Source organism: Podarcis filfolensis (assembly GCF_964270895.1).
Source record: "Podarcis filfolensis genome assembly, chromosome: 1".
Classification (NCBI taxonomy): Eukaryota; Metazoa; Chordata; class Lepidosauria; order Squamata; family Lacertidae; genus Podarcis; species Podarcis filfolensis.
This window is the reverse complement of record NC_139604.1, coordinates 85,516,926-85,805,283: the sequence shown is the minus strand read 5'-3', so window position 1 is coordinate 85,805,283 and position 288,358 is coordinate 85,516,926. Positions and strand designations below refer to the sequence as shown.

Genomic DNA, 288,358 nt, shown 5'->3' with positions numbered 1-288,358 from the left:
CAACAACTATGTGCCACCCCTCCCAAAAAGCTCAAGAACTTTGGGCAATCTCCCCCATTTGGAGTCCCCAAAAATAGGGGGCGTCTTATATACGGGGGCATGAAATACACGGAAAAATAGGTTAATTTGCATGCAGCTAGTCTTCCTCTCTTGTGGATAAAGCATGCGATATCCATTCTTATTAAATTCTGATGCTGAACTATTATTAGAGTAGTTTTGTGCATTGGTGAACACTTTCTCCATGATTAGACGAACTAGATATTAAAGGAAACACATGATTACTGCTAAAAACAGCAACCCCTGTCCTAATAGTTCAGTTTATTTTCCACTTTTCCAAGGTAGTCTGTGCCCAAAGCAGCACACAGTAACCATCAGCTTACTGCGTTAATTGTGTTTTATTTTGATAAAACACAATTTTGTTTTTAAAACATCAATTTATTGCATTGTAGTGAAGTTTTCCCCATCCCATCATGCTTCAGTGGCTTCTGTTTCTAGACAGTATTACTGTGCATTATTCCCACAACAGAAGCTTGAGAGATGATGTCTGAATTGTACACATGAAATAAGTAGCAACTGTGCAGTAGTTGCACTGAAAAGCCAAGTCCTTAAGCTTTGTATGGGAGCCACTATCTTCACTGTCTTCCTTTCAGATCACACAGCTTGAGGATTTCAAGTCCATATTCTTAGTAAAGAGATTCAGGCCATAAAAAGTTGAATAGTACCACATGCTTGTTAGTGATGGCGTAGCAGTTCAGCAAGAAAAGGGAATCAGACTTTTTATCATGTGCATGTAACCGCCACCTTTTCTCATGGGGCACTTTTCTCTGTTTGGGGGTACTGAGGATTACAAACATCTTCTAGAGGGTATTGATGGCTGCGCCTTTACATGTAATGTTTGTCCTTCACAGAAATAATATTGGTGTAGAGCAAAATATATACACATGTGTCTTATGTATACAGCTTATGCATTTTCTTATTACCACAAGCTCCTGTGTGTGCATTGGCTTACCCTTGTGAAGGTAAAATGTATGTAAAGTAGTCTTGTGCTATTGAGATGATTATTTCTCTTCTACTCCTATGTCTGATCCAGGATGCTGGAGGAAGCAAGAGCAGATGTCTAGTAGATACTAATCCTTCAGCTTTGTCAACCACTATGCCCTCAGTCATATTCTTACCATATGGCTGTATCTTATTGGGAGTTAAGTTTACTTATGGATTCCAATTCTGATCTCAAAGATCCCTATCCCCATGTTTTTATCGTTGCTCCGACTTCAAAATCATCCTCATGCCTCTGTAACATTCTTTTGACATGCCTACTGCCCTTTCTCCAAGTGGCTCTTGTAATAATTTCAGAACTGTTTAGAAGACAAGTAGAGGCACTGCAATAATTATGTGTGGCTTCATAACAAGGGACAGTTTCCCTTTTGTTTCTGAAAAGAATATTTTTAAGGATTGACTGTATTCCGGAAAACCAAGTTTGAAGATTAGGTCTTCTGACCCTCCTGATAACCACAGCTGCAGATATCACAGTATATTGGTCTCTTATCCAAGGAATGTTTGGGGGAAGGAGTAAACAAATACAGTGCCTGAACTTCAAAGAGCATTTCCTGATGGAAAACACGTTCAGAACAAAATAGAAACATATTACAGAACTGTGGCATATTTGCTTTTTTCAAATAGAATAGCCATGTGGCTATTTCGTAATGTATGTTGGATTAGTGATTATCGCTCGTCTGGATGATGGCTGGGTATTTTTGCTGTTGTAGCATATTGAGTGGAATGGATATGGTGACTTTCCTGTCCCTTTTTAGTTGCATGGTTTTGTTTTCCTGCTCAGCCCAATCTTATTCATGTTTCTTAGAAGAAAGTTCCACTGTGTTCAGTATGACTGTAAGATTATGTAAACTTCCTTGGAGTGTGAGGAAAGTATGGAAATGTCTGAAAAGTAGCATCACTCCTGTGTAGTGAAGCCATCAACTGCCTACTTTACTATCCTGCCAGCTGTAAATAAATGCATACTGGATTTGCCTCATGATCAGAATTTGTTTTCAAATCCTACTTGTGAATTCTGGCTCAAAACCCTCTTCTGTGTACAGAAACCTTCAGTATTAGTTTCTTCATCATAAGTATGAAGCCAAGCTAACTGAAACTGCAAAACTCGAAAAATTCTAGCTGTAGTAGAAGAATCTCTTGCAATATCCAGAACCATCAGTTTCATCTTCTCTTGGGTTCTAGAGGGCACTTTCATTTGAACAAAGGTAAATAGGTGGTATTCAAGAATCTACATGAAACCGTTGGGACAGATCATCAGGAGTTTTGGGGCTGGGTGTTCACCAATATGCGGATGATACCAAGCTGTACCTCTTGTTTAAATCAGAACCAGTGAAGGTGGTGAATGTCTTCTGTGAGTGTCTAGAGGCATTTGGAGGGTGGATGGCAGTCAATGGATTGAGGTTGAATCCTGACAAGACAGAAGTACTGTTTCTGAGGGATAGGTGGCGGGCAGGTGTGGGGGACTCCGTGGACCTGAACGGGGTTACTGTGTCCCTGAAGGAACAGGTGCGCAGCCTTGGGGTCATTTTGGACTTACAGCTGTCCATGGAAGTGCAGATCAATTCTGTGTCCAGGGTGACTGTCTACCAGCTCCATCTGGTATGCCAACTGAGACTCTACCTCCCTGTGCACTGTCTTGCCTGAGTGGTACATGATCTGGTTAACTCCTGCTTGCACCACTGAAATGCACTCTGCACAGGGCTACTTTGAAGGTGACTCGGAAACCACAACTAATCCAGAATGCAGCTGCTACACTGGTAACTGGGAGCCGCCGCTGGGACCATCTAACACAGGTTTTGAAAGATCTGCATTGGCTGCTAGTATGTTTCTGAGTGTTAGTGCAGACCTTTAAAGCCCTACATGGGCTCGGCCCTGTATACATGAAGGAGAGTCTCCACTCCCAGTGTTCACCCTGGGCACTGAGATCCAGCTTTGAGGTCCTTTTAGCAGTTCCTTCACTGCAAGAAGTGAAGTTACAGGGAACCAGGCAGAGGGCCTTCTCGGTGGTGGCACCTGCCCTGTGGAACACCCACCTGTCAGATGTCAAATAGCTAAATAACTACACAGCTTTCCAAAGACATCAGAAGACGGCCCTGCATCGGGAAGTTTTTAATGTTTGATATGTCACTGCTTTAATATTATGTGGGAAACCACCCAGAATGGCTGGGGGAATCCGATTGGATGGGTGGTGTGTAAGTAAATAATAATAATAATAATAATAATAATAATAATAATAATAATAATAATACCACCTTCTGTGCATTTTGCACAGGTAGTTGTACTCAGTGATGTCATGCAATGATATACCAGAGTTCCTCTCAGATAGTCTTCCTGTAGAAAGGAAATAATTTGCCTTTCTGAAGTGTACATAGACACTCTGAAAAGGTATGCTATGAGTTCAAAGGAAAGTTCAGAAACGTTGATAAAGGTTTTTTTTTATAAAAAAAATCTGCACTCCTCCTTTCTAATTGTGTCTGTTGAGCTGTCCATTGAGCAGATTTCTCCATGTTTTTATTCACAGCAACATCAAAAACTTGCATGTCAAAGGAGAGAGGTTCATCTTATCCTTTTCCCTAATGTGCACCCCTCTCATGTGCAGACATATGTGTCCATGGAAGAGCATTTGATCATGCAAGCACTTACCTGTAGTCTGAAGCCCAATCGGAAGCCTGCCGCCTCCATGAAAACTAGTCTTTCGTGTGTCCACAAAGGAGATTGCTCCCTTGTAGTATAATCCCAGCTTCTTTGCCCATAGCCCAAGATGGATGAGATAAAAAGAATTAATTTTATTCTGTCTCTTTATTTTAGAGGAATATAATAGGTTTAAGCTTTATTACAGAGAGTCAATTTAAAATTCATATTTTTTTAAACTCCTATTTTTGTCATTCTTGAAAATGCATTGCTTGTTTGCTAGATAATTAGCTTTTAACTTAGTGTGGTTTTTTATTTTTTTGAAGCTGCACTTGCATAGAAATCGAAATTCAATTAAAATGCTCAAAAGCAGCATTTTAAAATTTGTTGCTATTAAATAAAATTACATTAAATGTGTTGGATTGTACACAAATGAAAGGAGAAATGTTTCTGTTAAGCAGGAACTGACAGTAGTAATTAAGGGAAAAGCTTTTTCTGCACAAGGAAAAAATGTAGTCCAGGTACCTCGGAGATGGAAACATTTTAATATCATGGCATTTTGTTGTTTTTGAGGGAAAAAGCTTAGGTGACTGATTTTCACTCATCTGTCTGGACTCAGGGGGCCACTCTTAAGGTGGTGATAGCCTACTTCCTCTCCCTGCCTAAACCATTTTTGTTGTTCTTTTGCCCAGTTTGCCATAGCCTTATTTACAAACAGGGCTAGCTGTCTAAAAACCTCTATGCATTTCCAATTCCTGACTGACAGCAACCTTGCTGGACACTAGACTGAATATACGTACCTTCTGAACACTCAAGAATATTACAGCCACAAGCTTGACAAAATCTATACCATTTGACCCTGTTCCCTGTGACCCAGAACAAGCATATTACATGTGACTTCCAAGTTTTTCTGAATTAAAGCTTTCTCCTCTTTTAAAGTAGCTGCTACATTTCCGTTACTAAGCCGTGCTGGCTAGGCTACTGATGTTTGAAAACTGATCTCTGCTGCCTTGGAGTTTGAAAACTTGTTCTGCTAAAATAAAAAGCAGATCTTGTCAGACTCCTTATAAAGCTTATATCCAAGCTAAATTGATTAATTTCATTAAACAGATCCATAGTCAAAATGCCTCTTCAGACAAGTAGAGATACTAGAAGAAAACACCCAGCTGGGTGGTATTGCGCTTGTGAGAGAGGTTGTGGATGGACGAAAGGGAAATAGAAAAATGTATTTTAATAAATAATATATTTCTCCTGAAGAATATATCCAGTTCTGGAAAGTTTTGGGACTTATTTTATTAAACAATACAATAATTTCACAACTATTAGTTTTAATCTCTGTATTGTTTGTTTTCAGTGCTGTGTTTCTAGAAAAAGAGGTACCAGAACTCACCATGAACCCCTCCCTTGTTCTCTTATAATGGCAATGGCACCCACCTGAAAGGTGCCAGAACTGAGTTCCAGTGAGTTCCAGATGGAAAAAGCCCTGGTTTGTTTATTTTTAAAATGTTTCAACATGAGCATTTGAATGTTCTCTGAGTACAGAGATATGCAAAGTTTGCTTTCTAGTATGTGAGAGCTTCTTGCTTAGTGGCACTTGGGTCATCTTGATTGCTCTTCTTGAGTCTTGCTTCTATAGTAACTACATAGGTGAGGTTGCATACAGAACTGATGCAGAAGGCATTGATTTTTATTGGCATCTCTGGCAGTCACATGTATGCTGCTTTGATTTACATGATCGAAGAAAGAAAAATATATAAGTGGAATAACAAGCATGTGTGTATATATATAGTCAATGAATACCTCAGAATTTCACTCTTCAGATAATTTTAGCTCTGAACTACTTATCCTGAAATACATTTTTGTCACTTCATGTACTTAAACATAACTGTTACAGGTATTTGAGACGTGCAACAAATTATGGTAGAAAATATTCTGTTCTCCCCTGGTTTAAAAAGTATTAAATTTGAACTGCAGAACAAATATTGGGGGCCAAAGTTCGATTTAATAGTAATAAGTAACTCACACCATGCAGGAGAGAACACTTTCTAAAGGTATATCATAGAACTGTAGAGTTGGAAGGGACCACAAAGGTCATCTAGTTCAATCCCCTGCAATGCAGGAATCTTTTGCCCAACGTGAGGCTCGAACCCACAAACCTGAGATTAAGAGTCTCATGCTCTACTGACTGAGCTATATGATTTAGTTTGTTGTCTTTCTGTAAGGTGCATAAATTGTTTGCCATATGTGATACATATGTTTTCTGCATAAACTCCACGCAGTTACAGTATCTGTGTCCCCTCTAACTACATAAACCACGACAGGAAGGGGTTGTCAGGTGCCTGAGCCAGCACTGTGCCCCAAGAGTCTGACTGCATTCATTCAAATTCATACCCGACCCTTTAATCTAGTTATCAGGGCAGTTTGCATAAAATAAAGTACAAAAAAATTAAACATGCACACAGTAAAGCTGAAAGCAGATCTGTAAAGCAGCACAAGAAAAAAGTTTCAAGTCTGAAGCTACCTGGCAAATCTGTCTTTGGAGCTTTCCAGAGCTGGGGTGCTACCACTTCAAAACCCTTTCTCTATCAACCCACTAGACTGCAGATGGTGGAGGAACTCTGAGAAGTCCCAAACTTTAAACGACAAGACCAACATCTTGATTGGGGTCTAGAAACCTGCAATTGTGTGGTAGAAGATTTGCTGCAGGGAGAGATAAGCAAGTTTGAGACAGTGTGGAGCTCCACAGTCCAGCTGCTTTCCTGCTCTTGTGCACATGAGCTTCCTCAAGTCTCTCACATTTTTGTAGGGTGGAAAAAAATGAGAAGCATATAAGCTATACCCATATGACATAATGCTTATGTGATAAGATAGTCAAGAAACAAAGTGTTGGTGTCTGTTGAGAATACTATGCACCCATGTCTGTTGGTTTAAATTGTGGATTTTTTAAATTTTATATTAGGTGGTTCCAATTCACTGTTCTCTAGATCTTGGGTAGAAATTGCCACTGTAGGGAAGGCTATGTTGCCTTCCCTGAAGTCATTGGGTAATCTCAAAGATTGCAGTATTTTCTTCCTGTTGTATTTGTTTGTTTTTAAATGGTACTGGCTTTGTTCAGAATCTGAGTTATGGAGAAATAAAAGTCCAAACCAGCAAGTAGAGTCAATGAACAGTAAGCACACAAAATATCATTAAGAATAACTGTTTGTGGTCTTTATTTAGCATCTTACGTTCTCATGCAGATAGGTCCTTAACTTTGAATGTAGGAGCAATAGAAATTTAACTCCCTTTTTTTGATGTTGGCTATTTCAAACTATGAGTAGTACTTGTGGGGTGGAGGCTGTGGTCTTAAATACAGTACTATGCCTATACATGGTCCCTAGCAATGCCAGGACCCAAGCTCCATTTAGTTTTCCTACCTGGATGCTTTTCAAACAGGCAGAGCAGACAGGCACAGCAGCCAGGACAACCATGGAGCAGGCAAGCTGTTTTGTTGTCATCTGGTCCAAGCTCTACATTTGTTTCTACACTGCCATTTTGTCTGCCATTTGCTTGGCTGGAGAGATGTCCCAGGCATATTGTAACTGAATACACCCCCCAATTCTGACATCTGCTGGCTGGGAAGCCTTTTAGCCAGGCCAACATGGGTGGCATCTCTCCAAAGGGAGGAGTTGCCTTTTGGAAACTGCTTTAAGTGTGCCACAAGGCCAAGTGTCAGCCTAATGTTTGGAGGATAGGTAGGATCTTAAGGGTGTGGTTGTGGCAGGTTTTGTGCAGCCTAGGATAATTGGTAGACATTTGGCCTTTTAGGTGTTTTTTTCCTTCTTGGGATTCTGATTCTGATTTAATTTAGTTTTAATAAACATACAAGAATGAGGGAGATTGAATAGTTTCTACTTCACATCATTTTTGTCCATTTGGCAAAGGAATTTGAACTCCTTTCTGGTTTAGCACAGACTGTAATAGAGCTTTTCCTTGATATATTAAACTTACTTCTCTCTTTTTTCTGACTTGCCATAATTTCTTTAAAAATATTTGTTTGCCAGTCTGAATGCATTTTTTGTTAACTGTACTATCTGCTGATTCCTCCTTGTTTCTTTTTTGTAGGGGGGAAACAGAGCTGAAGAGAATACTTGTTTTCCAAAACTGGTAAGCTATTTTCTTTCTCCCCTCCCCCTTCTTTGGTTATGTTGAACTTCTAGTCAGAATAAACGTTTTGTTTAGTGAAATCCCTAAAATAAGCAATGAAGATTTATTGTGTAAAATGTTCATTTCTTATTCTAGTGTTTTAGATAAGGGACTTGAAGCACTTTCTGTCACATTCATGTCAAACTTGACCAAATAAATCAAAACATGATAGGTACAATGTTCATTATTACAGTCGATTTGCAACTTGTGTGCATTTAACCAGCATGTAGTTACACAAATTGAACACATGCTTCCAGGGCCCTGGGAAGTTCTCACGCAGGCTTTGTGAGGTTCCTGCAAAATATTGTGGGAGCTTCCCAGAGCCAGTGCAAGAGCCTTCAAAGCCTTGTGGAGTGTTTGTGTGTGTGGTAAGGCCCGCTTAGTGTGACGGCTCCAGAAAGGTTTTGTGGGGGTGGTTCCTGGGTTGTTCTGGCTATATGCAATTTTGGCTCCATGTACAATCCCCAGAACCTAACCCCACTCAAGTTTCAAGCCAACTGTATAGTTTTGTTTTGTTTTTAGTTAACTGATTTGTATGACCTGCTGAGCATTTTGATTTTGAAAGTCGTTCTAACTGCCTTATAAATTAGATGTAAGAAGAGCTGTTCCTGTTAATCTACTCATTCAATGCCATTTTATTTGCACAAAGTACACTGATATTGATATACATCTGCCTAATTGCTACTTGTGAATGTATATATTGCCTGTTCTCATTTGTGTAATTTAATAAATCACTGTGAAATTAAGTTGCTTGGTCAAACTTGCTTCTGAATTAACATGTAGTTCTTAGCTCTTGAGCTTTTTAACACAGATATGCTGCAAGGGGATCCACTGTGTTGGGCACGTGCCCTCCATTACAAAGCCTTGAGATAAAAGACAAGAATCTTGTACAATATATGACAAGTTGATGTCCCCACCCCCTTTCCTGATAAAAGTAACACATATTTTGCAGCTGCAGCGTAAAGAACAGAATATTTCCTTTACTCTGAAGCAAGTGTCTGAAGGTGGTGGGGATTTAGTAACCTCAACAGCTCAAGAAAGTGGAGAAGGTAGAGAATGGAGTTGCAGACTCTACAGGAGGCTCTGAAAGTGGAAATTCAGGTTCACCAGGTAAATTGCGTTCTCTGCCTTGTGTATCTTACTTGAAATAGTAAAAGGGCTTGTTCGACTTCAGAAGTTCAGACCAAATACTAATAGTTGCTTGATTCTTAAGTTCTGGTGTGCTTGTAAGTATCATGCTATAGTGCATATTTTATCTGTTTTAATTTATTGACTTCATAGCCCACCATATATTGTGAGCTCAAAGTGGTTTTCATCCGCTTTCCCCAGACACGACGCAAATACTTCTGTCCCCATGGTGCTTATAGTTGGAATAATTTGGATAATTAAAAGCTTAGGGTATAAGAGAGCTAGAAGAAATTAAAAATTACAATTCATAAAGATAAAAAAGTGATTAAAGGGCTTAGTTGTATTTGTTGTCCCAATATATTCTAGTCTCTCTAACTCATAGTTTTCTCTATTAGCTGAACTCACAATCCAAGTTTTCTCAAAGTTTGAGAAACAGAGCAAGCATACAACAAACGGGCCCTTTGGATTAGCAGCAACAGGTCTTACAATCTTTCTCCTCCCTTTCAGCTCATAAATTTCAACTATTGAATCTGAATTTATCATCTCCAATCCTTATACAACATTAAAAAGAAAAAGAAATATGGACTATATTGACTTCATTTCGTTTATGAATTGTTTTCCATGAACAACACCCTGAAGAACAGAAACTTCACTTACAAATGTCAACTTTACAAACATATATAAAATCCAAAATAAAGCCTTCACTTAAAAGGCTTATGGGGGGCGGGGGGAGTAAGATCTTCCATAGTCACCAAGAAGATAACAGAGATGGTGCTTGTCTGATATTACTGAGAGGGCATTCTAGTGGGTAGGTAGGTGTTGCTAAAATGATTTCACAGGAAGTTTTGTATAGAACTTTTGAAAATAGTAAATACAGCATGTTTGTAGATGAAAGAGTGTGTTTTTTATTTATTTATTAAAAAATTGAGTCTTATTCGTGTTTGGATTTTCAGAGCTCTAAGGACATAATCCTACTAAATTAACAAGCTTTTCCTCTGAAGAAACACCTTTAAGACAGTTCTTATAACTTTAGAAAAGAGCCATTAGAACCAACCTGGCCTACATTTATTATCAGGACCTGGGCAGTTGAGCTGTGAGGAACATTTTCAGCTGTGTCAATTGGGTTTTCGGTGAACCCCCAGCATAGGTTAGGTAAGATTGCTATAGTCTATAGGGGTTCTAGGTTCCCTCCAGGATCTAATTCTGGCTGAGTCCCAATTTTAAGTGTTTGTAGCAGGTGTGGAACAGTAAGGACAGATGAGAGAATTCTGTGAACTGACCGTCTTGCTGTCTACTATCTCCCTGCCTGAGCTGGTGTGAAATTAGAGACCAATTCAAGTGTTGAGGATCCTCTAAGCAATGCCAAGGCTTAGGGTGGTGGTTTATTATTTTCAAGGTGGTGGTGGTGTTGTGTTGTGGTGGTGGTTAGGATTTGCTTTCCCTGAGTTATCCCAAAGCAATTTGCAATATAATAAAAACATATATAAAACAATTACCGGTATATGTATAAAAACAGTTAAAGCAATTGCATATGTAACACATTAAAAACAACAACATCAATTATAAATATAAAAACAGTCTCAAAAAATAGCACATACATAAAAACAATTCAGATCCAGTACAGTTACCAACTGGGATAAATATCTCTATTTAAAAGTATTGTTGAAAGAGCCACTGAAAAGGCAATAAGAGAAGGTGTCTGCCTGATATACAATAGCTTTAACTGCCATCCTCACAATTGTGGTTTGTTGAAACATGGCAACAGCCTATACATGTTATAGGCTACATTCCAGATTTATTTTTTTAAAAGATGATATGCTTCTCATATGTGCTGCATAGCATGGCAGGACAGAACCTCAAGCAAAGATATACTCTGAATTTTCTGTCTTCCAGTGTGAACAGTTCATTCAGTGCTGATGACCGTGTTGAAAATATATTATAAGCCAGTGGATCAGTTATATTTTACACTGGGTATATTTCAAAGTGGTTTACTTCTAGATTTCAACATGGTTAACTCTAAACAATAGATGGCAGGCATGGTTTACTTATTGTACAGTGTACTTGTTTTAAGATCTCAAGTTTGACAATTTCCAACCTGTTTCTAATGTGAAAGCAATAAACCAGCCTCTATTTCTGTGTTACTTGCTAGTAGGTTCAATTTTTGTGGAACTTTTATGTAATTTAAGCAAGAGCTCAGTACAAAAATAACTTGAACAGAATCTAACATAGCACTAAATGAACATTCCACCAGTGCAAGAATTTTTCCTTGCACAGTGGGACATTCAACCCCTCTCCTCCTCCCTACGCTGTGGAGAACATTTATGCACATGGAAACTTGCAAATTGCTCAGAAAGTGCACAGTCCTACACCCCAGATGGAGCAGGTGAGGCCCACTAAGGTCAGTGGGAACTAGTCACAAGTAAATTTGTATAGATGTTTGTAATTGTGAAAGATCCATCAGACTTGGGATATTCATTGAGCATATTTTATAGCAAATAATCTTTGCTAGACAGATCCCGTCATTGATTGCATTGTTTGCATAGACATTGCTAACAACATTGTGGGTATCTGTGAATGTAAATTCAACTGCACAGTCAACTTTATCCTCTCAGACCTGAGTTCTTTTCAGACTAAATCAAAGCTCTTGTAGACAATTATGACACCATTTTCTAACATTAAGGTAGATGCTGTGGGTTTGTACATAAATAAATATTTCTCTCATGTAGTTGACCAGCTCACTGGTAACACTGACTCATATGCAGACTGAGAAAAATGGTTGTGTGGAATTATTTACAGAAGTGAGACATTTACGACAAAACAAAATATGGAGAACAGTTCTTCACAAGTTGTGCATGGCTTGCCCTTATGCAGGACATGTAAATATAAAGGCCAACAGCTCTTGCCTTCAGATTACCAAACCATGTCAAACTTGTCCAGGATAATCTCTTAAGAGTTTGAGTTTGCATTTGAAGTAGTAGAATTAGCACTGAAATAACAAGTTCTTTGGGAGATGTAGTTGATGGATCTTTCACATAGTTGCAATCATATACACGTTTATTTGGGACTAGGTGCATTTGAACTCTATGGGATTATCTGGTTTGTATGTGCTGTATGAGACTATCGTGTCAGTGATCTGCAAGCTTTCATATATGCAGATATAGCTGGAACTGAAATATTTTGATTCTATATATAGAGTCTTCAAAAAACAGACCATTTTCAGGGAGCAACAAATGTATGCGTCTGAAAACACTTATCCACCGATTATATGGTTTGTCAGGTCAGCTTGATTGTGTCAGTCATCATCTCCAACTGGAGATCAGCACTACAAAGCTGATAGCACTAACTATGTGATTGTCTTTTATGCATAGTTCCAGCTCAGTAACCAAGGCAATACATATAGCTCTGGATACTGGATATAGTTAAACAGCATGTGAAAGCCTCAGTCTTTCACATGTATACAACTCTTGCTGGGTTGAATCCATGACTTTGCTTGCACAAACGTAAGCACCACTCAGGTACAGGTTGTGGGTGTGGCACTCATTCCCTCACATCATGACATTGCACACAATTTGGAAAAGCCTGACTGTCCTGGGGCAGTTTTCCAGTGGGCACGAGAGGCTGTGGGATGGGGAGACAACTCCCTGCCCCGGTAAACGAATATTGGAAGCATTTCCACTCATGTGGAGGCAAGTATTGGGTCTAAGTCTTTACGTATAGGTTTATGTACTGCCCCCACCCCAGCTAAGGGGTGATAGTCACACATGTGATAGTTAAGTCTTTATTGACAAGAGAAGCGTTTACAGCAGCTTCCACAGTACTCCAGGTACACATGTGCTTTTAGCCTCTAGGCAGTTGCCCACATGTCTGGGCCCTGTGGAGCGTTGCAACAACAGTGGGACCATGTACTCCACTGCCCCGCTGGCTTATATACACTTCTCTGAAGGGTTGCACACACATAACCTGAGACATCTCCTGCATGGAAGTCGTTGTGTCTCTTCCCTCTTCAAGTTCCTCCTGTTTCTAGGAGACAATGGCATAGAGGATGGTGAGGCCTGATCAGCCTCTTCCTCCACCTCTGGCAGGTCCTGTGTCGCCGCCCCCCCCCCCCCGTTCATCCCTAACAGCCATGCTCCTTCTTCTCCCCCCCCCCCATGCTCTGGCTCCTGCCTCATGAGTGGCACTGAACCGCATAATTGCTGACACCCTCTCCTAGGTCAGTCTCCTCCCCCCTTGCTTTGGCCACACACTCATCAGAGCGCTGTCAGCCCTTGACAGAATAATAAACAGAGTTCACATGCTCATTGCCATTTTTGATCCCTTAGCATCTTTGTCACTTTCAAACAAGAAAGATGGATAGGAACGAAAAAAGAAAGAAAGAAAGCTGCAAATCTTCTAACAAGTGACTGTGGGGTGATGAAAAATGCATCTCAGGTTTATTTTCTCCATTCCTGCAATTCTGGCAATTCAGAGTTTGTGTCCCTCTAAATTCAAATTATTAACCTACAAAAGAAAGTATTCTTAAATACATCAAAAGCAAATTTTGACAGACTTCGCTCACCCCAGAATTAGAATAACTTCAGCATTAAATAGTTGTGGGAATGTAATGGTCAATACCTTTCTGCTTTAAAGCACAAGCCTCTCCTTTGAATTCAATGGTACCTATGTTCTTTGCATGAAAGTGTGTTCTGTCAGGCGAGACATGAGGAGACTATTATAGATAGTGCATTTCTGCTTCCAAAAACTACTCTCTCTGTGTGCTCATGTGTTGGGGAGAGGTAACCAAATAGGACATCAATTCCCCCCGCCCCCCAGCAGTATACCATTTTATTTAGAATGATGTTGTCGTGCTGCTCATATAGAGTGAAAGTATTGTTGGGAACTGTGGGAAAGATCACTAAATCCTCATATAGTGCAAAATTGTTTACTAGTGCCAATTTAATTAATTTTGATAGATCAAACACATATTCTATATGTATTAACCTAGCAGATTTATAGCGCTATGAGAAGTTAATTTATCTATTCAAGCCATTATCTCCTGTAATTTAGCTGGATTACACAGTTTAATTCTCAAGCAAGCCTTTTAAAATCACTGAATAAGCTTCGTATCAAGACCAAGGATCAAGTGGTCAGAAGGAATATTTCTAATGTGCTCTCCCAGATGTGACAAACATCCTATGCCACTTGGTTTTTATACTGACTCTTTAAAAATATCAAGAAGTACCCAGAGAAGCAGAATACCTGAGGAATTTATTAGGTTCTTTGGAGATTATTTTTTTTGTGTGTGAGGCGGGAAACTTAACCTGAAGTCCCAGTTCTTACAGAATCACTGTTTTCATTTATTTGTAAAACACCAAAAAACTAGGTGCTTTTGCTAACACCAGTAACAAGCCCCTGCTTTCTGACTTACAATTTAAGTATTGAAAAGTAGCGCAAGGGATGCAGCAAAGTTTGTTCTTTGACTTCTGTCCCTCAAACGAGACCATGTGAAGGCAATTCTGTAGTTTTTTATTACAGTATATAGATAGCTTTTTTTTACAACCGAACTGATTGTCTGTGTTGCTTTTTATATTAGTTTAAGATTGTAGTTTTAGTTTAGCTTACCCAGCTTTATCCCTAGTAGCAGCATATTTAAACATGTGAATAAGGGTGGCAGAAATAAGCAACACCTTTTATGAAAAATCCAGTTTTAGTCAAGGAGCACTGTATAGGTTTTGCTTGCAGAACTTTCAGTAAAGCACATGCAATACTAATACCACTGTCTTCTATTTTAGAAACTGGTTGCCCAAATGAAGCAGGATCCACAGGTAAATATGTTTTGTCCACACTCTTCATTCCTGAAGTCAGAATACAAACATTCCTCTTGTTGCATTTTTCACAAAGTGAAATTGAAAAGTTCATCAGATCATATATTAAGTATACAGTCTCAATATTATTTCTGACAGTGTTTTGTTCACAAAAAGATTATTAAAAACCATATCATGAGGAAGGTAGTGGTTTGTTTATTTAGTTCACCAAAATTGTAACATTGAAGGCGCATTCATTTTCTTTCACCTCATGTATACTATTGACACATTCTGGGGCAAAAGGTTTTAAGTGTGAAATAGCCTTTGGAGATGGGGTGGTGGTTTAATGTTAGCTGTATCTTTAAAAATAATTTCATTTTTATTTAGTGGAGCACATCACTGAAAGAAAATGTGGAGTATATTGTAGGGTACTCCTTGATGTCCTTGTTAATTAAGTCTTAAATGGCATTTCATATCTTCATGAAATACATGAAAATGCCACCCAAATGATGCTAAATATTGAAAAGAGCCATAAAACTGTAGTACCAGGCAGTTCAAATAGGCTTCACTGTTGTGCTGTTTAAGCAATCCCATTGGTTACAACCTAGAGGCGCTTTATTTATAGCATTCCTATGAGTTTTAAAGTCCTCCTACTATTCTTTATTAAGAATTGAAAGAGCTTTCTCACAGATACTTTTTTTCTCTCTCTTTCTAAACAGAATGCTGATCTGAAGAAGCAGCTTCATGAACTCCAAGCCAAAATCACAGCTTTGAGTGAGAAACAGGTAGGGAAACTGGTATATTTTTAATAGCATCTTCTAAAGATACGTCTTCTCCCAGCTACCAGGAGAACTGCTAATTTTTTTCCCATGTGTGAAAATAAGTGTGGGCATCCAACACTTTTTGGCTCTGGTTCGATGTATATAGCAAAACAAAAATAAATATTGGATGCACCAGTCATAGATAAAGTTTATCTAGTGCAATGTGGTGCTGGAAATTTGTGAGGCAGACTAATGTAGAAGTAGGAAGACATTGGACATTCGAAGTGTTGCGCATATGAAATCAACACGGTTGTTACAATGTGCCTGTCAAAATAAGATACTAGGTTTAGTTATTGAACTCCAGATGTATCTGATTCTTTTTTTAAAATCCCGCTTACTTCCGCATGGTGGGGGGTGGAAGTTGCAGTCCAACACAGCTGTGGCTGGATGCCCCCCTTTCTCTCAACTTTTCCTCCTCTGCTGGCTGTGTTGTATGCTGGGGCTCATCTGTGGCTGCGACCAGTTGCAGGTGTATTATGAGGCGTGTCTTGGGTGTGGATCAGAAGGAAAAAAGTTTTCCCTCTGGTCCACTCCCTGCCTATAAAAGCCAGCTGCGCCATGGTCCCAGCCTCAGTTCAGCTTGGGATTCCCTGCTCACTCTTTCCTTATTCTAGATGTTTGTGGGCTGCTCAATAGTATGGAAGCATGTCCCATGGGGTTGCTCTGCTGAGGAAGCCTTTGGTCACTGTATTCAGGGCCAGGCAGAATCATTTGCGTTCAGACTAATTGGGCCTGTCTGGGGGCTTCGCCTACCTCATAGCAACGGTCACAAATTATGGCAGATAAGGCATTGGGTTGGATTCTTAGCTTTAATTGAGCAAGGGTGGGCAGACCTCACCCTGCTCCACAGTACCAGGATAACCCTTTAACGGGATCCTAGGGCAGGGGGGTTAGCCCAATTTGATGTACATCATAGGGCAACCTTCAGCCTTGGTTAACCCTGCTAAGCATCTGCCAGGAGTCAGGCTAGTTGATGTTAGGATACAAAACCGATGCCGGCACCAAAAAGTTCTGACATCTGTAAAATTGTGGCCTCTTTAAATCCCAATACTGTAGTCCTGTGTTTTGTTGCAACTAATGTCATATCTGCCCCACCTTACCCATAGCTCCATTGTGCCTAGGCTTGCAGTTGAAAATCTGGTTGGTTATTGGTTGGATTCAAGGTGCTGACCATTGTTTGCCACTTTGGTTTTCATTCTGATGGAGTAGGTGATGGGGGAAGATGGGAGTGCATGACTCCTGAGGTTACCCCCAAGTGCCAAATTGTGGTTTTGCATTGTGCCTTTTAAATATTTAACAATGGTTCAGTTTAGAACAAAAGTTCTAAATGTGCATGTGCATTATAGGCTAAGAGGGAATTTCTAATGAAGTTCCATTTCTGACTTGAGCCAGTAGAAGACACAAATAAATGTCTTGTGACCTTTTGTAAATTGTATTTCCTCGTGCTTTCCCACCTAAGATATTTGTCATGGCCATTTTGAGAGTTATACCAAGTGTCATGTACAGATTTTTATTTTTTTGTGCTGAATATAACTACTGCTTTTGCATTGTGAATGGTGGTACTTTACTTTTTAACTGTGTTGGCATATGGCTGGGGCATAGGTTTAATTATTTCTGTGCAGAAAGCCTTTGTGAATCGAGCTGCTGTTTAGAAAAGGTAGTTAGGAGTACTTACTATTTATTTCCAAGCTGGTGCACTAGAATTATAGGTAACATTACTGTGGAGTTGCAGCTGTTTATACGCTGTGGGGAGGTTGTTCATAATGTAATACAATTATTTATATAGTATCCCATCTTTAATGATAATGATCCTTCCAAGGCAGCTAACTACTACTACTACTACTACTACTAATAATAATACAATAATAGCATTACCATTAGATGACAGTAAACCTTACCAGCTCATCAAGATCTGTCCCACAGGGCAGTTGGTGCCAAGTGACCCTGTGCAGGAGGAGGGGACTGCTCAGTTGGAACAGGCTGCAATGTTACCTTTGCTTCCCTCCCTCCCTGTCCTGTTCCTTCCCCATTTTCCCCTAATGAGGGTGAACTGAGTCTCCATGCACCAGTGGAATTGGGAGAACCTATGCACATCAAATCACTGTGTATTGGAATCAGCTTCACCTTCTCTCAGTATTCAAAGAGTTCTGAACCCCTCCAACACTGTTTTTACTTTCGGCCTCCCAGATGCTGGAAGAATCAAACATAATAGTGTAACAGATCTTCTACCTTTCCATTGATGCAAGATACAATGGTTGCATTCGGGAAAGAGGTATTTAAAACAAACTTTCCTCGCTACTAGAGTTGTTGAGCAGTGGAATAACATTTTATGGAAGGCAGTGAAATCTCCTTGTATGAATGTTCTTAAGAAATGTGTGAACAGTCATCTGTGGAAAACTGCTTTGACATAGAATCGCTTATAACAGGGCAGAGGGTAGCCCATAGTGCTCACTGGGTGAAGTTCAACTCTATTGTATTGCAGTAGTGGAGGGAAAATCCAATAGTGTTACTTTCCTACCTGCTCTCCCCCACTCCCCACACTGTAAACCACTGCCTGTTTATCTTACCAAAAACTTAATATCCTCGGTATGAAGTAAAATATTAAATTAAGGCACTCCCAAGTGTTTACCAATGCCCATGACTATACTAGATCTTTCTCCCTGGGGGTTCAGATATTGAAAGCTCAGAAGCAGAGGGGGGAAGACAACAAGATAATGTCTTTATTGAGAAGTGGAGCCTTTTTATAATGTACAGGAATAATAAGGTACAGGATAATGTAAACCCATTTGTGTTCCTTGGAACACTGTGATATTAATTTATTATGGTTGATTTTTGTATGGAAATCTGTACATAGATACTCCATAACGAAGTTTTTAACTAAAGTATGCTCTCTCACATTCAGTTCAACCTAGCGCATGTGGTGGTGCACTGATGGGGACAAAATCCACTGTAGTTCTACATTGTGGTTAAACTTCCTAGTTACAGGAGATGGAGCTCAAGCAGGCATCATGTTTCTTTTTAAAGAACTGATTTCAACAATTTCTGCTGCTTACTACTTGAAAAGTAACTGAATCAAGCTGGGTCATGGTCACTGTGGCCTGAATCCAATACTGTCAGCATTAACTTTGTTTTTATTTTAAAAGAGGTTGAAATGAGATGGAACATGGTTAAAAGCAGAATGGCAAACACTTTACCTCATGGAATCCTACACATCATAACGTTATGCTGATATGTCTGCCACTTCAGTCTCTGTCCTAATTTTCTTCAGTAAAGGTTGTTTTGTTTCTTAATTCTGTGTCATGAACTATGCTAGTCCCTAGGAAACAGCCAGCAAGAATTGGCTAACATTCTTTCTGAGACTTTAAAGAGGCAGCAGCTTTAACTTGTGTTTCTGAATAATTACCAGGTCCCTAAAATGCAACCGAGTGTTCCAGTGAATGAATGATCAGAATGTTAGCAACTAGTTGTGAATTGAAGGCAAATCTAGTCAGTTACTTAAAAGTTTTTAAGGTTAATATTGGTGATTCGTTCTCTGAAGTTGGCATAATAATGTGTGTGTCAGTAAATTCTTTAGCTGGTGCAGAGGGCCCCTGATTGTTTCAGGGCAAGTTTGATGCAATGCCAATAGATGAGTCATATTAACTTACCAATTCATATGTTGAGCCAGGGAGAGAAGGCTGTATATTGATGGAGAGGCTGTGGTATTAGGTGGAGCAAATTTTGTATAAAGCTTGGTTTTCTGGCCTGATTTGACAGTCTTTTTAAAGGTCATGTAAGAGGAAAATTAAAAACTTAATATTGCTGTGCAGAAATAGATTATAATGGGTAGTAGCTGCTAGTTCTTTCTTCTTACAAAAGTGTTTTCTGGATAAATCACAAGTGTTCTGTACATAGGGGAGAAGCATAATTTGGCTATTGTGATGAATTTTTATCTTTTCATTGAGTTGCAGTTTCTAGTATTTTTGTAAGAGCTGTTTTAAAAAGTGATTAGCTTGCAAATAACATGCAGATATTACCATGCAGCCAGCGTAGAAACACAAGCGGTTGGCATCTTAACAACATTTACCTTTTATCAAGCAAGACTCATGAAGAGGGACAGTCCTCACTCTGCCTGTCCAGTGCCCACTGTGTCTGCCCATGCTGGTTGTGGAAGACAAGACTTTTCTTCCACCACAACTAGCGTGGAAATCTTGTGGCTTGGCAGAGAAGGGATGGAGTGATCTGAACTCATCCACCAGCCTGCTCACTTGGCTGCATGGAATTCCGTGCATTTGCCTATGACTAGCAGGCTACTTTTTTAAATACAAGGCTGATAATAGTAAATGCTCAGCTTGCTAAATACGCTTACTTAAGCTTTGGAACTTCTCCTATACTGACAGCGTGTCACTTAGGAAATGTGCACTTCAGTGTCAGAAGCTGCAAACCAGCTTTAGATCATACTGCAGGATTATTTTTGAGGTACTGTTAAATATCAAAGCAGTCAAGTTTTCAATCCCGGGGGGAGGGAGGACCTGAAGGAAGATGAAAACTGTTATTAGGATCGTCATTCCTAACTTTCAAAACTTTATTGTATTTTGAGATGGCCTACTTTAAGTGTGAAACAAGATGGTGGGTTAGGAATTTTAATAACTTTACAACAATATAGTGCACAGTACGCTTTGAGATAGGAAGTCTTCCTCTTTAGTAGATAAAGTTATGTAACTAGAGCAGTTTTGTTTACCGTCCCTTTGAATTTCTAAATATCTGCTGCTGACACGAACAGCAAAAAATTCATGTTTATATAGAAAGTGTTTTCTGATGGGCGCTCTTTGTTTTTATATTATGTTTTTATACTATAGGGCCCCAATCTTATGCACTCTTACTTCGGAATAAGCTCTATGAAATTCAGGGGAACTTAACTCAGAATACACATTCACAGGATGAGACTGTAAATTGCAAGATTAATCCTTTTACAGGGGAGTGAAGTATGTGTTTATGTCATCCACTGAACCAAATTCTTGTGTGCGCCTCTCTTCCCCGTTTTCAGAATGCATTTCGAAACTTAAGTGCTCCTTGCTATAGTAAATGTGATTACCCTTCCGCTGCCTTCCTGAAAGAATAGATTTTTCAGGCAACAATACTTAAAGTACTAGCTAGAGGGAGGCATTACTCCCAGTTACAACTGTAGCAAGAATAAGGAAACACTGAAGTAAGCCATTCTCCCTCCCTCCCCCACTCTGTGATTTCTAACACAGAACAAAAACACAGTAGGAGTTTTTTTTGGGGGGGCAGGGATAGTGACAGTTCCATACTGCAAAACACCTCAACGCAATAAAGGAATTTACTCGCCTATCTTGTTTCTTGCTTTTCTGGCTGTATATGTGACTGTATATGGTACAAGCTGGACTGGACAAGCGATACGTTTATGTAGCAACAACTTTGAGATTTGATACCGGTGCATAATGGCCACCCTGGCAGGTTGGAAAGCTGATTGTAAGGGAGGTTGATTATAGGAAGTCTTTGATCCCACATCTAAATATATCTTGAGGAACAAACCAGAGCTTCCTATTCTAGTCTCCACCTACTGTTTTTGTGTTTAATATTAGAAAAATGTTCAGAATTGAAGTAGATCCATAGGATTCATTCCAGGATAATAAAACCTATTCTGAATGCCAGTATGCAGAATTTATTTTTGCTTTATTTGGGAGGAAGTAAAATATTGTGATAGAGGACTTTTACCTACAACGCCGCTTCCTTTGCAGGCAGTCACATACAGATAATTAATAAAAGTTAATTCTTTTAGAGAGCATATCAGTTGATTTACTTTCATTTGTGAGTCCCAGAAAACAACATTTCCCTGCCATAAGATGTATAAGAGCTCAAAAACTGCTGTCAAGTGTAAGCAGCACTTGCAATCCTCCCAGCATCATAAAGCAGGTGGCAAGGAACTTTTTTGGTTCTGGGGGTCAGGTCTTTATCTGGCTTCACCCTGCAGGCCATCTTTGGCAGGTGGGTAGGGCAGTTTACCTGTCAATCACATAATGTCACTATGATGCCACATAAAGCAGACATTGGCTCTGGCAGGGACTTGTTCCATTGAGCAGCAGTGAAGTAAAAGGGGTCTGCTTGCTGTATGTGAAGTGAAAGAAAGCAAACTCAGTTTTTTATCTGATGCTGATCCTTTTCATTTTTTTTAAAAGATATTTATTGGAGTTTTACAAAAAGAAGAAAATTACAAAATAAAAAGAAAGCAGGAAAAGAAAAAAATACAAAAAATACAAAAATACATAAAAAAGTGATAAAAAATACAGAAAAGTAGATAAAAAATAATTAAAAACAAATCAATTTTTTCATATCTTAAATTTCGTTTGCTTATTTCCCTGACCTCCTCACACCCCCTTTTTTTGTATTCCTGTTCGCATGGTTAATTCAGCAAATCCTTACCCTCTTTCTTTTATCTTAACTCTATATCTCAACATATTATAACTTTATATTTTCATCCGTTATCAATCCATTTTTACATATCCTTATTAACCTTGTTGCTAAGGCCGCTTGATTTCAATCCAACATCATTTTAACATTCATTAATTTTATAATGTTTCTGCAAATAGTCTTTAAATTTCTTCCAATCTTCTTCCACCGACTCTTCTCCCTGGTCTCGGATTCTGCCAGTCATTTCCGCCAGTTCCATATAGTCCATCACTTTCATCTGCCATTCTTCCAGGGTGGGTAAATCTTGTGTCTTCCAATACCTTGCGATGAGTATTCTTGCTGCTGTTGTAGCGTACATAAAGAAAGTTCTATCCTTCTTTGACACCAATTGGCCGACCATGCCCAGGAGAAAGGCCTCTGGTTTCTTCAGGAAGGTATATTTAAATAGCTTTTTCATTTCGTTATATATCATTTCCCAGAAAGCCTTTATCCTTGGGCACGTCCACCAAAGGTGAAAGAATGTACCTTCATTTTCTTTGCATTTCCAACATTTATTATCGGGCAAATGATAGATTTTTGCAAGCTTGACTGGTGTCATGTACTACCTGTATATCATTTTCATAATATTCTCTCTTAAGGCATTACATGCCGTAAATTTCATACCTGTGATCCACAACTGTTCCCAGTCAGCAAACATAATGTTATGTCCAACATCTTGTGCCCATTTAATCATAGCAGATTTAACCGTTTCATCCTGAGTATTCCATTTCAACAGCAAGTTATACATTCTTGAAAGTATCTTTGTTTTGGGATCTAACAGTTCTGTTTCCAATTTTGATTTTTCCACCTGGAAGCCAATTTTTTGTCCAAATTGTAAGCCTCCCTTATTTGATAATAGTGAAGCCAGTCTCGCACTTTATCTTTTAATTTCTCAAAACTCTGCAATTTCAATTTGTCTCCTTCTTGTTCCAAAATTTCCCAATATTTCGGCCATTTGGCCTCCATATTGAGCTTTTTCTGAGCCTTTGCTTCCATCGGTGACAACCACCTTGGGGTTTTATTTTCAAGTAAGTCCTTATATCTTATCCAGACATTAAACAATGCTTTCCTGACAATATGATTTTTAAATGCTTTGTGTGCTTTAACCTTGTCATACCACAAATATGCATGCCACCCAAAAACATTATTAAAACCTTCTAAATCCAAAATGTCTGTGTTCTCAAGAAGCAGCCATTCTTTCAACCAGCAGAATGCTGCTGATTCATAATAGAGTTTAAGGTCTGGCAGGGCAAATCCACCTCTTTCCTTTACATCAGTTAGTATTTTAATTTTTATTCTGGGCTTCTTGCCCTGCCAAACAAATCTAGAAATGTCTCTCTGCCACTTCTTGAAACAGTCCACTTTGTCCAAAATTTGCAATGATTGAAACAAAAATAACATTCTTGGCAATACATTCATCTTTATAACAGCAATTCGACCTAACAAGGAAAGCTTCAAATTTGACCATATTTCTAGATCCTTTTTCACTTCTGACCAACATTTCTCATAATTGTCTTTAAATAGGTTTAAGTTCTTATCGGTCATATTAACCCCCAGGTATTTTACTTTCTTAACCAATGTTAAACCTGTCTCCTTCTGAAACTTCTCTTTCTCAATCGGTGTTAAGTTTTTCTCAAGAACTTTAGTTTTTAACTTGTTCAACTTAAATCCTGCCACATGACCAAATTCTTGAATCAGTTCTAATACTCTTTTAGTACTAGATTCTGGCTCCTGTAACGTCAGTACTAAGTCATCTGCAAAAGCTTTCAATTTGTACTGTTTGGCTCTGACCTGTATACCTTTAATCAAACGGTCCCTTCTGATCATATTTAGCAAAACCTCCAGGACCGAAATAAAAAGCAATGGGGAAATTGGGCAGCCTTGTCGTGTCCCTTTCTCTATCTTAAATTCCTTTGTCACCACGTTATTAACTATTAGTTTAGCCTTTTGTTCTGAATAAATTGCACTTATACCATTTTCAAACCCTTGACCAACCCCCATCCCCTGAAGATTTTTCTTCATAAAACTCCAAGAAATATTATCAAAGGCTTTCTCCGCATCTACAAAGATTAAGACTGCTTTAGTATTAATGTTCACTTGCAACTTCTCCAAAATGTTAATTATATTCCTTGTATTGTCAGACAAGTTTCTACCTGGGAGAAAGCCAGCTTGGTCTTTATGTATCTCCTCCACTAATACTTTTTTTAGCCTTTTAGCCAAAATATCTGCAAAAATTTTATAATCCACATTAAGCAGGGATATGGGACGGTAGTTCTTAAGCTGTGTCTTTTCAGACTCATTTTTCGGTATAAGTGTAATATAGGCTTCCTTCCACGACTCTGGCGCTTTTTCCCCCTCCAAAATTTCATTGCAAACCTCCTTTAGTGGTTGAATTATCCAGTCTTTCAAAGATCTATAATATTTTGAGGTTAAACCATCCGGCCCTGGAGATTTGCCCAACTGCATATTCTGGATGACACCTTCCACCTCCTGTTCTGTTATTTTATAGTTCAACATTAACTTATTTTCTTGAGAGATTTTTTGTAGTCCATTTGTTTTCAAGAATTGGTCTATATCAAACTCTTTCTGTGGCCCTTGTGTATATAACTGTTTAAAGTACCTCTGGAAGCATTTTCTAATTTCCACTGGATTCTGCTGATCCTTTTCAGAGGCTGAAGAAATCAGTGCAGGACAAGCTTTCCAAGAAGATTCCGCCCATCAGCTGATGAAATCATTGGCATCATCAGATAGGCGGGGTGTGTGGTTTAGAGCAGATATCTACAGACCTTTCAGATCCTGGATCCACTTTTGACCTAAACATGCATTTGGGGACCCATTTCTTAACCTTTTACCATGTATTTACATGGCAATAGTGTTATTTATATTACCCACCTTGGGTCAGACTGCGACCCACTAGTGTGGAGCTTTCCAAACTTTTCATGTCGGTGACACACTTCTTAGACATGCATCATTTCGTGACACAGTAATTTAGTTTTACTAGCAAACTGGAGGTTAAACTAACCTCTTTCCAGTCCCTGGAGGAGCATGGGGAGCGTTCGTGCCACACACCTACATACTGCAGCCAACACACTAACGTGTCTTGACACACAGTTTAGAAAGCTCTGCACTAGTGGGTCCCAATGCACCAGCTTAGGGGAAGTGGTCTCACAGTCCAAATGGGATCCCCTGGTGGGGCCAAATTGGCCCCTGTGTTGGAAGTTCCCCACTTCTGCCGTGGTTTCGCTGTATGGGCAGATGCGCAAAATGACGTCACATGCATACGCAGAAGCGGCAAATCGTGACTTGCGCAGACTCGGGTTGCGTTCCTCTCAGGTTGCAAACGGATCCCGTTCACAAACAGAGGTACCACTGTATAAGCTAAGTACCAAATAAGCTAAGCACTTTAAACCTAGGTTGTGATTGCCACAATAGAATGTTTAGGCACCTTTTTTTGCAATGTGATTTGTTGTTGTTATCCATTTCATTTCTATGCCACTTTATATTTTAAAGAAAAAATATCAAAGCAGTTTGCAATACTTTAAAACGTCAAATAAAACAACCCAGAATAATAGAAATTTAAGCTTCAAGGAAAATATTTCATGTCTTTCTCTCTAACTGACGTTTTGCTTCGCTTATATTTTATTTACCTACTTAATTTATATAGCTGCTCCATAAGTACTTTTGGAAGCCAGTGTGATGTACTGGTTAGAGTGTTGGACTAGTGCCTGGGAGATCAGGGTTCAAATCTCCTCTTAACCTACTTCACAGGGTTGTTGTAGGGATTTACTGAGGACGGGGTGAACCACATACTCCTTAGAGAAGAAGGTGGGATATAAATCAACAAATGAGCTCTTCGGGTTAAGAAAGCTTAAGAAAGCTGGAGGAGTTAGCCAGATGGAGATGTCAGTTGCCAACCTGGCATCCAGAGATCTCCATGTGGTCACAATTGGACCTGTACCAGTCACAAAACACACCGGGCACCTGGGGTTTTTTGAATGCTGCCTCTGACTGAACTTCAGTTCTCCTGGAGTGTACTGATTCACTTAAGCCACTGTCTCTTCTGAGTTCGTACTTTTGTAAAGCTCAGGGCATCCCGCAACCCAAATGCAGTCTAGTGCTTTTTCAGAACACTTGCCCTAGACAAGAAATAAGTTAATTAGTTTTTAGTTGCCTCAAAAGGCCTGTTCTCTCTCCCCTCTCCCAGGAATTATGCTTTAAAGGAAACTTCTTGAGCCTAGTATTTAAGAGATATACTACATTGGTAAAAGGGGATTCAGTTTTTAAGAAATACGCATCAACTTTTTAGGAAGGAAGAAGGAAGAATTGACTAGTGTGAAAGCTTGAATACTAAGGGCCAAACTAGATGTGATGTAGTTACATGAATTGCAACATGCGCCTTTTTAATGATGTGAATAGGAGAAACCTGAGCAGCCATTGGAGGCTTTTCTTGAAAAGCAAACAGCATCTATGGAGATGCATGTTTATAGGAACAAGCAGGGGGAGAAAGAGTTAAAACTCCCCTTCCCACTCCCCATACAGTGATACCTCGGGTTAAGAACTTAATTCGTTCTGGAGGTCCGTTCTTAACTTGAAACTGTTCTTAACCTGAGGTACCACTTTAGCTAATGGGGCCTCCCGCTGCAACTGCCGTGCAATTTCTGTTCTCATCCTGAAGCAAAGTTCTTAACCCGAGGTACTATTTCTGGGTTAGCGGAGTCTGTAACCTGAAGTGTCTGTAACCTGAAGTGTCTGTAACCCGAGGTACCACTGTAGTCCCAGTGCTGCTATTTACACAACAAAAAATGCTGATGTCTTAAAAGAAACATACCGCTGCACCACTTCTGTATGTCCTTAGAGCTGACTCACATATAAGAGGCAATGAATATAGTCAGGGAAGGCAGGTCCACTGGGGCATAGCCTTCCCAGAGAAAATGTAAAGCTTTTTTTTTTTTTAAATCCTCCTCGAAATTTCAAAGCCACACACTCTTTCCTGTCCCAAACACATTTTTTGCTCCCTTTAATATACGGAGGCATTTCTGTCAATCAACTCTCTATCCAGCACAGGAGTCAGAATTGCTTCAGAAACAGCCCAGTGGGGTGGTGGCATTGGCCTAACAGAACCATAAATTGGTTCTAAGTATGCTCAGAGCTGTTTTCTTGAAGGCCCAAGAATTAGCAGGGAGTGCTTCTTACTCTGAGGGCCTTTCTTTTCATTTAATCCAGTATTTGTTTTGTGACCTTGCTAGAAGAACAAGCAAGCAACAGTGGGTCTTTTTCTGTTATAAATATCCACTTTTTTACTTAATTATCTTGCTTTTTAAAAAATTGGGGAATTGGAAGTAGAAATGGTGGGATGGCTTGTGTATGTGTTGCAACAAACTCTGTATTAAGCATTTTCCCAAATTCACTTATTAAAAGCTGCAGCAGCTGTTGCGGGTGGGACAGGGCAGGTAAGGTTGTTGGAAGCCACCCAGAGTGACTGGGGAGGCCCGACCAGATGGGTGGGGTATAAGTAATAAATTATTACTATTATGATTACTAAAGTAGATCTGGGCCATGTCCAGTTCCAGAGTATTTCCCAGAGTATTTCCAGAAAAAAGCGTGTGGGAACCCCTGGCAAGGAATGCATATTGAATGCAAAGGAACCCTGCCACTATTATTTCTGCCTTGCTCTTTTGTGAGTTTGTCAGTGAATTTCTAAAAGAAAACTTTTGGGCTCTGATACTGTCTGGATATGACCCCACATCCTTCCCTACACCTGGAAGATGCTCTCCTAAATCTCAGACGTAATAGAGGTTGAGTATAATAAGTCTGATGTGATGAACTCTGCACATGAGCAGGACTGAGCCATGCATGCAGATATGTTCTGATGTGCTCTGGCTCAAATGAAACCAAATTCAAAACCTTGTGTCATGTGGTATGGCTTAATTTCTAAACAAGAGGTATGGAGTCAGTCTTGCCTGAAAATCGTACGTGGGTCTTCTTACATGGAATCTCATTCCCTTTCCTTAGATGTGCAGAGAATAATGGATGTGTATGTTTGTTTTTAGAGAGGAGGAGGCAGTGGCACTCTGCACATGTGTAATTGCAAGTCAGAATGTTACCAGTTGCCACTGGGTAGAGTCCCCCTCTGTTCTGGAATTCTTACAAGTGGTGTTAGCCACTGATGTGAAAGACACTCGTGGCAAGGTTTCTCCCTTGAATTTTTACTGCTTGTATTGGCCACATTTGAGAAAAAAACAGCACCCTTGCTGTGCACATCTACCTGCCTTGTTCTTTTTCTGTTTGTGCTGTACCTATTACATACTCTAATTATTTTTAAAGATTTGTACACAACAAAAATGCATACGAACATCTCACCTCTTTAATAATAATTGTGAGCAGCATATATAGGTTTCCCAGGTGCTCTGTCATCTTTGTGCACTAAACAGACCTGCTTAGCTTCAGAAAGGTTGCTGCACTACGTGCCTTTAGACCACTGCCTTGGCCCTTGTAGGGAAGAACAGTAGCTGCCAGATGTAGCAACATTTTTTGCCATGGGTGATCATGTTCAGATAATTATGAGATACAGAAACACATTCACATGACTAGCACAGCAGGAACAAGCATTACTCTTTCAATATGCTTTCAGCTGTAGCTGTTGCTGTCTTTGCGCTTTAAATCAGCAAAAGACAACTTGTATGCTGTGTTTTCTGTTTGGTCTAATGGTGTTTGTCAGTTTTGTCAGTGGAGACTATGACTAGGGAGAAAATAATACAGATTTTGCCTGGGTTAAGTTTTGTCTGTCTGAAAATTAATTGTAAATATTTGCTTGTTACTTGTACCTGCAGTGATGCAATAAATGTTGGTACTAAAAGCTTCCCAAAATTTCCACGAATGTAAATAGAAACATTGCATTGGATCCAAAGGGTGCCTTTGCAAATGCCATGTGTGCAACGTAATTTTCCCTCTCCCTCTGAATGCATTGCCTGTCACAAGCACCTTCTGTGAGAGGGGAGAATTACCCAGATTTGGGTGGAAGTATATGGGCTGTTTGAACACTGGCAGGGTAGATTCATTGAGACTCCATTATAGTATTTCTTCTTGATTAAAAATGTTCTATGCAAGAAAATTCATAGTTTTAGATTTGCAGTGATCTCATTTTCTAATACCCATCTTTTCAGGTTTGCTTATCTGGGCAAGATGTTTTAGACCATCACTATTAATCATGATGGTATTTAGTGACTCTAATCAGGTATTGCAAAATTCATTAACAGGTCATTTTTCCTGCAGAAGAAAGGGGAAAAGCAAATGAAGAAACAGGCTACTCCCTCACTGGAAGCATTTGGGAATTTCTGGTCTCAAAAGCAGAATCATAATAAAGAAAATTCTGACCTTGAAGAAAAGGAAGAGCAGCAAATAACAAGCTATTGCAATGGAAAGGCTGAGAGAGACCATGGCAGTTATTGGAACTGAGTGGGCTACTTTCTTGCTTTTTTTCTTTGAAAGCACGAAGCCTGTAGAAAAGCCATGTGTTCCAATGCTTTCTGACATTCTGCCCCCTAAGAGAACTTTTCTGATGGAAAGCACTTCAAACAGTGTTGCTTGTATTTAACATTGTTGGAATTACATACTGTTGCCCTGGTTTCCATCAACCAAGGTAGGGCTGGTGGGGCCCATAACTACAGTTAGCTTTAGGAAGAGTCATAAGGTCTCTAAAGCTTTCACTTTACTGGTCAAAGATCAAGGTTAGAATAGTATTTAGTTAGAAGTCCTCCCTTCTGTAAGAAATATGGGTCAGGTAGACTGCATGAGGGAACATAAAGTTGACTGCTCATAGCTGATGACAGAATAACCAGGATCTGACTGAGGCACTTGATTGAAGTAACATAGGCTTGTGTAAATCTATCCAAATAACAGTATATTATAGCAATTAGGGGGTTTTGCTGTCGTCTTTTAGAGAGGGGAGGCTATTCTAATTTTCATATTTCTAAGTTCTCATGTGTGAGTCTCTGAAGTGTTCCATGCCAGTAAGTTGACTGCATGTTGCTTGACAACGTAGATATTGTTGAATATTCCATGATTCCAAGAATGCCAGTGTGTCTCAATGGCAACTTACTTTTTACATTTCATTATGGTATTATTTATAAGCAAGTGAGGGCTGCTTACACCCTACTCTGTAGTGGTCAGACAAATTTAGCACCAGAGAAAACTTCTCTTATTGGCTGCCATCTATAGTTACAGGCATGCTCAAATAGGAACAGTCACCTGTTACATGCCTCACTATTTAGGAGCACCTGTGATTCCACCATGCTTGCAGTGGGAAGCAGGAAGTGCCCCCTTTATTTATGCATTTCATGGAGAAAGTGGATAGAGATTTTATTTTATTTTTAATCTATTTCATAACGCTAGATAAATGGTATGGATTCTGCCTTACTAGAGTGGAACTCTGCTAACAGAGTATGCTTCTGTTGGCAGAGGAGAGGTGGCGGTTTCACCAATTGCCCCTTCCCCCTGCATTTTTATAAAATCTGCTCTGGAGGGTTGGCATGGGGTGGCGGCACTGTGGGTTGCATGGGGAAAGGCCTCCATTTCCATTTCCTTAAATGGGAGCCTCTGCTGGATCTGCTTTGTGGAACAAAATGTCTGGCTTTTATTCTGTTTTAAATATTTATTGTGTATGTAGTTAGCTACCTCAAGAGTCTTTGAGAAATGGGATAGAAATATTTGAATAAATGATTCAATCTGAGGTTTTAGAATTGGGCAGGTTGTTACATCTTTACTTGTTTTAGAAACCTCCTTATTGTTTCCAATCTAAACTTATTTAATATATTTATTCTTCTACCGTGGTCACTTTCAACTTAAATAAACCTTCCCTCCAGTATACTATTGTCTCTTATGCTGTGTTTGTATAGTAATTTTCCTTTATTTTTTTGCTGTGGTTTTAATAAAGTTAAACAGACCTGACTTTTTCAACCACCACACCTAAGATGAGTTTTCAATTTCTGTGCTTCTTTTAATTGCTTTTCTTCACTTGTGTTTGACTACTGTATTTTGAGAGGAATGAATTCTAAGTTGGATGGATCTTTCCCAATGAAGTCTTGTCAGTACATTCTGTGTACTGTTAGTGCACAAGAAATGCAATATGAATACTACTTGTGACTATAGATTTGCTTATTCAAGAGCATGTTAATTTGTTGGTTTAGGACTTGCTCAATGTAACGCTTTCTGAATACTGTAATATATTTGTGTTGAGGCTGTCTACTATACACTTGATTAGGAAAATAAATTGAGGAAGGATTAATAATAATGTCTGCAACAGTGGTTCTTCATATGCTATAGAATATAACTGACAGTTTCCACAGTCAGGAATGCTGAGCTTGGAGGGAATGGTTGTTCCAGCTGTGAAACCGCTTAGTTTAATTATGAGCTGGAAGCTCCACCCCTTTCTGCCTCTGACAGACCCTGATCTAGGCAAATGAGCACACATGCCCCTCCCGCTTCCTAAGTGCAGCTAGATCCTGCCAGTTCCTGTTATTAGGCGGTTGGGATGGTTCCCAAATGACTGATGTTGAGCCCTCTGGCTCTAGGACAGAGATGTTTGGATCCAGTGGCTCCTCAGTGCCACTGGCAGTGCAGAGATATATACTAGTGGCATATAATTATGCACAAAAATAACTTAGTGACTTAAAAAAACAACAACTTGCAAAGTTCCCCACAAAGTTTGTTGACACAAATAAAGTTAAACAGCTTTACCTTCTCTAAACTGTCAGTGAATACCCATGATTGTTTAATCTAAATATAAACATTGAGGGGGAAAGAATACATCACTACATAAATTTACAATATAATGATGAAACGGGAAAGTTTTCCAAGATTGCAGCCTCAATTTGTCTCAAGCTTCCCCCCTCCCCTTTTTAGGGGGGGGGAATCCATTATTTTTCTACAAAATTGTCCTTTATCCTCTATATGAAAGTGGCAAGTACCCAAACTTATTTCAGGTTTGAATAATATTGTTGAGAATTGGATTTGATATTATGAAATTGGGACTTGCAAATTGGGGTGGATGGAAAGAGTAATAATAATTTAATAATAATTGTTATTTCTACCCCGTCCATCTGGCTGGGTTTCCCCAGCCACTCTGGGCAGCTTGCAAAAGAACATTAAAAACAGAATAAAACTTCAAACATTAAAAACTTCCCTAAACAGGGCTGCCTTCAGATGTCTTCTAAAAGTCAAATAGTAGTTTATTTCTTTGACATCTGATAGGAGGGCGTTCCACAGGGCAGGCGCCACTACCGAGAAGGCCCTCTGCCTGGTTCCCTGTAACCTCACTTCTCGCAGGGAGGGAACCGCCAGAAGGCCCTTGGAGCTGGACCTCAGTGTCTGGGCTGAACGATGGGGGTGGAGACGCTCCTTCAGTTATACTGGGCTAAGGCTGTTTAGGGCTTTAAAGGTTAGCCCCAACACTTTGAATTGTGCTCAGAAACGTACTGGGAGCCAACTTTCAAGGCCGGTGTTATATGGTCTCGGCGGCCACTCCCAGTCATCAGTCTAGCTGCCGCTAGAATGTATATAAGAATGGTCTGAAAGGAGGAGAAATTCCATTCTTATGTGCCATCCCATTCTATGCAACCTGCAGTTGATCTCTGGGACCTATTTTCAAAAGTCCACAAGCAAAGGCATGTGGGATAGGTAGAAGGTTGAGGACAAAGGGAGGAATTAAAGTTTTGCTCCTCATCCTGCCATGAGCCAAGATACATATGTATGCTGAATTCATACAGAGCCACACATTCATAGAGGAATATTCTCAAGTATGTGCTCATATCAACAGATCACACCTGCACATCATTGTATGCATGGACACATAATCCTGTTTACCTATTAATCTCCCTGACCAATGTCAGGTGGCCATGGGCAGATTCCTATTAAGCTGGTGGAAGTTGTGAGGTGGGGGTGCGTGAAGAAACAAGGATCACTTTGCTTGGGGAAGTTGTTTTCTACTGTTGTTTCTTGGCAGAGTGTGTGTGCCTGCCCACCTTGGACCCTACTCCTGTGGACCTCTGGCATATGGCCACTCAGTATATTATCTCTGAGGAAATTCAGCCTTTAACAGAAAAAAAGATTTCCTACCCTGGCTTAAGGGAACTGGCCCTGCCCTATCCTTGGGTTACATCAGTTTTGGGAAATGGGGGCAATAGAGGTATTGCTTTGACACCCCCATGTTTTATTTATCTTTGATAGAAATCCTTTCCTGCACTGGGTGATTTAATCTCCATGATTGTCTGGGTGCAGACAGACCAAGATGCTATGTTGTCAAGATCATTTGGGAAATCATTATCTCCATTTCCCCTTTAGAGTGCTACTTTCTGAAATTCACTGTGCTGGGCCAGAATATTACATTTTGAAGGCTTTTCTTCAGCATCTGTAAACAGAATTAGTGTAGTTCAGTTGACCTAAAGTATCAACATCTATTTTTTTGTATCTACAAAAAAAGCTCTATATTTTTTCTTGTGACATTAGGATTTTTTAAATAAGATAATAGTTCCTAAATAGGTTTTGTACATTGGGCCCCAAACATATGTAAGCAACATAAATTCATTGAAATTATTGAGATTGCATGTATTTAAGTCTTGAAAGAAGTGACGTTATATATACAAATTGATGGGCTAAGGCAAGCCAAAGGAACTTCTTTCAGCTTCTGGTGTATTAAGAATTGGTACAGTGAATCACACCTTTTTCTTTAGCATAATATAATAGCGTGGCTGATATTTGAAATAAACTACATAGAAGTTAACTTGACATATTTATTCTGGCGACACTATGAGTGTAGATCTATACAGAATTCGTTTACACGAATCAGTGACCTGTATGACATTTGGCAAGTGAAAAATAAATTTCTCCTTACAGCTTCTATTTGCAGTTTAAAGGAGTATTATCATTTTTATTAGATTTTTCTACCATATACTTCAAGAGAAGTAATGAATGAACTGTAGCACTATGCAGAAAGCACTTACTTTCTGGCCATGATCTCATGTGTGCAAGAAGGGGGTGAACTATTTTCAATGAGGAGTAAATATTACAATTTTAGTTTTCGAAAACTCTTTATCTGGTCAAAAACTCTAACTGGTCAAGTGTTTCAAACGTCATCTCAACCTTTTGGTGCTTAATTTGGCTTCTCTGTGAGCAGAACATTACAGCAAGAACATATTGAGGACTCATTTCATCAAATTATACTATGTTGGAAGTGAATGTGTGTGACTGTTAAAAGAATCTCTTTCTGAAAATGAAATAATCTCAAAGTGATCCATTGACTTGCATAAAATGTTAGTAATCAAGCTCTTCATGGGAGCTCATAGTGAATTCTTCTGAAGAAAACCTGACCTGAACATCCTAGCTAATGCTGCTCTTGAGTTCATAGGATCATAACGTTTTGTTAAAGCTGTTTTTTCCCTTTAGGATTAAATTGAATTTCGAGTAGATTGCTGCAAAAGAAAGTATATTCGGCAGAACTTTCATTGTTCTCTGCGGAGCAGTTATTGACGTAACAAATGGACAGAATTTGTCTCTGCATGGGAACATGTTATATACATGGACTTGTTGACTGAGCCACAAGTCAAGGCTCTCTTTTTGAATTATTTTCTTAGGAAGTAATTACATTTTAAAAACATTACTTTTCACTAAAGTATTTGTGGGAAATGGATTTGAACAAGTAGTTCATTATTTGGGCCCATCTATTCCGTAGTTGGGACATGGGTGGCGCTGTGGGTTAAACCACAGAGCCTAGGACTTGCAGATCAGAAGGTCGGTGGTTCACATCCCCGCGACGGGGTGAGCTCCCATTGCTTGGTCCCTGCTCCTGCCAACCTAGCAATTCGAAAGCACATCAAAGTGCAAGTAGATAAATAGGTACCGCTCCGGCGGGAAGGTAAACAGCGTTTCTGTGCGCCACATGACCCAGAAGCTGTACGCCAGCTCCATCGGCCAATAAAGCGAGATGAGCGCCGCAACCCCAGAGTCATGACTGGACCTAATTACCCTTACCTTATTCTGTAGTTAGTTTTCCAGTCTGGAACTTTACCTCTGTATTTTAGACAGTATTGTAATTTGGCACTTGCCATTCTTACCTGTGACAACTCAGTTTCCTGCTTAGAGTGCTGCTCCTGACTTTTTCAGCTGGTCCAGTTGCTACTATAATTGCCTGATACTGACTCATTAATACCTGCTGGGAAGTGGCAGCAGGAATAGAGCACCACACATAGCCACCCTGTTCAGCACAGAACAAGCACTACGATGGCAGCATGTGTGGATGCTTTTTAGCTTTAGAGCTTTTAGCTATTTTAAGGCTAGAAAAGGGGTAGAAAGGAAGGGGAGAGTGAGTGAGTGTGAGCATCTCAAGTTGCACATTCAGCTTTGTCCCTGCTCCCATGGGAGAGGGCAACTTATAGTAGCAGTATTGGCAAAGAGGGGCGGAGAAGGGCAAATGCAGCAGCAGGGAGTCTGTCACTGTTCCTGGAGTAGTTATTCATAATGTTGACTTTAGAGATGAAGGACATGACCAAACTACACTACAGTTCAATCAAGGAGGCAATATAGCTCAGCCTTGCAGTAACTGGGAGGATGGTTCCATCAGAGGAAGGCCAAGGAATCCAACAGTAAGGCAGACACTGTCCAGAGCTGGTGTGAAGACATTGTTCTAGCAGATTTAGTGATGGCTGGGCACTTCATAATCAATTTTGATTTTCTGAACCACTTTGAAACATGCTGGGACTCTTTCTAAGCACTTTCCATAACAATCCAAAACAAAACTTTGAGAAACTTACCTCAGCATCTAGCCAGCCCTCTATCCCACAACCTACCTCAGCGAAGAGGGGCAATAGAGTTGCTGTGATGGCTTCTGTAGCTACAGAAGCCTCATTTTTTTGAAGGCATAGGCATTCTTGGATCCTTCTGAGTGTGCTCAAATGATCCATTCTGCTTGGGAACTCAGGAAATAGTTCCCAATGCCTCTCTGCTTAACACATTGGGTGATGATGGATTAGGAACTCATTTATCAGCTGCCTAGCAGTAGTGGAACTCATCTGAACACTGACCAGGTTCAGATGCAGCCAAGGAAATAGTCAATTGGGAACCAGGCCTGACCTTCAGGAAGCATTTGAGCATAATGGCTCGATTCCAAATTTTGGTGCCATTGCTGCTTTGGTTTGTTCTATACTTCCAGGAGACATTTTATAATCGGTAAATTTAGGTAAATTATTTCATAGCACTAGGCTGTGGGGATTCTGCATACAGAAGGGTCTCAGTGCTGAAGACTTAGAAAATGGTGGTTTCATGACCTGATAATAGCTGGTGTGAGGTGTGGCATGTTCTTAATAGGACAACAGAGTGCCATATACAAACAGAAACTTAATCAATAAAAAATGTTTCAAGCATGTTATACCCTGGTTCATTATTTTCTGTTTAGTTTCTTGAATATTGTCAGTTGAAAGAAAATTGCTTGACCACCTAGGGACTACCTTCTCCCATGTCAACTTTTCCTTAAGATCAAGTGGAAAGATGTTGCTTCTCTCTATTTGTGCAGGGTGGAGAGACACAATTGATGACATTCTTGCTGCAATCTGTCATCCTTGCTTTTTTACCAACATAACTCCTGTCTCCCCATTTGTAGACTGAGAGTAGGTTACATTATTAGTATACTGTCCTCCAAGACTCCTAAGTGAAACATTAATGTCAGGGCTGTTGTATGGCAGTGCAATCTTTCCAGATCAGCAGTACATGAGCAATATAATATGCAGACTGGATTTTCTGAAGTCATCATTTTGATTTAAATATTCATACTTCAACAAAAGGGGAAAGCTGCTGCTGACTTATGAAAGTGGGTCAAGGTTTTGTTTGTTTTTAAATGGCCCTGTTTGGTCGTTTGTGATGCGTGACTGCTATTCCAGGCCTGGGAAATGGTTTGGCAGTATTTATATCTACTTGTGCCTGTATTAGGTAAAGGTAAAGGTACCCCTGCCCGTGCGGGCCAGTCGTGTCCGACTCTAGGGTTGTGCGCCCATCTCACTTAAGAGGCCGGGGGCCAGCGCTGTCCGGAGACATTTCTGGGTCACGTGGCCAGCGTGACAAAGCTGCATCTGGCGAGCCAGCGCAGCACACGGAAACGGCGTTTACCTTCCCGCCAGTAAGCGGTCCCTATTTATCTACTTGCACCCGGGGGTGCTTTCGAACTGCTAGGTTGGCAGGCGCTGGGACCGAGCAACGGGAGCGCACCCCGCCGCGGGGATTCGAACCGCCGACCTTTCGATCGGCAAGTCCTAGGCGCTGAGGCTTTTACCCACAGCGCCACCCGCGTCCCTTTGTGCCTGTATTAACTTTAAGTCAATTTAAATATATATCTAATACTGAACTTCTTTGTAAGTGTGAAATAAGTTGCAAATACTGTTTTATCCATTCTTCTTAGAGGATGCGAGTTGTGTTAGTCTGTTCCAGAAAACAAAAACCAAAGAGTTTTGTGGCACTTTCAACAAATGCATTGTGGCATAAAGTGGGCCAAAGGGGTCATAAAACTTGGTTGATTTTGAATGAGAGGCAACACCAACCAACAATTTGCATCATATATGTGCAGAAAAGATAGTGTGTTGGAAATCACATTTCTTTGACAAAACTGGTAAAAAGAAAATTGCAAGTGCTTGCAGTTACTTTCATTAGGCAATTTGGATTTTTTGACTCACTAAACTGACTTTGTTTGGAATGTGTTTTTGCATTTATTCATTTACTGAAAAAGCTGTATCCCGCTGCTTCTGCTCCAAAGAGTAAGATTTCCAATGTTCCACCTAGCTTTTCTTTGTAGGATTGGTTTCAGTTTTTGCAAGCTGGTGACACTGACAAGGGGCATGTCAGAATGTGCTTTCAAAACCTTTGCATTTCATGGCTGATTAAAGCTAGCCGTGGGTTCTATTGAGCTTGCACTTTTTGGTCCATAAGAATCTACATTTGCTGAATAAGTTTTCCATTAGTATACAGCAGGGATGAGGAACATCCAGCCCATGTGCAAAACTTACTAGTTTGGCCCACAATACAGTTTCCCTCAAATCATGCCCACCTGTCAAATATGGGCCATCACAGTTGGGAAGATAAGGAACTGACCCACCAGCTAGAAGAGGTTCCCTACCCTGGCATATAGGATGTTCTTTATATTTAGAAATATCTAATGTTTGTAATGATTTTAAAAACACAGTCACTTTGCAATATGATAGACACAGTACAAAAGGAAAAAGTTATGAGGGCAGAGAAAACAAGCAAATTCAGGTACTAATTCTTCATAAAGGCACATTGGTCTTTGTGAGCAAATTTCATCCCGGAAATGTTATATACCAGATTGTCTGAAAACTTTCTCACAGCAGTTCAAGTAGTACTTTGTCTCCATTTATCTATGACTATTAAGTAATTTGGTATACCTATTACTCATGTGGCTGCCTTTCTCCTGAGGCCATTATTGTAAAATTGCTGTCAAAACAAATTAAAGTAAAATAACTTAAGCTCAAGGGGCCAAAGATTTTTCTTATTAGTAGAAATAGAGGTAGATATATTTCTTTCAAGTATGTATCATAGGTGTGGTTACTTGGAATGATGCTAGGTAGGAAGTCAGGAATTCCAAGATGGAGCATGTTGGAAGTTGAGTTGTTGAAAACCATGAATTGCCTAAGAACACCACACAGTGAAGTGTTGATGTACTTAGGTGGGTGTGGTCCTGCTTGGTAGCCTGACTGAGAAACCACTGAAAAGTCTCAAGTTTGTGTAGTAGTTATAGTAGTAGTAGTGAAGGGACTGCGGGTGGCGCTGTGGGTTAAACCACAGTGCCTAGGACTTGCTGATCGAAAGGTCAGCAGTTCGAATCCCCGCGCGACGGGGTGAGCTCCCGTCGTTCGGTCCCAGCTCCTGCCCACCTAGCAGTTCAAAAGCACCCCAAGGTGCAAGTAGATAAATAGGGACCGCTCTCTAACGGGAAGGTAAACGGCGTTTCCGTGCGCTGCGCTAGTGCTGGCAGCTTCGTCACGCTGGCCATGTGACCTGGAAGCTGTCTTTGGACAAGCGCCGGCTCCCGGCCTCTTGAGCGAGATGAGCGCGCAACCCCAGAGTCGGTCACGACTGGACCTGTTGGTCAGGGGTACCTTTTACCTTTACCTTTAATAATAGTAGTAGTAGTAGTAGTAGTTGTTGTTGATATTAAAATTATCATTGATTTGTCATGATGATCTGCTTCTGAATTCCAAATTCTTTGGAGGAATGCCACAGAAATGAGTTTTTAAGCTTCACATAAGATGGCATGGATTTTCCAATGCCTCCTGATGGGTTTTAGAAACTTTAGCAAGAAAAGGGAAAGCCACACATATTGCACCAAGTGACTAAAAGTGTCAGCTGGGAAGTTCCCAATTCACTTACCCCTCAGCCACAGATTACTAAGGTCTCAACCTCAGGGCCTCACTAGCAATATGAGGATAACAATTTTAAAAATTATATACACTCTGTTTTGACAACAGGGTTTCAAAGGCCTTCAGTACACAATAAGTAACACAGATATTGCAAAGTTTACAGCACAGACTAAAGCTAGGATGGGTAACCTTTTTGGCTTGGCAGGCCAGTTTTTTTAATCTCTCCAGCACTGTGATCCAACCTTGATAGATGGGGTGGGACAAAATCATCTGACATCCTAGCGACACCTGGTGATCAATGCCTGTCAAGGTCCCTTATGCAAAGACTTCCCAAAGACTGAGTATAGGGCTGGTGAAGTGCTTTACGCAGTGACTCCCAAGCACCTGACAACCAGTTTGTTCTTGGTTGCTTGGAAAATGCTGATAAATATAGCACTGCCTGCAGCTCCTTTACCTGCCTGCCCCACACCAGCTGTCTGATGTGGGGCAGGTGGGCTTGGCTTAGCCAAAATGACCTGGTGGGCCAAGCAGGGAGGTCTGGTGGGGCAGAAGGTCCACACTCCTGGGTCAAAGGAGTGAGATAATTATTTTGCTAAAACAGCAAACTTTCTAAATTAGAGTGAATACCATCTAGAATATATTTGCAGCATATTTTATGGGCTTGGAGTACTTCACATAAATTCTCAGCAATCATTGCAAAAGCTCTACACCATAGGCCTGCATTTCTTGTTCTGTAAGAAGATAGGGTGAAGGGCTATGTGTGATTTTTTTTTTTCCAGTGAGAGAACAACATGGGGAAAGGGATTACATTTTATTTCCTTGCCTGCCTTATCCTGTAGTTCTGATCGGGATTAGGAGCCCCATGGCTGATTTTTATGAAGAAAACAAAAATAAAATCCCAAGTATGTAGTTCAGATATGTCTTGTTTAAAGTAACATGTAGTTTGAGCCTTTGTTACTGTTCTAAAAAGTTTCTGCTTTCAATAATTGACTGGTCTAGTGCCAACCCTGTACTGTACACGATTAATTTGGCATGATCTATCTTTAGTGAGCCCATGCTGCTTTGCATTGTCTTTGCTATTTTCTTATATAACTTTTTGTTCTAAGACTTCATCTGACACTTAAGTTAAATCTAACAGAGCCTGTAGTTACCTGGATAGAGTTTATTCTCTTCCTTGAATATAGGTAAAACATTGGCTGTAATCCAGCCACTGGGTTCCTTACCCCCTCCAGAGTTAATTGACGTGTTACAAATTGTTTTTGGATCTGCTATTGCACATGCAGGCTTCTTTCACTATTTTTGGACAGCGATTGCGCAGCACTTGAGATTTGAATACATTTGGAACTGTAAGCTTCTCAGAACCTGGTGGGGTTGTGTGTTTTATTTTATAACAGTGTTTTTCCCCACAAAAGTTCAGATTATCCTGTGGTAGCAATGTAAAATTTACCTGTTTGGATGAATGTTTCTAGTAGCTTGTGATGAGATGGTACCTTTAAATGGCAGGTGCAATTTTTAGTATAGCTTTCGTTTTGTTTTAAAAAAATAAATCTCAGTTGCACTTTCAGAAATGAGACATATTAAAAATCAAACTTGCAAAACCTTCTGCTTATCTGTTCATAGTCTCATCTTGACATCCTCATTTTCTTAGTTGAGATAAAATAAACACTAACGAATTGAAGCATATCCGTATATGTATTTGCCATCATTTGTGTTAAACTGTGGTCCCACTCACTAAAATAAACTCCTGGAAAATTATATTTGCTACGTAAGTAATTTTCAGTAAGGATAATATTGGAGTCTATTGAATGAAACTTACTGAGAATTTAAAATCCTTCCATGATGAAAGTTGTCGTTAAAAACTGACACATATACAATACTTTGTTAGATTTGTTACTACACTAGGTTTGCTTTGGCCAGAGAAAGGGGGAAAAAATGAGGGGAAGCAACCATTACAGGAAGTGAAATTCTAGAACAGGCCGAGTAATGACATTTAATATGCAGCAAACAAGAAAATAAAATATGAGCCACTTTACTTATTAAGCATTTTCATGGAATGAATTATATGCTGAAACTACGAAAAAAGACAGGAATAATTCTTTAAAATGGATATTCTTTGAATGCTAATTATGGTAGGTGGTGTTTATTGCATTTCAACATACACAGGGCTGCAAGAACCAATGCTTAATCATAGTCTTTTAGTGATGAAAATATAAAATGACAAACGCTTCACACTTGGCTTCATTTTACTGTTTGCAAATTCTTACGCAAATCAGTTCACCTCATTGGTTTGTGCTACTGTTAAATAAAGAACATGAATTTTAAAAGAAAATCCTGGTGTTTATGGTTTAAATGCTTTTCACATGATAGAAAAGGAACAGTTGCTCAGGTGCCTTTAGAAAGGCGAGTTTCGTGGTTGGCTGTGTGTGAGTGCTGAATTATAATGCAGACTGCTTAATTCATAACTCATGATGCAATTTTGCAGGCCTGTAAATCTGTGTGTACACAAACAACACAAAGAGTGGCAGATTGGTATGGAATTTGATTTGAATAATCATAAAAACAAATGTAATTGTGCCTGTTGTGGATATCATATCTTTTATAACACAAGGAAAAAAATATATACAGAAATCTCTATCATGTAAGAAATCAGAGAAAGCGTGAAAAGTGAAGTGGTGGGAGACAGCTGCTGCTGCTGCCTGGATTGGCAGCCTATTTATAATCATGAAGGCTGGTAGCTGAATTTCTGTGCTGTAACGTTTTAGATAGAAATGACTGTATGTATATCAGTAGTCTAGTTTTGAAGGAAAAGATACACTTTAGCAGCAAATATATTGCAATAAGAAAAGAAGTTTCTGAACTTAAGATGGAGGAATAGAACAGAATCAAACTGTAGAGTTGAAAGGGCCCCCGAGGGTCATATAGTCCAACCCCCCTGCAAGCAGGAAGCATTTAATATGCTTTCCTTTTTTCAGGACTACGGCATTTAATGGTGCTGCACATGTAAAGGCGTTGAACCATAAAATAATGTACGCCCTTGTTTGATATAAAGTGATTTTGATTGTGCATGAAAGACTGTCTGTTATTCATGTTTTTCAAAGTTGCCTTTTTCCATTGTTGTTGTTGTTTATAAATACCAAATTCTAAAAGCATGCAGAATTCTAAACACCAATTAGCATGCAACATAATTTGAGGTAGTTAAGTTTCACTTCACAAGTAGAATTGTGGAAGACAGTTGGAACAGATAGTTGGCTGGGGGTCTCTCAAGAATGTCCTGCTAGATATATAATACGATATGGTCTCAGACATATTGGATTTTGGAACAGGAAGCATTTTTCTGGTTTGGCTCTTTGCCATATGAGAATGGATCTGTCGAAGTAAAAAGAGAATGTGTTCCACCTTACTGGCCTAACCTGCTCCTAACCTTCAGTTTTGCACTAAAAATATTTTATTAACTAGCTAGAACATATTGTGTGCATATGATATCCAAATTAGCTATTCACAAGTTGAGAGAGGAAAGTGAAGTGCTAAATAGGAAGGAAAGGGCTTGTTGTGGTGGCTTATGAAGAATCTCAGACAAGATTGCACAATGGCATCTCATCTGTAGCTTTGATGCATAGCGTTGTTGGTTTGGAGCATTATAAAGTTTTCTGTTTCTTCTGTTTTCTTGTTGAAAAAATCAACCTGTGTTACACCAGTCTTACGTATTTGAAATCTGGTCAATGATCTTGTTTTGGAAAATATATGAAAGAATGTTGTTTAAATACCGTATTTTTCGCTCTATAAGACGCACCAGACCATAAGACGCACCTAGTTTTTGGAGGAGGAAAACAAGAAAAAAAGTATTCTGAATCTCAGAAGCCAGAACAGCAAGTGGGATCGCTGTGCAGCCTCTTGCTGTTCTGGCTTCTGGGATAGCTGCACAGCCTGCATTCGCTCCATAAGACGCACACACATTTCCCCTTACTTTTTAGGAGGGAAAAAGTGAGTCTTATAGAGCAAAAAATATGGTATCTAAGGTGTCTGGTGACTAGAATTGCAGGTACAGAATTGCAAGTTTTTAATATTTAACACTGTATTGTTTTTAATACTTGATTGGGAGCCGCCCAGAGTGGCTGGGGAAACTCAGCCAGATGGGCGGGGTATAAATAATAAATTATTATTATTATATATTATAATTACAGTATTTAAACTGTTTATTGTATCATTATTATTATTATGATTATTACTATTGTTTCCATGCTCAACAATGTTGTTGTTGTTGTTTGGTGTATGAAAGTGTTCACTCTACTTTGTTTTTGCTATGTTTTATCCACCATGCAAAAATGTTTCATGGAACCGTTAGAACATTGGCCTTAGCTCAGTGTGTGGAAGCCTGGAGAGCTATGACCTGCTTTTCATTAATATGGAGAACACGCTTTGCCGCATCAAGTCTCCTTTTTGAGATGGTGCCTGACCCTCTCGTCAGCAGATTCTAGCAGGCTAAAACATACCTTGAACAGAAGGTATCTTCTGATGACTCTTCCATTTCCAAACAATGTTTGGATGGCAGCTGGAAGCCAGATTTTCTAGATTACTAGATTACTGCCTTGACTGCTGCCACAGAGTATGTATGTATGTATGTATGTATGTATGTATGTATGTATTTAGTTAGTAGTTAGTTTAGTTTGGTTAGTATACCTCCCTTTATCCATAGATCACAGGGCAGTTCACAACAAATTACAAAATGAGAACTTGTGCCTGGTTTTCAGAGTCCATGCTAAAGAGGGTTTAGCATTAGATTCAGCAGTTCAAGAATCCTTTAGAGGAGACATTAGCATGAACAAGCATTGGTGTTGCATTATAAAAACTTCAGTAATTCAAAAGTAATGTTGTGATCTCTTTCCCACATTTTAAAAATCAATAATTCATACAAACTCCAAGTTGCACTTATACACACATGGTCAGTTTCTTGGGATTTACCGAGGTAATTTATCATTGGCAGTTGCATTTTAGCCTTTCTGGGGGTAGTTATGCAGTACTTTCTTACTGCATAACTACCCTCAGGTAGTTATGGATTTTTTTACAGGGTGGATTTTAAAAAAAAAAAAGAGGTGGGGAAGCCATATTCAAGTAACTATTCATTCACCTTAAAAAATAATACCCCTAGAAAGTCCCAAAGCTAATATTTTAGAAGAAAGCTGTCCATTCATCAAATAGCAAGGCATTGTTGCAGATGAAGTGTCATGTCCTTGCTGATGTCTGCCACATTTTTAAAGGAGTTTTATACTTCAGTTGTAAAGTGTGTGAGCAGCTTGACTTGGTACAAAAAATTAAGCAATTTTCAAAGGTCACAAAACAAGGCAGTCATGGGGGAGGAGGAGGTACTGTTTACCTAGTGGTGTCACAGGTACTCCCAGACAACTGCCTAGATTTTTCTCACAATTGCTATGTTCTATCTAAATTGCACATTCAGTCTGAGCAGCTCCCCTCCCCATGGGTGTTTGGAATAAGATGTGCCTAGTATGCAGTAGTGGTGAGGCTGTGACAAATCATGCCCCTGTTTTACTGCTGGCAGACTGTTAACACAAGATTTGCATGTCAGCATGTCTGCTATTCATATTGCCAATAAGTGTTTACTTACTTCAATGGCCACTTACTTGTTAAAAGCTGAATCTAAAATAAGTGGCCATTTATACTGGAGAGCGATTTAGTCAGTTCAGTACATGCTAAATCATTTCCTTTCTTCAATGGCAGGGATTACAATTCAGTTTGCTTTTTGAAATGCTGTATAAATTATAAGTGTTGCCTATTTTACATATTTACTTACCTGATTTAATCACACATGTTCTTGAATAACTAACAGCTGATTTGAATTTCCTGTAACTTATTTAGCTGAAATGACAAGCTTATCAAAAAGTGCATGCAAGCAGACATCTCTGCTCCATAAGCCGTTTAAGTGATCTCTTTCTGTATTCAGCAAAGTTACAATACAAATCTGTTCCTTGTCCCAACTTTTGCAGTTCCTAACTTTCAATGCACTGTGTATTTTAGAGAGCCTTCAGCAATGAAAATGTCCTATTAAAGTTTTAATCTCAGCCATTAAAGACATGCTGATTCTGCAAGGGAAACTTTAACTGTGCTACCACTCAGACCCACTTAAGGTTGCATCAACAGTTTTCTTTAAAGTAGGAAGTGATTTGTAACTAGGGAACTGTATAGAATAGAATTGAAGGAAAGCAGTTTTGTATTATGAATGCTGAAGAAAGCATCAGTTGCTTGTGCATATTCCTAAAGTTGTCGCCTTTTGTCGCCTGGCTTCATGAGTTTTGTTCGAGAACTAGTTTAATGTAAGTTTTAGAACCATCACCCAACCCACTGAGATAAGAGAATGCGTCACACCAATGATATATAAAAAGTATAAATACAGATATTGCATTTTTAACCTGTGCATCTCCAAGATGCAAGTTCTCCTTACTTCTCACTTCACATTTTAGCCTAATAACCACCCTGAGAGACAGGTTAGGCCCAGAGAGTGGATGGTCCAAGGTCACACAGTGAGCTAAATGGCTGAGTGGGAATTTGAACCTGGATTTCCCCAGCCGCAGTCCAACACTATTAACTGCTCCACTAGCCTGGCTTTCCTTGTTAGTTGTGGCTATACAGTATTTTCTAATGCATTCCTATTGACATTTTCTTTTTTATACTTTACTCCCGCTTCTATTACAGTGTTGATTGTTGCAATCCCTGACCCCCAATTTTATCTTGCCCAAGCATTGCACTTTTCTGCAGCTGACCTCTGTGCCACCTCCTAAAAATAACTTGTGGCAATACAGTGTTGGAGAACGTTATGTACTGAAGTTCTTACCCTGGGCCAGCAGGGGGATACTGGATTGAAAGTGACGTTCAGTGATTGGATAGTTTCAGAAAATGGTTACTGTTGCGTTCTAGTGGAGCTCTATATAAGCAGGCTGGCTGAACCCTTCAGTTCAGTTCTGTTCTGTTCTGGCCTGTGAATAAACAAGAGCTGTTTGAAGAATTGCTGTGTCGTCTAATATGTTTACCCACAACTTAACAGAGAATATGGCCTTGTGCCCCCCCCCTTTCTATTTCACTTTCTTCAAGTGGGGTACTGCCTTCCTGAAATAGATTGGGAATAGACTTACAGACCTCACATTTTTGTTCTTTTAGAGGCCAGTGATGTTGGTATTGGGGGAAGGAACACATCATTTGCCAGCCTCATGTGGTTCCTCTATAGATGTTTGTTGGATCACTGTGGTGCGTGCTTGGCCATAGAGAAGCAGGTCCCATATTGCTCTATTAATGCTTGAATTAGAATGGGATCTGCCTGCATCATGTATTATCTGTCTTTTCAAAGGAGCTACATTAGGGTTGCAACTACCTGGAACTGCCACACCAAGTTGTGTTCATTTTTCCAAAACTCACCAGGGCAAACTTCTGGTTCTAACTTCTGTACTAATGCCAACGTACCCAGCTGCTGCTCTGTGGAGAGAGTGTAAACTGATAACTTGGGAAGGGGGGACCCTTTGTGCTTATTTCCAGCTCTTGAAACACCCATTAATTAGTCATTGGCATAAGTTTTGAGGTTGTTTGAGGTGGGTGTTGTTTGCTTGAGCCTGTGTTGACCTTCTGAATCTAAATCTGCACCTTAAAGCTAAGAGTTGCAAACCAAGGTAGCAGCAACCAACTCTTACCATTGTAAACATGCTGTTGCAGCCACATTAATAATTATTTTTTTTACATTTTGAGGGCAAGCTATTATCAGGTCTAATAGTTTTTTTAGATACCTAGGTTGACATGCCAGCCAAGTGAATTTTATTTAGGGCAAAAACACAAAAAACTGTACAAAATATGTGATGCAGCCAAATGTGTTAATTATCCAACATTAAATGACACATAGTTTGTATGAACTGGCCTTTTGTGCCATTGTGTTGCTAAAAATACATTTCAAACTCCAAAATTGCTGCAAAAATTTCTATATCTCAATTAAAACTGAAACATATTCATCACTTTGTAGTCAGAAAAACATTGAAAGGTTTAGAACTATAGAAATGGCACCTAGTGTTATCTTTTTAAAGTTATAAAACAATTCTTTATAAATTAGTGTTGTTTTTATATCTGCTTTTTCATCAGCATGTTTAGTATTTCTAATGATGTTGGTGTGTGTATGCTTCCACATGGGCTCACACACATAATTATTCACATCTTTCACATTCTCAGTCTTCTGAACCTTAAGTATTTAATAAAATGTAATTACTGATACAGCTGGGACTTATTTAAACATGGTCAAATTTTAAAGGATGGTAGTTAAAACTAGCTTTAGTATGATCAGCTAAAGCTAAATGTTGTTTGAAATGTGTAATGTGTGTGTTCATTTTTCTTTTCTCTCTCCATCCATAAATATACACAAGTGCACAGTCACCTTTACCATGAAATATACGGTTTGTAAAAGTGCCTGATTTGCTGCTGCTAATCTTTGCAGTCCATATATCACAGATAAATATTATTATACTAACCTTTTATTAAAAGTTTTTTTGTTTTAATGAAAGATTTCTTTATTCTTAATGACCATGTTGAGTAATTTTCAGTGGTGTATATGATAAGAGGTATTTGATTTTATCAAATGTTTTCATTCAGGTGGTTCAGTAATAAACCTGATTTAATTGAAAACCTTAAGAGCCCCACTAGATGGCAATCTCGGCAATTGATGCTGCAATGCTTTCTGCTTAGGTTGACAACAACTTATGGAAATTAATCTTGAATTCATTTTGAGGTCACAGATCCAAGAAAAGCATTCCATATATCTGCAGTATCACAGAACCTATGAAAGAAGTGTTTAAATCTGCCCAGATTGTGAATCTGGTAGCATATTGCTCGTTCACTAATAGATATTTATATTTTAAAGCAGAATATAAAATGGTCCTACTAACCTGATTTTTACCGATAAAAATAAAGCTGTCTGATGGCAATGGCTTCAAAACGTGGTTCTATTATTTCCTCTGTTTAACCTTACTGGGTGACGACTTGGCTACAGTGCAAAAAAGTTGAATCATAATTCTTAAAATCTGTAACTTCACCTTTTATCACCCACACACAAATACATATAAGCAGTCTCCATAAGTATTCGTTCTTTTTCCAAGGAGAGGTGAAGAGTGGTCTTTCAATTATAAAGATTCTTATTCATTCATATACATTAAAATATTATTCATGGGAAAGCCCAGTGTGAAGAACTTTAAGGGGTTTTTTTTACTTGAATTCACCAGACCAAACTATAATGTAGTTAATGGAAGTGGGCTTCTCTCCAAGCTGATCAAACTGAGCTGGTAAACATTTGCCAAGTTAAAATTATTTCTAGCCTGAAAATTAAGTTTGCTGTGTTTGGTATAGTATTGCTCATGGAACTGCTGAGAATCCTGATTCGTGCTGTTGATATTTTTAATTAACTAACTATCTGTACATTTTTGGTAAAAAAGATAGATTTCCATTCATTGATAAAGGGCAGAATGTCAAAGAGGGATTTTGGAGGCGTGGGGGAAGGTTGAGCTTAATTTTGAACAAAGTGTTTGATTATTTCTGTCCTGGTGCTTTTAAGGGTAGCAACTTCAGGATTGATTTGTTGGGCAGCCTGATCACAAGGGACTGCTTCAGTTGCAGCAGTTCACACAGGCTTGTGCTGCTGCAGTTAAAAGTGCCATTCAGTTGACACACATTCAGCTCTGCTCCACTTGTCATTGAAAAGCCCTGCAACTCCCCTTACTCCAGCTACTTCCTGAGTGCAGCTACATGCTTATTCGGCAGGTTCAAGGCTGCCCGTGCCCTCAAACATCTGTTGTGTCAAGTGTGGTGGTTGTGTCAGGGTGGCGTGGATTTTTCCAAGTGCTGTCAGAGGCAGAACCGCCAGATTTTAGAAGCTGTTTCAGCAAAGCAGCTCATCGTGCTATTAAACACATTAACACACTGTGCATGCCCTTACTTGAAAATGTACCCGAGTCATTTCAGTAAAAGTTGTGGCTGGGTTTGCTTTCGTACACCAAAACTGTTTTACACGGCTGATAGCTCCCACCTCTGGGGAACCTGGATATACTTTTATATTGCTATTACTACAGTATAGTGTTGCAGATAAATCAGAAACCTTGCAAGCTACACTTCAGCATCCCATCACAACAGCAGCTTGAGCAAGCCGGCACTTGCTCAGAAGAAATGACTATTCATCCTGGATGAGCATTTTGCTGCAAGCCTCCAAAGTAGAGCTGGGGAACTGGTGCCTCATATTCTTGATTGCACTCACTTGGTCTCCTCGAATGATGCTAGGTGTGTGGCATGTAAAGGTAGGGTTTGAATGAAAGGCACTTTGCAGGCACCGCAATCAGGTGGTGCTTTCAAAGCTCCTTGCACAAGCGCTGCCCAGGCACTGACTATCAGCTCTTGGGAACCGCTGCATGCATTCCCACCCACTTTTGGCTTGATTTCAAACTGTGTGGGCAAACATGGATCACCTGACACCATTAGGCAATTGATAAGGGGGTGGGTCAACTGTCATCACACTTGGCCTGTGGGCGTATGCGGAGATAAGGAGCTGACCCTCCCGCCAGATCCAGTTCCCCACTCCTGCTCCAAAGGAATGTATTCAGGGTTGTTCTTACAGTGGGATACTTGCTAGACATGTGAATGTCAATAATGAAAGACTTCATATAATATGAAATTTAGTAAATATGGCAAACTGGCACATGAACACATATTAAACTTACGATTTTCAGCCCTTCTGTTGTCAGTGAACATATTTTATTAATTGAGGGTTACATCAAAAGCATATCTTTGCCATCTTCCCTTTAAATATTTTTTCTGGCTCAACCATAAGATACTCAAACTTCAGCAGTCATATTTTTCTGTGATCCTTGATACTGCTACTAGCAAAATGGTGCTCTTTTTTGTTTATTTTGGTCCTAAACTATCATAGCACCTTATCCCCTGCTTGTTGAATAATACAGATTATTATTTATAGATTTAATATTATACATTAGGAAATCAAGGCATATCCTGTGAAGTACAATTTTGCATTTCAAACTATTTGATAGTGTCCCTTGAATTTTCTATTCCTGCGTTCTTTGTGAGTCAGAAGTAAATTATTTGCTGTCTTTGAAGTAGATCCTGGAAATAGTTTCTACAAGTATCTTTTACAGCTGAAATTTAGCATATCAAAGCATTTTTTTCTTATGGTGTACACATTTATATAATGATTCCCTTGTAAGATTGAAACAGTATTGTGAGTTGAAAAGTAGCAAGGGAGTTTGCATAGTTGTAAATGGCAATACTCAAAAAAGGAATTATTTATGAAGGGCAAGTATCTGGAGGTTTTAATGAAACATTTGTCCAGGATCTTAATGCTCTTTCTTGCTATTTTAAATTTTACAATATCTGCAATTGAAGATTATTACTTTTTCCCTAGGCTCAGCTGTATTTTCTTGCTGCCATCAAATGAAGCCAAGCCTTCCGTAGCTACCTGTTGCCCGAACTTGTAATAGAATATCCTAGGTAGCTATGGATATTACAGACTGTTTCTGGTTTGTCCTTAATTGGGAAAAGGAAATGTTTAAGTTTAACTGATGTAGAAATTGTGGAGAAATGGTATACAACTAGGCATAGGCATTATAACCTGAAAACTTGCAAACCACATTGCTCATATAGAGTAGTTTTAAAGTGATAGATTAAGGAGCATTTTATTTAACTTTTGATAGTTGGCTGTGAAAACTCTCAAACTATCTGATTCAATAAGTAGCAGCAAAAGGTCTGTTTATATATATTATATATTTATGTATTTATATATTTAAATTGTTACTTCATTCTGAAAGTACTTTGCATTCTATATTCTTTTGGCATTGCACATGGACAGCAAATATATAAGGGCCAATTCTTATATGCATGTTCCTCACATGCAAGTTATCATCACTCAATATAAATGAAACACCACTGAACTTTCTCATTGATCAATATCATCTTAAGCACAGTGCTCATCAGTTGAGTCAGTTCACATATTCAGTTGTTGGTCATTGACTGATGAGAAATCAAGTGATTGTATATGTATATGTGAACCAACCCTTAGTTTGCAAGTGGCCTCTGTGTAGTCCCACATATTGGTTCTGAGTCTGTGCAGAGCAACATAGGGAACCTTCTAGTAGTAACTCAGTAATGTTTGTTTTTTGGCATGGGAACCCACCCAGCAGCCAGGGTGCATGTTCGTTAAGATATGGCCTGTGCCTTTGAACTAGGTTTCTCTCAGGGAAGCTTGCATGGTACCAACTTCGTCATTCTTCTGGTGTTTTTATTCTCCTGGACATTTGGTCAGCACTAATGATCTGGCTTTTGGTCACTTATTTTTTGGTGTTTGTGCTTAAGTGCGTGAAGTGGTCGTTCTATATATGTGTGTGTGCGTGTGTATTATCTAAAGGATTTTCTGTTTTATTTCATGTCTTTGCATGTAAATCACTATGGGATTTCCTTTGGCTGTGTTAAGCAGTGCATACACTGAATAAACTAACATAGAACATAATAGGTGAGATACATTCTGGAATAATGATTTAAGCTCCACCAAAGGACTATGAATTCAACAAACAAGCAGTGGTGTATTTTTGAGGGAAACAAGCTTTTTGAAATAGAGACAGGAAGGAGTTACTTGGACAAGGAAGAATGGAAGCTATAACGGCAGCAGGAAGCCATCCCATGATCTGCCTGAGAGACAGCAGATTGAATGCTGCCCTGGGACATGCAAATGTAACATCCACAAAGCAAAACATAAAAATGGAGAAGCAACAGGAATAGACTCCATACATCTCACTCCAATGGGCATCAACCACTCTAACCACAGGACAGAAGAACCCCTTCTAGATCAGACCCAAAGACCTTATCTAGTCCAGCATTCTGTTTCCTTCAGAGACATACCAGATGCTTCCAGGAAGCCCTTAATAAGGATATGACAGCAAACATTGCTCTCCTACTGTTGTTTCCCAGGAACTGGTAGTTGGAGAAATGCTGCGTCTAATTTGGGAGTGCAGCTTATAACCACTGTAACTCGTAGCCATTAATAACCTTGTCTTCCGAAAATATGGCAACTCCAGAGCGGGCACCTGGCTTACACGCTGGATACTTGCTGTAGGGCTCATTTATGAGCTGCATTAAACTGGGAGTGGGGAAGATCCTTGTCTCATTGCCCACTGAACGGAGGCCAGAGGAACATGGTGATGGTAATGAGTTGTGAGCTGCTGCCACTCATGTTTGTTCATTTATTTTCTTACATTTTTATAGGGACTCCATAGCAGGAGTTATTTGGGCAAGCTCACAAATGAAAACAAACATTAAAATGCAGTATAAAACAGTAATAACCAAAGCAAATTAATTAATCTGAAACACAACTGAAAAGAACTTTAGTCACAACGCTTTGTCACAGGCATTCATTAGGTGTTGGTGGGTGCATTCTTGAGAGAAGATACTGCAATTTGGTAATTTTTCATTCTCTGTGTCTCAGCCTAGCTCCTTACCAGTTTCCCTTGTGTCTGTGTTCAAAGCTTCCCCTATTGTGACAATACTCTCCTATCTAATGTAGGGAGTTGCACTGGAATTCTTTCTGGTTTCTTCCTCCCCCGCTTTCCATGTGCCCTGGTACAGATTACCTGGAATGGCTGGCATTCACCAATAAAATATATCTTGTGCTTCCCCATTGCCTGCACTGTTACATAGTTGGAACTTACTGTATGTTCATGGCCATCAGGACCCTCTTACAGAAGTTGCAGGTATGCATTGTGAAAGGGACGCTATTCCTACCCATTGCGTAAGGGAGGATTATTGCCCACCCACTTTCCCTCTCACAGGTAGGAAGCAGGAAAGACACAGTCTCCGGTTATGGGCATTTGAGTATTCTCTGTTGACCCATCCATACACGTTCTTAGTTGCCTGGGCATTCCTTGTCCTTGAAGCCCAGTTATAGCCGTGGAGTTGGGGTTTCTGTTTGGGTGTGCTGAGGTTTGCGTTTGCAGGTTGGAAAGGAGTTCTGAGAAGACAAGTGCTGGCAGAGTTAGTGCTGGCAGAGTTCTCATCCGGCAATTTTTTCTTGACTACTCAAGTTCTTTAGACATGAGGACCGAATGATGTAGCCCTCTGTCATGTGCAGGCAAAGTTAAACTGTATACAGTAGTAGTATAACATAAAGGTAATGTTAGCACTGTGTCAGCATATATAGTATATAAAATGAATGAATGAATAATAACGGGATTTTGTAGCACTCCTATCCACATCTAGCAGGAGTAATTTGAGAATAGGATTAAACTATAAGTAAGAAATATTTTTTTCTAAGTTTTTCCAAGTTTAAAGGAAACATCTATTCATATTTGTTAGCTTTTTAAGAAATACGGGATAGTCATCATTTGGATATCATGGTCCAAAAGCAATACTCATAGTACTGCTTTTAATTTTAGTGTTCTAGCTTCAACAAAGTAGTGTGAACTCTTGCTTAATTTGATTTTGCATTTCAGCTTTTGAACATTTGTAAGGCTCTTCTATTGTGGCCCATCTGAGTTACCATAGAAACCAGAGACCTTCATCCTTGTTATTAGAAATGGAATGCAAACAGGGCATCAAAGCAATGTTTTCCCCGTATGAATGGCAGCCCTAGACAATCCAAACTTGAACGATTTTTATTGGTTCTTCTCTGTCATGGAATGTAATATTTAAAGCACCAGGCAGGCCCCCCCTCCCCCAAAAGTGTAAACAGTGCAGAAAGCAAATTTGTGGTATCAATAGCAGTTCCTTTTTGGTGTGTGAATGTAACTTGTGGACTGGCCTATTTGCCTTGCACAGAGGGTTTGTTTTATTATCAGCTTAAGGTGTTCTAAGAAAGCTGCTCTGCAAATAAAATGTGGGAGCAAGTGCTGCTGCTGCAAGTTGAGTGGCTTTGGGTAAAAAATATCCAGTGCAGTGCCTAGTGTATTCTTTTACATAAAAAGCCTGTTCACTACTTCTCTTTAAGAACGAGATGTAATTTTAAAAAATCTAATCATTCAGGAGACTATCCATCTGACAGATGTGTTTACAAGATTTTATACAACTTTCCATCCTCTGTATATGACTGTGCATTCAGCAGTATTTCAGGGAATATTAATGCCTGGTCTCCATGACAAAGAACCTCTGAAATGCACCACTAAATGCTGACTGACTCAGCTGCCTTTGTGCCTCAAAATGAATTTCTAATATAGGCTAAGAATATGTCTTTCTAAACAACTTGCTCATCAACAAAAAAGCAAGCTCAGTCAGCACCGTCTGCGAGGATAGGGACATTTTAATGGTGTGTTTATTTGGCGGTTGTGAGTGGAGGAGAGCATAATAATCTAGGGACACTTCATGTATGATGCTTTTTTTAACCAATGTCACTTATGCATGGGACATGGGCTCAGAACAGAAATCACACCCATGGCAACTTCTAAATTTATTTTCATGAGGTGCCATGAGGTGCTTTAATATTAAACTTGCTGTTTTCTCTAGCATTTCTGTCCATTCTTTATTAACTCAGGGTGGTCCTTTAGACACCCTTGTGGGTAGACAGAAGTATTAATTCAAATTCCTATGCAAATATAGGATCTCTAACCTTGTCTTAGGCAAGTCACTGTGAAACCTTCTTATTTTCCCTCCAGTCCATCCATGCCTTCAAAGACACACATGTTTGCTTAGTAGTACATTCTCCAAATTTCATTCTTTGGAAACATTTTCCATGTTGATGGATAAATATCTGTACCTAATGATGTTAGTGAGGAAGGTGTTCTTCTGCACTTTAAAGTTTCGTTGCCAGAGCTTCCTTTGAAGGTACTGTTTATTTCCTCTGCTTTTCCCTAATGGTTTTCAAAATTCACAATTCCAGTGGTTGGCTCTGTGTTTTATGAAATTCTTAAATACTTGATATTTTTGTTAGGCATTTGGGGTTCTAACCCCCCTCATGTTTTTGTAGTAGTTCATTTCCTTTACAATAAATTATACTCTGATATCTCTGAAGTCATGGTTGTTACTGTTTTGTGATGAAGAGATATGTGTTTGTGTATACACAATTGTTATTTTAATTCGTTAAAGTGAACGTTTGGGGTCCTCGGTATTCTGTTTGGGTTGTAGACACTGGATAACCAGTTTAAACACAAAACAGGGCAGTGATCTTCTAGAAAACATTAACTAGTGTGAACACAAATCTGTGGAAAGTGTAATATAAATAAATACATGCATTGCATTAATTGGCTGATAAACTAGCACAAAGACAATTAGCTCTGAGTTCACTTTTTAAAATCTGGTGGAACAGAATAAACTCTGCTCCAGTAAGGGGGGGGGAGGCTAGTGATAGAAAAACAATAACCCTGTAGCAATAGATGAATGAATAGGTAGAACCAATATCTTCACTTGCTGCAAGCACACAACCTCCCCCCAGAAATTTGGAAGCTCTAAGGGTTATGGGAATTGGAGTTCTGTGGGGGGTAAACTATGGTTCCCAGAATTCTTGAGTGGAAGTCATGTACTTTAAATGTATGGTGTATACTCAACCCAAGAATGAGTCAATCACTAGTGGTTGAGCACAGCAACCACAGAACAGTACAAAGCCAGTTATGGTCATTTGTATTGTTGCAGTTCACACATTTAAGAAGTGGAGAATTTGTCCACATTTTCCCTGTGGTAAACTGGTTGGCTATATTTATCCAGTGTGTGCAACGCTTAAAAAAACTCTGATCGTATTATGGATTGCTTCAGTTCTGTGTTTCTCGTGTTTTGTTTTGTTTTTCATTTTTGTGTAAGGGGGGACCAGCAGCACCTCATCATTATAAACAAGCATAAGGAAAAATAGTATTCTTGATACAGAGGTAGAACCCCAAGGAGGCTATATTATTAATAGACCCAGCTTTAAGAGTAGGCTGTCATTTATGTGCTCAGTGTTGAAAAACAGATAGATCTAATGTTTGCTAACCAGTTTTTATTTAGACATTTTTACTGGAAAGGGAAGGGAAATTACATTTTTTAAAAAAGTTTTATTTTATATTCTCATTGGACAGTTATTCTGTAATGTCATTTGCTGAACACTCTTCAGTTGGGAAGATTCCACAATGAAGGGAGAGCACCTCAACGTGCATTTTGATATGATGAATGATTTCTCAGTTGTTAAAACCTGCATTTTTGGTGGTTGTTTTCATTTGTTTGAGCTTTATGGAAAGGCAGGGATTGCTAGTCATTGGCCGTTACCAAGATCTGGGTGGACTGGACCCAGCTTAGCTCTGCTCGCTTAGGAATTCAGTGCAGCACCAATTCCGATGAGGTGGGGGGATGTTTCAGTTTTCCATAAAAATTCCATGTCTCTCATTAGGAGACCAAATAAATAAATAAATTTAAAAAATTGTCCAGTAGCACCTTAGAGACCAGCTAAGTTTGTTCTGGGTATAAGCTTTCATGTGCATGCACACTTCTTCAGATAAATGGTGTCTTCAGAAGTCAGAAGAAGTGTGCATGCACACAAAAGCTTATACCCAAAACAAACTTAGTTGGTCTCTAAGGTGCTACTGGACAATGTTATATTATTTATTTATTTCGTCTGCGTCAGACCAACACGGCTATGTACCTGAATTAGGAGACCAGTCTGCCTAGCAGCTGGGTTTGAGGCTCTGAACCTGGTGTTGAGCATTACAGACGGAACAGGGATGCTGTTGGTTTCCTTCTGCCCAGTAAGCTCTCTGACTTGAGAGTGAGAGTGGTCTGTCGTGTGGACTTGGAGAACTCCAGGACAATGGTTCTGGGGGACTCTAACATTCATGCTGGGCTTGCCTGATGATGATGATGATGATGATGATGATGATAGCAGCAGCAGCAGCAACAATAAATAATAATAAATAATTTATCAATATATTTATTGTTAAGTAAAAGAACTTTGTTTGGCTTGTGCTTAAGTCTGAAATATTAAAGTGCTTTGGTTTTTGTTGTTACACTTACTGGTCTTGTAGACTCCGTAAAGACTTATCAGATGTGGAGAGTTGGTGTTGTTGGTATGAAAGCACAGGGGAGCTCTCATGTAGAAGGTTAATGGAGTGTAATTATAAAGAAAAATGGACTGTTTGCCCACTCTGTCTCACTATACCTGCTCTGAGAGTGACAAGTACTTGATCTTGTGTAAACCCTAGAGCAGAGGTTCAACTGTCTAAAATTACGACAGTGTAGCTGTCAGACGACCACACTATGAGATATGTGTGAACGTGGTAGGAAAGTTTTCATTCCATTTTGTAGGGCCTCCTTTTACAAAAGGCATTCTTAGAAAGCTCCTGTAAATTACAGTAGTTCTTCTCATTTCTTCTCATTCTCTCCCCTCGCCTTCCAAAAAAGTTCTGCTTATCTCATATTATACTTGTTTCTTTTACATGGTAAAAGTTTGTGATAGTGTGTACATAGTCAGTCATTCTCATATTTAAAAAATCATTTTTGAATTTGGGATTCCTTATACTAGAAGGTTGAGGAATCGTTGGGGTGTGTATTCTCTCCTAGAACACTGCCAGTATTTTTTTAACTCTGTAAGTTTCTTTTATTCTTATTCTTTCATTCTTATAACTATTCTAGAATTTTATCTCTCCAACTATTTAGCCTCCATTTAGTTGTTGATTAGTCCTTGTACCGTTAGCTTTCCTTAACCTGAATTCACCTCACCCAAATTAGTTTTTTGCAGAATGTCATGATTTAGTCATATATCTGGCAATGTTTTCCCACCATAAAAAAAACAGCCAAATCATTTCAGCCTGCTGATAAGATAGGTTCTTTCAGCCCGTGACTTTTTTTAAAAAAAGTTTAACTTCAGCTTTCTCGAACACATATGAACAGTAGCAGAGCATTCCCTGCCAGAGCCCAGGGCGGCATGGCACACTATGGGGGCTGGCGGGACCATGGGCCAAAGCAGCGCTGGGCGGCATTGAGAAGGACACAACAGTTCACGATGGGGCAGGGCACCTTGGTGTGCTCCCCAAAAAACTGTGCCTGGGGCAATGGCCCCCCTCAGTCCCCCCATTCTACACCCCTGCAGATGACCATAACTGGACAGAGTATTTCAGACGATACCTTATTAGATTATGCTTGGGTGGTGGTTTTAATTTTTGTCCAACTTCCTGGAGGTGCTCTCTGTAGTAGGTCAAATTGGTTGGAGTTTTGGGTAATTATTATGCGAGTCAGAAAGAGACTTGGTGTACAAGTTTTGGCCACTCTTGAAATTGAGACTTCAAGTGACCACGACTGCCAAGCAATTTTTTTTGCTAAGTCTGTACTAAACATTTATGTGGTGATAAGTATTATTGCCATCTCATCAGCTAAATAGCATAATGTTAAATAGCCAGATCAATTCCCTCTCAAGAAAATGAACATGTGGGGCTGATTTCAAGAGATTTTGTGTGGAAGTTTAAGGCAGGACATGTACCACATCAGTTGGAGAGTCCATGACTGAGTATCTCAGGACCATAAGTCAACAGATCTGTCGGGACCTAAATCAGGATACAGCAAGCTAAGAATTTTCTTTTTTGTTCAGTTCATTCATGAGAAATTACACTAAAAATATTCTAACTAGTTTGCTGCTTAAAGAAAACCATCATTCGATCCTACTTAAACCTTCTTGTTTTTATATTGCCTCATATTAGACACAAAAATTTTACCCAGTATTTGTTTCCTGTTTGCACAAGGAGTATGTAATTGCAATGCTACTTGATTCTTTGCGAGCCCAGGCATAGTGAGCCCAGGTTCACTGGGGACTGGTGGTGTGAGAGTACCAAAAAGGACATGACAACATCTTGGGATTAAAAATGGCCTAAAGTTTATTGATTACAGATTCTAGTAGGCTTTGGCTTAGGCACTGGGTATGTATCCTGAATCGGTCTGACTGATCGCCTCATTAGGGTTGATCCTGTGTTAAAGCCCCCCGCCCCCATGACACAGATCAAATAGGGTAGACCCACCTGGCCACCACTGGGGAAATTTTATGGCCTGTTAGCCCCCATCTGGGCCTTCAAACAATTCCCCCCCCCCATGAGCCCATATACCAGGGCACCCTCAGGTCCGTCTCCAAAACCACACCCACCAGACTGACTGCAATGGCAGATTTGAAATTTAATTTTTGGTGGGACATACCAGACGCCCCCATGACCAGCCGAGGCTGTTAGTGTTGCTTCCAGTTGTGCAAGAGAGAGTAATGTTGGACTTCCAAGTTTATTTGAAATGTGGGCTTTCTGAGCTCACAGTGCTTTCACAAATGGAAGTGAAGCAATGGATAACTGGCTTGTGGAGTGCCTATATATAGATAAACCTGGTATTTGGGCAGTTCAGGTTGGAACATTAGGCCAGCCTTCCACAACTTTGTGCCCTCTAAATGTGTTGAACTACAATTGCCATCATCTCTGACCAAGGCTGGCTGGGGTTTATGGGATAGGGAGTCCAACAACTTCTGGAGGGGCAACAGGCTATTTCTGTTTCTTCAGTTGTGGTTGCCAAGGGACAGTTGCTGCTTACCATTAGCAGTCAGATATGTTTCATATTTATACTGTAGTTTTTTTTTGCAGTTAGCATCATATTGTAATGACTTTTGTACACAAAGGAACAATTAAAAGATGCACTTATCTATACTGTTTTGTGCTTACGGGGTGTTTCAAAAGAGTTGCCTGGACTTTAGATATTTAAAATATGTAGACTTTAGAAAAGTGTGTGTGCAATTATGCATAGACTAGGAGCTGTTGATTTTGATCTTGAATCTCCTGTACATTTAACAGCAGAAAGTGTGTTCACAAAGCGGATATAGTTCTGGCAGCTTTATCCTCAAGAATGTTGTTGAACAAAATGTACTCTTAGCTTGATTTAAGGTAGCTTTGACAATGAAATGAAGCAAATGACATATGTCCAAGGACATGAGGTTTTCTAATATTCATGTAATTAGGAAAAGGGTGTGGTAAAAATGAAGCAAAAGAATGTGCAAGCAATACAGTGTATGTGGAGAAAATGAACATAATGATTACTACTGATTCAAGGAGCATTGTCAGTCACATGGTCCCCAAAATGCACAACCAGTTTGTGCCAACAAAGTATCCTTCAGAAGTGTATAATCTCATATGTTTTAATAAAAGCTGCTTAATTGTGTTCTTTGTCCATAATTGCACTCCGCTCCCTAGCCTGGTCTCATGTCACAGGTGGTCTGGACTTTGACCTTACTATGGATGCCATTGGCTTAGCTGCTTTGATGACACGATGGCAGTTGAAGATGGATTAGTGGTATTGGGCTCCGATGTAATGATGGCCGTAGTCCATGACAGTAGCAGCTGGTGCTTCCACACAGGTACACCAGTCATAACAAGCCAACATGGCACAATGGGCCAATGGAAAAGGTCTGGTGCATCAAAGAGTGGAGCCCACATAAAATGTTAAGTTCACTTCAGTTTTGCTGCTATTCTATGTGTTCATAAGTCCTCAGCCAGCAAGCAATGCGACCTGTATGTGGTATCAGACCACCACAGGTCAACACAATGCAGACTGCAACTGTGGCACTATCAGAAGCATGAAGTAACCTAAGCACAGTGCAGGCACCTCAAGAAAGGGAGTTAAGTTACATATTATATGCATTGTGTGATGGAGGAAATAAATAGGTTGAATAATATTTTCCTCGAAAGCATTTGCCCATGTTATGCAAAGATCAAACCCAAGAGAAAGCAGACTACACAACCTTCTCTCACTCATACAGACAGAAGGGATTGCACAGCCATTCTTGCTCCTTCTGGCTCTTTCTCTGAATATCAGGTACCCTGTTTTTAAGCTTTGAAGGGTATTTGGCTGGCTACCAGTTCCTAGTTTTTAAGCTTTGAAGGGTATTTGGCTGGCTACCATGTTTGCTTATAAAATATCTACACTTCTTATTAGTGTTTAGTTTTGCAATTCTAAAACATAAAACACAGGCAGTCCCTTTAAGGCACTGGCCACCAGTGTAGTGGAGTGTGGCCTGATCCAAGGTAAGTCACAACAGGAGCGCTACCACCATGCAAATATACGGTAAAAAATTGAGAAATAGACCCCCAAATGCATGTTTGGGTTAAAAGTGAGTCCTGGGCCTGAAAAGGTTGAAGATGCCTCCTTTAAACTGAACAAAGGAACTGTCTTGTAATAAGTTAGGGGAGGGGACAGGAAGTGTCCCTGCATGACAACTTTTCACTCTTTATAAATGAGCAGAGAAACAACTTTTCTCCCTCATTTTGTCTGCTCTTCATGCTAGTAGGCAAGTCTTTAGTTCTGTAAAACTAATGAAAGTTTTCAGGTGTTTCATTCCTATTTTCCTCCACAGCTTTCCTGGGCTTTGTTTCAGGGCCTGGGGGAGGAAGAGTTGTGAATGTGATATGACTCACTTGACTCCTACTCAACCAAATTCCTGTTCCGATTGGTTCTCACTTATGATTGCAGCTTGGCGCTTGAGTTATGCGAGCTTAGCTTCCCCTTCTTTCCCTGCTGTTTTTGTTTTGTGATAAAGGACACGGAGCAAATGAATGCTAGCTCTCTGCTGCTGGCTTCCTTGAACTAGGGAACTGATAGAAAATCACCCTTATCCCCGAACTTCATAAATATAGCTATAGAAAATAAAAAAGAGGCTGTCTGATCTTGTTCGACACAGTAATGTAGTCTCTGTGATGTTAATAGGTGGAGTCATTGTTTGGCAGGTGTAACTGGTTTCTGTTCTATTACTTCCTCTACATTTCTCTGCTTTCTGGAAATGTTCCTTTTGTTCCTGTCTCTGCTTGCTGACATAGCATTTTAAATAGCTTGATAACAGACTTGATGTTTCAGAAAGCAACCTTAAATGACTGACCAATGGTTGAATGCACATATAAACTCAGATATGGAGCAGATTTCTTTGCTTGATGTCAGCTGCCTATATTTCATTTTCATGTGTAAGTTTTCAGGTAAAGTAGTCTAATAAATTCAGATAGTGCAACGTGGTTTGATAAACTACAAACCAGTCTTTTAAATAGCCACTTGCTTGGTTGCCTGATAAGAATCATGTATAGGTAGCCAGACAAGGCACTGACATCCACCTGTCTTGGGAGACAATGGAAGAGTGCGCCTTTTGGGGGCAAAGACCAACTGTGGGAGGTTGCAGCACCTGATAAGAATCACCCATAGGTAGCCGGGCAAGGAAAATAACATACTTTCAGGCCACCACTGAGCCACAAATGGCCAGCATAAGTAAATGTGGGTTGGTGGGGTTCTAAAGTTAGCTAGTGACTGAATTACCTTATTTGCATGTCTGAGATAAGCAGTCATTTCAAAGGACCCAAGTGCCTAGAAATGTCACCTAGATAGGTCAGGAGCCATAGAGTTCTAGAACAGATGACAGAAGTCTGGAATGTACACTACTGTAAAGTGGTGGCGGCGGGGGTGGGGTGGGAGAACTTGATAAAAGAATGGACTGAGAAGGCAATGGCTGAGCAGTTTTAAGAGCTGGCCAATGGCCACCAAAGGGGATGGGGGGGGGGAGAGAAATCCAAAGAACCTGAAACAGATTCTGCTGTAGCAGAAAACATACGGAGTTAAAATTTGTAGGGAATTGGGTACTCTTAAGAGTTCAGGGTTATTGCTGTATGAAACACTGAACTACTTTTAAGACAAGAGTGTGGAAACATTTTTTTGCTTGAGAGTGCTCCATTCTCTTACATACAATCTTTCAGGGACCTCATGCTAGCAGTGGGTGGGGATGAAGCCAAATGTGGGTAGGACACACTCATTCCTTTCTCCGCCCTATCTCTCATTTTCCCCTCCTTACTGCCTGCATGAAATTAGCCTGATAGGTTTTGTGCAGGATTGAAAACCAGGCAGGTTGCTTGAACTGTGAACGCCCTGGCTGTACCACAGATTCTAGGATGAACTGTGTAGGAACAATAGTGCATGGGGGGATTTCAGTTTAAGTGCACGTAACTTCTGGTTTGAGGGCTGTATTATTATTGCTTATCATATTTGATGGTTTCTGCATTCAGCCATTTGGGAAAAAATGAGTTCTCTAATGGATGTGTGCAGTGCTTAATTTTTTTAAAAGAGTTTTTAAAGTTGCCAGTATTTGTTAATCCATCTTGAGACGCCTTCTGTAAGTGGGGGAAAGTAACTGGTAGCACTTTGGCCTAATGAACCAGTATATTTTTTTCATTTATTTCCTTGATCTGAAACATGACCATACTTTTAGGATCCCTCTTGAATACTCGGAATGCATACTGAGGAGTTCATTAAGTAGCACCCAATAGGTTGAGAGAGCTCGATGATCCTACAGATATGTGTAACTGTAGTGCCATAGTTAATTGCTAAATTACATCTTGTTTGAAGTACATGTCTATTCTGCCACTGCTGCCTGTCAGTTACACTTTCATTGTAACAGCTACTGTATCACACATAAGGGATAGTGCCGATGCAGTTGGCCTGGACCACCTATATTAATCCTTTGAAAGCCCAACAGTAAATGGATTTATACACTATAAATTATAAACAAGTGTATATAGTGTTTTGCAAGTTAAATAATGTAATGCCTTGTATTTTTGTGTCTGTTTCCATGATAGAAAAGAGTGGTTGAACAGCTGCGGAAGAATTTGATGGTAAAGCAGGAACAGCCGGACAGTAAGTTTCAAATACAACCATTGGCACAGTCAGAAAATAAAATACAAACTCCACAGCCACTACAGCTACAGCAGCAGCAAACTACTGCAGCCTCTCCAAACCTGCTTGGATCACAGGTAAAGTGGTTGAAGGTGTTACACTAATTTTCAAAATGTATTCCTTTCTTAGAATGAAATGTATCACTGTATAAAGAAGAGAACACAAAATCAGAGTTAACCTATCATAATCCAGTGCACACTTGCTAGAGAGTAAGTCATATTGAATTCAGTAAGGCTCAATTCTGAATCAACATGTGTAAGATTGTGCTACAAAGCTATCAGTAGCATTTAAGTGAAACAAGAGCACTTTATGAACTTGAGTCTAAGCATGGATCACTCCCTGCTTCCTCAGAAAGCTAAGTCAATTGCTGGATTTTGAAGTAACAGTATTATATGAATCTTGCATGCTTTAGTTTTTTATGGTTTTTTTAGGACCCTCATGATGAACTGATGTGCAACACTGCACATCAGGTTAACCAGGTTGTCTTTAACAGTTAAGGCACAGCTAATCTGTGCTAACTACTCTAAGTATACACTCTTGCTTTAAGAACTGGATCAGAATACAGTCCACCTTGCAGCATTATCTGTAAGGAAATGGAAAATAATGTGGAATTGTCTTGAGTTTTCTCTTTTTGTGGAAATGATTGCCTTCAGAAGTTGTTAACTAGGGAACTACAAGTGTCCAGAGATCTTAGTTCAATATGTTTCAGCAGCATGAAACAGAATACCAGAAATAATAATATAAAACCAAACAGGCTATAAACAAAGAAACACATAGAAAGGATCCACATAAACTGCCCCCCACTGTCTTCTCCCCACAAATACAATAACAGAGATTAATGTAGCTGCATCTATAATTGCTGAGGGCATTTGCTGCAATTTCAGTAAGCTTGAATCACATAGTCAGTTTAGAAAGCTAGTTGCTTGAATTAGCAAAAAGTAAGTTATTTGTGTGTAGACATTTGGCAATCTAGCTTCTGATATATGGCTTATAATGAGGCAGAGGAGAGTAAACTCTCATCTCAACAGGGAACAACTATTCCTCTTTCTGTTCTCAGCATGATAGAGACTATACTCTAGAGACTGGGAAATCTTACTGGAAATGGTGGCCCCTTGTTAAAGAAAACCCTTTCCCATCAGTAACATGCCATGACACTGTGTTTCCCTATCAGCAGCAAAATATATGGAGCAGAAGCAAGGAAGTGCACAGGGTGATGACATCTGGACACATGCACAAGATGTTACAAAGGAGGAGCTTGACATGAGGCATTTGTTTTTGGCATTTATTTCATTTAGTTCTGTTCTTGGAAACTTCGTCTGGGGAGCCACAGCTCAGTAGCAGTGATGCTTTACATACACAAAGTTCCAGAGTCAACCTGTGGCATTTCCAAGTTACGGTTGGGAAAGACTCCTGCCTGGAAATCTCTGGCATCTCCAAGTTAGGATCAGGAGAGACTACTAACTGGATTGCTTGAAAAATCACTGCTAGTTAGTGCAAATGCTAAGCTAAGTGCACTAGTGGTCTGACTTCATGTAAGGCAGTGTGTTGGCCCTTTTGGACGGCAGCATATCAGGGCATCATTGCTATTAATATATACACTTTTATCTCACTCTTCAACTGAAGAAAGGGCCCCGAAAAGGCTTACAGAGATCAATCTTTGCCCTTGGGCTTACAACTTAAACTAAGTGACACTAAAGAGAATGGGAATTGGTGGGAAGGCGAAGTGGAAAGCCAACTCGGTCATTAGTATGTTGTTACAAAGTTCTTATAAAAACCAACTGGAATGGAAGTAGTTCAAGGACAGAAAGCAAGCAAAAAACTGCTGCCCCTCCTTTCCTTCTCTCCCTTGGTTTCATTCAACATGATGGAATGGGCATTGCTAGATCATAGCTGGGAAGAGAGAAAGCTTCATAGGGTGGTGCACTTTCATCAGAAGAGGAGAAAGATCGGGATTGGCCTGCTATGAATATCCTACCATCAATTCATGTCTATACAGAGAATTGCAGGACAGTTGGTGGAATACTTACTTTTTAGTTCGCAAGGCTCTGCTTTGTATGGGAATTGTTCACCTGGAAGTCGATATATATTACTGACTAGGACCACTTCAGATATTGCTCTAGGAATTCAGAATTGTCAGACTCTCATCTGACTTTTCCACTTGATGTGCTTTTAAAGTAACTGAAGCAAAATAATATTTAAAATGTGAGAGAGCAAAGTGTGCATTAACAAGTATATCTTTCAGGTAGATTGTGAGTCATTTTTTAATTATTGGTGTCTGCTTTTATCTAGAGTTTTGACTGTAAAGGGACACTCATGTTCTTCTCTGTATTCTGTGCTGTGCACTTTGAGATTAACTTCCAGGTCATTTCTGCATTTGTACAAAGTTATGTTCAATGCTAAAGAGCCCTCTAGCGACACTGTATTGAAATTGCTTCTACTCTTTCCTTGCCAGCATCCAATTAGGGTGTTTCTTAGAAAGCACTGAATCTGCAACCCATTCCTTTAATGTGTATAGAGAAAACCAAGTTATAACTTACGTTACACACACATGCATCTCTGAATTGTCTACTTCGAAATCTGCAATGCTTTCCAAATTAGTCTTCTTTAAAACTAGCTAAATATGTGCTTTCTCATTTGAAATAATTATAAACAAAGCATTTTCCACATTGTGCAACAACCACAATAAGTTCTTCAATAAGGGATTTTAGCAGACCTGATTATTTTTAGTTGTGGAATGTGTTGTGTAAATCATAAGAACTAGTGAAAACACTGTCATAATAGTGATGCTAAAATGTAGTTGTGATGTGCTTTTACTGATTATGCTGAAAGCCCCTCATTTTAGCCTTGATACTTTAGCTTTGAAATATCACAGGAAATTGAAGGTGTTTCAACAATATAAAATTACATAAAATACCAATTCAATTAAATCTGATAATGAAAAAGGAACATTAGAGCAACAGCAAAAACAAAAAAACTCAATTCAATATCAAATGCTTGGAAAATTCTGCTAAAGTACACATTGCATCTACTTTGCACCTCAGTGTTCCTGGTTCCATGTTTGCCGAGTACAAGCGCACACACCCTGCTGCTCCTGCCCAGTACATTGTGCCCACTATTACAACTGTTGGTGGCCAAGGTTCTCAGACTCCTGTCTGCTACTGAACAGTTAGTTCAACACTCTGTCAAGGGCATTTCTAGGCAAATTCTCCTAAATTCCCTAGCAACCAAATGTCCATCTACCTGGATTCAGTATTAGCCTGTTAACTCTTATCCATTTGACCACAGCCTACAAACACTGGTTCAAAACAAATCCCATTTGACACTGCCTATGGCATCGTATAGGTACACTGATGTTTGGGGGACATGGAATTGACAAGAGACATGGGGACATTATATGCGCCAAAGCATGTACTATCAAGACATGATTGATTTCACACACAGTTCACCAATGCATTAAGCAAGCCATGGTGTGGTGTTTCCTGTGTGGTTGCACGTCTATATGTGGAAGGTTTATTGAAAGTATTTATAAAGGAGTAGGCTGATTCCATACAGCTTTGACAGGTAAGAAATCGGTGTTTTAAATCTTCCCAGTTGCATTTCCCTTGCATTTCAGCTTCTGCTTTCTCACTTGTGAATTTCTAGAGCAAACTCTGTCCAGTTTGCGATGAATAGGTTCCAAAGTGTTTTTTGTTTTTTGTTTCTCTTAGAAGACGGTAACTACAGCTTCTATGATCACCACTAAGACACTACCTCTTGTCCTGAAAGCAGCAACAGCAACCATGCCTGCCTCCGTTGTGGGTCCAAGACCTACAATTGCCATGGTGACTGCCATCAATAGCAACCAGAAAACTGTCCTTAGCACTGATGCACAGAACACGCCAGTCAACCTCCAGACAACAAATAAAGTCACTGGTCCAGGAACAGAGGCAGTTCAAATAGTGGCAAAAAATACAGTCACATTGGTAAGTGGTCCTTGTTGCCTAATGTTCTAAGGACGTGAGCCATTTTTTAAAAAAATCCCTTGTTGAAACAGAGATGCATGCCCTTTGGGGCATATACAGGTATTGAGAAACTTTGTTTAATGTGAGAAAATACTTTTGCTCTAATGGGTTTCAATTTTTAAAATAATTTACTACTTTAACAAATGATTACTATCATATCATATTTTTCCTTGGTGTGCTGAAAGATAATTGACAACGCACCTTCACTCCAACTTTTTACAATGCTCTGCTTGCCAATAAAGGCATGTAGGACCATGCATGGACTTACCTTATGTAGGTTATGGTTTTAAATGTATGTTCCCTTCACTGCTTATATTAAAATTATTTTAATGAGGCTCACCAACGTTGTCTATTTTTGGCTGCTGCTGGACCCACAAACACATTATCCTGCATGACGGGATCTAGCCAGCATCTTCCTCAACCTGCGAACCAGTCTTTCTCAGGGGCGCTTTTGTGACTAACTAGTAACTCTGATAATCAGTTTCACAAAGTACTAAGCAGTTGAAGCCTGCAGAAATGTAAAAAGTAACTTGAGTGGAAAATATATCCTTGTGAGGGAGGCCAGGCATTTAAACGGAGTTTTGCTGTTTAAATAAGAATTGATCCAGAGCTGCGGCTGTAACGAAATCCATTTATACCCTAAAGTATTTCATTCCCAAAGCAAATTACTGTATATGAAAACAGTGTTCTACACATTTGAGAGAGAACCAGAGTCCTAATGTACTAAATAATTTATCTAGTACCTAACACTTATCCTTCCAGCATTTTTGAATATTATTGTTTATGCCCTCTTATCAAATATTTCAAAACATCCCCCCCAAGTTATGAAGCCTTAGCACAATTAAGCATCATGTGCAGCTCCATTTGAATGGGCAGCCAAACCTGATTATTCTTTGTTGTTATTTGTAGCGCTTTGACTCGTAAAACAAAGAGGAGAATTCAAAAATGTTGAGGATAAGGGCATATTTTTAAAAATAGTAGAGGTCTTGGGTTTTACATGCTGGTGAAACAAAAGGATACTTAGCTTCATTATGCCCATGAAATGCCATTTTATTTCAGAATGGCTTGAAGAGCAAGAATCTATTTACTGTGAGAAAGGTAGGCTGTGCCTGAATAGCTTTGAAGTTGCTCATCACACCTATTCCCTTTGCTTGAAATTTGTCTTCCTTCCCACCTGCCCCACTCTTATTGTTAGCAGGTTCAAGCTACACCTCCTCAGCCCATCAAAGTGCCACAGTTCATCCCTCCTCCCAGACTCACACCTCGTCCAAATTTTCTTCCACAGGTGAGTTTGTCCAAAACAGGAAAAGGGGTAGGAGTGGGGAGTTTGTCTTAAAAGTGTGACTTTGATTGGAAGAAGTACAACACCAGATGTTTCGTATACTTGGTAATAATTGAACACTACCTAATATGCTTTCCAGATTAAATCTCCAGCTTTGCTATCATATTTTTGTTTCCCTGTCAGCTCTCTACCTTGCACTAGTTCTGTAAGAACTGAATTAAAGACGAGTTGATGAAGAAATGCTTTGCTTGTTATAAGGTTATTGAGTGCTGAATATTTTTCATAGTTTCTTTGATTAAAGAGCCCCTATTTAATGTGAATCCTTAGCCTTTTTGCTAAGCAAAACGTAACTGTAATCTAATTAATATAGTTTCTAGCTTCCTGCTCCTTTCTTCCAAAGAGGAGCAGATTTTATCTAGAAATAACTTGAGCTGCAACTTTTTGAAAAAAATCTGATCTTTTACCCAAAGATGAAGGCATTATGTAATAGATTGTTTGCAGTATTTTAAATTACTAGAATTAATTTAGTTGCTCTCTCTCTCAGAGGATGCCATCTGCATCTCATTGAAGCTACATCTCTTCTCCTACCCACACTGTTGATTTTTAATGTAGTTGTTATTCAAATTCCTAGTTGTAATGTCAACAATCATTACCCAGTTATGAAAGAGAGGAAAGCGTGAAAATATTAACTGCTGCACTATGCCCATCCAATGCTCTAGTCACCTGCATTTAACCCAAAGAAAGTTAGATGGGCTCAAAAATGTAATTCCTGATTGGAGGAGAGGGCTGTGTAATTCAGAAACTAGCTACTCCTGCCAACACAGTTGATCTAATAATAAATTAGAATGCATAGCCATTTGTATCCAATTTAGACACCCTAGATTTTAGAAATACTTCAAATTAACAGACCTTTGAATTCCCCCAGATCTATCCAAAGATATTTTGGTAATGCAATTGTATTTGATAACCTGCTTAGACTCCTCTCAACACTCAGTATTCCTTGAGAATATAGAATTGCAAGTTGTGCTTCCAGACCTGTGCTTCCAAAACCAGTATATCCTTTTAAAGTATGATTAACATTGAATATGTGAAGATACAAAATGAACATACAAAATGTAACATACAAAATGATGGCAGTATTGTAGAAATGTACAAGAATGTGTGGTTAACATCTGCGCACTAGCAGTTAATGCATAGTGCAGCCATCACTAGCCTGGCAGCTTTCAAGTGTTTTGGACCACAATTCCCTTCAGCCACAATCACAATGGGATATTATGAAGGAGAATGAAAATCGTAGTTCAAAACCTCTGGAGGACAGTAGGCTGTGGAAGGCGAACACAATGCAACGGTCATAGCTGGAATTAAACAAGATTTGGGGCAGTTTTAAAAGTGTGGTAGGCCTGAAATGTACGTGAGGGTTACATTCCAGGGGTCTACATGCAAAGACAAAATCATTCAACGTCAGGAAACCACACACCCAACCTGGAACTGCCTTGCTCTGCAAACAATTCGTACCCATCTTGATATCAGCGCACTGAGCGGGCAAGATCTTGGGAGCCTTGCAGGGCCTTCCTGGACCCTCATGCAACCTTCTGAGAGTCCTATAAGTAAGGCAGAGGGCTTAAAAACTCTTTCCATGGCAGGAAAACTGGGTGCTGAAATAGCCTTGTTTTCCAGGCTTTGGAAGGTCACATGAGGGCTCTGGAGGCTTTTGTGAGAGATTGTGTGGCCCCTTCTGATGGTTTTTTCCAGTCTCCCACCCGCCTTCTATTTATTTTTTGGCAAAGTATGCAAGGCTGCAATTGTGTAAGTTTTGGGCCTACTGTAGTTCTTTCCAGTGCAGATGTGTAGCACTATATAATACAAACACTACTGCAATCTGAGTCATATTTGTTGGCACAGCCATAAGTTATGTGTTAAATACTATATCTTATCTATGCATGTAGTCTGATATGGGTTTCTCTCTCTCTTATGTAGGTTCGACCTAAACCTGTTGCCCAGAACAACATTCCTATCGCCCCTGCCCCACCTCCTCCTATGCTGGCTGCTCCTCAGCTTATTCAGAGGCCTGTGATGCTGACAACAAAATTCACACCCACCTCCTTACCTTCCTCTCAGAATTCCATACACCCAGTCCGTGTAGTGAATGGGCAAACAGCAACCATAGCCAAAACTTTTCCAATGGCACAACTCACCAGCATTGTTATAGCAGCCCCGGGTACCAGGCTTGCTGGACCTCAGACTCTACAAATCAGCAAACCAAATGTTGAGAAACAGGTATTAGTAGTTTAAACTGTGAATTGTTTCCTTCTCCTAAAGTCAATAGAATTAATGGAGATACAAATGCAATTAACCATAACATAAGACCTGTCCTCTCATTGCCTCTCCTGTGGTTAGCAATCTTGTGTGACCAAGAGCAGGGCTGTGCCCACTAGCCCTTCCATACCAGCCATCCCATCCCCTTCCACCGCCACTTAGACTGTCCATATGTTGGAGAAACCTGGGCAGGCTCCCTGCACAATTTGGAATAGGGATGGGTGGATCAGTCCATTTCCAGCCTGTGTCCATTTCCTGTGTGTGCTCATAGGTGCAGTCCATCCTGTTTCCATATTAAGCTGAGTAGTTTTTAAAAGACTGTCCAAAACTCTGCATTTAAATACATAAATATGTATTTTAATATCAAAATATGTATTTAGTTGTGTATTTTCCAAACTGGCGTTTGGAAAGCCTATTTTATCCTAAAGCAAATTCCCATTTTTTAACGCATTTTGACACTTTTTTTTTTGAGCCAAGAACGATATTGCAAAATTTGGAGAAGTGCAAAATCCAAAGTATAATTTTGTTTCAATCTGTTTATTTAGTTTGGGAGGTGCATTTGCTTAAAAATGCAGGCCAAGTGAAATTTTCCTGCATCCCAAATTTATAATCCTGATTTCACTGGATTCTATATCACAGGGGGTGGATACACATATAGGGTAGGCTCTCCTGTTCAAAGGTTTCTTGCAATGTATGGATGGGCCAGGGTTGGCAGGAGAGGACGCTGGTGGACAACCCAGCAAGTCACAGCACTGTTCTCTGTCTCATGCCAATCATGAGATACAATGTGTGAATAGGGATGGTTGATAATACCTTGTTCCTCAGACAGGGATTGGGAATGTACCAATAATTCATAATGAGTGAGCAGTTAATTTGTGATTTTATATATAGTACATCAGAATAATTAAAATTTACTCATTTTGTGCTTTTTCTGCTGCTTCAGCATAAAACATTAACCATCAAATAATATTTATCCATAATCTTGCTGACATTTATGATGAAGCAGACATGCAGATGACTTAATTACCATCAGTTTCAGCTAACCTTTTGTAAGTAGTTTATAACGCTGGACATTTGAGAATTTCCTCTAATTCCATCTATCAGATGTAGGCCTTTTTGTGCAAATGCACTTTAAACTGACCTTTGAGTCTACTGATCAAAAGCTTGCTTGGTTTCAGTCTTATAAGCTTGACAAATTTGCCATGAGCGGTTATTTTTTAAGTAGACAGAAGTGTGTCACCTTTCCCCCCAAAACTTACATTATCGTCCTCTCTTCAAAACACTCTGAAGCATATGCAAGGTGATATGGCACTGCAACAGGTGGCAATGTGCCAAGACTGGCCACAACTCTAGGTTTCATAGAAGCAAGGACCTTCAGCAAAAACCCTAGTGCTTAAATGTGGAAGAAAAGCCTATACATAGTACCAGTGCAGAGAAACCGCCTTTCAGCCCTTATGTACTGAGGAAGGCTGCTTCCAGTCTGGTCATGGCTTTTCTTGTCGTAAATAGGCAGGAAGTTTTCTCAAGTGTGAACAGAGCCAGACCTCTCTTTTCCACTTGCCAGTCTTAGGAACACACACACACACACACACACACACACACACATTTATTTATAATAAAAGGTACACCCTCCTACTTTTATTTTCTAAGGGAGATGTCCAAAGTGGCCACCATCATTTCAAATAAAACAATTAAGAAACAAGGTTTCATCCTCACTTGTCAAACCATTGGTCTAGTTTGCGCAAACCACAAACCATAGTTTAGTGTTAGGTTCTTGAGTTCCCCCCTCTGCTCTTTCAGCACAACTGCAGTTATAGTGTTAGTTGTGGTTCATCCAAACAAGCAAGTGGGATCACACAGTCTAGTAAATGGGACCGAGAAGTAATTCAAAATAATTCACAATTTCAAACAATATGGTTCAAGTTATTTCTTTATGTTTCTCTTATTTCTGAGTAAACACATTGAAAACATATTTGTCATCTTAGAACAGATGGATCTAATTTTGTGACGTCACAGCTATGTCATAAAGTGGGAATCATTGGGCAGGCACTTATGATGCAATATGCAGGGGATTATGACATCACTAAGCAGGAATGAGTTTCAGGAAAACCCAGCACTTGGGAATTCTGGAGAACTTATCTTCAGGCAAATTCTTGTTATAGTGAATAATGAATGAGAGAGATGCAAGGTGCATCTCTCAGACAGATTGTTGTCTGGACAAGCTTTTCATGGAATGTTATTCCACAAAACGTCACCCCATCTGTAGTTATTCTGTTTTCCAGGTCTCTCTTATACGTAGCCCCTCTTATCCACAGCTTAGATGCAAAGTTATTATTATTACATGATCTAGTTGCTGAATTGGGCTACTTAAGTGTTGCAGTTGTACCCTTGATGTTCTAAATAGTAATTTTTATTTGGGATTGTGTTTTCACTACTTAAAATGTACCACACTTTTTAAAGGAGCTCTTGGGGAAAATATTTAGTGTATTGTTCGGATTCCTTTCCATCCGTTTCTTCATTTTGGTAAAGAAAAACACTGGCCGCTGTTTTTGTTTGTTTAGGAATTTAAGAAACCCGTGTTCACTTGCTGTTGATTCCCTTTCAGACTATCAAGCCCCAAGCGGAAACAGAGGAGAAGCCAACAGAGATTCATACAGTTGCTCCTCCTGCACCACCCAAACCAAAACGAGAAGAAAACCCACAGGTACTAGTACAAATATCTACAATATCCTTTTGTGGGGTTGGGCAGATTAAAAAAAATCTGTCTTTAGAAATGCTTATTTTCATCTACATTTTAATGCCGCTTTTCCTCTTAAAAGAGATTCACATTCTTCACAGTGTTATTGCTGCAATGAAGAGGTCTATGTGTCTGAGGAATGCTATATCTAGCCACAAATTCCAGTTCACCAAATATTTTCAGGGCTGGAAGAAAGAATGCAAAAGCTCCTGACTTTATGAGAATGATGCATGTATGTAGCACTTAAGGGTGTTCAAAGTGCTTCATGTTTTCTTAGTAATTTTTGCAATAACCCTGTAATGGAGGCCCCATATTCCAGAAAGGAGGCTGAAAGAATCTAGCCTTGCTTTAAGTTCTTGTCTAAGGTAAGGCTTGAACAGTGGCTTTTCCAGCTCGCTCTACTGTGCTATATACATAGAAATCCCAAATTATCCTTACCTCTTTTGAGTGTTCAGATTTCATCACGCACGGCAACTTCTCCAATCCCACATGCACATTTTAAACATGTTTCGGTTGGCCTTGTTTGACTAAGGAAAAGTTGTATTCGCTGGCACCTTGACTGCCCCTCCCCTTTGCAAAGGTAGCATGGGAGCTTAAGGATGTCCCAAGAGATTTTGTGCAAGGATGCCCAATACACTCATCCTACACACACACACACACACACACACACACACACACACACACACACGCCTTTCCTGAAAGCTGAGCGTGTCCTGACACCTCGGCTTGAAGGTGCTCCAAGTGTCTCCAGCCCTCCCTTCCCAGGCCTTTCATGATGCTGCCCCTTCATAACCTTTCCTGTTATGAAACACCAAAGATGAACATACACCCTGTGAAAAATCTCATAATTATGGTTTGTATAACAAATAATAAGACCCAAATTATATTCACATAGTAGATCTATTGGACTGGTACATGTTTTAATACCTATACAAATTTAACAATAAAGCTACAGCTCTCTGGTAACCATCCATTTCAACAAATAGGGTTTTTGTTTAATCAAGCTCCTGAACATTTGCATCATGTAAGTTTGAAAATAACACATTATAAATAACATAAATGCCTGTGGATTTATTTTGTTTTCTGTGGGACAATGACACATTTAAGTAAGTGTGTGAAGGTTCCCCCAGCTGTTAGAAAAGAGAGATTGGGTGAGTTTATTCTTTCCTTGGGTGAGTGGAGTTATAATAGCATTTCAGACAGCTTGTTTTCCAAGAATACCTGCAACTCAGAAAAACACTTCTGATGAAATGGACTGTAGTCCACAGAAGCTTCTACCGTAATAGATTTGTGAGTCTTCAATGTGCTACAATTCTTTCTTTTCTTTTCTTTTTCTTTTTGTTGCAAGAGGCTAACATAGCTATCACCCTGCAAATCTTTCAGAAAGCTCAAGCTAAGAAACCTGGATTCTGGCAGCTTGAGCAACACACAAAATCAACTGGAACTAGTGAATCTCCCTCGGGGCCCATTTAGACAATATTCTACCATCAAAATTCTGATTTTTTTTAAGGGGGAGATCTTGGTTTCCCCTCTGCACAGGGAGAAGATATTAAATGAGCCAAGAGATTTCACCTTTTACTACTGTATTTTTCGCCCCATAGGACACTTTTTCCCCTCCAAAAATGAAGGGGAAATGTGTGTGCGTCCTATGGGGCGAATGCAGGCTTTCGCTGAAGCCTGGAGAGCGAGAGGCATCGGTGCGCACCAACCCCTCTCGCTCTCCAGGCTTCAGGAAGCTATCCGCAAGCCTTGCAAGCCCGGCGGGAGTTCCCGCGGGCTCACAAGGCTTGCGGGCAGCAGCCTGCAGCCCCGGCGAGTGTCCGCAAGCCTTGCAAGCCCGGCGGGAGGTCCTGCCGAGCGTGCGAGGCTTGGGGCGGCAGCCTGTTGCCCGAAGCACGGAGAGCCCTCCGGAGCGCTCCCCGTGCTTCAGGCGAGTGTCCGCAAGCCTTGCGCACCTGGCGGGATGTCCCGCCGGGCGCGCAAGGCTTGGGGCGGCAGCCTGCAGCCAGAAGCACGCGGAGCCCTCCGGAGGGTGCCCGTGCTTCGGGCAGGTGTGCGCAAGGCTTGGGGCGGCAGCCGCGGCTGGGGGGGGGGAAATAATTTTTTTTTATTAATTTCCCCCCCAAAAAACGAGGTGCGTCCTATGGGCAGGTGCGCCCTATAGGACGAAAAATACGGTAATTTACTTAGTATTGTCAGAATCTGAAATACTTTTTTGCTCCACTGTGGCTGTCCTTTTGCAGTCCATGTGATTTATGTACAGTGAAAGGGAATGAGGCCAAACATTGTCACACAGGTCTAGTCTCTTGAATTCTAAAACATGGTTCATGGAGTTAAGAAATCATAGACTGCAAATACTTGACCTGAACAGTTGTGCGAGATGAGATGAAAGTGAACTACTGCTTTTTGAATCTCACGGTTCTCATGCCCTAAAACTTTTTATAGCAGTCTAAGAATAGCATAACTTGGCTGTCTCTTTAAAATAGATACATACAGCTGTGATGTTCTGAGCAAACAGCTTATGCAGCAATCATCTGGACAGTTCAGAAATCCCTGCTTGTGCTGGAAGGCTTCCATGTTTTCAGGTTTCAAGTAATCTCCAGTTAGATAACTATGCCTTTCATAATTCAAATCACACTATGTTCTATTTTCATAAAGTATAATGTTATTTATTATTTTATTCATTTATACATTGCTTGATTGTAAAAACAAACAAACCTCAAAGCAATTTACAAAATGATAAACCATAAAATCATGAGAATTTTACAATATATCTGATACACATGCAAGTTTATACAGGGATTTTTTTTAATTTTTCAAATTAGTTTTGAATGGACAGCAAAGGCCTAGGGTGCAGCTGAACTGTTAGGTGCAGAGTTGGGGGCTATTTGTAAACAGTGGTCAGAGGAAGCTGAAATGCAGAGAAGTACAGACAGTGTATCTAATTAGCAGTTGTTGGTAATACAGACATCCAAGCATAGTTATGCTAATTATCTTACTCAGTATGCTAACAAATATTTCGTCTTAGGTCAGTCCACAAGTGATAGCAATGTGCTTGATGTATTGTAATTCAGCAGTCACAGGTGCAATTGTGTCTTCATCTTTTAACTACCAAGTCCATGCTTCTGGGAGCCCTGGCTTAGTCAGGCTTTAGGAATCACATATATGCATCTATGTTGTCCAGCCTTTATGAGGTTGCTGTAGAAAAAACTAGTATACCTGCTGCATAAAGACTTCTGTGTAAAGTGTGGAGCTGCCTTCAGTCTCATAGATCCATAGAGATGAGCTTGCCAACCCTCCTCTTTGAACTAGGGATATGCAAGTTGTATAAAGATACATAGTGCTGTTATTTGCTTCATTTTATGAAGTGCCATTTGAGATATACAGGTGATGCATGTTTTTGAAGAATTGCTCAGTGAAAATTGTATCGGGTTTTTTTTTAGCTACTATTTCACATTAAAAGAAGTTTCGTTCCTCTTTTAATTTGATTGAATTGTTTTCTTCTTCTTTTCTGATACAGAAACTTGCCTTCATGGTGTCTCTTGGACTGGTTACACATGACCATCTAGAAGGTAAGAAAAATGACTATGGCTGCAATCTTTGCACACTATCAAGGAAAAAGTTTATTTAACTTAATGGTGCTTACTTCCAAGTAAATAAGTTTAGGATTGAGCTGCATAAATTATTCCAGAGCTCTGGAATTAATGTAAAAGTTTCAAATATTTCTGCTTAGAGTGCATACTTTCCCATGTATCAAAGTTTAAAATATCAGTTTTAAAAATGAAATATTTTCTGTTCAAGATTATGAGTTGTTTCCTGGACTTGAAAAAATGACCAAATAGAATGATGATCCTAAATGCTAGTCTGATTTTTAGGTTTCTGACTAGGAGATCTAAGGCCACAAATATGGTTTCTTCAATATCAGAACCACCACAGTACTATTTTTCAAATAACTTAATTTCCTTTATCAATTAATTAGCACATTGTTTAAACTAAGGGAAATTATTCTAACTGGCAGGCTAGATCCTAGGTTCCCTCAACCCTGGCAGGAACTCTGCCAATCAGCTGATCTCACTATGAAGTCAGGGGACTAATTTTTCATTTCTGTGCAACAAAGTGTGCTGCAAGAGAAAACATGAGGCTTGAAGTTTTTGCCCACCAGCTGAAAGGCAGTGACTCCAAGTCTCTTTTCTGTAAGGATCAGCTGTGTTGCCAATTCAGTGGGCAGTGACACCAAGCCTACTTTCTGCAGAGATATCATCTGCACAGCGGATCCATCAGCCCACTGCAGTTCCATCTGCTCCACTTTGAACAACAGGGAACATGCTTTAAGCTCTCAATTGTGCTTTCGCAGCCACATCTCTACCTGCCCCACACCTGTTGTCACATATGAAGTCAGGTGTGGGGCACATGGGTGTGGTTTGGGGAAAGCGGCCTCCCATGGCCTGGAGATTCCTCACCCCTGGGTTAAATATATTTAAATGGTTTTGTACTTTTAAAAAAGTTTGCAGTATTTTGATATGAAGTTGTAATCCACCTTTGGCTCATTGCATTGAGAAATACTGGGATATAAGTCAAGCAAATAAATCAGTCTTCAAACAACTCCCTGAATCTGGCAGAAATAAGTTGCCAGCAACAAATTTTGTGTGGCACAGAATGTGGAAGATAAAAATATCAGCTTTTGGAAGCGCAGGAAACACTTTCTCTAGCTAATTTACTTTCTATTGCTTCACTTTCCTCTTTACTTTCAACCCATTTATATAATATGGATGTTTCTTCAGAATTAAGTTTGCATAGAGCATTTCAGAAACCATAGTTCCTGATTCCTAACTTGCTCATATTAGATATTGAGGTCTTTGTGCCCTTTACAAATGCTTTTATTTCTACCCTTTCCCCAAGAAATACAAAGTAAGCGACAAGAAAGGAAACGAAGGACAACAGCAAATCCAGTGTACAGTGGAGCTGTCTTTGAGCCTGAGGTAAAAATTTTTGCTTATAAAATAAGTAAATAACTTGCTGAAAAGCATTTTGCTCATTGCTTCAGCATTCTAGGCGTATGAAAACAATCACATTCAAAGCTAGACAGTGGGACTGTCATCAAGAGAGCATGAAGGACAATTATAAATAGAAAGAAGTTTCCTACTTTATGCTTTCTTTCCCTTATATCTTCCCTCCTCCTCCTTCTTCTCTGGCATGATTGCAGACTTGGCATTGAATTATTTCTCTCATCACAAGTGGGATCAGCATTGCCCGTAATTGTGTGAAAGACTAGCTTTTCTACAGGGTAGTATCCAAACACTGAAACAATAATGGACATAATCTGAAGAAAGTTAAACCTACATTTGATTCTTACTGAAATTTATGGATTTAAGTGCAAAAGCCTGTTTGCTTCAATGGGAATCAACACTTGTGTTCTTCCAGATTTTTTATATAGTCACTCTGTGTGTGTGTGTGTGTGTGTGTGTGTGTGTGTGTGTGTGTGTGTAGATGTAGCTTTCACTTGCCAAAACAGTTGACTACTTTCTTCCTTTCTTCTGTAAAGCGCAAGAAGAGCGCAGTCACATACCTGAACAGCACAATGCATCCTGGGACACGTAAACGAGGTAGGTGTCTCATAATAGCACCTCCTTGTATGTTTATTTCCCTTTCTTTTGGACTGAAATATAACAATATAGAAAATAGTTTTGTGGTACTGAATACACATCATAGGTATGCTGTAACCCTGGTAGGCAGCTACTCTACAGAAGCATCCTTTGTTGGTAGGCTTTGGGGGTAATCTGGAATGAATAAGGATATAAATGGGAGAATTTCCTGTTTGTAAACTGTCTTGGGCCAGTAAAGATTCCCAACCCAGATTACCAGATTAGTAAATGTAACCCGTCATGCAGACTAGAAGGGGGGTGCCAAGGTGGTAACTGAGCTCCCATTCTGAGACTTTTCCCTTGTAGTGACTAAGTGAGTTTGGTCCTATGTTAGGACTCACTGTTTATGAAATGAAATTATTTCTTGTGCTGTTAAGAACATGTTCAGGTTTCTTTGAAAGGCGAGTTACTTGATTTTTGATGAAATCGTGTGGCAACCATGGTACTCTTAAAATTATTACAGGGATGCTTGCAAAATTCTTCCCACCCAATTTTCTCCTTAGATTTCAAGGTTCCGAATTCTTGATCTTGCTTGTGGAATGGCACCAGTAATCTGCCATTTCCCCGTTTTTAACGTACAGACTTTGTTTAGGCTGCTACACGTGCAGTTCACTAGTTTTCCATTTGCATACTCCCCCCCCCCACTTTACAGGTTACTAATCCATGCCAGCAAAGGCAAACATTGATTAAAATACTAACGAAAAAGGCAGTAGTAACATGGTCATATCTATTCATGTGCCCTAGTGTGTATCTGTAAACTGTTAAGGGTTAGGAGTAATGTTGCAAATGGAAAACTCTGGCAAACTGCATATAAGCCAGTCCTGAGATGTATTTTAGAAATTGTCCATGTAAAACTGTAAGGCAGGTAAAGCAGAGCATGGGGCAGCCAATCCATGGAACAAGAAAAGAACTTGGGATATCTATTTTATCCCTTGATCTAAACTGTGCTGCTTCCACTGTGAACAATATATCTAGTATTAAAGGAAAGAGAGCCCAGTTGAAAACGAGATGGTGTGAACTGTGGAAGGTTTGCTCAGAAACACTTTTCCTTGAGGAGGGAAGGTTTCTGCATTCTCCCTGCATCTTGAACCTTTAAGTGTTGTTTGGCCTCCAAGAAGCAGATGATGCACAGTTTTTGAAGTTTTGAGATGAAGCCCTCTGCTTCAGTAGGTTGTGACAGCTATCGACATGGTTGAGTTCAAGAGAGGTTAAGTTAATTCCCAATGCTTTGGGTGACCCTAAGATCACCAGAGAATGTATGTTGATGGCCAGGAATCAGAAAGGTACTATATTATCAATGCTTGTTGTTGCTAATACATCACCAAGCATGTCTGCTTTGTGTCTGAGACAAGTTACTACTGATCTGCTCTTGTGTGGTGGTTGCTGTGTTCTTAGAGCCAGCCAGTTGCACAGTAGAACTAAGCTTGGCTTTGAGATTAATTTATTTTGACTCTGTTCAGTGCTAAATATCATGGGTGAGCACTGAATGCCCTTTCTGTAATGCTTTCTAATGTTTCCTCTGCTCCTGGGCCTGTTGTTCAAAAACAAATGGCCAGGTCAGAGGACATAAGTTGTATAATACTTGATATTTCAAATGTTAAAAGATATATGCACTATGTACCTAGTAGGATGAGTGTGTTCATGCACATGAGTGTTTGGGTGAGTTATTAGGTAGCTCAGCAGTTTCAGTAGAGTGCATTTGTCTCTTTCTGTTTAGCCCACTGATTTGAATTTGCTTAAAATGATAGTGCCTGATATTATTATTATTATTATTATTATTATTATTATTATTATTATTATTATTTATTAGTCTTTGGCAGCTTTTGGCATTTTGAAAATAAGGTGATGGTCTCATTGCAGTTTATATTGAGCAGGCTTTACTTTACCCAAAAATTGCTGCCATAACTGCTCAGTTCAGCTATTAGTGCATTTCCCCAGGAGATCAGATGTTCAGAGGAGCCCTTCTTTCCTTGCATAATTTGTTTCTCACCTGAAGCAAAATTGGATGTACTGGGTTTTTTTGCACTGATGTTGGCTTTCTGTCCCTCAACACACAGAGGGCATTGGCCTTCAGTGCCACTTTCCATCAGAGTTGTTAGGTGCCATTTACTGAAGATAATGATTACTATGCATGTTTAATTTGATCTTCCTGCCTCTTCTCTCAGTCTCTAGCTTCACTTATTGACTGCTTAAATATCTTTATATATATATATATATTCCTCTCTGAGCATATGCCTCTCATCAATCAGAGTAGTGGTAATGCAAAAGACAAAGATTGGTGTCTCCTACAGTGTTGTGATTTCACTTGGAATAATAGCACAATTTATCGTTGAGTTATATCTTCCTACAGTCAGCAGGATAGGATTTTATCTTAACTCTTCATACTTGCAGATTTGCTTTGTTGAGGCTTTCTCCCACCTAGGCTACCATACAGCTCCTTTTGCTGAGAGAGATCTCATGGGGTTGCAGGCCGTAATTTTCTCTGGCATTTGTGGAATGTTGTGAGTTTTTCTTAGCACAAAGGTGGTATTTAGATGTAGGTTTCACCTTAGGCTCACTGAGGGTGATTTACCAATGGTCATAACAATGTGATGGAGATACCATGATAAATTAGAGTGGTAGAAATCATGGCAGCTTTTCTTTGCCAGTGGAATTTGGGGGTGGTAAGTTAAAAGTTAAAGACATTAGTGTGGTTATAGAGATATATTGGGAGTAGCGCTCTTTCTGAAGGCATGTGTTTTCTCTCTTGTGATACCATCCTTCCTTACACAATTCTCCTTTAAGTGTCTTAAAAATAACTTTACAGTCCTGACTTGGCTTTCTTTCACTCGTGACTATAATACTAACTTCTTCTCTGTACTACATCACTTCCTTTTTTTCATGCTAGCCAATGAGGAGCACTGGCCAAAGGTATGTAAGATTATTTCCCCTCCCCTTTTTGTTCCCTTTTGTTAATGTGTAGGTCGTCCACCTAAATACAACACGGTGCTGGGGTTTGGGGCTCTGACCCCCACATCCCCTCTGTCCAGTCATCCTGACTCCCCTGAAAATGAAAAGACAGAGACCACATTTTCTTTCCCCGCAACTGTTCATCCTGTGTCCCTGCCCAGCCCCAGCTCCACAGACGTAAGTAATTCTTCCTGAGAGGTTTGCTGTTTGAAGAGACCGTGGAGACTTCAGAATTTGGTTCTTTAGATGCACTGGTATTATGGTAAACTGCAATAATATGACCCCCTTCTTCAGCCCCCTACACTTCTACTTGTACCTATTCACCCCCCACCCAAACTCTGGAGTAGTATATATATATATATATATCTATATGATATCCACAGGACATGCCAGAATGTTCATATCCTAGAGTCATAGAATTGTAGAGTTAGAAGGGGAAATATTTCAAAGTTCTATAAGCCCTTCCCAGATGCACAGTGATGCAGTGAATTAAAGACAGTGCATATGTGATATATTTCGGCAATCTAGTGGCAGGAGGAGAACAGATCCTGTCACACAGAAGCCTTAGGAACAATTACGTATTATTACTGAATCAATAAAGTAAGGAGAAATTCTTGCTCAAGATAGTTGGACACAGCCTTAGTGGAGTCAGAGTGAATGCCTTCACTGACACCTGGCAGTTGCTTCTCGTTTATGGATTCTGCATACCTATCTGGGGAAAAGTTTTCTTTTCTGTGAAAGTATCCTCCTGGTATGTGAGCCCAGTTGCCTATTCTGCCAGTTTAGCACAGGCTGTTGCTGAATTAAAGTTGATCTAACCCATAGCTTGATCTGCAACACTGTCTGTTTTTGGAGAGTGTGGGTGGTAATTTTTTATTACTCAGAAGGGAGGGAAATCCACCCTTCTCATGATAGCTGGATTGGAATTGGAAATTCTGGACTCACAACCTTGGTCAAGTCTCATCACTTCTCTGTACCTTCGTTTCCTCATAATAAATAGCTCCATGGTTGTAAGACCCAACTAATGAACACATTTTACACACAATCAGATTGCATAACTTTTATGTTCTAGTGGGCTGCACTAGATGTTCCTCCAGTCTGTTTTTTATGCTGCTGAGCTAAGAGCCTCTGCATCTCATTCATGAAATATGCAGCTTGAGGATTGCTCTAACTTACATAACTGTATCTGTAGCCTCATTGTTGAAGCAGCCAAGAATAGCCAAATCAGGAACACCATCAGTATCTTTTCTGCACTGCTGGGTATTGCAAAAGATAAAATCAACAGGCAGCATTCCTATAGGATGCAAGTTCTGTGTTAAGAGCCATAGTCATTCATTCTCTAGGTATTGTATTATTCATGAAATCTCCCAAACTATCAGAAGGCAGTAGTAAAAATTGATCCAAAGAAAGAGGACTTTCCTGCTGATTTAGCATGGCGTGCACACATGCACATGAACACATTCTACTTATAACAGGTTTGACAAAGGTTGCTAGATTCTTAAGCACATTTGTTTTATAAATAAAGCACTAGGACAGTGAGCTCATTGTCGTTCCAGTTGATGTTTGTTGCACATTTTTACATAATGTTCTGAGCTTTCGGTAATGATGTAATTCTGATTAGCCATCAGCCTTCAAGCCTAGAGTGTTTTGTTAAATATCCATCCACCAAACATGTACACACATCACATGAATGTATTGCTTCCTCCAGAAATTCACCTCCTATTTCACTTCAGTGGTGTGTGTTTTTTGGAGAATTTCTGGTAAATAGGTTTGTTTTCAGTTGTGTCCCTCCACTCACCAAAGACTCTTTAATCCAATATAGGATTCCTTTAATGGAATGGGGGCAGGCATTGTTTGCTGATTTCCCCCCATCTCTCTGCAGTCCGTAGACCTTCCCTGGTCTGCTCCAAAGGATTGTGGAGGTTGATGGGGCAGGTGGCCCCCAGAAGATAATGAAAACTGCTTCCCTTCCATTCATGGAAGCCTCTGCTAGTGCAGAGTACTGCCCATTAATGGAGAGAGACAACTGAGTAGAACTTTCTGATCTTGTTAGCTTCTGAATATCTTGTAATTGTCATAATCAGTTACTCAGATTAAGATGCTCATTAGGTTTCAGCTCCACTTCAACAGGCGCTCTAGGGCTAGGATGTGGGATCTGTGGCCTTCCAGATGTTGCTGTACTCAAACTTTCATTAGTCTTGGCTAGCACAGCCAGAGGTCAGGGGATTTTGTAAATTAGTTCAGCAGTATTTGGAGAGCTACATGCTCCCCACCCCTGTTCTAGGGAAACCTCGTTGTGTTTGTCCTCCATGCAGTCACAAAATACAAGAAAAAAGTAGGCCTTTTGAGTTTGGGTAGTCATAACGATACATGAAAGTTTAACTCTGTTGAGTGGACAATATGAAACTGCCTGTATTATTATAGATTGAACTACTTTAGAACCCAACAATGCTCAAGTCACAGGGGATCCAACCCCCTTATATTTTGTGAAACTCATCTTAGCTACTACTACTACTACTACTACACTGTAGAAAGCTACAGAGTGGAGTATGACTGACTTAAAAGCTGGGTGGGGGGTTGAGGGATAAAATGTGAGGTTTTCCTTAAGTTCCCCCCTTCCCCCCATAATTTGAACATTGGAATCCAGCACTCATTTGATATGTAGAACTTGCAAAATCAAAGCATCTTTACATGCCAAAGTCAGGATAGCACAGTAAGTTTAGGAATTAATAGAGAGAGGTTTCCATGAAAGTGTGAAGGCTTGGTTTTCAATGTCAAAGTTTAAGCCTCAGCTAATGTTTGTGGGTAATATCCTCCCACCCACCCGTGGTTGGTATTCTGGCATCATTTAATATGTATTCTTAATAAAGATGGGCACATTAGCATGCTATGTAAGGCAGTAGAAAACATCTGGCATAATTCAAATCCTACCACTGCTCAGTTTGATATGGAAGATTGAATTACATATTTTAAGGAGGCTGTGACACTTTTATTTCTTTCAAATTTTATCCCTATATTCTGAATTTGAAGAAAGCTTTAGAGATTGGGATTTGGATGTAGCAATTTTCCAGAGCAGCCCTCAGTTGATTGAAATTCATGTATTAAGCCATTTTCTGTTACCTTATTTCTGTTCTTTTTAGCTCTTCTTCTCTTTCTGCATTTCTGTACAGTGATCTACAAATAAAAATAGTAACTATGAGATGGTAACAGCAGAAGGAAAGAGAGAAAAGGAAACTAAATGGCTTTGCTAAGAATTTTGCATCCTAAAGTGAAGAGATAAGGAAGGGAAAGTAATGCAAAGAGTCATGCAAAACTGAAATGTTCTTGCTATTAAAACTAGTACTGGGGCCTTTGTTGACATTTTACAGCTGGGGATGGTGTTTTGTGTTAGTCTGGTTTGGTCAAGGTTTTCCATCTCTTCTATCGAAAGGCCAAGTTTACATAAGATAAATCAGAAAAAGTATACCTATTACTGGATATTGCAGTGATGCACCAAGGTTAAAGTTATATTAGGCTTAAAGTGGTGCATTAACTTGATTTTGCAACCAGTGCCTTCTACTTCCAAAATATTGAAAAGATAATGGCACATGAGACACATTTCTTAGGAAAGACTGTAGCTACCTTAAGAGGCAGCACCCAGGTGAAATTATGCTTATGCTCATGCTAAGCATGCCCAAGGCTATATTCCATAGCCTTTTGCAAACAATAATTTTATTGCACAATAAATATGTAGATCTTACTCATATTTGCAGAGAATCCAGGCAGGCTTTCTCCTCAGTGCTGCTCCCCAGATATCACATTTTGCCAACGTGTAGACCACAGTTCTTTTGCCAATAGAAAGCATTAATTTTATATTTTATCTCTGGCCCCCACCTGCCTAACCCATCCCCTTGCTTTCTTGTTTTGATTTGGCGTGCTGCGTGGAATGAGGCTGTACAGATGTCACAGGCACCTAGAAATGGCCATGACTTCACTGCTCACAATTGGTACAATTTTCTGCCCCTATAGCTGTGCAGATTTTGCTTATTTGCTTAGAGGCTTATCAATCCAGTGTGGTCATATAGCCATTGAAAATAAAGACATACAGTAGCAGCAGCAACCACCACAGCAAATCTCTTTTATCCATCATGGTTAATGATATCAGCTTTTATTCCTTGTATATGTGTTAGTCTCACTCCTCTCCAGCACTGGAATATTCATATTCACTATTTGATTTATGCACTCTGTCCCCAAACAAAATAAGCACCTCAGTATAGTGAGCTCCTAGTGTTGGATCAGGCTACTAGTGTTGGATTTAAATTATTAGTTGCTTACTACAAAAGTCTCTAATGGAGCAATCCTAACTATAGAAAGCTAGCATAAATAATGCTGGCATGTTACAGTGGCAAAAGTTACCCCTATTCCAAACTCAGTTCAGAAGGAATACGACACTCTTTGCCAGCTACATTGGCTGGGCTGCTGGGTCACTTGACTGAGCCAGAATGTGTTTGGAAGAGGTGTAAGTCTCTCCTTGCTCTGCCACATCTCCAGAATGCCCCCTTCTGGGGGGAACTTATGCTAGTGTAAGTTATACCGTCTTAAGATCCACCGGCTGAGCACCCATTGAGATCTGCCATATCCAAATTCTTTCATCCCAGTGGATCTTTTACACTGCAAGTGACTTACAATCTTTTGGTTTTTAACTTTTTTGTAACAAAAAAACAGAAGCTAAAGCATTCTGCACTACCAGGGCCACCTGTCCCTCAAGTGACAGCAGTGGATCCAGGAAGACACTCAGTCTATGGACCTTTCAGAATGAGTCTCACCCTGTCGAGAGCAGATTGCATGACATTCACCTGGACAGAAGATCCACCTGCTAATCCATCTTGGCTGGATTAAGACTCATGTCATTGGTCCTCATCCAGTCCATTATCATGACCAGGCACCAATGAGCACATCCACTGCCTACCTGCAGAAGATGACATAAGAGCTGTGTGTCATCAGAATGGTGATGACAGCACACTCTCAGACGCTGTCTAATCCCACCCAGCAGTTCCATGCAGACATTAAGTGAAACGTGGGTGACAAGTTCTGCACCTCCTGGAGAACCGAACCTATTGTGGCACTTTAAAAAAAGTGATCTGTGCTTTATAGTTTGAAATTGTACTAGGGTAGACATGGTGGCATTTGAAGAAGCCATGGCCCCTGACATTCCTTGTGGTTCTTTTCTGTCTGAAGAAAGTGGATCTAATCGTCAGGGACCCTTTGGTAGCTTTCTTTCTGTGTTTCATGAAAAGGATATTATTTTGGGGATTTCATTCACTTAGGACTTTACTTTGAACTGGAATTTAGTTTTCAAAGTTTGTAAGTTCCCTTTCCCCCCTCTAATTTTATAGGGTGATATCCATGAAGATTTTTGCAGTGTTTGCAGGAAAAGTGGGCAGTTGCTGATGTGTGACACGTGCTCACGTGTGTATCACTTGGACTGTCTGGACCCACCTCTGAAAACTATTCCCAAGGGCATGTGGATCTGTCCCAAATGTCAAGACCAGGTATTGTTTGACACAAAAAGGGAAGCCTCTTGCAATGGTTCTCTGCTTTGGACAAAATGGGTGGGGCACATGGCTTAGACTTTGAGAGGGTGACAATATCTGACCTGAACTGAAATGGCCTCACAAATTCAAAGCCATCAAACGTTTGCTTTTCTGTTCCACATCTCAGGGTACTAAACAGCCATTTATTTGCCATGGCAAAGCTCGAAGACTTACGGGGAAGATTCCCTTTGATCCACTTGCATCTTTATCGATATTTCTGCTTCCACAAAAGATACCGTATTTTTTGCTCTATAAGACTCACTTTTTCCCTCCTAAAAAGTAAGGGGAAATGTGTGTGCGTCTTATGGAGCGAATGCAGGCTGCGCAGCTATCCCAGAAGCCAGAACAGCAAGAGGGATTGCTGCTTTCACTGCACAGCGATCCATCTTGCTGTTGTGGCTTCTGAGATTCAGAATATTTTTTTTCTTGTTTTCCTCCTCCAAAAACTAGGTGCGTCGTGGTCTGGTGCATCTTATAGAGCGAAAAATATGGTATATAATGTTAGCTTCATTCTACAATACATGTGTTGGAAAGTCCAGTATTTTAAGGTCTAGGACAAAGCTACATGCTGGAAAAGCAATGTTTGCATGATAATGCAGGGACACAGGGCATTTTACAGGTGAGAGTTAGCAGGCATGAGATAGATGCTAAATCTTTCCCCATAGCTGGCTTTGAGAGCAAAAATAAGCCCAGCTGGGGAGGAACGTTTTGTGATGAATAACCACATGATTAAACACCCGTCTCCCACCCACCAATTCTCTTCTGGAAATGCCCCGCTACTCCTGCATTGCTGTTAACCAACACATTTGTGGGAAATGCATGTTTGCCAAAGTAACATGTAGTTTTCTCCACGGAGACTGCTCTTTGCTATCAGAGTGTTTTTCCTTTAGCTAATTAGATCAGCAGTTTGTGAATCATGAAGTCACAATCCTCTCTACTGGCAAGTTTTAAGATCAGATATGTTGTCTCTTCATTCCTGTTCAGCTTGTTAAAATTTCATCAGCAGAAAATGTTTGTAGATGCAAGGGAATGTACAAAATTGCTGACATGGTGATTAAACAGGCTTCCCTTGTGGGAGGTTTAGCACAGATGTGTGAGTATTTCATGCTATTAAATCTTGAGGGTCTTCCCAAACTATTGTGGAGGTTTTTGTGTGTGCAGTAAATGCAATGTTTACTTGCTTGAGGTGCGTGTTGAGTTGTGGATCAGGCATCTTTTCTGGATAATGCTTCTGTTATAGAATTCCCCCAGTACTCAAACCTCAGTATTTGTTTGCTTGGAATTTCCTTCCCCACTCCCCATTTCGACATACTATTGTAAGTGCTGTGTATAAGCTGGTTGTGAATATTACAGGCACATATGTTTTAGTGATTAGTAACACAATTCCCCTTCTTCCTACCAGTGCCTCACTATTTTGTTATCCATTTAGGGATTTTTATTTTTTTTAATTAATTCTTTAGGGGCTGAATGCTTGCCTGCTGAAACAACCAAGCATAGAAATGATCATGTAATTGCCTTCATCTTGTTTTTTTAATGTAGACTTTAAAGCAACAAGGCTACCCTTCCTTACCATTTTATGAAATTTATGTTTTTTATTTAGTTCTTGAAAGGTTACGTGTTATCCCCATGCACTTGATAGCCCTGCAGCACAGTCTTCCTCTCCCTCCTTTTGATATGTGGATATAGTCTGGTTCATTTCTCTGTCCCTTTGGCCTCCCACATCCATCACATGTCAACAAAGCATCAGGCTTCTTGTCCCGGACCAGAACTAGCAGCAACCCAAGAGTAGAACAAAGGGGGATTTTAAGTTGTTTAATTGCCTGGGGAGGGCCTCAGAAGAGAATGGCATTGATTTTAATAGTTGTGAAAGAAACCCTTTAGCATGTGTCATCTTTCCTAGAGGTAGAACATGTCAGCCAAGTGTTCCTTCTCCTTTCTTTCAGATGCTAAAGAAAGAAGAAGCAATCCCGTGGCCAGGAACTTTAGCAATTGTTCATTCATATATTGCATACAAAGCAGGTAAGAAAACGGTACAGAGCTTGGCTTGGTTTTCTTTTCTTTGGAAAATGTTACTTTGAGGAAGGGAGTAGGATGTTTGTTTTCAGAAGGAAATTAAGAGCTGACTGCATGATAACCCCAGTAATGAAATGGATATGACAGCTTCATCTGACTCTCTTTATGTCTGCACCTGCAGCTTCAGGTATGGTCCAATACTGGCTCTCCATTGTGCAAAAGCAGCTGAGAGATCCCATCTGCAGGGCATAATTGATACAATTGATATACTCTCTTCCACAGCAAAAGAAGAGGAAAAACAGAAATTACTGAAATGGAGTTCAGATTTAAAACAGGAAAGGGAGCAGCTAGAACAGAAAGTCAAACAGCTCAGCAATTCTATAACAGTAAGTATTGCTGTGCTAAATGATGGTTTGTTTATCCTCTGTGTTCCGCTAGAAGCTACAGCCGTGAATCTTAGAAAATGACTGTTTACTGTGACCAATCACAGTATCAGTTCTGAGCCGTTCTTCACCACAGCTTTGTCGTGGTGGTGTTTTTTAAAAGTCTCAGCGGCGTCTTATTTTTGTTAGAGCTTCTTTTTCTCTGCTAAGTCATAGTTGTAATCTATATGCTGTAGTCGTGGCTGTGAAATAGCATTTGCTTTCTTTGAACTCTTTGGTTTGCTATGTGGGCTGTATTTGGTATGGGAGCCATGTTGTATCCACCAGGTGCTTTGACAAAGAATCTGTTTTTGCAGTCTCTTGTGGATCTTGGGATCCCTTTGCTTTAACTTTCATTCTCGTTTGGGCCTTTTTTTTATGAGCGCACTCATTAATGCAATGTTGTTCCAATCTGCTTCAGAAATGTATGGAAATGAAGAACACCATCCTGGCAAAACAGAAGGAAATGCACAGTTCATTGGAGAAGGTAAAACAGTTAATTCGCCTCATCCAGGGCATCAACCTTTCAAAACCCATAAACTCTGAGGGCAGTTCCGTCGCCATCTCCAATGGCATGGACTCCACCAATAACGCAAAGGCTGCCGCCGCCTCCACCCCAGCCTCTTCCCCCTCCCAGAGCTGCATGGTGAACTGTACCAAGGGCGACGAGACTAAATAACATAGCACAGGAAGAAGGAGCCGGGGGAGATGGCGGCGAGGCAGAAGAGCAGAACAATAAAACTCTAGAAAAGAAAAGCTGGATTTCTTCTGGAAAGCGCAGAACTCTTTGGTTCCAGAAAGAGCGCGAAGAGGCTTGTGCCAGGCAGCACCAGAGTTGCCAATCGATCCTCCTTATTCTGTGTGTACGTGCAAAGTTTGGACCATGTTACATGAATAGTGCCAGCTGGAGGTTCTTTGCCAGCACCATGCCAAGTTAAATAATATATTTACTCTCTCTCTCTCTCTCTTTCTCTCTTTTACACCAGTGTGTGCCTGCAGCAGCCTCCACAGCCACTCTAGGTTTGTTTTGCTTTTGTTTTTATTTGGGGGTGGGGAGCAGGGAGGAGGAGCAGGTTTCAAATCTTATCTGCAGACCAGTTTGTTTAGCTAAGGAAACTTCAAGTCCAAAGAGCCTGTGGGCTTTTCCTGTTTCTGAATTCTCCGTACTACTAAACCAAAAATCCAGAAATATGAATTAACAAGTCCTAGGGTCCAGAGGGGGTGGGGTGGTGGGAGTGGGGACCAAGCCTATCCAATAAGCAGTATTCACTATTGTTTTGACAGGAGAGACAAAAAGGAATGGGGAAGGGTTTTTCACTAAGTATCTAGTGCACACTCAGGCTGGGGATTACTAGACTGGCAGCTTCGGGTTTATCCACTTTTTTTTCCAAATAGACAAGTGAAATAAATTGCTGGTTAGGGCATCACATTGGCCCAGGAAGCTTTTGCTGAGGAAGAGGAGAAGGGAGGGGGACTAATATAATCAGCCTGGGGTTTCAGAAAAGCGGGTCACGACTGAAATGAAAATTCCAACTTTTTTTTTTTGTACACTTGTCAAGCAAAAGTGATATTCCAAACAGTACAGCACATGTCCCAAACATATGGCCCAAATAGTAAAAAAAAAACAAAAAAAATTATTAAAATGCCTGTTTCCTTTGTTTCCTTTCTCTTTTGGTTACAAATGTAAGGAATAGAAAAGCTGTTTTTTTCAGGCTGACAGTCCGATTAAAGAGGTAGATGGGACCTTGCATGGTATAGATTAGAAGTAATAGTGTCAGTGAGATACAGTGAGTCTTTGTGAGTCCGTGTGTCATCGTTTTGGGCACTGTTTTTTATGCAAGGGCAAAATCTTTGTATCTGGGGGAAAAACAACTTTTTTAAATTAAAAAAGAAAAAAGATATTGAGGTCTTCCTAGTGTTACTTAAAAATAAGATCAAGGTAAGAAACATTGTAAAAATTACAAAAGTGCTATTTGTTTCCTAAACAAGTGATTTCTATTAAAAAGGTGTCAGAACTGGAGAAAATGCTGTGTACTTAGAATTTTTTAACACAGGTTTTGCTTATGATGTTGCCATTCTGCTGTGTTTCTGTTTGAAAAATGCCTTGGGGGTGAGTGTCGAGAGATTGTCATGCCATTCAAATAGCCTGTGGGGTTGAACTGCATCCAATCTGCAAACCTTCCTCCAACTGGTGGAATCTCTCCTCTGTTAAGCTCTCCTAATTAACTCTTGTGCTTAAAAGCACAAGAGAGCATTGGCAGCATTTAAAAATCTTTGTCGTTTTAGCACCTAGATTATAGGGAGAACGTGGAGACAAAGGATTTTACCTTTGAGATCTGGCTTTGCTTAGCACAGCTTGTCGGTCTTCTGAAGCAAATTGTCGCAGTAATTTCATGCTATTAAAATGCTGGTGCTGGACATGAGATGAGCGAGTCTGAAATAGCCACCTTTGCATAGACAAGTGCAAACGGCCAATATTTCATACCCTTTCACTTCCATGGCAGCACTCATGTTGGCGTAAGTCATGGCAGTCAGCCCAGGTCCATGTTAGAAAGTCTCTCCTCTGTCAGACAGCCGGCGATGGTGCTGCCGTGCTTTCACTATTCTGTGTTGAAGAACTATGCATCCTAATGCACTTTATTTACATAATCATCTGAATTTTGTTCCTGCCACTCATTGTTTGTGGCGGTTTCTTTACTTCTAGCCTCCAATCTTGTCCCTCAAGGACTCCTCAGTGACACTCAGTTATGCTCACGGTCCAGCAGCTGATCTTTTATCACTATACATATCGGTGAAGAGTAAGGACAATTCGTGTCAAATAGCCTTAGCTTTACGTTTGAAAAAGATCAGGCCTTACCATTTGACTTTTGATACTCCGTAGTGAAGTTGGCAGCTTTCTAAGTACCTGATGTTATTAGCAAGTAAAGCCAGAAGGCAGCCAATCAGGAAAATTGCTCAGAGGAAATAACACTTTTTATAGCAATACACCGAGCAAAATATCATTGGGGGCATGTTTGAGAGGCCTTTTCATCTTGTGACCTACCAATACAAATGTAGCCCACCAGATCCCTGATAATCCTCCTGGTTTTGCCTGCCTTTGAGTGCAGCAAACAAGCAACCGTGTGTGTTGGGTGGTTTGCATTTGGCTTGATGGGTCACGCAATTTGCAAGCCTACATTTAGATATTCTGAGTGTAACGGGTGAAAAATAGACAAGTCCTCATATTTCAGGCCAGAAGCTGGATTTCCAGCAGCAAGGAACAGGAGGAAGCCAATTATCCTCTTCTGGTTGATAAATTGATGTTGGCTGTTGACAGAGGCAGGCAAATGGGATTTCTGATTTCAGCTGTCCCCATGTGCATGTGGCCCTTCCTTCCCCTCACCAAACACAATTGCCATCCTTGTATTCTTTTCCCTTAAAGCCATAGGTTTGTTCAGAATGGCCACACATGCATGAATTTGGGCAATGGCCATCATGCCCTCTTAGCCTATGATGTAAGGTGCAGGGAGTGCAGAACTATTCGTTTTATCTTAAACATGGAACAGGTGCCAAAAATAGTGATCTTGTGTTGAATTCTCTGCCTCCTTTGTGTTCTGCAAACCCTGCAGTATCATCAGGCCATGAAAGTTGTACCACACAGTGCAGAGAGGGAAGACCAGAGCTCAGTGCAAGGCTGTTGTAAGGGGAAGGGGAAGAGAGTCATGTGTTGATCTGCCCTGAGGAAGGGGCATTTGTCTGCTACCTTCCACTTTTAAGCAATTTAAAAACACTGCTTCAGCAAAGTAGTATTAATAACATGCTATCTTTATGCCCCCACAATGGGGCTCACAGTTAACCCCTGGTACTTTCTGAAGGGAAAACAATTTATTATACTAAGGTCTCCCATGTGTTGAAACCTTGCTTTGGATTTAGCCATGGGGTTTTTTGGGGGGGGGGTTACTTTACATTTGGCCTCTCTTGACTAGTGACATCTGTAGTATAACTTTGCTTAGCCTGCAGCACTGGAGTGATCAGCTAGTTTAAAGTGAAGAGCAGCAAGGTACACTTGTGAATCTTTAATTTTGTCATTCTTCTGATTTTGTGTGTACTTCTCTCCTTGCCCCTTCTCCCCCTCCTCGCTGGCGTCTTCTGTCCTGGAAATGCCACCAGCTAAGTTTAAGAGGGATTTGGCTTCTGGAAGTATAGCAAAAGGAAAAAAATAAAGTTTGGGCATGTTTTGTCTGGCTGTGCAGAAAGATCCTTGCTTGGGTAGCAGATGTGTCAGATTTCCTTTTGCCTTGAGAAAACGTAGGGGAACCACAGTATCTTTGTTCATCAGGGTAACAAGTTTGTCACCCTGATTTTCTTAGAATTCAGAAACATAATTACCAGTAGTACTATGAGAGGACAGTGTTCTGCACCTGAAGGCTGGATCCTGGCTAGTTGCTTGCATGCAGATGACATTGCCTATTTACATCCTACTCTTAAACATTCTGCAGGAGTTGCCTGCTGCTGCCCTTGGCTCATTTGTGGTACACTGTGAATGTCAGGGTGTACACTCATGTGCTGGTGCAGCAAAGTCCAGAGAGTACCCATCCATATTTGAGGATGCAGCTGGGAGTTTTTATTTGCAATTGGAAATGGAAATAATGGATTGTGTGGTCAGGCTCCATTAGTTGTTGTAAGGTGGAACCTATTTGAACTTGTGACTTTTCTGATGCTAAAGAAGTCTTGTACCAGATTTACATCTTTTTTTTTACTGAAGAGACACTGTCACAAGAATAACTACAGCTTCCTAGTTGTTGGGAAATTGCAGCAAGCATAGCCCATGCACTTGTGATTGGAAAATACAAATTAGAAGATGATAGGCAGTACTTGTGCAAAAACATTTCTCTCATTCGGCCCAACAATTCTGTGTACTTTCAACCCCTCCAGCCCCAGCACTGTAACATTGCTAATTTAGTTTGGTGCCCTTGGTCAATCCAGCAATGCAGTGTACATCTAACAGCGTCCCCAGTCAAACAGGTTTGCAAATGCAGCTATTTCCTGTGTCCCACACACTGCTAAGTATAAGGGGGAAGTCCCATAGTTGTGTCTGGGTCCAGGGTAAGCAGAAATGCCTCCCCCTCCCCCCAAAAAAGTTTAGGAGGCTTTTTTTTACTTGTTTTCTAATATGTATGCAGGTTACAACAATGCTCAATTATGTGCTAAATCCTGGTTTAACCCTCTGCAAATAACATTGCAGGTCACAAAAAGAGAAAAGCCTAAACTCAGTGACAATTACAGCATCTAATTTCCTTCCCATCAGCTGAGGATGATAAGAAGGCTCTTTGTTATGGGGTCTATAATTTTGCCCAGGTGCTGAGTCTTTCTTTACATGACCAAGAATGGACAACAGCAAACATTCCCAGGTGAAGCTGTCATTATCTGCATCAGTGTTGGCAGCTTTTAGAAATGGCTCTGCACAGCACCTCCATTTTTATTGTGGTTGGAATAAGTAGTTATTGACCCTGGCATTTATCATTCCCTTAGCACATGCTCCGCTTGAAGTTTAGCCAGGACTCCCTTTGCAGCTCAGTTATGTGAGCCTAGAGGGTGAGTGTTGAGTCCACCATCCACTCCCCCAGCAATAAGTGCTGTACCTGCATCCCAATCTGCTGGGGATTCTGCTCACTCCACAGTGCCACACCTGTACATCCCCACAGTGAAGGAAGGAGCCTTGTTGAGAGAATGTGCTTTAGCAAGGACTGGGCTAAGCTGGTCCTTTACTCTTCCTATGGGATTGAACAGCAGGGGTCTACACACCCTTGCTGGTTGCATTGGAGTCTTTCACTAGTACAGTAATTGAAAAGTCCTATTAGTGCCAATTTACATTATGAACAACAGGCCTGTGAGAAGTGAACCAAGACTAAGAATGGGCATTATCAATCAAGTTTTATCTTGAAATTGTATGTCAGTTTGGTCATATCCGAACTAGCAAATACTGAATAGTCCTTAGCTTTTCTACTCTGTCAAGTCCAAGTGGTTTGTTGGATGTTACACTCACCTGTGGCTTATGTTGTAGTTTCATTCCATTCTTCGGTAGTAGAGGAAACGGCAGTGGGCTGCTTACGCGCCAACTATCCCATCTGTGTCTCAAGACCATTGTTGAAGCCAGAATATTTCTAGTAACTGGAATAAGGACTCTTTGAAATAAGTGGTCTGTGAAAGAGGCCATGACCCTAAAAGGAAATTCACAGCCTTTGTTTTTAAGGCAGTGGGTTTCTAAACCCTCCTCCCCCATGTACACTGATGTATTGATTCATACATAGCCAGCATCCTCCCATCTCTTCTTCTCCTGATGTTTGTGCCAGATAAACTCAACCTCACTCGTGCTGCCTCTGCATCCATCCTGAGTTCCCATACCTTTAAGTGAACTGGGCACAATATTGCTTTCACAGATCAACACCCTGTGAATGTTATATGGATGCATGACTTCTGTTGGTTAGGTGGGTTTCTTTTTTGTTAAGTTTTTCTTTTTCTTTTTTTAAGAAATTGAATAGCCTGGTGCTCATAGTGATTTGCAGTCTCTTTGCTGCCTTCTTTTCTGTAGCCTTCCAGTCCCTTGTGGGTTTGGTACAATTGTGTCTAGATTTTAGTCTATTAAGGTGGGAAGAAAAAGAAGGGGTCCAGAATAAACGATCAATTTGTATTTATTTAACATTTTACTAAATAAAACTATGAAATCTATTGTCTCTAGTTATTTATCATGCAGCTGTGTTCATGTGTGCTGATCCCCCTTTGCTTTATCCACACTGAAGCTGCAAACGAAGAGAAATGCAGCTTCTCCCATCAAAGCTGAAGGTTTAACTGCAAACAGGTATGTTGTGCCACACCCTAAAGGTGCAGACCTTCAGGCAGATCGATATTGGCACTTCCAGGATTTGGAAAGGCGGCTGCTTGCCAATCATGGCAGGGGTATTGCCAGGGAGCTAAGAATACATAATTGAATGAAACTAAGGCTAGCCCGAGGCCTAATTCTGTCTTGTATTTCTAGTGTAGGCCCCGTATAAATAGAGAACACTCAGAGCTGCATTTCAGCTCCTCTTCCATCCTTTCAATTCTCCTCACTTGGCCTTTTCCCCTGGGGCCCCATTGCAACAGTTTTCTTCACCATCACATGCTTATAGTATAGGCAAGAGTCTTTTGTCCATTTAGTGCTCTGCTATCCTATATTGAGCTCCTTTCTCCCATTTTCAAAATCCTCCAATGCAATGTGGTCTTTTCCCAGCTGTACTGACCTTATGCTTCCCTCCAGTCCTCCTCATTCTACACTTTGAGGCTGTTCTTCTGAGCAGTTAAAGGTTTGCAGTATCTATGATATCACAGCTGATTAGCCACAAAAGCAGGTAGGGGACCTTTACAGCACGCCTGCAAAGCTGAACCTCTCCTATACTTATTATTTCTTGGCCTGTAGAAAAATAAAATATAAAGTTTTATAATGGTAAAGAGTCTGGGCTTCAGTTTCCCTTCTTTACAGAATTTAAAGCTCCCTGGACCTGCAAGGAGAGTTGGCAATGACCTGAACTTGGCAAAGTCTACTGCAGTCACTGACAGCTTGGTGCTATAAAGGCTGTAGAGTAAGTCAACTGGGCTTCAACTTCTGGTAATAGCTTCCTGTATGGATTGTGCCAAGTGGGTGGTAACTAAGTTTTACTCGGAAAGTAGACCTGTTGAAAATAATGACTAATTAACTTGACTAAGGCCCATGAATTTCAGTGGATCTACTTCGAGTAAAAGAAAGTTGGATACCATGCAGAATACTTTCCTGTCCTTGGCAGATTTGTGGGTTGTAGCCAAGAGTTCCCTGAAGGAATTGTTTCTCTAGTTTGTTCTCTCCCCTGTTGCTCATTTTCATGACTAGTAGAAATGAGGAAAGCATTAATACTATGTGGACATAATAACCAAACAACTCTCACAGCAGCTTGAAAAGGATTTTCCTCAAAACTTTAATGTTTTTTTAAAAAGGAATACTTGTGCCCATGCTGTACAGTGCTCAGTGTGGGACAGTTTCAGCGTTTACATCAGCCTGTCTAGCGGGATGGAAAACTTTAATCCCAGCACTTTGGAAGCTCTTGAATTCCAGGAAATCAAAGGAAAAATCAAAGAGTCCAGCAGCAGAAGACCCTAGACAGACTCCAGAACCAAAGAGAGAAACTACCAGAAAATCTATGACACCCAAATCATTTACAGCTTGTGAGAAATCACCTTAAATTATATAAACAGCAAGGAAAGAGTTTTCCCGTTACATCTCCATCCTTGTGCTCCAGTGTTTGATAATTGTGGACCATGGCTGGGCTGAAGCTGCTCCCAGCACAGACATTCAGCTACAGCATTCATTAACAGACCCTACGTCAGTTGCAGATACAGCAAGATGCTCATGTGTTCCTTTCTTCAAGAAGTGGAATTAGTCCCTTCGAGCATCAGGTTCACCAAGCAGCTATCAGGACGGCAGCCTGCATGCATTGACTTGCCTACTTCCATGGTTGCACAGACTTAATCTGTAATCAGCTGTGACACTTAACTGCATCTAGACTGAAGACAATCCGATTCCATTATGGACTCCTGCACAAGGCCCAATTGTGCAGCCCTTGCTCCTGATCATACACACAGTTTGAGCTGATATTACTCAGGAAAGCAGCTGATCAAGGCCATATTCCAGCAGATATAGGAAGGGCAAGACTTGCGTTCCTCCATGGGAGGAGGAAAGTATGTTTGGCAATGATGTGCAACATCAAGCTAAACAAGATTTACTGAGTAGTAGCCATGATAAGAGGTTCTATTTAGCTCTGGTGAGATGAACTACACCCGCATTTTAGATGTGGGGGTGGGGGGCAAATAGGCAAGCAGGGTTTGGGCTTTTTCCAAAATGCCCTGCTTACACATTTTCAAGGATCCTCGCCTGAACCCTGTTGGAAAGAAGTTCATTTGGACTAAAGGGATCTTGGTTTCAGCCATGTACTCACAGCAAAGCATGTGCGCTATATAGCCCCTGTAACAAGGACCTGGTTTTCCTTACACTAGGCTTTTTTCTAGATAGTAACGTTATCCATGAAGTAGGCACAAGGCAGGTTGGAGAGAAGGTTCCTTACCAACACGCCTGACAGCCACATTTCTTGATGGTAGTCAATAGCACCGAAGGTAGAATGTGGGTGAAGCAACAGTTGTGACTCTTCTGCCTTGTCTGTAGTTGTGTGTGTGTAGGGAAACCCTGTGCTAAAATATTTTCTATTCCAGTGCAGGGCTTCTCTACACACACATCATAAAAAGGAAAGGAAAGGCTGCACCCATAGAGATAAGCAGGGTCACATGCAGCCCCTAGGCCTCAGGTTCCCCACTTTAAACTCTTTCAGAATGGGTCCCACATCATCCTTTTCCCATCAGTAAAGCCCTGATCCATGACCAACAGGAAGGCTATGCAGATTTGTAAAAGGCAGGTTACAGGCAACTCCTGTTTTGCATGGGTTCAAAGAACGTGCAACTGTGCACACATATGCTGGTTTTGGACCTGCAAGATGGTGTGACAGGGTGGTGTTGTTGTTTAGTCGTTTAGTTGTGTCCGACTCTTCATGACCCCATGGACCTGAGCACGCCAGGGTGACAGGGTGGGGTGGGCTTATGCATGCTCCACCAACACGCACAGTACCCTGAAATGCAACCCATGCACAAATTGGGTTGCCTGTATATGCATACAGTCCCTCTTGCCACATGTATAGGAATAGCTCACGTAAGATTTTCTAGATGCTCACTTTATATGATTTATATGTCGTATTTTGGTTTTGGCTTAGAGGGGACAAATGAAAGAGCTGGAAATAAGATGGGGCTACTACACTGATAGAGGGACACAACACATAGTAGAAGTCTCAATTTCCACGTCCAGTCTACCTTTCTACCACAGGAAACAGGTGACTGTAGCTATATTAAGGCATCAGGCTCATGGGGTGGGAAAGGCCCACCCTCAAAACAGCAACAGAGAAAGTTGCCTTAGAGTCAGGCCACTGGTCTGTCCACACCAACAGGAAGTGGCTCTCCAGGATGTCAGCTCAAGAGCACACCTTCCCTCCTCTTCATTCCCATGCTTCCCCCCTCAGTTTGGAAACAGATGTACACAAATGTATGTAACTTGCCTGATTTAGATTGGGAGCATTGTTTTGATTGGCTCCATAGCCATGAATGATATGCCACCTGGCCCACCCCAACCGGCTGCAATTGTACCCACAACTTAGACAAAGTGTGTAGCACCCGGCTACCATTGGGAGGGTGGCTCTGCCGTAGGTCTGAACTGCTCCAGGACACGAGCGTGGTCTGCTGTCCCTCCTCTGCAGGGCATGAGTTGCCTTGCACAGACTGTCCTTTGGTGTACGTCTTGCCGTTCACAGGCTTCTCTCGGCAGTGAGGTATTTGAGTGCAGCGGCGCCGTACTTGCGCGACAGGTCCTGGTGGAACTCCTCCCGCAGGGTCTCCAGGCAGTCGCGGTAAGTGGAGCTCAGGCGGAACTTGGAGATGTCAAAACTGGGTGCGTGAGGCATATGGATCATGAAGGCATTGGGCAAGACCAGCAGCTCATTCTCCTACAAAAAGGCATGAAGTTGCTGGAAAGGCAGGCTCCCTTGGAAGCCACTCCCCCCAGCCCTGGATTTCTGGGAATGCGCCAAGAGGCAACCTTGCGGGAGACATTAAGCAGCACACTCACCTGGGCGTCAAGCTCCATGATGTGAGACACCTTGTTCCAGCCGAAACCGACAAATCTCTGGTCGTACAGGGGGCAGTCGCGCCTCACTACAACGTAAGGCTCAAAGTGCAGCTGCCACTCCACGCGATAGGGCACCGTGGCTGTCCGCCACTTGGCATAGTCCGTTGGGGCATGGCCCTGAGGCCACACATGGTACCTGCACACAGATACACAAGGGAGCTGAGAAAAGTCTGCACCTCAGGCTCCTTGTTGCCTAGTATGACACTCCAACCACTGGCTGGGGTAGCCAGCCTCTTAGAGCCATTCTGAACCTCTTTAGTCAGCAGGGCAGAGTTGGGCTTGGATGAGGGAGATCGGGCTTCATGTCTTAGCTCTGCCACAGACCCATATCATGGCCAAGGCAAAGTCACCTTGGTCTCAACTCCCCACCTGTAAAATGGGAATGATGCAAATATGCCCCTATGAGTGCACAGCTGTGCCTTAACAGGTGGCTGGGAACTGGATGAGCCCAGGACTAAGAAAAAGGGCATGAGGAACAGCAGAAGAATCATAGAATCCAACGAAAAGTTGGGGGGGGGGTGGAAATGAGGAAAGGGACTATTTATTTAAATTATTTATACCATGCTCTGTACGGGGCTCCAAAGCAGGGAGAGGGGACAACATGGAATGAAAATAAAGAGGGGGCAAATTGTGCCCCTACATCCTAACAGAAGAATGAATGCATGTATGCCAGTTACAAATGGCCAGTCAAATCTTAGGCTGCAAGCCACCACTAAGAAGGGTTAAGTGCTGGGGCTGGTCATGCCTGTTATCTGGTTTCAGAGGGCAGTCCAGCAATTGGTTGAGCCAACATTTCAGCTGCTAGTGAGGGGTTTTTTTGTCCCAACACTTACCTGAAGGTATAGAGGGAGCCCATGTCCAGCATGGAGAGCAGCTCCGCTTTGGATTTGGGGAAGGTGAGGCGGTAATGCAGAGTCTCAAATGCAGGCACAATGAGGGCTGCCTTCCTTTGGGGCAGCTCAAGCTGCAAAATGGAGGTCCTGAGGCACAAAGGGGAGGGGGAAATGCTATTGGTCTGTTGCTAAATGGAGGAGTCCAAGCATCCTGTATCCCTTCCCCATGAAAAATGTTCAGTGCTGGCATGGGACCAACACATACTGGTGGAGCCATCCTCTCCCAGTATGGAAGTGTCTACCACTTTACACAGACTGGGAAAGGGCACAGCACCCACCTGAGATAATCATAGAGGCCATACATAGGCAGGAAGTCAATGTCCGTCAGGAAAACGTAAGATGTCTGTGCATTCTTCAGTGCTACGTTGCGCAAGAAGTTGACCGGGTAAAACTGCCCTTCCTTGTACACAATGTGATAGGCAACGTTCCTGCGGCTACTCAGCACTTCCGAGGCCTGGGCATACCGCAGGAATTGCTGGGCCTCTGCATCTGACATATACAGCGCCAGACTAATGGGGCCTGTCCAGTGTTTGCATATGGCCTCCAGCATCTGTAACCTGCAAATCAATGGGACAAGTCAAGAGTGCAAGACACCCTCAAGTTGGCAACAACAAAAAGCCACAAGGCTGAGCCACCCAGGCCTGAAGGAACATTAGAATCTGCATCCAGTACTGCAGTGAGTTTTTCCTTCCTGGTTTCTTGTGTGTGCAAGCTTCTGTTGACAATTGTATCAAAGGGGGCTGTCTACACTTTGTCCCGGAAGCTGCCATTTGCACACGATTCCTTGGCTTCTTAAGATATAACCTTACAAACCTTGGCACAACTGATCTGGACAGTATTGGTTTTGTGTTCCCCCTGTTCCTAACTATTGTCCAGTCCTTCTGCCACCATCAGAACCATTCTTTTAATGGCTGGCTTGCACCACTGCACCCATTTTCTGACTCATGCAGCTAGTTATTGTTCCTTTCATAGGTTTTATCTTCTATCCATTCTTCATAATCCTCAAGATTCTTCCTTCCACCACATAGAAAACTGCCATATTTCTTCTATTCTAGTATTCAAGGGATACTAGTCATCTTTTGTTAAATATTTCCCAGCAACTCTGGGTGATAGAAACCCATTCTAAAAAATAAACAAAAGCAGAATTCTCTGGAAAGGATTGTCACCCTCGCAGCTGGGCAGTGAGAATATTGCCATAGAGATTTCCAGTTTGATTAACTCAGCTTGGGCACAGAGGCCTGCTGGACCAATAATTTCATATGAAAGAGACACAAGCTGGCTGGACATTTAGCTCCCAAGCAGAAGAATTTATGCTGGAAGGCACCACATCTCCCCCTCTTCTTTTCCCATCTGGTACCTGTCCATGGAGAGCTGAGCTACAAGAGTGACATCAATTGCATCAGCCAAGATCGGGAAATCGTACTGCAGGAAGAAGAGATGCACCCGGTGCTGAATAAGGCTCTGTCTCCGAAAATCATAGCAAGGATCGTCTTCATCCAGCTCCTCTAGGGCCTGCTGGAGCTAAATTTTACGTAGGGGTGAGAGGACAAGGAGAGAGAGATAAGGCTAAGTTGGCAAGTTGACCTAGAGTGAAGCACAGCCACAAAGCAGCTTTAAAAGACAGGGTTTCTAGAGCCTGAGATACTGCTGGGAGAGTGGGGAGGGTCCGGAGTTTTGTACCAAGCAGAACATAACCTCATCAGTCCACTAATCCTAACTGAAATAATACGAGTGCATTGTTCTGAATGTGGTGAAAACATGCCAGATTTCTTTAGGTTTGCCATTACATTTTATTAGGAATAAAAACTAGAAGAGAACAATGAAATCGAAGCAAAATATAATGGGTGCAAGCAGCTATCTTATTTTTAAAAGACATCTGAAGGGAGTCCTGTTTTTTGAGCTACACACCCCCTCCATTTAATAGAGCAGCTAAATAAATGGGAAGTCTGGAGGGATTTTCCATTTCAGGCATGAGGAGAAGGGAGAAGGATAGAAAATTAGGCTCCCACCTGGCCACTGGGCAAGTTGGGGAGGCTGGCACAGCCAAAAAGCTCCCTGCGCAGCAGGTTGCCATCATACTCAAGGAAGGTCAAGTAGAGGTTCCGGAAGAACTCCACGTGCTTATTCTTCACCCGCAGCTTCTTGGGAGAGTTCCAGTGGATCACCTGAGAACAGACAGCTAAAATATAAGGCTGGTTACAGATGCCAATCCACTCCACCTCTTCAGTCAAGCCCCTACAGAACTAAAATTGTCCTAGACTGGTGATGCCTGGAAGGCTCAGCCAAGGGTCACCGTTGCAAAAGGAATTCAGGAAAGACTCAGCCAGGGAGGAAATGCCCACCTTAAGATCAGACACCTCTGTGTAGCACTGCTCTGCGCGGGTGTGATCAGAGAGCTGCACGTTCCAGAAGCAAGGGAGTTGGTATACCAGCGTTGGGCTCTGTTTGATCACTGCATTAAAAATGTCCTAAAAGAGAGATTGCAGTTTGCACACTGGGCACTCTGGAAGAGGAGAAAGGCCCAGAGTAAAATCAAGTGTGAAGCCAAACGAGGAAGAAATAAATAGGTCTTTATCCCGCTACAACCCACAATGTCTGCAGGAGACAAAAGGTGTGTCCGGGGGCCCAGGCTGGAGGACAGCGAGGCATGCAGAGCTCAGAGCACTTGCCTGGTCGGCCAGCGAGGTGGACAGCATGCTCATGAGCTCCCGCTCGGCTGTCAGGCGCCACATCTGCTCCCAGCCGATTCGGCGTAGGCGCTCCAGCAGCAAGAGGATCACTCCTAGGAGAAGAGGAAACCATGAGCACCACCACGGTTGGACAGAAGCAACCAGGGCATCCCTCAGCTCAACTCTTAACAATGCACTTCCACAATGTGCATCTTTTTAGAAGTGGGAGAGGGCTCTGTTTTCCTGGATCCCCAGGAAACCTCCTTGTGTTGTTAAGATCCCTCTGGTGAAAGAGAGTTTGCAAACATCTTAATCAATAAAAATGCTATTTTAAAATCCTTGCAACAGGAGGAGTGGCTGCTCTTCAGTGTTGACAACCAAGCTGACAAGCATGGAGAACGAGTCTTTTCCTATTATTGTAGCAGCAGCAGCAGCAGCAGCAGCCGTGAACTCTTTCCTGCCTCCCCACTAGGGGTGCCTGCCTTGCATGGAGAAACAGTTCTCTGGACAACCATCAGGTGGTGCCAAGATATCCTACAAACCTGCCAAGCAGCTATCCATGATAGAAAGCTTGTTTCTGGAGTCAGGTGTGCGTGTCTATTGCCACACCATTCGACCCAGCTCCATCGCTGGTTACTCACACTCTGAAATACCAGCAGCAGAATAGTTTACAACTTCACTGAACTACAACTCCAAGGTGTGTGCATGGCAATGACAGTCAACACTGGCATAAAACCAACATAAGCATGCCCTACAAAAACTGTTAACGGTAGACTTGGAGGCCACCTGGTCCAGGCACCTGCTCAATGCAGAAAATTCAGAGAGAGAACACCTAAGAGACAGCCATCTATCCTGCTCCCATTAACTGGTCTCATTACTGAACTCTTTTTATTCTTAGGTTTTCCTAATGTTCAGCTTCTGTTATCCAATCCCAGTGGAGCTAGTTCTGCCCCTTGAGGCAGCAGGGAACAAGTCTATGCAGTCTTCCACGGGACAGCCTTTGGGGCATGTCCTGCTCCTCTCCGCCTTTTCTTCAGGCTCTGCAAACCAGTCCCTTTAATCCATGGGCACTGTGATACTTTTGCAGTCCTCCGTTGGCCCCCCAGTCATGAGCTAGTGGGAGGGTTGAAAGGTACAAAGAACCAAGAGAGGATTGTGGGGAAAGCACTGCTCTTTCCCACTTCCTCTTTCGGCTCTCTTTGCTTTTGAAGCGTTGGATTAACTTTATAGGATCCAGCTTTTACCCAGATTCCATGGGAAGCCAGAGTGTGTGTGCACTATGCCTCTCAGGAGGTAGGGGTGCTGATCTGTGGAGGAGAGTTAGAAATGATCAGAGGGGGTGGCACCCACAGCATTCGCTCAAAAATCCAAATCTGCCATGGGTATGGAAAGGAAGCTACCTCTTCTTTCCTCATAGGACTAGTTTTCCTTGTGCTCGCTGGGATTTGCTCAAGACCACCTAGTCAACTTCACAGTTGAACCAGGATATCTGAACCTGGATATCGTCACATACAAACCCAGCACTCAAGCCACGGGAACAGAGGACTGCACAGACATCATGCTGTCATGTCCCCACATCCCTCTGGAGCTCACCTGTGTTGAAGCCACGTCCCAGTGCTGGCCATGGTTTATGGTTCTTCCAGAGATTCCCTAGGTACCAGTCACTTTGGTTTTCCACCAGCCCAATCACCTGTTTGTCTGGATTAAGAGATAAGAAAATGAGGCCAAAGGCAGCTAACAGACTTTGCTTGTCAACAAGATCAGTACCCTGGAACTCACTCACTAAGGATCATCCGTGCTGTATAATTTTCAAAGGAGCAGAGTAAATGGAAAGACCACCGAGTAAGAAAAGAAACCCTTTCAGTATCTAGGGCCACCAGAGCTGTCCTGTACCATGAGCCACTGCCTCTGGAGAGGTGCTCAAAGATGGTCAACAGCTGGGGCAGGGAACTTGTGGCCCTCCAAATGTTGCTGGACTATAACTCTCATTATCCTTGAGCATCTAGTCATGCTGGCTGGGGCTGATGATGAGAGAGCTGGAGTCCTCAAAGCATCTTGGAGGGTCACAGATTCTCTGTCCCTAGTCTAAAGGATCCCTATTCCCCCAGTGGTCATCACTTACCCGAGAACTTCCCAAAGATGGCCCATAGTTCAGCAATGTCAGTGGCAAAGGTGATGTCCGTGTCCAGGACAATGACCTTGGAGAGATCAGAGGGGAGAGCCTTTGTGAGCGTCAGTTTCATCAGCCCATAGATTCCAGAGTAGTGCTTGTTGGGGATCCAAGAGATGTCAGGCTGCAAAAAAAGAAAAGGGGGGGGGGAAGAAACATTTCAGAAAAGGAGAACAGGCAGGCCAGCATCAGCATCACATGTCTGGTCTATAGCCAAGATACCTAAAATTGTTCTTGTTTCTATGGCTTGAGCAACGAGACAATACTGAAAATGAGACCATGACTCTAAACTAGTCTGTATGTCTTTGGTGAGATTTAGAAGCGCTTCACACAAATAAAGTGGTGTGGGAATGCTTTCAACTGCAAAGATGGTGCTTCCACATGGCACTCCTGTTTTGGAGGGCAGCTTGCACACAAATGGAAACCTCCATGGAAATGCAATTCCAAGCAGCCTCCATGTCCCTTGCCATACCTGTGAAACAGGCCTGCAAGTCTGTAAGAAGGCATTTGGGGACTAGCAACCTTCATCAACCTGGTCATTATTAACATTTTCTAATGGGCTATTCTACTGATATTTTTGTGTTTTTATATTGTAAACCGCCCTGTGGATCTTTGGATGAAGGGTGGTATAGAAATTTAAATAATAATATAGTGTGGCAAGACTTCAAAGGCATCTATGGACTCCCAATTCTGCTCTAGATTTCATGGCCCCCTGCAATTTTCCTTTCCCCCCCATCCCCCGCCCACTAAAAATTCCCACCCCATCTTCAGTGAAAGCACATGGTCTGTTCAACCACAATCCACTTTCCTGTTTTCTCAAGGGTCAGAAATATGAAAGAAAAAAAATGGAGTGTGAATCATTGCACTAAGCTTGGTTGGGTGAACCTTACCTGTCTAGATAGTTTTAGATGCCAAGCATATACCTGGGCACTGCCAATTGTTTTAGACATGGCAGGAAAATGCATGTTCTCCTACCCCAGATCTAATTTCACCTTTCTTCATCCAATTCAGCCAGAAACAATGGAGAGTGACTTTCTGATTCACAGCAGAATAAATAAGGCAACTCCATTGTCTAAAATCTAAGAGCTTTAATCCCAAAACAATTGAATCAAAGACTACAAATGCATACTCCTGGAATCTGGCTACTTTCAAATTTCAGAAACAAATGAATTGTTTCTATCCCTTCCTATTTTATTATGGACAACAACTTGCACATAAAGTTTTGGCAAGAGCAAGAGGAGACTGCCTGGCACAGTGCCCACTGTTCATTAGGGACACTTATGTGGCCTTGGAAAACTCCAGGTGCTGCTTCAGGGCTCCCTGCCTTAATCTTTCTGCCCTTCTGTCACTTTGCTGAAATATTAGCATTCTTGGACATCAGAAGCATGACAGTGCGTCATATAATCATTTCAAGTGCAGTTTTTGGCTGCTGTTCTGCTGCAAAGTTCTAGGTGACCTTAAGGATGATTCATGACCTTTTGGATCCATTCACAAGCTTGGATCCAGCCACTATCCATCAGGGGGCTCAATTCCAAGGTGTTTATTTAAGTATATTGTATTTATTGTTTCTTAATTATGTTATTTAAAATAGTATTATTATTTTAGTAGCAGTAGTATTGTTTAGTTTTTAATATGGAATTTGTATTTTATGTTTACGTGAACACACACAAATGCACACACACAAACACACTTCTCCCACCTCCCCAGATATGTAAACCACTTAGAGATTCCTGCTGAAATGAGAAGGTTAATTTTATATATTTCGAAATCATTCAGATCCTGTCAACAGGTCTTCCCACTCTACAAACAAAATGACAGTAGTAGGAGATGAGAGCGCAGAAAGCAATGGAAAGGGTTTGCGTCTCTCATCTCCAAGCAAGCCATTCCTACGGCAGGGCCTTCCCTACAGGGCTGCTCACTTCATGGAAAGAGGGTGTGGAGAGGGAAGGGGAAAGAGGGAGAGGGAACAAATGGAGAAAGAGAGAACGAGCCTGGCTTGATCTCCCTTGCCTTCAGGTCATCAGCATTGTAGAAGCTAACATGAACAGAGGGCACCATCCAGGACTCGAACAACATCTGCAGGATCTTTTGGGCCACAGAGTCAGTGATGAGATGGAAGTGAAGAGGGTTCTTCCTGCCAAGGAAGGAAACAGTTAATGCTTGCAATAGTTGAAAGCAAGATGCGAAATACATCCAATTCCCTCATTTTGCACGCCCCCCCATGCAGCAGCTGATGCCTTACTATGCCACATACAGAACCCTGGCAGCTGCATTTAAGTGAAAAAGGATGGGGTCAGAGGACCCTAACTAGTCTTCACTTGTTCTATCTTTCCCCAGCACACCCAGAACCGCAGCTTGGAATCAAAAGTGCAGAAAGGCATCCTATTTTAACCCCGTCTTCAAGTCCTGGGAAACTCAGAAGCCTCCGCTCAAAAGAAGAGCAGCCTTCCCCACCCCCTCCAAGGTTACCTGTGGAAGAGGATGGATTTCACCAGGGTGACGACATCCCGACTTGCATTGTATCCAGCACAGACAATTGCAACATGGAGAAGCTGTCCAGAAACACAAAGATGCCATCAGGCCTGGCCCCCCCAACCACAATTCACTGCAAGAGATCCTCTCCCCCCTTCCCCTCCAAGTGGAGCTTTCAGAAGCCGCTCCCCACAATACATGCAGAATCCACCTGTCCTGCCAGGGCCCTTTCTTCTTCATCCAAGTCAGTAAAAAAGGGTGAGCAGAGAGTTCACTTTTCCCAGAGCAAAATGGATAATACAAAACGTTGATGCAAAACCAACCAGAGTTAGAAATGGACATAGAAACCAGGCGCAAGCAAGGACTGCCTCCTTGCCCTCAGGGGATTATCATACCAACACATATCTTAGGGTTCAGAAAAGCATTACATTGCAAAATAAATATCACGGTAACTACACCAGGAAGCGGCAAGAGTGGGAATTATATGGCTACACCTATTATCTTAGGGTAAGGGCAGCCAACGTTACAGCCTCCAGAGGTTGGGAATTACACCTCCCACCACTCCCAACCATTCTAAGCTGGCTGGGGATGATGGGATATGTAGTCCAAAACCTCTGGAGGGCACCATGTTGGCTACCCCCATCTTAGGGAACATAACAGGTTCAGGAGCCTGAACAACAACACGCCTCTTGCTGTGCGACCCTTCTACAGTTTTGCCATAACTATTTGCCTGCAAGGTGCCTTGGCAGCCAGTTAGGACATCGCCTTTACCTCGCACTTCTGAACCATTCTCTGCTTGAGGCAGCCGGTGCTGTTGTCCCTTCCATCCTGGTCCTCTATGAACTGCGCTCCCTGCTGGCTGCTGTCCGTCCCATCCACAGCCTCGTCCTGCATCTGAGACTGGCTGAGTTGCAGCCTCAACAGCTGGTTTTCCTCTTCCACTTTCTGTACTTGGGACACCAAGGCCTCGTGGTTAAGGTATCGGCTTGACTGTTCCCCAAAGCAAGGCGGGAGCAGGAAGGAGCATCCATCTATAGAGGGGATCCCCGCCCCCCAGGAAAAGAAAACATAAATAGGGGAGTGGTGAGAGAAGGAGGAGGATGCATAGTCACTGAGCCTTTTGCACATACTTCAGTGAAACTAGAAGGACAAGTGGGAAGAAGGATGAGAGCGGGAACAAATAACTTATGCAGGTTTCTTGAATTCATATAGCAAGGTTGCAAAGTTCCAGCACTATAAAATATTCCCCCTATCTCTTTGCATAGTCCTACAATTTCCCTTTTTAGATTCAATTATATTAATTCCACCGGCTATCTTTCTCTGCAGTCAAATGGACTTAATATTACTTTAAGACTATTCAATATGAAGCTGAATGCTGCTCCTCAAGTGGGTGAATGTGAATCTGAACACTCAAGAGTTAATGTACAGTATCACCCCACACCATGAATGAGATGGGCAAGAAAGAAGAGAGTGGCATAACAGGAAGGGGCATAGCTCTGCCTCTAGCGTCTCCATTCATAACTTTGCGGCCAGAGAGTAGTACTGTATCAATGCAACCTAAGAAAACAATATTCTGAAAACCCAGCGCTCATTCTCTCTGTAATGTAGTTTCTGGAGAGATCTGCCACTGACATCAGCAAGGGAGGGGGAAGGAGGCAACACCCTCAAGCCCTCTCCAGCGAAGACTCTCTAACGGCCATAAAGGCAGCTGCCAGGGAGAAGAACCACACAACGGATGGAGCCCCAGCACTCCCAAGGTGAACATTATTACCAGCTCCAAGCCTGGATTGATCCAAGGAGGGCTTGCTCAGAATACTGGCCCTCTGTGAAGAGAGGCCACCAGGTGCAAGGGAAAAGGGTCTGTTTCTAAGTTCTAGTGTAGAAGATCCAAAGGTTTACAAGCTGCCTTGAATGCTGAGAAGCTGGGAACTAAATATGCTATTTGGTGATTGTTTTTTAATTTCCCAAATTGGAAATCTGGCCCATTCTTCATCATATATGAGAGGGATCAGTTCCTATGTTTGGGCTATGAGAAAATCACATACATCCAAGCAAGGCAGTAGAACCATCCTTCTGTCACCGTAATGTCTGACGGTGGTGGACTCTCTTTCATGGAAGGCTTTTAAACAGAGGTTGGATGGCCATCTGTCGGGGATTCTTTAGCTGTAATTCCTGCATTGCAGGGAGTTGGACTACATGACCCTTGGGGTTCCTTCCAACTCTACAATTCTAGGAAAGCTTTCCTATTCCTATTACGCAGGAGGAAACAGAGGTCACCCTCTGCCCAAAGGTCTCAAAGTGAGTTGGCAGTATAGTTGCAATTCCACTCTGGAGTCCCAGCTCCCACCCACGTGTACAGCTGCCACAGGGCAAATCTGTGGCACATGCTTTCATCACACCACCACCCTTCCGTTGTGCATGGGCCATCCTTGCCCTCACTCACACTCCAGATTACCCATAAAGAGGTAGAGCCATGAGATCAGGAAGACCAGGGTCACTGTGGCAAGCAGCAGCTTCAGCTTCCCACGCCAGGGGCACAGCATGATGGTGGCAAAGGTCATGTGGGCAGGCCTAGCCGCACCGGGGCCAGCATCCTACACCCTGCAAGAGAAGAACAAAAGAGTGGACCAAAAATGTTAACCGGCGGAATTGATCCTCAAAATGGAAACGGAGGACTTTGCTAGACTTGGCTTTCCAGAACCAGCAGCAGCAGCAAGCAGCTGAAACATTTGCCCCCAACTTTGGGTAAAATGGGCTTTGTTCCGATGTGAGTCCACAGCCTATGCATTTTGCACCAGCAAAGTCTCCTGATTTGAGGTCAACAGCCACATCCTCCTCTCCCATGAAGCCTCCCCAGTAGCGGGGGCCTCATTCCTTCTCCAAAACGGCCAAGGGTGTCTTGAAACATGCTGGAACTGCAAAAGGTGTCACCAGGACGTCTAATAGCATTTGTGGGCACTGACAGCAAGCTGACGATCGCATCTGAGAAAGCCAAGGAGTCCTCTCTGAGTCCCACCAGCCAGGATTTGGAAAAGCAAAAAGTATCCTACTCTTTCAACTCCCTTGGCTTAGCAGTAGATAATTTCCCAGTAGGAACTTGCCAAACAAAACTCCTTGAACTCTCAGCTGTGTGCTTCTTTCACCCTAATCAGCACCTGAGTCATCCAAGCTGAACCCAGTTCTAGAAACGCACGGGAAAGGGTAACATGAAGGTCTCTTGTTTTAACATATATTGCTGAAAATGAGCCCTTGCCACTTAACCCAGCACTCCTTTGTTCAGCAGAGGCAATTCACTAATACAGTGGTACCTCGGGTTACATATGCTTCAGGTTACACACTCCGCTAACCGAGAAATGGTGCTTCAGGTTAAGAAATCATGCTCCAGCGGTGCGGAGGGAGCAGGAGGCCCCATTAGCTAAAGTGGTGCTTCAGGTTAAGAACAGTTTCAGGTTAAGAACGGACCTCCGGAACAAATTAAGTACTTAACCCGAGGTACCACTGTACTTTCTTCCCAAGCGAAACTTGCAGCCCAGAGTATGAACAGCAGCCAGTACAGGTCATTGGAAACAGTGTTTGGTTTGGAGATAAGGTAGATGTCCTTGCTCAGCCATGAAGCTCACTGAGTGGCCTCTTGTAAAACATTATCTCTCAAACTACCTCAATTCATGGAATTTTTGTGGGGACAAGAATTCCAAAGCACTTTATTATGCTGAAAAGGGCTACAGAAGCGATAAAATTACCGTATTTTTCGCTCGATAACACGCACCTGACCATAACACGCACATAGTTTTTAGAGGAGGAAAACAAGAAAAAAAAATCTGAATGAAACAGTGGCTGTATCATTTTTGTGCTTCATGCTGCGGCCACAGACGTGTGATTTGACGGTGACTTTGGGGTAGCCCAATGCAAAGATCCTGAGGATCCATGTGGATCCATGCTTTGTAACCACGTTTTTGCACCATTGCAGCCCTGTTTTTGCATCAGATCATTGCTATGTGATTTGATGGTGAATTTGGGGTAGCCCAATGCAAAGATCCTGAGGATCCATGTGGATCCGTGCTTTGTAACCACGTTTTTGCACCATTGCAGCCCTGTTTTTGCATCAGATCATTGCTATGTGATCTGATGGTGAATTTGGGGTGACTCAATGCAAAGATCCTGAGGATCCATGTGGATCCGTGATTGGAACCACGTTTTAAGTGGGGAGGGAAGGAAAAACATAGAAGGGACAAGGAGCACCGAGAGGGGTGTGCGGAGAAGCAGCTGGCTAAGAATGCAGGAGAGGGGTTTTACCGGAGGGAGGAAAGGAAGGCAAAAATTCCCCCCAACCACCCACCCAAGCCAGCCAGCCAGCCAGCTCTCTCTCTCTCTCTCCCTCCCACCTGCATGTTGCCTGCGAGTCCCTAGACGCACGGAGAGGAATTAGAAGGAAGAACACTCTGCTTTCCCCTCTGCTTGCCTGGAGGGGAGGGGTTTTCTCTGCTCTTTGTGCCGTTTGAGCAAACACAGTAAGGAAACAGAAGCGGGTGGGCAGTAAGACCCTGAGGCAGAATGCAGGAAAGCAGCAGCTTCCTCTTTTCAAGGCTTCCCTTCTCCGGACGATTTGATATTTGCCTGATTTTTGCCTTCACTCGCGCCTGTCAGCTCCAGGGACCACACATTCGCTCAATAACACGCACAGACATTTCCCCTTACTTTTTAGGAGAAAAAATCTGCGTGTTATAGAGGGAAAAATACGGTAATACCTACATTTCTGTTTAACAGCTTGACCAGAGCAATCTTGCGCTACTAAACCCTGGTCTGATGAAAGACAGATTTGTCAGTGTGTGCATGGCTCAAACCCTGTTTTCAAAGTTAGGGCCCGGCTCTGCAGTGAATTAAAATAAAATAAAATTTCTGCAAAAACGCATAGAACAACTTCCTCAGAGTTACAAACAGAGAGCAGGGCAGGAAGATTAGGAGCTGGGACTTTCCAGATAAGAAGATATAAATTGATGTTCAAAGCAAAGACAGAAAACTGAGAAATGACTACTCTTATGCAAGAAAGGAGATTCCGACTAAACATAAGGAAGAACTTTCTGATGGGAAGAGCTGTTCGACAATGGAACGGACTTCCTCAGAAGGTGGTGGACTCTCCTTCCTCTGAGGTATCTATGCAGAGGTCGGATGGCTATCTGATCCTCAGGGACACTTCCAACTCTACAATCCTATGATTCTGTGCAACGGGCTTCTCTCATGTCATCAGACTTTGGGCACCTCCTGGGGGTCAGGGGTCAGATGCATATTTTCCATTCACAAGCTCTCTGCAGTACAAAACAGGCAAGATAGACACTCCAGCTTGTGGTGGTCATTTGCTTGGCAACAGGACTGACTGGGCAGGCACAAAGCTGTGCAACCTACATGGGTGACTCTGAACAATGAGCTTAACAGTGTACCAGAGAATAGGCACTTCTCTTTCCCCTGGATACCTTCCATGGTCCCAAAGTTCTACTCTGCAGCATCAAAATGAGAGCACGGAAGAATGGCAATGTGGAGATGCTATTGGATGCAAAGAAGTTGCTCTGTGCCTTCCTGCCTGAATCAGTAGTGGAGAGAAAGGCAACAGTGGCAGTGCATAAATGGCTGGACCGCCACAAACCAACAAGCAAAATCCCCAGGTTGCTTATGCTTCAGGTGCACCCTAGTGTGCAGTCCTGCAGACTTCACTGTGCCCCAGGTTGGTTGTACTTCAAATGGGTGCTGATGCATAACTGAGCTGCTGACATCTGAACCTCACAGCTGACACAGAACTTGGTGTTCTGGCGGCAGGAGCGATATCAGTGTTGAGTCAGAGCGCACTGCGCTGTTCCCAGTTTGAGAGCGCTCCTGCCACTTCCTGCCACCTTGGTGCTTCAGACAGTGCGCATGCACACACACACACAGCCTTTGATGCTGGCAATGCAATTGCAAATGTTCCAGAATCAGCAGCTCCCTTCAGTGATGTGAGGCAAGCTGTGTGTATACCTCGGCTGTTCTATTTGGCAGTCTGCAGAGTCAGCTATATGGAAGCCACATTTAAGCTTATTTCCAATAACTACCACATTCAAGTTTTCTAAAACAAACACAACAGGTATTAAAATCCAACAGAATAAAGGGAATGTCAGACAAGATGGGGAAAGGCAAGAGGAAATGATTGAAGGAGGGAGGGACACACAAAGCAAGCAGGGCCTTTTAGCTTCAAAGCTAAGTTTCATCTCTGCCATGTGATTTTATACTGCCTTCACTTATTTTTGTTGCTAATATGTACCGTATTTTTCGCCCTATAGAACACACTTTTTCCCCTCCAAAAATGAAAGGGAAATCTGTGTGCGTCCTATGGGGCGAATGCAGGCTTCAGGAAGCTATCAGCAAGCCTGGGGAGCCCGCGGGAGTTCCCGCAGGGCTCCCTAGGCTGCGGATAGCAGCCTGCTGCCCGGAGCGTGGGGCGCGCTGAAGCCGCGGCTGGGGGGGAATAATTTTTTTTCTTTATCCCCCCCCCCAAAAAAAACTAGGTGCGTCCTATGGGCCGGTGCGTCCTATAGGGCGAAAAATACGGTATATACTGTTATTTTATGAATTTTAGCTGGGGGTTTTTTAATTCCTTGACCATGTAAGCCATACTGAAAAGCAGCAGGATGTAAATATCTAAGTAAATAATATTTTAATGGAAGAGGAAAAACAGGTAACCTGTGGCCCTCCAGATGATGTTCAATTCCCATCAGTCCCAACTCGAATGGCCACTAGTAAGAGATGATGGGGAGTTGTAGTCCAGCAACAACTGGAGGAACAGGGTTAGCCACCCTTGCATTAAGGAATGGGAGACAGACAGTTTTAACCCAAGAGGCACAATTAATTCTCTCCTGCATAAGCCTCACTGAAATGAGCACCATATCAATGGAGAGTGTGAAAGAAAACATCCTGGCTGCTGGCTCCCCATCTTTACCCATGGAATTTGGGCCTTTGGCCCCCAGGCACCAACATGTCTTTGGGAAGCCCTGATCTGATATAGTCCCTCGCAAAGCTGTCTTGCAGATCTCACGTTAGGTGGGCCCATCAGTAAAGACCATCAGACGATGAACAGATGCTGCACTTGCGCTGCACCTTTTAATTGGCAGAGCATCGGAAAAAATTAGCTGGCCAACAGAAACCAATTTTAAATCTATGAACATTTTAAACAAGTGGGACTGTGAGTTAAGGGAATAGAACTTTGGGGCAATGTTGGCATGCCATTCATTTGGCTAATGTGTAACTAGCTTTACACACACACACACACACACACCTTACACTTAACTTCACTATCTCAATGAACCTAGATTTGGCTTTGGGTAATATGCCTATTTATTTAAATTATATTTAATTTCTTACATGTATACCTCACTTTTCTTCTATTATGGAACCCAAGGCAGCATACATGCAGTCTAGCAGGAGGGACCCATCCAGGCACTGAGCAGAATCAGGCTTGTTTAACTTCAGCAAGGTTGTGGGCTCATATGCCTTCAGACCATACCTTGGGTCAACAGACAGATGATCAATCAACTAATAATTCTTTTAATTTGGTGAACAACCCAACCATGAGCAAAGCCCCTGGATTTAAATGGGTAAACGCTGTGGAATTAGTAGTTTCCAGTCATCAGAAAATGGGTACATGTACAGAGCTGTCAGAAATCTCCAAAAAGAACGGTAACATAGAAATTCCATTATCAAGACTTGGAGGCATCTTTCCCCATGCCCATAAGTGGCTGAATCCAGTCTCTTTCTCCAGTGACTGGCAAGCATTAAAGGGAAGCAAGAGTTTCTCATGTGATTTTTTTCCAGCTTAGCATCCTGCTGTTCACAAAGCTAATCCTTAAGCCCTCCAGTCTCCAATGCGCCTGCTGCATTCCTCAGAGACCCATGAGGCAATTACCAACCAGACAGAGGCTCCATTTAGGTTGAAGGGTCACTGGCTAAACCAAGTGGAAAACGCATTCATGACTGTTCCCTGATCTTCCTCATTTCCCTGCTCACCGGAGTGCAAAGGCATAAACATCTGTACCTTCCCATTAACACCGTGTGTCTAAAACAAACAAACAAAAAACCCTAGCCCAGACAGTCTCTCATGGGTTCCATGTCTTACTTGCATATATGTAAAATGCAAGAAGACCAGACAGCCTTTGCCATTTGTCTGTTATGGAAGAGAGTGAGACAACACAGGCAAGAAGGCACAAACTAGTTATTTATTCATTTATTTTGCAAAGGAACAGGGAAAGCAACTGCTATAATCAGTGCATTAAGGGGAGGAGAAGACATTGCTGTTTGTTTGCCTCCTTAAAACTTTTACAGAACCAACTCCAAGCACCACAGATCTGTTACCCAGCATTGCTTCAAAGGGTGGGTGGGGGAGCCCAGATTTTGTTGTAAAGAACATAAGCCTTGGGGTGATATGTGGAGAGAAGAAGAGAGGGTGCATGGGTGGAGTCTACCATATTCACAAACAACGATTCCCACAGCCTAACATGCTATTGTGGTGCATATTCTTCGAGGGCCCCTATTTGAACAGAACTGTAGGGTTTATTTCCTATTATACAAGATGTGCAACTGGGTTTGTGGACCAGGTTATGATTTCCTAGCACTTCAGCCCCCCCCCCCCCCCCGGGTAGAGTTATAAGCCACACCACCCAAGCCGCATAGCCCTCATTAGCAGCAGCCTCTAGGAACAAGGTGGCCATATCAAAGGCAGCCGCATTCATACTGTGATCTGGAAAAGCCTGTGCTTCCTTGAAAAGGGCTCCTCAGCAAAAAGATCAGGAAAGAAAGACAGGATTTCCCATCACAGACAATCTTGTGCTGTAACGTACATCTGTAGTGATGTGAAAGCCCTGAATATAGGCAGCTTACAAACCACCATTCTAAGGTTGAGTTTAAAACCCAGTCACTCCCATCTTGCCCTGCATTCTCCCTGTTTTGTTGCTCTTTTTAATTTTATTACGTTTATATCCCACCTTTCTTCCGCCCAGGCACTGCCCAGAGCCAGACCTCTTTAGCTTCAGCCAAGTGGTGGTCTCATACGGTGCCTTGGGGCCATATCCTGGGGACTATGTGACTTCCATGGCAAGGACTTTGGAGACAGGAACCCAGCTCCTAAGCTTTATTGTACAAGACTGTTACCTGTCCCCAACTCTTGGGACGGGGCTGAATTCAGTTCCAAAGTTCTAAAAGAGGTTTTTAGAAAAGTAAGAGCAGTTAATTATAAAGCGGGTGACTCTTGGTGGGGAAGGGTGTCTCTCTTGGAAAAAAGGGTTTTGCCTTTTATAAAATAACAGTTGAGATTCTGCCTGCAAGTGAGCTTTCCAGTGGTATTTGACTGTGTAAACACATCCACATACTATCAGCGATAACTATGCTAAAGCAAGGGGAATTATGCTACAAGCTGAAGGAATGCAACATGTGTGAATAACTCCCAATTTTATTCAGGCTGCAAACTCCAAGGGATCAGGTTGAACTTTTGTAGCCTCATTAGTTTGCCCAGTAAGCTGTGGATTCCAAGGCAAATGAGAAGAGCTTCCCACATCTCTACTTCATGCTACAAAGCTTAATCTCTCACTGCCGGGAGATGCATATTGTTAGTGTTTAGGTATCCAAAATGCCAGATTCCCAGGATGTGTATGGACATGTTGGCGAGGCCCCTCTGTCAGGTTCTAATCCCATAACTTTGTTCCAGGAGAAAGGCAATGCCCCATAGCTTGATCACTGCCCCACAACCTAACATCCTAGATAAGAACAGCAAAAAGCATTCACATATTGCCTTTCCACCCCCCCCACTGGAATCTCCCGCAAAAGGGCTGCCTTACTCAAGAAGCCTATTAGTGTGCACATCAGATGAACATTACTGGTGCATGCATCCACTCACTTTGCTGAACACAGTGCCGATTCATGTTCTTTTTATTTATAACACATGTCCACAAAAGGAAGGCAAATGGTCATGTAAACATTTAGGAAAAGGAGTTGCAAAAAGGCCATAAAGCCACTTGTGTGCTAATATTAATTATTCATATAGCTCCTGGGCAAGTGACAGAATAATGACTCCATGCCTGAGATTTGCATTAACAACAGCTGGAGGTTGTGCAGGAACCTTTCCTTAGTCATAGGACTAAAAAAAAAAAAAGGCCTGGATTACTAGCCAGTCATCCATTCAGAGCCCTTGTGCCTATTAATGCACAGAACTTTTGATGAGTCTTTAGAGTTGGAGGAGGGGAGAGAAGGTGTGTAAGGTCTGTAGGCAAAGGAACTGCTCTCCATACCCTTTGTAAGGATTGCTCAATGAAAGGGACATGCAGCGCTGCTGTTCAAACAAATAATGAAGCCCATCACACAGCAGGGCATTGATTCACTGCGACACAACTGCAACCCCTTCCTATGGAGGACCCCTGCAGTGCCCAGATGCAGAGGCCCCCAAATCTTCACACATCCTAGAAACAAGACAAGCAACTTTGAGGAGCCTTTTAAGTGAGGCTGCCTGGATATAGGTCAGGTGCACTGAGCTGGGGTAGAAGCTCTAGAAAGCAGCAAGTGCCAGCATGACACCCAGTTTCATAATCCCTTCTCCTGCTGACATCATCATTGCTGGAGGGCACACCAACTGCTGAAACCCTGCTTTCTTGATCTTTCCAATAAAACCACTGTGCCAGCTAGATGCAATAGAAATATCTGTAAGTGTCAGGAGAAGACTCACGGGCTGTGCACCCTTCACCCTGTCTATGCAGATCTCAGCCTAGAGGAAGGGGGATGAAAGAAAGTGATAGTTTGGGGGAAGGAAATAAGGAAAATAAGAGAAGAAATTACAGAAGATAGGTAATATATATATTCACTTAAGAGGCATGTAGAGGAAAGGAAAACAAAAGAAAAAGCTTTCATCAGCAAATGCGGAGGACATCACAATACTTCCAGAAAAAATGTTTGTACTTAGCTTGAGAAAAGTGAAGTGATGGGACACCTCTGCCACAAGGAAAAAGCTCAAGCAAAGAACTTCCAAATATGGCTCAGTAGAAAATGATGCCAGTAATTGCCAGCAGATTGTGCCAAATTCTGCCTCCACCCTGGCACCATTTCATGACTGGTTCACCCCCCCCCCGCACCACCATTTTGTAGCTGGTGGGCCTCAGTAATTTTCAGCCGTCTCAAGTGGGCTTTAGAGTTGGAAAGTTTGAGGACCGACCCCTGTTCTAGGAGACGCTGCCTTACACCAAACGGCTACAGGATCATACAAAACTGGCTAATTATGAAGACGACTGGAGGATATTCCTAATTCTTAGGAAAGGCTATAGTAGATCAGTAGCAGATCACACACTTTGCATGTAACCCCTTCCCTGTCCATTCAATCATTTGAACCACCAGCTCAGGGTGATGCCGTGCAGAGGCAGTGCCAATTAATGTGGGCACCCCTGAACAGAGGCACCAATGGCCAGTCTTCCATGAACCACCCTTCGCTGTTATGCACACACGTCCCAATATCAAGTTTATTAAAAGCACATTACCTAGCTATTGAGTGGAAACAGCGCCTTAGATGTTACCAATAACAAGGCAACCCCTGCCCGTTCTAATCTAAAAGATGTGACACAAGGGGGGTGGGGGAGGTTGAGGTTGGGAAGAGGCAAGCATCGTCTGGCAGCAGCGAAGTTACAAAGCTCTTCCGATCAGCTTGAATGAGAAAGGGAGGGAGAGGAGGAGCCACAGACAGCTGGTCTCTTTGAGGTAACCAAACATTAAGAGGTTCCCAGGAGGTGTACAACTGCTGGTGGGTCCCTTTTTTGTTCAGTCCTGCTCGAAACCCGCCACACACACAAACACACTCACTCATTCACAAAAGGGGTTTAGGGAAAAAAACGAAGACCTAACCTGCGCCGCCCACCTTCCGCCGCGGCTTGTGAGTGAGCGGGTCGCCAGAACCGCGAGGGCGCGACGTGCCCTTCACGGGCCAGTAAACTGAGCTGCTGGGAAAGAGGAACAAGTGAGCTATCGGGGGAACGAATGCCGCTGCTGGGGCGGCTTCATACTAGGGAGATTAAGGAAGTTTCAAGGGTCCTGGAAACCAGCTCAATAGAGAGCGCACTTTCACTGGATGCTGGGGGGGGGGCGCCGAGTGCGTGGCTGTGGGTAGAATTCTGCACACATCCGTAGCTGCGCAAGCACACCGCCCCCACCCCCACCGCGGTGCCGTGCGCTCTGCGCCCCCGGGGCAATGCCTTCCGCAGCCCTGATTACGCGCGAGGTAACAAGCAAGGACGCAGCGCGATCTCTCGCCGACGGGGAAGTTGGTGGGAGGCGCCACCGGTGTTGCTTCACAGGGACCTCCGAGCCTCTGCATGTGGCCCGACGATCCTCTCCCCTCCTCCACTTTCCTTCCCACCTGCCGCAGGCGCTCCCAGCAAGCCCAGGTGTCCTTACCCGGCTCTTGTCCTCCGTCCGCCGCCTCCCCCCGGCCCTGAGCTTTGCGCGCAGCCCACAGACAGCAGCGCCCTCTTCTACGCTCCCTCTGCCCTCTTTTCCTTGCTTGCACACGCCTCCCTTTGGGATCAGTCACTTTCCTCTCCCCTCTCTTGTTAATTCCCGGAGCCGGGGCCTCCCCTCCCCTCCCTTCCCCGGAAGGCGAAGAACAAAAGGAAAGCCCACAAAAGAAAAAAGGAAAAAAGGTTACATTAACTTTCTGCTCAGCCATCGCAAAGTCGCCCAGGGCAAAGGAGAAGCCGCCTGCTCCGCCTCCCCTCGCCCCCCCCCCCTTACCTTGACTCAGCCGAGCTGCCCCTTCCTCCCCTCCGGTAAGTTGAGGCAAGAAAAAACTCGCATCGCCACCGGAGGGCTCGAGAAAAGCGCCGCCACTGCTAGAAGTGCCAAAAATAAAGTAAACACAGAGGGTCACCGCTGCCCACGTGAGAAGCGGCGCGGCGTCCCGGGAGCTCCGAGAAAAGCGCCTCGGCTGGGAGGAGGCGAGAGAAAGTGGCGGCAATTAACTCCGCAGGCGCCGGGGCTGACCCCAACTCAGGACGCCTGGCAGCAGCAGCAGGGTCGAACCCGGATGTGGGAATCCTGCTGCTTGCGGGGGAGGGGTGGGAAGCCCCCGGGACCTGAATCCGGCAGTCAGCCGAGCCTGACCTGAAAACCCAACTCTCGGGTTAGCTCGTCCTATAAAGAATTAACACGGCGGGTCCCTGCCCTAGAATGACATGCTCGCTGCACTGTTTGAATGGCACCTGCTCATGCCCATCTAGTTTCCGCTTACTGTTTTTATAACACACACTCGTGCATGTTTACACAGAGGTAAGTCCCGCTGCATTCAATGGGGCTTACTTCCCAGTATTTACTAGGAATAAATCTCACTGGGATCAAGCCTTTGTTGTTGTTGTTTTGTCGTGTCCTACTCTTCGTGACCCCATGGACCAGAGCACGCCAGGGAACTTTTGAGGAAAGATGGCTAGGAGTGAGCCTTTTTCTTTTTCAATAAAGAAAGACGGAATTCTTGTATCGCGGGTTTCCCACAAGCATCTAGTTAGCCACTATGAGAACCAGATGCTGGACTAAGCTGGGCCACCGGGCTCTTCTGTTCCTACGATACACCAAGATCTATGGCCGTGCAATGAGAGAGATGCATCGAGTGTGCCTGTTTGCTCGCAGGCGAGGTTGGAGAGGCTTCTCCAAAAATAATCAGGCAGCTCCGGTCACCTTTTTTCTGTCCTGCTTGAAAATAAAAGCGTTCGGGGGATTCATCAAAGCCCCATCCACCCGAAAAGGTCTCGAAGAAACAGGAGCGGCTAAAGAAGGAAGCGCGTTCTTCTTATCTAGGAGCCTCCGGCTGGGAGACTCGGAGGCAACGCGCGCCGCGCCGAGGACCTGGAAGGAGCCCGGGCGACGCGCCTGCAGGAATGCCAACTATGCGGAGGCTGCCTGTACCTGCAGCTGCTCCCTTGCTGATGGCCCCCGGCCCGCACGGGGAGGAAGAGAGAGAGATTCTCCTCCAGCATCCGCGAAGAAACGAGCAGCGCCCGAGAAAAACCATACCTGGGGCGGAGAGGGAAACCAGCTTCACCGCCTCCCTTCACGCCCCGGTACAAGCAAGTGCAGACTCGCCTGCACTCGCGGGCCGTCTGGGCCTTCGTACCAGCGAGACGCAGAGATGTCTGCCCCCAGGCTACCATTTATTTCCATTACAAAACTGCAACGACGACGAAGCTCTCGGGGAGTTTTTCCAGCTACTTTGCAGACCCACCTTTAAGGGCTCTAAAGGGAGGTGGGGTGTTCATTGTACAAATAAACTAATAACTCCTTTCCAGTTGTCACATTCCCAACAAACATGCATAGAAGAAGGGTACAGGCCTGGCCCTAGCCGAGGGTGTGAACAATCAGAGGGAAGATACTACAAGTGGTAAAATGTATCTTCTAGTCAAACAGTTTTTGTATGTTGTGGGTAGAGGCGGGGAGAAGATGGACAAAGTTTCTTTTGTGGAATGCATGACTTCTACAGGACAGGCCATTTCTGAGTTTCCCCTCTCCAAGGAACGCAACAAGAGCGAGAGGGTGGAGAATGCTTTTACGGAAAGGTCATTAAGTGTGCAGCTCTGCTGGAGCCACACATTAGAGATCTGAAGACACCCGTGCGCGTGCGCGTGCACGCACACACGCGCACGCACACACACACACACACACACACACACACAGAGGCATAGTAATATGATGGTTTACACATGCATCCATAGGCACATAATTTAGTGCAGTAGCTGCAAAATCATGAATATGACTGACAGACGAAAACCCCTTGGCCAACTTTTTTAGGACACAGAAATGTGCTCTCCCATGTATACTTGCAAAGTGAAGCAAAGCACCACATACGCACGCGCACACAGAGCTTTTGCACATTAACAAGTACTTTTGCTCCTATCCATTACCACCACGTTTTGGAATATTGCTGTCTATGTCAGGACCTGTGCTAAGTTAACTCAAAGGCAGAAACAACCCTTAGGAAATGTAAGACAAGACCTTTCTGTGACAGGTTAGATTTTTTACTTCCCCTATGATCCTCTCTTGTGCCAGACAAAATAGTAGGCTGGCATAAATCACACAAGGAAGAGGGAAATCAAGGGACCAGAAGTCTCCCAACCCCTGCACCTTCAGTTCTAAGGAATCCTTTTGTCCCAAGAGAAAATCCTTCTCAAACCTCACCATATTAATTGGCTCCTTTTGTTATTCCTGGCTGGAATCTATCCTTCCTCAGCAGCTTCTTGCTTGCACTGGGCAAACATTGGCAGCAACAAGATGAGGAGCTTCCCAATAATGGCATACATTGTTACCAACTTACTATTAGAAGGATGTAGATGAAACTGTTCACAGCATGTGACTGTTTTTGCTGCTCTACAGCCCCTCACTTCACTTCATGGGGTCTTTATAGCATGCAGCCACAAAAGGCAGGTAGCCTTAAAAAAACACCTCAAATCTCTATTTGTTATTGATATTATGCTACTTAGGTGGTGTGTGTGTGTGTGTGTGTGTACACACAGAAACACACACCCCCAGATCAGTTTTGGAGCATTTTTTTTTCATATTCTGAAAGTGTTTTGTTTATCCACACCAAATTACAGAGCCAGCCATGTCTTGGAAGGCTGCCTTTTGCTCTTCACTGTTCAATACTATACAAAGTGAACGCTTATTGGAAAACTGAGGCACAGAAATCATGCAGCAGCACAACACCATCCAGAAAACCTTCCCTATAAACTAACAGGATCAGGGCACATATCTCATGCCTAAATTCACACCACTGCCAGTACCAAAAATTGAAGTATTCCATCAATTGGGGGAGGGCCAGAATTTGCTTTTACAGTTCAAGTCTATTGTGCTAAAGCTAGGAATACAAGATGAGCCCTGCTGGATCAGAGCAAAGGCCCATCTAGTCCAGCATTCTGTTGTCATAGTGGTCAACCAATGCCTGTGGGACTGCTCCAGCGGGAAGGTAAACGGTGTTTCCATGCGCTGCTCTGGTTCGCCAGAAGCGGCTTAGTCATGCTGGCCACATGACCCAGAAGCTGTACGCCGGCTCCCTTGGCCAATAAAGCGAGATGAGCGACGCAACCCCAGAGTCGTCCGTGACTGGTCAGGGGTCCCTTTACCTTTTTAATCCTGTGGGAAGCTTGCAAGCAGGACATGAGAGTAATACTCCTCTCCCGCTCATGTTCCCCAACAACTGGTAATCAGAGGCATACTGCCTCTGACATTGGAGCTGATATTATGCCTGGTAACTATTGATAGCCTTCTTCTCCATAAACAGCAGAGTAGTTAAAAGCAACACATTTTGACTAATTTTGACTCCTATATTTTTTGTAAGCTTAAAATAGCAGGACGATTGCTACTGACATCTACAGGTGCCAGCTTCTCAACTAGAAGCAGTAGGTGGAGGCAGGAAGCCTACCAGTTCCCTTCACCTTCATCCCTCCAAGGCAAGGCAAGAAGGTTGGCCAAGTGAGTAACTAGTGGAAAAAACAGGGGGAGGGCGGCACAGCAGCTGCTTTCTCTTTTAGATCCTCCCTTAAAGAGACAGGCATAATTTCTGCTTTGAGCACCAAGCAACCTTCGCTTCTTAGACATATTTGCAGGGCACATGGAACGCTTAGACTACATTCATGACATCTAGAAACCACTTATTTTAAATAATCACATGTGAACCACACTGGGTCTAAATAAATGTTGTCTAAGGAAAGGCGATGTAGACTTTAGCTTTTCTATACCTGGCCTTGCCCCCAACTGCTGAAAGTCTATCATTTCCCTTCCCACATTCATCTTGGGACATCATGGTTGGCTGGGTTCCCATGCCATTTTACCTTGTGCTGCCTGGAGAGGATTGCAGTTCCTCCCATTAATTTGCAGTGCTGTAATGGGATACGTTCCACAAGGGCAGTTCCTTCTACTTCCGTACTCTTAGAGAATGAAAAGAACAATCAGTACTGAGATTCTGCAAGTCTACCTGTAACTTGCACCCCTGTCTCTAAAACACTTTCTGTCATGTAGACCTCCTCAATAAATGACTCCTCCCACATTCAGCTTCTGTGCTTACTCACACCATAATCATTCTTCCTGCAGGGGGAGAGCACCTAGAATATGCATTCTCATGACCTCAAATAGCTCAGAATATGCAGAGGCTAACTTTGTGCCTTGCAATTACGCAGCACACCAACAACATTCCAAAACGCCACTCCGGGTGGAAATTATGCACACATTTAGTGCTGTGGTTTGAAGGGCACAAACAATGGTTCGTAACAACCAGAACTGGTGACTGCTCCCGAAAATATAATACTGGAAATCACCTTGGAATTTAACCTGCCCACAGAATCCCAAATTGTTAAAAGATATAACTGACATCATGATACGTGAGACAAAAGATGGATAACAGCCACAGTTGGCGTTCACATATTTGCAAATGGACTGGCATGAATACACAATGCCAGCTGCCCACCCAGTGTCCTCTTTAGGCGGAGTTATTTCTGGCACTGTAGTAACAGTAGCAATACACAAGTCTCCTGTCTGCCTAAGGAGAAGCAACCACACTAAAAATAGGGAAATCTCTATGATTGGACATGAGGCAAGGTGGTTAAAGCTATCTGCATAGCTCTCCAGTACTTTGCTGGCCAAGACCATTGGCTGTTTCACCGACAGTGACAGATATGCACACTATATATAGGGGTAGGCACTGCAAGTGAGCAGGGGAGAGGATTTGCAAAACCTGGGTCCTGCTAGACCGAGCGTGGCTTCCATGCCAGAAAACTGGAACAAAGAGCAGAACTGCTTGGTAGAGACTGGGTTGCAGGAGGTGTGGTTTAAAATTTTAAGCTTCAAAATTCCTGATCCTGAACAGAGGTATGCACTCTTTATAGTAGCACCATGAGATCCACTCTCAGCCCATGGCACTTTCTCAACAGTATATTGAGAAAGAGGCGCAGGGGTTTTCCTCCCTGCCCCCAATCAACTGGTATAAAATTTTTATGAAATAAATAAAAATAAATTGTGCTTGAGGGGATTAGGCCAGGATGGGAAACCTCAGGCTAGGAACCAAATGTGGCCCTCCAGGACTCCGTATCAGGCTACACCTGGCCCTCATGAAGTTATTGGGTGTTTCTGCCCAGCTAGAATTGCCATTGAACGCTGCTAATGCCTCTTACTTGCCTAGATGAGGGACAGAGAGTGTACGTAGACACTAGCCTACTGCACGAAGGTAAAATCTGCACATTTGTTTTGCCCACTTTTTGCTCTGGCTCCACCCTCTATTGGCAGTTCGCCTTCAGAAGGCTGCTCAAGTAGCCCACAGCCTGAAAAAGGCTCCCCAGCTCTGGATTAGACAAGTTAATCCTACCATAAGAAACATCCCTGGAATCAGTGATAAAGAGATTCACAATGAAAATGCTTAGTACAGTAGTAGCTGAGACGAAGTTATACAACATCCTATTTTAAATATGTGTCTGGAGAAGCAGAGTTGTATTTCTATTGCACCTCTATCCAAAAGAGATCTGTAGCTCTGACAAAAGAGCCACTAATAATCACATTTCCTGCTAGAAGCAAGATATAGCAAAGTATCAGATGAAGAATTATCTTAGTGCATGGGACAAACAGTGACAAGTATTGCAACTAAGAATCTACAACCTTTTTTAAAAGAACCCACTGAGTTCTGCAGTGTCTGGTTAGTAAGAAAGGAAGAGCAAATAGATTTTAACAGGTTATGACATCGACCGATTTAATATATATATATTTATTTTAATGTATTTAAAATAAAGTATTGCATTAATGAATTTCATTGTTTATTGTTTGCTTACTTACATTTGAATGCATCCATGGATGGTTTATCAGATTTTTAAATTGTAAACCACCTTGAGGACTTTAGTCAAAGCAGAATATGAATTTAAAAGAATAATAAGAATAGTTCACAGTGCCAAGCAGTCCACAAGTGGACTAAGACTCACTCCATATTCATAATAAAAATGTTACAATTTTTCACAGGCTTCCTCATTCTATTGCATTGTTCTCAGCATAGCATTTGAGTTTTTGCAAAAGTTGATGGGGTGCTGTTGTTTTTTTTCCAAGGGGGTTGTTGGCAAGGAGAAGCTTAATGGCAGTGTTAGAGTGGTGTGTGCAAGTTGGGGCAGCAGATGCATATGATTAGGGCAATATGACCCCAATCCACAAAGGAAAGGAGGAATTTAACAACCCAATGGCAACCCAAACACCATAAATTTAAGGCACATGTAAAAAACTCTACCCCAAAGAATCCTGGGAACTGTAGCTTAAGGATTCTGGGAACTGTAGCTCTGTGAGGGAGTAAGCTACAGTTCCCTGGATTCTTTGCGGTGCGGAAATGTGCTTTGAATGTATGGTGTGTACACAGACTCTGTTGCTTTACATTGCAATTCTTTTGCATTCTATTCCTTCCTATTTCTACCTATATCTACACAAACCCAATTAGAGCTGGGAGGAAAATACAAGATTCTCCGGTATCTCCCAGTTGCACGTACCATGATCCACATGCGTGAAATTGCAACTTTTGTAGTACGGTGGGATGGAGGTCTTTGTGCATGGGGGAGACAGTATGCCAGAAAGAAACTCTTCCAATTTATCCCTGCTTGCAGCACAAAGAGCTCATTCCCTGACGTTGGACAGTCCTCACAGACACACACAGGGGCATGTTGCTGAACAAGAAATAGAGAGAATGGAGGAGTGGGGAATTAATAGCAGAAAGCAAAGAAGATCATAAATCCAAATGAAGTGTTGATGGAATCACAAACCACAACTGAGTGGCCTATGCATTTTACAACCTGCTGAGATGATTTATTCCCGACTGGACTGTCAAGCCCAGAGGTTAGGCTGTGAAACAAATGGGGAAACAAACCCATGGTGAGGAGGAGAATCTCTTCTTCCTTCAATGAGATTTGAAACAGAAAGCTCTCTATAAAAAGGAAAGCGCTCCAGTGCCCCCTCATACTGATCAGTAGCCCCAAGGTCTGCGTGGGCCTTATCTGGCCTGTAACTGTATAGGTCTCACATGATCAAGGGTACAATCCCACACAGAGCTTCCTAGGCACAAGTCCCATTGAACACAGCACTTCTAAATGCATAAAAGGACTGAACTGCCAACTAGTAAACGGACGTCCCTCTGTGTGGTCAACTAATGCAAGGTTCTCCATGAAGAGAGATTCTTTACTGAAATTGAGACTTGTGAACGGTAAGCGAATTGCCCTTGTGCTCTAAAGGATGAATTATAAAAAAAAGAAGTCCAAATAAATGAGATTACACTTGGGTTGTTGTTTTGTCAGCAAGCTCTTATTCTTTGCTGCATTTTATTAGGTGAAACGGCATTTTGTAAGAGTTTGTTTCTGTTGCATATAAACGTTCTATTATTGTCATTGCTGTTAGATGCCCTGAGTGTGGGATGGGTGATATATAAATTGCTTCGTAAACAGTCATCCTCTGCAGGTTCATTTAAGACACACTTCCTCAATCTGTGTGCATTCTTTCTAGCAGTTTCTTTTGATAGGGAGAACGCACACTTATGAAGAGTGAGAGGTCAGCATTCTTCTTGCTTTTTATCTACACCAAATGCACAAAAAATTGGGAAATGAGCACCACAATGAGCTTGCTGATATTTGCCTTCAATACCGGGACTATGACATGCAGGATCTGGACTAGTAATATAACACACCACTATTATAACACACTATTATAACACACTAGACTCATCTGTTTAACAAGCAACAGCATTTACTATTCTTTCATCCAAGATGGTCCCATTTTTTCATTCTACCTGTTGGGAAATATTTAACTTCCATAAGAGCAGAAGGTTCCTAATACTTCCACAAAAAATTCCTTTAGCCCCAGCCAGGAATGTGCATTTTGAATGGCTCTATTAAAACCTTTGATAGCATGGTTGACATTAGATTTCTAATATTTAGAGAACTAGGTGCTTGGAAAGGATTACGTGGAGACAGATCTTTCAAGGCTAGTTAAAACTCTTTTTGCATCTATTTTGCCCTGGACACATGAGTATTCTGCTCTCCAAGAATAGGAGAATATGGAGGTCCAAATAGGGCACTAAAAGCATAAATGCTCATTAAGCACTTTTAAAAGCTCTGTAAATTAAACCATTACAAAGTCTTGTGGCACCTTAAAGACTAACAGATTCATGGTGATCCCCCCCACCAAAAAACACACACCTTTCATGGTGTAAAGTCTATTTAACACATGAAGTGTTATCCTCAGATAGCCCATGCAGAGAAAAATACAGTGGAATCAAATGACTAGGAAACACAAGAAGTACAGTGTGACACACTTAAAATGCCAATTATTTTAGTGGAGGCGCTGAAAAGATTTTGGACAGGTCATCCTACTTCTAAATATGCTGTTATGGTTTCCTAATGTTCCCTAGCAGAGAATAAAAATAAAAAGCCCACCAACTGCCATTTAAAAACTCCCTTTTAACACTGCCTTCCTCGACCCCCATTTCCCATGCAGAATATGTTTGGAATGAAAGGTGGGGCTGAATTAGAATGGGGGAAAGATCTGATCAGACAGCAGTGGAGGGAGGTCTGCAGAGTCCCCCAGGCTCTGCTTTGTGTGTAAGCCAAGTTGCCTTCTGTGATAACAATTCACCTGCACTGCTGTGCTAACTGAGATTCCTGAGGTGAAGGTGTGCTGCACAAGAAGGCAAATTGTTGGTGAGGGAAAGAGATCTCTTACTGAGTTCTGTGTAGAATAATCCTCAGTGGCAGACATAAGGACTCTGTGCCTAGCTGAAAAGGACAGGAGGGCTTTTATGTTACAGGCAAGAAAGGGCACCAACACCCATTCAAATGAAGTAATGAAAATAGTGGCAATTCAAAATCCATTAGGGGCTTCGCACTTTGTTCCCTTTCCCCTGTCAGTAAAAAAACACACTGCTCTTAGTACTCCACATTTCTAGCTCTTGCCAGAAATAATTACAGTAGTCTGTGCCTCAAGACAACTTTGAGTCCACAAGGTCAGAATCAGAGCATCACTCAGCAGTTTTCACAAGCATTACAGAAAATCCAGGCGAAACCTTAAAAAAAACCACCCATGTCACCCAGTTCCAGAGCAGAGGCCTTGCCTTCCGAAAGGAAAGAGTTTTGCCACCAATTTTGACCACTTCCCCCACTTTAGCTCTTGTGGAATAATAGGGGGATCAGAATGTCTTCAACATCTCTCTCTCCCAGGGTCAATCCAGCTCTTACGCTCCTTTCTTCTTGCCATCCCTTTTATTTCAAAGTTCAATAAACAGGAAGAAAAGGGAAAAGGTCTTGACAAATCCCATCAAGGCTCAGGAAAAACCAAGCCTGCCTCCAGCTGACATACCAGGCCCTGCGCTAATGAGAGGTAAGGAGGCACCTAAGAAGAACAGGCAACAGCAAAGAGAAGGAGAAATGAATTATTCACATTGCATGCAGCAGACAGCTGCACAAATCACACACTTTCCACACCTAAAAGGGACAAGCACCAGATCCTTGCAGGTCCCCATGCTTGACCAGGGCTTCTACATCTTGCATCCCAAGAGAGGCAGCCCAGAGGCCAACAGCTGCATCCAGTCAAGAATGGAATTTGCAGCTGAAAGGCTTTTGTGCAAGGGATGCACAATAGCCAGGCCAGTACAGGGGAGGGTCAGAGTTAACTCTTTGATCACCACAGCCCCAGAGGGCAAAAAAGAAAGGAACAGCCTGTAGTTGCCATTCTTTCTAAAATGGCACATATGTTATCATGCATATTCAATCTGATCACTGATCACAGCAGGCCTCTAGTATTATTCAAGCAAAAAGAATATGTGTTCCTAGAACTGAGAGCTCCAGCAAGCAGTGAAAAAGCTCATCCCCATCCCATCTCTATAGCATAACACCAAATACCTTGGATGCTGAACGCCTTGCAAGTTGAACGTTTTGGCTCCCGAACACCACAAACACAGAAGTGAGTGTTCTGGTTTGCGAACGTTCTTTGGAAGCTTCCTTCAGCCAATTGGAAGCCACACCTTGGTTTCCAAACGTTTTGGAAGTCAAACAGACTTCCGGAATGGATTCCGTTCAACTTCCAAGGTACCACTGTAACCTTTTTTTATTCTGTATGAGAATGAAAAACCAACCTTGACAATACACACCACAGTGCCTGGGGTGCAAAGGAGACCAACAAAGTGGATGAACTGCTGCGAGGGTTCTTGTCCATCTATAGATAGTGGAGAGTAGACATGGTCCCACAGTCACCAGGATAAATGAGCTCCAGATGAAGAGTCAATGTCCATTGTTCAAGAGCACCTGAAACAGCACAGAGAGGCTGAACAAGGGTCAAAGTATAGGTGATACGTATACCTCCCCTTTTTACCTTCTCCCGGCCCCTTAAGGGGCTACCTGTTACTTCAGTGTAGAAGATTACCTACATTCAAATTATTTGGTACCCAGCGCTGCACCTCAGTTGTATTTATACTACTATTTCTATACTGCCATACCATAAAGCAGGACAGTGCTCATAATAAAGACAATGAAAAAGAATGCAATGTTTTATCACAATAGGAAGCTGCCATCAGAAAAATAAATAAAACATTTGCTACTCAGGATTGATTCATATGACCCCATTTACTCAGTATATCTAGGGAATTGTGTTAATTTTGGTACAGGGGAGCCCCAGCTTTCCAGCAGGTGGAAATGTTGACCGAAAATATTGCTCTTATGGGCAACAGAGGTTTTAGCAACCTCACTGTAAGAACAAGGGTAGCACAAGGCCCCCATTCAGCCCATATTTTGTTACGTTTCAGAGAGAAACTAATCAATCTTGCAGCACATTAAAAGAGGTTGTGCTATGACAGAAAATGAACATTGCTGTGATGGCTCACACTGGTTTTACAATTACACTATAAAATTACACTACTAGCAGAATGGGATAGGATGCCCATATTTTGGTTTCCCCCCTTGAAGAACCAGCTGCCAAAGGAGTGAATGTCAATTGGGAGACTTGTCAGCGTAACAGTGCAATCCTATTTCTACTTAGAAGTGAGTCTCATTGTGCTGAATGGGCCTTACACCCAGGGAAGTGTGTATGAGATCCCAGCCAAAGGCCCACTGAACACAACAGAACTGTATTTCTAATGTATTGTATAGGATAGCATATGCTGCAAGTATCTCGCCCAGTAGGAGATATGTGAAATTTAACCATCAAACCTGAGCCCCGGGCTCATTAGAGATAATTTTAACAGGAAAAGGCATCACCTTTGATTTCTTAGTGGGAATTAGTTTTGAATGCAGTTTGAAAAGAATTCATGCTATTATGAATTTTAGAATTCCAAGGTCAGGCTCTGAAAGGAGTTCTTTGACCCAGCAGCTTACACACCTTGGGTAATTTGTATTTTTCTGAATTGTCATATAGAAAGGGTGGCAACTCTCAGGCAGGCTTGTAGGTCATATGTTATTTTGTCATTATAATAGAAATCCAGTATCTCTAAACCTTTCGTGGTAGTCACCTGAAGGCTCTTTTTCAAAGATTTTGTACTACATTAAAATAGCACGAGTTCTGCAATGTTTCTGAAATGTCTTGACAGAGCTCACAAGGAGCGTTATTGCCATTGCAATATTATACTTTGAATTGGAAAGCCAGTGTACTTTCTCAAATGTGCTTGCTAATAAGTGTCCCGCTGTTATCGTTTCAAGTGGCAGGCAAGTGTGCCCTTTTGTGAACAGCCTTACTCATTGCTTCGGTGTTTAACTTTGTTATGTGTGATAGCAAATGTGGCAAGAAATGCACAGGATTAAAATAAATAGCACTAAGACAACCAGGCGGAACATGAAAAGAAGTGTGATTAATGCCACCGCACACACATTTTTAGGCTGCCAGCAGCTGCCTAAAATAAAAACAAACCAAATGTTTCTAGCCCCATACACATGGTGCTGATAATGTCAAGGTTGCAGGTTCGATCCCCATATGGGACAGCTGCGTATTCCTGCATTGCAGGGGGTTGCACTAGATGATTCTCAGGGTCCCTTCAACTCTACAATTCTATGATTCTATGTCCACAGATGCACCCAGCAGCACTGTGGGAAATGGCTGCTCTAAAACACTCAGCGTTTTGCTGAGGCACGATAAATGCAAAGGAAAATAATGAAGAGAAAATATTTACAAGAGGCACAAAACAGTATGTTAGTAAGCCATCCTTCTTCGCCAGCTTCCACATGCACAGCGTTACCAGAGAATTCTTTGTCTTCAAGCTGAAATCTCTGCCTAGCAAGAAGATTTAATTCCTGTTCTCATAACAGGTTTGTCAAGCACAGTGCATATTCCCACTTGCAGAAGTTATTAAGCGTTTATACAAGCTCAAATTGTAACATTTGCTGCAAATGCTGCCAATACCAACAGGAATTTACTTGCTAAGGCATCACAGTCCAAGCTGGGTAAGACACAGAAGAACAGGGAACAGACATTTTGTGAGGAGCATTGCATTTACTCATTTCCACCATGACAATTACTTTTAATACACAGTCGTATTCTAGCTAGAAAGCTTCCAGTGGGAGGATTACCCTTGAGTATGTTTAATACCACCCCAATAATTATCTTTCTAAAAGCATGGATGTAGGATTTAAAAACGGAATTCTTCACATCAGTTTCTTGGACTCTATAAACCATTTGCTTAGCACTTTAGCTATTACATGCAGAAAAACCCACAGCCTGACTAAATAGCCACTTTCCTGTTAGGCTGCTGGGTAAGAGAAGATGACACAACCTGCCAGGGCTTGAACAACTAAGTGTGCTCTTTGGAAAAATCAAACAATTGCACCATTCACCTGGAAACTGCAGGAACAGCAAAACCTTACGGTAAACTTGTGTGTTTTGGCATTTTAGGTTTAGAAAAGCTCTAACCCCATAGCTGGATTGCTCAAGTCGGAATGCAAGCTCAGCAGCAGTACAGGAAAGAAACCCAATATAAAAGGTGATGCCTTTGGGAAGTACTGGAAGCAGCATCACACAATAAAAGTGTTAAAGGAATCAGTGGAACACAAATTTTACAGAGGCATTTCACAACACACAGCATGCAATATAGTCTAGTAAAAATAAGGCTGAGATAAAATAAATCATTTTTAGGATAACATTTAAGCTAGCAGAAGTAGCAACATACTAATAGCTGCAATGTCCAGTTTGATGCAAAATGAGGCTATTCTCCGTCACAAGTTGCTACTGGAAGTGCCTGAAAACAGAAACAGTTGGAAACTAACAGGCACTGAGGTTGCAGTATCTCAGTTTCTATAGGGTCAAACGGCTCCCCTTATTTGCTTTATTTTTATTATATATCTTCTCTTCTTCCTAAAGGAGGAAATGATTTTAAAATATTTAACAGGAGCATTTGTACCTTTAGTACAACACTCATGAAGAAAAACCTCTCTAATGCTTTTAATACGTATTGTAAATTTCCTTCACTATACCAGCATTGACATACAGTCGTACCTTGGTTCTTGAACAGAATCCGTGCTGGAAGTCCATTTGACTTCTGAAAATGTTCAAAAACCAAGGTGTGGCTTTCGATTGGCCGCAGGAGCTTCCTGCATTCAATCGGAAGCCATGGAAGCAGAGTCAGATATTCAGGTTCCAAAGAACATTCGCCAACCGGAACACTCACTTCTGGGTTTGTGGCGTTTGGGAGCCAAAGCGTTTGAGTCACAAGGCATTTGAGAACCAAGGTACAACTGTACTGTATGTTGTTGTTTAACAGTCATTATCATAACCTGCTATCACATAGTCACACCTAGCACAGCACTTTGTTTGGGTTCAAGTCGTGCTCAAGCAAGGTGCCTCAGGCCAATAGGAGCCAATATGGGTAAAAATGAATTGGGAAATGAGGTGTGCTTTACAGTATGTTGTGCCCAAGCCAGTTGTCAGGCTGGACACAATTCTATGCTTGCCCTGTAGGTTGCTGACCTGATGTCCAAAGCACACTGAGGTACACACCTCAATTCCTTATGATTTTTAATACACTGAACGTTATTGGTATGGGGCATCATGCTTGACAGTGTCTTGTCACTTCCTGTCTAGATCAAGATGGAGACCACTTCTTTCAGAGCTCTGAAAGAGGTCTCTGCAACCAGATGGGGCCTCTTTGAGGAACCACGTGAGGATGGCCTGCAGTGCCTGGTGTGATTCCCCCCTCCCCACCCTATAATGAAGTCAGCCTGACAACTAGGAATAGGGGAGGCAGGAGAAGCCTTTTTGAATTGATCTAAACACAGCAACTTACAATATTTTTCTTCTTATGGTAGCCCAATTGTTGCGGCAAAATACAATACAGGTAGGTTAGAATTTACATGTATGTTTTGCTATCTTTACTGGACTCACATTATAATTGTCTGATCTTAGCCATTATCAGCTGGAATCAACAGAACATAAAATAATGTTGCCAAGCCATAAGAACTGGATTTTGCCTAAATGAAAATCCAGGGTCTACACTGCTATTTTTTATTTATTTTTTTTGTAGATCACTAGTGATAACACTTTCTATTCGGAGAACCTTGCAATAATGCCAACTGGCATGAGTCACAGCTGAATTGGCAAGCACTGTCCTTCAGTGAATCCCCTAATAGTTACTCTCACCAAACTCAAGTCGAGAAGGCTAGGGCTAGTACAATTCTTCCACAATTCTTGCACTGTCTGTTCCTTGAATTTTAAGCTTGCGAGGTTCTAGGACCTGTTTTATCTTTTGCAAGGTGCCTATATCAACGATTGCCAATGCATTATTAGTGATAATATAATCTATCACAGATATATGGGCATGGATCCTGAGACCCCTGAATGAAAGGAAGTTGACAAAGAGAATTTTCATTCCCCCACTCACCCCAGCACCCTATCCAATGGGGGAGAGGAGACAAAATCAGACAGCTTGAACAAGCAGTTTCACTTGAAGCTGCATTTGAGGCTAACTCAAAATGCTAACGTTAGAAGGCACATTTGCAGGAGGGGACAGGTAGGTGGAAGGGGGTGCTTAACCCAACTCATGGCTGCCAACTCTCCCTTGAAAACATCTTCCGGGGTTTTACTCCTTTTCCCTCAGCATAGAGAATAGCATTTATGAGGAGAATCGGTCAGCATGGAAGTTCTTAACCCAGCCTTCCCCAGCCTGGTGCCTTCGCCATGGACTATAACTCCCATCAGCCCCAGCCACCGAAGCTGTGCTGGCTGGGGATCAATTGGAGTTGCAGTCCAAAATGGCTGAAGGACCCCAGGTTAGGGAAGGCAGGGTTAAGCACTACCATCCTCCCTTCTCCACTACAAGCCCACCTCTCAACCCAGTTGTGGGATTGCCTTGGCAAATAAGGGGTTGGGAAGAGGCTTTTGTGAAGGTTCTGCCTCTAGGGAAAATACTTATTTCAAGAGCTTAGAGAAATCCTTTGTTATACCATCAGCATTTGCAGTGGGCTTGACCTTTTTCGAAATAAAGAGGAGCGGATGCTTAATTTAAACAGCTCTGCACAATGGACCAAACATTACAAGCACTGTAAAAGGAAATGCAACCCTCAGATCAAGCCCTCAAACAAGTCCCTTGTAACAGCCCCATTCAGAAAGAGATAACTCCAGCTGAAACACAAGTTGCTAGCAGTAAAGCAAGCTGTACTGAAGGGTAGAAAATTAATGGGAGCTGCAGAGCCCCTCCTGGCCTTGGGGTGCCTTCTGTGATGCAAAGATGAATGCAGAATCTCAGGTCCCCTGCACTGAGACCACTCTTCAGGCAATTCTTGAACACTGGCAAAAGGCTTTCCAAGGACTTTCAGCTTTCATTACCATGTTAAACATGAACAGTAACACACTCGGATGAGTAGCTTAGAGTGGTATGGAATATGCTGGGAGCGTTGAGGTGCAACTCAACTTGCACTGTGGGCCAGTGTTAAGTTGTGGGTGAACATATCAGACGACACAGTGATTCTTCAAGCAGCTCTTGTTTATTCACAGGCCAGAACAGAACTGAACTGAAGGGTTCAGTCAGCCTGCTTATATAGAGCTCCAGTACAACGTAACTGTAACAATTTTCTAAAACTATCCAATCACTGAACGCCACTTTCGATCCCTTATTTGCATAACTATCTACAGTATCCCCCCTGCTGGCCCAGGGTGAGAACTTCAGTACATAACACCCCTCCCCACCGAGACACCATATCCTGGAAAAAGAGGACACATGGCAACCCTACTCAGTAGCTGACCTTACTTCTTATTCCCTCCTTTTCGTCTTCATGCTTTCCTCTTGACATATCTTCCCAGCAGACATATTTTGGATCTCTCTTCTCTTGAGACGCAAGAGCAAGCATGGCTCATCACATCTCAACCTTAGGAAAGATTCCCATTCTATTTGGCTATCGACATGTATTTCCAGTAATAAATATTCACTTTGTTTTCTTAAACCCAGAGTCTCCACATGATTACATCCAGGGAAAGTGTGCTCCTTCAACAAGGATTCTGCTTCAGTTCAGATTCTGCCGACATTTAACTCCAAATGCTAAGAAAATATACCCCAGAACAGGTGCCAAAAGCAAAGAGACCGGAATCTACAGTCCTTTGCAGTCTCAACACTCCCAAGAACATATTTCAATTAAAGCATTAATAAGACTAGTAAGGAGGCTGCTTCTCTACTTCCTCTGCTCTCTGCTTTTAGAGTTCTCTGCAGGCCCCGCTGGAATATTTTCCAGCTCCAGCAAACAAAGAGAGTCTCTAAAAAGCTGCGCCTTATGCCTTTCATCTTCTGCCAAGTTCAGATAACATTTTAAGGTTATACTGGCTTTAAGTCCTATGTTTCCATCAAACAGAATGGTGATAGAGAAAAAAATTAATGGAAGAACAGAGTGTAACTGAAGTCAGGGACACTGTTCATTCTGTTCATTCATTAAACTTAAAGTGCAAGAGCAGAAATGTGGTTCATAGGGATCAGAAGCACTGAATGCATTTTCCATATTTATCCACACTCAATGCCCTCATTATCACAGATTATTTAGTTCCACTCCAATCTGCATTCAGGCCAGGCCATGGGACTGAGCTGACCACGGCTGACATGATGGATGACCTTCACAGAGAGAGGAACAAGGAGAGCGCAACCTTGTTCCTGCTTCTTGATCTCGCAAGCCAAGAGACTGAATCAAGAGGGTACAGCACTGGAAGAGTGTTTTTCAGCCCCCTTGTGGTTATACTATGGGGTGCTGCAGAGCACTATTCTATCTCCAGAGCTATTTAATGCTACACGAAGCCTCTGGGGGTGATCATTGGGAGCAAGATGCTATCAGAATGCTAACTACACTCAGTTTCATTTCTCCGTAACATCTGAATGAAGCTGTGTGGGTCCTGGGCTGGTGGCCTGGGTGGAGTGGTGAGATGGAGGAAGGAAAATAAGCTTAGCTTGAATTCTGCCAAGACAGAGGCACTATGGGTAAGTGGCTCCTGCATGCAAGAAATTGGTCAACCGCTTGTCCTGGATAGTTTTGCACTGTCCCCGAAGGAACAGTTTTCAGTTTGGGGGTGTTTCTTGATCCAGCTCTGTCACTGGAGGCCCAGGGTAGCTTCAGTGGCTAGAAGCCCCTTTTACCAGTTGTAACCTTGTGACAGCCACATTCATTCCTGGACCAGAGAACTTGACCACAGTAGTTCAGGCACTGGTGACTTCAAGTTTGGATTACTGCAGTGCACTCTATGTGGGGCTTCCCTTGTGCTTGATCTGGAAAACACTTAGTAGTTAGGACCTTTTTACTTGCCTTACCCCACTCAACCACTTCAGTTTGTGAAACTGGTACTACATAATACTCACTTATAAGAAATCAGTATTTTAGTGTGGCAGCATTTACTTTAATAATCTTAAGATACCTCTTTTTAACTGTTTTTAATCAATAATTTTAAGATGGCATCATAGAACTGTAGTGTTGGAAGTGACCCCAGGGGTCAATCCCCTTCAGTGCTGGGATCCTGCCCACAACCATCTCAGGGTGGGTTTGAACCACCAACCTTCTGGTTGACACAGGCAGATGCACTGTGCCACAGAGATCAGGTTTTAGTATGTATTTCTGTAAACTGCTTAGAGATTTTCCTGCAATCAAGCGGTATATAAATCCTGTTAAATATATTATCAAAATTGGGAGGTGCTGCATACATTTTTAAAATCACTGTGGGACTCACACCATATTTGCAACCTGAATGGATAATATTCGTAGGATATGAAAGCAAAAAAAAAAAAAAAAAGTGATACCCAAGCCAATGCTGATACTTAGGCTTTATATTTTACTAAGTGGAATGATTGTAGCTTTGGTATTGAAAAGATGGCTTGTAGGTATATGCACATGGCAGAGGACTGTGAATTAGGGTTGCCTTACGTCCGGAATTTCCAGGGCATATCCGGAATACTGCAGCCGCAAGCAGTGTCCAGTGTCAGCAGTGTTATTTTTGCCAGTTTCCCTCAGAAATAGCTCATTTCTTTGAGATTTTGCAAAAAAAAAAAAAAAAAAAGTTCAACAACTTTTCTGTTTGAATTTTCACTTTTTGAACTATAGCAGCTCAAGTGCAAAAGTCCTTCACTCTCTCTCCACTCTGTCACAAAGCACAGCAACAAAATTCAAGGAGCAATATTTCAAATTCTGCCAGCAAATCCCAACATGACTCAGATTTCGCTTCTTCTCTCCCTTCTCCTGGCAAGTGGTTATGCCATGTGGAGGTCAGGTGGCCAAACTCCCTGCTGACCTTTGCCATTAATTATCTGTGTTCAACTGCATACCCCTTTGGGCCTCCAGTCCCCCCCCAATCACTCCCTTCAGCTTCTTTCCCTCCTAGCAAACAGCATATTTTTTCCCTTCCCCACACCTCTTGCCCCTCCCCCCCAGCAGAAGTCTGTTCAACTAATTAAACTTTCATGCACACATAAGCTTGCCTGCATCTACTGGCTCCTACTTTGCATTACCTTACTCCAGCATTAAGAAACCAGGACACAGTTGTGGGTGGTGGCGGGTGAGCTGCACTCCTAAACTTTTCATAAGTATGTTTAGCACTACTGGAACATCAACTGTACTGGAGAACAAAGCTCTTCTAAATCCTTTGCTAATGGGAATAGGCAGAGCTGGCAGTAAGGCTTATATGCCTACCCCATCCTTCATTCAACCCTTAAAAACCAAATGCAATCAGAGGAGCTTCTTCCCAGGTAAGTACGCCTGGGTTTGCAGCCTAAAGCCTTTTGCCAGGATTTGGGGAGAACATCTGGCAAGTGTCAACAACAGTAATACTGCATCCCCCTCCCCAAGTGCAAAGAATGTTACTAACCAGCCAACCAACCTTTTTTGTCTGCCCTGCAAAGGCACCCTTTGGAGAAAGAGAAAAAGAGAAAGAGAAAGAAAGGGATCTGGAGTCCAGCTATTCATATATTTACTGTATTGGCCCCCTGCTGCAGTTGACAAAAGGATGGAATCAAAGCACCATGACAATAAGCAGCATGTGAATACACTCCCACCAGACAATGCCACATACCAGCTCGATTCCCTCAGGATGCTAAACAGCAGTAGATAGGATTGATTCACATCAAGGCTACCTCTATTGGAAGCATCAAGCAGATTTTCTTTCCCAACCTCCACCAACGTATGATTGCTACCAGAATTAGCAAGGGAATAAGAATCTGTTTCTACTTCAGTATATAGGCTCACTAGATGGCTTTGGAAAAGTTGTCTATCTGTAAATTGGGAATAACCATCTGGCTCACAGGGCTGTCCAACCCTAACAGGAAACGAGTAGATACTTCTGAAATTGCCACAGCAAATTTCTGTCAAAACTATGTTCATGACAATATGGTAGGCTTTCAAGATTATGAGTAAAGGTGCCTTGTGTTTTTTACTTTATTTACTGAATCATGCATCATGTAAAGGTAAAGGACCCCTGGACGCTTAAGGCCAGTCAAAGGCGACTATGGGGTTGTGGTGCTCATCTCGCTTTCAGGCTGAGGGAGCCAGCGTTTGTCCACAGACAGGTGGCCAGCATGACTAAACCGCTTCTGGCACAATGGAAACCATGACGGAAACCAGAGCACACGGGAACGCCGTTAATCTTCCTGCCGCAGTGGTACCTATTTATCTACTTGCACTGGTGTGCTTTCAAACTGCTAAGTTGGCAGAACCTGGGACAGAGCAATGGGAGCTCACCCTGTCGCAGGGATTTGAACCGCTAACCTTCTGATCAGCAAACCCAAGAGGCTCAGTGGTTTAGACCACAGCACCACCCGCTCCCATACAATCATCCCTGCAACCAATGTATGTGTTATGACTGAAATTCTTAAACCATCAGCTTGATTAATAAAGATAATAGTTCTGAGGCACTTGAACATTAAGCCTAACACAATCCCATGCCTATGTAATTGGGAGTCTCACTGAACCCAAAAGGACTTACAGGCACAGCACTGGGCTGCACAAGTACTTACATCAGACACTCTCCGTGTATGAAGGGGAAACAAAGGCTTATTGGCAGCATAAAAGTAAATAAAATACACAAATACAAAGCTGCAACAAGACAAAGATTTAAAATCTTTCCATTTATTGTAATATTAGCTTTCAAAGTCAAGAACCTACTTGTTGGCTTGACAACCACTAAAAAAAAAATCTGAAGAGGGGGTTAATTGTTCTTATGCTGCTGTTTTAGTGTTTTAACTGCAATTTGTATCGCATTGTTGAGGACCTTGGGAAACTATTGAGGGCCAAATGGCAGCACAGAATGTAAAAAAGAGATTAACAATAGTTCACTAGCTGCATGACAGAGGTTTTTGCTCAGAAAGCTCATGCTTGCTATATATATCTCTCAGATATGATTTGCCCCTTATCCATGTTTAGCCAATATATTAAACATTATATATTATGACCGAAGTGGCAATATGGTGCAGTGATTAGAGTGCCACACTAGAACCATCCACTATCTCACAAATCTAGACATTGTTGTAGGAATAAAATGAGAGATAGGTCCCATTGAAAAGAATTACCCTAACCTACCAAAAGTTCCAAGAAGACACAGGAGTATCTTAAGGCCATTTGTCCTATGCATTCTTTGGCGGATCATGCCCCTTTTCCACCCAAAGCATGCATAGGGCTCACTTTGCACAGGTTCAAATTTCATGTCAATTACAAAAGCTCCCTAGAATCATGGCCTCTCAGGCTCATGGGGCTGCTTAGCCTCTGAATAGGTGAGCTATAAAAATATATGAAGATGACTTTCTCTGAGGATATGGAGAATACATTTCCTTCATTGCCACCAATTAACCACATATTCACCCAAATATTAATTAGGCAGCAGAGCTTCCAAACAGGTCAGAGCTCTAACACATCTCGAATTAGAAATTTACCACTGCAGGGAAAGACTCGATATAGTTTGGCCCGGGTCGTATTAACTTGGGAGCAAGACCATCACATTTACTTGGAAGAAAGCATGCTTCGGATCGCAGCCCCGCACATCTATCGCTAAATGATGAAGAAGGTGTAATTAGCAGAAGGGAGATAATTTCAGGCTTAGCAGTTCTGCAGAAGGACCAACAAGCAAAGGAACTTTTACTACTGCTAGCAAAGAACTCTTACTACAGCTCGAGTTATTATTACTTCTGATTTCACACATGCGGCGGCCAAAAGGCGAGCCGAGCGCTCTAGGGCGCTAAAATAACTCGAGGAAACGGAAGGCGCCCCTTTGGGAGCTTAAAAAATTATTACGGTGGCGGTGACGAGCCGTGTATTTCAGGGAGAGGAGGGTGCCTCCGGAGGGGGAAAGGGCTGCTCTTTTTCCAGCCTCCTCACTTTCCCAGCTCCCCGTTCAGACCGCGCGCCCCGAAGGCTGCTGCCCCACATCCCAGGTGCTGTGCCGTCGGCCACCTGCTGCCGTTGCCTCCGCCAAGCAATAAAGCGGGACAAAGGGGAGGCGCCGGGCGGGCAACGCACCTGCCGCCAGCAGCAGCTCGTCGTCCCCTTGCCCAGATTCATGCAGTTTTCCCACACAACTCATATTTCCCCAAAAAGAGGGACCCGCCGACGGCGGGCACCGTCTTCACGACGCACCTGCAAGGCGCAGCCAAGGCAGCCTCTCCTGGCAAGGGAGCGCTGAGCACCTGCCCGCGCTGAGCTGCTCGCGAGGGGTCTCTCCCTGAAGGAAGGGATGCCTCCTCAACCCTCTGCGCCTGTGGTAATGCGCGCCCGCTTCTCCACCACGCAAGATGCGCGCAGCCTGACCGAGCCGCGCTCGCGCCCTCCTCGCCTCGCTCTCCAGTCCAACCCTTCCTTCCAACTCTCCTCCTCCTCCAAGCCGGCACCTGCTCCTCCGAGCCGCTCCTCGCTCGACTCACTCGCCTCCCCGGTTCTTTCGCTCGGCGCTCGATTGGTTCGTTTCTCTCTCCATCGCAGGGTCAGGAGCTGCGCAGGCGCGGAGCAAGTGTGGGGGCGGGGGGAGAAATAAAAGAGCAGAGTCGGGAGACGGAGGAGGCGTGTCCCCAAAAAAGCAAAGTACGACCCGGAAGCGCGCGCGCATGCGTGCTTAGTCAGGCGTTCTCGGAGCGGGTTCGTGGGTCGCCGGCTGCTGCGGGGAAAGGCGGGGAGTGGGGGGCGGCTGTGCTGCGGGGGCACGCACGCACGCAGGCGCGCACCCGTCTCTGGATCCGCCATGGCAGGATCCGCGCAGGGGCCGCTAGGGAGGTTGCGGCACCTGTGCGGCCGCTACCAGGACTACGTGAAGCGACACCCGGCGGCCACGGCTCAGCTGGAGAGCACCGTGCGCGGCCTCTCTTACCTGTTGCCAGGTAGGCGGGGGGCGAGCCGGGGAGACCGAAGCCGGCGGGTGGGGGGGGGCGTTGAGGAATCCCAGCTCCCTTTCTCCAACGCAGAGTCGCCGCGGGGAAAGGTTTACCATTTACCTCCCACCCCCCCCGCCAGAAGATGGTGTGGGCGCGGCTTCAGAGCTGCGCGGCCGGCAGAAGTCCGGCAGGTGAAGTTTTCCCCAGCAGCTGTTAGAGGAGCGGGAGTTGTGCCAGGTCGGAAGGTGGCAGCCCCAAGCGAGAAATAAATGACTGGGGTGTGTGTGCGTCCCTTCTCCAAATCCTCCAGACCTTTGGACTCGGATTTGGAGGGAGATCTGCTCGAATGAATCCCTTTACTTTGCATCTTGCTAAGAGTACTGTACCCTAATTTTTTTAATTGTGTTCTTCGGGCAGCCCTCTGCCACTTCCCGTTTGGGTGACCTGCCTGTTTCAGTGCCTGCAGCCGGTTTCAATCACCAGTTTGATAACCTCCTGTTTGAAAGCGCCCAGGTCACACTCGATGCTCCAAGATAGCTCACCTTGTTGGTGACTTTTGTTGCAACCTTGGGTGGCTGCAGGGCAGTTACTTTCCAATCCGTAAGAGCTCTGCTAGATCAAACCCAGAGTCCATCTGGTCCATTATTTTGTTTCCAGTGGTGACCAGGCAAATTCATTCCCTGGAAGGAAGTCCTTCACGCCCACTCCTTTCCCCTGCTTCTGTGTCCTGCCTTTTATGTTGCAAACTTGAGGGCAGGAGTTGTCTTGCATGTTATTTATCTCTTTTGGCCAAAGGGTCGAGTGAAAGTGCTTTAAATCAATAACTGATCAGCCAGTGGCTCATCACCACATCTTGGGAAAGTAAATTTCATTAGTCAATTGTGTATCGTTGGAAAAACTACTCTCCTTTGCCCTGAATTTACTACCAATCAGTTTCACTGCCTGACTTTTACCTCCTTGCATTATGAGATGGTGTGGGGAAGTATCTACTCTCTGTGTACTATTTATCATTTGATAAGCTTTAGTTGTCTTTTTTCTAGACTAAAAACTTCAAATACTTTGACTTATCCTTGAAGGGAAGGTATTCCAACACTTTAATATTTTTGGTTGCCCCTCTGCCATGCCCTTCTTAAGTCTGGATACAAAGAACAGTGTTCCTGAAGTGAAAGCACTATTTGTTTGTATAAAGTCGTTATAATACCTTAACATTTTCTGTTAAACCTATTAATCCCAAACCAAAAAAATAATCTTAATTTTTCACTTATGTTGACATAGTAGCAAAATCCCAAGGTACCTTTGTTAGGTAGACATAGGCAGCTCAGATCCCATATTGCCTCAATGTCTATCACTTTATAACTATTTGCGCTGCATTTCCTTTGCCATTTTGTTTTCTGTTGTGGACAAATCATTTTGGAGTTTTTCATGGTCTGTTTGACTTTTCACCACACTTGAATAATTTGCTATCATCTGCAAACTTGGCTGCCTCGTTGGATAATATATAAATAAGTTAAAGTTCCCAATACTTATCCCAGTTCAGATGCTTGGAGAGCCTCTCTGTTGTGACAACTGTTGTTCCTACCATCTGCTTCCTATTCTTGCACCATTTCCCACTCCACAAGTGGACCAGTCCTCTGGTTCCATACTTCCATATTTTATCAGTTAGGGTGGTGATGGAACCAAATGATAACCATCACCTGACTATAAGTTGCAGTATACCTGGTCAAGAGAACATCTGAAACAAAAATAAAATAATTTGCTCATTGTTCATCAGGAAAAAACAATATTTTTAACCTTATTATGACTATATTGTTTAAACCATAATTTACAGTGGCCCCAGTGTCTGTCAAATATAAAGGAAAATCTGGGATTACATTCCTACAATGCTATGGCAAAAACACTCAAATTGGAGAATTGTCATCTGTCATTTACCTATAGGACGTGTCTCCTCTTGTTGATGAAACTGCAATGCAGCTCTGTATTGGTTAAGAAGATGCAGAGTAGATGTAGGCTTCTGTGGGAAATTTTAACCTCCAGGCTGATTGAGCAACAGGGTAACATATTTGTGTAAGAATTGCATCAAAGCCTTTCCCTCAGAAGACCTGTTTGGACTGTTTTCAAAAGAGTGTGGAATATTGGCTCATGTCTTCCTTATGCTTATTTTCCAGGTCGGTTTTCTGACTCTCATGAACTGTCTGAGCTGGGTAAGTAGAGCTGGAGATTGGCTGTGGGGTCCCAAACCTATGCTATGTTTTGCAAATAATGTCATGCTTTGTCGGGAGAAGATGACCTGAAGGAGGCCTTGTCTTAAGGAGAAAGATTTAATGCATAGCCAAGATTTCCCAGTGGTTGCTGAAAGTTTTGGTGCAGAGTAAATGAGCTTGGACTGGAAAAAATCCTTTTTCTTATGAAGGCCTATTGACCCAAAGGGAAATGATAATAATGTGGGCAGGGAGGCACACACACAGTTATGAGGCAGAGGGTGTTCACTGTAGCGACCCCAGGGTTTAAAATTCATTGCTGCATTAGACTGCCACACTATAGACCTTTCAGAATGATCTGAAGGCCCACTTTTTTCACTTGAGGGTTTTAAAAATTATCATACCGTTCTTGCTGCTGGTTTTGATGACATTTTAGTAATGCTCGGTGGACATTTATTAGTTACTAGTTTCCCAGTAATTCATCCTTATTTTATTGTAATTTTGTGTTTTAATGTAAGCCATCTTGAAAGAGTTAGTTAATAGTTTTTCTAGACTGCTCTTCATCCAGAAGGATTTCAGGACAGTGTACAATATAGTAGAACCTCTAAACTCAAAAAGAGGAGGTGGTCCTTTAAGTATTTTGGTCTTAAGTCATCTAGGGCCTTACAGGCTAACATTACAAATTGGGTGTGGTACCAGAGGCAGCCAGCATAGTTCCTGAAGGCTAGATATAATCTCACCTTGCTGTAATGTTCAATAATCCAGTGGTGGCATTCTGCACACGCTGCAATTTTCAGGCCATTTTCAATGGGATCCCCAAGTACAGTGCATTACAACAATTTGTTCTTGAGTTCGCTGTGCCCAAGCTATCCTAATCCAGGAAGGGGGACATTTGGTGACTCATCCAGAACTCTGGGGCTCAAGCAGTTGGAACAAGGAGTACTCACAAACTACCAATCATCTCTGTGACTTCATCTAGAAGAGGTTTTCTCTGCAACTCCCAGACACAATAACTGCCTACCAACAGTGCTTTCATCTTGTTGGGTTTCAGTTCACTCTCAAGTCAGTGTATAAATACATTAAATAAATAAATGGTAATGGTGAATGTTTTCTGATGCCCTAGGCAACTGCCAGCAAATGGCTAGTTTCACTCCATTAAATTGATGTTCAGATCCTGTATGTCTAAGCCATTTATATCTAATTAAAAACAAGCAAATTACTGTCTGTTTTGTATCTGATTTGCTTCTGCTCATTCTTTCTTGCAACAGCCATCCTACTTCAATAAGGCCAGAATATTTGCCAGGTGCTAGCAGCCTAGCTCAGGTCAAAGGTATTATGAAGACTATAAGCAAACATCCATTCTGAAATAGCATTTATGGTGATAAAGATATACCATCTGATAGCATCATGCCAAGGGCAAGAATGGAATGGACCTGTTTACCACACACACTCATTGCACCAGATTATGGAAGAGAGCCAAGACACTTGGCTACCTATGTGCAACTGAGAAAGTTGCATAATTGTGAAGACCTGCCCAGAGATGGCAATGCTCACTTTACCTTCATGATGCCTCTCCTTCAAAAAAAAGGTTGTTTGATTAAATCAGTGTCCTCTTCTAATCAGTGGCCTTTTTCTTTTCCTGGTTATAAGCAGTAATTCTTCCTGTGCCTTTTCTACCTTTTCCTTTCTCAGTTTATTCTGCCTCCAATTTGCTGGTGCTGTTGAATGACTGGATCCTTCGGAAAGAGCTGCAGCCCCCTCTTTCTGTGGTAAGAATCTTTTCTATGCAAGAGAAGAGGCAGGTGGGGTACAATCACTGTCTCCCATGCCAAGGACTAGAATGTTGCTCCTGGATTTTATCCTGTTGGCAATAGATTCTGAAGTTGCTGCTATCTGGTTGAATCTTGGGCATCTGCCAGCCCTTGTCTGCTTGCGCCACAACATTCTGGAAGGTTGATGAAAGTTACAGTGGCCTCCAGGAATACTGCTGGCTTATATTGTGAGTGACACCAGTTTCTTGAGCCATTCAAAATCCAACTCTTTCTTTACCTGGTGTGCACCACATGAACTCTGGCCTCTATGTAATTCCCTTTGAGGATTGGGGTGTGGGTGTGGGTGAAGGAGCCCAATTGATCTTTCACTGAAATCAATATATTCTTTAGGATCTTCTTCCATTTCAGTTGTGGTGGTAGAACAGAAAGCATCAGGCTCTGCTGAGTTTAAAGGAAAGTTTGAGGACATGGGGTAGCATTGAAGGTTTGGAGACAAAGGGAGCAGGTTGCTCAGTCATCAGGGGACCGACAAAATAAATGATGATGATGATGATAATTAATAATTTTATTATTTATACCCCTGTGATTATAAGAATTTGTGTAGCTCAGTTGTACAGTCCTGAGCATTTTGACTCACCAAGCAGTCCCGCTCAGTATTGTGGGATGGAATTTTTTTCCAGTCCTTCATTTTTCTGTGGAAAGCTTTCTATTTTCATAAACTAATTATTAATGATTAAATGGATGCCAATTACAAATATAGTATAAGGCAAACTTGGCAGTTTCAGTGTGTTTTGTTTACTAAGCATAAGTAGAATAAACACGCTAAATTAGATCGCTCTCTAGGGCATGAGAAAATTTTCCAGTGCCAACTATTTTTTATGCAAATTACATTAATTTGTATATATTTTTCCCATCTTGAAATTTTCTGAAAAACCCACATCACAGGTTCTGCTGTGTTCAAGAGAGCTTACTCCCTGGTCTTCTTTAAGACTGCAGCCTAAGTAAATGTAGGCAGTTTGCAGAAAGGCATTATTAACACTGAATGCAGAACTCTTCTCCCAACATAAATGGCTCTTACTGTTCCACTTCTTATAGTCATGAGAAATATGTTGCTGATTAAAGATCCAGCTAATTCAGCCTTTGCCAGTCTGAGGCTCTCCAGATGTTTTGGACCAGATGTTTTGCACCAGCCCTAGTCAGCACATGACATGCCCCAGGTTGGTGAAGGCTGATTTGATCCAATGTTGTAAATACAACAGTAACTTCCCAGCAGAGATTTGCAAGCAGGGAATGAGAAAGGTAGCCATCCTCTGTTACTTACCCCACCATGTGTCCCAAGAGACTTTTTGCTAACTTATTTGTCAGGAAAGCTTGAGTTCGGCTAACCTCTCTACCTGCAGGCAAACACAACTGTGGCACACAGATCTATGTTGTTCGCTGATTGATGAGCCTGGTAGGGCCACTGGAATCCAGCTGGTTCCCTTACTTTCCTTTGTATGAGGGACTCTTGACCCATTCCTCCTCTCAGTCCCCTGCAGAGTCACCTTGCTACAGTTTAAGAGGAGAACTTTGGCTATGCCTTGAAGCCGGTTGCATATGTTGTCTCTCACTTGCCTCTTGCTTTGCAGGCACTTCCCCAGCAGAAACTATTGACATGGCTGAGTGTCATTGAATGTGTGGAGGTCTTTGCCGAGATGGGGGCAGCCAAGGTGTGGGGCGAGACTGGCCGGTGGGCCATCATTGTCCTCATCCAGCTGGCCAAGTGAGTGTTCAGCGGAGAGGAACTATTGCACCTTGTGAATCCCAAGAGTGTAAATGTGAATCCTTTGGTGGGAGGCGGGGGAAAGAGACTCTTGTTGGAACCTTGATTGTTAGGGTTAATGTGCCACAATAAAGTGGTACCTCTGGTTACGAACGCTTCAGGTTACGAGCTCCGCTAACCCAGAAGTAGCTGCTTGTGAACTTTGCCCCAGGATGTAAACGGAAATCGCGCACCTCTGGCACGCGGGCAGCAAGAGGCCCCATTAGCGAAAGCATGCCTCAGGATAAGAACAGTTTCAGCTTAAGAAGAGACCTCTGGAATGAATTAAGTTCATAACCAGAGGTACCACTGTACTCTAGGTTGGGCACTTCCTGCATGACACTGAGAGCACTGTTCTAGTTTTACAATGTTCCCTAGTTGCAGTGTTCCATCATGGGACTGGATTGGGTCATTGTACTCAGATAGCACCTTGTTCCAACTGGGCCTGCCCAAGGAGCTGTATGCCTTTGGGATTCCTCCAGTTACAGCTCCCCATCTGCATCCCTCACCTGATTGCTGTCTTAACTCTTCCTTCTCCTCCAGTGATTGTAGCTGGAACTTCTGGTAACAGCAGCAACCTGACAGGAACCTCACTGCACACACATCACTGAACAGGGTTGCAAATGCAAGGTTGCGTGAATGGTCCTGTGATGGCAAATCGGAGAGCTATATATTTCTACCGCCTTGGCGGTGAAGCGTCTAGTGTGCGCCTGGCATTTATAGCCCTTGATTTTTTCTAACCCACAGGGCCATCTTGCGCCTCCTGCTCTTGCTGTGGTACAAAACTGGCATCCAGACATCTCCTCCTATTGTGCCTCTAGACAGAAGGCAGTCCTTGCAGCAGAAAGGTGAGTCAAGTGCATGGTGGATTGCAACCACTTTGGCTTTAGTCAGGAAGGAAGTTCCGAATGCCGGCCAACTGATTGACTAGGTTTGAGAAAAGGAAGGGTTTGTGTAACCTGAGCAGCAGAAAAATCTTTGTCATTTCACCAGCTGTTCATCTCGGTTTTTGCAGACCCTTTCACAGACTGTTGAACTCCCTGTGGCCCTTTAGCTGTTGCTGGACTCACATCAGCCCCAGCCAGCATAGCCCGTTGGTCAGGGATGATGAGAGATTATAGCCCAAAAACATCTAGAGGGCATTTCTTTGGCTATCCCTGTTTTTAGGCTTTAGCTTGTGGCATGCTGTGGTTGGGGCTTGCAGTCTTCCTCCCTGCAGGGAGGCCAATGTTAGAAAGTTTGAAGAGCATTTTCTGGTGCCCTGTCCAGGCTTTTCTTTAGTGTCAGCAGTCTGCAGAGGGTCACATTTCTCCTCAGACTTAATGTATCCTCATGCCTGTGAGTCTGCTGTTCTGTTTCAATGAATGTGCTAACCTGAACAAACCAAGAACTGGAGTGGAGGAGGTCTTTCCCCCTGCCCCTTACTGTGGTCTTATTTACCTGTCTCCTGACAGATATGGAGGTAAACTCAATAGGGAAGGAGCGGATATATGTGGGGAAGCGCTGTAGCCGTGTTGTGAGATCTCTCGATAGCAGTGAGTATCTTTCTCGTTTGTCTCCCATGTTACACCTACGGTAGAACTAGGTTTCTGCATGTGTTGCCAGGTTGCAAATGTAAAGTGTGCACATGTATAAATGTACTCAGACACACAAGGGCATCTCCATAAACGGCAGCAGTTTTTGACATACTGGTACAAAAAGTGTTTAGATAGTTTAAATTATTTTAATTTGTATTGTTTTAACAGATTGATGGCTGGCTGCCCTGGGGTCTTTGGGAGGAAGGTTAGGATAGAAATTAAATAAATTGATGCACAAGTACAGAGAGTGCAGACATACTGCTGGTGGCTGAAGGCAGCCCTCTTTAGGGAAGCTTTTAATGTTTAACAGACCATTGTATTTTAAAATTTTGTTGGAAGCTGCCCAGAGTGGCTGGGGAAACCCAGCCAGATGGGCAGGGTATAAATAATAAATTGTTGTTGTTGTTGTTACTCATCCAAAGTATGATATCCATGAAAAGCTGAGTCTTTTTCTTTCTTCCTTTTTAATTTTAGCCCCATCCCTGCACTCCAGACATTGGGGAGCGCCTCAGCAAAGGGAGGAGAAGCAGAACCGAAGAGCAATGGAGACAGACCAGCGGCCAACCCCTTTGAGTGCCCAGGAAACAGTTGCTGAGTCCATCTACATTACCCGCCCGTTGCTCCACTGTATCCTCCCTGCAGTGTATCCTGTACGCCACCAGAGAGAGCTGCAGCCCCAGTGTGGAGCATCATGGCCCTTAATGCTGAGCGGGTCTTGACTCCTGTGCAAACACTTGGAGGCTTTGCTTCAGTCAATGGGCCTGAAGATTAACGTCCCCTGTTATTCTGATCCTGCTTTAATTTTTGCTACTGTAGCCCGCTTGGGCTCATGAGAATTTGCTGCCAAGGAGTGTGGTGGAGTCTCCTTCTTTGGAGGTCTTTAAGCAGAGGCTTGACAACCATATGTCAGGAGTGCTCTGATGGTGTTTCCTGCTTGGCAGGGGGTTGGACTCGATGGCCCTTGTGGTCTCTTCCAACTCTATGATTCTATGACGGCTGGGAAGTCTCTTTTTTGCCTCTTGTCTGTTCAGTTCCTTAACTCTTGCACATAGTGGTGAGCGTAGGCTTATGGGGACAGAGATCTTGGAGACCCTGGCTCCTTTCAGCAGTCTTGGATATCTCAAGGTCAGTTGGGAGAAAAGCACTTCAGGGTCCTGGATCCATTTTCTTCCACCTTAATTTTTTTGTAACATGATGATTACCTGGTTGTTTTTACTCCACTAGTGGTGTGCTTCTCTGCAGCTTCAAGGGGAGAAGCAGCCCCGCTGTGAGGAGCTGGCAGGAAAAGGAGGGCTTTATCTTTCGTGGCAGAGGCTGCCGGGTTGTCCTCCTGTCCCATTTATTTGTTTGTTTGTTTAATTTTATTTATACTCCGCCCTCCTCAGCCAAGACCAGGCTCAGGGCGGCTAACATCAAGTATAAAAACAATTGATTAAAATACAACTTAAAATGCAGCCTCATTTCAGTGGAAGCCCAGATCAAAAACTGTTTGGGGGGAGAAAACGTCAACTCTTCACCAAGGCCAACTATCCAGACTGGTCCTACGTGGGCCAGAAAAAAGCAAAAAGCCAGGGAAGTCTCCAATTAGGGGTTCCATCACAGAAGGAAAAGGAAAGAGGGGGAGGGGATCGGGCTGATTCCAAGCCAAAGGCCAGGCGGAACAACTCTGTCTTACAGGCCCTGCTCTCTGAGAGATGGTACCAGGCTTCCTTTGAACCAGGGTGTACCTCTGGAACTCATTTTCAACAGCAGGACTCAACTTTGGAACATAAAAGTGGGAAGGGGAGAGTGAGAAACAGGGGGAGGGGGTGTGTGTTTGTCAAATTCCTCACCACTTAGATTAGGAGGAATATCATTCAGGTCAATAAGTACTACTCTCAGGCAGGCTTGGGGCCTAGTTGCGCTCCTGTCTTTAAAAAAATGATTAGGAGAATCATTTTTTTAAAAATGATTGGGAGAATATCTTGGCACTCTACACACACACACATATCCAGCCCCTTGTGATTTCTCTGCTTTCCCTTCTGCAGTTTGAGTTTACTGAGTGACATGAAAGATCTCAACAAGCGCGAGCGTGTGGAGCTGAGGCGTCGGACTCTCCTGCTGCTGTACTACCTGCTGAGATCTCCTTTCTATGATAGATACTCTGAGTAAGGCTGCCTGGCTGGCTTCTTTTCAACCGTATTAAAATCCCCACCCCCATAAGGAGACCTCTGGATTTCTAAAAGAGAAACCCGTGGCTTGCGAGCATTCAGCACCCCAATGGGTTTTGTCTGCAAGCTCCATTCCAAGAGTCCCTTTCCCATTGGGAAGGAAGCCATTCTCATGGGCTCATCTGAGGTGTTTTTTCTCTTTCTCTCTCTCTCTCTGTTCCTTCAGGGGCAGGATCCTCTTTCTGCTGCGCCTGCTGGCAGATTACGTCCCTGGAGTTGGCCTAGTCACTCGTAAGTAGCTGACTGCTGTGATTGGTCTTTTTAAAGGAAGCTGATAAAGGTTAAGGAGACCGTAGGGAGAATCCTCCATTGGTTTTTGCATAACCAGTTCAAGGGGCTTTCTACTCAGCATGTGCTTAGATGAGGGGTATTCAAGGATAGCAGCAGGGCTAGAAGATCTCCACATTTGAAAAGTTGGCACTAGGATCTGTGAAGCTGAAATGTCTCTTCAAAGACTTTAGGTGTGGCTACTAAAAATGCTTTGCTGCAGTTGTCTGCTATTGTCACATACGTATCTCCACAGCCTAAAAAGATGCTGGTGCACATTTGAAGAAAATGTATATTCTCTTTTAGTAGGATACATCAATCTTCCATATATTTGGTGATTGTTTCCTTCACTGTTTATATCTAGCTTGGGATCTAATATTTCATTAAAATCTCCTCCTGGAGATTTTAGTGGTGGTGGTGGGGCAGTCAGGGAACCATCAGAGCAGCATGTGGCCAGAGGAAAGACGAGATTGTTCCTTCAGTGTAAGCAATTCTGCTTGCCTGACCAAAGCATCTCAGTGCTATATTGAATGCTGCTCACTGTTTTCATACTTGCTTTTTAAAAATGTACATGTTGTGGATGAAGGCATGGCTTACAAATTGTCTGAATAAATAGCAACTTTTAGGAGTTGGCAATGACAATTCTGTGCAGAATCGAGACTGTTGAGCAACACAGGAATAGCAGTTATTATTATTGGTCGGTTTTCCTTCTCCAAACATCTTTTCTGTCAAGACAAAGGGGGTCTATGCAAGGGACACCTTCCTGAGATATATTTCATATCAGTCCTTCCTTTAGATATATGAATATTAGATCTCTTTTCTTGCCCTATGAATAGCCCTCCACATCCTTTCTTTCATATGCCCCACCTGTGATTTCAGAACTCAGGATGTTGGTTGGGAAGGGGCAGTTGTGGAAGCAAATGTTGGCAAGTTAATTTCTCACATGTTGCTTTAAGGTCTTCCAGTTCATTTTCACATTTTTCTCCCTTCTTCATTTCAGGGCCACTGATGGACTACTTGCCAGCCTGGCAGAAAATTTATTTCTACAACTGGGGTTGATTTGGCCTCAGCTCAGGTTATTGCAGCCAGAGGGCGCTCCGGCTAAAAGCAGAAGCTTGTGGTGGTAGGATGACTTTATACAGCGGGAGGCAACCTTGAGACTTTAAAGAACAGCAGCAGCAGCAACACAACATGTGTCTTTCTATAGCTTATGCTAATGATTACCGAGAGAAGAGTAAGGGCTCTTCTGACATCTTTTTTTTAAATGTATCTCCCTGTGAACTAAGAATGCTACAAAGAGTAGGTCTTAAGGTTCCTATGCTACTCCTCTCTCCATTCTGATATATGGTTTTGGATCTCATGGGGCTTATGGAGGGGGACCCTTTTTTTTGGTATGTATTTTCTATGGCTATGAATGAATAAAGCCGGGAGTCGGCAGTGCTTTTGGGCTAATTTGGTCTGTTCTCTTGAATATTGGGGACGTGCACCCCAGGAGGAGTAAGGTCTCTTGCTTTCTGGCCAGCTGGGATGGAAGGCAGAGTTTTGCAGACACTGCCAGTGCTTTGTTTCTGAGGTGAGACAAAAATTAGCATTCAAACCAGCCTGGAAATGTTTCCCGTTGTGCACACGCACACATGCACCCCATTCTCAGATGCAAAGGGTGGGATTGGATTGTTTGAATTAACCCTGTGAGGATATGTGCTCCAAACCATTTTCTTAATGTTATTATTTGGCACATAATCCAGAGTCATCACTGAAAAGCTGCTTCCAGGCTCACAATAAGCTATTGCTGCTCTTTGCACAAACCCATTACCCTTTTCTGGCTATACAGCCAGGCTTATTCCCCACCCCACCCCGTCTTTCACAGTTAAAACATATGCAGTTTGGTGCTGTGGTTGGCAGGGAACTGAGCACCCCTTGGGCCAGCTCAGGCAGCAAGCCAAGAATGCTCTTGGGTATGCTTTTTTCCTTGGCTTATTTCCAGTGGTCCATATGCTGCTCGGCTGGAGCCTGGTCTGCCAGGGGCTGTGGCTGCTGGTCTTCTCTGCCAGCCTGCTTAATTTCTTGCCCTGCCTTTGAGGATATGCAGCTCCACAGCTTGCAGACTGTCTGGATAACAGCTAGTGTGTGCTGCAGGGCTTCGCTGAACAAACTGCCGGTTGCGGAGGTGCTGGCAAGCAGGGCCAAAGGCCTCGGCAAATTGGTTGGTGTCTGCAGAACTGAGTTCCCAGCAAATGAAACATAAAGACCTGAGCCGATGCCTGGGTCAAATAAATCAGAATGGTTGCCCTATGCGAGGCGTCCAAGAAGTAAGTAATCGAGTGCTTCATCAACTCTCTCCACCCATAAAGCAGCAGATGGAGCACAATGTGCTTGTGCTGCCTACCTCCTCGGTTACTTACTGGCATGGTCTGTTTTTCCTTCTTGCTAAGGCTGCATTTACTGATAGGCCACTTCCCAGCATCTTCAGTCTGTTTCTGCAGTGGTAGGCTGAATACTTGGAAGGGCTTGCCATGAATCAGGGCCCACCAGGTTCAGAAGGCAGTATGGAGAGTGCTCAGCTTGTATATTTCTTTTTCCCAAAGCTAGCAATAGCCTCCCTGAACAGACAGGTGGGGGAAACTGCCCTCCATTTTCTGCTGTGTAGTACAATTTTCCTGCAAAACGAAAACCAAACCCATAGGAAATAAATGTTCTTAATCCCAGGGAAAGGATCTATGTACTAGAACAATTTGTTTAGTAGAGGAGGACTATCAGTCATTTCAGCAAGCTTGCTGATAAAGGAAAATCTGTCCTGTTTTCAGATGGCACACAAACTTCTTAAGTTTGTTGGAAGTTGGGGTCTCATCCCCATCTTCCTACCTTCTCCCTGTAATTGGTAGGTACCATCACCACCTTATGGAGGGTCCTTGGAGGGATTTATGGGTGAAACGATAGACTACTGCAGTCACTACTGGCAAGAGGCCTTTGTTTAATTTACCCTTCTTTCCTACTCCACAGTTTTGTAACAGCGACCAGTGGCTAGACTGATTGGAAGCCCATTTTCGCTAGCTCACCAGTTCAGTCTTCAAAATAAAGCATAAATAAAAACAGAAGTGAGAGAGATGGAGAATTTGAATTTAAAGAAATGGTAGGTGAGAGAGAAAAGTTACAATCGGGTTTCTAGTCTCCATCTGATGAAGACTGGCCCTATAAGTTGAACCACATGGTTCAGGGCAGTTTAAAACAGGACCAAACATACACTGTATGCCTCAGTTGTGACACCTTAATGCAAGCAACTGACAGATTCCCCTTCTCTGTGAAAGCTGGAGAGTGTGGGATTCTCCTATTATGTCCCTGAAGGCCTCACCCATCAATTTCTCTGATTCTCAAGAGAATAAATTTGCCCCTGCGAGCCACAAGCTCAGTGTACCAAGGCCATAATGTTCAGCAGGCAGATAGTCATACATCTATTATACAGAACAGCACCTTTGATAGCCCCCTCATTTGTGCTAGTATTTCTACCAGTTGTTACACACTTTGGAGTTTGATCTTTGTTAGGTAAAAAAAATGGTGGGAGGGGGGAGTGCAGTATGCCTCAGTATCCTCGCTCTAATGTTGAACCTGCACAGCTGCCTAACTCACTAGTTCAGGCATAGGCAAACTCTGCCCTCCGGATGTTTTGAGACTACAATTTCCATCACCCCTGACCGCTGGTCCTGTTAGCTAGGGGTGATGGGAGTTGTAGTCCCAAAACATCTGGAGGGCTGAGTTTGCCTATGCCTGTACTAGTTACTTTGATGCTGTGTTACTGAAGCCTGGCTGGCGCATAAGCTGGGGCTCTCCTCTTGTTCCTAGAGAATGTGACTTCATGGAAAGAAAGTGGGCATAGGATCAACTATGCCTGGTGAGAAAGTACGTCAAGCTTGTTTCTCTGAAACGGGGCTCAGCTAAAAGAGCTGTAGAAGCATGCAACTTTGCCTGAGAGGACACTTTTTCCAAACGGGCTGCACAAGTTGCATTCTTAGGCTGGCCCCATTGGGCAGGCCCATTACCTAGGAGTCAGAATGCTGTGTGTTCTTTACCCTTTGTGATGGCATTGTAGGCACTGGGAGCTGTCTTAAGTTCCATTGCTGAAAGCCAATAAGAGTACCATTGTTGGATTTGACTGGCCGGATGGGATTCCTGCTTCTGTTGCTTCTCCTCACAGAGAGAGGGCTGTCCATGCCAAGTCTTCAAAGGTAAAACACTGCTTGGTGGTCCTGCATTCTCCATTAGGGGAAAATAAATAAATGTGTACAATGAATTGTATACCTGACTCTTGCCACCCAGATATGGCATGGAATGAGGGTGAAGAAAAGTGGGTCATTTGAAATAAAAGCCACTTGCCTGCCTTTCTTTAGGAATCAGGTACACTTTATTAAGGATTCATGGCAGCAGGTTAAATCAGAGATAGTCATTAAGTCTCAGTGCATGACCCCTTCTCAAAGGAAACTCTTGCCAAATATAAAACAACAGCTAGCAGTAGGATTATATTCCAAAGGCTCAACATCTGGGTAGATCAACCCATCTCACATGCCCTAATTCCTATTGAAATTGTCAGCAGGCACATTTTAGGGATATTTTGCTCCTGCTGGCACTAAGAAAAGAAAACCGCAGTATGTGGCTTATGCTCATTCTTCTTCAGGGTTTGTTGGGGGACTAAACAAAGGAAGGGAGGCCTCAAAGAGTATCATTAGACAGAATTTTACCAGGGTTAACCAAACAGCACTGGACTGAATCAGAGCATGATTTTCATGTTGCATTTTAGTGTAATGGCCATCACTGTTTTGGTATAGTGAACCACTTCATAGATGTATCAAGTCAAATTTCTTTGGAGAATTTAGATTTTCATGCAAACCCCTTGATTATGATAAATGCTTCAAATCACTGCATTGCTGGATGTCTTGAAGAAAGATGCAGAAGGGGTGTGTGGAAATGGGGCCACAGGCGATACGAAAATAAGATCTTCAATAAATACTGCAGAGTTATCCACCATCTTTTGGGTCTGTATATGCTTTTCAAACAAGACATTATAAATGGAAAGTGATGTAATAAACAGATAAAATTAATTAATTAATAAGGTTTTAAATAGTTGCATTTTCAAAATGTGATTTGATTACATCTATAATTCCTTGATCAAGAAGATATGTTAAGGTTTGGAGGCAAGTTTTTTTAACTACGGGGGATTTATTATAGGCACTTGCACTTGTTTTAATTGCACATTTGGGCTAGTGCTCTGTGCTTTGTTTTATAAATTATTATTTGGCTGGGAAGGTGTTTTGAAATAACCACGTGGGGAACTCCCTCCGCGCTAATAGTCCATAAGATCAGGGCTTTAGGCAGCAACCATCGCAGTTCCTGACCTTGTCCTCTTCTGCAGCAGGCTCAGTCCGTCTGTCCCAGAGGAATTCTCTGCACCCCTGGAGCTCCAGCAGCAGCACTTTGGCCTGGTGGATGGCATGTATTCCTTCCAGTTCCTACTACGCAACAGCATAGGGCAAGGAGAGCCAATGTGTTACCCTCCAGATGTTGATGGACTACAGTTCCCACCATCCCTGACCCTTGCCTATGCTCGCTGGGGCTGATGGGAGTTGTAGTCCTTATCTCTGGGCAAAGGGATCGTCAATATATAGGCACAAGTTGAAAAAAAGAAGTACCTTCCAGGTTATTAGAAGAGAAACCTTTCCCAATTTTTGGTCCCCAGATGTCATTGGACTACAGCCCAATTATTCCTGGGCAGCAAAAGTAATCATAGGGGATTGGTGGGAGTCATAATCCAACATCTTGGGGATCTGTTGGTAGGGAAAGCTGCAGCAGAGACATTGCTGACCAGTGCAAGATGGCCTGAGCATTTCAAATCTATTCTGGCGTCACTGTTCCAGCTACCAAATTTCTGAACTTAATTCAAAGGGCTGGTTTTGACCTATAAAGCCTTATGCAGCTGAAGGACTGCTTCTCCCCAACATGAACCAACCTGGATCCTCCATATGTGGTTTGGGGTTGTCCTCTGTGTGCCCTCTCCAAGGAAAGTGAGGTGGGTGGCAACACAAGAATGGTCATTTTCAGTGGTGGCTCCCTGATTATGGAAAGCTCTGCCTAGTACTGCCACTGGCTACTTTTAGGAACCAGGCAAAAACATTGCCATTCAGCCAGGCCTTTAACTTGGAGAGTTTTAGATACTGTTCCCTCCTTTAGTGCATGGGATACGAACCTACCTAGACCATGTGATCATAATCTGAAGCCCTTCTTCGTGTGCCTCCTCCATGAGAAGTCCGGAGGGCGGCAACATGAGAAGGGGCCTTTTCTGCAGTGGCTCCCTATTTGTGGAAAGCTCATTATACAGGGAGGCTCATTATACACCTTTAGGCACCAAGCAAAAATGTTACTCTTCAACCAGGCCTTTGGCTGATTAACATCCTTTTAAATGTGTTTGTGGGAAGGCTTTTTATTGCTTTCTTTCTTTTTATTATGTATTTTTAGCTTGTATTTTTATGCTATGAACCTCCTTGAGATCTACAGATGAAGGGTGGTATACAAATTTAATAAATAAAAACAAAATTTTGAGTTGACTTTTTGTAAAAGAGAGAGCAACTAATAAGTATTATTATCGATATCATTATTATTCTTAATCATCGCCTACAACAAAACCCAGCTGTATCAGATCACTGAGTTTTCTTCCATGACCAGCTGCACCATCTATTTTCTGGATTCAAGAGAAAGAAAGAAAAAGCACCCCTCTATCAATTTCAGCCCCTCATTTGAGTCTGTATGGAATGGAAGCAATTTGAATGTGTTTCTGTAGGGAGAGGTGGGCAGAAGTGGATAAGGCAAGACTCTGTTGCTTATTAAGCCAAGAAGTCTAAACTGACTAGCAAACATGACAACCATGTGCCTTAAGCACCCTAGAATGCCCTGTTGGTTCAAATAAGTCAATCCTTAGAGCACAGGTGGGCAACCTGGTGCCCTTGAAATGGTGCCAGACCATAGCACCTATCATCCCTGACCACTGGCCATGCTGGCTGGGGCTTATGGGAGCTGGAGTCCAACAACATTGGAGGAACCCCATGTGCCGCTCTTATCACTGCATCACTGCAAGCATTTTGGTGTGCCAGTTGAACCACACTCCCTCTCCTCAGCTTGCATGAGGTTCTCACGATCCAATTTCAGGGGGAGGAGAGGGGAAAGCCCTATTGTGCAGGCAGAAGTCTTTGCACAGAGCTTCTTCTGGCAGCGCTCAGTAGGTGAATCCCTCCTCCAGTTTCCCCAACCCTGCCTTCTAGTTAACTGCCTCGAGGATCCCATAATATGCCCCTCTTAGGGCCATGTGAGCCTTCGCTCCCACATCCTCCTATGTGATTTTTTTCTCTTCCTGCCCTGCCATTGCCACACACTTCTCTTACTAGCTCCTGTCTTCACAGATTATGGCATTAAACCAAAGATGCCCAACTTCCGGAGACGGATACAGCGGAAGGAATCGGAAAAGCTGCAAAAAGCACACAAAAGCAAGCGGGATGAGCCAAATTTTGAGGAGTATTATTACGACGACCTCCTTTGAGTTTCTTAGGGAAATGCAAATGGAGGTGCCACCTCTGAAGTGTACTTGCACCAACTAATTGATCTGTCACAGGCAGCAAAAGCCCCTCAACCCAAATCACCTAGTAATGTAAGAAGCGAGATCTTCCCCTTCCTTTCCTGTTTCACACTTGCATGCCTCTTCCCCATCCCCACTGTTCTGTCTGCTCTATGCATCCATCCTACAGGCACGGCACTTGGCACTCAGCAGGGCAGTTGCAAGGTCTTGGCTCACATCTCATGTTTTAACTCTTATGGGTGTTGAGCAAAGCTTGCAAACATTTGATGAGGGCCAGAGATGGGTGGGGGGGTTTTTTTGCTGCAGAGGCTGGGACTGTGTTGGCCACAGCTTTCTGTTGCCGTTGTCTTCTCTCCCTCGCCACCCCTGTCATGACTCTTCTTATTGTGGGTCCAATATTACTTTCCCTCTTGCCAATTCTTCTATTCTTTGCTCCCGCCGCACAATAAAATTCCAAATTCTAAGGAAGCTGACTATTATGAGTTGAATTGTATAATGTAAATATATATATAGTTCCATATTTGACAAAATTGATTTCATTTAGGGCTTTTTTGGTGTATAATTAAGTGTTTTTGTTTTGAGAAAAGCAGAAGTTAAGTGCCTCAATGGCTCTCTAGATATTGGACGACAATTCCCATAATCAACGTTTATTAGTGTCCAACAGCATCTGAAGGGCAACAGGTTCCCCATCCCTATTTTAGGGTCTCCCCAACATCTGGTAGAAATGCAGACCCAAAACCCTTTGAATGCCGCTTAATAATTCGCTGCTTTCCTTAACTGGCAACAACAGAGCTGCCAACATACAATCTATATTTAGCTAGAGAAGAGGCTAGTAGATTAGAAGATTTTGTGGCAGAATCCATTGAGGTCCTGGGATTCTGACATCTCAAAGCCTTTAACCAGAATAGGGGAATGTGACACATTTCTGGTGGTTGCAGGGGGCCAACAGCTGGGTAAACTCTAGCAAGACTTCTCAATGATTGTCAATAACTAACAAATTAAGCCCCCTCCCCACTGTATCTGAAAGCAAAAAAAAGACAGACGCACAACACCAAGGTTCACAAATATATGGAGACAGGACCTCAATGTAAATGGGAGGGAGTTGGCCTCCATCTGTCTTGGGAGACAATGGAGGAGTGCCATGCTCCCCGCCTGAAAGCCAAGCTATTCCAAGAAGAACGAGTTGTTTTATAATACCCAGCATAGTCATTCAACACTATTGGATTCAGTGGGACCTTTCCACACTTTTATAAGCCTATGCAAGGTTTATACCTGTACTTTTGAAAACTGAAGATGTGTGACATTTCCCTGGAAATCTGATATACTATAATTTGGTTTCAAAATGGGGGTTGCAGAACCTGGAATGCTGCTATGCTGCAGCTGGTGTGGCTCCCCAAGGAAGGCTAGCAAAATGTCAAATTTGGCTCTTGCAATTCCCAGGAAAACAGCAGTTTTCTTAGAGGCCTGAGTCTCCTTGGGCAACAAAACAACAGCAACACAGGCTCTTTGAAACATCAACGTTTAATCATTGTTGTCATTAGAGCAGAAGCACAGAGCCCCCTGCTTTGGGGGGGGAGGGGGGAGAAGGGCAAAGGCACACCTTTCTGCAGCTCTTATTAGCCCCTAGTCACTCATGCTATTCTCCCAGCTTTGCTTCTTCTCCGTGGGACCGAGCCCTTCCTGAATCAATTTTGTGCTTATGGCTGGAGCTCCTCTCAAGCCCCTGATGCAGATGAATCAGATGAACCCTGGCTCTCGTGTTCTGTGCAGGGTCCAGATTCCCTCCGTGAATGCAGAACCTGCAGCTGGAGAGCGGGTATGGAGGGAAGGGAGATTTAGAGCAAGGGCCGGGGTGGAGGAGCTCTTTCCATCAGCAGATTCCCAGGGCATGGGCCCTCCCTGGCTGTCTACATGCCTTCAAACTGGGAGGGGCTAGGACAGGCACCAGTGTTCCTCCAGTGGTTCCCGGATTTTTTGCAGGCACAGGATAAGAGACTTGGATGCTATCTCTTGGGAACTGGCAGGGCAAATGGCCACCACCCCCATTCTCTGTCTCCTATTCCACTATTCCCCAACCCCACCATTCCCAGCCAGGGACTGGGCTCACTACTTGCAACCATCCCCAAGCTTATTAGCTATTCCTTCTTCTGCAGTGGAAGAGGAGCATTCCCATCTTACTAAACTCCCAATGTGAAGGGCTGAACACGGCAGCTAGAACTAGAGCAGGCCCCAAACAGACTCGAGCAGAACTCGTGGAGCCCTCTCTCTCGCAGTAGCACCAAGGCAGCCCATTCAAGTGGGCACTCCCAGTGCCCATGCCCACTCTCCTCCTGTACCAGCGGCAGCAACACCTGCTTCCGCTGGTGGTGCTTTATTTCAGATAAACAAACGAACGGAAAAGCATATTTCTTCTTCTGATAATAAACCCTTTTTTTTGGTCCACCCACCCCACCCATCCCAAACCCCCAGCCCAAGGAAAGAGGAGGTGCACTGAAAGAGGTGGGGCTCTGCGCACTGAGGAACACTGTTCCCACGCCCACTCCTCCTTCCATCTCAAAGCAGCTTGTCCATGCACAATGGGGGGAATGGCCCTTGTCTGTACAGGAGGGCGGGGGCTGCCCCGGCCCCTACTCTAGGTAGATGTCCTCTGTGGGGCACGTATATTCCACACATTCCTTGTAGAACTGATGGAAGGCTCTCCTGCAAAAAGAAAACATGAAATGGAACGTCAATTGGGAGCTGGGATTCTTCCACAGAACAGGCAAAGCAACAAGTTAGAGCTCAACACTGAGCCTACCAAGAGGACCTTATTCGCCGCCTCTACTGCATCTGCAGAAAACAGTATTTGGAAAGAGGTAGATTCCATCATGGGAGCAGGGCTGGGACGGGAGAGTGCCAAAGCTCTGCCTAGTCAGGTTGTATGGGGTTCAATTCCAATCTGCTACCTCCGATGATGTGGACAGGCTGCTTGGACGAGTGAAACCTACCACCTGTCTCCTTGATCCTGGTCCATCCTGGCTCATCAAAGTGAACTGGGTAGGGCTGGGCAATGGGCTCTGTGGGGTGGTGAATGCTTCTCTCAGTGAGAGAGTCTTCCTGGACCCCCTTAAAGAAACTGTCATTAAACCACTCCTTTAAACCCATCTATGGACCTGGCCATTATGGCCAATTATCACCCAGTCTCAGATCTTCCATTCCTGGGCAAGGTGATTGAGCGGGTGGTCATTGAACAATTCCAGGCACATCTGGAGGACGCGTACCATTTGGATCCCTTTCAGCTGGGATTCAGGCCCCATCATGAGACTGAAACCACCTTGGTTGCACTGGTTGATGACCTCTGGTGGGCTAGAGACAGAGGTCAAAGCTGTTTCCTGGTTCTGCTGGATCTCTCAGCAACTTTTGATACTGTTGACCATGGTATCCTTCTGAACTGTCTAGGGGGGTTGGGAGCTGGGTGAAAAGTGGCTGATCCCTGGCCACTAATGCTTCTGCTGACATCTCCAGTACCCATCTGCAACCAACACACCCCTCTCTTAGATCCAGGTAGACCGGGATCTTTGTAAATAGCAGGAATTTTCAGGATGTAGTCTGAAACTCACCCTACAGACTCTGCAAGTGGTTTGGTGGACTCCTCTGCAACAAAGACATGGCACGCAAATCTGTGGTCAGCTGGGTGCTTGGTGATGAACCCAAAATACCTGAAAGAGAAAACACAATACATGAGCTTGGGCTAAAGGTTGGGTCTCTTTTTAATACGATACAATATCTTTATTGTCATTGTCCCTTGTGGAACAATGAAATTAAAAAACTACATAAAACTACATAAAACTACCGCAAAACTACATAAAACTACATAAAAACTACATAAAACTACATAAAAACTACATAAAACTACATAAAAACTACACAAAACATTCAAAAACCCTAAAAACTCTAAAACCCCATTTTAAAATACACTATACTCTGGTATCCTAGGCTAGGAATGAATTCTCTAACAAAGAAACAAGACCCATTGGTTCCACTCTTCCTGCAGGTACAAAATATACCTCCCTGAAGAGAAAGCCGTTGGTTTTGCTTTGTATGTGTGGGCAAAAGCAGGAAGTGGGACGAATACTTTTCTTCCTGTGCAATTTGCGTACCAGACAAAGCTGGTAAACGGCAGCTCACCTGGATCTCTAAAAATAAAGCTTGATTGAGAATCCAAACCCCCACCCCCAACACACCCCACCAAATTCACAGCGGTCTTCTGGCTTCTGTCTATCTATGTTGGTACCAAGTGGAGGATAAATGTAGGTGATACAGTCTGATTAACAAGATCACATCCCACCTTTATCAAGCATATTGTTTAGTAGGGATTAAGAAGATTGCTACACAGGAACTTCCTATACAAGTTACACTTCAAAGCCCCAAACTGCCTAGGATACACTGCAGGATAGTGCAAGGAGGAAGAGCTGTGTGTCTCCTTTGCCATGAATTCATTTCGACCATCCACCAGGACTTACTTGTTGTTCTTTGGGTGGTATCCACAGAATGAAATGTTCTTCAACTGGAAAAAGTGGCTACATTTATTCCCCTGCAGGATGGAGAGAGCAAGATGTTAGGCTTGGGTAAGAGTTAGGACAGTTGAGGAACCAGAGCCATTTATTGAAGGAAAGGGAAATTAAAATGTGTTCGGATCCCTCACCCTTGGGAGATCCAAGTCATAAATTAAAAGGACCTCATGCTGTGTTTTGGGGAAATGATATTCCATTGTAAAACTCTAAACAGTTTACCTGTGCACTGCAAAAGCTTGTATGGTAGGAAGTACAGGGGAAATTCCAGGCAGGGCTGATGAGAAGGAAAATTAAGTCATGGGAGTCTTGCTGTACTGGCCTCAGAGTGAGTAGGGTCCCCAGACTCCTGATTTGTCCATTTTAAATTACTTAGATCCTTAGCCGTCGTAGAACGAAAGTTAGGAAGGAAAACGTGCATAGACTATTTTGTGTGATATGATTCCCATCTTTTAGCAATTTTAGTCAATGAGTGAAGTCGCAGCTGTAATTGACAGGTGCTATGTTACACACACATCAGAGGAGACCCCAAAACAGCTCAAAAACGACCAAGGAAGTCCCTTCTCCAAACACTTGAGAAAAACATCAGCCAGGTCCAGTTTGAAGCCATTTTACTGTCTTCCTTGCTCTATGTGTGACTTTTTTCTAGATGGAGAAAGAACTGCCTGATTCATTCTGAAGGATCTTCCAGGTTCTTTTAAAAGCTTTTCTCTTCCTTTGGCTTTCCCTGGTAGAAATGGGATTGTTGACCAGAAACAATGACTGAAAAATCCAGGATTTTAGTGTAGCTGTAATTGGGCAGTAGCATGTCTACCCAAAAGCAAAATTAGCAGCTAGGACAATAATTAATTCCTGCTCTTTCTAACTCAGAATTAATTTCATGCAAGAAAAGAGCTTTTTCCAATATTATGTGATTTCATTTTTTAAAAAATCCTGCTAATGCAAAATACGTATCACAGGGGGGTACTGCAACTGAGAGAGCTATGTGGGTTACATCAACCCTGCAAAGTAGCCCTAGCTTGCTATATTCAGGCCTGTCGGGGTTTCTTCTTCTGTCATTGGTTTCTTCGTAGGGAAATGCAGTTGAGGGTGTCATTAAGTGGATTGTCAACTGTATTAATTGCTTTTTCAACCAAAGGGTGGGGAAAATAGGGGAATTATTGGAAGCAGCTTCTTGTTCCCAGTATGATAATCAACAGTTACTTACTGTTGGTCAAGAAAAAGAAAGGGGTGTCTGTTTGTCCTGTGCTAATAACACAGTTCTAGTTGTTAAGGAATAAAAATAATAACTAACCACAGCAAATGCTGCTAGAATACACTGCATTCAATCTTGAATTCATCCAGCCATGAGCATTTAAACCTCAGTCGCTGTATTTCTTATGCCACTTTTGGTACACACCCTCCCCTACCATCTGAAATAGTGTCTGGTCTTGAAATGAATATAGTAATGCCGACCTAAGATCAATTGATGAAGCGTAACGTAACAGGTTAACAACTCAGGGAACAGGAGTTTATTGCATGGTTTAGGGTTGGTACTGGAGGACAGCAATGCCCTTGTGCCTTTAACAGCTGTGTGGCAGGCAGATATTTAACAGGTTAAACCTTTTCTAGTATGGAAACATAAATACAGAGCAAGCTTCCCCCGCTGACATTCGGCCTCTCAGACATATTATTACTGATGTGCAGCTCCTTATCTATTTTTGGACTCTTCATCCCACTCACAAAAGATTATATAAATTTCCGTATGACACAAAGCATATGCAAATCTGTATCCTCTTTTGTGAGTGGGGCAGAGGGTCTAATCCACATACAAGTGTCCTGGGTCCAGAAAACCCTGTTGGCATCACTAGTTCCAGATCATAAGCTTCTTACTCTCTCCTAAAGGGTCTTATGCAGGAATACGAAAGCGGGGATTTCAGGTTCAGGATTACAGGAAGGCTGCAGCAGTATCAGAGTCAAGCAATATTCTTGTACCAGCTACAAAACGTCCCAGCCTTTACATTGTGTGTCATTTAACCTTCAATAAAGGAAAGGTCTTGATTCTGTTACAATCATTTCATGAGGTAGAATTGAATGGATTCTACTTTAGCGTTAGTGCACAAAATAATGGGACAGTTGGTTACACACATTTGAAAAATAGTAATACATTCAAACAAATGTTTTGTTCAAGCAAAATAAATTGAAGCCAGCTGTGTTGATTAAACACAGCCCAAGCTCAGATAATTAATTAACACGCTATCATATACCGGTATATTTCTCCCAGTCTTTCTGCTTTCAGGTCCACTGCCCTCGATTGACTCTAGTAGGGCATTTCCATTGTGAACAGAATGCACTTTCTGAATGGCTTTGCTCCTTCCTCTTAAAAGCTCCATGTGAGCTACTTATGCAGAGAGGCTTTACTGCACAGATCCACAGGACACCGGTTAAAATAGTAGCAGACGGGTTTAGCAATGCTTCGTAGATTATCAGAGCAGCTTAGCAAACAGACCTTCCAGTGCATTAATATACCTACAGCCTGGGAGCATGTACTTTTGCATCTGGACTTCAGGGCATGAATATGACTCTGCCCTGTTATCCAATCCCCAATAGACTCCTTCAGGAAAAGACAGGAGGCACCGCCAGCCAGGACATATGCAAATCGCTCTCGTTTGCATGCTCTCTTTTGTTTATTGGCCAAGGGGTAGCACTGAGCTGCTGCTGGAAGATGTAATAATAATGAGGCACAGAGAGCACAGAACCCAGGAACAGTGCTGGCAGCAGAGCTACACATGTGGTCAAGCCTACCTTGCTGGGATCCTTAGAGTCATCGCCTTTCACAGCAATCTTGACTCCTCTCATGCTGATCTCCAGGACGCAGCTGGAGGGCGGGTTAAAGTGCACGGTGAGGCGGCGAGTAGTGGCAATCTGTGCCAAAACAGAAAATTTGCACCAGCTGTCACACAAACTATCTGGAGTTTCTGGTGACGCTGCTCTTCTCACGGAAAATATCACCCCCCCTCCATTTGATATAAAACTGGGGTCCCCATTCCTCCTCCCAGGTTGGCAGTTTCAAGAAACATTGACTTCAAAGTACCTGAAACCAGAAGATGGGTGATCTGTTTTGGGAGTGGGAGGAGACAAGGGTTGAAGGTAGACATAATGTCCCAGGATTGCTGTATATATAGCCATACATATACATACACACCCACACTCCACATTAATATATGTTAAATTCATTCTTCACATTATTTAAAAATTGCAAAGTATTAACATCAGTTGCAGAACTGCTATATGGATGGCGAATAAGGAGGGGCATCGGTGATATCACTGGCATTGGTCAATAAGCAACCTCCACAGGTATCTTTCCCACATCAAATACCAAGAGAACTGCTTTTTTTTTAAGCTTAGCTGGGAAACAACAACAACAAGAGGAGGAGTTTGGATTTGATATCCCGCTTTATCACTACCCTAGGGAGTCTCAAAGTGGCTAACATTCTCCTTTCCCTTCCTCCCCCACAACAAACACTCTGTGAGGTGAGTGGGGCTGAGAGACTTCAAAGAAGTGTGACTAGCCCAAGGTCACCCAGCAGCTGCATGTGGAGGAGCGGAGACGCGAACCCGGTTCACCAGATTACGAGTCTACCGCTCTTAACCACTTCACCATACTATACTAAGTGTGTTAATATTTATAACCCATGATAGCTTTTGGTGGAGTGCAGGAGTGCGTTCCCCAATAATACCTGGATAGTGCTTTAAGTGTTGTGGAGGAGGCCCTGCTCATGGTTCTGCCAATGAGCATGGCTTGACTGGCTATGAAATGAGCAGGACCTTCTCTGTGGCTGCACCTCAGTTCTGGAATTCCCACTCAATCAAGTTATTGCACTTGTCCCCAACACTGACATCCTTCTCTAACAGTTAAGAAGCACACCGGCTTATTCATGCCTTTGGTGAAGGGTGAAGAGGGTATGGATGACTCATTAATCTTCTCTGCTGCATTAGGTATGGTGTTCGGTATTTCAACTTTTTTAATTGATACATTATTTTACACTGATTCTGTTGTTTTATGATGTGGTTTTATTGTTGCAAGCTGCTCTGGGCTCCTTAGGGAGGAAGGTAACAACAGCAACAAATGATGAGTGTGTTTTCAAACTTGCCCACTGCTTAATTCCTTCTATGTTTTAGCTCTTGTTCCCCCACTTCCATCTGAACTAGGTATGGCGTTACCAAGGAATCTTGATGAAAGATTCCAGAAAGCACGCATAACTTTCAGATGTTGCTAATGTACAGGATGAGGGTGAACCAATGGAAGCTTTATCCATTCAGGATGGACTTGCATATAGTGGGCAGCGTAAATGCCAGCGGAGTAACAAAAAGCCTATACAGAATGAAGTTACCCCAGAAAGACATAAAGCCTATTCAGAATGAGGCTACCCCAGAAAGAGCAGGTTTGCAAAGTTGAGTGTGTGCCTCTTTAATTTAGGCATCCTCCTGGACTCTATGTCCAAAGCAGTGGCTAAGTGTCTGTTTTATCAGCTGCCACCAATCTGCCAACTGCACCCCTTCCTAGAAGACAGAGATCTCGTCACTGTGGTGCCATGCCATGGTACCCTCCCACCTAGACAGCTGCAACATACTCTCCACGTGGCTGCTCCTGAAGGTTATTCAGAAGCTGCAACTGGTCTAGAATGCAAACACCAGACTGATTTCTACCAACAGCCATGGGGAGCAGATAATACCAATCCTATGTGAGCTCCAACGGCAGCCAGTTGCTTCCAGGCCAAGATGCTGGTATGGACATCTTAATGTCACTCACAGCCTGGGCCTGGAATATCTATGGGGACCATCTGCATATGTATATTCTCCTCCCTAAAGATACAATGCAGCTAATCTCCTTGTGGTTCTATTTTCTATTGAATTGGTAGCCACCACAAAAGTGCCTTCTGGCTGGAGGTCCACAGACTGCAGAACCAATTGCCTACAGAGATCTTCCAGATTCAGGACTTTGCCTTTTTAAGTAGGCACTAAAAGCAAACGTGGCGCTGTGGGTAAAACCTCAGCGCCTAGGACTTGCTGATCGCATGGTTGGCGGTTCGAATCCCCGCGGCGGGGTGCACTCCCGCTGCTTGGTCCCAGCGCCTGCCAACCTAGCAGTTCGAAAGCACCCCTGGGTGCAAGTAGATAAATAGGGACCGCTTACTAGCGGGAAGGTAAACAGCGTCTCCGTGTGTGCTGTGCTGGCTCGCCAGATGCAGCTTGTCACGCTGGCCATGTGACCCGGAAGTGTCTGCAGACAGCGCTGGCTCCCAGCCTCTAGAGTGAGATGAGTGCACAACCCTAGAGTCTGTCAAGACTGGCCCGTACGGGCAGGGGTACCTTTACCTTTAAAAGCAAATTTATTTACCCAAGAAGCTTTTTATGGTTAAAGTGCCAATTTGGTAACTTAACACACCCACACACCTCCTTCTGACAGTTTTCTTGGCATTTTAATCGTATGTTGGTTTGATCTTCTCTGCCTTGAGAATAGTTGTATTTTCAATAGTTGCATTGAAAGGCACAATATACATTTTCTAAACAAAATGACATCACATTTTCCCTCCCACCAAAGAAAATGTCCCGTGGGAAAACCATGGCTTAGCAGGGATGGACAGGGACAGTACAGTACCTTCTGCATAGCTGCGCACAGCACATCATTGCCTTTATGATATGGAACCTGGACTGAGCCGAGAAACTTCACCCGGTACTGGTCCACCCAATCGCTACTCTTGCTTGAATCTAAAAATCAAGTTCAAGGTAGGTGAGAAGAATCCGATTCACATAGATATCCTACATGGCGTAAAGTTAGGAGGGAACAGACTTCTGGTTGCTCTAATTACTGACATAGCTGTCAGGGATGGGACACAAGTCGTGAACATCTACACTCCTTCATATGAGTGATAATTTGTACACCAGCTTTGTCCTTTTCCCTTCCACTTTGAAGAGTGTCTGAAGTGTCAGCATTTTCTCAGGAAAAGTCCTGGTTTACAAGACAGCTCTGAGCCAGGACTGAAGTGCATGAGCACAGAGCAGGAATGGGTACAAGCGGCCAGATATGTGTGGGTAGCAGAACATTGAAGTGTTGGTGCTGACCTTTAAAGCCCTAAACGGCCTCAGTCCAGTATATCTGAAGGAGCGTCTCCTCCCCCATCATTCTGCCCGGACACTGAGGTCCAGCTCCGAGGGCCTTCTGGCGGTTCCCTCACTGCGAGAGGCCAAGTTACAGGGAACCAGGCAGAGGGCCTTCTCGGTAGTGGCACCCGCCCTGTGGAACGCCCTCCCATCAGATGTCAAAGCGATAAACAACTACCTGACATTCAGAAGACATCTGAAGGCAGTCCTGTTCAGGGAAGTTTTTAATATGTGACATTTTAGTGTATTTTTCATCTTTGTTGGAAGCCGCCCAGAGTGGCTGGGGAAACCCAGCCAGATGGGTGGGGTACAAATAATAAATTATTATTATTATTATTATTATTGATGGGGTAAGTACCTGTCATATGATCTGGATCCTTGGTGACCTCAATTGCGTAGTAAGCAGGGAAGATGCCCCGGTCCCCGGTCCTCATATTATAAGCCTCATACCAATAGTCTTCAGCCTGAACCTCCACCAGCAGAGGGTCATCAACCTCCAATTCCAGTTCATCTTCATGACGAGGCACAAACCTGAGGAGAAAACCATGCAACTTATCGAACCAAAGCTCTGAAGATACAAGCCCATTGTAAGGTTCAAGAAAGAGACCTGCAAAAAATTATGTATTGGGGGTCAAAAGGTAACGGCCTAAACTCTCACTGCTAGCACACTAGACGAAAAGTGCCTGCATGTTGGCACAGATGTTATTTCTCTAGGCTTGGCTTAGCAAATAACTTCTCACATGAGTGGTGCCACCTCAGAGGAGCTGCTCATGGAAGACTGAAGGAGCTACTTCTCCATAGTTAACTCCCTCCCCCCGCAAAAGTATCTACTTCAAACTGCCATATGCTGTTCCTCAGCTGCTACCCCACTGAAGACGCCATAATGAATGTGCAATGTTAGCTGGCCGTATCCTAAGCCAGCCACACAATCCTAGGGTACAGAACAAGGTTAGAACTCCATCTTGTTGCTAAGCAGCTACCTCATGTATGTGAAAACTTGACATGCAGGCCATGTTTCTGGAACAAGTCGCCCATGCCAAGAACCACAAGTTAAGGCAAGGGTTGTTACAAACTACCTACCTATAATATTTCAAGAATCGTCAAACTTTTCTTTTGGTTTATGCCTGGTTGGAGCTATTGGTGAGAAAGGCTCAATAAATCTAAGGAATAATCAATCCTTTGATATAACCAAGGGAATGAATGTTAGAGGAGCTGTGTTTATTCTCTGGATTCAGCTTTGCAATGATGAGGGCCACTGTGAGGAAGACTTCTTGGTGACTCAACGAGGCATAATGGATTTTGGGTATTGGTCCAGTCCAGTAACTTTCAAAGCCTAACATTATGAATGGAGTTTTGTGTGCTTTTGGCAACTCTTTTGCACCCTATCAAGCTAACAGGGATATGTTATTTGCATACGTAAGCTCTGAAAAACAATTTCTCCCCTGGCTTAACAAATCCTCACAACCAGTGTCCAATATAGGCAACCCTGGATGTTGAATCGAAAACCTTCCATTGGTGAGAACCCAGTTCCAAGTATGTTTTTCTATCTGTACCACAAACTGAGATCCATAGATCAAGGCCACTGAAGACACCTTATGCCTTAGATGACATCTCTGCAATTCAGGTGGTCACAGGTTGGAAAACACCACTGTTTGGGTGGATGGGAGGCTTCTGGGGCAAAAGGTTTTATCTGCACTCACCTGAAGACTGCTCGGTGTGTCTGCTCTTGCTCCTCCCCATTGATAATACAAGAGAAGAGACCAAATGATTCAGCACCTGGAAATGAAGTGGGGGAAAATACTATAGCCACCTAATAACTCTCATCTTCAAGCAATGAAGTCAACTGTTTTCTGGAACCTGTTTTGCCAAATCAGAAGTGCCCAACAATCATCTTAACTGCACAGCTTCCTAAGATTCTCTGTGAGGAGTGGGAATTCTATGCATGAGTAGCTGCTCTCGTGTAGGTACCCTCAATGGGACAATGCGATACAGAGAGGTATAACCTGACCAATGATAACATTCTGGGTGGGTGTGTTTCATTGTTGTAAGTTCTGACAGGAGCCACTATTTCACAGCATATCCAGTTGGGAGAACAATGGTGTTGTGCTCTCAATAAAGTTAGCCAAAGCTTTACTCTGCAGCCTCACCACACCTCCTGCAAATGTGGCAGAAATTGATGGGTTCCAAAACTCAATATAATGTAAGCCTCAATTCAATATAATGTAAGATAAAATGGAGGCAACAACACGTGACAGTAGCCCAAGGATTTCCTGCAGGAATCCACTAGAGAAAAAGCCAGTCAAAAAGGTCTAGCATACTTTGGCCTCTTAATGAGCATCTACATGAAAACAACCAATTGACTGAGCTGGTAGCTTCTTATGGAGCAGATAAAAGGACTGGAGACATACTTCTTTTCCTTCAGTGTTGGAGGTGATATGAGGAACGGATTGTTCCCCATAGTGTGTCTACTACTCTCCCTGTCATCTCTGGTAAACAGGTTTTTCGGGGCGTTGAAGTGTTTCTAAAACCCTGCTTGCCAGAGGTGATGGTGGGACAAAAGAAACGTGTGTGGCAACAATACCCATGTCATATTCCTTTCAATAAATTGCCCCAAGCAATCTTGATTTATTGAGTTCTGAGAAAGTATTATGCCATGGCCATACACTTATGTTTAGGGAGATTTTGTTCCTCAACCCATTCAGACACCAGCATGAGACTGTAAACCAACCTTCACCAATCCAGTTCCCTCCAGATGTTTTGGACTATAGCTCCCATCACCCCAAGCTATCACAACCAAGTCATAGTCTAAAGTGTCTGGAGGGAAACCCAGTTGGCAAAAGCTGCTCTTGAACATATTTGACATTTTCTTGAACTACACATCCAAGTTGCTCTAAGGTCTTCTGAGGTCACCTTTGGTCTAAACAAGATTATTTTTCATAGAACTGTCTCTTGTATTGACCAACAACTTTCTTGTACCCCCCCCCCCAAGGCATTGGGTTTTAATGCCTGAGCAAGTGAAATCTGCTATGATATGCTGTGAAATTCCAGGTCCCTCCCCGCCCCCCGCTCCAATACCAATGCTCATACTGGAATTTGCCCCAGCACTCACTGGAGGAGCGTGACCGTCCGCTCATGAAGACGTTGAGGAACTTCTTGGAGAAATGGATGTCTGCCTCAGGGGTGGAGTCCTCAGAGAGACAGACAGAGTCACGTTTCAGGGCGTCCTCCTCATACTCCTCCCCAATGGCTGACTCATAGGGTGAGGAGACACAGTTGTCGTAGACAGTGGCTGAATCGCTCTCGTCGCTGTAACCCGAGTAACACTGTTTCAGGCTTACGAGTTCCAGCTGCACGTCCTCGTCTACCACAAGAGTGTATTTGACCGAATCGTAGGAGAGGGCACTGGTGTCGGAGCTCACAGACGCCCTCTGGCGGCTATGGCAGGGCCGGTAGCTGCCATTGCTGCTGCTGCCATACACAGTCCTTGGTGCGTTCATTTTGTCAGGTGAGGACAGGTAGTCCAGCACTTCATCCTCCTCACTGATTGAGGTGTTAGGTTTTCCTGCCAGTTGTGGGTAGCTGGAAGTGTCTATATCAGAGCTGATAGACATCCGGTTATCACTGGACTGTGACATGAATGGCTTCTCAGACTCCAGAGGGTCAGAATTCTTTTGCACTGGTGTGAGGTAAATCTCCTCAGTAGCCTCCAGCCTCACATCTGTCTGGTAGCGAATGCGGTCCCGATAAGCTTCTGGCCCCCGTGTCACTACTACAACGGTGGGGTTCTGTGGTGGGGGGCGGTTTGCAACCTGCTGTTTCTCCGGTGCCCGGGACGAGGCAACACAGGCTGGAGCAATCTGTGTGGCAGCCGTACGCCGGCACGGGCTCTCCGTGGATGTGCCCCGATCTTTGGTGGAGGTTGTGCTGTTTTGGTGAGTGACCTCATCACTCAGGCAAACGTGGTCATGGGGAGGGGTCTGCTCACCTAAGGGTGGGTAAGGTGGGGTTAGAGGTTTAGGTCAGCCAAAGGAACGAGGGCAACAGTGTCTGGGTACATCTCAGCACAGTTAATTCAGAATGGTGGCAAAAGCAGCTGTTGTGAAGGCCAGTCACCCTAGGGACTGAATCTAAGGAGCTGAGAGGAGCTGTTTCACTTGGTGGGGCCTGTGGAACATTACAATAGTCAGGGACAATAATAAGCAGAGTTGGTATACCAAGTCCTAAGTATTAGCATTCACACCCCAAAGTTGTTATAAAACCTTCTAACTGGAATGACCAACGTTTGGAATTAGTAAGTTCAAAACTGGAACGAATAGCAAAGGAACTAGTTTCCAGGGACCACAAGGATATTATGAGAGGAAGGAATTAAATGTAGCACACTAGGAAGATTGCTCTGTCAGCACAAGCCTTTCTGCTTGCCTGATGGAAGATCTGCTTTCTCCTTCTCCCATGACCTGTTCCAGACAGGGGCGTAAGAAGGGGGGCGGGGTGCCCAGATTCCATCATGGAAGGGGGTGACAAATTATCAAGGAACAATTACTGCCCTACTAGGGCGGTTCATAAAAAACTTTTTTTAAAAAATGCCTGCTCCAAAGGTCTTAACTTACTACACTAGGGATTATATAGCTATACTGTATATGAAATTTCATGCATATCAGTTAATATCTTGACCCTCCTCCACGAAAATAGCTGTTTGCTTGGCTGTTTTCCTATGTCGTGAAGGCTGAAATTTCAATTCAGTGGTGCACTTACTGTTCCCAACCCTAACCCTGAAAAGCCATCTAATTAGACTTTAATTTGATTTTGACATATTTTTAGGAGGTAATTTAATTATTGCTTGATTTTATACCAATGTTATGTATCTGATGTTAGCCACCCTGAGTCCAACTTCGGCCGGGGAGGGTGGGATATAAATAAAAGTTAATTATTATTATTACTTATTATTATTCCTTTGTAAGAAAATATGAAATAACGTAAAACGATTTTTGCAGGCAATTTTTTTTTCAAAAATCAAAGGGGGGGGGGTGACAAGAAACTTTCCGCACCAAGTACCACCTGACCTTCCTACACCTCTGGTTCCAGAGGTTTTCTCCTGACTTCCACACAGCCAATTTTGTGGGAGTGGGGAAGGGAGGGAAGCTCCGTTGCACTAGTGGAAGTCCTTGCCCAGGTTTCCGCTCGCAGGGCTCATTAGTTAAATCTTGCCCTCAGGGCCAGATTCAACTAAATTATTGTGCAAGCAGAAGCCAGCACAACGTGTCCCGCTAGTTCAACAGAACTCTCCTCCCCATGTTCCCTAAATCTGCTCCGGAGAACCCTCAGAACAGCATTCAGCAGAAGCAGAGAAGAGATTGGTATGTCCATCAAGCAGAACAGCATAGAGGAAGATGAGGGGGCAGATCATTCCACTGGGCAAGCAGAAATGCTCTTGCTGACAGAACTTAGTTTTAGCAGGACACTGGATTCCTCCCCAAGTGTTGTTATTAAATTGATATCTCCCCTTACTTCAAGGACCCCAGAATGCTGTTCATGTTGCTTTCACTTCACAACCCTGTGAGGAAAGTTGCACTGAGAGAGTTAATTTCTCAGACCATCTATTGAGTGCCTTGTCTGACGGGGCTTTTTGAACCCAATTCCAGCACTTGCACCCAACTTTATCACACTAGCTCTTCTGCCACAGATTGTCTTGAGATGATGTAACAAGAGCCACATTGTGAGTTGGCCTTGGATTTTTAGAATAAGCCTGTTCTGAAGGAGAGTAGGCAGGAAAAGTCAAACCCCCCATGCCTCGTGTGCCACCAGTCAATTAATAAAACTATAGCATCCGTTTCAAGATGCAGGCCAAAGTGAAAACATATTAGAAGGATGTAGTGAGAAGGTCCAAGCGCCAGAGAATGTACCATCATGCAAAAAGGGGGAGGAAAAAGATAGAAAGAGAACCAGTCGCTGTACAGAGATGAACTCACCAGTTTTCAGAGGGGATGACGACCGGGACACTCGCTCCTGCCAACTGTGCTTTTTCCCCAGAGAGTTGTTATTCAGAGTGTCCTGAGCAAAAGAACAAAGCGGCCTTGTAGCTGCAAGGGTAAACGGCGCATGGCACAAAGGGGGCCCCATCAACCCCCCCCAAACTCCAGCCTATGGCCCTGCTGCTTCCCCCTCCCCCCTCCCCCAGCCGGCTATTGTCTGTGTGCATTCATAGGGATTCAACAGCTAAATCCATCTGTTGCTGCTGCAGCCGCAGATGCCAGAACCACTGTAGGCCAGGTCCACAATGAAGCAGTTGAGAAAAAAGGGGAAAAGGAGAGGAGATGGAGCAAGGCATGGGGACTGGGGTTGGGGGGGGACTGGGGGGGACTGGGGTTCCAGCCACCTGGAGCACTCAGCAGCATTGCTCCTTTTTCGTAACACCCCCCAAGCCTACGTCAGAATGAAGCAAAATGTCACATTTCTGGGTACCATTCACTTGTGCTTCACTGCTGCAGGGAGACTGAATCACACAAATGCTCTCTCTTTCCAAGTGGTTTTGCCTTTGCCCTGGAAAACTCTCTCTTTAGTGCTAAATCAGAACAAACAGCACTATGCAGAAAACCTGACTGCTGTTTGTTCCAATTCAGCGCTGAATCACAGGTTTTCCCAGGGGGAAGTGGCAGGGCAAACATAAATGTGGATGAGCCATTGTTCCCATTGGTCAAAGAATTTCAGGCATTCTAACACACTGCTGCCACAATGGGCTGAGCTGCATTTTACAGCGTAGCTCCTGGCATTTCTCCATCCCCTCCAAAGCAGCAGCCCAGAGTGAGTCAAGGTGGTGCTCTGCAGAGGTTGCTGGATGACAACTCCTATTATCTCTTATCGCTTAGCCATGTTAGTTGAATGATGAGACTTGGGAGTCCCAACAACATCTGGAAGGCACCATGCTCGCGATCAATCCAGTAGCCAATTAATCAGGATTCAGTTTCTGGGTGCGAGGAGGGACACAGGTTGGCAGTAACCATGTATCCATTGTATTTCACAAAGAGATCCTATCAAAAATGATATTATTACTTGGATAAGGCCATGGAGCAAGACATTCACTGGAGTACCAGACATTAAAGCACACTTTTATGAGAAGGGTATATGCTTTTTAAAGGTGCACAGCCTATGAAGCATAGAATCCTATAATTCTAGAGTTGGAAAGGAGCCAAGGACCATGTTGTCCAACCCCCTGCAATGCAGGAATCACAGCTAAAGAATCCCTGACAGATGGCCACCCAACCTCTGTTTACAAATCTCCAATGAAGGAGAGTCCACCTGTTGAGGCAGCTCTTACTGTGAGAAAGTTTCTCCTTATGTTTAGTTGAAATCGCCTTTCTTGTAATCTGAATCCATCAGTTTGAGTCCCCCTGGTAGCAGTAGAAAACAATTTTGCTCCATCATCCATGTGACAGCCCTTCAGATATTTGAATATGACTATCATAATTCCTTGGCTATCATGAATTAAAGGATTCTGGAAAGTCTGTCCCCAGTGATGCTGCCATGTGCTGTGTCAGAGGCAAGCAGGGTCTCTCTCTCACCTAACTCATCTCTAGCTGCTTCAGCCCCTTTTGTGTCTCTCAGGGAGCTACTCCCAGAGGCTGCTTTGGCTCACCCACTCGTGCTTCAGCCCTGGTACCACCAGACTCTCTGCCCATCTCTCTACCAGGGAAGTCCTTGCTTTCCCAGGGCAGAAGTGGAGGAGAATGTTACAGGAAGCAGCTTCAGGGAAGGCTCTTCCTCTGCTGCTAAGTTAAAAAGCACTGTCTCCTGCAAAAGGGTATCTTAAACAGGCCCCCAGGGCCTCACAGGCCAAGCAGAAGGAAGGTGCACATTGAACGCTAAGCTTGTAGAAAGGCAGCATATAACATTTCTAAATGGATTCAAGTAAGAAAACTACTATATGTACAATGGGAGAGGCAGGGACAAGGAAACATACTTGCACCAATGGTTAACAAAAGGCATGCATACTTTCTGAACAAAAACAATGAACGTAAAAGCAAACTTCTGATGGACTCCAGAACAACACCCCCAAATTTCTCTAAAAGCCATTTAATATGTCCCCTTGTTCATTTGCTGCTCCCAGTTCCCATTTTGCTGTATTTGCTGAAATTAGATTATTATTTTTTCTATGTTAAATTATTTCCTCAGCTGCATTTGCCCAAGCCTAACTTCCCCCTGCAGTCCTTTGGAAGCCTTCATTTGCTCCTCCCAATATCCCCCCAAAATAAAACTAAACCTGCAGCTAGAAGTTTCCTAGGCCTTGGAGACTTAAAGCATTGTTTCCTAGCCACTTTGTTTGCCTGGCGTGCTGCTGGATTTCAGTACGAAAGGAATGCCCCGGGACCTGCATGAAGCAGTACATAGAGGCAGAAAGAGAAGGGAGGGCAGTGGGATATACTGTCCCAAGAGACTGTCCTCTCTGCAGCCAATGAAAGAGAGAGGCTGCCACTAGCTGCCAACGTAGCTTTGAAAGCTGCTCTTGTGCTCGGGCAAAGGAGCCCATGTCCCCATCTGCCTCTGCGTGGCTCCCGGTGGCAACTGTACAGGCTTCAAGCTGCCTCAACAGCAACCATTTCTGCCAATGCATGTCCAGAGGAGGGGCTAGCAGAAAAGGAAGCAGCTTCTCCCACAACACACGCACACACACACTTCAGATGACCAGAGAATGGGATTATGAGATCATACACTTGTGACAGGAATCAACAGAGTTCTTTGGAGGCATTATGCAACCATCTCAATATGGTGATTGAGGGCATTCTGCATGATGTGCCACAGACAAAAGACTTGAAGCTCTCATGATCTGGAGAGGGGTAGGGCTCCCTGTTCCTGAAGAGCTTGTAACATAGTTATTCCTCCACCCATGATACTTGACACTAGTGGTACAAGGTCCTTCACTCAGACTGGCCTTGCTGACTCTGCAATTTCTGCTGCAGCTTGTTGGGTGTGTTTGGAGATAGGAACATTGGCCAAGAGTTGCTGGAAGAAGACACGGCATCTGGTTTCATGAGAGGGAATTACTAAGAGGGGAATCACATTCAGCGCAAGAGCAGTGCTGTAAAGTCTGAGGGAAAGGGATGAGCTGGAAGCTGGACGCTTATCCTTATGCCCTTTTGACAATCCAGTTGCTCTGCACTGCAACACAGTGATGCTTCTGATGCAGTGTCAAAAGATCCTTACTGCACCAGGACATTTTGACACACTGCCCAGCAAGCATACTCCTTTGGAGCAACTGAGTGTCTCTAGCAGGGAGAGAGATTTGGATTTAATGGTACAATTATCAATGGTAGCTGACATGAGATAAAGTCTATGAAACACCACACAGGGAACGCTGGAGATAAAACTTTGCACATACATTAGAAAACAAAGATATCTGTTGTGATCTTTCCGATTTATTAGATTACTTGAAAGGGACTTTGGAGGAGACAAATGCAGCATCCAAGAATTGCAATGTAGGAGGTGAACATATGATTATTATTAATGTGAAAAGGGGACTGTAATGAGAATGAGCAATTCTAGCCGACTGAGAAAGAAACCTCTGTATGAACACACCTTTCATCTGATGTTTCCTTAGGGCTTCTTCTCTCTGCCATATGTGAAGCAGCAACCATCATTCGCTTCAGACAAAGGTGGACCTTTTTCCAGGCTTTCTCTAACTTATTTGACCCTGTCTTCATTAGCCTTAATTCTTCATTTTATACTACAGTTTCACTGGTATTATTATTATTATTATTATTACTAATTATTATTTATTTTATTTATATACTGCCCTTTACCTGGAGGTCTTAGGGAGGTTCACAGAACAAATATGCTGTATTTTTGTTTTAATAATGTTTTTTTAAGTTGCGTACTGCTTTGAGATTTTAAAAATATTAAGCAGTTTCTAAATGCTTTAACATAATAAAATAAAACATGCTTTCTTATAGCAGAACCAATCTGACTGGTGCCATGGAATCAGGGAAATTATTGTTAATTCTAAAAATGTACTAAACAGGTGCAGGTACAGTACAGAAGACAGCAAAGATATAAACGTGTTAAGAACACATTCCTTTTTATTGGATGCTGGGACGATAAGCATATCAGCAATATTGGCCCATAAAGTGTGTAAACAAGGTTAAAGGATAGATCTAAATAAATGAATGAAATTGGAACTAGGATTTCTCTCCACAGGATTATTCCAGCACCAACTGCCATGCCTGAAAGTATTTTGTCTGAACAGATCAGTCATACATATTGCTGACTGATGGTGCTATGTCCGGAAGCCAGATCTGGGGAAGTCTCATGAATGCAGAGCAATGCACTGGAACTAGCTTTGAAATGCCACAGTTTGGACCATGGCTGTTTCTATGTCTCCTTGCCGAAATTAATGTCATATTCCTCCAACCCATGTGTGAAGAAGAAAACGGTAGTTGGCAAAGTGAGACTCTGCCCAGATCAGAATAAGATCTTGTGATCTGCGTTACAGCTCTTATAGGCCTTTTCAGGAAATTCCAGGCCTGAAAGGGTTACTTGCAGACTCCAGCTCTCAGTGCCAGCCTTTGCCCCCCCCCCCCATCAGATATATAGCTGGACTGACAGAGCAGCAGAAATAGCCTGGAGAGAGGTCTGCTGCTGACATAGCTAAGTGCCCTGGAAACTCCTGCCTGTTCCTTTGGAAACGGACAATCTTAGCATCCAGATTTTGCCATTATTGTTGCTCCTGAACAGGCAAAACCAACAGGATAAAAGGAGAGTTTAAGTCAGTCTGGAGACATATTCAGCTTTCCCTTTCAGGGAAAAGTACATTAAAACAGCAAGTCAAGGTACCCACAGAGCCTGCTCAGGGCAGCCTGGCTGAGGAAGAGCCCATGACGTAAATTGCCACCTTTATTATCTGGGAAATTACTCATTTCCGTTGGCTCTTCCTGGCACTAGGTGTATGGGGAGGGGAGCAAGTGAGATCACCGCTTACTCCAGGCCATATTTAACTTCTATGAATATTACTCACCTAGTTCATAAACACCCCTACAGCTATTTAATTTTCATTATTCCCCCAACACCTATGGCTGCTTGTACCTGCCATACATAGCCTTCTGTGAATTCTTCTACCTATCCACTCCCACATGCAGAAGCGAAACACGGACAAGTCAAAATCACTCATCACACTCACACCTGTGAGGACTGCCCTCCCCACACAACCCTCTTCCTGCGCCCAAACTTGAAACTCCTTCTCCAAGGGAAGAGTTGGAATCAGAAAGCATTTCTTAGCTAGTAGGAGAGTAGGGGACTCACCTTAGAGGACTGCATTATGTTTTTGGCCTGCCTTGGCCTAAAAAACACCCTTTTTCTCACACACTCTCAGTGAGCAGCATCATAACCCTCACCACCCTGCAGTTTTTGCTCCCCAAGACCACTCTCATTCTCCTGCGGCAGTAAGCTTGTATTAACATTACTCTGGTGATTCAGCATCTCAGACTGGAAATCCCACCTCCCCTCTATTGAAAAGAAATAAATATAATACATCAGTATGTGTTTGAGGGATAGTATGCATGCACAAACCGCAAGAATAGTATTTTTGTCTCCTTTAAACATACTGTCTCTCTGGCCCAACACCAGGGGCAGACCTTTGAACCCCATCCCAAGATCAAGAGGTTTCTGGAAAAGGAGATTGTGCTTTTGTGGACAACAACAACAGTTGTTGCCTCAGTCTGGTGTTGTACCAAGTACCCAGGCAGGCCCACCCAGCTCATTCACCCAAGTCTTGGTAAAGCAAGCCAGATCAGCTCCTTCATCCATCATGAAGGGATCAGTCAGATTAGTCCCTTCATCAGCCCCTATACCAGGGGAGGTGGATCCCTCTTGGTTCTCCTGGATCTCTCAGCAGCTTTAGATACCAGAGACCATGGTATCTTCCTGGAGCAGCCCTGCAAACTGAGAGTTGGGAGCACTGTACTGTGATGGTTCTGCTATCTGCAGAGTAATTTTTGGGTCATCATCAAGCACCTACCTTGTTCCCCCACACTTTTCAAACACATATGAAACTGCTAGGTGAGAAGATCCAGTCATTTGTGGATGGCACCCAGCTCTATTTGTTTATACCATCTGAGTCAGGTGAAGCCCAAAGTCTGGCAGCCGTCAAGGGCTGGATGAGAACCAATAAACTGGAGCTGAATCCTTACAAGATGGGAGGTGGTTCCTATGTCCAGGAACAGGGTAAGCAACCTGTTCTTGAGGGATTTACACTCACTGATATGGAGCAGGCAGTGCTCCTTGATTCAAAGTCAAGACTGGATGTCCAGGAAGGCAAGGTGTGCACATGCCCAGCCAGGGCTGCCACCTTGCCCCTATAAATGAGGGCTCCCAGGGCCCCGTGACATCAGCATGCCCCACAGCATGCTAGTAGTGTGCGCACACGCCTCATGGTGTGCTGGTGTCACTCGTGCACGCCCCAAGGTGTGCTGCTGATGTGTTGTGTGGGCATCCTGTGGCTTGTGTGTGTGACACAAGCATGCCTCATGGTGTGCACGCATGTCACCACAGAACTTTGTGGGGTCCTGGCCCTTCCATTTTAGATATACTGGGGGAGCTTGTCTCCCCTTGGCGCCTATGCGTTCAGCTATAGCTGGTTCACCACCTATGGCTGTTCCTGAACTGGGATAACTTAGCTACCATTATTCATACTCTGGTAGACTCCTGACTGAATTACTGCAATGCGCTCAACACGGGGCTGCCCTCGAAGAGGGTTCAGAAGCTGCAGATAGTGCAAAATGCAACAGCTCAGCTGCTGTATCGGATCCCAAAGTGGAGACGTATTGCAACTATTCTTTGGGAACTGCACTGGGTGCCTGTATAGGGCACCTTTCCCAATATGTCCTGCTCAAGGATTAATCTTTCACCCAGCATTGTGGTCCTCATCATAATGGCTGTCTCTGCAGGTGCATCTGCTGTGAAAATTCAAACAAGGCTATTCTTCTATCTCATCTTGTTTGGTTCTAAGACAGAGCTCAAAACTGCTGGCATTGAGCGCTAAAGCCAACAAGTGGGGTATCTCTTGTGGAAATTTCAGGTACAGCCGAGCTACACATGGTCCTGGGTGCCAGAGGGAATGTTGCAGGGTGCATGAGACTATGACAGTAGGTGTTTTCCAATTTTACTCTCCTATGGAAGTTGGAGGCGCAGCTATGATGAGAGTGGCTTTGGCCCACCTGGTACTTTCCAGGTATTCTGGACTACAAGTCCCATCAGCCCCAGCCAGTATGGCCAAGCTGGGAGTTACACCAGGTTGGCAAAAGCTGGATAAGAGGGCTCTATCCTTGTCCCCTTTTTCTCCAGCCCAAGCCATTCAGCTCTTCAGCTGGAGCTTTAATAGCCTCTATTGTCAATTGCATAATGGTACCAATTCCCAGCCCCCACCTACACACACACACAGAGAGAGACATGCAGTCTTCACCATCTGCTGCACAGAGCAGCACCTGCCTTTCGGTGCACTTTCCATTGCTAACGTCACTGGGGAAATCTTCTTATATAGTAAGTGGAGCCAATATCCCAGAACAGCATACGATTAAAAATAGCCTCTTGTTGCATGTGGAACCCTACTTGCTTTATAGACTAAACAACAGAGAGGCAGATAAAGAGATTGCAGGTGGCTAGGCTGCGAACAGTTACAGCACGGAGCGCTGAAATCTACACTCCTGCTCTTGGATGGAGGAGGGATGCTGCAGATATAGGGAAGTTTAAAAACTCTTTCCAGTATCATGCAACACAGCCAAAATAGACTGCTCACACATTTCCTGTTACTTCTAATAAATGCTCCCTTTTGAATACTTTCAGCAAGTTCTCTTCCCACTTCCTGGTAAAATTGTTCCCCATCGTAAGTACTCTTCCTTACACCACCATCAAATCATAGAGCTGGAAGGGACCCCAAGGGCCATCTAGTCCAACCCTCTACAATGCAGAAACATGCAGGTAGCTAACTGGAATATTTTGTTTCCTTTAATGTAACGAAGTGTGGTACAGTCTGCTAATGCTACTATAATTCCATTAGTCTTTAAGGTGCTGCAGGATTCTTCGTGTTTACTTTAACAGACTAACATGGCTGCCCCTCTGTAATTTTGGTTCTTCTGTGCCCACACTGTTCTTTTCTGAGCAAATCCCCTTTGAACTAATACTAAGTTATTCTGACCAGTATCCCCAGCTAGGCGTCTAATCTTGTTCAGGGGGTATATCTTTCCTGACAATGGTTCCTAGGGTGCAACAGGTTACAGACAACTCTGGTGTGGTCAAAGATGGCCTCACAATTCTCTGGGCCAAGTCCAGAATCTTGGTGCTTTTTAGAGCTTCATTCCTTAGGCACAAAACAATGCACAATTCTATAGCCATTCAACAGAAGAGAAGGTCACCATGGACTGAATGCATTATAAACCATTTCGACGCAGGATAAATTAAACAACAAGGCACCAGTATACATGCCAAGAATTTCTAGAGGAAACTTGGCATTTATCATCTGCATGACTCATTTGAGGACGGGAATGCACAGAAGAGATGTTGTGGAACGGTTTGATATTTCCCAGGCAAAAGGATATGGAAGTGTTAACTTCCTTACCTGGGGGTAAGCCCCACTGAGCATGCAGGAGAATGAGCTGTTCCTTTCTTTCCACCCACACCCTCTTGCACACACAAACACTGCACAGAGTCTCCCTTCATCAGCAGAGCTGTTATCCCAGCCAAACGTCTCCCGGTAAAGGGATTAACCACTTCCAGGATGTTATCCCTATGGTCTCATTTCTGGGGAGGTAATTCTCGCTTCCCCAAAACGGTGTCCATTCCAAAATGGATTCCCTGCCTTCTTAACTCACTAAAACTTATTCTAATCCACAGTCTGTCAGCTATCAGACTCAGAACATATTTTGAACAGAAATAATGTTAAACTCTGAGCATGTTCAGAGTACATTCCTCTCACAGCTAACAGGTTCCCCCTCTCCCCACACACATGTGCACACACCACACAATCTTGGGATTGTACAGCAGCATTTCCTACTTAAAGACTATAATGTCTACAGTGGTTTGAGCCCCAGAACATCTCAATTCAGAAATCAAGCACTGAAACCCAGTCTCCCCACCCCTGCCACCTTCTAATCCCAGAATCTACCACTGACTCTTACAATCTTCATGGAAAGATAAAGCATGCAGAGCTCCAAGACACCCCAAAGGCTCTCTCTGGCAGCTTTCCCCACCAATTAGAGCACATTCTTGCCCATAAGCAACACAACTATTGGGGGGGGGGAAATGTGAGGTTTGAGTTCAGGGAGGTGAACATGCTTTCTTTGCTTTGCAGACACTGACTTATTTCTGCAGGGGGAAACTATCAGCTCTCATCTTCTGCTTGACAGTGACTGGGAACGATCACAGAGCAATCCAAAACACGTCTATTCAGATCTAAGACACAGCGCTTGTCTTATTCCTGCCCTGCCCTCTCCTGCAGATCCCTACCCACCTCACCCCCTTTCTCGCTCGAGGGACTCACCTGCGTCCGAGGCACCTGTGGGAAGAGATTGAGCGTCGTGGGCCGCTTGGGTCTGTAGGTGTCCATGGTCACTGGCGTGGGCTCCTTCTTGATCGGCTCAGGAGCTGTCCCTTCGTCGCCTGGGGTGTCCCCAGTAGCATCAATCAGGTCTAGCTGAAGCATCTCTGCCTGGAGCCGGCTGGCCTCCCCTCCACCCACTCCCAGAACGCTACTGGTCTGCAGATTCACATGGCTCTGCCAGGATATAAAACAGGGACGGAGGGAGGGAGGGAGGGAGGGAGGGAGAGAAAGAATGAGAGCAGTAATAAGGCTAGGAAGCGGAGGAGGGTGGGTCAGGCAGTCGCAATTCATCAGCAGCAACCGTCTCCTTGTGAAAGGGCATCAAAGCTCCAAATCAAAGCCACCTAGAAGAGAAGCTGTCGACTTGTCACCGTATCAAAAGCTCTTACAAACCACTCCTTGCAGCAGCCCTAACAAATAATTGGGACACCGTACTCCCACCCCCTCTGTTTACTGTGTAACAAATAATTTCTGCAGGACAAAGTTGGGGAAATACAGATAAAATATTTCAGGTGGTAAACCTGTGCCTGGACTGCCCCACTTTGGGATGCAGGCGGAGGATCACGTGATGGGACTGCTTCTTCATCCAAAGAACCCCTGAGTAAAGAAAACTAGATATCAAGGAAAGGGTTCTGACGTAGCCTTCTCAGTCCTATGCTTGGTTTTCTGTATGCAGAGATTGGGTGCAATCGCCAAAGTCTTTTTTTCCTGGACACTTGCCCCCTTCCACACCCTTTTTAATTTTTAGAAATAATTTTGCCAAGCACATACAGCAGAATGTGCACAAGTTTAAAGTGCATACTGTATACAACGAGGGAGTCATTCGACCATGAACCTCCTTGTTCACATGAAATCTTTTAAAGTGAGGCTACTTGCCAAACTTTTGACTTACCGATAGCCTAGGTTGCCCAAACAAAAAGTTTTCCAAAACTTAGCTACAGATGCTCTTGCTATTCTGTCACAATTCTAGCAACTAAGCAATCCAAACTTGGGTTTGGGGTAGATTAGAAAGGGGGAAAACTGTAACATTCTAGATGCTCCAACTCCCATCAAGGATGATGGGAGCTGTAAGCCAAAAACATTTGGAGGGTCATAGATTCCCTATCCCTGGTGCAGAGGGCAAGTTCTAGAAAAACAAAAAACTGATCCTGACCTCAGCTGCCACCTACTGGAGAGGGCCTAGTAGTTCCATATTTAATCAATCAATGTACAGTCATATCTTGGAAGTCGAACGGAATCCGTTCCAGAAGTCCATTCAACTTCCAAAATGTTCGGAAACCAAAGCACAGCTTCTGATTGGCTGCAGGAAGCTCCTGCAGCCAATCAGAAGCCGTGGAAGCCCCATCGGATGTTCAGGTTCCAAAGAACGTTTGCAAACCAGAACACTCACTTCCGAGTTTGTGGTGTTTGGGAGCCAAAACGTTTGAGTCACAAGGCATTTGGGATCCAAGGTACGACTGTATTAATTTTCTATACCATCCTTCATCTGGCAATCACAGGGCAGTTCGCAACATAAAAATACAAAGTAAGAACACCAAATTCATAATAAAACGAAGAAAAACCAGTAACTCCCCCTCCCACAAACATATTTAAAGGGCCATAGAATGTTAATCAGCCAAAGGCCTGGTTATAGAGAAACGCTTTCGCTTGGCGACTAATGATATGCCATGAAGATGGCAGGCGAGCCTCCTGGGGTGAGCATTCCACAAACACAGAAAAGGCCTGTTCTCGTGTTGCCACCATCTGGAACTTTCATGGAGCAGGCACACGAATAAGGGCCTCAGATGATGAGCACTGGATCCAAATCAGTTCATATGGGGAAAGGCGGTCCTTGAGGTATTGAGGTCCTAAGCTGTTTAAGGCTTTATAAGTAAAAACCAACACTTTGAATTGAGCCTTGAAACTAATTGGCAGCCAGTGCAGTCGGGCCAGGATTGGTGTAATATGCTCAAACTGTCTTGCCCCAATGAGGAACCTGGCTGCCAAATTCTTCACCAGCTGAAGTTTCTGAACAGTCTTCAGAGGCAGCCCAACATGTTGCAGTAATCTAATGAATATGAATAGCTTAAGGAAGTAACGCCAAGGCAATCTGGACACGGCAATTTTTCCTAACTCTTGTTAGAACTCATAAGGAATTCAGTGGTAAGCAAAACCAAATCCCCAAAGTGTCTCCACTGAAATGCCTATGGATCATTCTGAAAATGTAAATATTATGCACTGGGTCACTCTATGACACAGGAAATAGCTTTCTCAATGCCTTTCTGTGGTAAATAAGGAATCTTCAAGTCTTTAAGGTAACAAGAGCTTTAAGTTAAAAAGAAAGAAACCATTTGTACAGCTGTACAACCATTTTTTAAAAGCCCCAGAGTGTCATAAAACCAAAGAGCTGAAAGGAGACAAAGATACACTGATTTTAACTGTTGGAACCAAACATACCCAGACTACACCCGTACACTTCATCTCCTGACACTGTTCAGAACACATAAGGTGGCAGATGAAGGGAGCATGTACTCCACAGAAAAGTCTTTGCGGAAGACATAGATCCAGGTAATTCAAGCAAGTGAGCCAAGCCCCATAATATGATGGAAGACAATCCCATTCCTTCTGGGTCAATAGCCACACTGATCTTGAGGGAAATTTCTTTCTATCATCAATATGTTTACTAGCTAAGAAATGAGCCAAAGTTATCCGCCACATATTCCTAAAGACCACTTACTGCACTGCAAAGCTATAGCCACACAATGGCTTCATTTGCATATAATGCTCAACCAAACCATGATTTTAGAGAGCACAAGAAAATGTGCGGGTACCTAGAAAGAAAAGCTTGGCTGCTTCGCTTCTCCCCTGATCCTCCTTCGCCTGCTGCGCTATCCTGAGTTAATTCACAGACTCATGATTTGTCTCCCCCAAACACTCTTAGGGAGCAAGGCTGAGAACTTAAAAGCTCTTGGTATGCTTGGGGTTCCCCATGCAAAAAAGAGATTTTAAGCTCTTGGCCTTCCTTCTCAGCAAGGCCCACTCTGGCTCTGGGAATGATAGGGAAGCTCTCACAAAATCTTGCAGGACATCCCACAAGCTCTTGTGAGAGAAACTCCTCCCTGCCTGTGTATAGGTGAAATTGCACATGTTAAATGTGTGTAAGATGCAGGCATACTATAGACTACATAATCTCTCAAATTACAGAAGGGAAATCTGTGTGCCTTCCAGATGTTGTTGGACTCCAACTCCCATCATCCCTGGCTACTTTGCTAGGTGACGCTGATGGAAGCTGGAGCCCAACATTCGGAGGCACACAGGTTCTCCATCCCTATTATAAATGCTTGCTTTTGTGCCATTCCCAGTTTGCCTTATGATGAGAGCTGCACTTTTCTCTCAATTGCCCGGCCTTGATTTGTGATCCATTTTCTAGATTTATGTTCTTCGTAAGTATGGATTTAATAATATGCAGCTCACTGAAGCTGCACTAAGAATTGCTGCATCATGATTTCCATGGACAACAGATCATTCAGACTTTTCTTCTTCTTCTCCTCCCTGGGGTTTAATGGCATAGCAAGGCCAACAAAATACTACAACTCAAGGTTCTTCACAAACTTTTTTGTGTGTGCTTAGCCCTATCACTCTAGCTTCACCATCCTTCCATAGCACCATTTATCTTTAATCAGAATACAATTCTGAGTATTTTTCACTGAGAAAATCTCCTTATTTTTGCCTGAGTTCCTGATACTATGTTGGAATCATATCAGTGGAAAAGTTCAGTCTTTCCTCTACATAAATAGATCCGAGTTCCATTCTCAGTTCTTCCTCCTCTTCCAAACCCCTATTTATTCCTGATGATACAGCACACATCTTTAGAGCATTCATATGCATGAGCAGTCACCGCTTGCCTCTGGGGAGCTGGGCTGGGGGTCATCAAGCTGTCTACTTTACATGGTGCACTTAAGAATGGCAGGTGCACTATGAAGTAATAGACAGAGCAGCATCAAGTTCCTGTCTGGAGAGATCCATTATCCAGAAATGTTGGAGGCCTGGAAAGGCGTGTGTGTGCCAAGAGAGGAGAACAGGCTATATGCAATAATGAATCGCTTTCAAAACTGCATTGTAATTATTTTGTGGTCCTTCCCGATTAACTGGTATAAACAAAATTGAAGGTTTAAAATGTGGCACAACGATTAACACCCCAGCATTTCACTTCTTTTCACTAGCATGGCAAACTATTCAAACTTACCGGTACTTTGCGCTGCAGTATGACAGAGTGGCTCCACAACCTCACAAACTAGCTTCCATTGTGAGAGGCAGTAAAACAATGTTAGACAAAACAAGGCCCTAAAAATTGGCAACTGTATAGCTTGATATGGGCAGTGCTCAGGATTATTTACTTATACATCCAGCTATAGCAGCAGTGGGGAACCTCTGAGATACCTCTCTCCATTGCTCCCCTCCTTTAAAGCCCATTTTTCCTAACCCACCTTCCTGAGCCTCAACTTGTCACACATGGATTTTTAAGAACACACATTTATACAGAGCAAAGCACACTGTTGAAAGTAGACAAAAGCGTACTGGTGCTAGCCATCCCTTTCAGCTCTGCTACTGCAACCGCAGAAGGTCATAAATTTCTAGTCAACCATTTGAAAACCTACCATCCCTTCGTCTGCCTGACACCATCTGTCCCAATTCTGTTAGCATATGTTTCAGACAGCCATTCTGTCCCAAGTCTCCTTCAGAACATCTGTAGTGGGCTTGAACTCTGAAAGGGTGTCAAAGCAATGTGGCTCTAGTGCAGATGTCAGTGTGTGTTGAAACTAATCCATCAGCTGTCACATTCTGGCATTCAGGCTTACTGGGCATTTTAGCAAAGGGTTTTTCTTTGGCAAGATGATCACATGTAAGAATCTTAGGCTGTGTACACCCAAAATTGTATTCTAGAATCAATGGAGACCAAGTTGTTTTCCCTACATGGTTTTCTTTACATAGACTGGGTTGTTTTCCCTACACAGTCCGCACACAAACCAGATCTATCGCGTATATATTTTGCTCCTGAAAAGTGCTCACTGGAAAACTGTCATTCTGAAAATAAAAGTTCATTGCAGTAAGGTGGCAATCACCATTTCCTTCTTCATTCACCTGGAGCATGTGTAGAAAGGAAAAGCATGGATGATGTAATCAGGGAGAGGGTTTTAATATCAAGTAACCACAGCCACCCTAGTAAGATGGTAGTATCTAGAATCAATCTAGATTGAAAACAGCATGTTGAGAGCAAACATGAACGATTCCAGATTGAGAAAAACACATTTGTGCTACAAGCAGGTTAGTGTGTGTGCAACCATAGGATCAGTCCTGGAAAGGAACCCAGTGGTCATCCAGTCTAACCCGCTACCAATGCAGGAACGGCACCACGACAACATCCCTCAGAGGTGGCTTTCTGGCCTCTGCTTCAAAGCTTCTAATGAAAAGAGTCCACCAGCTTCTGTGGCAGCCTGTTCCACTGTCAGACAGCTTTAGTCAAAGAGATGGACAGATGGATGTGTCTTCCTAGCATGGACCCTGAGGGTTCTGGACCACACATGTTGGCTACATGCAACAAAACCCACACTTTGCAGAACAGCATCTAAACTTTCCCTGGAGCACTTTTTTCAGGTCCTATCTCAGAGCAGAATTGTTTTGTTTGCATTCTTCCACGCGCTCTCTGGCATGCAAACTTCTGATTAAAGCAGCTATGACTGCGGCTGTGTATATGTACGTTTAAGCTTGGGTGCTCTTCTTGGTCAACAAATACAATATCTTAATTTTACCTTGCATGAACTTGCTCGGATGTGCTTTTCTAGCCTTCAGTTCTTGCTGAAATGCATTGCTTTAAAGTCTTTAGTTCATGAATTTCCAGGCAGGGTTTGAGGTTGCTGACATCTGTTATTTGCACTCATGGAATCGTAGAATTGTGGAGTTGGAATGGCCATCGAGTCCAACCGCCTGCAATGCAGCACTCTTACAATTTTTTAAAAAAATGTAGCCCATGTCCAGTTTCTTCCTATCTGATGTCTATTTCACTCTGAAGCAGTGCAAGATGCCCTTTTCTATAAGCTACTCATGATCCATTTACATGCAGCTTAATTTGAGTTGGAGCAAACCAGAGACTGGCCCCAGAATCATATGCAAGCACTCAGCCTTGGGCCTTGTGACATAAATATGAACACTACCACTGAGCATGTACGGAAAGCTTCCTTCTCAGTATTAACCCCCTGCTTTCAGAGAACAGGGCTGTCAGGTTGACCAGAACCCCCCGGCACATCTTATTTGAGAAACTACCAGCACTTTAGAGTGAAACAGACACTTCCCATACATAACGCAAGATGTTTCAAAATGCCATCTTCTACCCCATGCAATAGAAGTGCAGCAGAACTAAATTCCATCAGACAAAAATGGGTGATGCCATGCTCCATAAAGTTACTCTTAATTGGTAGACAATGGAACAGGGCACAGGTTTTGTTACAGCAAATGATCCTTCTATATAGCTTTCCTCTCTGCACTTGCCACCTGTTAGTCCAGAGAACATGCATTTTCTTTGAAAAGCTCTGAAGCAACAGAACTAATTGCTGTGGCTCCTGCTGAAGTGGCAACTTTGCCCATCCTCCTCACTGGCAGCAGCAGCAGCAAACAGGCTTTAGTCTGTATCCCAGAGAAGATAATGGGAGGAGGGCAGGTATTTGGACAGGTGGAATGGGAGGGCATGGAACTGCATTCCTTCCTGCTATGCTGGAAAAGGAATAGTCATAATAAGGCTTCTTTACTGCAACATTTGTGGTGGAAGAAGCACCAGAAGAATCTACAGCAGTTGCCCTTGTAAATGGAAACGTTATGTGGTACCCAGTCCAGCGACACAACTGTAAGGAGGTAGAAAACCCAACACGCTCCTGAGTTTATGAGCAAGCCCCCATTATTTTCTGCAAATGGTGCTCTGATTTTGAATGACTACAGTCTGCACAATCAAAACTGATTTCAAACAATTACTGTATTTTTCTGTCTATAAGACCCCTACATGTATAATATGCCCCAATTTGGGGGGGTACTCCAATTTAAGAAAATGGGGGAAGATCTATCCGTGTATAAGACACCCCCAAATTTTGGACATTATTTTTTAGGAGAAAAACCTAGTCTTATACATGGAAAAATATGGTATGTAGAAACCTCAGCTCAGGGTATTCAAAATCTCTCTCTCTCTCTCTCTCTCTCCCCCCCCCCCCCACCATAAGTGATGCCCCTTGGGGGAATTTTTTGTCAGTTCCATGTAAACCATTAAGTCATATTTTAGCTTCTTTCAGAATTTTGTGTCTTAGGCATTTTTTTTTCTGGCTGTGATCGCTCTCTCTCCTTTTAGCTCCTTTCTCAGTATGTCTCTGCAAAGTGCCTGGATACACAACGTATTTGTTTTGATCAGTGTCCATGTACTCTGCCCAGCTGTAACATAACCAGAGTTTATTCTTTAAAAATTACTTCTGATTTACAAAAAGAAAGAAAAGAAAAAAATCTCTTCTAGGTTTTCTATCCCTTTATTCTTCTTCAAGCACCTTTTTGAGCTTCATCTCAAAACTACGTGGCTCAGTCACAGCCAGCATGTTCCAAACGTTGAAGTTCAGAGTGGTTAATTGGAAGTCGCCCATTAAGTCCTTTCCCCCCGGAGCCTGAAATGTTCTGTATCTCATTTGTAGAGAACGCACTTCCTCTGGCGACAGAGAACCCTCTCAGCTTTTCTTTACATCTCCGCAGCTTTCTTCCCTCTAGCATGGCATACATAATAAATGCATCACACTTCTGCCTCTGTTGTCAGAAAACCATGCAGTTTTGAAACTCCACCATTTTACAATCTCCTGTGGCTTTCACAGACAGCTCAAATTGCCGTCTGAATCTTTCCCGACTTCTTCAACATGCAACCTTCAAGGCTGGTGGGAAAGATGTGCTTCTGTCAAGGGAGAGGTGCCAGAAAGGGGTGGGAAAAGCCATTTTATTTCCTCTGTTTCCCTTACTACAGGCATGGCCAAACTTGGCCCTCCAGATGTTTTTGGGACTACAACTCCCATCATCCCTAGTTAACAGGACCAGTGGTCAGGGATGATGGGAATTGTAGTCCCAAAACATCTGGATGGCCAAGTTTGGCCATGCCTGCCTTACTACTATTAGGAGCATAGAAACAGCCTTATACGGAGTCAGACCATTGGTGCATCTAGCTCAATACTGTCTACACTGATTGGCAGCATCTCCCCAGGGTCTCAGGCAGGGGTTTCTCCTAGCTTGACCTGGAGATGCCAGAGACTGAACCTGGAATCCTCTGCATGCAAAGCAGATCTGAGCTATGGCCCTTCCCCATGGTAGGTCCCATTCATGTTCTGGCAGGTTGAATGCTCTGGTGCCAGCAAAACCAGGAAGGCTGGTTGGGATCCTGGAGCAGGAATTACTTTTGTACCCAATGGGCTATCATGCCCCTCCCTTGCTGAGATACATGATACAGTCCTGGATTATTTGGTTGTGTTTGCTTTCCATCAGCACTGCAGCGCTAGCGACATAGTACTGCTAGAGCCACTACCAAGTCACCCTGCAACCCTTGTGGGCTCATTTAAAGTGCATTTCAGCAGATTCAGATCTAAGGTGGTGCCTAACACACTGTGGTGGTACAAATCTCACATGGCCATTATATCTCAGCCGCCCAGAGTGGCTGGGGAAACCCAGCCAGATGGGCGGGGTACAAATAATAAATTATTATTATTATTATTATTATTATTATTATTATTATTATTATTATTATCTCCTTAAGTATCCCATGAGGAAATGTTTCCATGGGGGGGAAAAACCCCAATCCAAACAGAAGGTGGCATCTACAAAACCAGACTTTGGGTAGAATCACAAGTTCTTTCCAGACAACAGTTTTGATGCTCGGGTCTGTGTGATGTAAACATAGAGAAGAATGCCTCCAAGCATGTGCTGAGCTCCTTTCCTAATCACCGATTAACCATAACCACTTCACATATATCTGGGATTAGGGAGAAAGGCTTCTATACAAAAGGATTTGGCTGTCATTGAGGCTTGAACCTCTAGAGTTAGCAATTAGCTATGGGAATAATAATTTTATTGATTGGTTGGTTGGTTGGTTTCCCCAGCCACTCTGGGTGGATCCCAACAGAATATTAAAAACACAATAAAGCATCAAACATTAAACAATTCCCTAAACAAGAAATAAGAACCATCCATCATGTGCTATGGGAGTGTGAGAGGTGGGCATAAAAAGACATGCAAGATGCTCTGGAATAAAGGGAGGAGCTTTTAAAATGAAGCCTCATAAAAGGAAATGAACCTTCAGTACAATATAGACTGAAGGCTCTGCCAATCAAAAGTTGAGATTATTGCAGGATATCTGAGGATGATGCCAATTCCCATTCGCTTAGCAAAACTCTCCATACAAGATGCCCTTCATTTAAGTGCCCTCAGATCTCATAAATGCTGAGGAAAGTTTCTTGAAGGCTGAGAACAGTTAATACTTCATAGATCAAGCCCAACCCCCGCTGATCTGCAGCTGGGAATGAGTCCCAGTCTAGAGCCTCATGCAAGAAGGATTGCTTAATAAGCACACAATAGCAGCGGCACCTGCATTTGCTTCAGGCCTGGGTGCTCCTCCAGGTGCAGTCAAGACACAGTGCATTGCAGTGACGTTGCCTCAGGGTGACCCAGACCCAGGATGCAGCATAAAGAGAACTGAACACTTAAATACAAACCACAGAGAGACAGGCGGACCATTACTGCCTGCCAGCTTCACCCAACCAGCTGCTCTTTGGGTATTTTAAAGGACAACACCCATCAGCCCCAGCCAGCACAGTGATGCACCAGATTGGGGAAGGCTGGTCTAAGGACGTCCAGAAAAGAATCATAAAAATGTCTGGTCCCCTACAATAAGAACCAAACTAGTCCTCTTCTTGTACAGGGCTTCAGGTTTGTGGGAGGGCAGGGCTGCCGGGGAGAATGAGTAAGGCTTAAGCAGATGCAAAGGATGGAGGTAGAAGGGGGTTCAAATTGAGAAAGTACATGTGTTTTTGTGTGTGTGTAAATGGCTGTGGCTTGACCTGCCCGGAAACAATTACTGCATCCCTTACCTGCCTGTTGGGTGGGAATGGGTGTTTCGTTAGCAGTAATTAAGGAAGCACTGATTTCCTTACCCGCGAGGCCAGACTGTCCTTGCAGTGCAGGCTGATTCCACACTCATCCGTGATTTCAGAGAGATCTTCATCCTCAAACTCCTCCAGGCTGATGTCATGGGTGAGCCTAAGTTAAGGCAAAGAGCGTGAGGTTATTCATCAAGGAAAGCTAAACAAAAAGGAAATACAACACACACGGTGATGCTTGGGGCAATGTTATAACCCCAGGCCTGGACCCAAAAAAGAGAAAAGGTTAATTGCCTGCCAAGCTAAATTAACAATTATATTAGATAATCCACTGAGTAGAGACTCCAAAGGAATTTTACCTTCTACTGTGCTGGTTATCTGAGAGTTTCCCTGATTCTTCTGTTCTTTGTGCTGCTGTATTTTCAACATTCCCTGCAGCCCTGAACACAGAGGCTGGTCTCACGTGGTGGTAGCTGGTGAGAGAGTTGGGGGAGGCACTATTTAGAGCCCCTCCTTTCCCAACACTAGGGCGTACAAAAAGAAATAATGTTCTCAAAGATGTGCAGAAACATCAATTACTCCCTATACCAGGGATAGGAACCTGTGCACTGGCATCCAGCTTCCATCATCCCTGACCATGGACCATGCTCATTGGGGCTGATAGGAGTTGGGAGTCCAACAACATTTGGGGAGCCAGAGATGCCCCAGCCTTTCCCTATGGGAGGGGTGTGTGGAAAGGCATGAGCTATCTATCTATCTATCTATCTATCTATCTATCTATCTATCATCTATCATCTATCTATCTATCTATCTATCATCTATCTATCTCTACCTACAACATACATACCTGTTGCTAACCAACCAAAATAATCAAAGTGATTACAGTGTCCCGTAACACACTTGCCTTTAGCTCCATGAAGCTTTTTATTTTTAAACCCTCTCAAACCAAACCGCTACATTTGCTAAAATTGAAAGAACATATTTAAAGGCATTCTTTTTTTATATAAATGTTATATGAGTATAGGGGGAAAAAAGGGTTTAAAGTTGTTTCAGCCCACAAGGCCAATGTTAATGGTTTAATTTGAGATGCAGCCCACTGCAACACAGAACGGGAAGCTATTTTCAGCAGCATAACTCAGACTTGAAAATGTGAAGAAATAACCTCTGGTCATGCAGAGAGGGCTCTTCACTACTGGGTAATCGCAACTAAGTCCCATATATCTGGGGTTAGGGAGACCACCTTCCAGGTTTGAGTGGTGTGTGCATGCCTGTGCTGGCAGGGTAGGAATAGAGTGTTGGTGGGGGGAAAAAATGAGGTAAAACTTCAAAATGAAGCTTGATTTTCAAAAAGATGATATATATTATATATCTAACAGAACCACCTCCCCCATCGGGGCCTGGTGATGACCCCAAGATCTCCCACAATGATTTTGCAAAGTTCTTTGCAGATAAAATCACTCAGAATCAGAAAGATGTAGACTCCACTGTGGCAGCACGGCCACAGCAGAAGAGTGCTAGGGTTCTGTCTGGTCATATTGTATGGGATCAATTCCAATCTGTTACCTCCGAGGATGTGGACAGGCTGCTTGGACGAGTGAAACTGGCCACCTGTCTCCTTGATCCTTGCCCATCCTGGCTTATAAAAGCGGGAAGAGCTAGGCGATGGGCTCTGTGAGCTAGTGAATGCTTCCCTCTCTGGGGGAGCCTTCCCAGACCCGCTGAAAGAGGTGGTTATTAAACCGCTTCTTAAAAGCCATCTTTGGACCCGACCAGTATGGCCAACTATCACCCAGTCTCAAATCTTCCATTCTTGGGCAAGGTGATTGAGCGAGTGGTTGCTGAACAACTCCAGGCATGCCTAGAGGATGCAGAGCATTTGGATCCAGTACATTTCCAAGCACAATTCAAAGTGTTGGTGCTGACCTTTAAACCCCTAAATGGCTTCCAACCCCATCGCTCAGCCCCGACACTGAGGTCCTCCTCCGAGGGTCTTCTGCTGGTTCCCTCACTGTGAGAAGCGAAGTTACAGGGAAACAGGCAGAGGGCCTTCTTGGTAGTGGCGCCCACCTTGTGGAATGCCCTCCCTCCAGATGTCAAGGAAATAAACAACTATCTGACTTTCAGAAGACATCTGAAGGCAGCTGTGTTTAGGGAAGTTTTTACAGATTGATGCTTTTATTACGTTTTTAGATTATGTTGTAAGCGGCCCAGAATGGCCAGGAAAACCCAGCCAGATGGGCGGGGTATTATAATAATAAATAAATAAATAAATAATAATAATTCTACCCAATGTGCTTTGCTGTGTTGTTTTCTTTAGGGGCAAAAATCTCTCATTGATATAGTTCACTTAAAACCACCGGGAGGGGGGGAATTCCCCCCCTCCCCACCCCGTCAAGAAGAAAAAAAGTCTCTCAGGGGCTGCATGTTGGCAGTTATGAAAGCCAAAGCCAATGATGGGCCAGAGATGAAAGTGTTTGAGAATGGTCTCAGAGTATGGTCTGAAGGCACTTGAGGTCATCATCTCCCTGAAGTTAAGGAGGACTAGGTCTGGTCAGTGCGCGGATTGGGAGACCTCCAGGAAATCATATGTATGTTGCCTTGGGTTCCATGATGGAAGAAGAGTAGGATATAAATGTAAGAAAATATGTAAATAAAAAATAGCTAATATTGTATAAACACTGCTGTGCTTTCAATTTTTATTATGGCCACTCAGATAAGAATCCTCAAATCTATGCAGGCTGACTCAGAATAAAAGTAAACCCCATTGAGTTTAATGGGGTCGTTCTCAAATACAAAGGGTGTTTTTAATACAATCAGACCAATACTGCTACTGTTCTGAAAAACAAGTGAAAGTAATTACTGACTTTAATGTGCAATATACATAAATGTAGCAGAAATCTACCATTTTTAAAATCAGTTCCTCTGAAACTATGAAGAAAGAGGGGAAAATAATTTTAAAAACTAGTGGGGTGGAGAGGAAACAATGGGGATGGAAGAAACTCTAAGAGGGTGGAAGGAATTAGGCAGTTTCAGGTGCTGTTGGGGGCTGCAAGCATTCCCTATATTGCACACCTGTGGTTTAAAGCTTTTAGGAATATTTCTGCCCCTGAAGGCAGCAAAACATACTAGGCATACTATATTTGTATGGCTTTTAAAACAAACACATTTAAGCATCTTTGTGAGGCTTTGCATCACTCCTGCCCCTGCTTTTTTGGCTTATTTCTTTTGGTACCACATCTCCATTTTTCCTGTCAATCACTGCAACATCCAAGCCGCCTTGAGATGCAAATTTTTTCATTGCCAAATTTCACTGGCAAACAGTCCCTGAAAACATGCTTATGTGAAAAACAGACAACGCACAGCAAAATGCAAAATCAGCATCTTGCTTGCCCCCACCCAATATCCCCCTCCTCCAAAAGACCAATTTAAACAATAAAGATGAACGATAATCTATTTCATCCCAGGTGACAGCAGGGTGGACAAGATTCCTACTTTGTAGAGGATAATCCTCAAAGACTGCCTAGCAGAGAGACAGAGCGGGTTCTCAGGGCACAGTCTCCCTACTCTACGCTGAGACTTTCTTCTGATTAAATTATTGTAATGATTTCTGAATTTGCCTTTATAAATGCAAATCTGTTCTTTTTTCTTTTTGGTGATGCACTGTACAAGTGGTCACCCAGAGTGGCACTGTGGGTTCTGGCTGCTCAGTTTCATAAGACAGGGCAGGGGGTCGGAATGCAAATACTCAACCTGTTGAGATGGTTTGGTTGTCTTTAATAATGCCCCTTTTGATTGGGAGGGCTCTACCTTTAAGCCCTAATGCTGAAGTCTCCACTGATAAACAGTTTCACTCAATTTCATTTTCCTTACCACTTTGCATAGATTTTAGCCAAATTAGCCAACAGACCTTATACTCACATTCCCCCATGGCTATTTATTAAACATTAATCCTGAACTGTTTGCACAGATATTATAACAGCTCCCTGTCGATTAATTGCTGTCTCACAATTCCTAGGTAAAACCACTTCAACTGCACAAACCTAAATTTGAATCACTCCAGCAAGACAGTTACAATCCGTAAGTAACTTAAGAGTTCTCATCCCTCATCTAACTTTTTTCCCAACTCCGAATGTTTTGACTTCTTCAGAAAATACGCATTATGAAAATGGAAGATGAAGCCAGATATCTCAAAGCAGCATTTTAATAGTGAAAAATTAACCTTGTCAACATAATACTGTACACTACAGCAACATGTGGCAGAACCAATGGAGACCTTTCTAGCTCGCTGTCAACTCCTTTTTAGGCTGAACTTGGTCTTAAAATGTTAGGATCCTAGAACTGTCAGGATTCAACCCAAATGCTCTGTCTGGCCTGAATTATTCAAGAACATCTGCAGAATTGACCCAATTGTGTGGCGCCATATGTACGTCTCATCATAAAGAAACCATCAATATGAAAAGGAAACTAAGAAGTGGGGACAGAGCATGAGAAAAGTAGGCTTTTGACTAAAGAAGATTCAGTTTATAACTCTTCACACTTCCATGCTAACAAGTCTATTCAGTTGCTTAATTTCCCCCCCAAGATGAGCCAGTTATTTTGTATTGTTTTGTGGCATCTTCTGCTTTATTGTACCTGTTTATATTGTTGTACACCACCTTGGTATTTTATGGAAGCTGTCCAGGCTTCCAGGCAGTTCAGACAGAAAGAGTGAGAAAACCTACCAAGAACATTTGGCAACAATAGGACTCTCCCTTCTTTAATCCTTTGAAGTGCATTTATTTAATTAATTTCTAAACTGCCCTTCATCAGTTGTGTTCCAAAGCAGTTTACAGCACAGATATCAAAGTATAAAATACACAAAAATTCAATCCAATAGTTTTATAAATCAACTCTAAAACAAAACTGTATGAGCAGAAACATACACAATATCTAGCAATTTACTGCTGGCCTTTGCCCAATCAGCTTCCTCCAAATGAAAACCTCAGTTGCCCCCTAATATCCAGGGATCTACCAAGACGCAGAAAGAGCCTTTTATGTTCTCCTCCCACCCTCAGGTGTCCTTTCCCCATAGAAGAGGAAATGCCCTTCCCCAACACTGACAATATCCTCAAGAGAAGAGACTGCATTTAGCCTTAAGAACCGGAGTAGACACGTCAGCCTATCTGCTCCCCGTGGAGGTAAGAAAAAGGCAGTAAGGGAGACATCAAGAAAGGAAATAATGAATCATCCACAGATCATCTCAATGCATCTTATCAATATAGATTCTAATTCCTTCCTCTGAAACCCTGCCAAAGTGCTTTCTGCAGCCCCTCCGATATACAGTCAATGGCTTTTGCTTGAGATCAATTCACAGGAGAACAGCAGGGAACATTTGGGGACATTTTGCCAAGGGCAAGTCTTTGCACAGAGAAATTTGTTGCTGGTTGAAGCGCAGCCTGCTGCGCAGAGCAGGGTTCAGCAGAGAAGCCATCGCTCTCCCAGCAGCTCCCAGCTGAATCCTTAGTTTTATTACTCACAGAGGGAGGAAACTCCCCCCCCCTTCCCACTGGGCATTACCAGTCACACTGGGAGGCATAGCACGTGTAAGAGGTTACCATCCAGATGGGTGGGGTATAAATAATAAATTATTAATATTATAAATCATTATACCATTTTGAACTGCAACTCTCTGGCATGTACTTTACACTGCAAAGGAGGCAAAAGATACCCATCAAGGAGCTTGGTGCCTCGTCTTCTGTTCTCCCCTGCACTGGCACAGTGCTATCGGGACCAGGGATTTCCAGAGCTACAGAGAAAGTTGCATGCAGTTGGAGTTAGGGAAGGGATTCGTAGCAGGGCTGTAACTGAATTGCCCATCTGGATTAACAAGGGGGTGGGGCATTTGACATGAAACCTGTACGTCTCTGAGGAGCTGCACACAGGAAGGGAAGAAAGAAGAGAGGAATATTAGGAGAGGGATGGAGAGTCTATATGATGGGCTGCCAAAGCATTAATTGATTCCCTCTCCTGTTCCAGAGAGGTCACAGGGGTCAGGAAATCTCTTCTGTTAATACTTGTTCTATTGCATGCAAATATCTGTCCCTGTCACTGGGAAGCTAACGAATGGGCAATTACCACAATAGCCCAGCAGGAGCATTTTTTCCAATTACCTATACTCACTCAGAAGAGCCCTGCAAAGCCTTTGGTTTGTCACTCCCAGCTAACAGCAGTATTGCATCTGCTCCTGTCTGACATAAAGGGACTGCCATACTTTCTCATTGAAAGTGGAACTGAAGACAGCATCAAATGTATGATAGGCTGGGGGATTTTCCCTGCAGTGAGCCCCACATATTCAGTTCTGGGGTGTGCTGAAAGAGTTTGATCCATCAGTGACAGCAAGTGGCAACTTCCAGGCTCATGCCGAGGCGCTGGGAGATCTACTCCTGCCCTCCCCACACCACTTATTCACCACAATGTCTACATGATCCTGACCTCCCCTACAGCAAACGTCTCCTGCAGACGGCTTCTTAGCACCAAGAAAGAAAACTCTCTTGACAGACCAATATTTTCCTTTTGGCAACTAAGGAGTCTCATTTGGGCTCAAAGCCAGCCATGCCAGAGAGAGACTAGCAGAGCTCTACCCAAATGGTCTGGTTTCCTTGCCCTGCCCAGACTGCCTTTCAATCCCATTTCGCAGCAGATAAAAGTTTGCAACCAAGTCTGCACACAGAGGCCGCAGCTGCTATGCAGACACCTTGCTCACACAGGGCTTTTAGCAAGACAGGCTTCACTGGTTAAATAAATGGGCTGGTATAAAGCCAAGCAGCACTGCTTTTCTAAAAAAATGTAAAAACGCTGTACAGGTGTACAAGACCGGCTCTGTTCCCCCCACCCCACCCCACAGGCCCCCTCCTGCCCCCAGACGTACCATTTCTCCCACTGATCCTCAAGCCAGCTCTCCTCCTCTGTGCTCGACTGCATTTTAAGTTCAAACTTCATTTAAGAGGATCCCCGCCTCAGGGGGAAGAGGAGCAGCGGCCGCAGTTGAAGGGAGGCCTCCCCCCTTAAGAAAAAGGAGAGTTGTGTATGTGCCGTCTCCTCTGCCTGTCCCGGCTGGGGAGAATCTGCCGCTCGCGCTGCTCTCTCCTTCTCACTGCGCATTCTAAGGGAGCTCATTAAAAATAAATGGACTCAGCTGTCTGGGGTGGGTGGGGGGAAATAACCCTCTGGGCTGAGATGGTGCCAAGCCCTGCACTCTGCCTGGTCTGCTGCTTCCCTCAGCCAGGCAGGCTTCTAATCAAGTCGCATCTCTGCTCCCCTCCCCATCAGCTGCAGTCAAGGGGAAAAGTGGGGAATCGAGTTACCACATCAGTGGCACTAAGCTCTGCCAAGCCATCCTTCCCCTTGACCTTGCAATGCCTCTGCCCAACAAGGCTGCATGGGACCACAGTCCCCAAGTGCCAGAGGACGACCCAGCCCTCTCCATTATTCAGGGAGAGGAATATTGTTACACAAGGAATCTAAAATGGCTAGCACAGGGCAGAGACAGAGCTTGCTTATACCATCAAGGTACTTACCAAAGTAAGGAACCCCAGGATTGTTCAGCTACATCCCCTTGTTAACTCACCTGGATGATTCACAGGCCAGTGTTTACTCTGGTGGGACAGCAAGCCTATTGTAGTCTGCAGCAAAGGGGACCTGTGGCCGCCCAATGTCGCTGGACTACAACTCCCACCATCTCTGATTATTGACCATGGTGGCTGAGGCTGATAGGAGTTGGAGTCTTTCAACTTCTGGAGAGCTACAGGTTCCCCATCCCTTGTGTACCATACACTCAACTTATGCTGGGGTTATGTTCTGGGGGCTAAAGCCCAAATAGTGTATAGCCGAAACACATTGGGTTCAATGGCGGGTGCGATTGCCCAAGTCATTCCCCCCCCCCAGAGCCCTGCCCCCTTTCCATTTATTTTCATTTTCATCACACACATAAAGCTGAATGTACACAAGTTAAATACGTGAAAGCTGCAGACTTACTGCATTTAATTTTAAAATGGGACCTCAGGGTCTAAACCTCCTGCTGGCTTTGGACCAGGTACTGCAATGCCACCTTTCCTCTTTTTTGGGCAGGCCTGCAGTCCACTGGCACAGGTGAACCAGTCCCTAAGCAGCTTGCTCCCTGAAGAAGTTGCCATGCAGGCACCATTTCAAATGGCCTCCATGTGGCAGTCAATTTATGTGAAGGGTCCTTTATCACAGTCTTAAGTGATTCCCAGTCTTTATTATAGTGTTTACCACCATCACCCTCAAGGGCAGTGAAGCACTATTAGCCTTATTATTAGGAAGGAGGAACACGGAGCAGCTTCTGATATGGAAGGGATGCAGAGCAAAACGTGCGCACTGCACACTTCCAGTTGCTCCACAGCATCTGAAAGAATATCACCATCTCTATCACCTGCTGCGAGGTGATAAACAAGCGAACTCTACATTAGGGGCTCACACATCCCCCTTGGTCTGGGCTGGGAGACTATATGTGAGAGGAGCACTAAGTCTATTTTGAATGACATGGAGAAGAGAGCGGAACAGCAGGTGCAAAGCACTTAACCCTAGAGCTCCCTGAGCAACCCTTCGCATCCAGATTGGCTCTCAGGCACACAGAGGCTGCTATGCAAGTTGCCCAGGGATCTCTGCTGGGGACAATTCCAAAACCCAGGTGGATTGAAAGCTTTTAAGAACATTTGCGGAGAGGGAGTTAGGTCAACAGCAGCAACTGCATGTTCATTAAGGGATTCTGGCTGGAGCTTAATTTAAACCACAGAAGCCAGCTGGAGCCACCCCATTAAGGAGCTGGCCCAGAAGACAGACAGTCTGCTCTTCCAAAATATTCTATAAAGGTACATGCCTGCCTCATTCACTTCACTGGGACCTCCAGCAGCACAGCACTCCGAGGATCAGGCTGTAAGGAGCATTATGCTTTTAAAACACCACCCACAGCAAAGCCTCTAGAGAGCAGCCTTCCCCAGGCTGGGGCCTTCCAGATATTTTGGACTGCAATGCCCATCACTCCCAGTCAGTGTAGCCAACAGTCAAGGATTAGGGAACTTGTAGTTCAATGGCATCTGCAGGGCAACAACTGGGGAGAGGCAATCCTAGAGGCACAAAGAGAACTCCCGAGCATCAGTCCAGGTAATTCATGCTAACGTTACACAAGGAGAACAGTCGCTGGGCTATCATAATGTTCCTCCAGATGAGTTAGACAAAGGACTGCCAGCTCATAGAAGCATGATGCATACTGCTGTGTCCCCAAAATGCAACTCCCATGATTTTACAAGAGAGGGAGATGAGAAATTCAATTTTAATGGGCACTGCCTTCAACGTCATTGCACTTGTTGTGAATGTTAATACCATTATAATTACTTGAGCTCCACATAACCAAAATGCATTTGTTCAACATTTTATCTCTCTTTGATTTTTTTGCCTCCACCCCCACCTCTGATGTCATTTTATTTGCTTTCACAGAACCTGTGTCTGTCTTGTGCTGCTTCCTTCTTGCCATTTTTGCTACATCACCTTTTTCTCTTTCCTGACCGTCTTTCGTTTTCAGCCTTGCTTTTTCCCATCGGGGTTGCCAAACTGAATTAGGTCCATGGACCATCTAGCTCAATATCCTCTCTCTGACATCAGCCCAAGCTCAGGTTGCTCAGAGGAAGATGCCAAACTCTTGAATGAGGCAGAATGGGATAGCTATCTTCATCATGCCGGTTGCAGCCAGAGCAATCGAGAAATCCCTGCGCTGTACAAAAGGTTATGCACTAAGCCTGCATTTGGGATTGACACAAACAAACACTCAGACCACCACAATCCCAAGCACCTGATTTTGATCCACAACTGAAGGTGTGCCTTGTCATTATTTCTGAACCTGGATTAGGTCAAGCAACGTAGATTCCCAAACCTAACAGTCTGGGACCAGAAGAATATCATTTGGCACCTTAGCTGCTGCCATTTCATGAAATCTGAGCTTGCTGGGCATTGGATAAAATAGTAACAGCTTCTCTCCATTGCTAAGTATGCACTATAATCAATAACTTGAAACTGTCATTATATAGGAAGGTACATTTGGGCAACAGCTAAAGCAGGGGAGACAGAAACCAACCCTGGCAGATGTTACACAGGGATGTTCCATATGGACTTGCAATGGCCCATGACTAGAGCACATTACTGAACTCCATTATGTGGTTCTACTCAAGCACATGCAGGGAGAATCCTTCTGTTAGGGACACAGTCCCCTTCCCCATGTCCCTGTGCCACTGCTACCCATGCAGTCTCAACGGCCCCATTGCTTTCACAAATAAGCATTCATCATTGCCTGCCCTTCTCTCCTTGCTTCTGCTTCCTCAGTTTAGCTGTGTTCATTAACCATATTTTCTCCTTGTTATTGATTGTGACAATGCATTTGCAGAGATTGTCAGCAGCATCCTCACCAAGACTGTGTTATATGCATGCAGCTATTTATTACACTGAAGTGGGCTCTTTCCTTCCTGTGCTTGCCCAAGTGGTTGTGGGTGATGCTTAGAATTCCATGGGCTGCTTTTTATGATTATTCGGGCTAACTGCAGGCATTGAAACAGTCTTTGTCTAAAATTAATATCATCACAAGCAGATTAGCATGCTAATTCTCTCTCCATTCTGCCACAGCATTTTCTAAAGCAAATCCCTGTCCATGGTGCTCAACGGCTGAAAAACTAACCACCCCTTCCTCCGCTTCTTTAGTTCCTATGGGGATTTACACAGGCTCAGAAAAAGCTATTAGAAGTCTCTAGGGATACACAGACCCTTTCCGTAGCCGAAGACTGCGTGTTGCGTGAGCAACAAGCAGCCAGGAAGGCCCCTTCCTGCAAATGCATGGGCTCCCGTGGGTTGGAAAAATCAGCTCATTACCTTCAGGCTTGTTGCTAGTGGCTCTGCATTTTAGCAGCAGCAGCAACTTCCAAGCTTCAAGTGCCTTGCTGGAAGTAGGGTGAGCCTCTGATCCAAGGTGACAACATTGAATGCATGATCATTTATTGCTATTGACAAATACACACACACACACACACACACACACACACACACACACACACACACACACTGCCCAGCAACAAAATAATAAAATACAGTCGAAACCATGAAACCAAAATATACAATGCAGCATAAAAACTCAGCAGGAAGTATTAAAACCAAAACAGCCGGGCTCCCAACAGCACAAATGATATTGAAACAGCCCTTTAATATTTCGGAACATATCTAAAAAACACAAATAATTTTAAATTACTGAAAGTTTAAGAAAATAAATTAAATTAAAGCTTGCAGAATAAAAAGGCACTGAGGAGACCTCAAAGCAGGAACAAAGAAAGTATCTTGGGAATAGCATTGTACAAACAGGGTGCCACTACTGAAAAGGCCCTCTCCTAGTACATAAAAACTCCTGGACCAGGCCCATGTTCCATCTAGTCCAGCATCCTGTCTTCACATGGGTCAATCAGAACTATCTTGTCACGCCTCACTCAGCAGGCGAACTTATTGAACACCTCAACAACCTAAGTCCCCCACTTATTTGGCCAACCTCTATAATAAGCAAAGCAGACAATTTCTGTCTTCTCTGTGGTTGTAGTCCAATGTGCTGCTATCCCACAGGATCTGTACTGTACCCTGCCCTACAGCCTTGAATTTCTGCTATTACATATATATCCATGAATTTTACCTGCTCTGCTTTAAAACACATTATTTGCTGCAACACACAATGCATAGCACATATTCCAGAATCTGGTTTAAGTTGTTAGAAATCTTGATTTTCTGATCGCTCAACTGAATCTGATGGACAGTTTATAGCCATTCATAGTTGTTTTACTTTCTCCTTGATCTATTCTGCCTTTTTATTCTATTAGCCATTTTGATGAATTTAAAAGTAGTTCACACATTCCTCACTGAAGAAGGTGCTTGATCAGCGTATCTTCCCGAGTTAAAGAGAACAGAGGCTGTACAAGCATGTTGACCGCTCAATATCTCACTAGTAAATGACTTCATCACTCAATGATTCGCAGGTGAATGGCCTCCGATGAAAAGTGTTTTAACTGAGGTGATGCCAGTTGATATAGGAGCTCTGACTTTTGGCATTAGATCTGTAACGGCTCGTTCACATGTGCACATTATCACTTGATATTTTGTTCCTATTTTTGTTTCAGGAGTTCTGAATTCAAATCCTTTTGGGAATAGTAGCACCTGGTGCAAAGTGAAACCTAGTGGCTTCTCATGAGACCATTCTTATGAGACCTCCTAGGTAAAAGTATGTAGGTGTGCTCAATGAACACAAATTGTCCCAAAGAGCTGGCATTTTGATTTCAGTTTCATTTCAGACTATGGTCTGATACAAATTGCTCCAATGTTTGTAGTTCTCAGGACACAACTCCTCAGGGATGCAAAAGCTCACCCTTTAAGATTTTGAGGTCTATTCCTGCACTTCAGGCAAGCAAGAGGAATCTTGAGTTTTCGCTTCTTGCTTGTATTTGTGAACTGGATAAAAATGCTTTCATAAACCAGGTAGACACACATTATGCAGGCAGGTCCCTCCAGTCAAGTCTCTTTTCTGAGAAAGTTCTCCTTAGCACTGAACTATCCCATTCAATGCCCCATCTCCAGCTGCCACCTTGTCCACCAAAGGAGGATGACAAATTCAGATGCTTAAAAACAATATTTATTTTCTGGCTTCAATATGCTGTACTGGTTTCATTGCATTAAACCTTCCAGAATTCCTGACCTCTGTTCTTTGGCTAGCTGCAGGGGTGTTAATTGCACCGAGATGTATATAATTCCCTTTCTGCTTCCTGCATATCTATATTAGCAGGATACATATTGCCAGGGAGGGACGAGAGGAGAGAAAGGTTTTACTGGCTCTCTTCCAGAAATGAAAGTGGAAGCATTGCAAGAATAGAGACATGCTGCAAAGATAGATTTGGAATATTGTGAATGTGACTGTGCCCCAAACTAGGGGCAAGACTGAAAAAAAGATTTTGAATCGTGTATAGTGCAGTACACGAACTGTTCTGGGATTTGTTAGATGTCCTACATTCCTATTTGGATTCAGAATCATGGTATTTCCAAGATTTCTCAAGATAACTATAAAAGAATAAGGAATGGCTGCCTAGACATTAATGCCCAACTACAGGAAAGAGGCAGGTTCCCAAGCCACCTGATCCTCTCTTGTTTTCTGGACCTTTCCAGTTCATTTGCGGTGTTGCATATATCAACTCAGGGCACGGACCATAGCTCAGCGAGAGAGCATGTGCTCTGCATGCAGAAGGTACCAGAGTCAATCCCAGACATCTTCAGTTAAAAGGATCATTTAGCTAACAGGTGTCAAGAAATATATCTAATGAGACCCGAAAGTTACTGCAAGTCAGAGTAGTAAAAATGGGTTAGGTGGACAAATAATCTCACCTAGCAGGAGGCAACTTCCTATGCGACAGGTAGTATCAGAGAACTGCACCCACCAAGAGATGCTGTTTTAATCCAGGACAGCCAGTTGAATACAAAACTCTGTTTAAATATACATAATGAGACAAGAACTATGCAAGCTGGCAAAAGTTCTAGCCTGCATCGTGTGATGCCATGCAGGCCTACTGTATTGTCATATTTTATGTTTTAAAATAATATTTGTCTGAACTTGTGACAGCAGTCAACTGCAGAGATTAATTGCAAAGGAAATGAGGCATGGTTGTGTCTCTTATCAGGTTCCAAGTCACACATGCTCTATTGCTTATCTGGAGATAAGTTATTTTGAGCAGCACTAAGATAAGACACGGCCAAAGATTCAACTTGTGCCAAGGACTAACACTTTATCCAGGGAAGCCTGCCTGGGGCCTGCTTTTACCATTTTTCAGCACAAAGCAAAGACTTTTCTTTCTCATTTCAGGATTCTTTACAACCTAAGGAAGGCTGGTTGAGCTGGTGCATGTTCCAAGGGCTATGATAACCATGATTCAGATGCAGGAAGCCATAGGAGGTGCATGCGTTAGATGAAGGACTGCTTTATTTTTCAGCCAGTCATCAAATCATTATGGGCCACGAAGTCTTCAAAGGTCAGTAGAGAAATGCAGTGCCCCATGAACAAAAAAGCAGCAAGGAGGAAAATTCACCTTCAAGAAAGGCAAACTCCATCCTGTACCCAAACAACTTTTTGTTCTCCAAGTCCTAGTCAGATCAGACTTGCACCATTGCACATGTGTCACCTCTGCTTAGATGCCACTTAACATCAAAGCACAGTGGCTCAGGCTTCACCTTGTGATGGGAGCACGGAGTGAACTGAAACTAGGTCATTGTAAAAAGGGCTGACAGCATTTTCTGCTTGCTTTACAGCCTAGAACAACAGAAACCCTGAGAAAAGGGCAGCCCCTTTTGCTCACAGACGCTGAAGTGCAGCTCAGTATATAAGGATAGTTGGCTAATGGGGCTGAATCCCTCAGTGGCACAATTTTCAGATATTTCAGATTTGCGCCTTTCAAAAAATGGAAAACATTTAAGAAGCATGCTAACCCTGTTGCAACAAACCCAAGGGCAGTGTTTCTCAAACCGGGGTCTCCAGCTGCTGTTGGACCACAACTCCCATCATCTTTAGCTAGCAGGACCAGTGGTCAGGTATGATGTGAGTTGTAGTCCAACAACAGCTGGAGACCCAAGTTTGATAAACACTGTAGAAGTCTTGGGGACCCGAGAGATTAAATAATTTACAGCATGAGCTTTTGTAGGCAAACCTGCCTCATCAGATGCATGTTCTGGCCAGCACTAGAAGAGGAAGGCGGGTGTGGAGGGTGCAGTGCGCACCAGGTGTCAGCCGCGAAGGCAGGTGACATCGTTGAGCCACCTACCCACCCACGCTCACTATGCAGGCGGCGCCCCAGACGCTCACTGTGCAGGCAGCGGACCACTAGGGAAGATACTGCCGCGGGCAGGTAGCTCCGCCTCTGCTGGCCAGCAACCGCATGTGCCACAATAGCATTGTTAAGTCTTTAGAGTGTCACAAGGCACTCAGTTGCTTTTGTTTAAGGGGCGATCTTTGAATGCCCTCTCACAGCCTGCAAAGTTTCTCTTAATCCTGAGAATTCCCATATTTCAGCGAATGGAACTTATTTTTATTTGACCTAGATCTTAGAGCAGGGGTCAGCAACCTTTTTCAGCCATAGGCCAGTCCACCAACCCTCAGACCATGGGGGGGGGGGCTGGACTATATTTTTTGGGGGGGGAATGAACGAATTTCTATGCCCCACAAATAACTCAGAGATGCATTTTAAATAAAAGCACACATTCTGCTTATGTAAAAACACGCTGATTCCCGGACTGTCTGTGGGCTGGATTGATGAGGCGATTGTGTCGCATCCGGCCCATGGGCCTTAGGTTGCCTACACCTGTCTTAGAGAGTCTCCTGAATTCTTCCTGTTAACTGCTGAGTCCCGGTTCTAGCAAAATCTATTATTATCTGGATCATTAAGTCTGAATGGAGCTCTACATTGACAGACCTGGGCCTGATAGTCTTCTTCCATTTTTAGATGCTGCTGTTTACATTAGCACACAAGAAGCCCAGGAGACAAATGCTGCATCTAGGACAACAATTCATAGCCAGACTATTATGGGACTAGGATGATCTCTACTACTAGTCTTGAGTTAGCCAGTTCTGTTAACTGAGCCACTTCTCCAGTATTTGTATCTTCTGGGCCAGCTATAATTGCTTGGTTAGTAGGTTTTTAAAAACATACTTCAGCCACATTGAAATAATTTTCAACAAATCCAGCAAACAATTTTAGAGCTAGAAAAGAGATCAATCTTCACAAAAGAGCAGAGATCAACCCACACTTTATTCATGTTTATGACAAACCCTAAAAACTTGAAGGCTTTTAGAAAACGCTGATAGATTGAAACAGATTGTTTTTACCTTACACAGTTGTTCAAAGGAACAACTACAGAGCTGCAAGTATCCATATGAAGCCAGACCTTAAAAATCAGACTTTGGAGCACGGGTGGGGAATGGCAGCCCCAGGGCATGGGTAGTCAAACTAAGGCCCGGGGGCCGGAGCTGGCTCAATTGCCTTCTAAATCCGGCCCGCAGACGGTCCAGGAATCAGCATGTTTTTACATGAGTAGAATGTGTGCTTTTATTCAAAATGCATCTCTGGGTTATTTGTGGGGCATAGGAATTCATTCTTTCTTTTTTCAAAATACAGTCCGGCCCCCCACAAGGTCTGAGGGACAGTGGACTGGCCCCTTGCTGAAAAAGTTTGCTGACCCTAGGGCCTGAATGTGGCCCTCCAGACTTCTCTAGCTGGCCCTTGGGGGACTCCCAAAAGAACATAAAAACAGTCTGCTGGATCATCTGCCTATCTAGTCCAGCATCCTATTCATACAGCAGTCAACCAGGTACCTATGCGAAGCAAAACATCACTCGTCCCTCCTAAGGTTTCCAGCCACTGGTATGTAACTGGTACTTTACTTTCTCAAGGCTCCTAATAAGGATCTTGTAAAAATGAAGCCATTCTTTGAATATTATTTTTAAGAGCACGAGAACAGAATGCCCACTGGGAATGATGGACCTTGGGCTAGCTAATTAGGGAGCAATTGTTAAGTATGGGAAGCCAGCATAAATTATGCTTTCTTAAATTAAACTGGCATAAAGTACGCCAGATCCAAACTCCGTTCAGGAGGACTTCTGCTATTGGCTGAGCCGGACAAAGCCTGGCAGACAAAAAGCCAGCCTGTAAAATGGAGTTTGGGTGACACCACCTTTCTGTTAGGTTAACTTACACTGTTTCCAGGTCACATGACTATGCTGAACTAGCTTAGGATCCAAGCTAAGTCCCCCTGCTGGGTCCCAAGTGAGTCAGGATGTGACATCAGCCAGCTGAGTCAGTGCTGGGTACTTTCACTGGTGTAGCCAAGTTGAGCCAGATACCTGCTGGATCCTAACACCACACATCCTGGTAGATCTAGCCTTAGTACTGTGCCCTTTCTCATAATTAAAGACATACAGTAGTACCTTGGTTCTCAAACATCTTGGTTCTCAAACGTCTTGGTACTCAAACAACTTGGAACCCAAACACTGTAAACCCGGAAGTAAGTGTTCCGGTTTGCGAACTTTTTTCGGAATCTGAACATGCTCCGCTTTGAGTGTTACGCTTCTGATTTGAGTGTTACGCTTCCGTTTTGAGTGCCACATTTCTGTTTTGGGTGTTATGCTGAGGTCTGTCTGTTTTTGCTACGTATTTTGTGGTTTTGCTTTTGCGGCTTTTTTGTTATGTTTTTGTCACTGTGTGGAACCCGGTTCAGCTACTGATTTATTGGCTGTGTGACTACAAGTACATTGTTTATTGCTTTCATTTTATAGATCAATGGTATCGTTAGATAGTAAAATTCATGTTAAATTGCTGTTTTAGGGGTTGTTTTTAAAAGCCTGGAACAAATTAATCCATTTTGCATTACTTTCCATGGGAAAGCGCGCCTTGGTTGTGGAATGCTTTCGTTTTGGAATGGATTTCTGGAACAGATTAAGTTTGAGAACCAAGGTACCATTGTATATTATATAACCAAAGAACTAGTATCTTTCTACATGACGCCACAAAGTACATGTGAATCTCAGTTGTACTGTGAGAATGCTGTTAATGTAAGACCAAATTTGCTGTTAATGTAAGAGCAAAGAAAAACTGGAGAACATACTCTAGCCAATGATGGTTTTACAACTGCATTAGGAGTAGATTTAAAGAATGCCAAATTTAAGTATCAAGTGTGAGAATCACCCTGTCCATTCTCAGGCAAGTTTCTTAATCACGGTGGGTGATGACTAGGCCCACCAGAACACAAAGAACATAAACTGTATAGGAGAATATCAGACTTATATGATACTTATTATATTGGTCCATTCCAGAAGTAGAAAATACCTGATGATATTCATAAGCATCAAGTTGAAAATAAATAATTTCAACATTCACCACTGATCTTTGGAACTCACCGTATCATGATATATAAATGGCCAAGACATTCAGATATCTTTCCTCAAAAGCAATATTCCTTTTTCAGGAAAGCTGCACTCAAATACCAATATTCTGACACTGGGAAAATACACTTCCTTATCATAATTTAAATTAGAAAAGAAATTACTAAGCAGGGATGTGCTGGAAGTATATAAAACTTTACAGTGTAGAGGGGGAAATGTTTTTTTAACTCCTTTATTGATAATACTAGAACCCTGTCTCACCCAATTAAATTCATTAGTTGCACGCTCCAGACAGAAAAGTACTGCTTCATGCAACAGAGGCCTAACTTATGGAATTCACTGCTGCAGGATGCCAAGTTGGCCACCGGCTTAGATGGCGTTAAAATTAAATTAGGACACATTTACAAAGAACAAATCAATAGCTAAATGGAATCTGCAGGTATGAGTATCATTGCTTACAAAGCCAAAAAAGCACTATCTATACACAAGAGGGAGAAAACAGCATACCTGGGAAAACCAGGAGTTTGCAGAAGTACAAAAAATCTCTTTTAAAAAGAACTCTAAGAAGAAAACCCAAAACAGCTTAATGAGAACTGAGTGTGCTCAGCAGCGACAAAATGCTGAATGACTGGGGGGGGGGATATAATGGATGGGAGCACCCCATGCTGCCATATTTTGTTGCAGGCCCAACTAGCTTAGGAGAGCAAACAGCTATGAACTTCAGGGCTGGCCCAAGACATTTTGGCACCTGATGCGGGCCACAAAATGGCACCTCCTCCACCATGGGAGGATGGAAGGGGCCTTCTCTGAATCACCCAGGTGGGTGCAGAACCCAAGAGACCACAGAAGGCAGCCCCCACTGTTTCCTATCAAGGGGTACGAGAAGATGAGAAGCACCTCCTATTTGTCAAGAGGCTGCTGTAGAGGTGGCACTGGGAAGCAGAGCTGTCCAGGAGGTGGCAGATCCAGCCTCCAAGGATCATGCAGCAGCAGCGAGCAACACATTCATTGGAGGCCAGATCTGCTGCTCCCGTGTATCCCGCAGGCTGAGGCAACTGCCTCACCTTGCCTCAAGTGTGGGCTGGCTCTGATGAGCCTTCAGTGAGAGTACAACTCATAACAACATAAGAGACTTGATACATCAAATCAAAGACCCATCTAGTCCAACATCTTTTTCAACAATGAGAAGACCATAGTTTAGCTATGCACTGTGTGAATACATTGCCTCACCCAAATCTTCCAATGTTCAGCTTCACTGGATGACTCAAGTTCTAGCATTATGAGGTAGGACATAAAAATTCTCTGCCGCTTTCTATACACCATACATAATTTTATACACCTCTATCATTTTTTCCTAAATGAGTAAAGAAAAACATAACCTTTCCTCATAGGGGAATTGCTCCAGCCTCTTGATCATTTGGTTGTCCTTTTCTGAGCTTTTTACATATTTTTATTACAATATCAACAGTTTTACATTTGAGTTCTTCAAAAACCCTCAGGCGGATGTCATCTGGACCTGGTGATTTATTTATTCTTTCTAAATTTGTCAATGAGGTCTCAAACTTCATCTCTTATCCCCAGTTCCCCAGAATCACCTCCTGAGAAAGTTATTTCAGGCACAATAACCTGCCCTGCATCTTCAGCTGTGTTAATGGATTCAAAGAATTAATTCAGCTTGAAATGTTCTTTTATTCTTATAGCACACCTGTGACTATGTCATTCAAAGGTCCAACTGCATCCATGTCCAGTTTCCTGTTTCTAATTTTGTTATTGTTGGTCTTTATATTTTCTACAATGTGCCCCTGAAATTCATTCATTCATATATAACCTGTTTGCCTGCTTGCATTTCTTTTGCCAAAGTTCATTGGTCAAGCTCATTACTGCCTCCAGCAACTGAACAGCCTCTCCTGATTCACATGACAGAGTTGGGTGTCAATCACATACAGTACTGATGACTCTATACTCCAAATCCCTGGAAGGCTTCTCCCAGTGATTTCATATGGAGCCCTGCAGATCCCTACAGCCCCAAAGCAAAGGGGCCAAGCAGAAGCCTCCTAATGCTACTCTCTGGTTGCAATTCTGCAAGTAGCACTGGAACAGCCATAAAATGGTGCCCGCAGCTTCTAATCTGCAGAACCCCTCCAGGATGATACTGTAGTAGTCAATGATATTGAAAGCTGCTGAAAGATCAAGGAAGATCAACAGGGCTGCATTCCTGATTTACATTTTGCAACAGGGCTGCAAAATGACTTATGTTTTCCCAATGTAAGTCATCAATCAGGGTGGTCCAAGCGATTTCAGTGCCAAAGCCAGGCTAGAAGCTTGATTGAAGTAGGTCTAGAAAATCATTTTCCTTTAGGCACATTTGAAGCTGGCCAGCCCCCACCATCACCAAAGAAGGGGACATCAGTGACAGGGTATTAGTTGTCCAAAACCTCTAGGTCCTGGGAGGGCGTCTTAAGGGCCAGGTCACCTCCTTCAGGGCAGCGAGCATTACACCCCCTCAGAGCAAGGTATTAACAGCCTGCTGGACCCATCCATCTTGTAAGACATGACAAACAAGGCTCAAGAGGGCATGTGGTTGGCCAGACCTCTGCAAGTCCTGTCCGCACCCTCATGCTGCAACAACTGAAACTGATCCCAGCCAACTCATCTCCAAAATGCTCTGGGTGCTTCAGAATGACCTGCAGCAGCTGTGCCCTCAAGTTCAGAGCAGATGCAAGCAGCTTTGCCTTCAAAGTGCTTTGCAAACCTTTTCACAGCAGGTTTCTGAGGGATCTGCCATTTTGCTCACTACTGGGCAGTGCTGAGCTACACAGTAAAGCACTTTGTGAAGTTCCATTGATTTTAACTGTGGAAATTAGAGCACATGCTGAACTGTCCCACAGAAGTCAATGGAGCTTCAAGGTGCTTAAATATGCTTGGATCATCTTTTTTAAAAATCTGGACTTTGCTGAATACAGGAACACTCAGGTAGCCTTTAAAAATAGAGAGAATTAAGAAGTGAGGTTACCTCAAGAGCTGTAATGCTATTTAATTCATTTATAAACGAGCAGAGGACAGAGTGAGCATCAAGGCAGTCACGTTTGCAGATAAACACAAAATTATTTGGGATAATGCAAATCCAAGCAGACTTCAAGTAGTCCCAAATAAATCTCTCCAAACTGGATGACTGGGCAGTAAGATGGCAAGTAAGATGCATTGTGAGTAAGTACAAAGTGATGCACACTGTGGCAAAAGCAATGAGGGGGTTTGAACAGATTATGCCTTTCTAAGAGGAGATGGGGCCATTCATGCTGAATAACTCATTGAAAAATAATATTCAGCAGTATTTTTAAAAAAGACAAACTGTCAGTTCAGGCTAATTCAGAACGTGATGGATAATTCAAAGGTCAGTAGCACAATATCTTTTTAAAAAAAAATCAGTGTGGCTACTACGTAAGACCTAGAGCTTCTTCACCTATGGGGAAAGGCTAGAATTAATCTAGGCTTTTTAACTGTCACACACACACCTTGTGGGGTGGGCAAGGCATGAGTGACCTTTATAAAGTTCTGAGAGGTGTGCAGAAAGGGATATATATGGGTTTTTTTCTTTCCCTTTCATGTAATACCAGAACTCAGGATAACCCAATGGAATTGATCCATTTCACAACAGATAAAAATAAGTACTTCTTCAATCTAGAAATATATGGCTGGCCACTGTTAAGAGTTATGGCACCAGACTAGATGGACCTTTGGCTTCATCCAAGCAGGGCTGCTGTTTAGTTCTTGATGAAAGGTCTGAGGCTCAGCCCGGTGAAGACATTATGGCAGTTTGTGACCTTTCCCTCCTCATTTTGTTTCTCTAAATTGTGTTCAAGATGGTCTCTTTCCTATGCAGATCTAGATGCCTCCCCCTCTATATTTTTTTAAGTGACACACACAGACTGGCTACTGTGTGGGGCAGTGGATGTTGCTCTGCCAGTACTGGATCTGAACTAGAATGCAAAAGCATCCTTTTTTTTCCATTTGGAAAGCTATACGTAAGACAAAGTTTATGACCACTTGTAAAAAGCTGTCCTTAAATACTTGTCTTTGGAAACCTCAAAGTAATAAATAAGAAATATGAAATCCCTATGCTGTTACATACTTCATCCACTAGCATCATTACTGCCAGATGCATGATTTTAATTTGAAGGAAGCTTGCTTACCTCTTGCTGTTTACAGCAAGAGAGGGGGTGGTTTATACATGAAGAATCCTGTCCCAAGGACAACATTATAATTTTTCTGGCGCCTTCTAGCTCTAACATTTCAATAAAACAGACACACAAAAGTTATGCACAAAACAGGATGTGTAAGTAACACAGAAAACCTGACCTTTACAGTGTCCAAAACATCTCGTAAAACAGTTACATCAGAGTTCATTTCCCTCCATTATGAGCCCCTGATCAAACATTTTCTCACAAGCAGTTCATATCAAAAGACACTATGAAATCTTGCAACATGAAGAATTTATCACAGATTTTGGCTTCCCTTCCAGGTCAGAAAGCATTTCACTCTGCAATGCATACCAATCAGGAAATGGATCTAATTATTAGAAACCAGATGATCTAATTTTTAGAAACCAGCTCATAACAGCAATGAAACCCAGCCCCACAAATCCTTAAAAAAAACAAAAACCAATACGAAGCCAGATACAAACAATTGTATTAACAAATATGGAGGAACTGTCCAATTACCTAGCTGCACCAAACACCTTCAAGAGCAGGGCTGTAGATGCCAAGGAGGCATCATAACCAGTCTATGTAATCATAGACAGGTGGTTCAAGGTTTCCCCAATTGCCTTTTCAGTTGTTGCTCATACCTTATAGACATGGTATTTCACCTCACAATTCAGACCCAAAATGGTCTCGCAGATACCTAAACCCTCTCATCAGCCAGCTACAAATCTTCCCCAAACCTTCTGCGATGGGTGGTTCTGATACAGTGGGAGAATGGCAGTTTTGTAGGTGTCCATATTTAAGACAACATTTTTCGCTAAGGAGATTTGCATAGGAAGGAAGTATTGATCTTTCAGGAGTAGGGAAGCTTTATGTGGAACAGTGTGAGGGAAATTTGTGCAAATGGAAGGTCGGGAACAGCGTGAGAAGCTTTAGTTGGGGTTGTGTGTATATTGTGGGGAGTGCGTGTGTGTCATGCTGTGGGAAGGAGACAGTGCCAGAGGGAGATGGTGCAATCTGTAGCTTACCGAGGTAGGAATCTGTGCAGATCCCATTATCAATCATATTCAGGGAAGTGGAAAGAGGAAGCCAGCAGGCTTTTCCCCAGCAGGAAAAAAAACACCTTGTCCTCCTTTCTGCGTGAGCGGCTGGTGTTCCAAAGGCAGCTTGCCTCCCTTTCCCCCTTCCAAGAGTCATGCGCTAGCCATAGGCAGGTACCCCACCTGTTCCAGAAGAAGGAGCAGCAGGAGGGAGACACGCTATTGGCACCCACCTGCTGGTCCACGACTTGCCATGTCACAGTCTTGAGGAGCAAGAAATAAAGCCCCCCCCCCCAATCTCTGTCCACTAGCTCTTTATGGATGGGCACGAAGTGGGGTAGATGGAAGAGGATCTCCCATTTTCTCTAGTATCTTCCTCACCTACTCAACACCCCCTCCACACACCCAATTCACCTTCTGTGCTGGGGATAGGAAGGATCTGTTTACCCAGATCCTTAGGATGTAATAGCTGGCGGATACAACTGAGGATGACGAGAGCCCCGCTCTTCAGGCAACCACCCCACACAGAAGGGGAGGGAGAAGGGCCATCGGGGTCGGGGTGGGGGGTGTTGAGGGGCCCTTGAACTGAAACGCAGGCGGTGGGCAAGGGGTGGCAGGGTAGGGTAGAGCAGTGCCTATTGCCCCCCAACCTCCCCTGGCGGCGAAGCATCTCCCATTGCAAAGGGCGGTCGAGATGGGGGCGGGGGGAGCTCCGGTACCTGAAATTGGGGGGCGAGGCGAGGTGCAGCCCCAAGAACGGGGAGGATCCGGTCGGGGACGTGGCTCCTTTCTCTCTCTCCGCCATTCTCCCTCTCCATGCAGGCGGGAGGCGAGGGGGAGGGGGATGCCGAGGCTGGCAGGCAGGCAGGCAGGCACGGCGGAGGGAGGGCTCAGCGGGGCAACCAGACAGCGATTATTTACCGGCGAGGAGGGCGACGGCGGCGGCGGGCGGGTGGCGGGGAAGGGGGTGAGCGAGGTGCGGAAGGATCAGCAGGAGGAAGCCGGTGGGGGTAGAAGCGCGTGAGCGCGAAGAGGCGCTGCCGCTGATGCTCCTCCGAGCCCAAGCAGGTTCCCACCTCTGTGGCGGCGGCAGCTGCAAGGCAGATGTCGTCGCCACCCCACCCCACGGCTGGATGCAGCAGGCCGGCCAAGCCCACCCACCACCACCCGCTTCCCGCCTCCTCTTGCCAGGGGGAGCTGCTGCTGCAGCAGCAGCAGGTGAAGCGGGCCGCCCCCACCAGGCACAGGCGGACAGGCAGGCGGCCTGCGCGGCGGCAGAGCCAAGAGGCGCCTGAGGAAAAGCAAGCGGCGCAAAGGCGGGCCTCGGGCCTCTGGGGTGGGGTTTGCAGGGAGGGAAAGCCGGAGGAGGAGCTCTACGGGAGTGGCTGGGAAGCAGGTGGGAGCGGGAGAGGAGTCGCCCGAGCCAAAGAGGCGGTTGCGCGCTGCGCGTAGGAGAAGCCGGGCCTGGGAGCTGTACCTGAAGCTGCTCTAGATCTATGCGTGCATATTCGTGTACGCGTGCTTTATGTGTGCAGAGAGAATACCCCCTTGACTGCGTGGCGTTTTCTTTGTAGTAAAGGGCGGCCTGTAAGTTTCGCTCGGAAATCTCGTAAGTACAGCGCCACCAGCGCACGTACATTCATTGCACGTTCATTGCAGAGACCAGTCTCTGCCCCCACAGAGCTTACAGTCTAAATTCGGACAGGGCAGGAGGGCGACAGACGTGCGGGAGCGCGAACAACCAGGCAGGAATGTGAGGAAATCAACTGGCATTTAGGTCTCATTTGAGGAGGCAGGCACGCTCCCGTGACCGTTGGTGCTCATGACAGAATGGGGTGGGTGGTTATACACTATCGCACTTTCAATATTATTTACACCTGCAATGCAAAAAGGTTTGGGGCAGACATACTGCTTCACTTCCCATCTGTGTGCATCCCATAACTTCCGCTGCCTTCCCATAACTTTTAATACCGCAAATGTTTTGCTGGGTGGTGGTGTTTTTTTTTTGTCCCACTTTTGTCGCCGTTCAGCCCTTCCAGGTGATAATAATGCGGTAACATTGGGGAAGCATCACAGAACAGATAATAAAGTAGAATGGGATGTGGATGGTCCTGTATAAATCCACCTCTAATGTGCTATTATTGTATCCACAAAAATATTACAGAATACACCTGCAGCAAAAGCCCATCAGTCTGGAGGTGCCCACAGTAATTAGGTCACAGTTTTCACTGAAAAGGAGCATGTATTTGTTGCAATGAAGAACATTTAGAAATGTCAGTGGATCAAAAATGCAGCTATTGTATTACTGACCAGGGTCCCCTTAGAGCTCATATAACTCCCATTTTAAAACAGCTGCACTGGTTGACATTTCATTTCCAGGTTCAATTCAAGGTGCTCATGCTAGTCTTTGAAGCCCCAAATGACTTAGGCCCCAAATAGTTGGAAGACTGCTGAACATGGCTGTCTTTCTTAAGATCTGCAGAGGTAGTAAACTCGGAAGTATGGTGGCCCAGGAGAGGGCTGTGGCAGCCCCTCATTTGTGGAACTCCCTCCAAACAGGTGCATTTAGCAACTTAATTGTACAGCTTTCAGAATATGCTGGCAATGTTGGACAGTTAAGGTGTTTTTTGTGGGACCCTTCTCTTTCATTGAATTTATATTGTTAGGAGTTTGGACAGGGAGTAGGCTATAGGCCAAGACTGTTCTAATCCCTGGATCCAGCAAGTGTTAAAATATAAGCAAGGATTCAAATTCATGGTGAGACGATAGCCTAGACCAGAGCTTTCAAAACTTTTCATGTTGGTGACACACTTTTTAGACATGCATCATTTCGCGACACAGTAATTGTGTTTTACTAGCAAACCGGAGGTTAAACGTACTCCTTTCCAGCCCTGGGAGGAGCATGGGCAGCATTCACACAACACACCTACACATTGCAGCCGACACACTAATGTGTTGCAACACAGTTTGGAAAGCTCTGGCCTAGACCATTAAATGGAGTGGTTTTGTGCTAGATGGCAAATGAGGGGCCCCCTCCCTCAAGCGGCTGGTAGTTAGATATCCAAAGGCAAGAGTTGAAAGTTATGTGACCTGGAAGCTAGACATTGGAAGAAAAGCTGCAATCTGGGAACCAGAGAGAGAGAGCCGTGATTGATTTCTATTTGAATTCAGTGCTGGGATAAGCAATGACTGTTTGGAGTGTTAATGCTGTGAATCCCTCCATTGTAAATTCAGATTGTATATATGTGTAAATAAACCATATATCATAAATACACCACAGTCTCTGCTGTACTTCATTGTGAAAGAAATACGAACCCTGGGTATGTGTCTGGAACTCCTAGAATCTCACAACGCTTGCCTCTGGCAAGCAATTATTATTATTATTACAGTGGTACCTCGGGTTACATACGCTTCAGGCAACTTACAGATAAAAGAACCATTAAAAACATAGGGGAAAATCATTAAAAAACCAATTAAACATTGACAGAATTGAAACTCTCTCTCTATATAGAATCTATTAAAACCATGCTAATGATGACGAAACAGAACAGCACAGCACCAGCTCTTCCATTAAAAGCAGTCAAGCAGTCAGTTCCCAAAAGACTTAGAACAAGAAAGTCTTCACTTGTCAAAAGAAGGAAAATGAGAACTCCAGTCCAGCTTCTCTAGGGATTTCCATAGTCTGGGAGCAGCCACCAAGAAGGCCCTCTCCCATAGCACTACCGAGTGTACCGGTGAGGGTGGTAGGACCGATGTCAATCCCTTCAGATATCTAGCAAGAGCAACCTGTCCTCTCCAGGCAACCTCGTGCGCAGAGAGGAAAAAGGAGAAAGGTGACCCAACCCACCAATGACTTTGGTCCACTAGTAAGCAACACCCCACCCTTTACTCCTGATGGAATGTGGTCCTTGACAGCACAGATATTGTCCTACCACCCCCAGTTTATATAATAACAAGTGTAGGTTGTGAAGTATTTTGCATCCCCATACTTGCTTCATACTCCCTCTGTAAGTTGGCCAATAGTTCTAGCTGTGAAGGGCTCTTTGGCAATTTTAATAGCTGCCCAGAAGGGAGAAAACAAGCAAGTTTTATCTTCGATGAATATAAGGTTCAGTATAATTCCCCCCAGCCGCCTGCTTTCTCCTCTAAATACTCATTCTGTTATTTTATCTAAGCCATTTATACACCACTTAAATATTAATATTTCTAAGTAGTGTACATTAAAACAATTGACAGAAAATGGGTGTGTGTGTGTCATAAAACTAACCACTCCTTTGAAATGCCTGCTTAGGAGGAGCAGTCATGGCCGTGTGCCTGAAGTTCATCAAGGGACTTGCCTAATTTCAGCTGAAACTTCCACAGCCATTCTGATTTTCTGCTCTACATGCAGAAAATATATACAGCATTTATTTGATTTCAGCTAGTGTTTTTGCTTTCCCTTTAGCATTGATTTATCGATATCCTCTGCTCAACTTATCTTACAGATGATTAAAAAGTACCCTGGTCTTCTTCTGTAAGAACTATTTATCCAAGGAGTTTCTCAAGACTGTTTATTTGAACCCTGATGGATTTTTGAAAAAACAGGCTAAACCCTTTAAAACAACCCATCCAAAACCCCTTTCATCTGCCACGCAGCAGCTGTGTTGCATATAACTAATCAATTTGCTACTTCAGAATGACCTAGAAGAGATAGTAGTTGTGCAAGTTCAGTAGCGTTGTCTTATTTGCAGTACTGGGTACCTATTCATTTGTAGTCCATTCCAGAAAGATTAAATATCACTGCTGATATAACTGTTACCCCATGGTAAGGGACTAATTAGCAGCAGCAAGTGTTATTGTTTTCTTTCTACCCACGGCTGAGCAGCCAGTTAACACTGCGGCACAATTTTTTGATGCTCACAGGTTGCTACTTGTTGCTTCTGTATCCCCAGCACAAGTACGTCATCCTTTGAAAATACAATTTGCAGCCTCCAAGGGAAGTGACAAAAATCCAATGTCTTGGATAGAACTGAATAGCTCCCAGAATTTCTTATAAGGATTAATATTAACAGCAGTCAGTATGCAGGCTGTGGGCAACTAAGGAAGTGATCTGCATGTTTGAATGGATTTAAGGGGCATTCATTATTTCCATGTTTGAATTTCAACCTCTTTCAGGATAGCGGGGAGAATATTATTAGAGCATGCAACAAAATCCATAAATAACATGGAGAAGAAATTGATTTTTCAACTTAAAGTATGGTCTGCTTAAATAATTTGTGATTACTGTTGAGAAATCTGAAAACAGTAAATATTGGAGAAGAGAACTGGGCTGAGACTACAGGGCCTGGACAGGAACTGAACTGTATATAGTACAACATAGAGCTCTTTTTGATTCAGTTTAATTAAAAACCAACCTCTGCAGATTTTCAATCTTCTTGCACTACAGGAGCTGCAGAAGTGTAAATGAAAGCTGATTCTTGTACCTCAGGGCTACAGCACACGTCCATTTTGTAGCAGTTTACTCAAACCACCACAATCCTTCTCTGTTTGTCCCTGAATCCACTTCCTGTGTGTTATATTTTAGGTTGTAAACACCTTGGGCAGATTTGTTCACTTGTATTTGGTAAAGCACCGTTGGCACTTTTAATAACTGATCTATGTTACTAGCATGGTTTTTCTGTTATTGACCTTTGCCTCATGGAAGGCAAACCGCTTTTGTCTTAAGCCTTCCAAAACTATTTTTCCTGCATTTTTATTTAAAAGCAAAATCTGAACTTTCTTGGAGAATGCATCAGGAATGTTCCTGGGCACGTTTTGCCACCAATATTTAAACCATAGGTCCCTCCAGATGTTTTTGGGACTCTACTCCCATCAGCCCCAGTCAGCATGGCCAATTGTCAGGAATGATGGAAGTTGTGCTTCAACAACATCTGGAGGGCAACACATTAGCCACTCCTGGTAAAGGGGAAGAACAGAAGCACTATATGTTGTTCCAGAATTGAGCACTCCATTTCCAGACATCAAATACAAGGCAACCAGTCCAGGATTTGCTGGATTTATTAACAATTCAAATTAACAGAGACAAGAAATTCGGGGATAAAGACATTTATAAAACAAGTTAATAGTTACAACACAACTGTAAAAGCAGGAATACATTTTAAGGAACTGAAGTCACAGTTTGAATTTGAAATTAAGAAAGTGCATTTCTTTCCTCTGAAGTAGGAAATAGGGCTCACTCCTTCATCGCTACTTTCAGTTCCACTAAGTATTCTGGAGACAGAACACCCGATAATATGGATTATACTTGTCTTTCTGCTAGGGAGGAGCCAGAAATGATGGCTTAGGAAGTAAGGACATCCAACAAGAGGCCTGAATAAGTAATCTAGTTTGTTTGTGAAGTGTGTCCAAGAGTTTCAATGAACAAGTGTAGTGGATAAGCTTTCAGAGAAGTGTTACTGAAAGTGGTTTTCACATGCTCCCCAATTAGAATGATGGTTTCCCCATGTCTTCAAGGTGTCATCAAGGCTGTCCTTCACTGTCTCAACATTCAAAAAGTCTAGGTCACCCATTTTGACAGAGGTAATGTTGTAAAAAGAGAGTTAACCATTAGGGCATTATATAGCTTCATATACTGCTGAGAATCCATCTGTGATAAGCTTCTTAGACTCTAACTTCTAACACAATTGAAGTGCTTCACACAGGAAAAAATATTACTCGGAACAGCTCATGTTACTATATGAGACCTGCTATATAAAACAATCTCTTCTCAAGATCACAAACTCAGTATTTCCCACTGATCTGAGACTGGACTGGGGGGTGGGGCAGAATAAACCCTGCCAAGGTTACACTGAAAACAAATCAAGAAAGCATGATCAATAATCTGAAGGCGCTATGTTATCTGGCTAGAATTCCAAGTACTCCATAAGGTGAAGGCAATGCATGCAGTGCAGGACTTGAGGAGTACTTTAACAAAAGAGATGCAAATGCACTGCAACCTACAGCCGGGGGGAAAGGGACCAACTACATTGGAAGGAGATTGCTAGGAAAATCTGCACAGAAGAGGTATTTTCCATCTCTCTTACTCCCAGTGCCACATTAACTCCACATAAGTCACAATAGACATGATTCAATCCATTCCATGAACTGATTGCAGTAAAAGGAGAAACTGAATGAGTTTTCGGCAATGTCAGAAAACTCATTCAAAACTGGCACGACTTCTGAGGTACTCAAAAAAGCAAGTTCACACAAGCAGGACTGTTATAGTATTTTTTAAAAAATGCTATAGTAATCTGATTTTGCTGAGAAACTCAGCTTTCTGAACTGTGTAAATTATGCAAATAAAGTACATTTGGTCTTTTATTTTGCCTGATTTACTCCACTTCTGCTAATTGTGGAGAGAGGCAAGAAGCTATACCTTCTGACCACAGGAAATCTCACTCAGCAGTTCATCAAGCTTCTGAGAGGTCAGCAGGAACAATATGCACACGCTCCAAGCATGTCTTTGCAACCATAAGGACTAGAAACTTGCTTTTGTAAAAACTGAAATCAGCATTTTTAATGGAAGCAAAGTTCTGTGGCCAGTATTATATTCTGCACTCTTGCAGAACTGTATTCCAGTCTAAGTTACCTCTTTTCAGCATCAATGAATAGAAACATGAACACTATGTGTTGGAGAGCCATAGTGGATTTTCACACCTAACTGAATAGTTATTGCCATTCTGGCCATCCATCTTACTTACTATTGCTGTCCCAAGTCAAACTGGTCATTGCTGTTACTGCACTGTTCTCTTTTGTATCAATACATGCCACCGTTTTGGCAGTCTACGTATTTTTGCTGATGTGCACACCTGGGTGCACGGTGTTGCTCTAGTTTGAATGGCAGAGACAGTATTTGGAGTGTTTAATAGATGCAGCTCCTGGAACTATGGTAAGCACCATTAAATATTTTGCATGGTTCACCTCGGTAACCTGCTAGTAAGTGATGAGTGAACACTAAGGGATGCTCTAAATGGAGCAACAAATGGATCCCACCTGAAGTAACAGGTATATATTTAGGAATGAGCAAGTCTTATTCAATGTCGTTTCTTAGCAGACTCCAACTGTATCTCAGGAAAGCCAGAGATTTGTTCTCCAGGGCTTTTGGTTATTGATGAAGCTTGCTCACTGCATCCTGCACAGGAGTTTAAGAGGCCTGGTGTGGAATCTGTGTTACACATTAACACACTTGATGGGTAAAGTTGTTGGTCAATGTTCTGATCCTTCTGGCAAAAATCCTTCTCTGCTACTGAAGTGCCTATTCCAGAACCTGACTTTTGCCTTGTCAGTTTCTCATTTCAGGCTGTAAAGAAATAAAAGAGCCCACAGGTTAGTTTTCTCCCTCAGAAACAAGCCCATTTGCAGATATACAATCTAAACAGGGCAAGACTGCTGGGAAAGAAAGAGGTTTGTGAGAAATGTTTTAAGGCATAGCTTAAACGATTGCAAGAAGAACAAAGTACAGGTATTGGAAGGCAGTAAGCTGCAGTCTGAGAGTATTGGCAGACTAGAGATGAAAAAGGAAATAGAGGACAGACAAGCTAGATAAGGATACAAATGGTGCAGAGATTGAAAATCAATAGTAGTAATAAACTGGATCCAATAAGAAGAAAGAAGTCAATGAAGGAAGTGTAATGAGGAATGGGGGCAAAACAAGGTAGAGAGAGAAAAACTACCACCACTAAATGAACAGCAAAGTTAAAAAAGGAGCAGGTGAAAAATGGATGCCAATAAGAATAAGTCATGTCTTTGCAATAGAAAGAGATAAAAATGCAAAGTTGTAGCCATTTTTAAAGATTGGAAACATCAAGTTTTTATAGCAGGTCAAATAAAAGAGAGGCCAGGAGAGTTGCAAGGATTTTAAGGTTCTGTACCCAGGGAAAAATGAAGAACAAAAGCATTCCCGAGAGGGAGAGAAAAGGAAAAAAGGGTACAGACAGAAAAAGACAACAGACAAGTAGCTCATTTTTAGGAGAAGGTAGCAGAAAGCTATCTAGGGAAATGACAATATGGAGCTAGACCAGAAGCAGCAGCATAGAGGTTTTAGGCAGAGAAGGGTTAATTAGGATAAGATAAATGGAAGGTGACCTAAGATAGATCACCAAGGAACTGCAGTGGTGGGTACTACAGCAATACTCTTAAGCAGCACTGCATCTGGTAGCTATGAGAAATTAAAATGGGAGGCTAAATTCAGCTGCCTGGTGCTGTTTGGAGTGCTAGGCCAGAAAAAACCACCTTGTCTTAAAGGAAGGTTGAGGGCAGGCATCAATGGTGGGCCCTGCTGGGGTCATGGGTCCTCAGCAGCTGGCTGTGGATGCCAGGTGCTAGGTGCTGATGCCTGTCCTGAACTGACAGGTGTAGTGATGGCTGAATAGCAGTCATGGAGCAAAAATGTAGGTAACTTAAAGGGCTCATGTTTCAAGTATATGCTAGCTACTCACATGTACAATTTCTTGTCGTAGGTTCTTTGGAATTTGCGCGGGCATCACCTTGGCCCGTTTGTACAGCTCTTCATTGTGTTCTTCTACAACATTAAGCTTCCGTTTTGGAGATGTCTGGCCATAGTGTGACTGCCTTGGCACTACAAAATGTTAAAGAAGAATTACTAGGACACTTCTCTCAAGAAACTCAAATATTATAGACTATCAAACTATTTGCAACACTGGATGGAAAATACAGGCAGCAGCTGAGAGGGAAAATTGCTAAAGACCCTTTATTATATTGCAAAGACTCCCTTCATGATTTCAGTTCATATTTTGGCACTGAAGCAAGTACTGATATTTTCTCCTTCAGACCAGAGTAAGGATCAGAAGATTCTTGTCAGTTGTTCATTCCAGCTTTTCTTTCAAGCCATCTCATGCTTAGGCAGGCTTCAGATACAGAATAGAATATGTTTGCTGATTCACTTCAGTCTTACAAAAATTCTAGGAGAGACACATCAACTCTTAAACAAAACTCCTAAACTAGACTCCACCACCTACATTCCTTGTGGAACTAATCTTACAGTTATTTATGATTTCCCAAGTTCCTATTAAAAGGTTCATAAAATATGCAAATAATGCCTACTCACTTGTGCAGCTACCTTGGCTTGCAGAAGGGTCTGTGACGGGGGCGCTGAGGTCTTCCATGCTGGAAGGGACAGAGGCCAATAAACCTGCAAAAAGTTAATGGTTCCATTAAAGAACAGGCAACTTTTCATTATTTACTGATTTATACTAGTACATTACTCCAAAACTGCCAACTTCTGTAAAAGGCATCATGGTGACATACAATATAAGCATTAAAACATCATGAAATACAAAACAACTAACCAACACAGAATCAAATTAATTGTCTAGAAATGTTTTCAGCAGGTGGAGAAATATTAAGATTATGGACGCTTGTCTGATTGCAAAGGCAACAGGGTTCCAAGATACTGAGGGAAGAAGAAAGACTACTATAAAGTGTCAGGGAATCTACATGTGCTGCAATGTTGATTCCTGAATGTAACTTCTTTTAACATGTCTGTATATACATCTGAAGGCGCAGCACAATGTCAGGGGGCCAACAGACAGCAACTCTAAGCCATTCCCAGGGAACGGTCTTGCAGGCAGGAGCAGAATCACTAGACTCCACTGCCACTAATTCCCATCCCACATATTAATCCAATGAAACATGAGATGAAGATTTCCTATTTTGGAAATTAACAGTTAATCACAATAGAAGCCACTTAAACATTAAGTTGCCAAAGGCATCCAATTCATAACATTCCAGTTTAATTTTCAGCTACAAGACCATCTGTTTACAGCTAGAGGGCAGTTTTATTTAAATGTAATAGTAATAATAGGAAGCCTGTCAAGCTGGCAGAATATTTGATGAGGAGAGTAACCAAGATCCCAGCACTGGTATATTATAATACTTGCTGCACAATTCTGATCATATACTTAGCCTTACGTTTTATATGGTTCCTTCGTAACAGCTCCAGATAGTTTATTTGTGCTTCACAGGGGCTGGTCCGCTTACAAAATATGTTCTACCTGTAAACAGGTATGTTTAATAATATTCAGAGTGGCCTTCTTTGCTGCAGTAGATATCTACAGATACCTTTACAGCTGTGAGCTGTAAAAGTGACCAACTAATGATATCCTTTGTTTTCCTGGAAGGATCTTTTATTCTGTATCTTAGGCATTTTATTTATTGTCATGCAAGTTGGTTTATATTGTTGTGTTTTATGTTTTCTCTTACAGCTATATTGTGATGAGCAGTGGTCACAGCATAAAGTCAGAATCTTAATTCTTCATTGCTTATGCCTCTCTATTCCAATGTGTGTTACATATAATGGGTCCCCAAGTGTCTTTGTGTTTGGTTTCAGTTCTGAAGAAGTTCTGTCTCCTATTTTTCAAACATTACACACTACTTACAGAGCGATTCATGGTCTGCTAGGAGCACAAACCCTAACACCTAGTAGAAGCCATTTCTTCCTTGTAAAGGCTAGATGACATTTGATCAGCTTAGATGGTTTAGTAAAACCCAAATGTATTATGTAGTACTCAGTACTTACAAAGGCCTCTGTAGCGTGAGAGCTGCTGGTAGATCTGTTTCATGCGCTCTATGTTCATTCGGCTGGCCTCTGCATGGTTCACCATGGGTTTGGGATAGTCTACCCCAATGATACATTTTGCTGCCTTCTGCACCGACTCAGGAGCATTCCATGGCTCATAGATGTAGCGTGAGGGAAAACCTTTCAACTTGGGAAGATATCGCCTGCAACATAAATTGAGTGAGACCTTCACTTAGTACTGTAAACAATCAACTGCCCCAATCACAAAAGGAGGCAGGTCTGCATCTTACTTTCAGCATTGTCCTCACTCTTCAGCCAAAAAGGCTCCGAGAGCAACTTACATAAGATCAATAAAAACAAGATAATCACTAAAAGACAGCACACAAAAAGGGGATGAGGAGGGAAGAGGAAAACCATCAAGCTAAAAACAAAAATGTAATAGTTCTGCATTGCAGGGGGTTGGATAGATGACCCTTGGGATCCCTTCCAACTCTACAATTCTATGATTCTAATGACCAGCCACAATGGAAACACCAGTGGTATCCAGTCTCTCAGAAGAGCTAGTGGAATGATTGTGTTTCCATCTCTCCCTCGGCTGCAGCTTGACTGAACTGACAAGCTCCAGTGACATAACGGGACACTTTGCTCACCTGATGAAGTCACCACTGGGATCTGTTCGACGTCCAAAACCAACAGGGCAGTAGCAGTGGAAGAACTGTTGGAAAAAAGCACTGCACGAAAGCCACATCCAGCTGCCTGAATTCACACTGAAATCTGCATCTAGCAGCAGCTCATCAAACACCTGGAATAAAGAGGGGTGAACTCAGTGAGGAAAGTCCTTCAGTAAAGTCTCAGTGACAGGGGGCAGGGATGATGTGAAGCCAACTATCACCTACAACATCACTGATCATTTTGTAATATTCAGTGAACCCAGACCATGGGAGAATGAAAAAAATAAGAGAAACTAGCCAGCAAGATACAGTTTGTGGAAGCTTGCCTGCTCAGACAGGAAAAGCACATTTTTTTCCTATTTGAAGTTACCACTGCTATGTTCTCCATGCACAATGGCAACAAAAAACAAAGCTATGCTACTGTCAGGTAGTCCAGTTGAATTTGATTTCTGGGATATTGTCACTTAAGTTTCCAGTATTTGCTCTTATGGAACAGGATTACTACCATGTTAATATAGTAGTGGCTGGGGCAACCCAGTCAGATGGGTGGGGTAATAATAATGCTGCATTTCAGGGACTTTCCAACAGATCCCAAGAATCGAATGTGCTTATCATATATTACATTTCAAGAGGTTCCTTAGAATGGGAGGCTCATTTCAGTGAGCTATGGTAGTGCTGTGCTGCCTGTGGAGCTGTTTCACAGCTCTTTACTGCCAACATATACTTTCTGTCTCTTTTCTTCGTTACTCACCCTTACGCCTGACTCCCAGCTGATCCAAAGGTCTCCTCTGGTCAGAAAGCAGGCTACAGCATGCCGGGCCAGGTGATGAATCCAACCCTCCTGTCTCAATTGCGTCATGATAGCATCAATCCAGGGGAAGCCTGTCTTGCCTTCTGCCCACTTTGCCAAGGCTTCAGGATTCCTGTCCCATGGGATCTGAATACAAATTGGGTTCCCCTCCATACGGTCAAATTGGGGATTGTTTGTGGCAGCTGTATAAAAAAATTCTCTCCAGAGTAACTGGCCATATAACGACAATGGTGGAGTGCTATTCCGCTTCACCTAGAGATGACAGGAAGAAAGAGACATATACCAATAAGATAGTATCAGAGTTTTTTGACATACCAATAGATTCTGCACTCTAATTAGGGTTATAGCTTCAGTAAACTTCTACTACGAGATCAAGGCAGTAAGCTTTTAAAACACCTGTTCCCAAGCATACCTTTACTAAAAATAATTACCTAAGGTCAGAATATTTGCTTTAAACTTTGCTTGTATACAAAATCCACAGAAAGGCCTTAAAAGGGCAAAATTAAGGCAGCCAGTGTGAGGGAACCATCTACTGAAAATACGTTCAGAAAAATGTAACTCAAGCAATGTGTTATTCCTTTGTAATCAGTCCCAGCTATAAAACAGCAGAGAGGTTTTCTTAGTGATGACATCCGAGCTGTGGAATACTCTTATAAGAAGAGCCTGTTGGACCTGGCCAATAGCTATCTAATCCAGCAACCTCTTCCTCCAAATGCTGTAACCTTTCCTCACAGGGGAGTTGCTCCATCACCTTATCATTTTGATTGTGGTTTTCTCTCTACAGAAGGATTCAGGTGGCACGCACTTGATTGCCCTTTTGCCACCAAGCAAACACCTTTTTAGATGCAATTATAATCTCCTGACCTATGCTGTTTTTATAATTTTGTCTGTTCCTTTGTAAGATGCCCTTGGAATATGCATGTAAGGCAGTATAAACAAACTTATGATATTCCAATATTCCCTGGGAAGTGCAGACACCTAGGAGGTTGAAATGCAAATTAATACATTTCAATGGCTACGTCAAGATGTTGGAAATGATTACAGATATAAGGTCTACTAGAGACATGAAGAGAATTAACATCTCACTAAATGCTCAGATTCATTTTGATTCCCGGACTTAAGATATCTTGTTGAAGGAAGATTCTTTCTGATTCTTACCTTTCTGTATAGTTCCCAGAGCCGGTAGTAGAATAAGCGGCAAGACAAGCACCCAAACCGAAGGTAGGGGCTGAGCCCTGTGGGACTGGCCAACAGTGAATTGGCGTTCATCCTTGGCCTCTCGTAATTCGCAACCCATGCCTTGAAGGATTCAGGTAAAGGGAGAAAAGAAAACAGTCATGGACCTTAAAACAACCTTCTGTGAAATTCTATAAACAAGTGTTATTTGATGCTACTAACAATCTACCAGTTGCAGGGACCTTCAAATTGTTTTTTTCTTTGCACGGGGAGAACAGGGAGGCACATCTTGTCAAGACTTGCCAGTGTCATGTGTACCACACTTTATTTTCCTAACTTTCTAACTCTGACTGTTACTAGTTAAGGGAATTCACCACTAAGAGTGTCCATTAAGGCTGGCTTTCTTCCAGTACAATTAATCACTACCAAAGAAAGCAAGGGATATAGGTCAATATACCAGACACCACACCAGTGTGTCAGAAACTGAAGTATATAATAGGCTAATATTAAAAAAAGGAAAATGTAAGTGGACTGTACACAAACTTGACTTTATTTCAATCACAGTTCATTGGTGCACACCAGACAACAATACTGGGATATAAAATGTGTATGCATTTACAAGAGTAAGAAAAGAACATGTAAGATCTAGATTAAGGCAAGAAAGTATGAAATGATTTGGTATTTCATTATTAGTTTCAGCAGGATGAAAGCATTAGAAACTAAGACAACCTTTGGCTTGCAACACGTCTCAGACACCAGAGCAGCAAAGAGATTGGTTTTTCTAGATTCACCTAATACACTGGTAATAGCACAGCAAAGGGCACCCTTCCTTCCCTGATGCATTATTTTGCAATACAGATTATAAGGTTACCTTTCTTTCCAGGTGCTTATCCAGACGAGTTAATGCTTCAGTCTCTCCTCCTTGCCAAACAGCTGGAGCAAGACCCTCAGTGGGGAAGCCTGAAAGAGAATGGAAGAGGGTGTTAATATAGAACTCAGTCAACAGATATGGCTTTAATTCAATCTTGTGCAGTGTATTAACTAAATGTGTTCTGCACTATACAGCATGAAATGACCACTGACAACCAGCAGAGGGCACCTTTGAATAAAGGTTTTCATAAGGTACACACCCCTGCAGCATATGCTATAAAACCTAGGAAAACATAAGTACTTATTTTTCTGCAAAACTATTGATTATAACCCTTGAAAACCAACCCTCAAACTGAAATGGAGTGGGGTGGGAAGAGAGAGAGTGTGTAGAAAATTCAATAAAACAACAGCCATGTAGCTTGGAGCACTTCCAGAGAGCTGATATAATGGAGGAGTCGTTTCCACTTGCTCATTTCTAAATTTAAACAACCTGCTTAGCAACAAAATTTTCAGTCCAATCTAGTGTGTTAAAGATTAACAATCTGATTTCTGCCTGCTCATAAAGAAATGACTGACATAGTTGGGTTAGGAACAATATTAGGGGACTAGTATGGAACCAAGGTACAAAGCATGGACAGAAGAAAGACTATGTTCTATTTTCTAGACACACAATTTTCAATATATAAATTATTTCAATTACCAGCCTGTAATTAGTAATTTCTTACAGTAAAAAATAATCACAATGACCTAACACAAGGTATAGTACCCATAGTATCCACAGCTAATCCACTGATTTTCCCAAGGTGCACTGATAATCTCAAATTTGTTTCTAAAGACAGAACCAGAACAGGCCAGGCAAGAAGAGTACTACAGTCCATCTGTTCCAAGCCCATTGAAAGCTGGTGTAGCTGTCCTGCAGTTCTGCAACGTACCAAGCTCCTCTAGGGATGGAACGCCGTAAGTTTCGTCATGATTTTCTTGGATCTCAGTCCTGCATATCTCCATCTGTTGATTTGTAACTGTGGCAACTGGCTTCTTGGGCAGGTCCATGCGACTAATGATGGCCTGGAAACGCTTGTACGTCAGCGGAGGTTTATGCCCATTCAATTCAATTATCCTGCAGATTGGAGAAAGAAGTAATTTTAAAAGTTTTGCTGCCATAAGTTGTGTACGGAAGTAGCATTTCCCTCAATACATTTAGGATTAGTCACTCTTTCAGATATTTTGTGGGAGGGCTAAAACTCACAAAACAGACACTGCAATCCTATTCTCTCACATTTCCAGCTTTAGCCACTAACAAGTAGCTAATGCCACAGAAGACAGAATTGGGATGACCTTAAGAGATTGGAGAACTGGGCCAAAACTAACAAAATGAATTTCAATAGGGGCAAATGTAAGGTTCTACACTTAGGCAGGCAGAACTAGCTGCACAAATATAAGATGGGGAACATGTGAAAAGGATCTAGGGGTCTTAGTAGACCATAAGCTTAACATGAGTCAACAGTGTGATGCAGCAGCAAAAAAAGCTAATGCTATTCTAGGCTGCAGCAATAGAAGTCTAGTGTTCAGGGTCTACGGAAGTAATAATATCACTCCATTTGACCTTGGTCAGGCCACTCCCGGAGTACTGTGTCCACTTCTGGGCACCAGAATCTAAGAAGGGTACTCCCGGAGTTCTGTGTCCACTTCTGGGCACCAGAATCTAAGAAGGGTACAAGTTGGAATGTGTGCAGAGGGGGGCGACCAAGAAGCTGAAGGGTCTGGAAACCAAGCTTTATTGGGAACGGTTGAGGAAGCTGGGTATGTTTAGCCGGGATAAGAGAAGACTGAGAGGAGATATGAGAGCCATCTTCCCATATCTAAAGGATAGTCACATTGAAGAGGGAGTAAGCTTGTTTTCTCCTGCTCTGGAAGATAGAACACAAGCCAATGGGTTCAAGTTACAAGAAAGAAGATTCCGACTAAACATTCAGAAGAACTTTCTGACAGTAATAGCCGTTCGACAGCAGAACGAACTCCGGAGATTGGGGCTCTCCTTCACTGGTGGTTTTTAAGCAGAGGTTGGATGGCCATCTATCATGATTGCTTTAGTTGAGAATCCTGCATTGCAGGGAGTTGGACTAGATGACCCTCGGGGTACTTTGTAACTCTATAATTCTATGATTCTAAGTATTCCTCAGTACTCTTCTTCATGACATCTATGGCCTGGAAGCCCCACCCCACTACAAGAGCAATGTACCAGACCAAAATAAATACATTAATAATAATCTATAAAATCATACTGTTCCTAAATTAACAGTTGGCACACTAGAATTATCCTTCTGGGCAAGTCTGGTGGAATAAAAAATGCCTTAACAGGTGCCAAAATCCCAAAAGGGTCAGCAGCAGCTCAATACCCAACCATGGGGCTGCTACGCTAAAAACCCTGCTCCATGTCACCAGAAAACAGACCTTGGGAATGTGCAACCCTACAAGAAGCAGTCCCCTGATGACTGCACCAGTATTCAAGGGGTAAGGAGACTTCTCAGGTATCTTGGTCAAAAGTTGTTAAAGGATTTAAAAAAGAAAACTAAAACATTGAATCTGTTCCAGTAACATATTGGCAGGCAGTGCAGATCCCAGTGCACAGGTGCTATTGTATTGCCAATAGGTCACTCCAGTTAACAGGCTAGGTGTCATTCTCTGCACCAACTGCAACTTCTGGACCAAGCCAGAATGCAGACCCAGACAGTAATCAAGGCTTGAGGTTACCAACACAAGACTGACTTTGGTCAAGTTATTCTGCCCCTAGAACAGTTGCATTTGTTTAACAAGGCAAAGTTGGTCGCTGAGGACACCTGGGTTTCAAGTGATGATGATGGATCCAGGAATATCCCCAGACTATGAACCTGCTGTCTTTGTCCATGGAGTTGTCTATGGAAGTGAGAGCTGGACCATAAAGAAGGCTGACCGCCGAAGAATGGATGCTTTTGAATTATGGTGCTGGAGGAGACTCTTGAGAGTCCCATGGACTGCAAGAAGATCAAACGCATCCATTCTTAAGGAAATCAGCCCTGAGTGGTCACTGGAAGGACAGATCCTGAAGCTGAGGCTACAATACTTTGGCCACCTCATGAGAAGAGAAGACTCCCTGGAAAAGACCCTGATGTTGGGAAAGATGGAGGGCACAAGGAGAAGGGGACGACGGAGGACGAGATGGTTGGACAGTGTTCTCGAAGCCACAAACATGAGTCTGACCAAACTGCGGGAGGCAGTGGAAGACAGGAGTGCCTGGTGTGCTCTGGTCCATGGGGTCACGAAGAGTCGGACACGACTAAACGACTAAACAACAACAACAACAACAACATGAACCTGCTTCTTCAAAGTGAGCACAATCCTGCCAGGTAACTGACCTATCTCCCAGACACTGAAATCACTTGCATACGGTATGTATGTCTTGTTAGGATTCAGCTTCAGCTTACTGGCCCCATTCAGTCCACTTGCATGTCCAGACACAAATCCAAGCCTTGCACAGCCATTCCTGATTCAGCTGTTTAAGAGAGACAGAGTCAAGTGTCATCAGCATACTGGTGACACTTTTCTAGTTCCAACTGAGGCTGAGAAACACAAACTTGTGGTTTGGTTGTTGTAAAGAATTATTTTTTGTGAAAGTTTCATGCTTAGGTAGTTTCAATCACAGCTGCAAAACTGCCTTAAAAAGAAGTTTACTGGTGTGGTTAAGAATGCCTAAACACTGTGCAGAGATCACCACCACTAAAATAATGATTTCATATGTGGGTTAGGAGTCCACATTGTTTATGCTCTCAGCGTCAGTCATGCCACCAATGTAACTTAAAGCTGAACCCAAAATGCCTCTGCAGGGTGTGAAATGCAGATGAAGATGCTTTAAGTTTCCCAGAAAAACAGAATGGTTTCCTGAAAGTCATACAACACCCTGAGCATGCTGTTCAGACAGTCTCTGATCCAGGCACCCACCAGTGATTCAGGCTATGATTGAACACACAAGCGATCTGCATTCATTTAGTTGCTTTATACTGTACAATTCTAAAAGGGAACCCTCTGTATTAAAGAAGTTAACATCTAGCTAAGAAGATCCTGAAGCAACAGATCTTTTCTCTGGTGAAACAAAGCCTCCAGAACAGAAATAACTAAAGACTCTCAAAAGCCAGAATGGGAAGAGTTAAAGAGGCAGTGAGAGAGCCAAGTTGCTAGCTTATATAAAGCCAAAGCAGCTTCCTGCTCAGCTTGTGTACTAGGAGTTACAAGAGCAGCAGCCACGTCCTCCCAGTCAACAACTTACGCAAAAGGGTTGGGCTTTCAGTCTAATGTTTCAGCATAAGCCACGTGCCTGCCTTTCCCCTGGCATCTGCACGTGTAAAGGGGAGGAGCTCCATGCCATCCAGGCTTTTACAGAGCTACACTCACATGCATGGCTCTGTGACCTAGCTTCCCAACAATGCACAACAGCCACAAAACGGAAGGCAGCTCCTTGCCTTACGATATCTCTACCTATTGAATCCAAGCAACAAACTAATCCCCTCTTACGTATTGAAGCAAAAGGAACTGTGCAAATGAAACTGTGTGAACTAGAAAGCCAAGAGTGAAGAGTAAGTGTGAGGGTTCCAAAAATTGACTGGGTCAGTGCAAGAGGATCAAATACTGAGTCAGCATAGTCCAGCTGTCAAGAGGAACACAGAAGGTCAACTCCCCTGGCTCAGCCATGCTCAATAGCAGAACTTGGGCATAACTCTCCAGCTCAAGTTCCCCCAGCTTAACTATAGAGATGTGAATGTCTTATTTTCACATGTTGTGTGAGGATGAATGAGTCAAGAACAGCAAATAAGTTTTAAATTGAAATAGAGCTCTAAAATTAAATATGCTCTTTAGAGAAGAAATAGTTAGGAAAATTTGACCTTTTTAGCATTAAAAGACAGAAAGTGAGGGCCATACAACAACAAATGATTTCCCCCTTTCCAAAACGGTCAAACTCTGTAGTTCATATAAATGTTCTTCTTCCTCCACCATTAGCTTTCTGCCCTTATAAGCAATTATTTCCCCATCAATAGAAATTCTGCATTTAAATAGTGGGGGGAATTATATTTTTACGCTCTTTTATAAGCATTTTAAGCAGCTTCTCAGCAACAGATGAAATAAGCTCACTCATCCTCATTAATTACAGGAAGTTCCCTGATTGTATCTGAATGTTTAGCAATGACTAGACGTTACAATTCTGACTAATACACCAGGTTGCAGAATTTGCTGGGGGCATCTTAGTCAGCCCTATATTTCAGACCCTTCAGTCTACCAAGAATAAAATGTCTAGATTCTAAAGGAAATAGGCTCTTCCTAACAGCAGTAAACTAGGAAGCAGTTTAAATACTTTAAAAATGTAAACATCCTATGATTGCGGAATTATTTTGGCTACTTTCTCCACAAACAATTCAAGCTACAAAACAGTTCAAGCCACTGTCCAATTCATACACAGCATAGGCATATAGCATACTTATTTTTAAAGTCTAACAACAATACTGCAAATACACACATATCCACACTAAAATTTAATTCCTAAAAAACTGAACTGAAATTACCTAACACTGAATTGATGTAAAATGTTTACTGCCTGAAACACAACACTGAACTAATACTGGATGGGAGGGGAAAATTCCAAGTGTTGGGGGAGGGGCATAACAATAACCATAATTTTTCATCATTGGAAAGAATTTTGGTGAGCTTTGGTCTTAACATGTCCCTTCCAACACTACCACTCTGGTGTGGTTGCAAGGAAATGGAAGCCCAAGGCTTGCCTAGTCCCGTTTCCTTTATAATAAAAGCCAGCTTATCATTATATCCAAACCCAGCCACTCTGAATGAAATAACATAAAACCAGGAAAACTAGCACATTTGCTAATATGGTAATTAGCTACTGCCCCAGCTTTTCAGATTTTTCTAATACCAGGCAGTCCATCAGCCACAAGACTGTGGGGAGGGGAGTGCTCTGACTATATAGATCCCAAGTAGCAGTATGCCTAGCATGCTTCTAAGCTGGGGGAGGGGGTTGTGAAGGAGGAGAGAGCAAATGTGGCTTCCTGAGATTATTCCTTTTAAAATACAGTGGCTAGAGATGGGCCTCCAAAGAACATAGCCTCTAAAAGATACCTAATGTCAAGGCACCAATATGGTAGAGCTCTGCTGCTGTTTTGCACTTAAAAATACAGAAAGTAGATAAGTACATGCATGACACAAAGGTGAAGAATATAAAACTTCTAAAGAATTTTTAAAATTAAAATGCTCAGAAATGGTAGCAGTGTACAGGCAGGGCCAGGAAAAAGCATTTTCTGCAACATGTACAAAACCTTTAAATAAAACCAGCCCTATCAGAGGTCTTTACGTGGACTTCCACTCATGCAACAGGGCTTTCCCCACTCCTCTCCCTATCCCCAATTGGGGAGCCAGAACCACCTCCACAACAGCACATGAGAGAAAGGGGGTGGGGTCCCATTTGGTAAGCTGCAATGTTTGCACGGATGGAACAGCTGGAAGAACAGGGCATGGAACGCCACATGTAGATTGTGCATAATGATTAATGGGCAAGCACTGCATAAAATTCCATCTGCAGAATGAATAGCTTCCCCTCTCAAGAATTACAAAGCTGGACAGACTCTGGAAGACATTGACAAAACAGAACCTGACTAGGTAAAAGGCATGTCAGGTTCTAAGTTACCATCATAATAAGACAGGATGTGCCACACCAAAGATACTCCCGTTTTAATTTAAATTTGCAATTACTAACTTAACATATTTGCACACTTAAACAATACAATGCAGCTTAACACCTATATACAAACCTGTACAACTGTGACCACAATATTTATGTTAAGTGCTGCTGCCTTGCCACGAGAATACAGGTGCGTGACAGAATGAATCATGTTTCATTTAAGAACAAGCACAGAGCAATAGTGAATGAAGGACTGAACAGTCTCATGCAACCAGTTTCACAGTCTCTTTGTCCCAGCGACAGAATGCATACATATCCCATGCATCTTCTCCTAGTCTCACCATTCAAAGTATACCTTCAGCCTCTTCCCTAGGGAAGAATTCAAAGTTGTGCTATGGCAATCATTCCATCACTGAAAGCATTTCAGCTTGCAACGTGGAACAATCCCCTCCATGTACTGTTCTATGGCTTCTTCTGGAAACCCAATTGTGGGGAGGCAAGGGGAGAAAAGCCCTGTTGTGCTGGGACTTGTTAGCTGAATCTGTTCCCTAACGTTTTGTCTTCAGTAGATTGCAAAGCTGCAGCAATAATGATCTTATTCCATAGCACTTTGCAGTAGTAGCAATATAATTAGCTCATAATTTATAAACTCTGGATCAGCTGCTTCTTTTCCCAATTCCCACACCAAAAGGTGGAATTCAGTATGAAACTTGAGACCTTTTAATCCTATAATAGTACCACAACAGGATTTACTGAAACTCTGATCAGTTAAGAAATCCTAAATATTCTCTCCCACCTCATCACCAGATGTGTTTTATTTTTCCTCAGATATCATAATACCTTAGCATCTCCTTAAGCAGATCTATATCTTACCTGTCCAGATCGTAAAGGGTATGCGAGTTCTCCATTATCACTGATACTCCAGCTTCTTTAGCCAGCTTCACTATAGCTGCATCCCTCTCTTTTCCAAAGGGCTCAGAGTCATATTCAAAGGTAAGACGTGTCACTCCCCATTCCTGCAAGAAACCACACAATATTACCCCACTACAAATATGAAAAGCCCCTCTTAGCTCACCATAGAAGTCTGAGAACTAACACTTTAAAGGTAGGCTGACATCCAAAGACAAATTTAGGGAAAGGATCCCATTTTAAACAATAAGCATTAACACATACAAACAAAAGATAATCCACTAACAACAGCTGTTCTCACAATGCATTAAAAAACTTTGCTTTTTAAGAGTAGTTTCTTAGTGTCTACTTTCAGGTCACTTCCCTTGCTATCCTCACTGAATATCAAAAATAGGAACTCTTTGGTTTGCTGCTGACTTTTTGGTGTGTGAGTGTGTGTTTGTGCGCCTCTCTGTATACATATGTAAAAAGATCAGGACACACAACATTGTTTAATTACAATCATAGTAACGAGAAACTTGATTAAATTGACCTTTTTTCTTGCCAGTTCAAATCATTATTTAAATAATTCCAGTCTGCCTCTGTGTATCCCAAACAGCACTATAAGCCACCTTTTCTAGGATAACTAGACACCTGAACCAGAACACTTCCTTTATGGGATAATGGAACACTGCAACATGGTTGCAGCTCCCAGTTGCATGTTCATGTTAATAATATGTATTATGTATCAAATTGTTCGATAACCAAGGTACAACTGTATTTGCATATTGAACGCCATCTATGACCAATCTAGTAACACAATATAGGACCTTGCATCAACCATAGAAAACACAAGGGAAAGCCTATGCTTCGCATGCAGAAGATTCCACCAGTGAAAAGGAGAACAGGTTTCAGGCCAAGAAAAACTAGTCAGAGGATATAATGACAGCTTCACAGAATCTAACAAGAAATTGAGGACCTCACATTTTAAAATTTTCATATACCAAATTTTGGGAGAGTGCTGGGGTGCCAGTCACAAAATGGCTTCCATGGAAAGTGTGGCATAACACAAAATTTGAGAGATAACCACCCCTGACAACCTTATGCTTACCATAGGAAGTCAGTTATGTACTGATTGTGGAAATCACACAATACTGATTATATATACACACACACAGATACACGCTGATGGTGTTGCTGTCTAACAACAACAGGGAGTACCCCTCAATACCAGGAAAAATATGCAAGGTAGTCACATCACACTCACTTTCATTTCACATGCCCCATGCCTTTCTTTCTAGGAGAGCCAGAGACTCACTTATTTTTAAAATGAAAACTCAGAGCCTGAGGAACCTGCCAGGGGCACCAATGAAAGTGTTTGCATGTGCTGGGTTGGCAACCCCCATTCTAGTCAGCCAAATTAAAGTCACCATCATTTTGAAAAAAAATTGCCTACAAGATATGTAAAGTTCTACATCTAATTACAGTGGCCACACTACAAGTTAAGAGATAAAAGAAGGATCAAGAGGCTACAAGAGCCCCCACTCTGATATTGTAGGTCCCCAACTGGACAGATTAAGTTCTTGAGAAGCTTGTGTTGCATCTAATGCTCTGCATGTGTAGTTCAGCTGGTGCAACAAGACTTCTGTTCCCTTTCTTCCCCCCTTTTGAGGGCAAGTGTGAGCTGGAGTGGGGAGGAAAAGGAAGAGGAAGCTGTTCTGCAAAAGGAGCTGCAGCACTGGATATGACCAATGGCCCTGCAAATATACAGACAACCTAGAAAATTATTGGATGAAGCACCCAGCAAACATCCCAGAACAGACAGAAGTACAAGAATTTCTACCCAGAGTGTGGTGCAGCCCCTTCAGTCTATTCATAAGACCAGTTTTTTAAAACATGAAAGTTGAATGTTACTAGATAGATCATGAATAAATCATAAGCTGAATGGTTAATGCACTGGAAAGGACAAGATAAAGAATTCAGGCACCTTTAGAACCTTAGCTACACCTTTTTGCAGCATCTTGCTCTTCAAAAACATGGCCTATTTTCTCTGACAAAATGTGTTAGATGTAATTGGTTGCCACAGCAAGCATACTAAAAATATGACAAAGGGAAGTGTGTATGATGCAGAAAACTCTGCTTCACACAAATCAAGATCTAGCTACAATCAAGATAAAAGCATAAGGTGGAAACTTTGGCAAACAGGTGCACAGACTATTTGGAATTGAGTCCAACACGTATTTGCTTTACACAACCATTTGGGATAAAAATTATCATGTAAATAGAGAAAGCAAGGTTTCTCTATTCTGCATGCAAAATTATGCATGATCTTTCCCATTCATCATGCTATGCCGCTATATACATATACAACTTAAGAACAGAATGGTACACTACATTGAATTTCAGCATAACCAGTAGACAAAAGATGGATACTTTCTGCTCCACATAAAATTTACAACCACAGAAATGGCATAAGCCCTCAAAAAAGTTACTTCAGTTCCTTGAATAAGCCCTTAGGGATAAGGTGTTAAGATATCAATGAACTAGGTTAAGCAGCCACAATCAGGGTAGAAATAGTCGAAGTTTTGATGCAGATTTCCAACTGACTATTTGAAAAGTACTGAGAAAGCAAAAGATGCAGATGTTGTACCCTGCTCCCCCACCCTGTCTACTTTCTTATGTGGCAAAACTAGAACCCTGCTTGCTAAAATAGGCAGCAGAGATGTGATCAGTGGAGGAATGGAAGGCACAGCAGCTGCATGCTCTCCCATCACTTCCAAACATTTATACATCAGGCCCAGGGGCCAAAGTGGCCCTCCAGGCCCTTCTATCTGGCCCCCAAGGCTCTCCCTAGGGCACACCCCTCATAAGCCCTGATTTCAACCCTCCTTAAATGTTTTTGCCTGGCTACAATCAATGTAAATATCAATGTTAGTCAGAAGCAGCTGAATGAGGCATGGGATTTTAGGGTGGTATTCAACTTTTTGGGGTAGCTCCTGGATTAACAGTAGTGCAAGCAGATTCCCTCCCCCCCCAGATTTGCTCTGGAGAGTTGGTGGTACCCACCCCCAGAACAGATTTAGGGAGTGTGCAGGAGAAAATTCTGTCACACAAGGAGAAATCCATGCGTCAACATAACACTCACCTTAGTGCTCCATTTAATACAAACCTAATTTACAGGAAAATTCACTTTCCTTTAAAACAGGCTTCCTCAAACTTGGCCCTCCAGATGTTTTGAGACTACAATTCCCATCATCCCTGACCACTGGTCCTGCTAGCTAGGGATCATGGGAGTTGTAGGCCAAAAACATCTGGAGGGCTGAATTTGAGGAAGCCTGCTTTAAAAGCTTTTCACACAGGGACATTTTCTTACCTTAAAGAGTCTTGGGAAAACATCAGTAGGCTGCCCTCTTACTACAAACAAGCGAGAGTTGAGTTTTCGTAAACTGTTATCCAAATCTTCCAGGGACTGGAGTAAAAACCTATGGAGAAGAAGAAGTAAGATGGCATCAGCAGCTGTTGGGTCAAGTAGTTAAGGGTCCTCAAACTCCAAAGCAAAGAATTCAGCTCCTTATCTATCAGTGCTTGGCAGTCCTTTGCCAACACTTACATTTTATATTTTCTTCTCCTTAAGAAGAAAAAAACCATATGGCAGAAATACCAGGTTGTGGAATCAGAAGTTTATGTTTATGCTAGAGAATAATTCAATTGCATGAGCTCTTCCATCATCCTTGATGAACTCTTCCTCTACACTTTTGCCTTTGAGCCAGGATACTAGGTTGGAATCAAGCTAGGCAAAGCTACCTTTGGACACCCTCTGAAGGATATATAAGGATTGTGGGAGGAATGTTTGGAGGTGTGTGAAGAGAAAAGAGACATTTAATTGCACTAGAGTAAATCCTCTCACATAACACTAGATTCTGCACAAATATGTGCACAAATCATACTTTTCATACAAATCATACTTTTCATTTCCATGCATTTAATTTTCTTAGTCGATTTGTCTTCCAAATAAATTCTTCTTTCCCATTGATACATCTAAGAAATGATCCCTGTGACAATTTGCTCTCAATCCTTGCATACCTAAATCAGGAATGAAGTATGTACTTCACACACACACACACACACACACACACACACACACACAAAAACTGCCACTTTTGCATACATCTATCACTGTAGAGGTGAATTTTTCCACTTAAAACCAAAACAGAGAATATAAACAGTTTAATTTTTGACATTTTACATTACAAAATGTAGAAATGCAAGACTCTTTGCTAGAATGCATGTTCTAACTCTATACACAAGCACTGAATTTCAGAATCACATCACATATCTTCCTTGTTGCATTCGAGTGGAAAAGTCCAACTACTGGTATTAATTTAGGCTTTTCTCTGTAAATCAGATTAGAACAGAACAATGGTATGTACATGCACATAGGGCTAAAAGACATAGAAGAAATTCAGCACTTTAATCCTAGGTAAACACGTGCAATTAAAAGGGTGAAATATGCACCTCTTATCTTAAAATAAAATTGTAAAACATTTAAATAAAGTAGAAGGCAGCAGCCCAGGTGGTAACTGGTCTTGTAAATGCTAGAATATATAACATTATGCCAAAAGCAAGATCTTGGGAAGGTGTTTTAACTGGATATTATGCTTAATTGATTTTCTGCCTCACAGACTTGCAGAAGCAATGTCAGTCAGATCCACATGATTTCTGCTTGAAGCATTGATAAAGCCATTAACACTAACCCAGGCCTATAAAAATCTTAACCAAAATATTATTTTCTACCAACCTACATTCCAATGGCTATTAGAGTAGTAAAATGTCCCCAAACCAATACCAATCTTAAGGACCTTGTTGTGATCAACTGGGTGTGCACTTTGAGGATAAAAATAAACTGCAGATTATCTTGGCAAGAGCTAGATTTTGTGGGGCTGCCTCTAAAAATGACAGTGCTAGTTAGGACAGAGTGTCTCCTAACAGGGCATCGTGTTTGTAGGGGGGTTATTGGTTTGATTTTGTTTTATTATGTATTTTATGTTCTCATTTTGTATTTTTTGTGTGAACTGCCCTGTGATCTTTGGATGAAAGGCAGTATACACATTCAATAAATAAAAATTAATAACGGTGTTGACAAGCTGCTTGCAGGGCTACACCAGACCATATGTCTTCTTGTCCCGTCCCAAGCTAGCATGACTGCATCTGAACCACGAGTAACAATTCACTGTGTAACTCGTTGTTGCATGCACCTTGAAAAAGGTGGTGGTATGGCCACTCCTTGAAGCTGATGTTTTGGATCAACTACAGTACAAATATTCCCCATTCTGGGAAGTAGAGATGGTTATGGCAAGGCAACTGCAGGCACTCTTGGATGAAATCTACACCCATTCCAATTTGGGCTCAGACGTGGCAATGGGACAAAGCTGCCCTTGGTTGCATTGAAGGATGGCCAGTGTTGACAGCGGGACAAGGGGATTACAACCTTGCTCCTGCTTATCGTCAACCATGGTATCCCCTTGGCCTGGCTTAATGGGATAGGAATTGGGGAACTGTGTTGCAGTGGCTCCAGTCTTTCCTATGTGGCACAATTCAGTGAGTAGCATTGGGAGAGTGCTTTCTGACCCTCTGGCAGTTATGCTATGGGGGTGCTGCAGGGCATTATTTTATCTCCAATGTTGGGAGCAGACACCAGGAAATTTGGGGCATTAGTATGCTGATTACACACTATTTCGTTGTAACATGTGAATCAGAAGAGGCCATGAGGACTCTGGATAACACAATGCCTGGATAGAGTGGTGAGATGAATGAAGGATATTAACTGAGCTTGAATCCTGACAAGACTAAGACACGGTGAGTGAATGGTTCCTGCATCCAAGAAATTGGTCAGTTTACATCCACCTGAAGGAGCAAGTATGCATTTTGGGATGGCTTATGAATCCAGCTTTGTCATTGGAGGTGGCCCCAGTAGCTAGGAGCACCTTTTATCAGCTTCGACTCATACATAAGCCACGGTCCTTCCTGGACAAAGACAGTTTGACTACAATAGTCCAGGCACTGGCTTCCCCTCTGGTTGGTCCAAAACCTGCAGTTAGCACAGAATGCTGAACCAAATTGCTAACAGGAGTGAGATCTGCACTAGCTTCCCATTTGTTACTGGGCCAAATTCAAGGTGTTAGGTTATAAAGTCGTCAAAAACTTGGGATCAGTTTACTTGAAGGATCACCTTGCCCAATCGCTTGACCATTTTAATCTACGGAACTAGTGCTTTTATAAGTACCACATAATACTCATTTTGCCTTTTGAGGAATCTATCCTTTAGTGTGAAGAACCTGCTCTCTGGAACTTTTAATATTAGGAAGGCCCATTCATTGCACCTTTCTTAATGGCTGCTAAAGTTCTGCTCACGCAATCAAATGAAAACATGTATTTTCATTATATACATTTGTTGTGACTTGATTTTAGCTATATTTTATTATGTATACTTGTTTTTAAGTTTGATTTTATGGGTATTTTCCTATGACTATTTTATATTATTTAATCTTCTTAGAGAGTTTTAAAATTTATTTTGCAGCACATCATATACCGTATTTTTCGCTCCATAGGACGCACCCGACCATAGGACGCACCTTGTTTTAGAGGGGGAGAACAAGAAAAAAAATTCTCCCCCTCTCTGCTCAGCGCCCTTTCAGCGAAGCGGCAGGAGAAATGGAGCCCCTTCCACTTCTCCTCCCGCTTCGCTGAAGGGGCGCTGCGCAACTCTCCCTCTCTGCTGAAGCCAGGAGAGTCTTGCTCTCCTGGCTTCAGTGAAAGGAACCCGAAGCCTTTGGAGCGCAGCGCGAGTTCCCGCTGCGCTCCAAAGGCTTCAGGGATAGCCACCTGAAGCCTTTGGAGCGCAGCAGGAACTCACGCTGCACTCCAAAGGCTTCAGGTTCCTTTCGCTGTTAGTTAAAAAATAAATCTGGAGGGAAAACTGTGCCAGGGTGTAATTTTTACCTTCAAAAACTATGTAAAAAACTCTGGAAGACAGGTAAGCCTCTTTCTATATTAATGATGTACATGTAAAAGAGTATGTCCAAAATGTTAGCTATGTATCTGTTGCAAGTGATATTCTTCTGCCCCAAGTGAACTCTCTTATAGCCAAATTACATCTCAAGTCTCACAAGGTATTTCTCTGACTTAAACATAGAATAATCCTGAGCCAAACTAAGCATGCCATAACAGGGCTTTCCCAGCTTCTTCACCTAGGATTCTGTATGTTGAAACTACATTAAGTATACACTGCAGGTATTTCCAAACTTGTAGAACAAGAATGTCTTATTAGACAAGGTGCAGCCTATCCTAAAATGACAGCATCATTCCAGCAGCTATGCCAGCTGCCAACAACAGATTTACTCCCTTTTACAGCTGCTCCAGCAATCTCATTTTTTCCATATTTTTTTAGAGGGTGAACATATTCACAGCTAAGTGGTGGTTTTCAAAGTGTATTATTCTGTTAGAAGTACAGAGGGGGACACAAACGTAACATAGGAATTACTCACAAAACTACTCTCAAATTACAAACAGCCTAAATTATTTTACATGGGTATGGCCTACTGAACTTACAGCACGTATGGAGAGAATTAGTTTATGTTCCATTTATTCCAGAGAAGTATTTTGTGTATTGCGACCCTAACGAGCTCCCTGTTTTCAAGATTAAAAGAAATTTAAACAAAGCCACGCAACATAGCAGCTAGTACAGTGAAAAGGCATTTTTAGATGATAATATTTGCTTTCCCTTAAAAGCACAAGCAAAATAAAAGTATCAAGGGTGGGATTCATTGTTGTACTATTACAAACTTCCCACCCCTGCAAGCATTTCAGCCTGCCAAATGGAACAACCTCCCCTTTCCCCTATGTGCTGTTATGGGTGTTCTCTTTACCCTCTGATCCAATTTTGGAGGATGCTGGGGGGGGGGAAGGGGGGGTGCCCTGGAGCTCAAGGGAAAGTCCTTGCACAAGACAGGGTTTCTGTTAAAGGGTATCATTAGGCAAATCCCACCCCTAGTTTCAACTTGTTTTGTTGCTGTCATATGTTATAAAAAGATTAATAGCCTCCATGGTTGCTTAAATATTGCTCCAAATGTCTTTTGATGTATTTAGGCAGTCAGAAAGGATGCCAGATATGATTCAGCTGTGGGGAGGAGAGACATCCTTGTCCTTAGGGTAGTGGCAATCGAAGGGGCAAGTAAGGTGCTTCCCTTAGTTGGTTTCCATAATTGTGGGGGGCGGGATGGGGCAGGCTTCTCTTTAGGCAGCATCAGTGAAATAGTATTCATTCAATAACAGCCTTATATTTAGGCACTAGCCTAGTAGCTACAGGTAACTAGAAATTCCATGCAGATGAGTGCTTTGAATTCCATGCAGGTGAGTGGGCTGGCAGAGGACAAGAGCGCTTTGTCCTTCATCCATGTCCTGGACAAAAACAAAGCATGCTGCTGGACAAGGAAAGCCCTCTTCCCCAGGCCCAACACAGCAATGCAGCTCCATCTTTCCCTGCTGCCAATCCCACAATATGGCTAGTAATTTTTTTTAAACCTGCAAGTAACTTTTGTGAGCTTATTTTCAAGCATGCTCCATTAACTTGACTACAGTCTTTGGGCAGTGAGGCCATACGTGGCCTTCCTTAACAGACACAAAGCATATTACCTTTGGAAATAAACAGAATACAATGGTACCTTGGGTTAAGTACTAAATTCGTTCTGGAGGTCCGTTCTTAACCTGAAACTGTTCTTAACCTGAAGCACCAGTTTAGCTAATGGGACCTCCCACTGCCGCTGCGCTGCCACCGTAAATCTCTGTTCTCATCCTGAAGCAAAGTTCTTAACCCGAGGTACTATTTCTGGGTTAGCGGAGTCTGTAACCTGAAGCGTATGTAACCCGAGGTACTACTGTACTCTATGGCAAAAGAACAGAATCTTTGGATGCTCCAATTTACTTGTTGAAATCCAGAAAATGAACATGATGCAAGAAATCCAAAGTGTAAACACCAGAAAATCCTATTGGATACTGTACTTGTGATGTCATCTTTACAACAACACTCCCCGCCCCCATGGTTGAGTTCAAAGGCAACTAGGGGGTTGCAGCACTCGTCTTGCTTTCAGGCTGAGGGAGCCGAAGTTTGTCAACAGACAGCTCTCCGGGTCATGTGGCCAGCATGACTAACCCGCTTCTGTTGCAACATCTACTCGCACTGGCGTGCTTTCGAATTGCTAGGCTGGCAGGAGCAGGGACAGAGCAACGGGAGCTCATCCTGTCGCGGGGATTCGAACCGCCGACCTTCCTACTGGCTGGCCCAATCTAAACCACTGAGCCACCCACGTCTCCCCCCCCCCCCAACACACACACGTAACAGACGTATGAAAACAGATGCAGCGCTGACACTCCTTTTGTTTCGTAAGCTGGTTTCCCCTCATTTTCTGCTCCTTCTTCCCTTCCTCCGGTTTTTCTGACGTCTTTCACGCGCCCGCCTGCAGCGACACACTCCGCGCGCCTGTTATTTAACCGGCCGCAAGGCTTCGCCCGGGCATCGCTGCGAGCCTCCTACGCGGCTCCTAACACCAGCAGGCCGGAGCCGAACCCGCAGCCGAGGAGGGCTGCGTCTGGAAGTCCCAAGCTCAAGCCTCGTCCCCACTGGGCTTAACCCCCCCATACACAGGGCGCCCCCTATCGATTCTCTGCGCCCTGCCGCGCAGTTCTCGCGCCGCTTGTTATCAATTACTCCCACGGGCTCCACGTCAGCATGGCGACCGAGTTAACCTGCAGGGGGGCCTTGTAGTCCAGCTAAGTCTGGAGCGTTTTACAGTGGTACCTCACGTTACATACGCTTCAGGTTATAGACTCCGCTAACCCAGAAATATTACCTCGGGTTAAGAACTTTGCTTCAGGATGAGAACAGAAATCGCGCAGCAGCGGCGCGGCGGCAGCAGGAGGCCCCATTAGCTAAAGTGGTACTTCAGGTTAAGAACAGTTTCAGGTTAAGTACGAACCTCCGGAACGAATTAAGTACTTAACCTGAGGTACCACTGTATTTTAGGCCACTGACGGGCGGAGCTTCACCTTTTCTTTTCTTGAGCCCGCTCTCCTCTCAAAACTTTGCACCCCCCTGGGCACGTCTGCCAACATCCTCCGCGTCGGAGCAAAGGGGTGAGAGGCAGCCTCCCCGCCTCCTCCTACGTCCTCGCGCCCCAGCTCGCGCCAATTCTCCATCCCCAACTCCCCCGCCCCGCGCGCCCACTCGCGATGCCTCCCCCTCCCCTCTCTCGCTCACCGCCAGCGGTTGATGCCCACAGCCGAGGAGGCCGCGAACCAGGGGTCCAAGATGTAGATGCAGCGCACGGGGCCACCCTCCCGGATGGCCGCCTGCAGCGCGGGGTTGTCGTGGAGCCGCAAGCCGCGGCGGAACCAGTGCACGGAGCAGCCGCCGGTGGTGCGGGCGTCGCGGCCGCCCGAGGTCCGAGAGCCCGGGCCCATTGGGAAAGCAGTCGCCATTCCGTCAAGCAACGCAGCCGCCAGAAGAAGCACAACCGCCGCCCGTGTCTGTCAGGCGCGCTGTGCCCCGCCCGGTTCCCAACCGCCACACTTGGCGCGGCCCCTCCCGGCCGGAGCTCGCGCGCAGAAGCTCCGCCCCTCGAAGCCCATTGGTCGCCCGTGCTACATAACACGGCCAGGCCCCCCCTACACGTTCCAGGGATGCGGCGCGGCACGTTTCTGCGGCGTGTAGCTGCCGGGGGCGGAGGCCGCGCTGCACAAGGGAGAACCTTACCAAAGGGCAGGCGGGGCAGGCAGGTGGGGCAGGCCCTCCAAGATCCCGAACCCTACGTGCCTTTCGAGCTGAAGCGCTGGTTGAAACATAGCTGTCAACTTTCAGATTTGAAAATAAGGGATCAGCAGCCTCGAAAATAAGGTATCAGCAGCCTCACCTGTGCTGGGGACAGTCTACGGGATATCTAACAATCCGGGATAGCAGCGGGAAACGGCGCTGGAATAAGGGAATTTCCCGCAAAAAAAGGGAAGGTTGACAGCTATGGGTTGAAAATCGGGCCGGTTTTGTGTGTGAAAACGTGCCCCGGACACAGAATTAATATCCATCCTACGGGATAGTTCAGTCGGTAGAGCATAAGACGCTTAATCTCAGGGTCGTGGATTCGAGCCCCGTGTTAGCCATTGCAGGGGGTTGGACTAGATGACCCCTGGGGTACCTTCCAACTCTAAAGTTCGATGATTCAACAACAGACGGGCGTGTTTTTCGCAAATGAGGCAACCCACAAAAGTGCCGCGCTGATTCATTTCTCCCTTCAGTTCCTTTCTGTTCTGAGGTGTGCTGCTTAAAGCGGGCGCGCCTAACGCTGTCTGCATGTGTACAGTCTAAAACTGGGGAAAGGCACACAAGCAAAGCAGTCTAACTGCTGTTTGTCTCCGGCATCTGGTCTTCAAAGGCACACTGTTGACACATGGAGGTTATGTTCCCAGCTATTAGCATTGGCTCGTTGCCTGCAGCAGGTCTGTCCGTGCATTTATGCAATCTTTAAACGCTGGTTATAAGGCCATCACAACATCCTGTAACACTCCTGTGATCAATGCAGTACCTTATGTGGACAGGGAAGGGTGCAGAGCTGGGGGGGGGGAGAGAACAGTATCTAGGAAAGGCATAAGAAAATAGTTATATCTGAGATCTATGCATAATTCTTTGAAAGTTAATGAAACAAATATTATTTTTTACTTCCAGATAAACTTGCTTATAATTAGGATTGGAATATTAAGGGCGTTTTTCACATTAACAGTAAGGCTGTCTTCCTGTCGTATACACTTTTTTGGGGGTTGATCCCAGTGAAATTTACTTCAAACTAAATATTAATGGTGAATACAAAAATATAAAAATACCCTCCTTTTGGTCTGACGTGTGTTTGTTGTGATTGCCATCCTATATCTACTTCACAGGGAATAAGTCTCGTTTAAATCTACACATCTTATTTCTGAATATATAAGTATAGGCTGACACTGTTAGGTTGCAATTTTAAGCCTTTAAACTTTGTAGTGTCTTTCAAAAGAGTCTGGTTTTCGTCTTCTCCAGTAGCTTAATGTGCTTAATTAAGGCAACTGGAGCCATTTACTTTATGTTGGGTTGCTAACTGACCAGAGGGGAAAAAAGCAAAAACAAATTGCCTGGCTTGTTCTTGTGACTTCAACAGGAACTCTGTGTGCAGAATCAGCTGGTGAAGTTTTTCACAGCATGGAGAGAAACATTATTGCCTATTGATATCTGTCCATCCAGCTACTGTTAAAAACAGTAAAAGCAGTGACGGTCTGAAAAGTTAGGAAAACTAGTTTAGTGAACACTTAGATGACTTGGCACATGTCTGAGTTATGTGTGCTAGTCCATGCAGGAACTAATCCAAGGAAGATCCTGCCCCAGGATTGGAGGCTGGACCCAGTGGCTTTCAGTGATTTGCCAGCAGAGTTATAGGTTACCTAAGCCTTTGGTTTGGTAACCTGTAATCTGTTCCTATGGTGATACGGGCTCATTTAAAACAGGGAGTAGCACCTTCTCCTTCCAGCAAAACAAGGAGTCGTTGCAAAGGAGTTCTATTCAAGGCAGTGTCTGAGCTATGGGAACTAAAGGGATTCCCTTCCTAATGTAGGGTAGGACCTTTAACTGCTGCACAACAAGTTGTAGTGAGGTAATCACCCGCCAGATTGTCCCATCCTTCTTAAAGGTGCAGGATCTCTTCCAGCCTCCACTCCAAAAATTGCCAGCCTTATTCCTGATGTCAAGGAACACAACATCATACATGAGATACACCCAGGTGATATACATAGCTGCACCCAGAGCCAGCCAAAAGCCATTTTGCTGCTAGAGGCAAAGGACAGGCTGTCACCCACTCTCCATTCACAGAAGCCCACCAGCAGCTGAGCCTCACTTGAACACTGACCCACTACACACAGACTAGCTTAGGGGGCACAGGGCTCTGTCCTTTAATAGCTTGCTGCCACTTGCTCATCAGTCTGCTGGGCGGCTCCTAGTTCCCTCTCTGACAAATGGTGCAACACAGCAGCAGTGGCACCTGCACCCATCCCATACACAGAACAGCAAACGTAACGTGCACAGTGCTTGCCAGAGTATGTGAGCTGGGCTGGTTGCCTCTCTGCCTGCTCACTTGGTCCAGAGCCTTGTTCAACGACACCATCATATTTAAAGAAGGCAGCCCAGGCAAGCAACACAAGCGAGCATTGCCATGATCAGACTCAGGAGGATGGGAATGATTAATGGGGGGCTGTGAGGGAATTCCAGAGAACAGCTGGAAGGCGGCCACCTCATCTGCTGCCACATGGTGGGTTTGATCAGGATTAAGTCTTGGATCAACACTGCTTGCACTTCCAACTGTACCCTTCTTGCTGCCTTCCTTTCTTGGCTCCACATTTCTTTGTGCTCTCAGTGGCTCTGTGGGTTTACATACAGTAGAAACTTTATTATTCACCATAAATGAGTGTTTGCTCAGCTGAGGCCTCCTATAAATGCTGTCTTCTGGCAAGGCCAAGAGCAATAGTGTGTCCTCTTCCTGCAATCATCCTCTTTTTAACAGCTTCGTCTTGAGCTTTGTCAGCAACAAAAGGGCACATTTCCATTGCCTGCAAGATGTCCAAGACAGTGACAATCCCACCCTTGGGTTAAAAACACTAATGAGACCCCCTCCCCATGCATATTACGTGCTGGAAAAGGGCCAGGATTCAACCCTGTGCAAAAGGAACATCCAATAAGTCAGGGAAGCAGAGGGGCACAGAGGGAAGTATCTGTTTTGCTACAGAGGTTACTCAGTGGGTCCCTCCTAGGCCAGGGAGCCTTAGGCATGGGGAATGAAAGTGCTCCTCTTGGCACTCAAAACACCCCCCAGATCACACCCAGCTTCACACCCTGAGTGTTTTTACCCTACTGGGATGTTTCCTTAAAGTCTGAACATGCCTCTTGCTTGCCTGGATAGAGGCTAGAGGTGTGTGTCTACTGTTCCAAGATTACTTCATCCGCTTTTGCCTCTGGTATGTAGTTTTGCCACTGCACTCTGGTATGTAGGTTTGCTACTACACTCTTTTAGAAAGTAGAACAAATACATAATACTGTAGGGAAGAGCTGAATCTGCAGCATGTAGAATTTTTTTTTTATTTTAAGGTGATTTTGGTGTTACTGTTAAAAATATTAAAGATGCTTTTTCCTTGTATGAATGTCTGCCATGATATTGTAAATTCTCCCTACACTCAAAAAGGAACTTATATTGAGTTTTGGCAATATGCAAATATAAGCAAGTTGATTTAAGTAAATAACTAATAAATAATGGCTATATGCTTATTTAATGATAGGCTTGAAAGTGGGGTGGGATAGTATAAAGGCACATCTTGTGTAAAGATTTGATCTGCATTAATTCCTTCTGTGGAAAAATGCTGTCTCAAGTGATGCTGGCCCACTTGTGAACAGTGTTTGCCAATTTATGACAGGTCTCTTGAACTTTGTTTCTAAGACCCACAAGAAAGATTTAGGAACATAAGAAGAGCCTGTTGGATCAGGCCAAATGGCCCAACTGGTGCAGCATCCTGTTCTCCCAGATGCCTGTAGGTAACCAACATCTTCCAACATCTCACTTCCCTGGATGTCCACTTCAAGAATCCCTACTGTCATTTGATTAGAAATTCAAAATGTCGTGTGCTTTTCTGAGCTATGATTTTAGGGAGTTGGACTCATGTGACTCTTCCAGAAGTGTCAGTGGCCTTGCTCTGACTCAGGTGTGGCACTGGTCTATCAACATACGGCTTAGAAGTTCTCGTGCATTCCACTGGCAGGACTCAATGCCCTAGTAGGTACACATGTTAAACGGGGATCACCAACATTTGGAATTTTGAGGAAGTCCAATGGGGGAGGGCATGACATGGCACAAAATGACTGCTATATTCAAAAGAGCAGGAAAAAAGACAGGGTCACCCCCCCCACCAAAAACAAGTGCAGCCATTTCCCCTCCTCCAATTAATTCAGCCACCACTACCCTTGGGCACTGAGAGAAGCTCTTTGCATCAATTCTCTGGCATCCAATGAAATATGGGCATGTTTAAAGGATGTGTGTTCAGTATAGGAGAGGCAGTGCTGTTCAAACAGGAGCTGAACAGGAAGAGCAAACAGTCTCTCCTGCACTGCAGATTTTTGGCAAGATATTTACACAGGAGAAACTGGTGCCAGCAGCAAGGGGTCACGTTCACGATCCTTGAGATAACATATGCTAGCACCAGTAGGCTAGAAGTGAGTTAAGACTTGAAAAAGAAAAAAAGCCTAGGGTTTAGTTTACATGAAATCCTCTGCTTGGAGCCATCCGTGGTCTCCTTTCACTTTTTATCCCATTCACCTTACCATTGTCCAGGAAGCAGTCAAGCCACTCAAAATAATAATGGTAAACCATACTTTTATTAAATAAATGTAACAATCAAAGTTCCACAGTGGAAGATTCGTTTCCCAATACAAAATCATAGAAGATTGGGGGGGGGCACAGACATGAGAAAAAGGCAACAAGGCAAATGTGTGAAACATTCCAATGAGACGTGGGCTCTTGGAGCCCATGGGAGGGTCACTCAGTAAAGGAGTGCATACGTATCATTAAATCCTATCTCTCTGAAGAGCACTGGGCATGCTGCCATTTTAGTTTCTTCAGAGCCCATTAAATGCAGGTCAGGCTGGCCACTGACATACTTTCTTTTATCAGTGATCCTGGGGAGACGAGTCGGGCCTACCATGACCGCTACTCAGTTAAGAGCTGGAATTTCTCAAGGAATTGTGGGAAGGCCAGACCACCACTTTTCAAAACTCCTCAGGCTCAACTCCCCTTCTCGCGAGTCAGCCCTGAGGCCCAATGACACTCCACTTAGAAATGAACTTGATGAACAAATGGCGCTGTTCGAAATCCTCCGCAACCCTCACTAAACCCAAATGCATACCCTTTGGTGTCTCTGGGGGTATTTCCACTCACCATAGGAAGGTGGTGCCCTCGTATTTCTTGGTACAGATTTGCCCCATGGGGGCAAAAGGGGTTAATGACCAAGAGGTTAGTCCTTCAGCAAGCACACCAGATTGCATTGTGCGGGAAGGCAATGTAGAGATGGACCTTCACAGAAAGCCCACTCCCCTTGGGACAAACATAGGCAGAATCCCTCTACTCTTATTTCTTTCAAGTCTTCTTCCATTGGTCCTTTAACAGAACACACACACCTTCCTTTTACCAAGGGAAAAGCAAGGCGCACAAAGGCAAGTAGCTAGTAGTGATAGCAGCCATTTTTTCAGGAGCGACTTGACTGACCACAAGTCCCTTATCTGAGCTCCCCAGCCCCACCACCAACCCTTGTCACCTCCGTGATAGAAAACCAATTGTGAAAATCCCCCCTTGACCATGATTACCACAGCAAACTGTATCTGTGGAGGAATCTGGCCCGCCCGCCAATTTCCACCTCCCACATATTTGCAGCCACAGGATTTCCTGGCCTTGCGGACTCCAAGCCCTGGCTCTCTCCTCAGCCAAGCTCCACTGCATCTATGCACGCAGGCTGCAAGTGCAGACAGTGAAGGTCCAGCCTGGGGCGAGTTTAGACACCAGTCTCATTTTTCTCGTTTGCTTTGGGAATAGGTTCCTCCTGCACCTTCTTCATCTCCAGCCCTTTCACCCAGGTGTAAGCAAAGGAGCCCCCGAGAACCATCATATTACTAGTCCACCATAGGAAGCTCTTGGTTTCTTCGTAATAGCTGACGGCTAGCACGGTCTGAGCACATGCTTTCGCGGTCCCGGAGACGTTGTGAGTGAGCGGGCTGGTAAATTTGATCTGAAGTCCTGTCACATAGCCGATAGCGAAGCCGAACACCCCGCTCAGAGTCATCATGCCCCAGAAGTTGAGGCTCCCCAATTTATCAAAGTAGTAGAGTGTATGGAACTCACCAGAGAACAACATGAGCGGCAGGAACAAGATACAGGCATTGATGTTGTTATAGAACGTCAGGCGCCAGATGCTGCTATCCACAGCAGGCAGCACTTTTTTAGTGTAGATCGCATTGAGCGAGACGCAGAGGCTGGCCAGGATTCCGAAAACTATGCCAGCCCAGGACAATGTGCCTTCAGCTCCCTCCTGGTCTATACCGAGCCAGAAGCCGCCTGCGAAGCAAAGAAGACTGGTGACATAATGGCCAGGCAAGAAAAGCACAAGAAGAGCCTCAGAATTAGCAACTTAATCCTTAAGATGCGAGACTTTGACAACTCAGGAGGGGAGAGCAGGTTCTACTCCCTTAGTGTTGTTTATCTTTGGAGATTTGTGGACGCACATCAAGACTGTCCTGATTCTTCTGTGGATCATTGAAAAGGAGAACTGGGAACTCCCGCAGAGCACTGATTACAAAGAAATGTGTTTTTGTTTCTAAAACTTTAATGGAGAGTCCAAAATTTCAACACAATATTGCATTTGAGTAAGCATTTTGCTGCTAAATATCTTTAGGGCTGGCTCAATCAGCTGCCCTCCCTTACTGTAATTCTGATTCTTATTGGGTTCTGACTCTTGATTTTTAATTCTCTGTTTTCTAAACTCTTCAATTTTATTTGGGAGAGGCAATTGTGTTTTGTTTTTATTTTGTTTCTAGGAAATGTTATTGAGTGTTGTTGTGTTTTTATGTAAGCCACTTATTTTTATTATATTAAGACATATAATATTTTTGAACAAATAAATACCTTTGTAGTGGGAAAAGGAGATGGACTTGTGGGGCAAGAAATGGTAATTGTAGAGAAATATTAAGCTTCTGAAAGTTGCTCAAGCTTCTAGCTTTGACACCAACATCTTTGCTCAGTATTCCCTCACTCAGCTCAAGTCAACTTCTTTCACCAATTCTTTCCATAGATGGTGACCATATGTTGCTAAGTTTTTCTGTATAAATATAAGAGCTTAAAACTTTTATGTGGAAAAATAAAAGTTTATGTGCAAGCCACTGGATTTTTCTCCCATGTGAAACGTAAGCATGTATCTTCCATGTGCTATCATAAGTACTGTATGATCACCCCCATCACTAATGGAGATTAGAAATTTACATGCTATTACTACCTACCAGTTTAGAATAGGCAAGCACCTCTCAGCTTGTAACAGACCTAAACATCAAGTGTTCCCTCTAATCCTTACAAGTAATATTGTGAGTGAAACCAATGGTACCATCCATCATACCCATGGCACTTACACCTGTGATGTACTTAATGTCACATTGTCCAACAGCAGTTTGCATTGTACAAAAGGGCCTATCCTTTTTAGGCACAGTAACAAATCAGATAAAGAAGAAAGCACTAAGGGACCCATGAGTGATCAGGGAATGCAACAGGGATGAACAGGAGTTCATTCGGAAACTTCACAGTCTTAACAAAGGCTATGGTTCCTTTGCACGCCATGAAGAATTGATCTTCATTACTGTTCCTTTAAGAACTACAGAATATTTCCTTCTGGTCAACTTTCAGCAGACTTTTCTGCCTTACCTTCCCCAGTTCTAAGACAGCACCTGACAAATTAGATTGTCACTTATGAAAGCTTTATTTTTTTAAAAAAAAAAAAAAGCTCCAAAAAAGTTAGTCCTAAAGGTGTTAAACAATTTTTTCTCTGTGTGTGTTATAGAGGACAGGAATATAACTGTCACATTTTATACAAGCTACAGATCCATGCGGCTAACAGTCTTAATTCGGCAGGGGAACGGCCTTTCAGCTGTTACCAGTAGGGCCGGCTCTATCATTAGGTAGAGTGAAGCAGCTGCTTCAGGCAACAGTTGCTTGGGGGAACGTAATGGCAGCAATTCCAGTTATTTCTCCTGAGCCATTCCCCTCTGCTGGAGGGCAGCTGTGCACATCACACCACCTGCTCTGCAGTCCCACACTAGACTGCTGCTGAGAGGAGTGGTGGAGAATGCTATCCCAGTATTGAAATGAGATTCAACTACCAGTCCATTAAACTTCTGCATGTGGTCTGACGGAGAAGGGAATGGGGGGGGGCATATTGTCTTTCAGGCAGCAAAACTTCCAAGGCAGGCCTCAGTTGCTATTGATAAGCAACTGAAAGTTAGAAACCATACTGCAAATCATAGATAGACTCTTCTGTCCATCCTTGCCCTAAGGCTGCAATTCTAGGCCTGTTTTCTTGGATTAAATCCCAGTGGGATTCAAGGGGGCTTCTAAGTGAGAGTGCATAGGCTCAAAAGGCACTGGACACAATTATTTGTAGAGAAGTAAAGGCTGGGGGCGGGGGCGGGGGGCTGGAGAAGCTAGGAACACCAACCCATTTCCCCCCCTGCTGGTTTGGAAAAAATGAGGGAAATCCTGGGGTTTCTTCCACTTTGGGGGTGGGGAGGAAACCAGTTCCCTCCACTCCCAAATTGTTCTATTTCCCCCACTTCTCCATTTGCAAATTCTACCTTACTAGAACATACCACTCCAAGGTGCTTCTCTGCCATACCATTAGACCCTACTCACCTATGATGACCCCGCAGGCCAGCAGGGCATACAGAGAAGTGGTCTGCTTCAGGAGCAGGTAGGAGAGAAGCACATTGAAGACGGTAGTGAGGGAGCGCCCCACGTTGTAGAAGGCCACGTCGACGAACTTGAGGCACAGGTTGTTGAAGGTGATCATGCCGATGAAGACCACCGAGAGGGGCAGGACGCTGCGGGACACCTTGAGGTCCATGCGGATGGAGGGGAAGTCCACGACGCCGGCCGGGCAGCAGGAGGCCACGAGGCTCAGGACCTTGCAGATGAGGACGGTGACAAGGCACTGGTAGAAGGTGACGAAGAGCGGCGCTTCGAAGCGCAGCGAAGGGCTGCCCAACAGGTACTTGTTGAGGAACACCATGGTGATGGAGATGAACCAGTAGAGGGAGACCACCGTGGCGATGCGCAGCGCCCGGATTACGAACGGAGGCTGCTTGCCGCCGCCGCCGCCCTCACCCTCCGGGTGCTGCTGCTGGAGCAGCGGGTCCGAGGATCCGCTTAGGGCCATCTTGAGGATCGCCGAGCGCTTCAGCTGCACCCTGTTCATGGCGGAAAAGAAGCGGGGGGAAGAAGCTCAAGGGAGGAACGAGGAGGAGGTGCCCGCGGCCACTCGCGCCCCGACGGCCCCGCAGCCAGCAAAGGGCAGCGCCGGCAGGTTCATGGACAAGATCCCCGCGCCGAGAGCAGCAAGCCGCGGTGCAATCTCGGGGATCGCTGAAAGGATCTGGCGGCGCCGGCGAGAAAAGGCAAGGCAGGCAGCCGTCTTAAGCGTACTTTACTTGCAAGGAAGACCCATTGCAATCGATCAGTGGGGCACGCCTCCAAGAAATGTGTTTGGCTCGGGGAACGCGAGCCAGGTCGGCGCAGGGCTCCGGCCTTCCTAGGTAAAGGTTGCGCTCACCCCCGGAGCCGGGAAGGGGACGCCCGTTCGCTCACTTCCTCTTCTGCAGGAGCCCACCAGTCCCCGAGCTTGGCTCCGCCTGCGAGGGGCCGGCCCCGGCTTAAAGGAGCCGAGCGCTCCGGATTTGCCGAGACAGCTGACGTGTCGCGATGGCGCCTGTCGCGAGATCGGGAAACATCCGAGCGAAGTCGGTCTGCGCGGGCCAACGTGCCTTTGATACACCTTCCCCGATCCCGCTTCCCCCGCCCGTGGGCCCGATTCAAAGCACGGGGAGAGAGAGCTCGGGCCAGCGGGCGAGCAGCTCTTTGCAACCTCGTCGCTGCTCACCTGCCAAAGGCTGCCTCGACCCCAAAGGGTGCCTCCCGGTCGACGGCTGTTAGGACCCCCTTCGGACGGTGCTACGGCCAAGGCTCCCGCATGGCAAACGGACAGAGGAGGGAGTTTGAGAAGAGCCGCAGCTCTCGGAGCAGTTGCCCCGAGTGCAGAAGGGCACTCAGTGGCATCTCCCGGTGGAGAACCGGTGGCCCACCCGATGTTGCTGAACTATAATTCCCATTAGCCCCAGCCACCATGGCCAGTGTTCAGGGATCATGCAACGTCGTGAAGGCCACAGGTTCCCCACCCTGGTGTGGACCATACAGAGTAATGGTCTGGGTATCTTCCTATGTGTGCGGCTACCACAGCGTCCATGCCTATTTGCTCCTCTTGACCCTCTCATTTCCCTCTTATCTCTGTCTATCTGGGCGGTGCTGCAGCTAGGACGTTCCACTTGTGCTGTCTCGAGTGATGCGGCCGTGACAATTGCATCCAATGGCCCGTTTCCAGCATCATACAATTGTAGAATTGGAAGTGACCCTGAGGGTGTCTAGCCCAACCCCTTGCAATGTAGGAATCACAGTTGATTGCCGCTCCTTGCAACTAGCACTTGCTTCCCTGCTTTTTTAGGTGGGTAAGTGGCACCTCTGCCACCTCCCTCTGACAAGGAGGGGAGACTGTGTGTAGGGAGGGGGGAGGGCACAGCAGCTATTAAACACCCACTCCCCAGACAGCCCTTCACTCACCTCTCACTTAAGCAGCAAGCAGCTCTTCTGCCTTCTTGCAACAACGACCTGTACTTCCTGGATCCGATGTTTGCTTACTTCCTTATCTACCTTTTGGTACCACCCATCAATGAAAAATGCTCATGTGGCACCAACAATATTTTGGCTATGCAGGCAGGAAAACCAGCAGCTACAGCTTTTTCCATCACTGCAACCCAACCTGGAAAGGGTCCACATGCTGAATTTCTCTAGCAGCCTTCAAAGACAGCATGAGCTCTGCTAGAAATTATGTTTTGTAACCTTGCTTCTCCCCTCTCCCTTTCAGCTGCTATTGTTTAATTCAATTTATTTTCATTTAGTGGTGAGAGCAGCCACGAAATTAAAAGACGCCTGCTTCTTGGGAGAAAAGCAATGACAAACCTAGACAGCATCTTAAAAAGCAGAGACATCACCTTGCCAACAAAGGTCCGTATAGTTAAAGCTATGGTTTTTCCAGTAGTGATGTATGAAGTGAGAGCTGGACCATAAAGAAGGCTGACCGCCGAAGAATGGATGCTTTTGAATTATGGTGCTGGAGGAGACTCTTGAGAGTCCCATGGACTGCAAGAAGATCAAACCTATCCATTCTTAAGGAAATCAGCCCTGAAGGACAGATCCTGAAGCTGAGACTCCAATACTTTGGCCACCTCATGAGAAGAGAAGACTCCCTGGAAAAGACCCTGATGTTGGGAAAGATGGAGGGCACAAGGAGAAGGGGACGACAGAGGACAAGATGGTTGGACAGTGTTCTCGAAGCTACCAGCATGAGTTTGACTAAACTGCAGGAGGCAGTGGAAGACAGGAGTGCCTGGCATGCTCTGGTCCATGGGGTCATGAAGAGCCGGACACGACTAAACGACTAAACAACAACAACCAGTTATATCCCACCTTTCATCCCTTTACCCCCTCTCAATAAAATACCAAAGTTAATGGACATTGCCATTCAAATGGTGTGCATGTGATCAGTTATGCAGGGCGGGGCTTACCTGCCACCCCCCCAATATTTTATTCAAGTTGGCACCCCTGCAGACCAGCGTAACAGTCAACCAACATCTCAGCCTCCAGCATACTACAATGGTACCTCGGGTTACAAACACCTCGGGTTACAAACACTTCGGGTTACAGACTCCGCTAACCCGGAAGTAGTACCTTGGGTTAAGAACTTTGCCCCAGGATGAGAACAGAAATCACGTGGCGGCGCAGAGGCAGCGGGAGGCCCCATTAGCTAAAGTGGTACCTCAGGTTAAGAATGGTTTCAGGTTAAGAACAGACCTCCGTAATGAATTAAGTTCATAACCAGAAGTACCATTGTATAGCAATGTTGCCACAATTGTGTGTTCACAGTCATAGTCCCCATTTTCAACCCTTAAACAGGATAGATTGCATGTGACAGTAAGTGAGCAAACTGGCAAGTGAGCAAGCAGTGGCAAACTGGAAGCTTACTACTTACTTCCTTATTACTTGGCAAGTCCGTTCAGATTACTAGTTGGATACATGCACACCATGGCTGCATCTTCCTAGCCACCAAAGCTAATGGCTGTTAATGGTTCAGTGCTTTCATTCATTTATTTATCCATCTAATCCCTTGCATGCTTTTAAATACATTATTGACTTTTACAATATATTCTGATCATGTCTTTCATGGACTAGTTGAACCTTTGGTTATCTGTATCCTTAAGATATACTGCACTACCATCATGGGTTCATGGGTTTCAGATGGGCTATTAACTTCAGAATTCTAATAAATATCTGCCATTGACAAAGGTATTTTAGAGCTGACTGCAGTTGTGCTGCTTGCCACATGCTGCCCCCTGCTGGTGGAAAGCGCACACACACACACACACACACACACTTATTTGTTTATTTATTTTCTCCTGTCGAAAGTTAGCCTAAGGCTACAATTCTAAGCACACCTGTTTGGATATAAATCTCGCAAAATTCACTGGGAGTTGCTTCTCAGTATTTTTTTTTTTTTAATTATATACCGCCCTTCATCTGATGATATCGGTGGTTCACAAGATAAAAATACAAGATAAAAGCACAAATAGTTAGAACCAAAACAATAACCTCACCTCCCACAAGCACATTTAAATAGCCATAGAATATATTAATCAGCCAAAGGCCTGGTTGAAGAGGACCGGGCCTCCCTGGTTCCAACTAAGCATATCGCAGGGAAGATGGAGACACATAGAAGGGCCTCAGAATATTTTATTTAGTTAAAATATTTATTGACTGCCTTTCTGAGTGCAGCTCTCAAGGCGGCTTACATGATCAAAATCCAGAAACGCAATAGTAATGCAAAAACTTAAAAATATGATCTCAATAGCCAGGCAGGCTCAACAGGGTGAAGGCAGTCCTAAATCATTTAGGGCTTTTATAGGTCATCGCCATCACTTTGAAGTGTGCCAAGAAATAAATGGGAAGGCAGTCCAGCTATTTCAGTAAGAGAACCATATGCTCCCCATATGCAACCCCCTTAAAAATCTGGCCAACACATTCTGGGCCAATTGTAATCTCTGGGTACTTGTCAAAGGCAGGCCTGTGTAGAATGCATTGCAATACTCCAGACATGATGTGACTCTGGCTTGGTACATGTCACTATGGCCAGGTAACCATTCTCCAGGAATGGTACGGTTGGCATACTGGTCTCCACTGAGCAAAGCACTCTTGGTCGCAGTCAACTGCTGGGCATTTAGTGTCAAGATCGAATCCAGATGAACTCCCAAGTATGCACTGGTTAATCCTCACAGAAGGCAGCCATGGCTACCAACTTGGATGGCTCTAAAAGATAAGTTAAAGGAGAATTAGGCTGACGCTCTACTGACATTGAGCATCTTTGTCTTGTCTGGATTGTACTTCATTTTGTTTGCCCACATCCAGTCGATTGCCATCTCCAGGCATCAGTTCAGGACCTCCACAGCTACCTTAGAAAAAGATGGAAAGGAGAGCGAGCTGGGTATCATCTGCCTATGGATGGCACCAAACTCCAAATCCCTAGATGACCTTCCCCAGCAAGGGACAGACATTGACACAGTTCAGCCAACTGAAACATTTCCCCTTCTCCTTCTATATCTTCAGTGCATCTATGTCCTACGCAGAAAAGTATGTAGGTGTCAGTGTGAAGATTTGAGGATGGGAGGGAGAGGAGGTGGGGAAAAGTTTCAGAGGAGTGGCAGCCTGGTTCTGCATGCACTCACTTCGAGGTAATGCCACTGCATTCCTTATTCCAAGAAAAATGAGCACAGGATTGCAGCTTGAGTCAAGGAAAGTAGGCTCACGAGTGCAGCAGAGTGTAAACTGAACTCTTATTTGCAGGGCTGGAATTTCTGATATACGTGAATGCACGTTAGCCCTTCTGCATTATGCCACGGGTCCACCTCACTCGGGGTGGGATGAGGAATCTTTTTTGGCCCCAGGGCGACATTCCCTCATGGGCCACAATCCAGAGGCCAGGGCCAGAGGCAAAAAGTGGATGGAGCAATAGATGTGACTCCTGCAGCAGGCTGCATTCCAGACGTGTCACCCTCCCACACACATTTCTCTACTCAGACAAACAAGAGGCATGATCACAGTGCAGTGACACCTTCCACATTAGCAAAAAAACCCCAGCTAAGCAAGGATGTGGATCTGGACCAGAGAGGGGCGTGGCCTGGGGGAAGGGGCATGGCCTGGGAAGAGTCCCAAAGGCTGAACAGAGGCTCTGGGACCTAGAGTTCCCCACCTTGCCTAACAGCATTCTGCCTCCAGCTGTGGAAAGCCAGATTCCTCTGGGAAGCTTGCAAGTAGGGTAGGATGTAAAGGATGTAAAGATAGGGGGCCACTCCCTATTTGTTTATTTTTTCCTCCTCATCGAATCTCTGAGTTTGGATGTTCCGCTTATCTATAGTTCCTGATTGCTATTGAAGCACTTCTTCATATATTTGTCTAAACTTTTTAAAAAAAGAAAAACAGCAGCAACAAATCAACAATATCACCACATCTGGTAGTAATGAATTCCATAGATTATTATTATTTATTATTATGAACACATGTCCTTTCTACTTATCTAGATCCCTTTCTACTCAAAATATCCCTCTGTTTGCTTACAAATAGCATTTCCCCGCAAGATATATAGTAAGCAGGGATAGCAAGGACCTCTGTTGTAATTTACAGTATAGCATGGATGGCGAAACCTGTAGCCCTCCAGATGTGGTGAGACTCGCATCAGGCCCAGGCAGCATGGCCAATGGTCAGGGGTGATGGGGCAGAGACATCTGGAGGGCTTCATGCTCTTTATATCCAATTTAGCTTGCAGTTCAAATCCCTTGCCTCCGGGACCTTGATGATTGGCAGCAGAGCTCATGGCAGCAAAGGTGGTGAGACAGATTGGGCGTGATCTCTTGCACAGTGCATTCATTTTGTTTTATTTTAAATATTATACATATATCACCTTTTCTTCTAAGGAGGTGATGATGTTTCTCCCTTTTGCTTCTTATCTTTTTTAGTCTCCTTTTCTTTTTCTTCCAGAATCAGGCAACACACACACACACACGGACAGTTTTCTGTTCACTATGATAACTATAAAAATATCATTTTTAAATGGAAGTTTCGATTATGCCACATATCGATATCTTTTGTGAGGAAGTCACAGTGTTTGACATGCACACAACAGTTGGGGGGACTTGAGAGTAAATTAACAGCATAATTTACTATGGAGCACAGTGGTTAGTGAATATAGCACGAGAGGTCATCCTAACATGGAACAGTTTCCTTCTCAATTACAGAGGTCACAAGATGGTAATTGATGCTGGAGGAGACATAACTCCTGGCACCACATGGTGCCGTTCCAGCAACTTCGTGTTCTGCATGTGGCATTGCGAATCAATAAGGGCCTTGTCTATTCAGTGGCGCTGCAGGTATAAGCTGTAGAGATCATTCCCAGCAACACCAAATACTGTAGTCTGCTCAAAAATATACAGGTCCTACAGGTCTGCTGTTTATACGTATAACCAGGTCACAAGTTCACCAAGAGGGCAGAGTTTTTCACCTGAGCTGCACTCCGTTCAGGCACATACCTGGTTAAACAATGTAAGTAAAAGGGCTCTAACTCTGTGGTTGGTGCTGCTGTATCTCGACCAGGGGCATGAAAGTGCTCAACTAGGCAAGAGGAACGTGTAAGGCTCGTACAGCAGACGTCATATGTCTTGCACTAATGCAGCCTTTCTTAACCTGAAGCCCTGCAGATGCTTTGGACTACAACTCCCATCAGTCCCAACCAGCATGGCTGATGGGAGTTGTAGTCTAAATCATATTTAGGGTACCAGGCTGGGAAAGGGTCTACTAGTAGTAACCTTATTTAGACACGAAAGCAAATAGAATTGCAAAAGCCAAATACCCCAAACAGACTGAAGAATGCTTATAGGGAATCAGGCCTGGAGATCCTGACTTACTTCAGTACACACATCCAGGATTTTGCAACCATTTTGCACCAACCCTTTTATTATAACAGAACAATTCCATACACCACAGTAGGCAGAGTATTATGGATTACCGTATTTTTCGCCCTATAGGACGCATTTTCCCCCCTCCAAAAATGAAGGGGAAATGTGTGTGTGTCCTATGGGGCGAATGCAGGCTTTCGCTGAAGCCTGGAGAGCGAGAGGGGTCGGTGCGCACTGACCCCCCTCTCTCTCCAGGCTTCAGGAAGCTCTGCGCAACCCTTGGGAGACGGCTCCGAGGGTTGCGCAGAGCTGCCTGCAGTCCCGGGCTCAGCGCACTTCTCCCCATTGCCAGCCCCACAAGCTCAGGGGACAGCGGTGAACCTTCAGGGTTGCGGGCAACCGGAGACGGAATGTCACAGGTGAGACCTGGTCCACGATGGGAAACGGGTCAGTGAAATGGGTGTCCAGCTTCCGCAAAGGTCGAGAGGGGTGGAGGTGGCGAGCGGAGAGCCATACCAAGTCACCGACGTGGAGTTCCGGCCCCACCTGGCGGTGGCGGTTGGCCTGGGCCTTGTACGCCTCCTTGGTCTGGCACAGTTGCTCCATCAATAGTTGTTGCTGCGACTGGAGCTCCTGAAGCCACTCTGTCACCGCAGGGACCGCGGATGCCGGTAGCACATCCGGGAACAACCGCGGATGATAACCGTAACTGGCATGGAACGGGGTCTGCTGGGTGGACGCGTTCACCGCGTTGTTGTAGGTGAACTCCGCCAATGCTAGGTGGTCGACCCAGTCATCCTGCTGGTAGCTGCAGTAACACCGGAGGTACTCCTCCAGCACCACGTTCGCCCGTTCCGTCTGGCCATCGGTCTGTGGGTGGTAGGCTGATGATAGACAGACCTCTGTCCCGAGGGTCTGGTGCAATGCTCGCCAGAAACAGGACGTGAACTGAACGCCCCGGTCGGATACCACACGCTCAGGTAGGCCATGCAGGCGGAAGACATGCTGAAGGTATAGCTGAGCGGTTCCCTTAGCTGTGGGTATGGATGGGCAGGGGGCACAGTGCACCATCTTAGTGAAATGGTCAGAGAAAACTAGGAGGCAGGTACAGCCACGAGACGGGGGTAGGTCCACCACAAAGTCCAGCGAAACCGTGTGCCAAGGACGTGGTGGGACTGGCAACGGCTGAAGTAGGCCGGAGGGTCGCCCAGTAGGGCCCTTGGCCCGCTGGCAGACGTCACAACCAGCGATGTAGCGAGCCACGTCAGCCTTCAGGCGGAGCCACCAAAACTCGCGGCTTACCAGATGGGTGGTCCGATACTGCCCAAAGTGTCCCGCTGCTGGGGCATCATGGGTCATCCAGAGAACCTCAGCCCGCAGTGGCCCTGGTGCAAGACCAGCCCCGGATACTGAGGGCATGACCCTTTGGCCAGTTCCCAGAGTCGTTCCTGGGCCCAAGCGTCGACCCGCTGCTGTTCCCGCACCCGAGCCTACAGGATGTTGCAAGATCGGCGCTCTCTGGAAACAGGCTTTCAACCCCTGAAACGCCTCCTCTGCCTCCTTGTCCCAGGAAAATGGCATCTTGGGGCGCAGTAGCCGGGTCAGCGGGGTGGTGCGATGAGCATAATCTGCAATGAAGTAGTTGGCGAACACCAGGAATCGCTGTAGGCCCTTGCGGTTCCAAGGTGCCGCCCATTCCCGAACCGCTGTCACCTTCCCAGGTTCCATCTGCACCCCATCTGGAGAGAGTCGGTGACCAAGGAAGTCCACTGACCGCTGATTGAACTCGCACTTGCTGAGCTTCGCATACAGGCGGTGCTCCCGCAAGCACTGCAGCATGGTCCGAACATGACCCTCGTGGCGCACCGGGTCATGGGAGAAAACCAGAATGTCATCCAAGTACACCACCACGTACTTGTCCAGCAAGTCCTGGAACACGTGGTTGATGTACCGTTGGAACACAGCGGGCGCGTTGCACAAACCAAAGGGCATAACCAGGTATTCGAACTGCCCATACCGGGTCCCGAATGCTGTCTTCCACTCATCCCCATCCCGGATCCGAATTAAATTGTAGGCCCCCCGGAGGTCTAGCTTGGTGAACACCTGCGCCCTTTGCACCCGCTCCAGCAACTCCAAAATAAGAGGCAAGGTATGGGATGGTAATTTTGTTCAGGGCCCGGTAATCATGGCACAGGTGAAGCTCCCCACATTTCTTCTTAACAAAGAGCACTGGCACAGCAGTGGGCGAGGTAGAAGGCCGAATGAAAACACGCTCCAGGTTCTTACGCAGGAAGTTCTGCAACGCTTCGCGCTCTGGCTCTGTAAGAGAGTATAAGCGACTCACCGGCAGGGGCGCTCCGGGCTGGAGTTCTATTCCACAGGGCGGAGCGGGGTCCGAAGCGAGGAGCCGGGCAAGGACAGGAACTCTGAAGGTGCAGGTCTGGTTGCTGGCCGAAACAGCTCTTCAACGACCTTGCTCCCGCAACCTGGGACTGGGCTGACTGGCCTTTATCTTCTCTGAGGCCAGGGGCGGTCCCGGCCCCCAGGAGACCCGCCTCTCCTGGCCTTAAGGCGAGCACTCCTCCTGGGAAAAACCAGTTCCCTCCGCCTCTCTGCCCTGAGCCTCTGCAGCTCAGGAGAGGCTGGAGGGTTACTGGACCCAGGGGGAGACTCGCCTTCCCCTGACAGGGCTGGGAGAGGAGCACCTGTAGGCACTGTGTCCTCAATCACCTCCGGAGCCAGAGTGGATTCACCTGGTGCCTGCTCCTGAGGATCCAGCACAGGTGCAGGTGCTTCAGATCCAAGGCTCTGCCCCAGCTCACCCGGCCCTGGAGGCGGGGACTCCTGTGCAGGCTGGGGTTCCTCCGGTTCAGCCTCTGAATCAGACTCCCAGGCCATCACACAGTGTCACGTGGAAGATGGAGCAAGCTTGTTTCCTCCTGCTCCGGAGGGGAGGGCCCAAAGAACTTTCTGTTTGACAGTGGAACTGACTCCCTTGGAAGGTGGTGGACTCTCCTTCATTGGAGGGTTTTAAACAGGGGTTGGATGGCCATCTGCCGCTGATGCTTTGGTTGAGATTTCTGCATTGCAGGAGGTTGGACTAGATGACCCTTAGGTTCTTTTCCAACTCTACAATTCTATGATTCTAAGACCTAGACATACCGTACAGGGAAATTAATTTACATAATTTACATAAAAATGCATTTTGGGGCTTGCCGGTCTGGTCTACTTCTTATTGGACCTACAGGTCCATGAAACGTTTCTCCACCCCACCTTTAATGTTTGGGACCTGCTTATACCTCACCTTCTTAACCACTGTAGTCTCTCATTTCAATAGTATGCTGGTAGAAACACGTTACGTTAATTTCACAAATGGATCCTTTGGAACAAATGCTTAGGATCAGCGGGTGGGTGGGCGGGAGGCGTGAATGTGTTTGCATTTTAACAGTGCATTCTAGCCTTCTCTCTTTCATAGAAATACCAGGTTCCTTACAATAGCATTCTAGTTGGATATAGCTTTCACATCTTTCATTTAATTCCCTTCATTGTCCTTTTCCTTCATTAGCATAATGTAAGTGCAGCGGTTAGAGAATGCAGAGTCCCATTGTATCTTAATCTTCTCTGTTCCCTCACCCCACCCCGACAGCTTGTTTCCTGCACAATTCTGTGCTACAGAGTCTTGCCAAAATTTCATTCAGACAAGTGGCCAGGTAAGTGGGATGGATGTTTACCATGTTCAGTTTTGTATGGTTACGGTGCCTTAACCAGGTATATAAAGTGCCTTGCACTTTGGCAGAGGCAAGCTATCCATAAATCAAAGAAAACATGAGAAGGTACACAAGCATGGGAATTTAAAACATGCAAGAACCTCTGGTTTTATGTTTCTAACTAGGTGATGATGACACATGTCCCTGTCCCACTGGATACCACAACTCTGCCTGGCATACTATACTCTGTCCATCTTATAACATTTATTTCCTTTTCTTCAGCAAGCTTAAGGTCAGGTAATATAAGTAAACTGTTTTGTCACAAATGTGGGGGGGGGGGTTTGGGAGGGAGAGGGGGAATCTATGACGCAGCATCTACTAGTGGATTATTTCACCATTCTCTAGCTTGAACGTTAGCCCACATTTACTATATCTGTGCATTTATACTGCCAAAAAGATAGGGTTGCGTACACATTATAACTTTAAACCCCATTCAAAGCTCATTCTTTCCTTCAAAGGATTGTAGGCACTGTAATTTACCCCTCGCAGAGCTGGAATTGCAAGAAGACCTTAACAAGCTGCAGTGCCCAGTATTCTCTGAGGGAAAGAATGTGCTTTGAATGTGCTTTAAAGATACACTGCACACTCAGACTGTATCTATACTGCAGCAGTGTAGTATAGGTCAGTTGATCCCAAACACTTTCCCGCACTGACCACTTGAAAATCATTGTGGGTCTTGGTAGACCACTTAATTGATTTTAATGCTGGTTATAGCAGTTGTAATGCACTGAGCTGGATGCAGTATGGTATTTAATTGTATTTCGTATTGATTTATTTCTTATTCAAATCATAATGCAATAAAATACAGTATAAGAAATAAAAGAACCAACTGACACACAATTAAAAATAAAGATGACTATTTAATACAGTGGATGTACAGCTTTCTGTTTTCAACTGCAAATCCACAGACATGCCACAAACCACCTGACTGAAGTTTGTGGACCAGTTTGGGAACTCCTAGTATAGGTGAACTTTGCTTGGCACACACTGGCTACCGTATGCTGAATTTTGCATGGATCCATGCAACTTGCATTCTTGGCCCAGTGTCTCTGCACATTTACTTTGGTGTAGAAACGAGCAGGACTGAGCTGTGCATGAGCAAAACGGTCTGTCTCAATTGCCCCTAAAAATGTGGAATGGAACTCAAACATCTTTCTTGCGCAGTGTTGTTTGCTCTATTTTAATTTGTTACAGCAGCTACAAAGCAACTTTTAAAAGAAGTTTAGGGTGCCAGCCAATCCCCAGTTTGCAATACTTGTGCATCCATGATCAATTTATCAAAAGTGTTGGAGGACATTCATTTCATAGTGCATTTTGTCCGATATTTAAGAGCAATTGCGATAAATAGCCCTGATACGAACAACCGAGTGCCTAATGCAGGCTAAAATTCAAGGCAGAACAATGAAAACATTGTTGAAGCCTGCTGAGAATGCCTATCTTTATCTACATATCTAAAATGTTTCCCTATTGAATAGCGTATTTTCCCATTACGTCTACATTCTATATCAATAAAAGAACTAGATGGGTGTAGATGCTATTTTAGATATTGTGGCTAAGCTTGTTAGTGAGGGAGTCACCTTCCCGCAGGACCTTGTTGTTGGAACAGCTGGGATTTGTGTAATAATAATAATAATTTTATTATTTACACCCTGCCCATCTGGCTGGGTTTCCCCTGCCACTCTGGGCAGCTTACAGCATATCTAAAAACATAATAAAACATCAAGCGTTAAAAACCTCCCAATAAAGGGCTGCCTTAAGATGTCTTCTAAAAGTTGTGTAATTCTTTGTCCCCTTGACATCTGAAAGGGGGGCCTTCCACAGGGAGGGTGCCACTCTCGAGAAGGCCCTGGTGCAGACCTACACAAGCTGTGAGCCATCAAGCTGAAGAAATCGCACTAGCCCTGTAATGTTGCGGACAAGGTGCCTGACATTAGTCCCAGGAAGACAGCTGTTGTCAAACTTTTACAAGAGCTGTAGGGAGGAATTGCTCCTCCAAGTAAGAACAGGAGCATGAAAAAAACACATAACCACAATGTAACAAAAGTAGAATAATAGAATCGTAGAATTGTAGAGTTGGAAGGGATCCTGAGGGAGTCAACTAAATCTCAACTAAAGCACCCTGAGCCATGGCCATCCAACCATACATTAGATAGAAGGCCTGGACTGCTGCCTTTCAGAATCAGTTTGCCACATATACAATGACACCAGCCTTCTCTTCTCCATTCACCAAGCCAACTCCATTTCTGTTTTCAAACCCAGCTCTTCATGAAAGCATTTCTGGAGCCACATGGCTGTACCTCCGTTGCTGTCTCTTCCCTATGCCTTCCTCATCACCCATTTGACAATCTCTAGCAATCTCCAACTCTTCATGACCCCATGGACTAGAGCACGCCAGGCACTCCTGTCTTCCACTGCCTCCCGCAGCTTGGTCAAATTCATGTTGGTAGCTTCGAGAACACTGTCCAACCATCTCGTCCTCTGTTGTCCCCTTCTCCTTGTACTCTCCATCTTTCCCAACATCAGGGTCTTTTCCAGGGAGTCTCCTCTTCTCATGAGGTGGCCAAAGTATTGGAGCCTCAGCTTCAGGATCTGTCCTTCCAGTGAGCACTCAGGGCTGATTTCCTCCAGAATGGATAGGTTTGATCTTCTCAAGAGTCTCCTCCAGCACCATAATTCAAAAGCATCAATTCTTCGGCGATCAGCCTTCTTTATGGTCCAGCTCTCACTTCCATATATCACTACTGGGAAAAACACAGGTAGCACCACTAAAAGGTGTGGGCCTACTGCTCATCAGTCTCCCATCAGTGGGGAAAAGGCACCTATTTTAGCCACCACTATGCTCACTCACAAAGAGATGCTTTTTTCTGAATGGAAATGAGGGTGGGCTTCAGTCCTGGCATCCAGCAAAACTTGGGCATGTCTGACAGGGCATTTTCAACATAAGAGGCCAAGTCAGTGCAAGCAGGAATCCAGCAGGGAAGTACAAACTGTCTCATGTGCACCCTGGATTTTTGAGGATTTATTTATTTATTGAATTTGTATACCACCCTTCCTCCAAAAGGAGCCCGTGGTGGCAATTGAGACCTTTCATGGGTGCCATAAAAGGTACTGGTGGGCACAATGGCATCCACAGGTGTCACCTTGGTGACCACTGAATAAGCCTTTTATGTTTCACTTTTAGGTTCTGCCAGCTAGGACCAACAACATGTAGAATACTGACTGGCATCATGATATTCATTATGCACTTCTTGCAATAAAAGTACTATATACAACTGATGAATAAACACTCAGTCCTGTGTTGTGATTTTTGGAGAACAAAACATGCTGCTATAGTCAGATAGCGACACTGGAGGGCACCAAAGTGCCTGCTATTGGAAAACTACATAGCAGGTGTTCAAGCGGAAGCTTCTCATTGATCCAATGACCATTTCATACATTTATGCAGCAACAAACCTCAGTTTGTAACCAAAAGAACTCTCAAAAGGGAACCATAGCCAGTTCTGTCTCCTTGATGAATGGTTTTACATTTTTAAGGTATACACCTAGATCATCATACAGACATAAACACGCCCCCCCCAAAAAAAGTACTGTTAGAGGCAGGGAATCAGCTCAAACCTTTCAGAAGTGTAATGAAGAATGAAGAATATAAAGGATTAAAAGTTTTCTTATACATTTCGGATTTCTCAAGGATCTTGGTGAAGCTGCTAAGACCACAACTGTAGGAGGAAGCAGCTTGTACAGCAGAGAGTTTCTAAATATTACTAATGGGACGTGCCGCTGGGAATAAATATACTGTTACCTACATGCACCTCAGTCACTGAGCAGTGAGAGATTTTAGGGATGCCAGCACATACCTTGGGTATAGTTTTCTTGAAATGGCAATGCTTGGAAATGGAGGCATTGTCTGTGATACAAGGTTTATTCACACATATAGACTGGCTGAGCATAAGATGGAGAGGTCACAGCATTAGTACTGTAACAGATCCTGCTATAAAATCATAGGGCTTGAAGGGATCCCAATAGGACATCCAGCCAAACCTCATTCCTATGGCACTGTGTTGTTGCCATCAACATATGCACTTGTGGGCAGGGGGCATAACCACCAACGAGCCATTGCCATTAGACAGTTCAGTAGATGTATAATTTCTGAAGGAGTTCTACATCCTGTGTCACAGATATCACTGACCCAGTCGCAACAGATCCTGTGACAGATGAGCGTCTCTATACTTTCAGTCTGCATCTTCTCTGGCACAATGTGTGCCTTGTGATATAGATTTGTCAGAGATCTGGATTCAGTGTGTTCCATCCCTTGTGGCGTTTCTCCTATTTGAGAGCACTGTGTACCACTGACATTATTATTTATTTACTGAGTTTCATTGTTTTATCATCAAAGCAGGTGACCTGCAAATATCAATATGGGCTGTTCATATAAGACTCATGGAACAGAGAAGAAGAAGAAGAAGAAGAAGAAGAAGAAGAAGAAGAAGAAGAAGAAGAAGAAGATGATAACAACTACAAAAATCAATATATGTGCACTGCAAGAACTATGCAGTAGGAGGTACGGGATTTAGCCCTCCAGATTAATATCAGAGGTGGAAGCTATCAATTAGTGCACTTCATTAATTTGATCTCCTTTTTGTTCATAATAATCTCATGGCCTCATAATAACCTTAAAATATAGGTTATTATTGCTGAGGAATTTAGGGTGGGACAGTGAGATGCCAAAGTCCCCAGCTGTGTAGGAATTTGAACCAGAAGGCATGTCCACACAGCACATGCTCACTTTAATTTGCTATGGAGCCAACCCATGCCACTTTATTTAGCAACATATAACATATCAAAACACTAGCTCCCTAATAATGTTCCCGTATTCAAATCATTCCCTTGCCTCTGCAAGATGGTTGGGCTACTCTTGTGCATGGCTATGGCTCCTAGTTTCCACCATCCTCCTCCCTGTCTGCTTTCCTTGTTTAAAACACAAACAGTTACTCACTCAGTCACAGTTGTCCAATTATGCATTCTTCCAGCTTTTGAGTATTTTATTTCTCATCATGAAGAGCATTGTGGCTGAATAAACACTATTATGTGAAATTTAAATAATGATAAAAGGGGAAAAATACAATCATGCCCTAAAAACTGTGATTGCATCTGCTCCTATTGTATTTTCATATTTCTAATCATGGCGATTATTGAGGTTGAACCTGAGCTATCAAAGCCCCCCTTTGCAGCATTCTATGCATGGGAAACGAACTCATTTTCAATCTGGTAGGACACGGGCCAAATTATGTCAGGAGTTTACAGGGATTAATTGCTGATTTTAAGCAAATGTACCTGGTAGTTTATGTGGCACATCTGAAAACTGATACAAGTCTGCATACAAGTTGCACGAATTTGAAGGAGGTCTGGCTTCAGGAAACAAATTCCAGAGGGGGAGCCATGCTTTAGTGATGAAAAACAACACCCCTGAAAGATACTGTACAGAGAAAGGCATGGATCAGGTTGTCAAAGAGGACAATAGCAGGGATGAGGTAGAATTCTTGTTCACTTCTGATTTAAAAAGTGAATTTTCCTAATCTACACTTTATGAAAAAAATACATGAACTGAAACACCATCCTTTGAAATTTGAACTTCCAATTTTGTGTACAAAAATGAATATACAGTGGTACCTTGAGTTACATACACTTCAGGTTATATACGCTTCAGGTGACAGACTCCGCTAACCCAGAAATAGTACCTCAGGTGAAGAATTTTGCTTCAGGATGAGAACAGAAATCGTGTTCCGGCAGTGCAGCAGCAGCAGGAGGCCCCATTAGCTAAAGTTGTGCTTCAGGTTAAGAACAGTTTCAGGTTAAGAACGGACCTCCGGAACGAATTAAGTACTTAACCCGATGTACCACTGTACTAAAGTTTGCCTATAAATGTCCATATTAGTGAAGCCAGCATACAAAAGTGTTATATTAGGTAACATTGTTTTGCAAAAATGGGTGTATTAGGCACAACTGCATACAAAAACGTGGCACATTGGCAGAATGTCGCATTAAAATGCTGATGAGTTTTCACAAGGACTTTTTATTTATTTATTGCAGACTGAATTTAAGACTGGGAAAATGAGAAACCGAAATTGCCCATCCCTAAGAGGATGGGAGGTGATTGGAATGGAATATCTTGGAAAAACAGCATGTTAGAGGCTGGCTGGGCCCCTGAACAGGAGCACTCCATGCTGCCATGTTTTGTTACAAGTGTCACTGTTTAATTTGAACTACTTTCCATTACCACCCACCTATTCTGCTTTCGATATCACTGGCAGAGATGCTGCTATTTACTCTTCAGAATAATCAGTAATCCATAGCCAGGATAGTGATGGAAATGAGTGAAACCAGGTTTGGAGAACAGAGAAGGGAACAGAGTAATTAGAAGGAAGATGAGATGGGGGTAGATCAGGGCCGACCCAAGAAAGTTTGACACCTAAGGTGGACTTCAAGATGGTGCCCCCTCCCTGCCAAGGAAGAACGTCTGAGAGGAGGGCATCAGGAGCAAGGTGGGGAAAGGAAGATTGACACCGGAACCCTGCCACCTGAGGCAGTCACTTCTCTTTGCCTCATGGTGGGCCGGCCCTGGGGTAGATCATGATAGGGATAGAACAGGGAAGTTTGGGATAAAAGAGCTAGAAGATTCACCACCCCCAGCTCTGCCAGAGGCAGGGAGCACAGAGTCACTATTAGGATGGCAAAAACTAAAGTTACCACTACAGACTGAAAGGGCCATGTGAATTAGTTTCAGTAAAATCAGATTGATCAATGGCTATTTGGGAATGGTCAGTTTCTTAGTTGCACAAGTCATCAGATATGATGACCCAAACACAAAACAAAATAAATGGAAAACATCTTTGTATAATCTGCACCTGTGTTGTTTCTGTCTGCAAGTCTGTTCTCACCTTGTCCACCCCTTTGCTGGCACAGACAGGAGTAGTTCAGGAAAGCTGAGATGGAAGAGAAGGTAATAATAGGCTTTGTTTAGGGAACCTTGCAATCTTTCACCCGGGAGACATTTTCTTTGCCACTTAATTTCCTTTGCTGTACAAGAGGCTGCAGCAAAAGTGACCAGCAGGTATTCCTACGATGATAAAAAAAAGAGGAGAGACAGCCAATATGAGAGGTGCGTGTCCTGCCTCCCATTAAACCCAGAATCATGCTGAGAACCATCCCAAAGGAAGTGCAGTTCTATGCCAAGCAAGACAGCAAGCAAAAAAACCCCGAGTTCGAGTTCTGTGGGCAGGTTGCTGCCTCATGATTTATCACCCAAGCCCTTGGAAGCTCTCGAAAACCCGGGGCCTAAGTGTTCCTGAATAGTGGCATTAATTACTATTAAAAACACACATTTATATCTCTCTCACCTGCTTTAAATCCTGTGAAATTAGATTTCCCACCCCTCCCCTCCAGCCTCAGTGGCAGCCTGGGGTGCTTTATGGGCCTATAAAGCCTTACAGTGCCTGCAGCCTCTACCGGCTTTTATTTATGAGGCCTATAACAGGCTTCCTGGCTCCACTATCAGTGTCCCCTGATGATTTCATTTCAGTTTCCCTCGGATGAAATGATTCCCCACAGCCTCTGCGGCTCTGAGAGTTTTCGGAGGCAGGGTAGCATAAAGGGTATGCGGAGCCGGCAAGAGGCTGAGCAAAGTGATTTGCTGCAAGCGCCGGCACACAGTCACTTAGAGTGCCACAAACACACTTGGAGTGTGTTTAGAACGGAGACTTGTGGTTACCTGGCAATCCTTTACTATCAGCGGCAATGGGAGTAAATGTTCTGCCTCCTGCCTAGATTAGATTAGGGAGGCTCAGGAGCGCCTGCTCTTTCCCCTGTCGTTCCTTCTAAATAGCAAACTTGGGAGGGTGAGTGCCCATCAGTTTGGAAGCAAAATGGAGGGCACCCCCCCAAAAAAATAAGGTAGTGGTTTCTTAAAAACTTTGGCATGGGGGTGTGTCCTAAGTATGCATATTTGTAAATTAAAAGGATTTTAAAACAAAGCACCAAATGGCCTCCTCACAAGGGCCTGCCAATTTTGCACAGAAAATGTTGGCGTCACTTCAGGATAGGAGATGGGGCGAGGGAAGAAAACTGTAGAATTTGCCTGCTCCAAACCCCTAGCAGTCTATAGAAAGTATCCTGGAAGGGAGGGGGATTTGAGATGACAAGGAAAAATCCCTTGCCTGGACTGCAGGTCCCACTTGTTCTGTTTTATTATTTACTTACTTAGATATTTATTAAATCTATACCCTGCCCCTCCTTCCAAATGAGCCCTGGGAGGCAGACAACAAGCAATAAAGCGTCTTGAACATTCCAGTACAGATGCAGACTGGGAAAGTTCTCAGCTCAAAAGTCTTCAGAAACTGTAGTTTGTTAAGGGTGCTGGGAATTACAGCTCTGTGAGGGGGAAACTTCAGTTCCCTTCTTTGAGGGAAGTCATATGCTTTAAATGTGTGTTGGATGCGCTTTAAATGTGTGGTTTGGATCTGTACCATAACTGGTTTTGGTGAAAAGCAGGGTTTGCATGTTTTCATGGTGCTTCAAAAACCAGCAACATCTGTTTAGTCAGATGGTGGCTGGAGGAAGAAAATAAGTTGTTTTTGCAGTCCACAGCATGGTAAGGGTTAACTTGCCTGTAATGGGAGAGCGTGAGAAAACAGCCTACCCTGGAGTGAGGCTTCAATGGACTTCTTCTTGCCTATGACAGCAACCTGTGAAAAGTGAGATACTTTTCGGGACTCATTTCTTTAATTTTTCTGGCACTTGTTATGACCTCAGAACACTTCCACTTCAGACCTTCTAGACTCTCCCTGGGGAATTGGCCACATTTGTGCACAAAAGCCAGCCTCCTAGATGGAAATTGATAGATCTTTGCCTCCACTCTCCTCAGGCTGAGCATGTTAATTTATAGATTGGATCTGTCACTCCTGATATATGATATCCCTCTTCCTTAATGCAGCCTTCAAAATGAGTTTTTAAGACTTGGTCATCTGGAGAAACTGTGTGTGTGGAAGGGGCAACTTCTCTTGCTTTGAAGCATTCAGAATTGGGTGTTAACACAGTGGTTAAGAGGAGAAGTTCTTTGTTCAAACTTTATCTGACCCATGGGCTTGTCACCATCTCTGGGTGCCAGCATCAGGGCTGGCCCTACTATTAGTAAACTGTTTCAAGGTGGGTGGTTGTTGGTTTTTTGCAGTCAAGTGGTATATTAAATGCTGTGAAATAAAATAAAGAAGTCAGCATGCCTCAAGAAGCAGATGCTGAGGGCTGGGGAGTGGCCAGCCTGCTAACCTCAGGTTTGGTAGCGGATGCCATCCTGGCACCAGTGTTAAAATAAGTTTCAACTGCCAGCCCAGTCAGCTTCTGTACCTGGAGTGGAAATGGGTACCATTTTGTCCTTTGCTTTGGGGAGCAAAGTATCTTGGACAAGCCCTGTTTACTGTCCCTCCCAGCGATATGTAACTTAGCGATAATAACATAGGCCTACTGTAACATGGCGGGACGTGGGTGGTGCTGTGGGTTAAACCACAGAGCCTAGGACTTGCCGATTAGAAGGCCGGTGGTTCGAATCCCCGCGACGGGGTGAGCTCCCGTTGCTCAGTCCCTGCTCCTGCCAACCTAGCAGTTCGAAAGCACGTCAAAGTGCAAGTAGATAAATAGGTACTGCTCTGGCTCCCTCGGCCAATAAAGCGAGATGAGCGCCGCAACCCCAGAATCAGCCACGACCGGACCTAATGGTCAGGGGTCCCTTTACCCTTTACCTTACTGTAACATGGCAGCTGTAGTGATTTACTGAGGTAATGTATGGGAAGTTTTTTTGGTCTTAGGAGCCGCTGGCAGAGCTGCTGCTTATTGGGATGCTGCCGAGCTCAGAAGGCCAGGACAAGGTCAGAAGAAGAAGAAGAAGAGTTTGGATTTGCTATCCCGCTTTATCACTACCTGAAGGAGTCTCAAAGTGGCTAACATTCTCCTTTCCCTCCCTCCCCTACAACAAACACTCTGTGAGGTGAGTGAGGCTGAGAGATTTCAAAGAAGTGTGACTAGCCCAAGGTCACCCAGCAGCTGCATGTGGAGGAGTGGAGATGCGAACCCGGTTCACCAGATTACGAGACTACCATTCTTAACCACTACACCACACTGGCTCTCCAGGGTGGCATTCCCACTGGTGCACCTGCAGCACCCTGACTTTACTGCTGTTGTGCCCCACTCTGGCCAGCGGCAGTGGGGCTGCTGTCAGTATGCTGTTTATGTGTCCACACTCCACCAGCTGCTCTAGCCTGTTAAGCACCCGACACATCACTTCTTTCCCAGGCTGCTTTGCAGTTGTTGGGTGGCTACACCTGCTGCTGAACACCAAAAATCACCTGAAGTGGAGCTGAGGTGTATAAAATGGCTTGTGGTGAATGGTCAGATACCCTGTTTGTCACAGGCTGTGGGGCACCCTGAGTAGGGTGCAAGTGGCCATCATAATCTGAAAGGTTGAACTTTTGGCTCCACAGTGTGCTTAATAGCTGAGCAGGGTTTGGGGGTTATGAGGTCTTCTCCTTGCCTTGCTGCTGCAGTTAGCTTTATTAAATAGGAACCCCAAAATTTGGGATCCCCATCGGTTTGGAGGGGAGCCCAAATTTTGGGGTTCCGATTTAATAAAGCTGATTCAGTTTCCTGCTGTATAGGCTGCATTTCTGGTGGGTAGGAAGAGTCTTTAGCAACCCTTCCCTTCCTGCAGATCTTCCCAACAACATCTGTTTGCAAAGAAATTTACCTTTGCAGATAAGGTAAAGGTAAAGGTACCCCTGCCCATAGGGGCCAGTCTTGACAGACTCTAGGGTTGTGCGCTCATCTCACTCTAGAGGCCGGGAGCCAGTGCTGTCCGCAGACACTTCCGTGTCACGTGGCCAGCGTGACGAAGCTGCTCCGGCGAACCGGCACCAGAGCAGCACACGAAACGCCGTTTACCTTCCCGCTAGAAAGCGGTACCTATTTATCTACTTGCACTTAATTGTGCTTTCGAACTGCTAGGTGGGCAGGAGCTGGGGCCGAACGACGGGAGCTCACCCGTGGGGATTCGAACCGCCGACCATGCGATCGGCAAGTCCTAGGCGCTGAGGTTTTACCCACAGCGCCACCCGCGTCCCTTCCTTTGCAGATACCGGGTATTTATAAAATACATAGACCAGAATTGCTAACGCTTCGCTTCCCCACTTAAGGCATTCAAAAGGCGTGAATAATCCAAAAGTATATAGCATAGGTAGGCAAACTAAGGCCTGGGGGCCAGATCCGGCCCAATCGCCTTCTAAATCTGGCTCACGGGTGGTCTGGGAATCAGCGTGTTTTTACATGGGTAGAATGTGTCCTTTTATTTAAAATGCATCTCTGGGTTATTTGCGGAGCATAGGAATTCATTCATTTTTTTCTTCAAAATATAGTCCGGCCCCCCACAAGGTCTGAGGGACAGTGGACTGGCCCCCTGCTGAAAAAAATTGCTGACCCCTGGTATATAGTGTCTGGTTGGGCCATTAAAATTGATTTAGGTCACTATTTTTTCTCTCCTCTAGGTGGCACCAACAGTGCTCGAAGGGTTTCCCCAACCTCACCACTATGACTTTTACCATATCTCTAGTATGATGATGTGGGCTTTTCTGGGCGCTGATAAGGGTTATAATGCTCAGGCAAGAGCTTGTGATGCAGATGGAGCAGTTCTCATTTTGGCTGGGCAAGGACAGGTTTTCTAACAGGATCGTGATGGTTCGGGCATGCTCCACCTATGGGAGAGATTTAAACTTGGCTGCCTCAATAATGACATTTTTACTCCTCATGCTTTTAGGAAGACTGTAAGATCTTTTGAAAGCTGGTGTTTTACCTCCCAAACGTCTGTATCTGAAGGGCATGAACTAGTATTAAGAACAAATTAAGCACTTAGCAGCAGCTAGTTCACACACTAGGAAATAAGTAC

General features: G+C 43.4%; 7 protein-coding genes and 1 long non-coding RNA gene across 24 annotated transcripts in view; 4 read left to right on the top strand and 4 right to left on the bottom strand.

Moving 5' to 3' along the window:
* PHF21A (PHD finger protein 21A) overlaps positions 1-97,807 on the top strand; it is a 132,300-nt gene extending 34,493 nt beyond the window's left edge. For 2 of the 5 annotated variants that reach the window (XM_083602141.1, XM_083602142.1), the window contains exons 2-18: positions 7,789-7,830; positions 8,822-8,979; positions 14,769-14,801; positions 15,500-15,565; positions 64,068-64,241; positions 67,872-68,126; positions 69,361-69,450; positions 71,425-71,724; positions 74,369-74,467; positions 78,021-78,072; positions 79,400-79,479; positions 80,043-80,103; positions 83,105-83,268; positions 88,467-88,622; positions 90,608-90,683; positions 90,960-91,063; positions 91,521-97,807. In XM_083602141.1, the coding sequence (XP_083458267.1) occupies positions 8,926-8,979; positions 14,769-14,801; positions 15,500-15,565; positions 64,068-64,241; positions 67,872-68,126; positions 69,361-69,450; positions 71,425-71,724; positions 74,369-74,467; positions 78,021-78,072; positions 79,400-79,479; positions 80,043-80,103; positions 83,105-83,268; positions 88,467-88,622; positions 90,608-90,683; positions 90,960-91,063; positions 91,521-91,778 (2,022 nt within the window). In that variant the 5' untranslated portion in view covers positions 7,789-7,830; positions 8,822-8,925 and the 3' untranslated portion in view covers positions 91,779-97,807. Of the gene's footprint in view, positions 1-7,788; positions 7,831-8,821; positions 8,980-14,768; positions 14,802-15,499; positions 15,566-64,067; positions 64,242-67,871; positions 68,127-69,360; positions 69,451-71,424; positions 71,725-74,368; positions 74,468-78,020; positions 78,073-79,399; positions 79,480-80,042; positions 80,104-83,029; positions 83,053-83,104; positions 83,269-88,466; positions 88,623-90,607; positions 90,684-90,959; positions 91,064-91,520 lie in introns of all 5 variants that reach the window. The other 3 variants (XM_083602143.1, XM_083602145.1, XM_083602144.1) reach the window with 3 other exon arrangements.
* Positions 97,808-101,490: 3,683 nt separating this feature from the next.
* On the bottom strand, positions 101,491-145,364 carry LARGE2 (LARGE xylosyl- and glucuronyltransferase 2; the record flags this gene model as incomplete). Of its 4 annotated transcripts, XM_083601913.1 has the most annotated exons (16): positions 145,159-145,364; positions 133,251-133,404; positions 112,530-112,675; positions 110,846-111,105; positions 110,072-110,154; positions 109,613-109,736; positions 107,555-107,726; positions 107,026-107,130; positions 105,433-105,545; positions 105,106-105,231; positions 104,773-104,928; positions 104,121-104,284; positions 103,042-103,320; positions 102,704-102,850; positions 101,811-102,006; positions 101,491-101,688 (listed from the first exon to the last, which is right to left on the bottom strand). In XM_083601913.1, the coding sequence occupies exons 3-16, from the start codon at positions 112,633-112,635 to the stop codon at positions 101,491-101,493; spliced, it is 2,229 nt and encodes a 742-aa protein (XP_083458039.1). In that variant the 5' UTR covers positions 112,636-112,675; positions 133,251-133,404; positions 145,159-145,364. The 4 variants fall into 4 exon arrangements, with proteins under 4 accessions (XP_083458039.1, XP_083458037.1, XP_083458036.1 ...); XM_083601911.1 differs by lacking the exons at positions 133,251-133,404; positions 145,159-145,364 and adding an exon at positions 122,852-123,035; XM_083601910.1 differs by lacking the exons at positions 133,251-133,404; positions 145,159-145,364 and adding an exon at positions 122,852-122,977 and having other exon boundaries at positions 112,518-112,675.
* On the top strand, positions 135,491-137,558 carry LOC310757891. The gene is made up of 2 exons (XR_014545545.1): positions 135,491-135,949; positions 137,162-137,558. It is a non-coding gene; the product is annotated as an uncharacterized lncRNA (long non-coding RNA).
* A 249-nt stretch (positions 145,365-145,613) lies between the features above and the next one.
* On the top strand, positions 145,614-157,163 carry PEX16 (peroxisomal biogenesis factor 16). Its single transcript, XM_083603033.1, has 11 exons — positions 145,614-145,892; positions 148,052-148,087; positions 149,777-149,853; positions 151,485-151,618; positions 152,405-152,505; positions 153,112-153,192; positions 153,709-153,861; positions 154,287-154,359; positions 155,262-155,381; positions 155,611-155,675; positions 156,712-157,163. The coding sequence occupies exons 1-11, from the start codon at positions 145,757-145,759 to the stop codon at positions 156,768-156,770; spliced, it is 1,035 nt and encodes a 344-aa protein (XP_083459159.1). The 5' UTR covers positions 145,614-145,756; the 3' UTR covers positions 156,771-157,163.
* Positions 157,164-159,325: 2,162 nt separating this feature from the next.
* FREY1 (Frey regulator of sperm-oocyte fusion 1) lies at positions 159,326-163,796 on the top strand. The gene is made up of 3 exons (XM_083603354.1): positions 159,326-159,931; positions 161,116-161,189; positions 163,151-163,796. Exons 1-3 carry the CDS (start codon positions 159,867-159,869, stop codon positions 163,285-163,287), a joined length of 276 nt encoding a protein of 91 aa, XP_083459480.1. The 5' UTR covers positions 159,326-159,866; the 3' UTR covers positions 163,288-163,796.
* Positions 163,797-164,828: 1,032 nt separating this feature from the next.
* On the bottom strand, positions 164,829-224,658 carry MAPK8IP1 (mitogen-activated protein kinase 8 interacting protein 1). Of its 4 annotated transcripts, XM_083601961.1 has the most exons (13): positions 222,566-222,591; positions 200,093-200,257; positions 199,788-199,893; positions 189,535-189,768; positions 179,984-180,065; positions 177,127-178,002; positions 175,718-175,793; positions 174,376-174,548; positions 173,515-173,624; positions 170,658-170,777; positions 167,826-167,896; positions 166,923-167,021; positions 164,829-166,023 (listed from the first exon to the last, which is right to left on the bottom strand). In XM_083601961.1, the coding sequence occupies exons 1-13, from the start codon at positions 222,574-222,576 to the stop codon at positions 165,951-165,953; spliced, it is 2,196 nt and encodes a 731-aa protein (XP_083458087.1). In that variant the 5' UTR covers positions 222,577-222,591; the 3' UTR covers positions 164,829-165,950. The 4 variants fall into 4 exon arrangements, with proteins under 4 accessions (XP_083458087.1, XP_083458090.1, XP_083458088.1 ...); XM_083601964.1 differs by lacking the exons at positions 200,093-200,257; positions 222,566-222,591 and adding an exon at positions 224,439-224,658; XM_083601962.1 differs by lacking the exons at positions 200,093-200,257; positions 222,566-222,591 and adding an exon at positions 223,681-224,301.
* Positions 224,659-228,983: 4,325 nt separating this feature from the next.
* CRY2 (cryptochrome circadian regulator 2) lies at positions 228,984-256,433 on the bottom strand. 2 transcript variants are annotated; one of them, XM_083602235.1, is made up of 12 exons: positions 255,959-256,433; positions 249,020-249,128; positions 245,632-245,774; positions 238,976-239,160; positions 238,045-238,133; positions 237,156-237,296; positions 235,938-236,249; positions 235,166-235,317; positions 234,516-234,718; positions 233,046-233,129; positions 232,417-232,556; positions 228,984-231,278 (listed from the first exon to the last, which is right to left on the bottom strand). In XM_083602235.1, the coding sequence occupies exons 1-12, from the start codon at positions 256,177-256,179 to the stop codon at positions 231,261-231,263; spliced, it is 1,797 nt and encodes a 598-aa protein (XP_083458361.1). In that variant the 5' UTR covers positions 256,180-256,433; the 3' UTR covers positions 228,984-231,260. The 2 variants fall into 2 exon arrangements, with proteins under 2 accessions (XP_083458361.1, XP_083458362.1); XM_083602236.1 differs by having other exon boundaries at positions 233,058-233,129; positions 255,959-256,304.
* A 4,678-nt stretch (positions 256,434-261,111) lies between these two features.
* SLC35C1 (solute carrier family 35 member C1) lies at positions 261,112-284,309 on the bottom strand. 6 transcript variants are annotated; one of them, XM_083602667.1, is made up of 4 exons: positions 284,196-284,309; positions 283,314-283,492; positions 265,197-265,750; positions 261,112-262,859 (listed from the first exon to the last, which is right to left on the bottom strand). In XM_083602667.1, exons 3-4 carry the CDS (start codon positions 265,717-265,719, stop codon positions 262,300-262,302), a joined length of 1,083 nt encoding a protein of 360 aa, XP_083458793.1. In that variant the 5' UTR covers positions 265,720-265,750; positions 283,314-283,492; positions 284,196-284,309; the 3' UTR covers positions 261,112-262,299. The 6 variants fall into 6 exon arrangements, with proteins under 6 accessions (XP_083458793.1, XP_083458794.1, XP_083458792.1 ...); XM_083602668.1 differs by having other exon boundaries at positions 284,144-284,237; XM_083602666.1 differs by lacking the exon at positions 284,196-284,309 and adding an exon at positions 283,773-284,085.
* Positions 284,310-288,358: the final 4,049 nt, after the last annotated feature.

Coding starts and splice junctions, on each gene's coding strand:
- PEX16 (XM_083603033.1), top strand. CDS start 145,757: ATGGCAGGATCCGCGCAGGGGCCGCTAGGGAGGTTGCGGCACCTGTGC. Junction 151,619..152,404: donor GTCCTCATCCAGCTGGCCAA/GTGAGTGTTCAG, acceptor TCTAACCCACAG/GGCCATCTTGCGCCTCCTGC. Junction 155,382..155,610: donor TTCTATGATAGATACTCTGA/GTAAGGCTGCCT, acceptor CTGTTCCTTCAG/GGGCAGGATCCTCTTTCTGC.
- FREY1 (XM_083603354.1), top strand. CDS start 159,867: ATGGGATTCCTGCTTCTGTTGCTTCTCCTCACAGAGAGAGGGCTGTCC. Junction 159,932..161,115: donor TCCATGCCAAGTCTTCAAAG/GTAAAACACTGC, acceptor CTTCTGCAGCAG/GCTCAGTCCGTCTGTCCCAG. Junction 161,190..163,150: donor GCACTTTGGCCTGGTGGATG/GCATGTATTCCT, acceptor CTGTCTTCACAG/ATTATGGCATTAAACCAAAG.
- MAPK8IP1 (XM_083601961.1), bottom strand. Junction 175,794..177,126: donor CGGACGGTCACGCTCCTCCA/GTGAGTGCTGGG, acceptor CTTCATTTCCAG/GTGCTGAATCATTTGGTCTC. Junction 166,024..166,922: donor CCACTTGCAGAGTCTGTAGG/GTGAGTTTCAGA, acceptor TTCTTTTTGCAG/GAGAGCCTTCCATCAGTTCT.
- CRY2 (XM_083602235.1), bottom strand. CDS start 256,179: ATGGCGACTGCTTTCCCAATGGGCCCGGGCTCTCGGACCTCGGGCGGC. Junction 245,775..249,019: donor TTTTCCCAAGACTCTTTAAG/GTAAGAAAATGT, acceptor GGTTTCTTGCAG/GAATGGGGAGTGACACGTCT. Junction 237,297..238,044: donor ATAAGCACCTGGAAAGAAAG/GTAACCTTATAA, acceptor GAATCCTTCAAG/GCATGGGTTGCGAATTACGA.
- SLC35C1 (XM_083602665.1), bottom strand. CDS start 265,758: ATGAACAGGGTGCAGCTGAAGCGCTCGGCGATCCTCAAGATGGCCCTA. Junction 262,860..265,196: donor GGCCTGCGGGGTCATCATAG/GTGAGTAGGGTC, acceptor TTTGCTTCGCAG/GCGGCTTCTGGCTCGGTATA.